This window comes from Rhinatrema bivittatum, chromosome 12 (assembly GCF_901001135.1).
Source record: "Rhinatrema bivittatum chromosome 12, aRhiBiv1.1, whole genome shotgun sequence".
Taxonomy (NCBI): domain Eukaryota; kingdom Metazoa; phylum Chordata; class Amphibia; order Gymnophiona; family Rhinatrematidae; genus Rhinatrema; species Rhinatrema bivittatum.
The window spans coordinates 3417774-3706131 of record NC_042626.1 but is presented as its reverse complement, the minus strand read 5'-3'; the positions used below and the strand labels follow the sequence as shown (position 1 = coordinate 3706131).

General features: G+C 46.6%; 3 protein-coding genes and 3 non-coding genes across 15 annotated transcripts; 3 read left to right on the top strand and 3 right to left on the bottom strand.

Moving 5' to 3' along the window:
• The first annotated feature begins 3429 nt into the window (after positions 1 to 3429).
• Positions 3430 to 51022, top strand: LRRN2 (leucine rich repeat neuronal 2). Its single transcript, XM_029573861.1, has 2 exons — positions 3430 to 3480; positions 48445 to 51022. Exon 2 carries the CDS (start codon positions 48614 to 48616, stop codon positions 50795 to 50797), a length of 2184 nt encoding a protein of 727 aa, XP_029429721.1. The 5' UTR covers positions 3430 to 3480; positions 48445 to 48613; the 3' UTR covers positions 50798 to 51022.
• Positions 51023 to 67210: 16188 nt separating this feature from the next.
• Positions 67211 to 67283, bottom strand: TRNAK-UUU. The gene has a single exon. It is a non-coding gene; the product is annotated as a tRNA-Lys (tRNA).
• A 12434-nt stretch (positions 67284 to 79717) lies between these two features.
• Positions 79718 to 142437, bottom strand: MDM4 (MDM4 regulator of p53). 9 transcript variants are annotated; one of them, XM_029573880.1, is made up of 12 exons: positions 142269 to 142421; positions 141607 to 141709; positions 119307 to 119419; positions 114901 to 114975; positions 106484 to 106617; positions 103961 to 104010; positions 102876 to 102943; positions 98498 to 98600; positions 88171 to 88337; positions 87693 to 87854; positions 87403 to 87486; positions 79718 to 84129 (listed from the first exon to the last, which is right to left on the bottom strand). In XM_029573880.1, the coding sequence occupies exons 3-12, from the start codon at positions 119385 to 119387 to the stop codon at positions 83560 to 83562; spliced, it is 1494 nt and encodes a 497-aa protein (XP_029429740.1). In that variant the 5' UTR covers positions 119388 to 119419; positions 141607 to 141709; positions 142269 to 142421; the 3' UTR covers positions 79718 to 83559. The 9 variants fall into 9 exon arrangements, with proteins under 9 accessions (XP_029429740.1, XP_029429738.1, XP_029429739.1 ...); XM_029573878.1 differs by having other exon boundaries at positions 141611 to 141709; XM_029573879.1 differs by lacking the exon at positions 142269 to 142421 and adding an exon at positions 141964 to 141982 and having other exon boundaries at positions 141611 to 141709.
• Positions 142438 to 143776: 1339 nt separating this feature from the next.
• Positions 143777 to 143849, top strand: TRNAK-UUU. The gene has a single exon. It is a non-coding gene; the product is annotated as a tRNA-Lys (tRNA).
• Positions 143850 to 144105: 256 nt separating this feature from the next.
• Positions 144106 to 144178, bottom strand: TRNAK-UUU. Its single transcript has one exon. It is a non-coding gene; the product is annotated as a tRNA-Lys (tRNA).
• Positions 144179 to 144379: 201 nt separating this feature from the next.
• On the top strand, positions 144380 to 282932 carry PIK3C2B (phosphatidylinositol-4-phosphate 3-kinase catalytic subunit type 2 beta). Of its 2 annotated transcripts, none has more exons than XM_029573843.1 (33): positions 144380 to 144512; positions 151170 to 152203; positions 157034 to 157143; positions 159586 to 159740; positions 159958 to 160078; positions 188954 to 189065; positions 189282 to 189361; positions 189529 to 189592; positions 198638 to 198784; positions 201193 to 201226; positions 210275 to 210470; positions 224824 to 224946; positions 228853 to 229020; positions 229129 to 229240; positions 230715 to 230857; positions 237651 to 237839; positions 239493 to 239586; positions 239675 to 239769; positions 239909 to 240089; positions 240239 to 240346; positions 241120 to 241212; positions 241559 to 241688; positions 246569 to 246705; positions 246815 to 246984; positions 247578 to 247734; positions 248747 to 248856; positions 249169 to 249370; positions 249457 to 249581; positions 258412 to 258529; positions 270482 to 270563; positions 277882 to 277988; positions 280610 to 280738; positions 281728 to 282932. In XM_029573843.1, the coding sequence occupies exons 2-33, from the start codon at positions 151244 to 151246 to the stop codon at positions 281914 to 281916; spliced, it is 4941 nt and encodes a 1646-aa protein (XP_029429703.1). In that variant the 5' UTR covers positions 144380 to 144512; positions 151170 to 151243; the 3' UTR covers positions 281917 to 282932. The 2 variants fall into 2 exon arrangements, with proteins under 2 accessions (XP_029429703.1, XP_029429702.1); XM_029573842.1 differs by having other exon boundaries at positions 157028 to 157143.
• Positions 282933 to 288358: the final 5426 nt, after the last annotated feature.

The following is a 288358-nucleotide window of genomic DNA, read 5'->3' as shown; positions in this document are numbered from 1 at the left end:
CTCAGCATTTCCCCAACAGATACAAAACGGGAAAAATCCTTTAGAACAGCCCTAGATCTCATTAATCTGTCCACGTGATCCCCATTCGCCAGTCATTTTGCTTCATGTGTGATTTGTGCCTCCTGTTAATGCTCCTTCACTTCTAAACAACCGCTCTAACCAAGGCACAATCGATAAAGCAACAAAGAAAAGGATCAAAACACCTTCTCTGAGGTGAAGCATAGCTAATGGGGCTCCTGTTTGGGCCTCTGATCGCTTTTGCATGTGGCTAGGAGAGAAGTCAGCCAAGGCCACTGGTGTCAGTCATCTCTGCACATAGCTGGTGGGGTAATGCTAACCGAGACCCGAGAAGAGCCTCCACTATTATACTCCATCTGCAAACTATTCCTCGTGTAGTGGGGAGGAAAAGACTCAATGTCTGCCATTAATAACACATTGGGGGGCTGATGTAATAAAGTGTGCAAGCGTTTTGGATGCACTAGACTAGCACCCAATGTAAGAAGGAGAAAAGCGCATCCAAAACACACACCCAAGCAAATGCGTAGCTGATAGTGCTCATCATATGTAAATTCCATGTAGATGAGGGTATTAGCTATTACCCCTGGATACAGAAAATTGCAGGGCACCCAACAAACACTTTTTAACATGACATATTTAACTCCAACCCCAGAGGTGACATAAAGTCAATCTGCAAATCAAGGGCCCATGAAAAATTAAAAAATAAGGTCCTCTGTGTTTCCTCCTACTTAGTATGGTTATGACACTTACATTTACTGCTTGCGGTGTTGAAAAATAAATGTATATTGGCTTGATTTAAAAAAAAAAAATCTTCTGGATGCACAATTTAGACTCCCATAGCAAGGGGTATTTAGCTATGGGAGTCACTGGCCAGAAGAAGCGGGATAAACACAGACACTCGTATTGAGCGCTGGTTGCAATTGTGGGTGCCTGATGCATGGGAGGGCTAGGGATGCACAATTCTCCCCTAGTGTGTCCTTTTTTACGCAGCCCCTCATTTAAATACTGTATCAGACACCCAGGGGATGTTAGGAAACGGGTTCTCAATTTGAGCACCTATTTTCAAGGCACATCTTACTGCACTGGCTCCTGGATTAGCCCAAGTTTGAAACTTTTGAGCTGTAGCACCAGCAAATGACAAAGCTACTTCAGGGACAGAATGCTTGGCTCTAATATAGCAGTACAAGTGACTGGATATATGCAAACCTCAGCCGAGGAAAAAGATTGTGCACATCTGTGTCTGCCCTGCATCCCTCAGACATATAATTCTCCGGCTCCTCCATAGCACAGTTACTAACCTACTCCTGCTGTCTGTGGCATTTTTTTCTCTCCTTCATGGTACAGGCTGGTGCTGAATGTTAAATCGGCAATGTCTGGTCCAGCTACTTTTGGTGAATACATTCCCTTACTAAGTTCCTGAGCATCACATATTCAGGGGTCAGGTCAGTCTTTTTCCCATCTGATTATCTAGGAGCGGGATTCTGCCAGACGTTTCAGGGGTTCCTGGACTGGAGTGAGTTTAGAGATAGGACAAGGACCCAGATGGCTCTATATTCTGTAAGCTACTGCCTCCATCTATTCCTATATGTAATCATATTTCTTCTTATTAAACACATAGCCCAACATGATTTATGTAAATGTAGGGATAAGCAAATATATTCCAGTGACCCTAAATTCACCTTCCCTCTGCATGTGAGGAGTTCCAGACGAAAGCCGCCCATAGCAGCAGTCAGGTGCTGGGAGCAGAAGATGCAGGAATGTAATGAGGCTCAGGCAGGGGTGCGTGTATGTGTAGGTGTGTGTCTGTGTATAAGTGTGTGGGTGTAGGTGTATGTAGGTGTGTGTGGGTGTAGGTGTGTGTAGGTGTGTAGATGTGTGTGTGTGTGTGTGTGTGTGTGGACGTGCAGGTGTGTAGGGGCGTGTGTGTATGTGTAGGTGTGTGTAGATGTTTGTGTGTGTGTGTAGGTGTGTGTGTGTGTGTAAGGGTGTGTGTGTGTGTAGGAGTGTGTGTGTGTGTGTATATGTGTAGGTGTGTTTGTGTGTGTAGGTGTGTAGATGTGTGTGTGTGGATGTGTAGGGGTGTAGGGGTGTGTGTGTGTGTAGGGGTGTAGGGGTGTGTGTAGGTGTGTGTGTGTGTGTGTAGGTGTGTGTGTGTGTGGATGTGTAGGTGTGTAGGGGTGTGTGTGTGTGTAGGTGTGTGTGTGTGGGAGTGTGTGTGTGTAGGTGTGTGCAGGTGTGTGTGTAGGGGTGTGTGTAGGTGTGTGTGTGTGTGTGTAGGTGTGTAGGGTGTGTGTGTGTGTGTAAGTGTGTGTGTGTGAGTGTGTGTGTGTAGGTGTGTGCAGGTGTGTGTGTAGATGTGTGTGTGTGTGTATATGTAGGTGTGTAGGGGTGTGTGTGTGTGTGAGTGTGTGTGTGTGTGGATGTGTAGGTGTGTGTGTGTAGGTGTGTGTGTGTGTAGGTGTGTGTGTGTAAGTGTGTGTGTGTGTGTGTGTGTAGGGGTGTCTGTGTGTGTGTAGGTGTGTGTGTGTAAGTGTGTGTGTGTGTGTAGGGTGTGTGTGTGTAGGGGTGTGTGTGTAAATGGGGTGTATGTGTGTGTGTGTGTAGGTGTGTGTGTAAGTGTGTGTGTGTGTAGGTGGTGTGTGTGTGTGTGTAAGTGTGTGTGTAGGGGTGTATGTGTGTGTTTGTAGGGGGTGTGTGTGTAGGTGTGTGTGTGTAGGGGGGGTGTGTGTAGGTGTGAGTGTGCAGGTGTGTGTGTAGGTGTGTGTAGGTGTAGGTGTGAGTGTGTAGGTGTGTGTAGGTGTGTAGATGTGTGTATGTGTATGTGTAGGTGTGTGTGTGTGTAGGGGTGTGTGGTGTGTGTGTGTAGGTGTGTGTGTGTAGGTGTGTGTGTGTGTGTAGGTGTGAGTGTGTAGATGTGTGTGTGTGTGTGTAGGTGTGAGTGTGTAGGGGGGTGTGTGTGTAGGTGTGAGTGTGTAGATGTGTGTGTGTGTAGGTGTGTGTGTGTGTGTGTGCGGGTTTGTGCTCCCCTGGTGTGCCCCTCGATCAAGGCGCCACAGACTTGTTCCGAGCGGGGCTCCCTTTGGGGTCCGTCTTGCACGGCCCCTGCCTCCGGGCGGGCACTTGCGAGCAGCGCTGTCCGTGGTACTGAAGCAGCGGCGGCGGCGGCGGCTCCGCGGAGCTCCAGGCTCCCGGCACCAGGGAGGAGCTCTCCCCCCGCCGGATCGCAGCAGCCAGGGCAGGTCCCGGGGGCAGCCCTGGAGGAAGGGGCAGCCTGGCGCATGCGATTCCCTTCCGAAAGGAGCAGTGAGGGGGAGGGCGGAGCGCGTAAGCGCAGCTCCCTCCCTCCCGCCGGGAGCTGGGGTGGAGAGCAGCAGGGTGAGGGGCAGAGAGAGGAGGAGCGAGAAGAGCCCAGCCAGACGGAGCCAGGCAGCAGGACGACGAGAGCCGCCCCGGTTCGGCCCGGTAAGTGCTGCCCTTTCTCCCGGGACTAAGCCACTTTCACTCGCCAGCCTCCTCTTGGGCGGCAGTCGGCAGCATATTTAGGCGCCTGGGCGACCTGACTGCTTCGGGGGCAGAAGGACAGCGAGGTCGCCGACACCGTTAGCTGGGGACTGAGGCAGGGACAGGGGGTTAGGGCAGAGCCGAGCTTGGAGCCCAGCCCCTGGGATCTGCAGGGTTTCTTCCGGCTGCCCTCGGCTGCTGGGGACGCCTGTAATCCCGGAGACACCTCCCAGTCCTTCCGTGAAGCCTCTGTCGCCACCGTGGCGACCTCCCGAAGCCAGAGCTGGACGCTGGCACGGAACGAGGAGGCTCCATGATTTCTCAGCAGCGATTGCCGTCCACCGCCACCAGAGGGGAGCGGCCCCCTCAGCTCTGCTTCTCAATCCTTATTCAACGTGGGGCTCCTGAGAGCCCCTGGCAAATGGCTGTGGCCACCAGGAGAAAGTTCTTAGCAGGCCGAAGTTCTGCAGTCCGGAAAGACGGGCCCCTCCTCTGAAAATGTAGACAATTGTAGACTAAAAGGAAGATGTCTCTCCTCCTTACTCATAGGAGCGCAGGGAATGGAAACCAAGGCTGCAGCTAGGGAGAGAGCAGAGCTGGACTCACAGACTCCAGGATCGGAAGAGCCAGAGCGAGAATAACAAACCGCGGGTCTGATGAGCAAACGTTTCTCCTGCAGCAGGAAACTTCAAGCACTACCTTCCCCCCATCCCAGAACTTACCCTCGTGTACACTCCTACATGTACCCCAGGGTAGTGCCATTCCAGAACTTACCTTCATGTACACTCCTACATGTACCCCAGGGGCAGTGCCATCCCAGAACTTACCTTCGTGTACACTCCTACATGTACCCCAGGGGCAGTGCTATCCCAGAACTTACCTTCGTGTACACACCTACATGTACCCCAGGGCAGTGCCATCCCAGAACTTACCTTCATGTACACTCCTACATGTACCCCAGGGGCAGTGCCATCCCAGAACTTACCTTCGTGTACACACCTACATGTACCCCAGGGCAGTGCCATCCCAGAACTTACCTTCATGTACACTCCTACATGTACCCCAGGGGCAGTGCTATCCCAGAACTTACCTTCGTGTACACACCTACATGTACCCCAGGGCAGTGCCATCCCAGAACTTACCTTCATGTACACACCTACATGTACCCCAGGGCAGTGCCATCCCAGAACTTACCCTCGTGTACATTCCTACATGTACCCCAGGGGCAGTGCCATCCCAGAACTTACCCTCATGTACACTCCTACATGTACCCCAGGGTAGTGCCATCCCAGAACTTACCTTCATGTACACTCCTACATGTACCCCAGGGCAGTGCCATCCCAGAACTTACCCTCGTGTACATTCCTACATGTACCCCAGGGGCAGTGCCATCCCAGAACTTACCCTCATGTACACTCCTACATGTACCCCAGGGTAGTGCCATCCCAGAACTTACCTTCATGTACACTCCTACATGTACCCCAGGGCAGTGCCATCCCAGAACTTACTTTCGTGTACACTTCTACATGTACCCCAGGGGCAGTGCCATACCAGAACTTACCTTCGTGTACATTCCTACATGTACCCCAGGGGCAGTGCTATCCCAGAACTTACCTTCATGTACACACCTACATGTACCCCAGGGGCAGTGCCATCCCAGAACTTACCTTCGTGTACATTTCTACATGTGCCCCAGGGCGCAGTGCCATCCCAGAACTTACCTTCATGTACACTCCTACATGTACCCCAGGGTAGTGCCATCCCAGAACTTACCTTCATGTACACTCCTACATGTACCCCAGGGGCAGTGCCATCCCAGAACTTACCCTCATGTACACTCCTACATGTACCCCAGGGCAGTGCCATCCCAGAACTTACCTTCATGTACACACCTACATGTACCCCAGGGCAGTGCCATCCCAGAACTTACCCTCGTGTACATTCCTACATGTACCCCAGGGGCAGTGCCATCCCAGAACTTACCCTCATGTACACTCCTACATGTACCCCAGGGTAGTGCCATCCCAGAACTTACCTTCATGTACACTCCTACATGTACCCCAGGGCAGTGCCATCCCAGAACTTACTTTCGTGTACACTTCTACATGTACCCCAGGGGCAGTGCCATACCAGAACTTACCTTCGTGTACATTCCTACATGTACCCCAGGGGCAGTGCTATCCCAGAACTTACCTTCATGTACACACCTACATGTACCCCAGGGGCAGTGCCATCCCAGAACTTACCTTCGTGTACATTTCTACATGTGCCCCAGGGCGCAGTGCCATCCCAGAACTTACCTTCATGTACACACCTACATGTACCCCAGGGGCAGTGTCATCCCAGAATTTACCTTCATGTACACACCTACATGTATTCCAGGGGCAGTGCCATCCCAGAATTTATCTTCATGTACACACCTACATGTACCCCAGGGGCAGTGCCATCCCAGAACATATCTTCATGTGCACTCCTACATGTACCCCAGGGGCAGTGCCATGCCAGAACTTACCTTCATGTACACTTCTACATGTACCCCAGGGGTAGTGCCATCCCAGAACTTACCTTCATGTACACTCCTACATGTACCCCAGGGGCAGTGCCATCCCAGACCTTACCTTCATGTACACTCCTACATGTACCCCAGGGGTAGTGCCATCCCAGAACTTACCTTCATGTACACACCTACATGTACCCCAGGGGCAATGCCATGCCAGAACTTACCTTCATGTACACTCCTACATGTACCCCAGGGGTAGTGCCATCCCAGAACTTACCTTCATGTACACACCTACATGTACCCCAGGGGCAATGCCATGCCAGAACTTACCTTCATGTACACACCTACATGTACCCCAGGGGCAGTGCCATGCCAGAGCCACCCCTGCCCCTCCTGCATGCAGAAGTGGGTATGGGTTGGTATGGCGAGGAGTGATGCAAAGTTTCTAGCCACACTATGCAAATTCAAAACCTGCTTCTGTCCCCAGCCATCACCACTATCACTGACTTCCCACCAGGCTTCCACCCCTGCTGATGATACTTCCCTCCCCACTCTCCCTGCCTCCATCATTGCTGAAGCACTGCTCGTTTTATCATTTTTGTATACTAGATGCATGCAGCACAGTACAGAGACACATACTGGGCCATGCACGTACCTGAACACAGGTCCTATGAGCCAATGTCATGGACCTGCCTCCTTCCCATACAGGAGGGGGATGAAGCAGCAGCAGGACTGAGCGCTCATAGTCCCTGCCTTCAGGCACCTACATAGCCTGATCCATGGCTGTCCAGTGTGACAGTGAGAAGCAGAAAAGGGTGAGAGTTAGATGCTGGGGGAGAGGCAGTGAGTAGCTGAGAGGATGCCATGGAGGGGGTGTCAGCAAAGGCAAGTTTGCCTATAGGACACGTCAGCCCTGGGAATGAGCTGAGAAGAAACACATTCTTAAAATATATCCATCCTCTCCCGTGCCTTACAGATGAGAATTGAAGGCTGAAGGTAGTGATGTGCTGGAGGAGTTCCTGGGGATCCCTGGAGTGCCTTCTCAAATTATGTTATTATATCAGAGTCTCGCTGACTGAATCAGGGTCGAAGAGAGTCCTTTGATGAGAAATAGGTGGCATATGACTTCGTGGAGGCAGCTAGAAGGACCATTCAGTAGTCACATCAGAGTCACCTGGCTCCCTGCCATCAGGACGTGGTGGCCAGAGCTGTATTTGTGTAGGAGGAGAACAATAGAGCAGAGCTGAGTAGAAAGTGGCAGAAAGTGAGGACGGAGCTGCACTTTATTTAAAAAGCTGCCTGTGCTTCCGGAATACAAAAGAGAGCAGAGAATGAGCCAGACACCGTCTGCTCTGTGAGATTCCCCAGAAAGGGAACGTTTGATATGGAACGGGACTTTCCACTTTCTCCTGGTCGAGAGGGCAGCCTTTTCTGAGAGGTCAGCTTCACCAGCTTAGATGGGCATGGGCTGAGGAAGAGAGGAGTGAATGAGTCCCAGCCTGCTGAGCTTCTGAGAATGCTACCTCCCTGGGCGACTGGCAAAGGACTGCAGGTTCTGCCGAAAACCCTTCATCTTCTTGTCAAACAAGGAGGTAAAGTCATTCCAGCTCCATTCTGAGAGAACAGATTGATGCTGTTGAGGAGGAGACTTGTAGAAGGCCAATCTTGAATGAACCTGAGGTCTGTTCAATGCATTGGGAGAAATAGTGTTTGTTTGGGTGCTGAGAAAGCTTTGTGCTATCTTGCCATGTGTGTCCTCTACCTGGGATTTCCACTATCTTTGTTCTAATTTTTGCCATTGTTGCTTTTGGGAGCGCAGTTCTGGAATGTAGCAAGGAGAACGTTTGTGTGTAGGGCACAGGACTTTTTAAGTGAAGCAACTTTCTCTAAAACCTTTGCTAAATTTGCATTCCGCATCTACCCAATCTTTCACCAAGGTCAGTGATTTGTTCAACGTATACCTCAGCTAATTAGGTCAATTTAAGGGGCAAAAGGAATGCCCAAACCCAAACAAAACAGATATTCTTTGGGTTCATAATGTGAGCAGGCAGGTCCCCAACATTAAAATCCATTTCAGGGACTGTGAATGCCCCTTAAAATTACAGGACAGGAGCCCTGAGATCTTGCTAGATTCAGCATTAAGTGTGAGCCCCCAAATCTTGATCACTGTGTCCAGGCCATGATATCCTCACAATTGGATCACTGTAATGCACTACACGAGAAGTTGACATCAGCTCCAGCTCATTCAGAAGAGCACAGCCTGCATGCTAGAGGGTTGCAAGAGATAAGGTCACATTTTGTCCACTCTACACAGACGACACCTGTTACCGGTCAGATTTAAAATCCTTTCAAGCTGTAAGATTACCTTCAAGATCGGTTGTCTCTGGCTCTGCTCGGCCACTGGGGGGGTCATCCTCAAAGCCATTTACATGCATACAATCATGCGCGTACCCCAGTTTTGCATAACATCATGCGAGTACCCCAGTTTTGCATACAATCATGCGAGTACCCCAGTTTTTGCATAAAATCATGCGCATACCCCGATTTTTGCATACAATCATGCGCGTACCCTGATTTTTGCATAAAATCATGCGCGTACCCCAGTTTTTGCATAACATCATGCGCAAACCCCGGTTTTTGCATACAATCACGCGCAAACCCCGGTTTTTGCATAAAATCACGCGCATACCCCGGTTTTTGCATACAATCACGCGCATACCCCAGTTTTGCATACACTTTACACATACCTTCTGGGGTTGGGGGTGGACATGGGCAGAGCTGCAATTTGCCCACATACCTTTTCGTTTGGAAAGTTAAGTTACACTGCACAAGTTACACTCTGCTTGCAGCAGGCTTAGGTTTCTGCACACACTTGGCCTATTAGCTGAAGATTTTCAAAGTGGTCATCCTCATGAACGTTTGCCTCAGTGAGTACAATCAGCCAGGCCTGCTGTTATACCCTTAGCCTCCCCAGGACCTCCTAGGAAGCCATTCAGCAAGAAAATAAATCAAAAGATCCAAGCTTCTCCAGAGCTGCCGGCACCCTCTGGACCTCTTTGCAAATCCAGGACTCCTTCAGTTCAGAAAGCATGGGTGATGATGCCAGCAAGTGTCCTGCTGGTGACTGCTCACATCCCACCTCACTTCTTCTGTGCTCTCTGTTGCTCCTTTGTTTACCTTGCTTGCATTTTTAAGGGCTTTATCCCTCTGCTTGTTTTACCCCTACTCACCTGATTTATCGTCTCACTTAAGGTGTGCAGCCTCACTTTGGCTGAATGATTCTTCAGAAAGGCGAATAATAAATCCTAAGAGATCAATACAATTAATATCGATGCCTTATTCTTAGCTTTCTTCTGGCATTTACCAGCTGTTCCCTCCTCTTTTATATCTGTGGGAAAGTGTGGCCTTCAGTTTAGTTACAAGAAGCCACACTCCAAAATATCGCCACATTACTAGAAGAGAAAGACTCAAAGCATTTGAGCCCACATCACAAAACCAGCTTCAGTCTCACAGCCTTCCAGATTAGTTTTACGTCTGCTGTGTTAATCTAGGTGGGGCTGCATCTCTCAATAGTTTGAAACGGTTTGTTTGGTAGAGCCCAGTACTGGTAAGGGATTCGTTCTGCTGCTTTCTCTTCCTATGCACAGAGCTGCAGAGCATGCATGGGATCCTACCAAGGATCTCCACGTCTCTCACTGCAAATGCTAGAAGTGCAGCCCCTCCTGGCCAGCATCCCAGTGGATCTGGTAGCACTACCCAGACCAGAACCGCAGAGCACAAGAAGAACGATGGAGGCTGCTCTCCATGACACACATTCGTGGATCTGAAAAATACCCGAGACATGTCCTGAAAATGCGGTGCGGATAGGACTCTAAACACAGCCCTTAGGAGGGAATGCACGGACAGGTGGGTGCATGGAGGGGGTGGAGAGAAGGAGGGGATCTGTGAGGAAGGGGAAGAGATTGCAGAGGAGAGCAGCTGGTGTGGATGGACAGACGTTTCTGCTCTCATGTTTCTTGCCACCAGACACATAGACCAGTCCCACTTCTTCAGTCTCATAAGCCTTCTTCCATTAGGAAAGAAGACTAAAAGCTTGGAAGGCCACGTGTGAGGCTTCTGGAAGTCTCCAGCTCAGCCGGGTTATCCTGCTCCCGGGCTTGGCCCCTGTATCTCCAGGAGAACAGGGGCAGCAGGAAGGCTGAATGGGGAGAGAGGGAAGGAGCTAGCATCACCCCCTGCTCTACATCTCAGTTGCCATGGAAACGCCACTTTTTATTCCCCTTCCTAATGACATATTGGCATTTTGAGTAATTTACATCTTTGGCAGGCAGGGCTGTTCCTTTTCTGTAATGTTAGACACACTAATTAATCTTGCCGACCTGCAGAAGCTGCCAGTGCTCTCCTGCCTCTTCCAGTCCCTTCCCCACCCCATGTGAAGGGGGAGTCCACTCTTGCCTATCTGACACCCCCCCAGTGACATGAATGCAGAAAACAGAAAGGCAGCAGTCACTCCCAGCTCTGCCCTCCCCCCAGCTCCTCATCCTCACCTAAAATGGCCCCTCCGCACTGTCTTGTTCTCATAGCGGGGCGGGAACGGATATGCATGCAAACAGACCCCAAGCACATTCACTGCAGCCCTCCAGACCCAGACGTAGTCTGAGGATGCAAAGAACTTCAATCCTCTCCCCAGGCTCTGTGGACCGAGTATGAAATGCATTCCTTCAGCAGAACAAAGCGCCGCCAGGCTCAGGCAGTGCCTTGCTCCCCGGTTGTCATGGTAACTGGGCAGCCGTGCAATTTCTCTGCTTTCTGCCTGTATCTGGTGATCCTCTCACATTCCTGCTGACCTGCAAATCATCGGAGCATTCTCTACAGGGGCTGCATTTCTGTTTCTCTTCCATTCTGCAAAGCAAAGACCCTGCTTGTTCCAGGTTTTCACCCCACCTGGGCCTAAGGGCATCTTCTAGTCCCAGGCAGACTGGGCCATACCCTCCAGACACTGGAGGAGAGGAATCGTTTAATAGGCAGCTGCTCACATCCCCACGTCAAATGTGCTAAAGTTCATTGTTGACACCCAGTGCTGCAGGGCAGGAGTGAGGAGCATTGGCAGAGCTGTGTGTGAGGGTCTCAGTACTGGGATAGCAGGGGGTGCTGCAGGGCAGGAGTGAGGTGCATTGGCAGAGCTGTGTGTGAGGGTCTCAGTACTGGAATAGCAGGGGGTGCTGCAGGGCAGGAGTGAGGAGCATTGGCAGAGCTGTGTGTGAGGGTCTCAGTCCTGGAATAGCAGGGGGTGCTACAGGGCAGGAGTGAGGAGCATTGGCAGAGCTGTGTGTGAGGGTCTCAGTACTGGAATAGCAGGGGGTGCTGCAGGGCAGGAGTGAGGTGCATGGGCAGAGCTGTGTGTGAGGGTCTCAGTACTGGAATAGCAGGGGGTGCTGCAGGGCAGGAGTGAGGTGCATTGGCAGAGCTGTGTGTGAGGGTCTCAGTCCTGGAATAGCAGGGGGTGCTACAGGGCAGGAGTGAGGTGCATTGGCAGAGCTGTGTGTGAGGGTCTCAGTCCTGGAATAGCAGAGGTGCTGCAGGGCAGGAGTGAGGTGCATTGGCAGAGCTGTGTGTGAGGGTCTCAGTACTGGAATAGCAGGGGGTGCTGCAGGGCAGGAGTGAGGTGCATTGGCAGAGCTGTGTGTGAGGGTCTCAGTCCTGGAATAGCAGGGGGTGCTGCAGGGCAGGAGTGAGGTGCATAGGCAGAGCTGTGTGTGAGGGTCTCAGTACTGGAATAGCAGGGGGTGCTGCAGGGCAGGAGTGAGGTGCATAGGCAGAGCTGTGTGTGAGGGTCTCAGTACTGGAATAGCAGGGGGTGCTGCAGGGCAGGAGTGAGGTGCATAGGCAGAGCTGTGTGTGAGGGTCTCAGTACTGGAATAGCAGGGGTGCTGCAGGGCAGGAGTGAGGTGCATGGGCAGAGCTGTGTGTGAGGGTCTCAGTACTGGAATAGCAGGCGGTGCTGCAGGGCAGGAGTGAGGTGCATTGGCAGAGCTGTGTGTGAGGGTCTCAGTACATGAATAGCAGGGGGTGCTGCAGGGCAGGAGTGAGGAGCATTGGCAGAGCTGTGTGTGAGGGTCTCAGTACTGGAATAGCAGGAGGTGCTGCAGGGCAGGAGTGAGGTGAATTGGCAGAGCTGTGTGTGAGGGTCTCAGTACTGGAATAGCAGGGGGTGCTGCAGGGCAGGAGTGAGGTGCATGGGCAGAGCTGTGTGTGAGGGTCTCAGTACTGGAATAGCAGGAGGTGCTGCAGGGCAGGAGTGAGGAGCATTGGGAGAACTGTGTGTGAGGGTCTCAGTACTGGAATAGCAGGAGGTGCTGCAGGGCAGGAGTGAGGTGCATTGGCAGAGCTGTGTGTGAGGGTCTCAGTACTGGAATAGCAGGAGGTGCTGCAGGGCAGGAGTGAGGTGCATTGGCAGAGCTGTGTGTGAGGGTCTCAGTACTGGAATAGCAGGGGGTGCTGCAGGGCAGGAGTGAGGTGCATTGGCAGAGCTGTGTGTGAGGGTCTCAGTACTGGAATAGCAGGAGGTGCTGCAGGGCAGGAGTGAGGAGCATTGGGAGAACTGTGTGTGAGGGTCTCAGTACTGGAATAGCAGGAGGTGCTGCAGGGCAGGAGTGAGGTGCATTGGCAGAGCTGTGTGTGAGGGTCTCAGTACTGGAATAGCAGGAGGTGCTGCAGGGCAGGAGTGAGGTGCATTGGGAGAGCTGTGTGTGAGGGTCTCAGTACTGGAATAGCAGGAGGTGCTGCAGGGCAGGAGTGAGGTGCATTGGCAGAGCTGTGTGTGAGGGTCTCAGTACTGGAATAGCAGGGGGTGCTGCAGGGCAGGAGTGAGGTGCATTGGCAGAGCTGTGTGTGAGGGTCTCAGTACTGGAATAGCAGGGGGTGCTGCAGGGCAGGAGTGAGGTGCATTGGCAGAGCTGTGTGTGAGGGTCTCAGTACTGGAATAGCAGGAGGTGCTGCAGGGCAGGAGTGAGGTGCATGGGCAGAGCTGCGTGTGAGGGTCTCAATACTAGAATAGCAGGGGGTGCTGCAGGGCAGGAGTGAGGTGCATGGGCAGAGCTGCGTGTGAGGGTCTCAGTACTGGAATAGCAGGGGGAGCTGCAGGGCAGGAGTGAGGTGCATTGGCAGAGCTGTGTGTGAGGGTCGCAGTACTGGAATAGCAGGGGGTGCTGCAGGGCAGGAGTGAGGTGCATTGGCAGAGCTGTGTGTGAGGGTCTCAGTACTGGAATAGCAGGGGGTGCTGCAGGGCAGGAGTGAGGTTCAATGAAATGTAGGGGCAGTTTATGTCTTCACGGCTCTTTCCCCTTCCATCCTAGCTTCACTCAGGTGTGTTTTTGTCCCATAGGAGGCTGCTCCATGTCCTTACATTATTCCTTTCCACTGATAAAGGTTTGCTCTTTTGCCCAATATACCTCAGAGGTATTAAATGTCTGATATACGCTCCATAGTTAGGTTCATAGGTAGAACCCGCACCATTTTGGGAGTCCTTGAGCCTGTCTCCAGCACTGGGCACAATATTCTAGGTGAGGTCTCCTCACTGACCAGTAGCAAGGCATTATCAGCTCCTCCTTGCTGTGACTCCCTCTGCACCCGGCATTCCTCCAGCTCTGAACACTGCTTTCCCTCACTCTCTCTCTACCTGCAGATAAGTGGACAGGATCACAGCAAGGTGCATGGCAGCTGAGCTCCAGTGCCCTTTCACTTCCGCCCATACCCCTGAGACTCTGAACAATTAATTTTGCCAGTCTAGAAAATGATCATCTCTTCAGGGGGACAATTATCGAGTCACAGGTTAGAATTGTCGTTTCATGCCTGATTTTAATTTGAACTAATGAAGACTTAACTTATTTGCTCAGCTCACACCTTCTCATGGCAGCTCAAGGTGAGTTTCATTCAGGTACAGCAGGTCTCTCCCTGTCCCCAGGGGGCTTACAGTACCAGAGGTGAACATTCAAAGAATTGAACGTTTATTTTATAACACACACAAATATGTGCACATTTCATAAATATGCGTAATTCAGCCATGCAGCAGTACATGTAAAGGAAAACAGAGGTCTATCACTATTTTTGATAGCAATAATTAAAAACCTTATTGCCAACAAATAGAAATAATGAAGAGGGTGTGACAGATGTCTGGCAAAAGTACAGGCGTTGATCTGATGTCTCTTGCCACGCAACTGGCTTCAGGCATTTACCCATTCATCAAATAAACACAGCGGCCCCATTGTTTATTATTAATTATTCAGCAAAACACAAGAAATGAATAATTCCCCAACAGAAGAGAAACTTATACTTATCCAGTCAATGCTGTATGTATATTTTGCAAACCATCATGACACAGCTTCTAGCAAAAAATGCTTAATCTGCCCCAACAGAACAACCATCTTCATGAGGGTCAAACATTCTTACCAAGCAAGCACATATGTATCAATCAAACTCTGTAAATAGCTGAAAGCAAACCACATGTATGCACTGTTCATCAGCTTAGGTGGGGCTAGATTCTGTTTTCAGTGCAACATATGTAGGCTTACACGTGAATACATGCAATGCATTGAAACCACCTCTATCAATGGATTGTATGCGCATACTTGTGTATATTTTATGCATGAAGATAAACTAGGACTTACTTGCATAAGTCGGCTAATTTTAAACACACACAAGTGAAATTATCAGTTACTGCACCAGTTCCCCAGTCCTTCTCCGGGCCATCGAGGACTGAACTCCTGCCACTTCCCCCAGACCCCTCACCCAGTCAATAGCACATGATGAACATGTTTAAGATCATGCATGCCAGGCAGGGGCGGATTGGCCTATCGGGGGATAGGGCATTCCCCGGCAGGCCGATCGCTCCAGTCATGTGGTCTGTTGTGCGCGGCCTTGACAGAGCTGCGCTCGGCAGACCACGTGATGTGCCCTGGGCCGCGAATACCCGGGCCGGTCCGACATCGTGAATCCGCCGCTGATACCAGGTAATTAGCAGGTGTAGGTGTGTAAGTGTTGGCCCTGTCTTGGAAGCCCCATAGGCCTCGCCTTTTTTAAACACATAGGGCCGGATTTTCAAAACTTTATGCGTGCCGGGCCTATTTTCAAAAGGCCCGGCGACATGCGTAAAGCCCCAGCACGCATGTAAGTCCTGGGGCTTCCAAAAAGGGGTGGTCCAGGGTGGGGCAATCCGAGGGCACGGCCAGAGGCCTCCGACACAGTGGCCATTTGTCACTGTGTTGGAGGATCGAGTGCCAGCAGGCTGCCGGCGTGCACAACCTGCGCAAAAGGTTGGACAAGAATTTGGGGGGGGGGGGGGGGGGGTTAGAGTAGGGCTAGGAGGGGTAAAGGTTAGGGGAAAGGGTGGGAAGGTTAGGTTAGGGGGAAGGTAACAAGGGAAGCCCTCAAGCGTCGGGACGCGCAAGGGGTGCACTAGTGTGCACCCCTTTCGCGCGCCGACCCCTGATTTTCTAACTGTGCGCACACATGTACGCCCATGCACTGGTTTGAAAATCTACCCCATAATGTGCTTGTGAATGAGCGCATATGCGCATATGTTCAACTTTTATAAAATATGACGGCTACTTATGCGCGTAGATTCTATATTTTATAAAGTATGGCACGTGCGAGGAGAGGCTACTTATGCATGTAGGTTCTATATTTTATAAAGTTTGGCACGTGCGAGGAGAGGCTACTTATGCATGTAGGTTCTATATTTTATAAAGTATGGCACGTGCGAGGAGAGGCTACTTATGCATGTAGGTTCTATATTTTATAAAGTATGGCACGTGCGAGGAGAGGCTACTTATGCATGTAGGTTCTATATTTTATAAAGTATGGCACGTGCGAGGAGAGGCTACTTATGCGTCTAGATTCTATATTTTATAAAGTATGGCACGTGCGAGGAGAGGCTACTTATGCGTCTAGATTCTATATTTTATAAAGTATGGCACGTGTGAGGAGAGGCTACTTATGCATGTAGATTCTATATTTTATAAAGTATGGCACGTGTGAGGAGAGGCTACTTATGCGCGTAGATTCTATATTTTATAAAATATGGCACGTGCGAGGAGAGGCTACTTATGCGCGTAGATTCTATATTTTATAAAATATGGCACGTGCGAGGAGAGGCTACTTATGCGCGTAGATTCTATATTTTATAAAGTATGGCACGTGTGAGGAGAGGCTACTTATGCATGTAGGTTCTATATTTTATAAAGTATGGCACGTGTGAGGAGAGGCTACTTATGCATGTAGATTCTATATTTTATAAAGTATGGCACGTGCGAGGAGAGGCTACTTATGCATGTAGGTTCTATATTTTATAAAGTATGGCACGTGCGAGGAGAGGCTACTTATGCGTCTAGATTCTATATTTTATAAAATATGGCACGTGCGAGGAGAGGCTACTTATGCATGTAGATTCTATATTTTATAAAGTATGGCACGTGTGAGGAGAGGCTACTTATGCATGTAGATTCTATATTTTATAAAGTATGGCACGTGCGAGGAGAGGCTACTTATGCATGTAGGTTCTATATTTTATAAAGTATGGCACGTGTGAGGAGAGGCTACTTATGCATGTAGATTCTATATTTTATAAAGTATGGCACGTGCGAGGAGAGGCTACTTATGCATGTAGATTCTATATTTTATAAAGTATGGCACGTGCGAGGAGAGGCTACTTATGCGTCTAGATTCTATATTTTATAAAGTATGGCACGTGCGAGGAGAGGCTACTTATGCGTGTAGATTCTATATTTTATAAAGTATGGCACGTGCGAGGAGAGGCTACTTATGCATGTAGATTCTATATTTTATAAAGTATGGCACGTGCGAGGAGAGGCTACTTATGCGTCTAGATTCTATATTTTATAAAGTATGGCACGTGTGAGGAGAGGCTACTTATGCGTGTACATTCTATATTTTATAAAATAGAGCACGTGTGAGTAGAGGCTACTTATGCGTGTAGATTCTATATTTTATAAAATATGGCACGTGTGAGGAGAGGCTACTTATGCATGTAGATTCTATATTTTATAAAGTATGGCACGTGTGAGGAGAGGCTACTTATGCATGTAGATTCTATATTTTATAAAGTATGGCACGTGCGAGGAGAGGCTACTTATGCGCGTAGATTCTATATTTTATAAAGTATGGCACGTGCGAGGAGAGGCTACTTATGCGCGTAGATTCTATATTTTATAAAGTATGGCACGTGCGAGGAGAGGCTACTTATGCGCGTAGATTCTATATTTTATAAAGTATGGCACGTGCGAGGAGAGGCTACTTATGCATGTAGATTCTATACTTTATAAAGTATGGCACGTGCGAGGAGAGGCTACTTATGCGCGTAGATTCTATATTTTATAAAGTATGGCACGTGCGAGGAGAGGCTACTTATGCATGTAGATTCTATATTTTATAAAGTATGGCACGTGCGAGGAGAGGCTACTTATGCGTCTAGATTCTATATTTTATAAAGTATGGCACGTGCGAGGAGAGGCTACTTATGCGTGTAGATTCTATATTTTATAAAGTATGGCACGTGCGAGGAGAGGCTACTTATGCATGTAGATTCTATATTTTATAAAGTATGGCACGTGCGAGGAGAGGCTACTTATGCATGTAGATTCTATATTTTATAAAGTATGGCACGTGTGAGGAGAGGCTACTTATGTATGTAGATTCTATATTTTATAAAATATGGCACGTGCGAGGAGAGGCTACTTATGCGTGTAGATTCTATATTTTATAAAGTATGGCACGTGCGAGGAGAGGCTACTTATGCGTGTAGATTCTATATTTTATAAAGTATGGCACGTGCGAGGAGAGGCTACTTATGCGTGTAGATTCTATATTTTATAAAATATGGCACATGCGAGGAGAGGCTACTTATGCGTGTAGATTCTATATTTTATAAAATATGGCACGTGCGAGGAGAGGCTACTTATGCATGTAGATTCTATATTTTATAAAATATGGCACGTTTGCAGGGGAATTTTAATAACATTTTTATTTTTATTTATTTTTAATTTTTATATACCGGAATTCCTGTATGCAATACAAATCAATCCGGTTTACATGTAACGAGAAGGTTGCCCTGGTCTGGGAGGTTAGACCGGGGTTTTTTTTACATAGAACATTGAAACAATAACAATCAACCATTGAACATTATTACAAGGAACATAGAATGTAATAATAATATTTAACCAAATAACAAATAACCTTATTCGTGTATTGAAAAGTATGTGTGTGTTCACCTTTTTTCAAGCAACTTTAGTAGCGTATATGGTCTACAGTAAGCGGTTATATAAAGGTGAATAAAGACTTTTAAATAGACATCCGAATAAGCAAGTACGGGAATGAAATTAAGTGTCAAGGTGTTAGTGACATCCTGCAATGGTTGGGTCTGAAGGTCAGGAGTAGGTGCCTAGTTACACTCTGGGAATTGGAACGCTTGCCTGAAGAGCCAAGTTTTTAACCTTTTTTTGAACTCTGGTAGATTGGGTTCGAGTCGTAGGTCTGGTGGGAGTGCATTCCATTGGTGTGGTCCCGCAGTGGAGAGCGCTCTTTTTCTTAGTGTTGATTTGGCAGGCGCTGCGACTAATGTGCCTTTGTAGGCGCTTCTGATGGGTCTGGAAGATAAGTGTGGGCGAAGTTGAGTTTGTAGAGATATAGGTGCGACGTTATGAATTGCTTTGTGAATGATGGTTAAGGTTTTATATAGGATTCTCTGTTTGATGGGTAGCCAGTGGAGGTTGCTCAAGATGGGGGTAACATTTTTCCACCCTTTGCTTCTACTTCTGTTCTTAAATCTAGGAATTTTTTCCTCCTGTCTAGAGATTGCTTTGATAAATCAGGGTATATCCAAATTCTGGCACCATGAAAGGAAACCTCCCTATCTCTCATATATGCTTTAAATACCAAATCTCTATTGCAAATGAAAAAGATACATGCAATACTGATCTATTTGTAATAACTGAATCTATATTTGATTCAATTACCCCCATTAAATTCAAAGAATTTTGTCTTTGAATACTAGTTTGAGTAGGGATTCCTCTTAGGTTTACATAGTATATCTTTGAAATAGTAGGAATGGTAGATTGAGGAATTTTTAAAATTTCTACCATATATTCTTTAAGCATTTCATATGGAGAAATTAGATCATGCTTTGGGAAGTTTATTACCCTGAGATTTAGATATTTAAAGGAGTTCTCCAGAACTTCTAATTTTTTATCATAGATAATTTCTGCTCTGGTGAATTTCTGCTGCTGTCTCTCTAATTTATCAATACACGTCTCCATTTGTTGAGTCTTAACTTCAGAATTGGACGAGTGAGATAATCAAATTTGCAGATGACACAAAATTGTTCAGAGTAGTTAAATCACAAGCAGATTGTGATAAATTGCAGGAAGACCTTGTGAGACTGGAAAATTGGGCATCCAAATGGCAGATGAAATTTAATGTGGATAAGTGCAAGGTGATGCATATAGGGAAAAATAACCCATGCTATAATTACACAATGTTGGGTTCCATATTAGGTGCTACAACCCAAGAAAGAGATCTAGGCATCATAGTGGATAACACATTGAAATCGTCGGTTCAGGGTGCTGCGGCAGTCAAAAAAGCAAACAGAATGTTGGGAATTATTAGAAAGGGAATGGTGAATAAAACGGAAAATGTCATAATGCCTCTGTATCGCTCCATGGTGAGACCGCACCTTGAATACTGTGTACAATTCTGGTCGCCGCATCTCAAAAAAGATATAGTTGCGATGGAGAAGGTACAGAGAAGGGCAACCAAAATGATAAAAGGGATGGAACAGCTCCCCTATGAGGAAAAACTAAAGAGGTTAGGACTTTTCAGCTTGGAGAAGAGACGACTGAGGGGGGATATGATAGAGGTGTTTAAAATCATGAGAGGTCTAGAACGGGTAGATGTGAATCGGTTATTTACTCTTTCGGATAGTAGAAAGACTAGGGGGCACTCCATGAAGTTAGCATGGGGCACATTTAAAACTAATCGGAGAAAATTCTTTTTTACTCAACGCACAATTAAACTCTGGAATTTGTTGCCAGAGGATGTGGTTAGTGCAGTTAGTATAGCTGTGTTTAAAAAAGGATTGGATAGGTTCTTGGAGGAGAAGTCCATTACCTGCTATTAAGTTCACTTAGAGAATAGCCACTGCCATTAGCAATGGTAACATGGAATAGACTTAGTTTTTGGGTACTTGCCAGGTTCTTATGGCCTGGATTGGCCACTGTTGGAAACAGGATGCTGGGCTTGATGGACCCTTGGTCTGACCCAGTATGGCATTTTCTTATGTTTAATATTCTTAAAATTGCTGAGTAGAGTCAGTTGTTATTCTTATAAGATTTAGTACAGCAGACTAAAGCTTTTATAGCGTCCCAAAGAGTATCCATAGTTATTACAGTTGGTTTATCCAGTTGTAAAACAATTTCAGGGCTTCTTGACTCCGTCCCCCCTGTTGTGGAAGGGGTTCCTTCTGCTTTCCCTTGTAATTCATCTTGCAATCCCATAAAATCTGAAGAAATCTGACAAGATGGAGGAGGAGTTGTAGGGGCACCAGGGCTCAAAGATGTTTCGGTCAGGGAGGGTGGCATTTGCTCAGTGCCTACACCTCGAGCGACCTGTACCACCGGTTCCATTCCTGCTGTGGAGGCGAAAAAGGCAGGTATCCGAGGTTGGGAGGCCAATAGTACAGGGGATGATGTTGACATCTCCCTGACTTTGGCCTTCTGCTTGGTATTATTTATTTATTTATTTATTTATTTATTTATTTATTTAACATTTCTTTTATACCGAAATCCGTTCGCACATCGTATCGGTTCACAGTGAACAAAAAACCATTGGGCAGTGCCCGTACATATAACATATAACAGATAACATAATATAATACGATGAACTAGGCAACATATAAATAAATTTTTGGGAGGAGCCCTTACATATAACAGGCATCAATGGGTAGATGCTATGGAATATAACTATAACTATATACATGAAAGTGCAAAGTATGAGGCATTAGTATGAGGCATTAGTAAACCAATATACAGTTTATTATCCCGTTATTGCCTTTCCAACCAATACTCAATTCTATTTCAATTAAACTTCACGAGTGGAGGCTTGGGAGAGAAAGTTAAGTTCCTTTACTCACTTTTATACTATTAAACAGTCTCCAGAGTCTTCTCACGCTTCAAATATTCTCTCAGACGGGATCAACCAGTCAAAGCCGCGTGCCCCTTTGGCGACACGCCAGCGACATCGACGCGCCGCAGGGCGTCGGATTTTATCGGTCGAGGAAGTCCCGCTTCCGTGATGTCACAACCAGGAAGTAGCTCCACGAACTCTGAAGAATTGAAACTTATTTCAGTTTTGCCGAGGAATTTGAAGAAAAGAGGTAATAAGTCCCTCAGCAGAGCTTCCTCTCACCTCCACCTCACTATGCATGTAGATTCTATATTTTATAAAATAGAGCACGTGCGAGGAGAGGCTACTTATGCGCGTAGATTCTATATTTTATAAAATATGGCACGTGCGAGGAGAGGCTACTTATGCGCGTAGATTCTATATTTTATAAAATATGGCACGTGCGAGGAGAGGCTACTTCTGCGCGTAGATTCTATATTTTATAAAATATGGCACGTGCGAGGAGAGGCTACTTCTGCGCGTAGATTCTATATTTTATAAAATATGGCACGTGCGAGGAGAGGCTACTTCTGCGCGTAGATTCTATATTTTATAAAATATGGCACGTGCGAGGAGAGGCTACTTCTGCGCGTAGATTCTATATTTTATAAAATATGGCACGTGCGAGGAGAGGCTACTTATGCGCGTAGATTCTATATTTTATAAAATATGGCACGTGCGAGGAGAGGCTACTTATGCGCGTAGATTCTATATTTTATAAAATATGGCACGTGCGAGTAGAGGCTACTTATGCGTGTAGATTCTATATTTTATAAAATATGGCACGTGTGAGGAGAGGCTACTTATGCGTGTAGATTCTATCTTTTATGCACACAATGTTTTGAAAATTCACCTTCAAGCTTGTACCTGATGCTATGAAGAGTGAGGTGATTTGTCCAAGGTCACAAGGAACATCACTAGGACTCCCTGGCTCTCATTCCACTGCCCCAACCATTAGACTACTCCTCTCCACTCCACTATCAAACAACAATCTGGCATTAGCATTTCAAGATATGAGCCGGGAGTTCAATCCCACCTGTGGAGGGCCAGCAGCTTCCAACCCTCACTGGATAACCAAGAACATGATGCATTAAGTATGGTTTCTGCCAAATTAATGACTTTTCTAGCAAGACAATTACTAACTCACACGGCTTACATCGTTTATTAAAACTGTCAGCTAAAAGACTTGGACAGTAGGGTTGTGAAGAGGTCTGGGCTAGGATCCTTTCTTGTCTCTCCTTCTCTCACCAAAAGCACATCAAATTGTCTTCTTGTCAGGCCCAAAACTTTGCAAACAAGTGAGACAATGGTGAGAGATGCGTCCACTTCCACTGAGCTTTGGTTGCTTACCTTGCTCTTTTGAATGATGTCATTTAGAGGTGTCAGAGATGTTTCTGAGCTCACTGTTGAGCGCCCGTTCTCTTAATGCCTGCCCAGCCATCTCTCCTGGGCACGCGATGCACTATTTAAGTGAGGGGTCGCTAGGGAAACTTGTGCGTCCCTCAGCATGGGGCACACAGGAGAGGTGGCTCAGGGCTCGAGCGTCCATGTTCTCCCGCTGCCACCATAGGCACACACAGGACACAGGCACTGGGCCGTGGATCTTGTCTGTGTGGATATGGGGCCCCCAGAGTCACACACAGGACACAGGCACTGGGCCGTGAATCTTGTCTGTGTGGATATTGGGCCCCCATAGTCACACACAGGACACAGGCACTGGGCCGTGAATCTTGTCTGTGTGGATATTGGGCCCCCATAGTCACACACAGGACACAGGCACTGGGCCGTGGATCTTGTCTGTGTGGATATTGGGCCCCCAGAGTCACACACAGGACACAGGCACTGGGCCGTGGATCTTGTCTGTGTGGATATTGGGGCCCCCAGAGTCACACACAGGACACAGGCACTGGGCTGTGGATCTTGTCTGTGTGGATATTGGGCCCCCATAGTCACACACAGGACACAGGCACTGGGCCGTGAATCTTGTCTGTGTGGATATTGGGCCCCCATAGTCACACACAGGACACAGGCACTGGGCCGTGGATCTTGTCTGTGTGGATATTGGGCCCCCATAGTCACACACAGGACACAGGCACTGGGCCGTGGATCTTGTCTGTGTGGATATTGGGCCCCCAGAGTCACACACAGGACACAGGCACTGGGCCGTGGATCTTGTCTGTGTGGATATTGGGCCCCCAGAATTATCTTTTTTTTTCCCCAGACACTCTTTTTTTTTTACGGGAATCTGCTTTCTGTGGTTCCTCCTCTTAGTACTGTGACAATAGGAGGAATCACAGAAAGCAGGAGTTTTTGTATTTATCAATGAGCCCTTCAGCGCGGGAGACCTTTACGCCGGACCTGGGCTGGCATTAAATTTGCCGTATTGCAATGGGCACATTGGCGCGTGGTAAATGTTTTGCATCTCGGGAATTAGCTAATAGCCTCATCTACATGGAATTTACATATGATGAGCGCTGTTAACTACTCGGTGGTTTGGACGCGCATTTCGGATGCACTAATTCCCGTATTGTATGAGGGGTTATGGACACATGTCAAAACGCGCGTCCAATCGCATGTTAAGCCGTGTGCTAGCCACGGCACACGGTATTGCATCTGCTGAGAGCACTCAGGGAGCAGTAATGCTGCAGCCTCTTCCTCTAATGCGGTTTGCAGCAGTAATAAGGCGAGGAAGCGACTGAGAGTCCTTTTTTGTGGCCTTCAGACTCTGGCTGTCATCAGTCTCTTCACAGGCCCAGCCACAGGACCCAACTTTGGCGATAAACTCAATACAAAGTCCCTTTTTCTAGACCCAGTGAAGGAGCTTTCAGCTGAATACTGCACCCACAGCCAGAACTGGCAGCTGCACACCCAGTCTCACGGGAACCTCCCCCAGAACTCGGCTCCCATCCCTCGGGCACCTCCAAGGAAGGTCTGATGCCAGTCTTCCCCTCCCTTCCACATCCTCCTCTGTCTCTTCTCCCCCTCTGAACAGCAGGTCGAAGGCTTTCACACACTTCATCCAAAACCTTAGTGGGAGCTGAGTAAGACGCTGTCCAGGCCCCATTCAGGGCTGGGGGTACCGGAATCAGATTGATTTGGACAGTCAGCTTCCGCCTCGTGAAGTTATTTCAAAAATCCCAAATCCATAGATTTGTTAACATTGCTCAAGATTCAAAATCTGGGGTATCAAAAGACTGCCCAAATACAGAAATGCAGTCGCATGAAAACTTAATCAAAAAGATCTAAGTCAGGAAAAGAAAAGCACAGATGAGAGAGATTAATAATCGGCTCTTCAGGCTCCAGCCTGGAGATGCAAAGTCAAACCTTTCCCGTAGAGCAGATCTGCAGAAGAGGCCCTGCCTGGCTGGAAAGCATTATATCTCCACTCTGCAAGAGTTACCAGCCTTATTAACAAATGTCATCTTGTCTTCTCCTTCCTTCCTCTCAAACACTGTTCCCAGAGCATCTCCAGATCAGGCAGTTTCTCTTCCAGTGCACCCTGTGGTGTGAGAAGAATGTCCTGTAGGAGGACTCTGCAGGGTGCTAGGATTACTGACTGCATAGATTTATTATTGAGGAAGAAGGAACGCACACACTGGATTTTAAATGTCTGTCTTTATAGTACAAATGCATCTGGTTTTAACTTATCTCAGCATATATACATAAAAAGATATCTGTGCAGATTTAAAAAGCCAGCTCGGTTGGCATGGTCACTGTAACAAAGGTGCAGAGATCCTCCTAAATTTACAACTCACTACAGAATAAGTATAGTCATTTTCCCTGGAACCAACCACAGAGGAAGCTCAAGAGAGCACAGAGGAAGATATCACCCTCTTCACAAAGGAAGCTTAAGAGAATACAGAGGAAGTGCAAGAGAGCACAGAGGAAGTGATCACCCTAACCACTGAGGAAGCGATCACCCTAACCAGAGAGGAAGCTCAAGAGAATACAGAGGTCCCAACCACACTGGCACAGAGGAAGTGATCACCCCAACTATACAGGAATGCCAAGAGTGCACAGAGGAACCAATGACCCAATGACACAGGAAACTCAAGAGAATGGTTGCTCCCTGAACCACATTAGCTCTAAGCTGATCCAATTCTGGTTTTGTTGCATTACATCTTTGTTCCAAGGTCTCTAGGGAAAGCACAGCTAGAACTGCATCATCCTTTCAGGAATAACTTGTGTCCCTTGGTAATTCTACTCAGCCAAGCATAGAGGAAGAGATAGAACTATGATGATGTGATGGTGGCCTCCAGGAATTTATTCCTGAGATCTTTTTCAAGAGACAAACACTAATAATAACAACAAATCAAAGCCAAGCAATGCCAGGCTGAGCCCCATCTCCTGCTGCTGCCCCTACAGGGCATGATTTCCAGTAGTGACCGCACTATCTTTGTAAGAATGCACTATATAAAAACACTATACAATAGTATCAATTATTTGTAATTGCTTTATCTTCTCCTGAGAAGACTCGCTTTGTTCCAATGTCTCTAGGAAAAGAATAACCAGAATTGCATCGGCCCTCCCATACATCGGAAATTGCACAACAAATTTGTAAAACTGTTGCCAGCAAGACAGAATAAGTGGAGTCTATTCAGAGTTGCCTTTTTTCTGCTTTCAGTGTCACTTCTGAGGCTTTACAAAGGTCTTTCCAGTTTTTCTAGGTCCATAATGGGGAGGCTGCTAAAGTTTGTTATGCGAAATCGAAGGTGTGCTTCATGCTGGCATATCCTTCCTTTATGAATCACTTTTCCAAAGTGATGTACAACAATCAGCATTACAATTTCAATCACATAAACATGAGCCATAATAAATAGAAAATAAATATAAAAGACAGTAAGTAACTAAAATTAAAATTAGCAAAATTATATAAAAGGTCAGCTGTCGCCCTGTCACAGGGTCTGGACACTGTATGCGCCCGAGCTATACCATGAAGTAAAAGCAAGTCTTCCTGCAAGGGTGGCAGTGATCGGGGAGGGGTAGACAGCGTTCGCCTGCCTCGGTCCATGCCTCACATTAAACAGGGTTAAAAGTAATTTGCATTGACAGCAGAATAAGATTTCTATTCCAAAGCAGATTACGTTTAGGTAATTCCCTATCCCCAGGTGAAATATGAACCCACGCCCATGTACGTGTGCACGATAATCTACTCCTGTACTTTATAACCTGCATGTATATGAGATGTGAGGAAATGCACCATGCAACGCACACCTACATATTGCACTTACCCGGATAAGTCTTAAAACAGCTTTTATCCGGCTACGTCACATAGCCGGATAACTCTGTAAGCACTACTTACCCGGCTAAGTCCGATAGCCAGATATGTAGCACCTTTTAGACTTATCTGGCTATCTGACTTAGCTGGATAAGCAGTGTTTTAAGACTTAGCTGGATAAGCAGCGTTTTAAGACTTAGCTGGATAAGTAGCGTTTTAAGACTTAGCTGGATAAGCAGCGTTTTAAGACTTAGCTGGATAAGTAGCATTTTAAGACTTAGCTGGATAAGTAGCGTTTTAAGACTTAGCTGGATAAGCAGAGTTTTAAGACTTAGCTGGATAAGTAGCGTTTTAAGACTTAGCTGGATAAGCAGAGTTTTAAGACTTAGCTGGATAAGCAGCGTTTTAAGACTTAGCTGGATAAGTAGCGTTTTAAGACTTAGCTGGATAAGCAGAGTTTTAAGACTTAGCTGGATAAGTAGTGTTTTAAGACTTAGCTGAATAAGTAGTGACTTTGCTGGTACTTAGCCAGTTAAGTCAAAACTTGTCCAGATAAGTGTTGCTTTCAAGATTTAGCCAAATAGAACACATCTGCTATACTCACGTATTTTTACATATGACATGCATGGAGATTTTACCTGCATAATTTACATGCATTTACCCCTTGTAAATCAGCTTTTATGAGCAAGTCGGGAGATTTTCTAAAATGCGTGTGGTCTATAAATTACATTTTACCAATTCATCTACCACTACGCCCAGTCCATCTGCAGGTCATTGAGACCTTCCTGGCTCTTCAGCTTCTTCTCCCCCCATTTCACTCAGACTCCCCAGTCAGAATTTCACTTTTTAAGACATTTACAGTCACTTACTCCAGATATACAACAGGAGTAAAAATATGCGAGCAAGCTTCCAAATCTACATGCATACATTGCATAAATGCTGGCCCCGCCCCTTTTTTACACGCACAGAATTACTGGCAAATCTTTCCTTACACGAGTATTTGCTATTTACATGCCTATCTGCTGAATTTTACCTGCGCAATTCACCTGAAACTGTTCTGCCATGCAGTGGTTCCTCCTCCCGTATCTCCTGCAAACATCTTTGCTGTCTGCAGAAAACTGCTCTTTCTTCTGCTCAATGCAGAAAAAGCAAATGTTGCTTACCTGTAACAGGTGTTCTCCCAGGACAGCAGGATGTTAGTCCTCACATATGGGCGACATCACAGGATGGAGCCCAATCACGGAAAACTTTTGTCAAAGTTTCTAGAACTTTGACTGGCCCCTACTGGGCATGCCCAGCACAGCACCGACCCTGCAGCCAGCAGGGGTCCCCCTTCAGTCTTATTTGATAGCTACAGGCAATGCCGAAAAAATAAAATAAGAAAATGAACCCAACACCGCGGGGTGGCGGGCGGGTTTCGTGAGGACTAACATCCTGCTGTCCTGTGAGAACACCCGTTACAGATAAGCAACATTTGCTTTCTCACAGGACAAGCAGGATGGTAGTCCTCACATAAGGGTGAGTACCGAGCCGAGGATGTCCAAACATACACCAAATTTACCCAACGGCATGCAACAGGCACAACAACTGGGGTGGAATTTGGGAGAGGGCATCCTGAACCCCACCGGGCAGGCGGAAGGGTGTTGGTAAGTCACGTTGGAAATAGGTTACGCAGGACAGATTGGCTGAAGATGGAATCCTGTCTTCCGGTTTTGTCCAAGCAATAGTGGGGCTGCAAAAGTGTGGAGAGAGCTCCAGGTGGCAGCCCTGCAAATGTCAGGAAGCAGCACCGAGCGTAGGTGCGCTACTGAAGTCGCCATGGCCCTCACCGAGTGCGCTTTAACACGGTCTTGAAGTGGAATGCCCGCTTGCTGATAGCAAAAGGATATGCAGTCCGCCAACCAGGAGGAGAGAGTCTGCTTACCCACAGGCTGCCCCAATTTGATGCAATGGAAAGAGACAAACAATTGAGTGCTTTTCCTGTGGGCAGCTGTACGGTCTAGGTAGAACGCTAGAGCCCATTTACAGTCGAGGGTATGCAGAGCCTGCTCTCCTGGATTGGAGTGGGGCCTGGGAAAGAAGGTAGGTAGTATAATGGATTGGTTAATGTGAAACTCCGATACTACCTTAGGTAAGAACTTAGGGTGAGTGTGGAGTACTGCCCGGTCTTGCAGAAGTTTAGTGTAAGGCGGATAGGTAACTAGGGCCTATAACTCACTAACTCTGCGAGCGGATGTGATTGCCAAAAGGAAAATCACTTTCCATGTGAGATATCGAAGATCACAGGATTGGAGAGGCTCGAATGGTGGTTTCATGAGCCGACCCAAAACCAGACTGAGGTCCCAAGAAGGGGCCGGAGGACGCCGTGGAGGCTTGAGGTGAAGCAAGCCCTTCAGAAAACGCGTTACAAGGGGTTGTACCGAAATAGGAACGTCCCCGACACCTTTATGGAAGGCGGCTACCACACCGACATGCATCCTTATGATGGATCAGCTTGTCTGTGGGTGCAGGGTAAGATCTATCCATCACTGGATCATATACCATATTCATATCTCCCCTAAAATCAGAGGCCCCAAAGAAAAATCCCTGAAATTCTGCAAAAGCGACTTAATAAACCCATGATCATAAAGATTAGGTACGTACACATTACAAAGGGTCATAGCCTTTCCCACCAGATAACCCCATATATAATTTCGACCACCTGGATTTGCAATTATCCCCTTGCACTGGAAAGATAAGGCTTTATGTATCAAAACTGCCACACCCAAGAGGCCCATTAAATATTTCCTACCACCCACCATCTACTCAACTTGCCATGTTCAGCATCATTTAAATGGGTTTCCTGCAACAGGGCTATGTCTGTGTCTGTGCAATGCTTCTTTAAAGCCAAAGTTTATTTGCCTTTTGATGGGGGAGCCCAATCCACAGATTCCAGGCAACAATTCTGGAATTCCTTGTACTCATGGTTACATTTCCACCACAGAACAAAACCATGCAGCGTTTTTACCTTTAAACCAAGGGCAACCCCCTGCTCCACAGCACACTACACCAAGTACCAAGCTGTTATACCCATATCCACTCATACCACTGGTCCCACACATCCAAACACAATAGAAGAAACATCCTCAACATCCATATCAAAACCTGGCAAGCCTCCCACACTCCATCCCTGCCCTGATATCCACCAAACCCCTGAAACCCCCCCTCCCTTACAATCCCAGGAGCATCTCACCGAGAAGAGAGATCACGCATATAATGCTATAAACCCCCCACCTCCACCCTCATCTAGCACCAGTGCTTCCAATAAAATGACCCATAAAAGAGGAAAAAGAGAACTATTATAGAGAGAACATGTTCCATCTAATTCTAAGTCAAATCACTGCATAGCCAAGAGAAGATTGATCGCTTCGGCATTGCCAGTAACACCCAAGGGACCCAGATGACCTCTGTAAGGCCCGGTCCCGAGCAAATCTCACATGGCCATTTAAAGTCCAGAAAATCTCGTAGAGTCAGCAGACAAAATGAAACTAATCTCTTTCTCCATGAAGAACCAAAACGTAGAAAAGATTAACTGGCAAAACTCTCAGCAGAATGAACAAGGAACTCATTGTAATCAGACCTCAGTATCCAGTTTTGAGAACTCAGTCATCTTCCAGCAATCGAAGAAAATGCTGTGCCCCCCCGGGTGTCATATATAGTGGTGACCCCAGCATGAGTAATCTGCAACTTAGCCAGTTATAGTAGCTTGAAACAAATCTTTCTTTGAAATAAGATAGGTGAAAATGCTTGGTGAAGCCTTGCCAATTTTACAGAATAGTCTTGGAATATCAGGACTTTGCGCTCCCTCCACAGTGGGCTGTATTCCTTTGAAAACCACTTGCAGTATTGCAGTTTTGTGTTGAATGTTAAAAAAACGGGCAACAACCACCCACGGCCGTTCATGGTTCTCCTATCTCAGCCCCACGCGGTGTGCCTTCTCAGTTTGGACAAGGCCTATCATGTCTGGTAACTGTAGTGTTGTTGGGAGCCATGATTCCAAAAACCCCCTCAGCTCAGCATCGGAGATCGACTCAGAAAGCCCCACAAACTGCAAATTACTGCATCGGGACCAATTTTCAAGGTCCTCAAGTTTAGCTTCCATGGCCACAAGTTTCTTCCTGACCTTACTCAGTTTTGCCGCTGTCCCGGGTGCCATCGTCAAGGTTGGAGGCATGCTGCTCCATCTCAGTTAAGCGTTTGGCAGCGAAGTCTGAAGCCCCTGACAGAATCAAATTTCTGAAAAATTTCAGCGAATTTGTAATCCAGCTTTACATCAATTGCCTTTTTCAATGGCACCCGTCACTGCCTCAATCAGCACATTAGAACTGGCTGCGTCTGTCTCTGCCTCCGAGCTGCTGTCGGCCATCTTGGAATCTGCTGGTTTATTTTATTTATTTATTTAAACACTTTTATATACCGACAACCGTTTGCACATCGTGTCGGTTTACATATAACTTAAAACCAGGGTATATATAGACATAGCCTTTACATAGAACAAAGAACAATTAAATACAGTAGTAGTTTAGCTTTTTTTCCCGTTCTTTTTTTTACGAGTTTGCTTGTTATGACCCAGTGAAACTCTCACAGATCTACTCAGTACAAGTCTCTCAAAGTTAACATGCAGTACTTGATCATCCACTTATACAGATTCAAGACGTGTGGGGCAGATGGTGGGCAGAGGGAGCTGATCTTTGGGGATAATTTTATAACAGGCCGCAGAAATTTGCAGGCTCTTGTGCACCCAGATCATGCCAGTTTTCAACGGCAATTAACGAGCTTGCTTTCACAATCACTCCTGCTATCTGCTGCTCGTAGGTTTGCTGAGAGAATTTACATGCAGAAGTCCCAACTCATCCCAGATTCTTCCTCCTGGAAGGCCATGCCTTATGTATCCCTGGGAACTTTCACTTTCCAGTCACCCTGCGACTGTGGATTACCAGGGATGGGATGGGGAGGGCAGAGGAAACGGGATGTGCACAGAATTTCTCTTTTATACACACAGACCCTCTAACTCACACCCCGCTCAGTCTCTCTCTAATGCTCACTCCTCTCATTCTCCCACACACACTCACTTACACATGTGCCCACTTACATGTCCATTCACGCTCATGCACATACCCACTAGGGATGTGCATTGTTAAATCTGTTTTGTCGGGTATGCGCATACTTCACTGACTTTCTAGTACATATAGGAAAATGGATAGTATGTGTGTATCTCATTATTAAAACTACCTGCATACTCTCCATTGCCTGCATGTACTAGAAAGTCAGCGAGGTACACGCATACCCGCCAAATTAGAGGAAACAAATGCCCATCCCTAATCCCCACATGCTCTCTCTCACATCCATGCTCACTCACACACTCACTTCTCTCCTTCTCCCACACACACACACATACACACTCTCTCTCTTTCACATAAACATGCTCACTCATTCCCTCTCTTCCCTTCTCAAACCCACCAATGCAGAAGCTTCATCTTTCATGCACGTGGAGCTGGAAGGTCTCCTCTCCTTTATTTGGGCTGTGCAGAGCAACACTACCCTTGCATTTTCCGGCGGTGCATTCTCATCTCCCTGACTTGTGCATCCTCACTCACACCAACCTCAGCTGCGCGAGTCCCAAGACCTGGAATTGCAGCTGTAGACTGAGTTGTGTGTGTGCTGCAGTCCCGCTCTCGTTTCTCCCCACGTGCTGCCTGCAGTGACTGCTCCAGACTACATTTCTGTTCCTTGCAGGCTTACTAACGAAGGGGAGATGCCCTGAGATCGGTTTCCCCTGAGAGCCTGCAACTGATGCAAATTCCTGAGTCTCAGGGTGAAATCCAGAGAGTTCCCAGGTATGCTCATATGATGAGCTTTAGGACTCCGATAAACCAAAGTGGCAGGAAGTGCCACAGCAGCAACACAGGCAGTTCAGAAGCGTGAATGGTGATCCCCATAAATTCTTAATCCTAGTGGTCATCATAATATAAAAAACTGTGCCATTGTACTTTCTGGTGCTCTTATTGAAGGCAATAGTGATTCAAGCTATGGCTCTCTCAAGATAACACTTCACCTATAGCAAATCTTCAATTAGGCCCAGGACCCCTCCCCCAGCCTCTGATTAGTATTGGAGATGCCCACACTGCCTAATACACTCAGATTTAATAAAAAAAAATGCCTTTCACTGACAAGCTTTTTCCATTGCCAGCTCCGTAATTAAATTGCTTGCTGCTGTTTGCACTCCCAGCATAGACCCCAATGTTTAAGGAGCAGAGCGTTGCCATGGTGCTGCTAAGCCAGCACATTACACCGAGCTGTGCCGGAGAATACAGATGAGGAATGCGCTGCCACAGGCCGTTCCCATCTCATCTCTATGCACAGCAAAGCAGACATGTCCTCGTGTCTCCCATGGCATAATGAACACCACTATGTCGCTGTGTCTGTGGTGGAGGTGCTCCACACCAGGCACAGCCATGCCCTCATGCCTACCATGCAGGTGCACTATGCTGTGCACTGTCATGCCCTTGTGTCTCCCACGGAGGTGCTTCATACCCTGCATGGCAGGGACTTTGTGTCTCCCGTGGAGATGCTCTACACCATGCATGGCTGTGTTTTCCTCTATCCTGTGGAGATATGTCTCATCTGTATCTCATTTTCTCATGTTTCCAATGGAGGTGCCCCATTCCATACATTTGCTTTGTCCTTGTGACTCTTCTGAAGGTGTTCTGCATCATGAATAGCTGTGTCCCCTCTCTGTCTTGGACGGGCTTCATATCCTGCATGCCCATCTGCTCATGTCTTCTGTGGAGGTGCTAAACACCACACATGGCAGTGTCCTTGTGTCTCCCATTGAGATGCTCTACACCCTGCATGTCCATCTGCTCATGTCTTCTGTGGAGGTGCTAAACACCACACATTGCGGTGTCCTTGTGTCTCCCATTGAGATGGTCTACACCCTGCATGTCCATCTGCTCATGTCTTCTGTGGAGGTGCTAAACACCACACATTGTGGTGTCCTTGTGTCTCCCATTGAGATGCTCTACACCCTGCATGTCCATCTGCTCATGTCTTCTATGGAGGTGCTAAACACCACACATGGCGGTGTCCTTGTGTCTCCCATTGAGATGGTCTACACCCTGCATGTCCATCTGCTCATGTCTTCTGTGGAGGTGCTAAACACCACACATTGCGGTGTCCTTGTGTCTCATGTTGAGATGCTCTACACCCTGCATGTCCATCTGCACATGTCTTCTATGGAGGTGCTAAACACCACACATTGCGATGTCCTTGTGTCTCCCATTGAGATGCTCTACACCCTGCATGTCCATCTGCTCATGTCTTCTATGGAGGTGCTAAACACCACACATGGCGGTGTCCTTGTGTCTCCCATTGAGATGCTCTACACCCTGCATGTCCATCTGCTCATGTCTTCTGTGGAGGTGCTAAACACCACACATGGCGGTGTCCTTGTGTCTCCCGTTGAGTTTCTTCAAGACATGCATAGCCGTTGGCAGATTCCATCCCTCTGGATCTTTGGAGAACCTCATATTTCTCTCTGTCTTAGGCTTGTCTGTGAAGCTGGGATTTCAATACTCAATCCTTGGTCCACTTTCCAAGAGGCACTGGGAGTTTGTAGAGAAATGACAAGATAAAATCTACTGCATGAACGCTTGTATCAGATGAATGAGTTAGCCTAGAACTTTCTTTTCCTAGTACAAATGCAGCTACAGTTATAAGGAAGGAAATATGCAAAATGCACCTTCTCTGCTTTCTTCCTCTTTCCAGCATTGCTCAGCTCTTATTTCTATATTTTTGGAAAAGAAATTTTGATGTGCACAGTTCATTTATTCTCCCTCCCTGCCTGCTGTTTATGCCCCCCACACTTAATCTATGACTCAAGCCTACTACAAAGTTTTCAAATAATCCAAACTAATGAGACTTGAAACAGATATGGAGGGCAGTTGAGAGGTTGGGAAAACAATGAGGGTGAGTGCCCAGAGGATCCTGGCTCGTTCTGCCCAAGCTGCAAACGACAGCTCAGCTCAATTCCCCTAGAACTCCTTTAACTTTCCCATCTCTTCCAGGTCCTCTCTCGCACTCTCCAGCCCAATGGGATAGGATTTTGCCCCGGCCCGGGGGTGGAGGTCCTTTCTCTCTAATTCATATACAGCAGTCCGTACCCCACATTCGATACTCAGGGGGTGAATTCTGAGCTTCACAGGCACCGAGTTCTGAGAGACTGAAGGAGACCTGCGCAGGGCACTAACATGAACATAAAGGAGACCTGCACTTCAGATTCATGGGCTCTCTGCTGAGCTAAGAGTGCAGAATACATAGGAGAACGTGACAATGCTTATGTGGAGCAAGTTTGGCTGCACTTTACTGGCCCAGTAACCATGCGGAAAAGCCCAGTGGAGCAGTAAAAGCCATGATGTGCAGAGCCTCTCCTGCAGTGAAGCATGGCACGGGGTGAGCACTGCCTCTGGCACTGTGCACTTTGGAAACTGTTCTCAGGCTTTCGGTGGCAAGAATTAAATCTGCTCATTTTCTCAGCAGGAAACTGAAATGTATTTATCTTCTTTTATACATATTCCAGCACAAACCAATCATAATCAGTGACATACACAGCGTAACATCAAAATACAGAACCTAAAATCAGTCCCCTGCAGAAACTTATTTAAGCAAAATTGCTTTAAGATGTTTCCTAAAATGAAGCTCATCAACATCTTCATGTGCCCCTCCCATAGTACCAGACCCATAACTGAAACGGCTCCTTCTCTGCTCTCTTAGGGTACAGCTGGCAGAGCTGTAATAATGCAGGGAGGAGGCTCTCAGCCTCTCCTTCCGGCCCATCCTAGACTCATTTTTATGAAGTGGTGGGCGAGCAGGAGAAGTCTCCATCTGTGATTACTGATCTTGGTGGGGGATGCAGGCTCCATTTAGTCACTCATCCAGTCAGAATGCACTTTATAGATTATAGAGAGGATTTATTTAGACTAGAGTGGGGAGGACTGAAGGGGTGACCTGACAGCTGTATAATGAGGGATTTATGGTAATTGGGAGTTGTTCTCCATATCTACAGCGAGGAGAAGTCCCAAAAACTTTTCCCCTGGTTTGGTCTTTCAAAAATAAACTTGTGAAAACTGAACTGGGAGTTGCAGTGAGATGAGCTCCAGTGAGAAATGTTCAGAGGTGGCTGCAAGCCCAGCTCCACTGCTCCTAGACCTTGCAAACTACTGGCAAGTCCTGCTCCATATCTGCTAGAGAATTCAGCAGTGACAGGTCAGCTCTATCCTAGGGGAATGTGTCATTATACCCACTTTCTATTTCATTTACCTTTGTAACTATAGGTGTGAGGGGCTATGAAAAATGAGGGAGAAACGTGTATTTAGAGAGGTAGACTCTCTCCCCTGACTTCCAATCACCCATTTTCTGAGCGGTGGAACGAAAGCATGGGGCGACACCGCACAGACGCCACATACAATACAGCACATGCTCACGGGTGCCTCGTATTTTGTGTTCAATTAAGGACGGTAAGGGCAGTTTTTGCTGAGCTGCTGAGGAAAGGAAATCAATCAGTAAATGTCCTAGAAAGCACAAATATGACTTTTGATGCTTGACTGACAGAGGACCTACACACAACTGTTTGGGGGCTATTTTGTTTTAAATACGCGTGCTCGCCCACAATTACTGTAGGATTAGAATCCATTTAACAGAATCTCAGGGGCTGAGAGCTGAGACAGGAAAAGGAAGGAACAAGTTCCTGCAAAACTAATAATTCACACACTCTCACTCGCTAACATCTGAAATTCTCCTGGATACCTCAGGGTCGGACTGAAACAGGAAGGCATCCAGCGTCAGAGTTAAATCTTATTAAATACTGGGACAGAAAAGAACACATAAGACTTAAGGGTGCTGTTTTGAAAACAGAGGTTTCATCCCTGGGAAATAGTTTGCATTCCTTAAACGGTTCTGGAGCCTCTTTTGGTTCTTGACTGAGCTGCTTCCTGAAGCATGGCAATACCCTGCTGTTTTCACCTGATAACCAGAAGAGGAGCGCACCACCTGGAAGGAGAGCATCACCTTGGTGAGGCAGGAAGCAATCCTGTGGCTAGGATCTGCCTCAAGGTGATGTAGTATGCTCTTGCAGCGAGGACAGGTCTCCAGGGGCAGGTGCCCAGGAGGGAAGGCTAGGACGGCCATTATAGTTGGTGATTCGATTATTATATCTGGTTGGCTGGTGGACGTGAGGGTCGCTTGGTAACTTACCTGCCTGGTGCAAATGTGGAAGATAGGATTTTAGATGGTGCTGGGGAGAAGCTGGTTGTCTTGGTACATGTGGGTACCGATGACATAGGAAAGTGCAGGAGGGAGGCTCTGGGAGCCAAATTTAGGGTTTTAGGTAGGAAGCTGAAATCCAGAACCTCCAGGGTAGCATTCTCAGCAATGCTCCCCGTTCCATGTGCAGGTCCCCAGAGGCAGGCAGAGCTCCGGAGTCTCAATGCGTGGATAAGACGGTGGTGCAGAGAGTGGGTTTTAGTTAGTTCAGAACTGGGCATAATTTTGAGAAAGGGGGGGGGGGCTTTTCTGAAGGGATGGGCTCTACCTTAACCAGAGTGGAACCAGACTGCTGGCGCTAACCTTTAGAAAGGGGATAGAGCAGCTTTTAAACTAGAACAAGGGGGAAAGCAGACAGTCGCTCAGAAGCATAGGTTCAGAATGATGTATCTTTCAAGGATACTAAGAGAACAGGGAAAATAGGGCATCCCAGTAGAGAGGGTGCAATAAATGCCAAAGTGGACCAAGTATCTTTAAGTAAAGTGTAGAAAGATTCCAAATGACCTCTGTCAAACAAAAACCAAGTTTAAAATGTTTATCTACAAATGCTAAAAGTCTAAAAAATCAGATGGAAGAGTTAGTGTATAGCTCTGGGTGAAGAGGGAGATATAACTGGCATCTCAGAGACCTGATGGAAGGAGAGTAACCAATGGGACACTGAGATACCAGGATACAAATCATATTGAAATGACAGGATGGATCAAATTGGTGGAGAGGTGGCACCATATGTTAGACAGCACTGAGTCAAACTGGATAAAAGTTCTGCAGGAAACAAAATACAACAATGTTGAATCTTATGGATAGAAATTCCAGGCGAAAAGGGGAATAAAATAGTAATGGAGGTGGCCAGAATGAACTAACAGACAATGAAATGCGAAAAGAAATTGGGGAAACTAACAAAGTCAGCAGCACAGTAATAATGGGAGGTTTCAATTACCCTGGTATTGCCTGGGTAAATGTCACTTCAGGACATGCTAGAGAGGTAAAGTTCCTAGATGAAAGTTAGTTGGTACAAGAACCAACAAGAGGGGAGACTATTTCAGACTTAGTCCTTAGTGGGACACAGGATTTGGTGCAAGAGGTAACAGTGCTGGAGCCCTTGGCAATAGTGATCAAAACATTATCAAAATTGACTTAACTGGAGGAGCACAAAAAAGAAATCTACAAGGACAGCATTTAACTTTCAAAAAGGAGGAAAATGGTTAGGAAAAAAATGAAAGGAGCAACTGGAAAGGTTAAGAGTTTAGCTCAGGCATGGATGTTGTTCAAAAATATCATCTTGGAAGCCCAGACCAGACGTATTCCATGCATTGGAAAAGGTGGAAGGAAGGCTAAACGACTGTTGGCATGGCTGAAAGGCGAGGTGAGAGAGGCTATAATAGCTAAAAGAACATCTTTCAAGAAATGGAGAACGGACCCAAATAAAGAAAACAGGAAACTGCAGAAGCACTGGGAAATCAGATGCAAAGCTTGAAAAGAAGCTCTCGCAGTGGAAGCAAAAACTCATAATAAAAACTTTTCAGATACATTTGAGGTAAAAAGCCTGTGAGGGAGTCGGTTGGATCATTAGATGATCAAGGTGTAAAAGGGGCACTTAGGGATGACAAAGCCATGGCAGAAAGACTAAATGAATTCTTTACTTCAGTATTCAGTGAGGAAGATGTAAGAAATATACCCATTGATAAATAATCACAACAAATAGAAGCCACTGAGAGATTTAATTATCCATTCTGATTTTGCAGACGAAAGAGCGCGAGTAATATCTGATGATGGGAATGATAAGGGGCATTATACTTGTAGAAAATGTACTGTTTGTGTTCAGTCTTTTGCGGGTGAGGTTTTACCATTTTTTGCAAATGGTAAGTTCAGGTTCCAAGCTTCTACAAATTGCGAATCTAAAGGTGTGATATATGGGTTGTGGTGCCCTTGCCCTCGTCTCTACATTGGGAAAACCAAACAGAGTCTTAAGACTCGGATGATAGAGCATAAGAATAAAACGAGAAGCTTGGGAGTGAGTGCCGATGTGGTGACCTGGATTGCAAATTGGTTGACGGACAGAAGACAATGTGTGATGGTAAATGGAACCTTCTCTGAGGAGAGAGCAGTTATAAGTGGTGTACCGCAAGGATCGGTGTTGGGACCGGTCCTGTTCAATATCTTTGTGAGCGACATTGCGGACGGGATTGAAGGTAAGGTTTGTCTCTTTGCAGATGACACTAAGATCTGCAACAGAGTGGACACGCCGGAAGGAGTGGAGAGAATGAGACGGGATCTAAGGAAACTGGAAGAGTGGTCGAAGACATGGCAGCTGAGATTCAATGCAAAGAAATGCAAAGTCATGCATATGGGGAGTGGAAATCCGAATGAAATGTATTCGATGGGGGGGGGGAAGGCTGATGTGCACGGAGCAGGAGAGGGACCTTGGGGTGATAGTATCTAATGATATGAAGTCTGCGAAACAATGCGACAAGGCGATAGCAAAAGCCAGAAGAATGCTGGGCTGCATAGAGAGAGGAATATCGAGTAAGAAAAGGGAAGTGATTATTCCCTGTACAGGTCCTTGGTGAGGCCTCACCTGGAGTACTGTGTTCAGTTCTGGAGACCATATCTTCAAAAAGACAAAGACAAGATGGAAGCGGTACAGAGAAGGGCGACCAGGAAGGTGGAGGATCTTCATCGGATGACGTACGAGGAGAGATTGAAGAATCTAAATATGTACACCCTGGAGGAGAGGAGGAGCAGAGGTGATATGATACAGACTTTCAGATACTTGAAAGGTTTTAATGATCCAAAGACAACGACAAACCTTTTCCGTAGGAAGAAAATCAGCAGAACCAGGGGTCACGATTTGAAGCTCCAGGGAGGAAGATTCAGAACCAATGTCAGGAAGTATTTCTTCACGGAGAGGGTGGTGGATGCCTGGAATGCCCTTCCGGAGGAAGTGGTGAAGACCAGAACTGTGAGGGACTTCAAAGGGGCATGGGATAAACACTGTGGATCCATAAAGTCAAGAGACCGCCAATGTAGAGTGGGTGGCTCACCAGAACGATGGCTACTGCCCGGAGACAATACCCTTATTAAATAAACATACAGATGCTTACTGTGACTCCAACATCGCTCTAAGCTTCAACGGCAAGAGGAAATGTGGAAAAAAGGATTTGCAATCACAAAGAGGGGAGTAGCTGGCTTGTTACGGCGGTTACTACCCCAAACCAAATAAGCCTAATACTTCACTTTCCAAGCATATACAGCATAGTTCTCTGCTTCAACGGCAGGGGAGAAGAAAAGAGGGTTCACACTCACAAAGCGGGGAGTAGCTGGCTTATTACGGCGGTTACTACCCCAAACCAAATGTGCCTGATACTTCGCTTTCGATGCATATCCAGCATGGCTCTCTGCTTCATGTCATGGGAGAAAGGCTGATACATCAAGCATTTCCAGCATAGCTCTCTGCTTCAACAGCAGGGGAATAAGAAAAGCTGAGGCTTCACGCATATCCAGAATAGCTTCAACTGCAGGGGAGAAGAAAAAAAAAAAAAAAAAAAAAGGATTCGCACTCACAAAGCAGGGAGTAGCTGGCTTGTTACGGCGGTTACTACCCTAAACCAAAAGGGCCTGATACTTCACTTTCAATGCATAGCCAGCATGGCTCTCCGCTTCAACGGCAGGAGAGAGGAAAAACAACCAATAGGGGCTGTATGACATAGTCTGGGTAAAGGGAATAAACATGGGTGTAGCTTGCTTATTGCAGCGGTTACTACCCCTAACTAATCAAGCTAGGTATTTCACTTGGATGCAGCTCCATCACTGCTCTCTACATTAATGGTGGGGGTGGAAGGGAAATAGAACCAAGAGTTAAGAGAAAAAGATAAGTATGAGAGAAAAAAATGTGTGAAGCTTGCTGGGCAGACTAGATGGGCCATTTGGTCTTCTTCTGCCGTCATTTCTATGTTTCTATGTTTCTATGAGTGCTATTGTGAGAAGCAGAGTTGAAGCACCGGTGGTACAACATTGTTTACAATATCATCACACGTTTGAGGATTTGAGATTCGCTGCGATTGAAAAACCACTGCCCTGTAATCGTGGGGGAGATTTTGACGGCTATCTTCTGCAAAGAGAACAGAAATGGATATATTTTTTTGACACAGTGGATCCTAAAGGACTGAATAAGGAGATTGATTGGTCCATTTTTTAGAGCTAGGTCGTTATGTGCCCTTTAATCCTGCAGGAGTATGGGAGATGTAGTGTTCAAATAGATGGATTTGTCTCGGATTTCTGGTGACGTCAGTTTAGAGATGCATTTAAATCACTGGTTCTAGTTTTGTAGTAGACATCTGAGACGCTGAGGCGCTATGTTCAAATCCTTTTAGAGACGGCTAATGTTCCTCCAGGTGAGTGTTGAATTTGAATAAGTATGTTTTGGGGAATGGTTTCTTGAAGTGTCCTTTACAACTTTGGGGTGTTGAAAGATATAAAACTGAGTTCAGTCTAAAAGCTGGAGTGTCTAATTTTATTGTTTTTAATTTGTAGGATTACAGAATATTTTGCCTAGACAGATTTAATAAAAATTCCCCTGAAGAAGACTGAGTTCAGTTGAAACATGATTCATGTAAAAGGGAGTATTTCTGAACAGCATAGCTTGGTGATATAAGATTTGATCTGTTGGGCTAAGTATTCCTTTTATAAATTTGGTGATTTGGTGGTAGAGTTTGGGGTAAAGATGTGTCTAATATAAAAGTAAAAGAGTAAAACTAAATAAAAAATTGCAGATACAATAAAGTATAACTGTTTAACATACAGAGCAACAAATGACAATAAATGATTAGATGAAAAATGCTCTAAAGGCTGAATACAGCCTGCGGCCCATTGCGTGGCGAGAGGCTGCAGAATAAAGATTTATAGAGCTTTGACTTATGATATTGTCATTTGTTTGCATTAAGAACTCTTTAATAATTTTTTGTGGATTGTATCCTTTTTCCTCTCTCCTTGTATCTATTGAGAAATATACCCATGACAGAAATGATATTCAAAGGTGATGATTCAGAGGAACTGAAACAAATGTCAGTGAATCTGGAAGATGTACTAGGGCTAACTGACAAACTAAAGATTAGTAAATCACCTGGACCAGATGGTATACATCCCAGAGTGCTGAAAGAACTGAGAAATGAAATTGTGGACCTGCTATTGGAAATTTGTAAACTATCAGTAACATAATCACCTTCCTGAAAACTGGAAGGTTGCCAATGAAATGCCAATTTTTAAAAAGGGATCGAGGGGTGACCCAGGAAACTAGAGACCAGTGAGTCTGATGTCTGTGCCAGGCAAAATGGTAGAAACTATCCTAAAGAACAAAATTGCTGAACATATAGATAGGCATAGTTTAATGGGACAAAGCCAATACAGATTTGGCCAAGGGAAGACTTGTCTCACAATTTTGCTACATTGTTTTTTAGAGGGCGTAAACAAACATGTGCATGAAGGTGAGCCAGTTGATAGAGTGTATCTGGATTTCCAGAAGGCATTTGACAAAGTGCCCTGTGAGACATTTGTTAGGAAATTAAAAAGTCATGGGATAGGGGGCAGTGTCCTACTGTGGATTGGGAACTGGTTAAAAGATAGAAAATAGAGAGTAGGCTAAATGGTAAATGTTCCCAATGGAGAAAGGGGAATAGTGGAGCCCCCGGGATCTGTTCTGGGATCACTGCTTTTTAATATATTTATGAACGACCTGCAAATGGGAACAACGAGTGAGGTGATCAAATTTGCCGATAACACAAAATTATTCAAAGTTGCTAAATCACCCAAGGATTGTGAGAAATTGCAAGAGGACCTTGCAAAACTGGGAGCCTGGGCATGCAAATGAAATCTAATGTGGACAAGTGCAAAGTGATGCACGTAGGGAAGAGAAACCCAAATTATAGCTACAAAATGCAAGGTTCACATTAGGAGTCAGTACTCAGGAAAAGGATCGAGGTGTCATCGTTGAAAATACTTTGAAATCTTCTGCTCAGTGTGCAGCAGCAGCAGCCAAGAAAGCAAACAGAATGCTAGGGATTATTAGGAAAGAAATGGAGAGTAAAACAGAGAATATCCTAACGCCTCTGTATCACTGCATGCTGCAACCTCATCCTGAGTATTGTGTGCAGTTCTGGTCACCTCAGCTCAAGAAAGATATAGCAGAATTAGAAAAGGTACAGAGAAGGGCGACCAAGATGATAAAGGGGAGGGAACGATTCCCCTATGAGGAAAGGCTGAAGAAGTTAGGACTCTTCAGCTTGGAGAAGAGACGGCTGAGGGTGGATATGATAGAGGTCTATAAAATAATGAGTGGAATGGAACGAGTAAACGTTAATCAGTTGTTTACTCTTTTGAAAAGTACAAAGACCAGGGGGACACACAATGAAGTTATTGGCTAAATCATTTAAAACTAATAAAAGAAAATCTTTTTTACTCAACACATAATTAAATTCTGGAATTCATTGCCAGAGGATGTGGTGAAAGCTATTAGTGGAGCTGCATTTAAAAAAGGTTTGGACAAGTTCCTGGAGAAAAAGTCCGTAAACCATTATTAAGGTGAACTATTGACCTTTTGGGATCCTGCCAGGTACTTGTGACCTGGATTGGCCTCTGTTGGAAACAGGATACTGGGCTTGATGGACCCTTGGTCTGACCCAGTTTGTCAAGTCTTATGTTTTTAGGTTCAGTTTACTTCAGTCATTAGTAATGGGAGCAATTAAGGAAATTAAAATGAAAAGACTGGTCTGAGGATCCTTGTGTTGGACCAGGAAAGCAGCTGGGAGATGGGTGCACTGAAAGTCCAGATATGTGTCCAATAACCACATCTCATCACCTCCACAGCAGCTTCACAAAAGAGGGAACAGAAGGAGGCTCTTTCTGGCACAAAGGGGCATTAACAGTAAATTTGGGAGACTGAGATCATACCATAAGAACATAAGAAATTGCCATGCTGGGTCAGACCAAGGGTCCATCAAGCCCAGCATCCTGTTTCCAACAGAGGCCAAACCAGGCCACAAGAACCTGGCAATTACCCAAACACTAAGAAGATCCCATGCTACTGATGCAATTAATAGCAGTGGCTATTCCCTAAGTAAACTTGATTAATAGCCATTAATGGACTTCTCCTCCAAGAACTTATCCAATCCTTTTTTGAACCCAGCTACACTAACTGCACTAACCACATCCTCTGGCAACAAATTCCAGAGTTTAATTGTGCGTTGAGTGAAAAAGAATTTTCTCTGATTAGTCTTAAATGTGCTACTTGCTAACTTCATGGAGTGCCCCCTAGTCCTTCTATTATTCGAAAGTGTAAATAACCGATTCACATCTACTCGTTCAAGACCTCTCATGATCTTAAAGACCTCTATCATATCCCCCCTCAGTCGTCTCTTCTCCAAGCTGAACAGCCCTAACCTCTTCAGTCTTTCAATGGCTTAGCAATGAAGTTCATTCCTGTCAAGTTTGTGCAAAATTAAGCCCTGTGGAGACTCGCTGGGTGCTGCAGCTCTGGCATTATCAGAGCAGATGGATAGACCTCTTACTGGGAGATGCCTTTTCAGCCACCCAGTTGCCCCTGCCTCCCAGTCACAACAAACCCTACTAATGTCCAGTCCTAGTGAAAAGATTTCTCATCTCTTGCCACACGGTAAGCGATGAGATAAAGAGCGAGCAGAGATGCACTCAGCCTGGGGCACTGCAGAGACAGGATGGAAGTGCAGGAGAGAGCCACAGAGAGGGAGGGGCCTGTGAGAGAAAGGTCAGTTTGGATGCTTAATGGCCACCTTAAATGTCACCTGGCCAAGCCTGAATCTTCACGTTCCCACCTGGGTGCATAACATTGTCATCCTTTCTGCTCCAGCAGCCTACAACCTCAGGGTCATCTTTGACTCCTCTCTCCCCTTCTCTGAGCACTGCTAAAACTTGTCATTTCTGTCTGCATAATAGCCCCAAAATCCACCAGTCCCAAAACCCATATCCCCTCTCTTGTCACCTCCCAATTGGACTACAGCAGCTGGCTCCTCACAGGTCTGCCGCTAAACAATCTTTCTTCACTACAGCCCACGCGTTTTCTCTTCCTCCAGCATCATTACCATCCTCTTAACCCTCTTCTTGTAGCTCTCCATTGACTTTCTATCTGCTGTCATCCTATTCAGACTCTGACCTTTCTATCCTGTGGCTCTGGTGCCTACAGCAGCCTTCCTGAGTGGGGACATCTTGTTCCATCTTTGTACCATTCAAAGACCCCCCCCCCCCCTTCGAGATTCCTTTTAAATCTAAAAACTTTGACTCTTCTGATCTTGACCCTTTCACATTAAACATGATTTATTGTAATACCTACGTGATTACTAGAAATTATGACTTATCTGTAAGCTCCCTGGAGCAGGGACACTCGATTTTATGCATCTGTACAGCACTGCATAGACTCACTAACCCTGCAGAATTGGGAAGGAGTACGAGTAGCTTGGGGACAGTAAATGTAACATAGCAGATGATAAAGACAAATGGGCCTATCCAGGGTGCACTGCAAGGATCTATCCCAGCTGCCGGCTCTAGAAGCTTGACCCATTCAAGTCAGTTTTCATTTTACTCTTTGGTTCTCTACCATTCTGGCTAGATGAGGACAGAGGATGTCATGCCTAATCCAACACCAGCACTCTCACCCCAGCCCCACCATATCTTAAAACAGCTACCAAAACCAGGGAGGCTGCGACCTGGACATCCAGCCTCCTACAGCCCCAAGGACCTTCTGGACAGTACTCAGACAACACCAATCTGCCAGCACTGACCCGATCGGTTTCTAGAGAGTCATAGCCTACTGGTACCAAGCTGGTTATCCCATGGCCTGCAGTACCACCAGCTCATGCTTTCAGTATCAGTCATCCCTCCAGTTTCCTTAACTCTAGCCTAGACCCCAGCCAATTTCTGGCTTTATCTTCACCTCCCTCCACCAGGGATCCTCTATGCCTGTCTCAAGCTTTCTAAAATCCTGTCTCCACCACCTCCCTGGAGGTCGTTCCATGCATCCATCACCCTTTCAGTAAAGAAGAGGTCCATACTGAGCCACAGACTGTCAGGGTTCGTTACGCAGCTAAATGTTGCTGAGTAACTTGCAAGAATATACTCACACAAACCCAAAGTTATCCAAATGCATCCCCAGAACCTTCCCCCTTTATCTGGATACATTTTACCCAGGTAATTACGCGCCAGGTAAGATGTATCCAGTTGGAGTGGGAAAGTAAAACCTTGGGGTTTTACTCAGTCAAATACCTTTGAATATTGACCTCCAAATATTTTCTGATGTTGCTCCTGAGTCTACTCCTTGGAGCCTCAAGCTGTGACCTCTTGTTCTAGATCATTTTTGCCACTGAAAAAGGTTTCCTCTCCTCTGCTCTCAGGAATATTGCGCTGCTTAAGACTCATCTTGTATGGCCTGCACTGTTCTGGACCTCCTCCAGCCTGTCTGTATCCTTTTGCAGGAATAGTTGCAGAAGTGGATACAATTGTCCAGTATAGTCTCTCACCAACCACCTCTCCTTGCTCTGCCACGTGCTGTGCACCCCAGCATCCCTCTGCCTCTGGGGGCCTCCTCATTATTCTTACACTTACCTTGAAATCAGCAGCAATATCACCCTGAGGTTTCTCTTCTGGTTCATGCACAACGGTTTCTCACCGACCATCGTGCATTGCTCCCCCAGTGTCTGATTCCACACTGGATTTGCATTGAATCGTAACAGCCAAGTATTAAACCACTCCGCAGTCTTCGATTCCTGAGGCACATCCATTCTGTTGCAGATCTTAGTGTCATCTGCAAAAGACAAACCTTTCCTTGTAACTTATCCACAGGCAGTAGCATGGCTGGGAGCAGGGAAGAGAATCCTCTTGTATGAGACTCAACTAACTTTACTGGCTAGAGAATTTTACAGGGGTTGCTAAAGTAATGGTATGGATTGCTATAGGATGGTGTTGCATGCATCAGATCTGACTGCATGGTATGGTTTGGCACGAACCTGGAGTGACATGAGACCAGAGAGCTGGAAGGTGCTCACTTAGGCTGAGGGTGGACAGAATATTCCTTCGCTGTTGAGATATCTACTCTCCAAAGGGTTGGGTCTGTCTGAACAAGGCCCTGGTGCTTCTGTCTCTCTAGGTCCCTGGTTTGCTGGGAATCACTATCCCCTGAACATGCATCAGGGCTCATTGGTTGTCCGATTTAAGTTATAACTAATTCAAAAGCAATTTAATTGAAATCAAACATAAGCAAAACTAAGACTTAATTCCATTTTAGTTTATAAATGAAGCATGCCGATTCTCTCTTTCTGCAGTCACCAGCCTGTTTGTTCCCTTCTCCTCCATCTGTCATTCTCTGTCTCATCGGTTCCTCTCCCCTTCTTGTCTCTCCATCTCCTATCTGCAGCCACGGGGCAAGAACCTAGGCCACCCAAGGAGCCGAGTGCTTGTTTGCCACTGACCCAACTACAGCGATGAAATCGCTTTCTCCCTGGCTCACCTTGGGTCCTGATGTGTTTTGTGGCCCTGCGGATAGATTTGATCCAGCTCCTCAGAGCATAGGTAATACAATCACAAATCCTGGAATGGAGATAAGGACCTGGGACATCCACCCATGTCAAGGGCAGGTGATCTGCAGAACAGAAACGGGCTTCAAAGTTCTCTCTTTTTCTGCAGTAGCTTTCCAGAGTAATAGCAATAGAACATCTGCTGAATTAAAATGAACAATGAAGCATCGGAAGGGATGCAACAATCAATAGCTGCCTGCCCCCACTCCAGCCACCTCCTCCTCATGCCATGACGCTCCGGGAGCTTTCATGTAGGATGTGTGAAAGAAAAGGAGGCAGGGAGAGCAAAGTGACCCAGAAAAGAATGAGCAGGAGAGAAAGAGGTGTCCTGAGAGCCGGCCAGCAGCAGGACCCAGGAATCCTCGCTCAGAGCTTTCCCAGGGTAATCAGCCGAGACCTGCATCGGACCCGCGGTGCCCTGCAGGCTGAATGAAACAAGCCCCATGTTTGGATTATTTTACTAACAGCTGCAAATTGCCTTCTGATTTGGACTCCTTAGCCTAGTCTAGAACGTAAAGTTGTTCCTTGCTCTGCTCCAGGCTCCTGCCACTTCTGTCCCTGCTGTGTCCTCAGCACCTTTTCAGAACTATTTACTGCCTAATGAGAGCAGCTCTAGAAAAGGCGTTTTAAAATGCAAAAGTGCCGAATAAATGGCCTCAGACTGGTCCCTATGCAAGCCAAGGCCCTACACAGGCACTGTCCCTTCACTGCTGAACTAGTGCAATTCGTAATATATCAGAAAGAGGCAGAGGACAGAACGGGCATGAGCCAGAGGGACAGAGACAAGCAGGGGTTCAGAGACAGGAGGAGGTAAGAGCCAGTCAGCTGGTTTTCCTCTTTCATCTGACAGGAGCATGTTCATAGCCTCCGTCAGGCCTTTACTTCATGAAAGATGATTCATTGACTCCTGACATCTTCCCTCCTTGCCTAATATTTATTTATTTATTTTTAACTTTTATATACCGATGTTCCTGTATAGGATACATATCGCACCGGTTTTAATATTACCCATTATTCTCTTTCAGAAGAACCTTCCAGACTGTGGACTAGGAGAGGAGAATGAGTGCACCCCAAAGAAAAAGGAGAAGTTTTCACTAGTGGATTTTGCTTTTCCCTGCCCATCAGTGGATGGATCCTGGCATCTAACGCCTTTTTGGCTGAGGCCCTGAGCAGCAGCCCTGCCAGACCCTCTCCATGTATAGCCCTGGATGTACCTATGCTGGGCTCCTGGCCTGGACAAAGGCCAGCTGGATAATGAGACTCTTTCGCATGCATCTGATCCTGGTCTGGGTAGCTACCGCAATGGCCATCCCAGCAGTGCCATGGAAAGTCCGATGCCCATCGCAGTGTGTCTGCCAGATCCGGCCATGGTACACACCCAGGTCTGTGTACCGAGAGGCCAATACTGTGGATTGCAATGATCTGTTCATCTCCACTGTCCCTCAAAGCCTTCCGGCTGGGACGCAAACACTACTGCTGCAAAGCAACAACATTGCCAGGGTGGAGCAGAGCGAGCTTGGCTACTTGCTAAACCTGACAGAGCTGGACCTATCCCAGAACAGCTTCTCTGACATTGGGAGCTTCACACTGGAGACCATGCCTCAGCTGCTGAGTCTACATCTAGAGGAAAACCAGATCTCCCAACTACCTGACAACAGCTTCTCCAATCTGGGCCACCTCCAGGAGCTGTACCTGAATCATAACCAGTTGTGTCACATCTCCCCCAGAGCATTCATGGGCCTTGGGAACCTCCTAAGACTTCACCTTAACTCCAATCTGCTGAGGACTGTGGACAGTCGTTGGTTCCAAGTGCTACCCAACCTGGAGGTTCTCATGATTGGGGGCAACAAGGTTGATGCTATCCTGGACATGAACTTCAAGCCACTGTCTAACCTGAGGAGCTTGGTGTTAGCAGGCATGAACCTCAGAGGGATCTCAGACTATGCCCTAGTAGGGCTGAAGAATTTGGAAAGCCTTTCTTTTTATGACAACAAACTGATGGATGTTCCCAAAAGGGCCTTGCAGCAAGTTCCAGGTCTTAAGTTCCTGGATCTTAATAAGAACCCACTGCAAAGGATTCAAGAGAATGATTTCCTCAACATGCTGCACCTGAAAGAGCTAGGCCTGAACAACATGGAGGAACTGGTGTCCATTGACAAGTTTGCCCTGATCAACCTTCCTGAGCTGACCAAGCTAGAGGTCACCAATAACCCCAAACTCTCTTTCATCCACCCCAATGCATTCCACCACCTGCCCCAGATGGAGACCTTGATGCTGAACAACAATGCCCTAAGTGCCTTGCACAGACAGACGGTAGAGTCCTTGCCCAACCTACAAGAGATCAGCCTCCATAGCAACCCCATCCACTGCGACTGCATCATTCGATGGGTCAACAACACGGAGAACCACATCCGCTTCATAGAACCCCAGTCCACACTGTGCACCGAGCCGCCTGAGCTAAAGAGACAGCACATCCGTGACATCCCTCTGCGGGACATGACGGACCGCTGCCTACCACTCATATCCAGGCAGAGCTTTTTGTCACACATGGAGGTAGCTGTGGGAGAGACCATAGCACTGCACTGTCGAGCCCTGGCAGAGCCCGAGCCTGAGATCTACTGGGTCACACCTTCCGGAACAAAGCTGCTGTCATCATACACAGAGGATGGGCAATACAAGGTGTACCCTGAGGGGACACTGGAGATCCATCAGGTCACAGTGAGAGAAGCTGGACTCTATACCTGTGTTGCTCAGAATCTCATTGGAGTTGACACCAAGGTAGTCAGTATTGCTGTGAACAGTTCATTCCCACGCAGCGAGGACAGTGTCCAACTCCACGTGGTAGAGGTCCACACATACCACATCCTGCTTGCCTGGAAGCCTCATCTGAACACTGTGGCTGCCAACCTTACCTGGGCCAGTTTGTCAGATCACACCAATGTGGAAGTAAGCAGCATGACCAGACTTCCCGTGGGCCTCCACACTTACAACATGAGCAGGCTGCAGCAGGGCATGGAATACTGGGCTTGTCTGCACGTGGCCTTGGTGGATGGGCAGAGGAAAGTGGCCTGTGTGAGTGCTAGGACTAAAGAGGGCATCGTCCAGCAGCAGTCCCTGGCCAGCAGATACAGCGTCCTGAAGGCTCTGACTCTCTGTGTGCTGCTGCTCTCTGCTGCTCTCATTGGTCACTGCACTTTCAGCTCTTGGAGGCCACAGCAAGCAGGTCTGGGGGGACGGCTGCCGCAATGCAAGCCATGGAAGCCAGGGTCCTCTGGGCGTGTAGTGTATCCCCCCTTTATACATCCCTGGGACCCCGCAGACACAAAGGAGGAGCAACTATTAGCCATTAAGGCTCAGGCACCCCCACTGGATTCATAAAGGCCGATGCAATGGTTTGGGAATGGGGGAGGTGGGAAAGGGAAGCAAAGCTTATTTTTTTACCAAATTATAACAATAACAGGACATCAGAAAAAGAAGCTAGAGCAGGACGACCTGGACAGTGCCTACTGACACCTGCAACTCCTCTCCCTGTTTCTAGAAACAGCACCTCTGAGACTGGGGGGAGAGGCATTCCGGAGGCTGGGGGTTCACTGGTCAATGCTGAGTGTATGTGGCGGGGAGGGCGCAGAAGGCTGAGGATGGGGATGGATACCTGAATGATAGGTAGGTCTGGATGCCTGAGAGTCAAGGCTGAGGAGGCAATGTCCAAGTCAGTGCCGACAGGTGAGGGTTGTGTGCCTGGGGGGGGGGCGCAGAGAGTACCTGAGCAGAGGGGAGTAGGGAGTAGGGGTGATTTATGAAGGAAAGACATTATCTGCCAGAGCTTGTGCTAAGAAAGCAGAGGCTTTGCACATCTCTGCAGCCCCACTATGGGCAGAAATCCAACACACAGATGCACCTGTAAAACCAACACACAGACGCAGCTGTACACACACAAATACAAGTACACACATACAGGTGTACCCACAAACACACAGATGCAGCTGTACACACACTCATACAGGTATAAACACAAATGCAGTTGTACACACACACACAGAGGTATAAACACAGATGCAGCTGTACACACTCATACAGGTATACACACAAATGCAGATGTACACACAAACACACAGAGGTATAAACACAGGCACAGCTGTACACACACAAATACAAGTATACACACATACAGATGTACACACAAACACACAGACGCAGCTGTACACACACTCATACAGGTATAAACACAAATGCAGTTGTACACACCCACAGAGGTATAAACAGACACAGCTGTACATACACTTAAATACAAGTACACACACATACAGATGTACACACACACACACACACAGAGGTATAAACACAGACACAGCTGTACACACACTCATACAGGTATAAACACAAATGCAGTTGTACACATCCACAGAGGTATAAACACAGACACAGCTGTACACACACAAATACAAGTACACACATACAGGTGTACACACAAACACAGACACAGCTCTATACACACTCATACAGGTATACACACAAATGCACTTGTACACACAGACGCAGCTCTATACACAAATACAGATACACAAACACAAGAATATACACAAATGCAGCTATACACACATACAGGTACACACACAGGTATACACACAAATGCAGCTGTACACACACACACACACACACACACATAGGTATACATACAAACACATATACAGGTATACACACATACATAATCACACAGACACAGCTGTACACACACACACACATACACACACACATATACAGGTATACACACAAACACACAGATGCAGCTACACACAGACACAACTATACACACACATATTCAGGTATACACAAATACATAGCTATAGACACACATCAACGAGGAGACACTAGTGGCATAAACACAGACATGCATAAACATGATTAGTTACACAGCTGGTCAGGGTCAGAGAAGATCAGAAGTTCATCCTTCTGACTGCCTCTACATCAGGGGTCCCCAAACATTTTATCAGAAAGACCAGAGAGAACATTTCAAATCATTAAGTGGGCCCAAATAAAATGTTAATGAAGAAAACGTCAAACATACAACAACTCAGAGCATAATTATTCCATATATTCATCTCATATCATTTGTCAATGGGAACAAAATACCAAACGTCTCACAAAGCATCTCACACATAAACACAGCCAAAGTCTCATGCATGTAAAAAAACTGTCCACACAACAAGCAACTCTTCACACACACACACCCAGCTAAAGTATCTCTCACACACATAAGGCATCTCACACATACACCCAGCCAAAGTCTCATGCATGTAAAAAAACTGTCCACACAACAAGCAACTCTTCACACACACACACATAAAATCTCTCACACATACACCCAGCCAAAGTCACACACACAAAGCATCTCATACAACACCATCTGACACATACAGAGGGGATCACGCACACATAAACCCTGGTGATTAGACACACACACGCATACACAGCCAAAGCTTCTCCTACATAGCAGAGTGGAATAGTGGAATTAGAAAAGGTACAGAGAAAGGCGACCAAAATGTTCCATCCCCTGTGAGGAAAGGCTAAAGAGATTAGGACTCTTCAGCTTGGAGAAGAGACGGCTGAGGGGAGATATGACAGAGGTCTATAAAATAATGAGTGGAGTGGAACGGGTAAACGCTAATTGGTTGTTTACTTTTTTGAAAAGTACAAAGACCAGGTGATACATTTAAAACTAATAAGAGAAAATATTTTTTTACTCAATGCATAATTAAGCCCTGGAATTCATAGCCAGAAGATGTGGTAAAAGCTGTTATAATAACTGGGTTTAAAAAAAGGTTTGGACAAGTTCCTGGAGGAAAAGTCCATAAAGCATTATTAAGGTGGAGTTGGGGAAATGCATTTCTTATTCCTGGGATAAGCAGCATGGGATCCTGCCAGGTTCTTGTGACTTGGAAACAGGATGCTGGGCTTGATGGACTCTTGATGGAGGCAGAATATTGGGTTAAATCTAATAGTTAATTTTGGATGGCTGTTTCTGCAGAATTATCTGCAAAGATTTAGATATTTCGTGATAAATTTTGCACTAAGCAGCTAAATTTGAAAACCCAGTACCAGGCATGTACAGTGCAGACAGCAGTCAGACAGTTACGTTTCGGGTTGCCTCCTGGCTAATATTGGGCTGGCCTGTGCCGCAGAGACCCTCTCCCCTCACCTGCAGACCTTTGCTGGAGTGCAGTGTGCAGAGCTACATTTAGAAAACTTGGGAGCCAGCCAAAATTGTTTAGGAGCCAGGGAAATGTTTTCTTCATGGGTTTTGGGGGGGGTTTTTTTTTGGGGGGGGGGGTGTTCACATTTTGTTTTGTCTTATTACTTTCCTTTTTTACGTTTCCCCCTTCCCTCTGGCTTTTTTCTTCCTCCCTCCCTCACCAGCTCCAGGCTGTGGCATCATCTCTTGGGCCCTTTCTGTGCTACGCTGGCTCTTCCGGGTCTGGCACTGCTGCCTCCTCTGGGCCCCAGTCAGACCCTGTGCCTGCTGAAGCACCAGGCCATAGTTTGGTGACCTCCGCAGGTGGAAGACGCTCTGCGACTGCAGCCTCGACCACAACAGGACGACCCCCAGCAGGCAGCATTAACCACCCCGGCACGGACTAGCCTTGCGGCAAGTAAGGTGCACTGCGGGTCAGCACGTGATCCAAAAGGACAGCAGGGGAGTCCAGCCAAGCACTGAACCCACAGTTTTGTAAAACTTTGCGCCTCATGCTAGAAAGACCGGAACGATCCTCCGAACTCTCTTTTGTAGACCCCTTTGTATTACCCGTGTACAGACAGAAGGCTCTGGCAGACCGAGCAAGCTGATGCTCTCTCTCTCTGTTTTATATCACTTTCAGGATATCCCTTGCTGTTCTTTTCTTTTTTTCTATAAATCTGAAGGTGCCACACTGACAGGTCTGGAGTATTAATGGTGCGCAGCAGCTCCCCGTTTATACTGGGGAGAAAGCTTCCCCAACCTCTCCTGGTGTCCCCACAGACAGCCGGGCTTTCAGGCTCTCTTCAGGGATGCACATTTCTCCCATACAAAACCCAGCTGATTGTGGGGTCCCCAGGACGTGACTGTCAAACAGCAGCAGAGCTTGCAAAAATGGCATTTTATCTCCATTTCCAATGCTTCTGAGCAGCTTAAAGGAGACCTGCTCCCACTATAACCTTATCCTGAAGTCCTTTCACCATCTCCTCCTAATTAAGGAAAGAAGGCAGCAGACAGGCCAGGGCAGGACGTGGGCACCTTCAGGCACTTCCCTGTCCAGGCTGCACTCCTGCCCTCTGTAACAATTCACAGGTATTTCCCCAAGACCAAATGAACTTTGCCGCAGCTGCTGAACATAAACAGTTCAGGACAGGCGGAAGCAGAGAGTGAATGAATAAGAGAAACAAGTGGAAGCCACAACGAGAAGAGGCCTAGGCAGTGAGCACTGACATGCATTCCCTTCACAGGAAGTTTTAAATTCATTAAAAACATAAAATAATCCTGACGACTGAATGTTTGACTTCATCATGTGTGGGCACTGCAGATGCTTAACGCCATAATGCCCAGCATCGCCCCCCATGGGGCAGAAGCAGAAGTATAGGCCCCATCTACCATGTGCTACCTGGCCAGGATGGACAGAAGGGACTGGCTCCGGCTTCACAAATGAAGAACTATATTTTTGCCAGTGCAGATCTACATGAAAAGTGCCTTTACCCCCGAGAGGAAAACCCACCTTTACTTTTAATAAATTATGAGAAATTAAATTACACACACACAAGCAGATTTTATGAAAAGTTAATGAGGAACCAAATGGCCATTCTAGCTGCCTTCTAAGCCTACACTGCATGTTCCCAATGTAAATATGAATAATTTACTGGAATTTCTTAGTTATTTTGAACATTAATTTTATTGGATACAGGAGGATGCATACAGATTATTTATTTTGCCATCTAGATGGGTTATTTATTTATTTAAAAATTTAAAATCTTTTCTATACCGTCGTTAAGCTAGTTGCCGTCACAACAAAAAAAAAGCAAAGAAATCCATATATCCACACTAAGCCTGCAATAACAAACATGATAAAATCACAAAATAAAACTTGAAATAATCTACAAATATCCTTTACTCTAAAATAAAACACAAAGCAAATCAGAGTTGCATCACTGTCAAATCAAGTATATTGCAGACAGACACCTTCCACTCAAGTCCATATTCTGAAAGAAAGCAGAAGAAATCAGACTGAAGTCACTCCCAGGCAGTAACTGCAATTCAGCTCATAGCCAGACCTTGAGCTGCCTCCACAACTTCAGTTACAGCAGAGGCAGCTTGCTCCAAAATGAAGGTGCGCAGAAACAGAATGCATTGTTTCATGGACATCACAGCTGGATTATGAACCTAACAATCCAGTTTTATTCATAGCAAATACGTCATTTTCTGAGTGGGGAGTTGAGCAGTGCTCCCATAGGGATATTCCTAAATGTAAACTGACAATATCACTGCCTTTGGTTTTGATCTTGTCTGGCACAGGTCATAGCAATTTGTTTCACTGATAACTCTTCCAACCTCTGCCAGGGCTGTCCAAAACTGTTGTGGTGACCCCACAACGAATATGCATGAGATAGAGGTGCATATATGGAGTCCCCAATGTATGCAAACATCTCTCATACCTATTTATTAGGGAATATCCTGAAAACATGAGAGACTGCTATGATACTTCTCCTACCAAAACATCCCTTGATCCTGCCACCCTGTGCTGAAAGTCATTGTAGAGTTCTCATCTTCTATCAGGCCCTTTCAGGTTCAAGAAGTCAGCTTTTAGGGATGCTCTCAATCTGGGTGACCTACTTATCTTCCACAAACATGTCTAATTAGAGTCACTTTTGCTTAGGCTAAGATGCAAGGCTGAGTCTGTGATTAAGCTGAGGAAAAATAAATTCCTCTTCTTAAAATGAAACTGCAAATATCTAAATTGCACAATCCTCATCTCAGTCCCTGTAAGATACAGTCAAGTACAGAAGAGCACTAGGAAGCAACTGAAGCTCTCACAAAAAGGTGAATGAATGAATGAATAAATAAATAAATAAAATAACCCCAATGACGACTTGGAGATGGGGACATTAATGCATTGTCCAGTAAGGCTTCTCCTCTTTGGGTATGATTGCTAGTTTTTCACTATAAGTTAAACTTTGATGATAATCTCACTATTTCTGCCTCAACTACACAGCCCCTACAAGGCAACCATTACAGTACAGTGCGAAAATTCGCGTCCAACCCCCTCCCGAGACTAATAGCGCCCTCAACATGCAAATGCATATTGATGGTCTTATTAGTCATTCCCGCATGATTCACTAAGTAAAATGTGCAGCCAAGATGCACATTTTACTTTCAGAAATTAGCACCTACCCAAAGGTAAAGGTTAATTTCTGCCGGCACAGAGGAAGTGCACAGAAAAGCGATATTAAGTTAGAGGTCCCAAAAGTTAAAAATAATAATAATAAAAAAAATGTTAAATCAGCCCGTGGCTTGAAAACCGGACGCTCAATTTTGCCGGTGTCTGGTTTCCGAACCCGTGGCTGTCAGGGGGCTCGAGAACCGACGCCGGCAAAATTGAGCATCGGCTGTCAAACCCGCTGACAGCCGCCGCTCCTGAGCAAAAAGAGGCGCTAGGGACGCGCTAGTGTCCCTAGCGCCTCTTTTTACCGCGGGCCCTAATTTAAATAAATTAATTTACTGAATCGCGCGCACAGGAGAGTGGCCTATGCACTCGCCCGCTCTCCTGCGATTTTTACTGTATCAGCCGGAAAGAGATGACCGCAAACCTCCCCTTAGCTTCTGCTGACATTGACAGCTGCCAGACGTTCAGGGGCCTTCCTGTACTGCTCTGTAGCTACTGCTAGAGAGGGCTTGAAAGAGGTCCAGCCACATTCTGTCTGCCCGGCTGCTTTGTAAGGACAACCCTGGCTCCATGGTATCTAGGAGGGAGCAGACTGAATGTGGAGACAATTGCAAAGCAAACGCTAGAGCACAAGCAGAGCAGCATGGCCTGAAGTCCGATTCTCAGAAATGTATCTGCCTCCCAGCACACGGAAAGTGTCAGGAAGAAAGGATCCAAAACAGCCCTGGGGAATAAAGCGAGATCTGTGCTCTCTACATCACAGCTCAAGCTGAACCGATTGGAACATAAAATACTTTTTTGGTTTGTTGTTAGAAAATTAAAATATAGCAATTACATGAGTCTTCTCCCCAGCTGGTAGCTGTGGGTGGGCACAAAGTGACAGGACCCTCCTCCGCCCATTCCTCTGATCTACAAGGCAACCCTACAATGATATCATCTGCTTGCAAATGGCCCTCTACCGCCCCCACCCAAAAAAGCCAGCAAAACCCTAACAAACATTTTTTATATTTTTAAATGAGTCAGTAATTGTAAGGCATTAACTTTGCAAACTGTAGGCCTCAGTTTATCCACCAAGCTGGACACATGTCTATGTAACCCATAGTCTCACGTCTAAAAAAGGCAGCACTGACAGCAGCTTTAACATCTCACAGCTCCTCAAGTTCTTTTTTCAAAGAAATACATCTTTTAATACCTACAGCCTCATCTGGGAACAATAAGGGAGTCTGTATACCTAGAGGTGACAGGCTCTGTATCCCTGCACCCATCCCCTGATCCCTCCAGTCCTAGAGGTGACAGGCTCTGTATCCCTGCTCCCATCCCCTGAGCCCTCCAGTCCTAGAGGTGACAGGCTCTGTATCCCTGCTCCCATCCCCTGCTCCCTCCAGTCCTAGAGGTGACAGGCCCTGTATCCCCGCTCCTATCCCCTGATCCCTCCAGTCCTAGAGGTGACAGGCCCTGTATCCCCGCTCCCATCCCCTGAGCCCTCCAGTCCTAGAGGTGACAGGCCCTGTATCCCCGCTCCCATCCCCTGCTCCCTCCAGTCCTAGAGGTGACAGGCCCTGTATCCCCGCTCCCATCCCCTGATCCCTCCAGTCCTAGAGGTGACAGGCCCTGTATCCCCGCTCCCATCCCCTGCTCCCTCCAGTCCTAGAGGTGACAGGCCCTGTATCCCCGCTCCCATCCCCTGCTCCCTCCAGTCCTAGAGGTGACAGGCCCTGTATCCCCGCTCCCATCCCCTGATCCCTCCAGTCCTAGAGGTGACAGGCTCTGTATCCCCGCTCCCATCCCCTGAGCCCTCCAGTCCTAGAGGTGACAGGCTCTGTATCCCTGCTCCCATCCCCTGCTCCCTCCAGTCCTAGAGGTGACAGGCCCTGTATCCCTGCTCCCATCCCCTGATCCCTCCAGTCCTAGAGGTGACAGGCCCTGTATCCCTGCTCCCATCCCCTGATCCCTCCAATCCTAGAGGTGACAGGCCCTGTATCCCTGCTCCCATCCCCTGATCCCTCCAGTCCTAGAGGTGACAGGCCCTGTATCCCTGCTCCCATCCCCTGATCCCTCCAATCCTAGAGGTGACAGGCCCTGTATCCCTGCTCCCATCCCCTGATCCCTCCAGTCCTAGAGGTGACAGGCTCCGTATCCCTGCTCCCATCCCCTGATCCCTCCAGTCCTAGAGGTGACAGGCTCCGAATCCCTGCTCCCAGCCCCTGATCCCTCCAGTCCTAGAGGTGACAGGCTTTTTACTGCTGTAACATGGTTGATTTTTTTTTTTAATTTCTTTGATTCTGGTTCTGTGAGAAACTATCTTGTTATTGCCAAATCCTCCTGCACACTCAGCAACAAACAGATGTCAGCAGGCCCTAGACCAGAACTACTATTTGGTAATTGATATGTAAAGAGGGACCTGCAGTTCAGAATACCAGAGCAGAAGGCACTACACTTAGGGTCGCAGTTTTCTCTATGACATCTAGAATATGTTAGCATGGTAATGAGCCGGGAAAAATGCAACAGCAGGGAGGGTCATATAAAGATTCATAAGAATAAGAAAATATAAAAACACCTATCTGCACACCAGCAGACAGCAATACCGCAGCCAGCCTGACACACACAACATTTCCAGCTTGAAATCCAGAAGAGAAAACACCACCACCATCTCTTCTCCAAGCAGTGTCATCACCTGTAGAGACCAGGGGAAGATTTTATTCCAAAATCAACTAAAATCGTACAGGGAGGTCATTCCCGGAGCAATCAGGGTGTGTGGGCGTGAACGAGCACATCTCACGTTACACGACCGGGTCTGTGTGTGCAAAGGTGGGATCCAGAGCGGAAAGCGCAAAATGTAACAAAAACAGAACTAAAAATGGTTCATTGTTTAGCTAATTAATAGACAGAAAAATGTCGTTAAGCTGTGGTGGAGGGGAGCAAGGAATTCGGCCTTGGAAGCCCTGCTCGTTACCAGAACAGGTTTCTGGTTCTGTAAATAGCAGTAACGAGGGACTTTACATCTTTATAACACTATCCCCACAGCGCGTGCAATGCAAGTATCTCATTCACTAAAAGCTGCGCATGGTTCCCGGTGCACGCCCATGGATGCGGCCAGTTTATTACATGCGTGTGTCCCTGGGACAGCGTGTAATGGCGCCACCCCCCCCCTCCCCGCCCCCGGCCCGGTACTTCTGCGTGAATCGGAGGGTTGTGCGGGTGGCCAGGCCCTCCCGGCCCTGCACCTTAACCCCCGAACTGTATCCATGGGCATAAGGGCTTTTCCCATAGACACAAAACGGGAGAAAAGCCTTCCTGAATCTGGCCCTGAATTAGGTACCCGAGCCAATGGGAGAGAAGATGATTTGCCCCAGGTCAGGAGGAGCTGGGATGGGAGAAGCAGGGCTCATAGCCACTACAGGCTGGCAGTGTGCAAGTCACAGGACACGGACGGACGGTGGTGAAGCACTGCCTGAGGGAGGGCAGAGTGCGTGCCAAGCTTGCACTGCTCCCACCTCTTCTGTGCTAGAGAGAAAACAAAATCTATTTCCTACTGCTACTAGTCTGACGCCAGCACCAAATCGGTTTGAAACTTAAAGTGCAGCACTGAATAATCTCAGTAATACAGCTGCTTACCTTAATCCTCTGAGCACCCAGAAAGACAGACAGACACAGGAATTTCTCCACCCCCTCTAGTCCCAGCACCTGCCGGTAGCTCCCATGTCCCCACTTACCCCCAGCCTCACACCCTGTCTGGTTTAATGGTCAGCAACAGCGGGGCTGAGTGTTGGAGGGATGGGGGCTCTCACCATAAGGAGAGGCCCCTTCAGACGTTTCCTGCAGATTTCTCAAGATTCTGCAGGAGACAGCGAATTCTGTGGAAGATTTGCATAATTTTATATACAAAGATTCACATCTGACTTTAAAAAAATCTATTTTTACTGAAAATCTCATTGTTTTTAAACAATATTTAAACCATATAGAAATACAAACTTTACCAAAATACAAAAATCAACTTTATCAAGCAAAGCCCTCTACTACAAATGTAAGTGAGAAATGTTGCTTTTGTTTTGAAATGAAATACAGAGCAAGCATCCCTTTGCTATTTTGTCATCTTTCCAAGTATATCAGTTCTGTATGCTGAAAATGCCCTGCTGTTAATTACATGGAAAGATAGCTGCACATATACTGGATGCATGATAAAATCGCAAAGGGCTGAATTATATCAAAATCATTTTCAATTTAAGAGATCTTCGAGGGATCAAGCATTGCTCACCCCTTCCTTTCTGCCCTCTGCAGGAGGGGAGGGGGAACAATTAGTGAGCAGAGTGCCTCTTCTCTCCTATGCTCCAGCCTCAGACTGCCCTCCCACAGGGGCTGAGGCTGAAGCTCTCTCTAGATGGTGGGGGAGCTTCAGGTTTGATGATTGTGTGGCAGGTTATAAATTATGCAGCTTCTTCCCTGATAATACATTTAGGGAAGAAGAGATTATCAGAACTGTGAGTGTTTTAACAAAACTTCAGCTATGAAAAAACACTTTGGCATATGCTAAGGCAGTAGTTCTGCAACCTGTCCTGGGACACTGCCAGCCAGATTTCAGGATATCTGTAATGAATATGCATGAGATAAACTTGCATACAATGCAAATCTCATATATATATAAATATATATACATACATACACACACACACACAGTGTGGATATCGAGAAAACCAGTCCCGTTTGTGGCACTCCAGAAGCAGAGTTGCCTATCCCTGCTCTAAAAGCAGCTTTAGCCACTATTTAAAAACAGAGGCCAATTGCTGAAATACTTTTAGTGTCATTGCTTTTCTTTGTATGACCTGCCAGTTTCCTCTTGCTCAATCAGAACCTGGACTGGACCTTCGTTCGCAGGTAACCGGGAAATTTTCCTCTATCACCCCCATGGCAGAAGCACCACACCCAGTCTGCACATTGCAGGGATGGTTATCACCCCCATGGCAGAAGCACCACACCCAGTCTGCACATTGCAGGAACAGTTCAGGGCCAGGACCCATGCACCAAGGCTCCCTCTGCAACCCTACAATTATGGACCCTGCAGTTGACTCAGACTGAACCAGAGATCTTCTGCATGGCATTGGCACAGAGTCACCAGGATGCAACTACTTACCCTCAAAGGGTTTGTAAACAGGTAAATGTTCTTAGTTTGCAGTCAAGTCTCAGACACAGAATGCATACAAGAGCTGGAAGACAGCGGTCACTGGAACCATTTATTTCCCAGGCTTTACTGAATTCTGAAACCTCCATTCCTTCCACAGGAAGAGAGGTGGATGCACAGAGAGATGGGGGCAAAAACAGCAACCGTTCAAGAAAGCCCGAGAACAGCACAGAGAATGGTTGGTGCTGGGAGTCTGAGGGAAAAGTCAGAGATGGAGGAGGGTCTGTGGAGAAGAGAATGCGAGTCACTAGATCTGGCAGTCATTAACGCACTCCTATTCTCTACAGCTACCTGTGTGCCACAGGAGCCAGCAACTGCTGATAGCGTAAGAACACTGTTTTCTAGACTAAAGAGGTTAGGACTGTTCAGCTTGGAGAAGAGACGGCTGAGGGGGGATATGATAGAGGTGTTTAAAATCATGAGAGGTCTAGAACGGGTAGATGTGAATCGGTTATTTACTCTTTCGGATAGTAGAAGGACTAGGGGACACTCCATGAAGTTAGCATGGGGCACATTTAAGACTAATCGGAGAAAGTTCTTTTTCACTCAATGCACAATTAAGCTCTGGAATTTGTTGCCAGAGGATGTGGTTAGTGCAGTTAGTGTAGCTGGGTTCAAAAAAGGTTTGGATAAGTTCTTGGAGGAGAAGTCCATTAACGGCTATTAATCAAGTTTACTTAGGGAATAGCCACTGCTATTAATTGCATCAGTAGCATGGGATCTTCTTAGTTTTTGGTTACTTGCCAAATATCAGAACATCTTGACCAGAACTTGTAGTCTGGATTGATGCTGGGCTTGATGAACCCTTGGTCTGATCCAGTATGGCAATTTCTTATGTTCTTAGAGTGAGGAGGTGCCCTACAGGGGTATGGGAATGTCACCAGCAGAGATGGGGACCTGCTAAAGGAATGCTAAGCTTGTGCTTAGGGTGGCCAATTTTGGGGGTGACAAATTTCCTGTCCTGTGCTAAGCTGCAGACAGCCAGTCCTGTCCCGGATCTCCTCCGGTGACTCAATGCTCAGACTGCAGCAAGCACTGGGACCAAGGCTGTGCTCACAGGCTCGGTCCCCTCTATGCTTCCATGCAGGGAATGGGGAATGTAACCCAAGCCTTCGTCCCCACTCACTGCAAATTGAGAAGGACTTAAAGGTCAGGCAGCATGGCACTGGCACAGAGTGTCCAGGGGAGGAGTGGAGTCAGCTGGAATCCATAAGCTTGTATTTACATCAAGAACAGACTGCATGCACCAGGCGTCCTGCTGTCCCAGAGGCCCCATTAGCTGCCTTGGCTTGGCCTGGCTTTAATCATGGATGACTTATGACTGCAGTGACTATGAGACAGCCCTGTCCTTGAGGGGTTATTGGATGCACAAACACTTGCTCGATGTTTCACTTCACCCCATTAATCTGAAAAAATAAAATGCTCATCTCAGCAGTCCAAGAGGGAAAGTACAGCAAATTTCTCAGTGAAATCTTCCCCAATGACAGAATATCCCCTACCTTTCACCACAAGGGGCTGTGTAACCCCCCAAACCCAGGGCACCTTTCTCCAGACATTCCCCGCAGCTGCTGAACAATCCCTGTCCAGATCCTAGCATCAGGGGCTTGTGACTCATTCTACCCTCCCCCCCTAACAACTTAAAGGGAACTTTCCCAGACCAAGAATCAGCCACCCAAGTAATAGCCACAAGAGCCGATGTACTGTGATCGACAGGGCCTTCGACCGTGCAGAGCTCCACCAGCGCTCACACAGGGCATCCAAGAAAGCTGCCGCAGGTTCCTTCCCGGCAACCTCCATGCTCTGCAGGAACTGTTGGATCGAGTGCAGGAGGGCTCGGACCACGACAGCTGAGCAGAGAGAAATTGGCACCGTCATTGCTGACGAGATGAACAAACTCCTCAGCGGGGGCTCCATCTTCACCTCTCTCAGCCGGGATAGGGGTAATGCTTGGTCACCACCGGTACCTGAAAGATCTTCTGTAGCACAGCCCGAGGAAGGGGATAGAGGCGGTGCAGGAGGTTAACACCTCTCAGGCCTGATTCCACCATCATCTCCTCCAGCTCCAGGTGGCGTGGGTTCACGCTTCCCTTTGATAATGGAGTCCCACACTGGAGTCGCCAGCTGGAGAGACAAAATCACCTGTTCAATGAGAAAACCTATCTTATCCCAGTGAAAGAGGCGAATGACCAAACTGTCCTTCAGGGCCAGGGGAACCTCCCCCCCCTCTAAGGATGCTGAGTTTTCTGCGTCTCTGGGCTCTTCCCCAGGAGGGTCCCGGAACCACAAGGACCAGCCGTGCCCTGTTGGGCAGCACTGTAGGGAAAGGGAGCAACCCAAGTCCTTCCGGTGCCCTTGAAGTAGGTCTCCAGGACCCCTCCCAGGTGCACATAGAACATAGAAACATAGAAATGACGGCAGAAGAAGACCAAACGGCCCATCCAGTCTGCCCGGCAAGCTACGCACTTTATCCATTTTTTTTCCCTTTTTCTCTCTCCCACCTGTTACTATTGGCTTCCAGCACCCTCCAGCCCTAATTCCCCTCCACCCCACCACCAATTTAGAGAGCAGCGCCGTATCTGCATCCAAGTGACATCCAGCTCAATTAGGGGTAGCAACCTCTGTAACAAGCAGGCCACCCCCTTGCCCCATACTCTTACCCACCCCTGTTTTTACTTTTTTTGGAGATAGCAGCCCTCCATCCTTCCGCTCCGTGAAGGTGGAACACCAACCACTGGCCACTGGCATCCCGCTCCGTGAATGCCTCTGTCCAAAAGGGGGAAACAATCTGGGGGAAAATCCCCCCCAGCCCCCGGGGCCAATGCAGTCATGGCCCCCGACAAAGGCCGGAACCAGAACAGGAGGCACCTCAAAGCTCTCAGCGCTGCTCCGAGCTCATTACCCGATCGCACAGATTCCAAAATGTCCGCTGTCTCTGAGGGTGCGCAGCACCTCGTGTCGGGCCTTCGGAGATTGTCGCACAAAAGAACGATCTGGGAGGAGGAGAAGCAGGAGCTAGGCCTGCCACCGAGCAGTCACCGGCTCAGCAAACAGGCCCCATGCCTCGCTCTCCTGCCTGGACCTGCCGTGGCCTCAGGAGACCGGCCGTGCACGCAGCCCGGGACAGCAAGTTCTCCCTCTGTTTTATTATTTTTTCTTAATGGGGAAGCAGGTGAGGTAGTGAGAAGAGGAGGGGGAAGCGAGGCAGGAGAGCAAGAGAGACAAAGAGCTTAGATTCGAGCAGGGCAAGGAGGAATGCAGGAAAAAACTTCCTCAGACACAGAAGATCACGTATCGGACGACTTTCCTGTCAATCTCCTATCATTTTTATTGCCCCTTACTCACCAAGGCAGAGGATCTGGGATCCAGTGCCGAACCCCTGCACCACTGCTGGAGGCAGAAAAGACTGGAATCTCACTGCCAAGAAGGACAGAGGCAGGACGACGATACCGCACTCATCCCCTCCCAACCAAATAAAATATTGATCGTGGAAACAGAAAGGCAAGAAGAGAGGAGGTGGAAAATAATTCCTCCATGTCCTTCATCGGGAGAAGCTTCCCCGCTGGACTCCTAGCTCCTGCCAAACACCGCCTGAGGAGTTTAACCCCTAGCAAGCATTTCCGCATTGTTACCAAGAGCCGTGAACACCCGTCTACAAGGAACTGGTCACAGGCCACCACACTAGGCTAGTTAGCCAGTTAGGCCAGGGCTTACTTAATGGACAACAGCAATCAGTTACAGAGACGACCTACAGCAAGAAATGCCCTCCAAACGTACACCTGGCTAACCTTACCCTGGCACAGCAGTAGCAACAGAGGGAAAACCACAGAGGCTGATGGCATCTTATGGACCAAGATGTTTCTTTACATAAAAATGATAAGATAAAGAGTCTGAAAGTTCAGATATATCTGTTAGGCCAGGGGTCAGGAACCTATGGCTCTTTTGATGGCTGCATCTGGCTCGCAGACAAATCTTTAATAAAAAAAGTAAAAATCTAACAAAATCCCCCACCCTCCTGACACCCCCCAAGACCTGCCAAAAGTCCCTGGTGGTCCAGTGGGGGTCTGGGAGCGATCTCCTGGACTTGGGCTGTCGGCTGCCAGTAGTCAAAATGGTGCCGATGGCCCTTCCCCCTCACTATCTCACTGGGGTCGACCAATGGCGGCGGTAGCCCCTGTGACATAGTAAGGGAAAAGGGCCGTCGGCGCCATTTTGACTACTGGCAGCCGACAGCCCAAGTCCAGGAGATCTCCCGGACCGCTCCTGGACCCCTGCTGGACCACCAGGGACTTTTGGCAGGTCTTGGGGGGCGTCAGGAGGGTGGGGGATTTTGTTAGATTTTTACTTTATTAAAGATTTGTCTGCGAGCCCTGGACCCCCGCTGGATCACCAGGGACTTTTGGCAGGTCTTGGGGGGGGGGGGGTAGGAGGATGGGGAGTTATAGTAAATTAATTTGGCAGGTCTTGGGGTCGTCAGGAGAGTAGGGGGTTGTAGTAAATTAATTTGGTAGGTCTTGGGGGGAAGTCAGGAGGGTGGGGGATTGTAGTTAGTATGGCTCTCATGGAATTACATTTTAAAATATGTGGCGTTCATGGCTCTCTCAGCCAAAAAGGTTCCCAACCCCTGTGTTAGGCTATATGGTGCCACCAGTCTGTGGGTTTTGCGAGGACAGACCAGTAGGGCAATCCCTGTGGGCCTCAGGAGCGTGGGACCTTGGTATAATTATTTTATTTAAGAGTTTTTATATCGTCATTAAGTTATTATTTATACTGTCATTATATATACAGTCATTAAGTTAATATTTTATTTAAGAGTTTTTATATACCGTCATTAAGTTATTCACCATCATATAATATAGAAACATAACAGCAGAAAGAGACTGTACGATCCATTAGCTGGTCATCCATTCAGTTTATGTAGCCCTTACAATTCCATCACTTCCTAAGAGATCCTCTGTATTTATCCCCATGGCCCTTCCATGCATCTACTACCCTCTCTGTAAAGAAATATTTCCCAAAATTATTCCTGCATCCGCTTCCTTTCACCCTCATCTCATGACCTCCTGTGCATGGGAATCTTTGAGATATCTGAATTTCTCTATCATATCTTCCTTATCCCACATTTCTTCTACAGTTCACATGTATAGATTTTTAAGTCTCTCCCTATAAGCTGTAGCACGAAGATCACTCACCATTTTTGTAGCCAAAATAAAGCGCCCGAACAGGGACTTGAACCCTGGACCCTCAGATTAAAAGTCTGATGCTCTACCGACTGAGCTATCCGGGCCTCTGAGCATGGAAGACGGTGGCTTCTTTGTACATTTTCCGATCCTCAGCTTTGGAGACAGGGGATGGGCAGTGCTTTCTATTAAAGCTGTCCCTCTGTCTGGCTTGCTACAATGCTCCTTACTAAGGGCTTGTGAACTTAATCATATTTGTATTTTCTGATGAGGTTTTGTTTTTAAGTTGAAAATAAAATGGGGCTTAAGATTCTCCAGCAAGGCAGCAATACAGTCATCCAACATTCAGTCATACATACAATTAAGGAGACCATTCAATAAATCTATGATTTTCAAATTTTGTTTTACACAATTTCTTAACACTATAAAAAATGGAGTGAAAAACAGGTACATTCATACAGCAACACTGACGGTCATATTCCAATCACGTTTACTGACAAAAGTATAATCATTACACACCCTCAAAAGCCCATGCAAAATCCACAAAAATTATGGCAATTTTTGGAGTGTTTAGGGTGTGTAATGATTATACACTTTCAGGCCGATACATTAACCTGCATTTGGATGCGTGTTTTGGACGCGCTAGCTTTACCTCTTGTTCAGTAAGGGGTAATAGCGCTTCTAAAACGCGCGTCCAACCCCCCCCCCCCCCCCCCGAAACTAATAGCGCCCGCAACATGCATATGCACGTTGATGGCCCTATTAGTTATTCCTGCACGATTCAGTAAGTAAAATGTGCAGCCAAGCCGCACATTTTACTTTCAGAAATTAGCGCCTGCCCAAAGGTCGGTGCTAATTCCTCCGGGCACTGGGAAAGTGCACAGAAAAGCAGTAAAACCTGCTTTTCTGTGCACCCTCCGACTTAATATCATGGCGATATTAAGTCAGAGGTCCCAAAGTAAAAAATAGTTTAAAATAATAAAACAAAAATTAAAAATCTGCCCGCGGCTTGAAAACCGGACGCTCAATTTTGCCGGCGTCCGGTTTCCAAACCCGTGGCTGTCAGCGGGTTTGAGAATTGACGCCAGCATAATTGAGCATCGGCTGTCAAACTCGCCCGCTCTCCCGCGACTTTTATTGAATCGGCCTTTGTCAGTAAAAGCAATTGGGCTGTGACTAAAGGCACTGACATATGAATGCACTTATTTTTCAATATTTTTTACATTTATAAGAAAAATATGTAAAAAAAAAATTTTTGAAAATCACTGATTTATTGAATGGTCTCCTTAATTGTATGCATGACATAAGATTCTCCTCTAGTCCAACCAGGAATGAGGAAAATGTGCACTTTCCCCACCTTTAAGGTAAGAGGAAGTGACCTGGCTGACTGGCGATGATGCAGAGGTAAGACATGCTAAGCAGAGAGACAGATGGACCTCCTGCAGCACTGCTGGGGGCTGTAGCATTCTTTATTCCTAAGTAGCTCAGCCCTTCCTTAAGTCTGTCCTCAGAGATCTCTACAGAGATAAATCCTGCTCTCGGGGCTGAATTTAGGGTGAACTCCTCTGCAGCAAGGCCCTGGAGCACTGAAATTTGAGTGCTGGCAATGCAGGGCACTCACCCTTATTCGCCCTCCCTACAGTAATAAAGAAAGGCTGCCGAGTCGCTGAACAGAATCGCCAGTGCTCAGCAGCCTACCGCCCCCGCTCCTGCCCAGGAGGCTACCACAGGCAGCACCTGGTCACCCGGCGAGCAGCGGCATGTTTTCCTTTCTGTGAGAATATGGGAAAGCAGAGCTGAAAGGCGGTATGGACCAGCGTGCGAGCAGGTGCATCGCTCTCCTCCAGCTAATGGTACTTTACATGCTGCCGGGTCTCAGGCAGTTTGGGCATTTAATCCTGCAGCCCCTGCACCACTGGGAATGGAGTGCAACCTCCTTCCACAGAGGACGGGGCATTGTGTCTGATAATTGCTTGAAAGGCATTTGGAAAACAATTCTCATCTCATCTCCAGGTTTGTGGAGGCAGCCTGAGGGTAAGCTGGGGGTTCAAGCCTCTGCTATGAAGGATAACTTGTGCCAGCACCAGATTTAGGACGTTACACCTGCTGAATTTCCCTAACACTCACTTCATGTCTGGGGTGCAGCTGTTTAAAAAAAATGCAAGTGAGAATCTTCAGTTTCCCCCTGATACATTTTTTCCTTTATTATGTTCCCGACCAGAGGAGAAGTGTGAGACATCGGAAGGTGCGATGGACACGCTAACCTCAGTTATTAGTTCAGATGTCTTTTCCTTCACATGTCAGGTGACAACGTATCCCCAGGGTCTACATCTGTAGTTTCTTTTGTCTCTCTTAATAAGGAACTTTTTCTCCAAGACTATTTTAAATACAAAGCTTCCTTATTTTGTGGGCATTACACCTTTTTTGATCCAGTTCATTTTGAACATTTTATTTTAGATAAAACATCTTGATAATGTTTGAGTGTTTCAGTTTAGGCTGCTGTCTCCCTAGGATGTGGACTCGTGTGCTAACTGGAGTGCAGTCTCTACTATTGTTTTTGTTTATATATATATATATATTTTATTTTTTTTTGCTTGAAATTCTTTGAATATTTAAATGATGGAAAACCCAATAAATAAATAATGGCAAGGCCACAGCAAGCTTTTAAGAACAAACAGAATGGTAAGTATTTAGTGATCCTTTAATTCCAATAAAATCACCTTGCTGCGCTGGCAGCGGCTAGGAGGAAGATACGTCAGGCATGGCGTGATGGATCAGGTCTACGACGGGACATGTTTGAGAGAGGAAAAAGACACCTCTCCAGGAAGACTGGGCTGCTAGGTGCAGGCAAACACTAGAGGTGACCCCTGGCACAGCTGTGCGTGCAGGGATACAGGACGGGCCACCTCAGTACGGATGCCTCACAGCAGCCATCAGCTACAAAGATTGCACGAGCTTCTGGTCCTCTCTATACACCTGCACTGGTCCATGGAGTCTGCAAGAAGGGGTTAACTTTAATCCTGTCATCCCCAGAGAGAGAGAGAGAGCTGCACTATGGGTAAAGAAAACGCCTGTGAGACAGCTTTCCCTGCCAGGAGATGCAGGGATGTCTTGCTTGATGGCATCTAGCGACCTGCTCCTGCACATCCCTATCTTTATACACAAGCCTCGACCGATCCATAGCATAATCCGGCAAGGCACATAGAGGCCGATGTGATAAGCACGCCTTCGTTCTTCTCTTTAAGGGTAACTTCACTCCCAATTTAATCAAGTTTTTAGTGACACCGGAGCTAAAAAGCAAGCAAACATTAGCACACCTCCATGCTAATTACTCCCCCTTTCACTTCCGGATTACAATTTTGGGGCTAGCGGTAGTCTCTGGTGCTGTGCCACTGTGCTCCTGAGCTTACTGAGTGTGGGGGTCATGGAATCAATCTGCAGGTCCGAGACCACGCTGCCACAGCACCAAAGACTAATACTAAACCCAAGCATGAGAAAAAAAACAGTACCAAGAACTGGAGTAATGGAGCCCCATGTTAGAAAGCCCTCGACGCAACTTCTAACCCATCTCCATGCACTTAACTACCCTCCCCTCCCCCCCCCCCCATCTATTACCCTGCACTGTACCCCTTTCCGCCCCAGTGGCCATTTAAGAAGAGGAGCAGCCATTCCTCAGTACAGGTTAATGGGACTGGGCGAGGGGTCGAGTTAACGAGTGCATGAGAGGTAGGTACATGGCTATGTTAATGGATGGGAGGAGGGAGGGGGTTGGGGGTTCTCGGGTCCGGAGACTCCTGCACTGAATCCCAGGCTAGAACAGAGCCTGCAATTTTTCCAAGTTAACCGTACTAGCATTTGTAGTGAAGCTTTTCTCTTTGGCATCAGGAGTAAGTTAAGATGCGAGTAAAGAGAACGAGTGCTAAATTTCAGCAGACATTTTTTACTCATGCTTTGCGCCACGAGGCTTGTATTATGCTGTTACAGCATGCGGTATGCATGGCACATGCATTTTTGTAGGGTAAATTCCAGTTTAAACATCCTACATTCAAATCTCCCCTTCAGTTGCAACAATTGAGTTGATCGCCTCTTTCCTGCGTAGTGTACTTGAAATGTCTTTCCTAAACCATGATGTAAGAGGAAGCATTGCTGAGAGAACGGGAATCTGCACATCGGTCACTCGCTTACAGATGCCATGCACTAGGATATGCAAACAGATGCTGCAGCTCCTGCTGCAGAGGTTTCTACTAAGATGCTGCTGTGATTGGCATAGGATTTACAGCTGCAGCAGACGCGTGAACAAACGCCAACTATTCAAGGTGCTGCACATGGAGCCCTTGAAGCTTTTAGAATTTCATTCAAAAATTAAACAAAAGCCTAAAGACAAGGAGTAACTGCATAGCTGGACATAAACAACCCTGCAAAAGGTACAAAGAGCAGGGGACACACAATGAAGTTACTCACTGATACCCTATTTTTTTTAAGTCGTGCATACTAAAACTGTGGAATTTGTTGCCAGGAGATGTAGGGGGACAAGTTCCTGGAGGAGAAGTCCATAAAGCATTATTAAGGTGGACTTGGGGAAATGCTCCTGGGATTCCACTCTTTCCCCAGCAGGCGGAGGCAGAGAACGTCTCTGGAACAGCCACAAGTCAGGCAGTAATTCTCTGCTTCCGGCTCTGCTGGAAGGATGGCTGGAAGAGCAGAAGTTACAAAAAAAAGAGCAAGGATTAGAAGGAGCAGAAAGCAGCAAACCTTTGGGACCTTGATTAAACCCAGACCTCATTTAGGCTGCTATAAGGCCCCCTTATCCCCACAGGGTGCTGAGGAGGAAAAAATACAGCGGTGTTATAAGAGATACAGAGGAAGAGCAGGATTGAAGCCCACGGAGAAGTGCGTTGGCGCAATGGCTGAGAGACGCAGGAAATGCCCTCATTGCGGCCCATGGCGGGCTCTGTCTGTCAAAGTGTAAGGCATTGGACCCACCAAAGGAGACCATCCAGGTAGGAAGAGGGAGTTCAGAGGCGGGAGAGCAGGATCCGGTGGCAGCTGGAAGAGAAGTGCTCCAAGAGGAGGAGCAGAGAGGGAGAGCCGCCTCCCAGAGGTGGTAGAGAGTTCTCTATATTGTGAAATGAGGGGCAGCAGGTAAACACCGGGGGGCGCAGGGAAGTGCAGAAAGGGTCCGGATGGGGGAGAAGGAACTCCCACAAGTATGCAGAGTCCCCTAAGCCTCTCTCCAGCAGAAGAAAGTGACCTGCTGGAGGGGGAGAAGGAGAGATACAGCAGTAATGAGAAATTACTTCTCACCTGATGATTTCCTTTTCCTTAGACCAGACAGATGGACGGACTCAGGACCCGTGGGTTATGCACCTCTACCAGAAGATGGAGCAAAGCTGATGTGTCACTGTATATATATATAGTGACTCCTGCAGTGACCCCAGCCCGCCAGTCTTCTCTTCAAAAGCAAGAGCGGACAGACTAGCAAAAAGCTTGATTAATAACCGGCAACCAACAGGAAACACTGAGCTCAGGCAAAGAATGCATTCACACTTACCAGTACCCTCTGGAACATGCAACCAAGCAGGAGGACCAGAACGCAATCAGTGGGCAGCTGAATTAATCCGTCTGCTTTAAGGAACAGCAAATTATCGGGTAAGTAGAAATTTCTCATTTCCTAGCACCCAGACAGATGAATTCAGGACCAGTGGGATGTACCCAAAGCTACTCCCGAGTAGAATGGGAAGCTGCCCATAGTCCTTTCAAAACCGCACGTTCAAAGGCTGAATCCTCCTGGGCTTGCACATCCAGACGATAATACCTGGAAAAGGTGTGTAAGGAGGATCACGGTGCAGCTCGGCGAATGTCGATGGGAGACAACAATCTAACTTTGCCCATGACACTGCCCGAGCCCTAACCTGACTAGGTAATGGCTTTTCAGCATCCACATACGTGGCTGTGACTACCTCCTTAATCCAGCGAGCTATTGTAGCTCACAAAGCCGGCTCGCCTTGTTTACCTCCACCGTGAAGGAGAAACAGGCAATCCGTCTTCCAAAAAGATTTAAAAACCTCCAGATACCTCACATGTCCCTTGACATCCAAGGCTTGCAACAGGCGATTTTCCTCCACATCTCTTTCCCTATCCAGAGATGGCAGGGAAATGGACTGATTCAAGTGAAACTCCGAGACCACTTTTGGCAAAAAAGGAACAGTACGCAGCTGAATCACTCCTGGAGTCACCTGAAGGAATGGCTCCCAGTAAGGCAAGGATTGCCGCTTGGAAATTCAACGTGCAGAACAATTCACCACAAGAAACACCGTTTTCAAGGTCAGTATCCACAAGGGCACTGGTAACCGCAAGGGCGGTCAACGATGTTTCACTCCTTTCAGGAAACGGGCCACATTTGGATGAGCCGATAAAGATTCTCATTCACCTCACCCCTGAGGAAACCTAAAGAGGTTAGCACTTTTCAGCTTGGAGAAGAGATGGCTGAGGGGGGATATGATAGAAAGGAAAATTGGTTCTTACCTGCTAATTTTCATTCCTGTAGTACCACGGATCAGTCCAGACAGTGGGTTGAGCCTCCTGTCCAACAGATGGAGATAGAGAAAAAACTAAAGGGTATCCTATATCAGGACAGTGCTCACCCTGCATCCCTTCAGTATAAACGTTATCAAAGCAAGAAAAGATAAAGTTAACCAGTAGAACATCAAGCAAGTAACAACCAACACGTAATGTGAACTATCAACACGTGAAAGAACCGCTCTTACATATATATCCAGTTGAGAAAGCCTTCTGGTGCTTTGAAGTTCTGATAGGAAGTAACTGGATCCAAAATGCTGTTAAGAACCAAACAAAAAAAGGAAAAGTCCTTCGAGCGGACGAATCAAAAAGAAATCACAGCCCGGGCAGGAGTCTGGACTGATCCGTGGTACTACAGGAATGAAAATTAGCAGGTAAGAACCAATTTTCCTTTCCCTGTACGTACCCGGATCAGTCCAGACAGTGGGATGTACCAAAGCTTCCCTAAAGAGGGTGGGATAGAGACAAACCTGCTCAAAGCACCTGCCTGCCGAAGGAGCCAAACACTGGAGCCTGGACGTTGAGGTGATAATGACAAGCAAAAGTATGCAGAGACCGACTGACTCTCCGAAGTAGATTGTGCACTCAAAGAATGGGCTTTCAAACCCTCTGGAACCGACTGGCCACAACAGATATAAGCCGATGCAATGGCCTCCTTCAGCCAGTGAGCAATGGTAGCCTTAGAGGCCTTGTTACCACTATTTGGGCCGCTCCATAGGACAAAGATGATCAGAGATGCGAAATTCGTTAGTAACCTGTAAGTATTGGAGTAGGACTCTCTTTACATCAAGACACCTGAGGTCCCCGCCGGGCGTGCGTGCAATGTCTTCAGAAGAAAAGGCAGGAAGCTCCACTGACTGATTGACGTGAAAAGAAGACACAACCTTTGGAAGAAAGGATGGCACCGTCTTGAGGGAAACACCTGAGTCAGAAAAGCGGAGAAAGGGCTCCCGACAAGACAAGGCTTGGAGCTTGGACACTCTCCTGGCCGAGCAAACAGAGACCAAAAATACTGTCTTAAGAGTGAGGTCTTTAAGCGTGGCCCGCTGGAGAGGTTTGAAAGGTGCCTTACAAAGGGCTTGAAGCACCCAATTGAGGCTCTAGGACGGACAAGTAGGCTGGACAGGTAGGTTTAAATGTTTGGCCCCATTAAGGAAGCAAACGACATCCGGATGAGTTGCCACCGCGTTACCATTGATACGCCCAAGGAGAGAACAGAGGGCCGAAACCTGCACCCGCAGAGAATTGAAAGACAAACCAGACTGCAGGAAGGAAAGGACCTGAGACATCGGAGCATCGCGCGCCTGGACTCCGGACTCAGCACATGCATTCTCAAACACTCAATATGTGGACGTGAGAGAGGTAGAGGTCTTCCGTGCCCGCAAGAGAGTGGAGATAACTTCCTCCTTATACCCTTTCTTTCTCAAGCGCCGCCGCTCAAAAGCCAGGCCGCTAGACAAAAACGATCCACCTGATCGAAAAATACTGGTCCTTGGCGGAGCAGATTTGGGAGGTGACCGAGGCGAAGAGGACCGTCGGTTGTGTGGTTCACCAGGTCCGCGAACCACGGTCTCCGAGGCCATTCCGGCGCTACAAGCGGACCGCCCGAGCTTCCAGCCAATTGATGTTCCAGAGAGACACTTCTGCACTCCAGCACCCTTCTGCCGTCAATTCCAACCCTGGAGGCTAAGTACTAACCAGTTCTTAGATGACCTGTGTGTAAGCAGACCTCCAACGAGATAGCAGGGAGCACTAAAGAGGATGCACAATGTGCCCTCGCCCACGGCACCAATTCCAGGGTTGCTGCTATCAAACAGAGTACCCTGCTTTCCTTCATGTTATTTATTTATTTGAAATATTTTATATACCGACATTAGTGTGCAAACATCATACTGGTTTACATTGTAACTAAAAGATAGAAAAATATAATGAACGGGGGGGGGGGGGGGGGGGAACAGGTAATTGCAACAGGAAACTTGCAGAGTGGAAAGATAAAGCAGAGAAAGCAACTAACTAATCTCTTGCTATGGTGTAGCAAGAGGATTGGTAGTAACTTATATACAAAAGGTAGTAACTTACGTACTAGGGGCTTATACGTATCTCAGTGTGAAACGCAGAAAATGCTGGTGCTCCAATCGGATGGGAATATGGATGTAAGCCTCGGACAGATCCAAGGAGGTCAAATTCCCCCAACTGCACTGCCATTATCACTGAGCACAATGTTTCCACGCAAAAATGAGTCACCCGCAAATGACAGTTGACACCTTTGAGATCCAGGATGGGACGAAAACAGCTCTCCTTCTTGGGCACACCAAAATAAATGGAATATTGACCCGTATTTTCTTGAGACGTGGGCACTGGGACCACAGCCCTCAGTCTGAGGCGTCCGGACAGTGTATACTGCACTGTACTGCCTGCTTCTTCTGCAGGGAGACCCTATGAACACTGCGAAATTCCAGCACATATTTCTCTCATATCACCTCCAGGACCCACTGATCCAATGAGATTTTAACCCCTCTCTGCCCCCCCCCCCCCCCCATCTCCTGTTCCTAGGGGTGGGGGTGGCAAACCTGCATTGGGATGCTCGGGAGGGTCCCTGTCTGGGACGAAAGGACTGCGACCTACCGAAAAGTCGAGTTCTCTGAAAGGTCGCTCCTCTGTAGGGACAAAAGCGCTTGGATCCCCTGGCACAATCCCTCCAGCAACCAAGGAATCGGGGATTTGCCCCACTTACTGGCCAGTTTCTCCAACTCGCTGCCAAACAAGAGTGAGCATTTAAACAGCAATTTCCTAAGGTTAGCCTTTGAGGTGGCACAGGCCCACCAATTTCTCAGCCATTACTGACGCCACCCCTCTAGCTGAAGTGCAGACAAAATCGCAGTCCGCATCTGCCAAAAAGGCGGCTGCTGGTTCCATAACTGCCCTGGAATTCACTCCAGATTTATTGACCTTCTGAGAGAGAAGTAAACAAGAGCGAGCCACCAGGGAAAAACAGCTGCTTCAAATGCTTGCTTAAGGGTGGCCTCTATCCTCCTCTTGTGCACATCCTTCAAGGCTGCTCCTCTCTCCATGGGGATAGTCGTCCACTTGGAGACGGCACAGACCAGCGCATCCACTTTCGGAAAATGCAAACGCTCTCTCACCACTGGACCCAGGGGTACAGGGCTTCCAAAGCCCAATCCCCTTTGAAATTAGCCTCCGGGGCGCCCCACGCAAGATCAATCAATTCTTGAATGGCCTCCATAACAGGGAAAAAACAAGAGGCTTTATGCAAAGAAACCAAAATGGGATTTTTCTTTGGCTCAGACATGGAATCTGCCCCAGTTACTCCCAGCATCTTCAACATCTGGAAAATCAGAGCCGGCAGCTCATCTCTATGAACGACGACACTCCACCTCAGACTTCGCCCTGATGAGCCAATCGTCCAGGTACAGGTGTACCAGGATACCTTCCCTCCCGAGTGCAGCCGCCACGACAACCATCACCTTTGTGAACATCCGCGGCACTGTCGCCAACCCAAAGGGAAGGGCCCGAAATTTGAAATGGTTCCCTAAGACCAGGAACCTCTGATGATTGGCCCTTATGGGAATATGGAGATACGCCTCCATCAAATCTAACTGCACCAGAAAGTCTCCTTTGTGCACTGCCGCTATCACCGTCCACAATGTTTCCAACCGAAAACTTGGCACCCGATGTTGCCTGCTTCTCCTCCCGAGGCCTCTTAGCCCCTCTCTGCCACCTACAGGGCCCTGATCCACAGGAAACAGTAGAGGAGGGGAGTCCCGAGCCTCCCCTGCAAGAGCCTGGTTCCTAACACGAGGAGCTAAAATGGCCACCGTCTCTTCAGACACACCTGGGGCCTCCTGGACCAGCCCAGACAACCTTGCGGCTTTAACGCCCCAGCGAGCCCCTCGGAGGTCCCAACCCTACTGGAGATGCAATCGGGACAAAATGCTGTCACTTTGAGACGCAACTGCTTAGAGCCACAGCCGTGACAAACTTTCCCGTGCTGAGCAGGAGGCGCCATGCAGCTGCGATGAGACCTAAAAACAGCCACTACTGCAAACACTGCCAGCTGCGCCGTCCGATGCTGAAAAGGCACCCGGCCCCGTCAGACGACACAAACCTGGTCCTGCTCACCTCTAACTGCCTCCCAGGAGTGAAATAAGCCAGCTGCTCAATCGCTGCCTCTGCCCTGCTCGCTTTTTTTTTTTTAAGGAGCGCACACACTGGCATCAAAACCATCAAGAAGGGGAAATAAAACACTGAGGGTGATCGGGATCCAGGACCCCCCAGCAACAAGGGTTGAGCTAGAACAGGGATAACCAAACCACCGCTCGCCCTGCTCTACCCGAGGGATGGCCCATGAAGGAAACTAACACCTTTGGCCATTTTAGCTCCTCAATCTTACTGGGGTTCTTCCTTCTTCCCTTTCTTTTTCCGTTCCCTAGGAACTCCAGACCACAGGTTTGCACCTCTACCATCTGCTGGAGACAGAGAGATACTGAGGGACTGCAGGTGGCCCTCCCGGTTATGTAGCAGTGCCCGAAAAGATTTTATTCTCTGCCTCCATCTGCTGGTAGGGAGGCATAACCCACTGGTCCGGAATGATCTGGGGTACGAACAGGAAATTTCCCTCCCTACTTTCACAAAGGAGGAATGTAGAGGGGAGGGAGAAATCTGCATTTACTAGATGTTAGAAGAATCCCTATAAGGTACCCCAGAACCACAAATGACTTCAGAGAATCAGATAAGTTGTTTATACTGTTCGGCGGTCCAAGGGCGGGGCAGGCTGCTTCCAAAGCATCCACTGCAAGATGGATCAAGGCGTGATAGCAGTGGCCTACACATTGGGCAAGGCAAGCAGGTGCCAGTAGGTCTGAAAGTACACACTACCAGAGCTCAGTCGTCGACCCGGGTGGAATATAAGGCAGCCTCCCCAGGGGAGATTTGCAGGGCAGCGACTTGGGTATCTTTACTCTCATTCATAAAGCATTACAAATTGAATCTGCATGTGAGGGAAGACACAGTTTGGCAGGAAAGTGGTAGCAGCATTAAGAGTCTGTACCCCTCCTGAACTGACCCTGCTCTGGTTCATCCCAGGAGTTCAGACTAGTCTGCAGGACAAAAAGGAAGATGAAATTTAGTCTTACATGTTAATTTCCTTTCCTTGAGTACTAGCAGACTAGTCTAGATCCCTCCCAGAAAAGAGAAAGACTCAAAAAGAATAGGGGGAGAGGTAGGGAGCAAGCAAGGAGGCAGGGGAATGCGCAAACATGGGCACAGTCTTGGTGTCTCCTAGAGTGTCTCAGAGAAAAAACGGGGAGGCGTGTCCGTAAATTCAGTTAATTTGTCGACTGCGGTGGCCTACTAATCTTCTCCCTTTTTGTCTCCTAAATGTTGTAAGTAGGTTGTTTCTGGCTAAGTCACTAGGCTACTGATAGTTCTGGCTATCCCAGTATATATAGTGACAAAAAAAGGAAAGACGTTTTCTGTCTCCACCTGCTGGTGAAAGAATGGAATCCCAGGAGTTCAGACTGGTCTGCTAGGACTCAAGGAAAGAAAATTAACAGGTAAGACTAAATTTCATCTTACCCCTGGAAAAAGCAGCATGGAATTTATCAACATTTTTGGACCCTGCCAGGTAATTTGTGACCTGGATTGGTCACTACTGGAAACAGCATACTGGGCTTGATGGACCTTTGGTCTTACTCAGTATGGCAAATGTTATATTCTTAATTCTTCCTTTACGAACCTTGTCCTCTGAATTGTGTATTCCCAGTGCTAGCTCCATCCTTTGGCACAGAAGAGAGCTGATGAGTTCTCAAGTTTTATCCTGAATGGGTACAGTCCAGGTCTGTATGGGCAGGAGCTCTCTGCCCTAACAGCAGCTGTGACAAGTAGCAAGAACCACCAGACTGACTTTACTTTCCCCCCAGGCCTGAGAAAGTACACAATTCCATTTGATTTGTAACGTTGCTAAGCTTTAATACTTTTAAATAGTTATCCAAACTCTATACATAGGATATGCACATCTTCACAGACACTGTGTAATTAAAACTTTTTAAATTAAAAATAAAAGCTTGGAGTTCCCATGGTTTAAGGCAGCAAAAAAATGCCCACTCAAATGTTTTAGTTAAAAGAATTAGCTTTTGCAGTAGTGCAGACCTCATGGCTGTTGAACACAGAGTCTGAGTGTGGAGGGCTGAGAATACGACGACACAAAAGAACAAGATACAACACTTGAACAGGCCTTGGCTACTACCCCTACCAGCACTCACTTCCAAGGGTCCAATCATTATAGTAAAGGTGTTTAATCGGAGAAATGAGCCACGTGATTGCTCGTTACCAATCATGCTGCTCAGTTTCTCTGGGCTATTTAATGATAGAGCATTAACCCACAGGGAAATCTTTTTTGTTTCAACTGACTTTAAAGATTTGCAATGACATTCAGTGTAATGACAGAGTATTATCATATATGCTGAAGCCTCTCACTGATTCCAGGGGCTGCATTAATAATAATGTATGTGCTGGGGATCAGGAGAGTCACAGAAACTTGGGTTTTCATCCACGCAAACCCTAAAAGGAAACAGGCTGTAAATGGATGCAAGACTACAGCTCCAAGATGGTAATCTGACATTGCCAGGGCTGGGCAGTTCCATCAAAGGAGGCCCCGTAAAAACAAATGATAGATTTAAAAGGGGAGGTATTGCAAAACAGCTGCTATCAACTGGCAGGAAGTTTGTAAAAGGGCTTCACACTACAATGTTGAGTGCAGATGTGCATCTGGGAGTATGGAAGGAATGTTTTTGCAACTCTGACTACTGTAGCACCAAAAAACTGCATTAACTGGTTATCCACCTGGGGACCATAAAAGGACTCTGCACTGAATCCCAGGAATACACACATCAAAAACTGGATTTTTTGCTCAAAACTAAGTAGAGTTCTTGGCTAAGAAATACATTCAGAGCAGAGGTACTGGGGCCAACAAACAATGAAAAGTGGCAAGGAATGGAAGAATACTTTAAAATCACCTTTTAAAACCAGCACCTACCTTTCCTTGGTTTTTAATACCAAACTTTCCTAAACAAAAACAAAACACAAAGGTTTCCTAGTAATACTATGAGAAAACCAGGAACAGCCGAGGTCAGGTCTAAACTTTTATAAACAGTCAAGTGTTTTTAAGAACTCTCGACACAAAAGGAGAGAACCCAGGACAACAACCTGACATCACTCACACAAGGTTACAGCCCTGAGTGTCCATTCCCCTGCCTCTCCTCCTGACATCACTCACACAAGGTTACAGCCCTGAGTGTCCATTCCCCTGCCTCTCCTCCTGACATCACTCGCACAAGGTTACAGCCCTGAGTGTCCATTCCCCTGCCTCTCCTCCTGACATCACTCACACAAGGTTACAGCCCTGAGTGTCCATTCCCCTGCCTCTCCTCCTGACATCACTCACACAAGGTTACAGCCCTGAGTGTCCATTCCCCTGCCTCTCCTCCTGACATCGCTCACACAAGGTTACAGCCCTGAGTGTCCATTCCCCTGCCTCTCCTCCTGACATCACTCGCACAAGGTTACAGCCCTGAGTGTCCATTCCCCTGCCTCTCCTCCTGACATCACTCACACAAGGTTACAGCCCTGAGTGTCCATTCCCCTGCCTCTCCTCCTGAGATCACTCAGCACAAGGTTACAGCCCTGAGTGTCCATTCCCCTGCCTCTCCTCCTGACATCACTCAGCACAAGGTTACAGCTCTGAGTGTCCATTCCCCTGCCTCTCCTCCTGACATCACTCAGCACAAGGTTACAGCTCTGAGTGTCCATTCCCCTGCCTCTCCTCCTGACATCACTCAGCACAAGGTTACAGCTCTGAGTGTCCATTCCCCTGCCTCTCCTCCTGACATCACTCGCACTAGGTTACAGCCCTGAGTGTCCATTCCCCTGCCTCTCCTCCTGACATCACTCACACAAGGTTACAGCCCTGAGTGTCCATTCCCCTGCCTCTCCTCCTGACATCACTCACACAAGGTTACAGCCCTGAGTGTCCATTCCCCTGCCTCTCCTCCTGACATCACTCAGCACAAGGTTACAGCTCTGAGTGTCCATTCCCCTGCCTCTCCTCCTGACATCACTCACACAAGGTTACAGCCCTGAGTGTCCATTCCCCTGCCTCTCCTCCTGACATCACTCGCACTAGGTTACAGCCCTGAGTGTCCATTCCCCTGCCTCTCCTCCTGACATCACTCACACAAGGTTACAGCCCTGAGTGTCCACTCCCCTGCCTCTCCTCCTGACATCACTCACACAAGGTTACAGCCTGTGAATAGGTTGCAGTTTTCGAAAGTGATGGCAATGGAGCAGAACATGGCAGTGAAGAAAGTGTTTTTAGGAACGTTCTGTGTCACGCCAACACTTTTCTGAAAACTTGCAATGTCCCAGGCCCACACTGCCAACATGAAGCCCAAATCCTTTTCACACAAAAGCCAAGCAGTGAAACGCAGCAGAAAGAAAAGCTTAGAGTAGAAAGCCACCCGTCAGCTGAGCCCTAGAACTGTGCTTGACGTGCCGGGCTCTCCCTGAACAGGAATGTGAGCGACGCTCGGCACATACAGGAAGGAAGCGTCATGTGGGCGCTCTCTGGGACATGCCCACTTCTGGCCTCTGGGCTGCACTCACGCTGCCACCCCCTAAACATCAGAAAATAGTTACCAATGGGGCCGGCCTTCTGGGACTCGGGTGCAGGACAGGCCCTGGGCATTTGCACCTTGCTTATGCCAATGTGACAAAGGGTCTTCACGGTTAGTTTTCCACCATTTTCTTCTCTTATATCACCTAAAATTAATTTTACTGGATCCTTAATTTTAGCAACCTTTCATCAAGAAAACTAAACTGCTCCCCGGCAGCAAACGAGTCCGCCAGGGCCTCCTTCTCTGGGAAACGTGACAGAGACAGAAGAATGGGCCTGTCCTAATCAAAATAGCAGCAGCTTCTCATCAGCCAGCGGGAAAGAGAGGAAGCTAGGACTGGTGAAGGCGCACGTGCAACCATCACAAAGGCTTTCCAGCTCGGGAAAGAAGTGCATCTTCGTTAGGCAGTGACAGCGCTGACCACCTCCAGTCAGCGCTGATGAGTTTATCGTCATTTCTGACCGGCAGTTGCTACTTATATTTTGTGTACAGTTTTGCAAATGCACTTCTGCTGCTTTTCACTGTCCAAGACAGAGTTTCCCTTTGGTTTAAACCAAGAAAACCTTCTGCTGCAGAACAGAGCAGTGGCTGCCCCACTACCCAAATAGGGCTTTGTTTAGCAAATAAAGGCAAAAAAAAAGGTACTGGCCATCATTTTTCTATGTGATAGCTGATAGGGTTCTTGCCCCCGCAGAGATGAGGATTCACAAACACTGCTGACTCAGCTCCGACTCTTCACGCATGAGAAGGTTTAAAGGTGCTTTTCATAAAGGGCCTTCCCAGTTACATCCCAGATATGCTGCCTCCCCATCGACCAGTACAATCCCCACCCTAAGGAAAAATACAACAGAAAAACCCTTCATTTTGTGGCATCAGCGCTCAATCTGAGCCAAACCTTCGTGGCACAGCTCTCCCAGTGGCCTCGTCTGCTCCCATGCTAGAGAATACTGTACAAAGCATTAGTAAGAACATTTATTTGGTAAAGGAAAAGTCTCCCTGGGCCACTGCCAGTGTCACCCCTGCCAGCTGTGGAAAGAAAGACCCAGTGATGGTGAAGGTGTACCAAGGTGCTAGGCTTCCGCAGGTCCTGCCGCAGGGGCACAGGGCCGCAATGCTATGCTACAAATATCTTCACCACCATATGTATCTGCTTTTTGCAGACAGGACAGGGCAGCCGGCCCTTCTGTAGCATTTTTGCACACAGGAAACAGGTGACAAGGTGAGCTGTCCTGCCATGCACAATGTTCCCATTGCGCGGTCTCCGCTGGCAGAGTCGGCAGGGCTCCAGCAACTCTTTGCTGGACTCAAGAGACACCACTGCATCGCTGTGCAGCTCTGCAGACTCCTGCCTAGGACTCTTGGAAGCAGTAAGGGATGAAAGCGTGGACTCTGCCAGGTCCAGAGACTCAATGGAACTGTGAGGGGTCAGTCTGGGTTTCTCCAGTTCAGCATTCGAGTCTCTGGGCCGGACAATCGGAGCAGAGATGGTCCTACGACAGTCTGGGATATCAATGCCCTTGTCATCGTCCTTCTTGGGCAGCTTGGAGCTGATGTTCGATGTGGAGAGGGAATGTAGCAGCTTGGGGCAGTCTGCATACCAGTCTTTCCGTAAGGCCCAACAGCGAAAGCAGTACCGTTTTATAGGTGAATTAAACTTCTTACACTTGGTGCATTGCCAACAGTCCTAAGCAGCGAGTGGCAGATGGGAGAGAAAGGAGAGAGGAAACAAAATGAACTGAAGAGCAGTCACAGGTAGGCACACAATGTCACAGCCTCAGCTGCTATTCTGCTCAGCAAACACACACCTGCTGCTCTGATATAGTACGCTTTGTAATAAAACAGGATTGCAAAACTTAAATACCTCAGAAAGTTAAGCGAGCTGATGTGACTACCCCTCTGATTCTTCTGTTATTTCTTGACAACTCAATACCCTTTCCAGACAATCTACTTCCCTATACTGCCCAAAGGCTGGAAAATGGGGTGCTCCCCTTGTCATGTGACTGTTCTGGCATCAAGCAACAAAACAAGGGAATCTGGGCACATTGAAAGGCAGAGGCTCCAGCAACCGCCCACTACACATCAATATACATAATGCATTCACATTCGGGTGTAACCGGTACACAGAGAGGCATTCTCTTCCCATGTATTTCATAGCATTGACTTCTAGCAGAGCTGTAAGAATGTGGATTGGTGCACGGGCTCTAACTCTAAACGGGCAGACAGCAAGGTCTGGGATCATGCTATAGCAAGGGAGGCCCCAGAAAAGAAAACTGGTTCTTACCTGATAATTTTCCTTCCTGTAGTACCATGGATCAGTCCAGACTCCTGAGTTTTGCCCCCCCTCTAGCAGATGGAGACAGACGTTTATCAAACAAAACTCCGCCTTATATAGGATGGTGCCACCTACAGTCTGGCAGTATTACTTAATGTCAAAGCAGTCCAAAAACAGACAAATACCCCCATGAACTATGTATAGTAATCTAACAACCGCAGACCGGCTCATCAACCCCCCAAATGGATACAGAACCCGTGCTCAATCAAGAAACAAACAAATCAACAGAGCTGACTATAAAGAACGATAGCAGTGCGGACTCTCCATTCCCTTCAAGGACAAATGGGCGAGACTCTGGACTGATCCGTGGTACTACAGGAACGAAAATTATCAGGTAAGAACCAATTTTCTTTTCCCTGTACATACCCGGATCAGTCCAAACTCCTGGGATGTACCAGAGCTAACCTTACTTGGGATGGGATCTGGAGAGGCCTGCTCTGAGCACACCTTCTTCCAATCCACCAGTCCCCGGAGCCCTAACATCCAACCGATAATGCCTGGCGAAAGGAGGCAAGGACTTCCACGTAGCTGCCCTGCAAATTTCTTCTGGGGAAATCTGCTGACATTCAGCCCAGGTTGCGGCCTGTGAACGAGTCGAATGCGCCCGAATACCCAAGGGAAGGGACCTCCCTGCCAACAAATAGGCAGAATTAATGGCCTCCTTCAGCCACCTAGCAATGGTAGTCTTTGAAGCTACATTACCCTTCCTGGGACCATTCCAGAGAACAAACAGATGATCGGAAACTCGGAACCCGTTGGTAACCTCCAGGTATCGCAACAAAGCCCTACGAACATCCAGCTTCTTCAATTCCTTATAAAAAGGGTCAGACCTATCCAGGTCCAAAAAAGCCGGCAATTCAACCAATTGATTCAAGTGGACTGACGATACCACCTTAGGCAGGAAGGAGGGCACCGTGCGCAGAGACACCCCTGAATCCGAGAAAGGGCTCTCTACACGACAAAGCCTGAAGATCCGATAGCCGGCGCGCTGACACAATGGCCACCAAAAACACCACCTTCAAGGTAAGATCCTTCAATGTCGCTCTGCGTAACTGTTCAAAAGGTGCCCCGCACAAAACCTTCAGAACCAAGTTCAGATTCCAGGAGGGACAAGGCTGTCTCACCGGCGGGCGCAAATGCTTTGCCCCTCACAGAAATGAGAGACATTGGGATGACTTGCCAAGGACACCCCTTGAATGGTGCCACATAAGGAACTGAGCGCTGCCACCTGCACACGCAAAGAACTGCACGATAATCCCTTCAACAAACCATCCTGAAGAAAACTCAAGATTACCGGCATGGACGCCCGAGTGGGAACAACCTCCCTGTCTAGACACCAGGCCTCAAAGACCTTCCAAATGCGCACATACGAAATGGAAGTAGAAACCTTACGAGATTGCAAGAGGGTAGTTACCACAGCATAGGAGTAGCCCCAAGAACTCAGCCATTTCCTCTCAAAAGCCATGCCGCTAGACAAAAGTGCTCGACCTGGTCGAAAAAGACGGGCCCCTGATGAAGCAGATTCGGAACTTGGGGAACCGTAAAGGAGTCGCTATGGCTAGGTTCACCAGATCCGCAAACCAAGGACGCCGCGGCCACTCGGGAGCTATCAGAGCTACCTCTGACGGATGCAGCTCTATTCTGCGAAGAATTCGGCCGATGGTCCCCTCAGAAGCTCACCACCTCCTGGGAGGCGTAAATCGTGACCTGCAGGCACACTCTGCCGTCTTACAAACTCCCTATTTCTCTTTTTTTTTTTTTTTTAAATGACTTAACTATCCTGTCACCAAACAACCAGCTAGGCCCTAGCACAGACTGTAGGTTTGGCGCCTCCTCCAACTGCTGGAGACAGAAGAATACTGCCAGACTGTAGGTGGCACCAGCCTAGATAAGGCGGAGTTTTGTTTGATAAACTTCTGTCTTCATCTGCTGGGGGGGGGGGGGGGAGGGGGCGCAAAACCCAGGAGTCTGGACTGATCTGGGTACATACAGGGAACTGCTGGAGACAGAGAAATACTGAGGGACTGCAAGTGACTCACTGGGTTATGTACAGTGTCAGTGAGACTCTCTCTGTCTCCATCTGCTGGCAGGGAGGCAAAACCCAGGAGTCTGGACTGATCTGGGTACATACAGGGAACTGCTGGAGACAGAGAAATACTGAGGGACTGAGGGACTGCAGGTGGCACACTGGGTTATGTACAGTGTCAGTGAGACTCTCTCTGTCTCCATCTGCTAGAGGGGGGGCAAAACCCAGGAGTCTGGACTGATCTGGATACATACAGGGAACTGCTGGAGATAGAGAAATACTGAGGGACTGCAAGTGACTCACTGGGTTATGTACAGTGTCAGTGAGACTCTCTCTGTCTCCATCTGCTGGCAGGGAGGCAAAACCCAGGAGTCTGGACTGATCTGGGTACATACAGGGAACTGCTGGAGACAGAGAAATACTGAGGGCCTGCAGGAGGCTCACTGGGTTATGTACAGTGTCAGTGAGACTTTCTCTGTCTCCATCTGCTAGAGGGGGTGCAAACCCCAGGAGTCTGGACTGATCTGGGTACATACAGGGAATGGGCATCAAATACATCAGAGACATAATGGAGAAAATGTTGAAGAGAAGAAGGGTACCTCAGAGGCATCATCAGGATCAGCGTCGTCACTTAAGCACTGTGTGTCATCCAGCTCGTCCTCATAAACTGTTACCTTTATCACCTGCGAGGGAGGAAGCATGTTCATAATAACTAGGGGATTGCTCTCAATCTACAGAGGCAATCCCGCAGCTTCAAAAACGCCATGAAGCCAACATCTGAATGAGATGAGGCTCAGGCCCCTAATTTACTCCACTTCTCTTGCACTGCAGAGAGAAATGCCCTGAATTACTGATGCACTGAAAACTCTGCTGCTCGCTTCCCTCATACCTCTTTCCCATCTTTGCCTTCTCCACCCCCTCCTCCTTCCTCGCTCTCCTCTTCTGAGTCTCTGCTCTCCATCTTCACCTCCATGCTGAACTTCTCTGACTCGCTCTCATTCAGGAACCAGAGGTCATCCGTGCTGTCCGAGACAACGGCAGTGTCGATGTCCTAAGGGGGAAAGAACATTTGGCATGTGACTGCTCTGGGTTAGGCATGGCCTCCGCCTAAGGTCAGGTAAACTCTCCCTCCAGGCCTGGGATATGGGTTCATTTCTTTGCTTCTCTTGCCCACTGCCTCCCATACACATCTCAGGTACAGGGGGGTCCTGCTGAGATCTGGCTGCTCTCCTCAGTACCTGAAAATGTGTGTAGCGCGTATGAGACTACTGCATGACCTTGCTCTGCTCTCTCCTACTTAAGGGGTTCCAGGAGGGAGATTTGTCTGCTGAGACTCACATAGCAAGAGCCTGATCTAACTACTGTACCTGGTTTGTTGGAATATCTGTTGATCCATTACTCAAGGGCTCGTAATTATTTCTTAGGTTACCAACAAACCACCAGGGCAAACCTGCCACGTCCCACTCTTCAAATACCAAGTCCAGTCGGGGCTGCTTGCTCTGCGGCTGGCACTGCCCTTCCATCAGGCCATCATCTATAGTAAACAAAAGGAACCCTATTCAGGGACCTATCTGTTAGGTATACAGCACCCTTTACTGTCTGCAGTGAAGACCTTGCACTATAGCTTGATACTGTCACAATAACGAAATTACAAGTGGCTTGCCACAAGGATCAGCACTTTTCAGCATGCTTTTCAAGGGTATCTATCCCCATCGTGTAAAGTGCTAGCTGGACTGTGTGAGGGTTATAAAATATATGCAGACGATACTGGGTCTGAGACGGTGAACCTGTGCATGTCAACCATTAAGAGACTATTTTTTCAATAAGTTGTCTCTTAACCTCTCTAAAACACAGTGTTTGCTAATCCAGCGACCTCATGCTAAGATGCTACACACCTCAGTTTTGATTGATAACACCTCTTTTTCTCTTGATTCTTCTATTCGCAATTTAGGTGTATTAATTGACCCCACATTATCTTTTCAACCCCATGTTAAGTTGGGTTTCTTCAAACTATGTGTACTTTGTAGCCTCAAATATTTGCTTGATAATGGGCAAATTACTTACCTGATAATTTTGTTGTCCTTAGTGTAGACAGAGGGACTCAGGATCAATGGGTTATGCGCTCCCCTGCCAGCAGATGGAGACAAAGTCAGGTTTCAAAGCTGAAGTCACCCTAGATCCCCCCCCTGCAGTGACCTCGGCCCCTCAGTATTCTCTTCAAAGGCCACTGTGGACCTACTACCGAAAAAAACGATTAAAAACGGATAACCGTAACTGTACTCAAACACTGAGCCCCAGTAAGATTATAGATGCCCTGATCTAGGGACTGGATGACGGCTTATCCGTAATCTCTTGGAATCGATATCCACTCTACAGGTGAATCCTTAGCACCGTTCTTGGGCAGCCGTGGGCGGGATGCTGAGTCCCTCTGTCTACACTAAGGAAAATGAAATTATCAGGTAAGTAATTTCTCCATTTCCTAGTGTGCAGCCAGATGGACTCAGGACCAATGGGATGTACAAAAGCTACTCCCGATCAGGGTAGGAGGCTGCCCGTGGTCCGGTTAACACTGCCCTTGCAAAGGCTGCGTCCTCCCGGGCCTGAATGTCCAGGTGATAGAACCTGGGGAAGGTGTGCAAGGACCACCACGTCGCCACTCGGCAGATGTCAATAGGAGACAGCAGTCTAACTTCCGCCCATGAGACTGCCTGAGCCCTAGTGGAATGAGCTTTAACCTGAGAGGTAATGGCTTTCCTGCCTCCACACAGGCTCCTGTGACCACCTCCTTAATCCAGCGAACTATGGTAGCCCAAGAAGCTGGTTCGCCCCACTTCCTTCCACTGTGAAGGACAAACAGGCGGTCCGTCTTTAGGACCAGTTCTGAAACTTCCAGATACCGCACCAAAAGTCTATTGACATTCAAATGACGGAGGTGGTGGTATCCTTCCATGTCCTTGTGCTTATCTAGGGATGGCAACGAAAAGGTACTGGGGTAGGTGCCACTAAATTTTCCTCTCCCACGGATGACCCAGTCCTGGGGTTACTCAAATCCGGGGTAATTCCAGTTAAGGCTGTGGCTGACCTATCCTCTGAATGGGAGGAGCCAGGCTTAGCAAAGTCCGGGGAGGCCAATTCTCCCTGGGCTTCCTCACGGTGCTGACATAAGCAAGAATCCAGGTCAGACTCTGCAGCCCTGATATGACAAGCAGAGCAGAGAGAAAGGAGCTTATGTTTCTTGGCTGCCGGAGACATTGGCGATGTTAACTGCGTGTTTAGACGGCTCGTGCTTAAAATTTTATGCGCATAGATTTCAGGCGCCTATGCAGGCTGCAGTGAAGCACATGCACAGCCCGAGCAACCAGCTTTACTTGTATTCTGCGTCTAGTAAGTGGTGCATGCAAAGCCGACATGCACATGCACGTATTGAAGCTCTATGGTGGGCAATACAGGCACAAAAACACGCGCAAGATGGCACCACCACGGCCTACCACGCGGTAAGCCGACTAAGCCTAAAGTGGGGCCTAGCCCACCGGGGGGCCGCTCAACCCGCTCAGAAGACCATGTCCCCTTACCCCAACGAGATCAGGAATGATGTAGGTACAGCGCGCTGAGCAAAGAGACCAGAGGAAGTCTTATTGAAACTCCTCCAACGTCTCTGAATCGGGAGGAAATATTTTTTTTTAAACACTTACTGGGCTCAGTGCTTACCGGCTGAGTATATAGACTGTCTCTTGCTGCAGGGGGAGATGGCTTTGGCCGTCACCACCACCTTCTGCTTCCTGCACCTGCTGCCTTTTCAGCTGCTTCAGCAGCAAAGTCCACACCAGGAACAGACTACCGGACCAAGGCTCCCCTCTGAGGGATCTCTGAAATCACCTCAGGAATTCTCAATTGGGGAAGGGACAAGGAAATTATTCTTTACCTGCTAATTTTCGTTCCTGTAGTACCACGGATCAGTCCAGACAGTGGGGTTGTGTCTCTCTTCCAGCAGATGGAGTCAGAGAAAAGCTTGAAGGGTGCTCTCTTATAGCCTGGAGCGCCCTCTGTGTCCCTTCAGTACTGAGTATATGAAAGCAAGAAGAAATCATGGAACGGATCAAGTAAACCAACCTCAAACTGTAACTGTGTACAAGAATATTTTGATTAGAAATTGTAATGAGAACGAACTTGCAAAAGGAACCATTGGCAATACACGAACAGTCCTCATACTGTTAATCATTTGAGCTGATATTCAAAAGTGTGGACAGTCCCAAACCCCATATCTACTCTTAGGGTGGGCATCTGGACTGATCCTTGGTACTACAGAAACGAAAATTAGCAGGTAAGGAATAATTTTCTTTTCCCTGTAGGTACCTGGATCAGTCCAGACAGTGAGATGTACCAAAGCTTCCCTATGTAGGGTGGGCCCTGGATAGCCTGCTCAAATGACCTGAGCGCCAAAGGAGCCAAAACCCGATGATTGGAGATTTAAACGATAGTGACATGCAAAGGTGTGCAACGATTTCCAGGTAGCTGCTCTGCATATCTCCTGCGCGAGACTGCCTGGCTTTCTGCCCAGGAAGCTGCTTGAGCACAGAGCAAATGAGCCTTGATGCCCTCTGGAGGTGGCCGACCAGCACCAACGTACGCTGAAGAGATTGCTTCCTTTAACCAGCAAGCAATTGTGGTTTTAGAAGCCTTATTCCCCCTTTTGGGTCCGCTCCACAGGACAAAGAGATGGTCCGATAGGCGGAATTCATTCGTAACCTCCAGATATCGAATTAGGACACGCTTGACATCGAGCCGTCTAAGTTCTCTGGGATCCTCGTCAGGGAAGGATGGTAGTTCCATCGATTGATTCAAATGAAAGGACGAGACCACCTTTGGCAGGAAAGATGGAACTGTGCTCAAGGATACTCCCGGACACCAGGAAAACTGTCTTCAGAGTGAGGTCTGAGTGTAGCTCTTCTCAGCGGCTCGAAAGGAGGACCACCTAGAATCCGAACTCCTTTAGAAACTTGACTATATCAGGATGTGACGAAAGAGGAGCGCCATCCAGGTGACGGACGAGGGAACCAAGGGCTGCCACCTGAACCCTCAGGAAATTGTATACCAACCCCTTTTCCAGGCCTCGCTGTAAGAAGGATAGTATCTGGACTACTGAAGCGCGACGTGGAGATACACCTGTGGATTCACACCAGGCCTCAAAGACTTTCCACACCCACACGTAGGAGGTGGGTCAGGAGGGTCGAAATAACATCCTCCGGGTAGCCCCGTCTCCTCAACCTGCGCCTCTCAAAAGCCAGGCTGTAAGACAGAAGTGATCTGCCCAGTCGAAAAATACAGGACCCTGACGCAGAAAGTTGGGAAGATGTCCCAGGCGGAGAGGTCCGTCCACCGCGAGGTTGACTAGGTCTGCAAACCACGGTCTTCATGGCCATTCCGGTGCCACTAGAATTATAGGACCTTGGTGAATCTCTATTCTTCAAAGCATCTTTCCCACCAGGGGCCATGGCGGGAACTTGTAAAGTAGGTGGTTTCGTGGCCATAGAAGGACTATGGCATCTGCTCCTTCCGCGCCGTGCTCCCTTCTGCGACTGAAGAAGCGCGGAGCCTTCACGTTCTTTTGAGTGGCCATCAGATCCAGATGGGGAGTCCCCCACCGGGCGAAGAGGAGAGCCACTGCTTTCCTCCGGGATCTGTGTGTTGACGGCTTAAGAAATCCGCTTAGACATTGTCCACTCCTGCTATGTGGGACGCAGCCAGGCAGGAGAGGTGGAGTTCTGCCCACGCCATTACCTTGTCCATCTCCCGAGAGACATAGCAGCTCTTTGTTCCTTCTTGATGGTTGATGTACGCTACCGAAGTGGCATTGTCGGAGAGTATCCTTACGGCTTGGCGATGAACTAGGGGGAAGAAATGCTTCACAGCAAGACGAACCGCTCTAGTTTCGAGACGATTGATCGGCCATGTCGCTTGCACTGATGTCCATCATCCCTGTGCCGACTGCATTTGCCACACAGCTCTCCATCCGGAGAGGCTGGCATCCGTGGTGATGATCACCCACTGTGGGATCTCCACGTCCACTCCCGGCAGCAAGTGATCCAGACTGAGCCACCAGCTCAGGCTGTCCTTGGAAACTTCCGGCAGCAGAAGGAGTGCTTGGAACTCCTGAGACACTGGCTTCCAGTGGGAGAGTAACGCCCTCTGCAAAGGACACATATGCACAAAGGCCCAAGGAACCAAATCTATAGTTGAAGCCATTGAGCCCAGGACCTGGAGATAGTCCCATGCTGTGGGGAGTGAGAGGCAACGGAAGCGCTGTATCAGAGATAAGTGACCGAGCACGGTCTTGATGCAGGAAGACTTTGCCCAAATTGGTATCAAACCTTGCTCCTAAGAAGTCAAGCGCCTGAGAGGGAGTAAGGCTGCTCTTGGCAAAATTGACAACCCATCCGAGAGTGAAGCAACTGCAAGACTCTGTCGACCACCCGCTGGCAAAGGTCCAGGGACTTCGCACGAATGAGCCAGTTGTCCAGGTAGGGTTGGACTAGAATCCCCTCCCTCCGTAGGGCTGCTGCCACCACCACCATGACCCTAGTTGAAGGTGCGGGGAGCGGTCGCTAGGCCGAAGGGTAGGGCCTGAAATTGAAAATGTTGACCGAGGATTTTGAAGCGAAGGAAGCGTTGATGTTCCTTGAGGATGGGGATGTGGAGATAAGCCTCCGTCAAGTCCAAAGAGGCTAGGAATTCTCTGCGGTGTACCGCCGCTATTACGGAGCATAACGTCTCCATCCTGAAATGTGGGATCCTGAGGGCCCTGTTGACCATCTTCAGATCCAGGATTGGATGGAAGAAGTCTTCCTTTTTGGGGACGACGAAGTAGATGGAATAATGGCTGAACCCTTGCTCCTTCGGGGGCACCGGGAGGATGGCTCCTAAGTCCATGAGCCGGTCAAGCATCTGACGTACTACATTTTGTTTCTTCACTGGGCCGCAGGGAGAGAAGAGAAACCTGTCCCTTAGGGGGTCGAGCAAATTCTAAAGCAAAGCCGTGCTGTAGAATATCCAGAACCCATCAGTCTGAGGTAATTTTGACCCACTCCTCGAGGAAGAGGGAGAGACGTCTCCCTATCCTGGGGGTCGAACAGTGGGCCAGCCATTCTTCATTGGGAAGACTTGGAAGAGGCTGTCTCGAGCTGGTCTTCGACTGCGAAAGGAATGAGACCAGGACTGCGACCGTAAGGAAGGAGGTTTTTGAGAGGCCGGTCTTGACTGTCAAAAACACCGCTGACCCCAGAATCGGCTTCTAGTAGAATTGAATGTCCTGGAGGTCCGAGGACGATCCTCCGGCAGCTTATGCACTTTGTTCTCTCCCAGGGGTTTGATGAGTTGTTCAAGAACCTCACTAAACAGTAATTTGCCTTTGAAGGGGAGAGATCCCAGCTGAGTCAGACGAAGAATCAGCCGACCAATTACGGAGCCAGAGGAGACACCTGGCAGAGACTGCTGGTACCATTGATCTGGCCAGGACGCGGAGTAAGTCTTATAGTGCATCCGCTCCATAATCTATTACCGTCTCTAGGTGTTCCGCCTGTTGCACTTCCTCTTGTGGCAGGTCTTGAGCACTGAGCAGTTGTTGGACCCATCTGAGACCTGCACGCTGCATTAAAGAGCTGCACACTGTGGCTCTTATCCCCAAGGCTGATACCTCAAAAATCCTTTTGAGGTAGACTTCGAGCTTCTGATCCTGGAGGTCTCGGAGGGCAGCTCCACCCGTGACTGGGATGGTAGTCCTTCTTGTGACAACGTTACTGACGTGTCTACCTTGGGGACTTTGAGGAGTTCTAGGAATTACTCCGGCAGAGGATAGAGCTTGTCCATAGTCCTTCCTACTCTCAGACTAGACTCTGGCAATTCCCATTCTCTGGATAGCAATTGAAGGAGCATAGGATGAAACAGAAACATTTTCGCTGGTGGATGCATTCCGGCAAGGACGGGGTCCCCTTTCGTGGCCTCCATATTGGTGCCAGGTGGATCCTGTGGAGCCTCCATATCCGCTAGGACATGGGGGATGAGAGGATGAAGTTCATCCTTCTGAAACAGGTGTAAGACCCTAGGGTCATTCCCCTTCCATTTGCATGTGAGAAGTCAGATCATCTTGGTCCTGGTCCAGCCCCAGAGCACCCTCGGGAGAAGTATCCGGATATGGGATCACCCTGACTCGGGAGGATCCCTGAGGAGATGAGGTGGACTGCAGAGGATCGGTCAATCATCTTAGGAGGAGGGGGGCCTGAAGATGCATCCTGGTGCTGTTCCAAACTGGCCAAATAAGCATTGTGCAAAAGAAGCACAAAATCCACTGAAAAAAGGCTGGGGGTGGAGTTCCCGAGTGAGGAATTGCAGGAAGGTCCCCTGGCATTGCCCCCTGGCCCGGGTGGTTAACCGGAGTTAAAACCGGTGGGGAAGGAGAAAAACCACCGTCTGAATCCTCATTTGGCTGCCTAGGAGCGCCCGGCTCTGAAAACAAAATGGCCGCCATTCCCACGCTAGACGGGATCGGGGCCGGCCCCCCAGTGAGCAATCGCTTCTGGGAGCGCAAAGTCAAATATCCAGCCGGCCTCGAGGGACCCTCCCCGCTGGGGAGGCACCTTGAACAAATGCCTTCGCGGGAGAGCCGCGTCCCGAGCTCTCCGCAGGCAGTGCTGAGCGCGGCATGGGGGACGGGAAAGTCTGGTAATAAATGAGAAACACCCCCGGAGCCTGGCAGGAGCGGGTAAGAGAACCTCCACTCAGAAAACGACTTGGCTTTTTACAAAAAGCAGAGGAATGTCGCCTCTCTGCTAGCACTGCCCCGAGGAAGGCGGCTTCTCAGGGCAGCGTGCCGTCGTGAGGGGGGAGAGGTTGGACCACCAACATTCACCCCTGGAAGTCAGAGAAGCCTGAGAAGGAAAAAGTACAAAAACTTACCAAATCTACTCTGAAAAATGCCAGGTAATACTGCTACCAGTTCTGCCTGCAAGTTTGGAAGTGACTGAGAAGCCAGCAACCCATTTTTTTTCTTAACTCGATCCATCCAGACAGTGAAAGAATTTAAAAAGGAATGAGAGAGAGAAATCTAAACTTCTATCCTGCTGTAGCTGAAATGGGGAACCGCATGTTCTGCAACCTTCATCTGATGGAGTCAGAGAAATACTGAAGGGATGCAGAGGGCGCTCCAGGCTATAAGTGAGCACCCTTCAAGCTTTTCTCTGACTCCATCTGCTGGAAGGGAGACACAACCCCCACTGTCTGGACTGATCTGGGTACGTACAGGGATCTTTAGGTATCACCGAAGAAGAGTGGGGCTCAATCTTTTCTCCAATATAAAAATAGAATTTCTTGTTCCAAAAGGTACAGCAATCCCCATAGGGAAAGCATGACTGCATCTGCTGGAGACGGAGAAATACTGAAGGGCTGAGGTCACTGCAGGGGGGGGGGGGGCATCTAGGGTGATGTCAGCTTTGAAACCTGACTCCGTCTCCATCTGCTGGCAGGGAAGTATAAACCCATTGGTCCTGAGTCCATCTGGCTACACACTAGGAAATTTCGATTTCTGTAGAGTAGTAGTATCCTCCCCATTGTGGATTATTTTAACTCCATTCTTTTGGGTCTACCAGCAGTTACCTTAAAGCCCCTTCAGCTGCTTCTGAATGCTGCCACGCAACTATTTGCAGGCATTGATAGATGTGACCACATCATTCCTACTCTTATCGATCTACATTGCTCCAAAATGCCAAGCATATTAAGTACAAGGTTGCTCTTATTACCTTTAAACTGATTTATTCTGCTCTCTCTCCCTAGGGTAATGGTCTGTTGCGCCTCTACTGCCCTACATGTTAGCTGCGCTCATCCCAGAAGGACCTTCTGGATGTGCCCTCACCACTACAATCCAGGTTGTGCTTTCTCGGTTGCAGCTCATATCCTTTGGAACTCATTTCCCTGAATCATTGAGAATGGCAGACAGTGTAAAGTCCTTCAAGATTTCTTTAAAAATATGGCTAGACAGGCATTTTATTAGATCGTAAGATTTTTTTGGATTTTGTCTTTTAATTTGTCTGTTATTTTTATGTTCTGTATATGTACAAGACTTTATGCCTGATAAAGTAACAATACCCTGTGCGCCAGTGTGTGCAGAGCGAGTATCCCATGCCAGGGAGATCAGTGCAGAGCACCAAGCGCCACTTTACTTCTGAGGACGGCTGGCACTGTTGGAAGGCAAAGCTTTCTGAATTCTGTAAATGTCCGTGGATGATCTTCCAGAGCGAGAGCCCCCAGCAGCACCAACTCCATGCTCACTTTTCAAAACATTTTACTACCTAACTTAGGGAGTTAACTAATAAACCCCCTGCTTTTTAAACCTTGCCCCACTGATAAGCCAAATTTACATTCCTACCCTAAATTTGCAAGGCAGTCAAATTTAGCTAATGAAAAGAAGGTCCAGTTCCAGGGGTACTTAAAAGCCCTAAGCTTTCTGAGATCGCTTCGCATGCCATCTGCTTCCTGAGGCGTCTCCGCTCCATGGCACAAACCTTTCCTATTCATTTTCAATGCTGACCCAACTACATTTAGGTGGGCAACCCCAGCTGTCAATTTTTGCCCAGCTAGATTTAAGGGAATTTTCAGCCGAAGACCTAGGTTCAGCTAAAAATTCTCCTAAATATACCAGGCTGAACCAGTTATCTTAGCTGCTGAGCAGGTCTTTGAAGAGTGACTCCATCCTTACATAGTACATGACAGCGTCTATCCAGTCTGCTCACTTATTACTTTACACATTACCCAGCAACAAAGGCAAAAAAAGTGCAGCTCGGGCCATTGTTAGGGGAGCGAATCGGGGTGACAGCCCCAGGACTTGTGCTCAGCACAGAGTGATACCCCCTCCCCTGCCAGCACTCTTACCCATGACTATCTCTGCCTTCAAATGTCAGATGGCAACTGGCAGAAAAGTGCTGTCTGCTCTCCTGTCACCTGTGTGTGGGCATGGAGGGGGGGTAACTACCACAGTGAGGGTCAGAGAGGATGAAAAGCAGGTGGCAGGGGGAGAGGAGGGCACCAGGATAGTAGGGGGATGTGGGGGCAGCAGTGGTTCCTCTCTCTCCCTCTCCCCCATCCTTCACGCCCTGGTGCTTTTCCCAGGCCACAGCGATTGCAGAGGAGGCAGTTACAGGTAAGAGAGCTGCTCTCTTACGCACCCTGAGGACTGCACCATGACTTGGCTCTGGGGCTGCAGGATTTGACTATCACAGGCAGAATATCTGGCCATAGCAGTATACAGCATCATAAAATTAAGCTTTGCTGCAGGGGCCTGGACTCATGCAGGGGCATGGGGTAAAGGCCAACATTTGTCTCCTCTGTGCTGCATCTGAGCACTGGCACCTTTCTTTCTAGAAAATAAGCACAGACCAAGGAACTACCCCAGCTGTCAGCCACACAGCAAGAGCATTCCTTATCATCCTCATTTCTACTTTACCAATTCAGAAGATGAGCAAACACCATCCCCTGTTTAGTTCCCAGTCCTTCCCATGTTTATCCACAAAGCTTTGTAATAATCTAAATAGCCATTAGGACCAGCATGGCCTCTTACCCAACATCCGGTCTTCTAGATCGCCTGCCAAACTTGCCTGGTCTGCAAGTATCTGCATTTCCTGGGCGTGGCTCTCTGAGCCCTGAACTTACCCTCTTCAGAATGCTGGCGTTTGAGCTGGGAGCCGGACAGCACTGCAGCGTCCCCGTCGCCTGCTGCTTCTGAAGCAGGGAACCCTCCCTGCACTGCTCTCTGCTGGGAAAGGCGAGAAGGAAAAACCAAGCATTAGCACGACAAGATGGTTCCCGGGCAAAGCAAGGGGATGTAGCAGTTCCACTCCAGAGCACCAGCGCCATTTAGCAAGGACTGCGTCTAACCGCTCAGGGAATGGAAACAAGGGACGAAACAAGGAGGATAGAAAGAAATAGTTGATATGATTTCTTCAGGCATGACGACTGCTTCACTTTCACACTGAGCCTTGTTGTCAGAACGAGGTCCATGAACTTAACCCAAGAGCCAGCCCGCTTACTTCATTCCTCAGCAGCCCTGCGAGTAGATGCTGCTACAAACCTACGGGCATTACACACTGGGAATTATGAGAAAGTAGAAGGAAACTGGGCAATCTTTGTGCACGCTGAAATGTACAGGGCCCTCCCAATCTCCTGCTCACACAATAACAGCAGTGTATAGTGCTGCTTCACATTTTGGGAGCTATTTTCTCTAAATTTTGAATAATTTGGATATTCAAAATCTAAGCAGGACAGCCCTGCCTCACAAGTCAAAAAGAGCACAGAGTGCTTAAGAATAATGCACAGGCTGAGAACCTCAACAGCTGCTGTGCAGGCTGAAAAGGAAAATTGGTTCTTACTTGCTAATTTTTGTTCCTGAAGTACCACAGATCAGTCGACTCCTGGGTTTTGCCTCCCCTCCAGCAGATGGAGACAGAAAATTTCGCAGGCACTGCCTCTTAACCTGGTGTGCCACCTGCAGCCCCTCAATATTACTCAGTACCCAAGTATAAAATATTTAACAAAACTCCTTATAACTCAATCCTATAATATTCCCCAGAACGAGCAGAGGAAAGAGTAAAATTCATAACTGAGAATTGTTACAAAATTTGGAACCTTTCTTGAAAAGACTAATGAGAAACCTATGCCATGCTTCAAAACTCTTCAGAATTATTATAGTAAACAGACCTAGCGGACTCTCCAAAACTCCTCTCCACCACCGGGCGGGACTCTGGACTGATCCGTGGTACTACAGGAACAAAAATTAGCAGGTAAGAACCAATTTTCCTTTCCCTGTAGGTACCCGGATCAGTCCAGACTCCTGGGATGCACCAAAGCTTCCCTAACCGGGGTGGGAGTGCGAGAGTCCCGCTTGAAGTACACTTTCACCGAACTTTTACTGGGATTACCATATACCACAATCAGACCGCTGCAAATACTACAAAACTCAGCTGCCAGAATACTGACTGGAGAAAGCAGGAGAGATCACATCACCCAAACACTTGCAGATTTACACTGGCTCCCAATAGAACAAAGAGTACAATTCAAAACACTATGCACAATTCATAAACTGATAAATGACGAAAATGCTGACTGGCTAAACACGGCACTACGATTACATGTCCCCCAAAGGAATCTCAGGTCAGCCAATAAAGCACTGCTAACTATACCCTCAGTCAAAACAGCAAAGTTGAGCCAGGTTAGAGAGAGAGAGCACTATCTTTGGCAGGACCATTACTATGGAACACACTACCACTCATGAAAGATCTAAAACTCTTATTTATTTATTTATTTATTTTGGGTTTTTATATACCGGCATTCGGGAACGCAGTCCCATCATGCTGGTTCACATAGAACAGGGGTTCTATGTGAACCAGCATGATGGGAAAAAAAAAAATCTTCAAGAAAAGCCTAAAAACTTGGCTCTTCAAAAAAGCATTTCACAGTGAAGGCGCTGAATAGCAACAAATAAACACAGCTGAAAGTCACCTATAGATATAAAAATAAAAACTGATTTTATTACTCATAAGTAAATATTAAATTAAAAACAGTATACACATATATGATTATCCAAACAATCATATAAATGGTAACCCCAACCCACTTATCAATTAGAGTACACTTCTGAACTATGTAACCGCAAATATTGGCACACCATGGATAACTTAGAAACCAAACCTATTTCGTGCCTAAATGTAAACCGTTGTGATGGTACATTACTAAATGACGGTATAGAAAAGCTTTTAAATTAAATTAAATCTGCTCCAAGTCCTCTCCAAACAGAAGTTTGCTCTTGAAAGGCAACGCTCCCAGCTGAGCTTTAGACGAGTCGTCCGCTGACCAGTTTTGCAACAAAAGAAGTCTCCTAGCCGAGACAGATATCAATGACCGAGAAGACGTGCGAATGAGGTCATACAAAGCATCCGCCCCCAAAAGCAACCACCACTTCCAATCGCTCCGCCTGTTTAGACTTCTGGAGTGTCATATTCCTGTCACCTTGCAACCGCTGCACCCATCGCAAACTAGCCCAGAGCATACAGCTGCTGCAGACAGCCACCCAGATGCCCAGCACCAACACCTCAAAAATCTTCTTAAGATGCACATCGAGCTTCCTGTCCTGCAAATCCTTCAGAGCTGCTGCGTCAGTTACTGGAATGGTGGTCCCCTTTATGACTGCCGAGACCGAGGCATCCACCTTCGAGAGCTCCAGAATGTCTTTGGGCAAAGGATAAAGTCTGTCCATGGCTCTGCTCACATTAAGGCCAGGCTCTGGAGTGTCCCACTCCCTGACCACCAGCTCTTTCACCAACCTGTGAAAAGGGAAGGTCTTGGCTGGACCTCTCAAGCCGATCATGACCGGATCCCCTTCCTCCAGGTCAGCCTGCTCCTGCAGAACAGTTATTCCCAATTCCACTAGGACTGGCAGGATCAGGGGCCCGAGTTCCTCCCTTTGAAACATCGCTTTCCATTATTGCGGCCTTTTCCACATCCTCCTCCGGACCCTGTGGCAAGCGAGAAGTATCTCTGTCGGGGAATCCATTCCCAGATGGCAAACCATAATCCAACTCCTTTGAAGAACCCTCCTTGGTGGCCCCTGTCCCAGAAGGATCCAGGATCCTCTGAATCCTGGTGGCTCCTGAAAATCTGGACATTTTCCTGGGGGGAGGATGTGTCATCCTCCGCTTGGAAGACGGCCACTCCAGGGCTTTACTAGCCAAATAGGCTTTATGCATCAATAAAACAAACTCTGGTGAAAAAGGGGAGGACCCTCCAAATCCTGCTCCAGAAGATCCTGCTCCTCTTCCAACAGGTCCCCAGGGGCTCCCCGGGTCTCCTCTGCAGACAGATCTGCCAGAGATCCCCTCCCCCTGCTGCAGCTTGTGCCATAAGCGCGAAGATATCCAAAATGGCCACCGTTCCCGCGCTCAGCAGGAATGGATCAACGGCCTCCCATGCTGCAGCTTTAGTCTCGCCAGACCCGCTCTGCAAAGTCGATGCCACTGCGGTCTGCGGTTCCCCCCCACCGACGTGCCCTTCCCACCAGGGAAGGCAGAAGAACAGCGGCTGGCTCTGAAAAGGCGCACAGCAATCTCTCCTCACGCAGCAGCAGCCATGCGGCATGGCTCGGCACCAAAACCGACCGTGCAGCACACACCGAAAAGGAGACGCGTTGGGAGCCGCAACGGGATAATGCAGCTTGCCTGGAGCCCTTCTGCCACCAACGGGACTCACCAAACATTCCCCGTCCTTTATTCTATTTTCTTTTTTTTAATAAACTTTATAACAGACAGAAAACAGAAACTAAGAGCCTTATCTGCAGGGTGGCAGAGGCTTCTCGCAAGTCTCCTGTGGGTGAGGGAACTGGACCACTAGCTGTCATCCCCGGCATGGATCAACGAGCTATGGAGAGTCTCCAACCTCTGCTCGTCCTCTTCTGAAAACCAGGAGGGATGGTCCCACCAGGACCTGCCAACCTCCTAGGAGGGAATTTCATCTAATCTATCCTCTTCTGGTTCTTTTTTTTTTTTTTTCCCTTAGATACAGAACTGCAGGTTTTGCACCTCCTCCATCTGCTGGAGACAGAGAAATACTGAGGAGCTGCAGGTGGCACACCGGGTTAAGAGGCAGTGCCTGTGAAATTTTCTCTGTCTCCATCTGCTGGAAGGGAGGCAAAGCCCAGGAGTTTGGACTGATCTGGGTACGTGCAGGGAACCTGCATGTGGTGATTTGTACCTGCCCAGGGCTGGGGATGCATGACACTTCACACACTGGCAGCATGATCCGCTAAGAAACACAAACACGGAAGGTGCAATCCAGAGTTGCTAAGAGGAGGAAGAGCTACATCCCAATGAAAGACAAATCTCAGAGAAGGTATCTCGGTCGGCTCTGTTCCTGCTCTGTGGACTCCAGAGAACTTTCCAGGTGTGCTAAACTGAAGCCGATAAAGGGCTCTGGAAGTCCAGGACAGGCAGGTACAGAGAAGGGGCCACTCTGTACAAGGTAACAAATAGACCTGTTTTACCTTCGGCTGGTCCTGGCTGGGGTTACCGATGCTCTGATCTTGGGTGAGAGTAAGCGCCTGGGCAGCATCTGTATTGCAGGTAAAAGAAAAAGAAACCTTCCCTGGTAATAACCATTCTCACATCACAAAGGGGGAGGTTCACGTCAGGCACCCGAGCCAGGCCCAGCAGCAAGCACGAGGGCAGAGGGGCTCCTTGGTGCCCACTTCCTCCCCATCAGCACGCTGACTTGCCAAGCCTGTCTCGGTGCTGTAACACACACACACCCAAGCGCACACACAAGCGAAGGGACAGGCATTTTACTGCTCAATGCAAATGCTTTCCTCCAAATTCCACTGAGGCAGCAGAGCACCTTCGGCAAAAGATGCACAGCCTGAAGTGACCTATAGCCAGAGGCAGGGAAAGTTTGGGCTATGAATGTAATTAGCCACACAGCATACAAAGTGATTTTGTCCCCAGAGACGCCCCTCATCAGTCAAATGCTGCCCCCTTCCTGCCTCCGTGAAATGTGACAATGAGGCATTCTTATTAAACAGACTTCCCAGGAGTTTATAGCTGTCGAATTTCCATTTTTCTCTAAAAAGAAATTGGAATCTCATCACTTCACGGATCAGTCCAAAACCTTGGTAATATCTGAAGCGGGGCACATGCTTGCGTGTGTCTGTCTGATGTTATCTTTCTGCTCCTGGGTACCTGCCTCACTTTGTAATTCATACCTCCTTTGTGAGTGTCCCCCCGTATACTGCCGGGAACAAGTGATTCTTACATGGAAGGACGGTATATAAAACACTCAAATAAATGAAATAAATGAACCTGGGGATAACCAGCAGTGCAAAAGGCACAGCTGGAAATTTCAGCTCTGCCGACTCCAGATCTTAAGTACTTGTGCAAGTCAAGCACACAGGCAACAAAGCTTGCTCGGTCTCAAAACGCTAAAAGTGACTGCCATTCCATTCAACACATTCATCATCTAGCTGTGTTACACAAATATATCGCAACCACTGCTGCAGGCAGCCCACCACCTCATCACGTTAGGCCTGTTAATTCCAATAAAGCATGCTGTACTCCCACAGACTGCACAACCTACCTGCACTGGCTGTCGCGGTTAGGTTCTTTCTCAGCATGTCATACAGGGGGCTACAAGAGGGAGAACAGACCTTTAGTACAATCACTTGCAAGCCTGCTCCCTTGTGAAGTTACAACTGCCTGTAAAAGCACCTTGCCACCCGCCAGACAGCCCCCCTGCCTGCTCACCGTGCAACATGTCACAGCAAGCCTCAGACCATACATTCCACCCCATACTCAAACCACTTTACAGAAGGCGAGGGGAAGAGTTATCAGACGTTTACATAAAACGTAAGGCACACGATCGAAGGCAGGGCGACTCAAGCACCTGAGAAGGGCTCGACACCCTAGTGAAGCATGATTGGGTGAACCTTACACTACTCTAACTGCCTCGACCTTGGCTGACACTGAAGCTTTGTGATGTCACATCAGTGCCTTTGCTTGGCTGTCACAACATAAGGACATCTAATCCCACTGCTGCTTTCAACCAAGAGAATTCACCACCAATCCCTAATCCATCTGAGAGCCAGCCCTCAACAAACGGGCAGTACTGCATGCTACACAAGTTCATTATTTCACCGTGTAGTGCACAGGGACTGGACAGACTAATCGGTTATGGTACAGCCAGAAGCACCTATGCACCCCAGGCCTGGCGACACAAGTCAGGGCTACCTTTATTAAGAGCTCCTTGAAAATGAATGCTTGAGTTCAGAAAGACTCTCTCTGCCCACATCCTGGAATCCATTCCCCCACTGCCTCTGATTACTAAAGATATCTACACTGCTACGCTTAATTCTCCTGCATGAGCTCTGTATTGCAACACTTTGGATAAAGACAGGAAACAGAGAATATGATTAAATGGTCAATTTTCTCAGTGGAAAAGGGTAAAAAGTGGAGTGCCTCAGGGATCTGTACTTGGACCGGTGCTTTTCAATATATTTATAAATGATCTGGAAAGAAATACGAGTGAGGTAATCAAATTTGCAGCTGATACAAAATTGTTCAGAGTAGTTAAATCACAAGCAGATTGTGATAAATTGCAGGAAGAACTTGTGAGACTGGAAAATTGGGCATCGAAATGGCAGATGAAATTTAATGTGGATAAATGCAAGGTGCTGCATATAGGGAAAAATAACCCTTGCTGTAGTTACACAATATTAGGTTCCATATTAGGAACCTAATACCCAATATTAGGTTCCATATTAGGAACCTAATATTGTGTAATTATAGCATGGGTTATTTTTCCTAGGAAAAAGATCTAGGCATCCTAGTGGATAACACATTGAAATCGTCGGCTCAGTGTGCTGCGGCAGTCAAACAAGCAAACAGAATGTTGGGAATTATTAGAAAGGGAATGGTGAATAAAACGGAAAATGTCATAATGCCTCTGTATCGCTCCATGGTGAGACCGCACCTTGAATACTGTGTACAATTCTGGTCGCCACATCTCAAAAAAGATATAATTGCGATGGAGAAGGTACAGAGAAGGGCTACCAAAATGATAAGGGGAATGGAACAACTCCCCTATGAGGAAAGACTAAAGAGGTTAGGACTTTCCAGCTTGGAGAAGAGACGACTGAGGGGGGATATGATAGAGATGTTTAAAATCATGAGAGGTCTAGAACGGGTAGATGTGAATCGGTTATTTACTCTTTCGGATAGTAGAAAGACTAGGGGGCACTCCATGAAGTTAGCAAGTAGCACATTTAAATTAATCAGAGAAAGTTCTTTTTTACTCAACGCACAATTAAACTCTGGAATTTGTTGCCAGAGGATGTGGTTAGTGCAGTTAGTGTAGCTGGGTTTAAAAAAGGAATGGATAAGTTCTTGGAGGAGAAGTCCATTACCTGCTATTAATTAAATTGACTTAGAAAATAGCCACTGCTATTACTAGCAACGGTAACATGGAATAGACTTAGTGTTTGGGTACTTGCCAGGTTCTTATGGCCTGGAATGGCCTTGGTCTGACCCAGTATGGCATGTTCTTATGTAAGTATTTAAAATATTTCCCACCTATCATGCATTCTCAGTGGGTTAGTTGTTAACATTCATAAAGTTTACATAGTAAAGCTAACAATAATAAAGACAATGCAATATGACCTAACCTGAGTAAGGCCAATAACTGATGAAACAGCCTGGAACCTGGCAAACACACGTTTATCATCCCCAACCCTCAGCTTCCCACATTTCTAGTATGTGATCCGCGTAGCACAGTGAAACTATTAAGTGCATACTGTTAGAGTACTAAGCACTTTATTCATCTGACTGTAATTTGTGTAGGAACAGAATATGGTACAAAAAATTAATTTTGTGTTTTCCTTCAGAGGCAGTCCACATTTATTTCAATCAGGATTTTAACTGGTTTTCATACAGATTCACTCGACCACAGGAACAAGGTATTTGCTTACAAGTCAGCTGCTTTTGCAGGCTTCTCTGAACTAAAGGAGAGCAAACACTAGGTTACCGTAATCGGTTGACAAATGACACCCTACCGTACTGTCAAGACAATGTTAGCTTGGTTTCTCAGAAAGCAAAGATGTCTTACCTAGGATCCTTCACAGAGAAACTCTGGATTCCAAGCAGCAAACCCAGCTCATCATCCCCACAATGAACTATGTGCTGCTGTTGTTTATCATAAAGTTGCTTTAACATTATATACTGTCCCAGGTAATGCATGACCTGCAGGAGGGAGAGACACATACCCTTTATATACTGCTCCAAGAACATGTGACCTTCAGGGAGAGACAGACACACACACACACACACACCATTATATGCAGTCCCAAGAAAGGAAAATCGGTTCTTACCTGCTAATTTTCGTTCTTGTACCACCACAGATCAGTCCAGACTCCTGGGTTTCTGCCTCCCTGCCAGCAGATGGAGACAGAGAAAGTCTCACTGACACTGTACATAACCCAGTGTGCCACTGCAGTCCCTCAGTATTTATCTGTCTCCAGCAGTTCCCTGTATGTACCCAGATCAGTCCAGACTCCTGGGTTTTGCCTCCCTGCCAGCAGATGGAGACAGAGAGAGTCTCACTGACACTGTACATAACCCAGTGTGCCTCCTGCACTCCCTCAGTATTAATCAGTACCCAAGCCAAAATGATGTCAAATGCACCCTGTACTAAGAACTTTGAATTCTACCTCCCACACCAATCAGGAGGGAGGGGAAGTTGGAAACAAAAATGCAAACTCATTCCCACGAACAAATAGAAAAACATTGAGACCATCAACAACTCTGCATAATATACAAAATATTGGTACAAGCAGAGCACTCTTCTCCCTCCAATGGTCGGGTCTCTGGACTGATCTTTGGTGTTCCAGGAACAAAAATTAGCAGGTGAGAACTAATTTTCTTTTCTTGTTCATACCCAGATCAGTCCAGACTACTGGGATGTACCTAAGCTCCCCTAAACAGGGTGGGACTTTGAGAGTGTTTTACGAGCAAGACTCTCACCAAAGCCCATGGAATCCGGAGCCCAGATATCCAAGCGACAATGTCTGGCAAAATCGTGCAACAACTTCCAAGTTGCTGCCCTGCAAACCTCCTGCAGAGACACCTGTTGGGACGACCCCCGAGGTCGCTTGAGAACGAGTTGAGTGAGCTCTTAAACCCTCATGCACAGAGCTACTCTTACAAAGACAATCCAAGCCAAAAACCTCTTTTAATCAATGTGCAATCGTAATTTTTAAAGCTTTGCACAGCACAGAGGTAATCTGTTCTCCAAAAACCATTAGCAGCCTTAAGATACCTTACTAATGCCCGCCTTACATCCAAGATGCAAAGCTCTCATGTGAGGCACAGACAAATCCAAATCTGGAAAAGCCGGAAGTTCCACAGTTTGACTAAGATGGAGCACCGAAACAACTTTTGGCAGAAAGGAAGGCACCATGCATAACCATACCCCAGATTCTTGCGCTGTGCACAAAAGGATCTCAACGCAAAGCCTGAAGCTCCGAGATTCTCCTGGCTGAACAAATAGCCACCAGAAAAACCCTTCATGGTATCCCTCTGCAGTGGCTAAAACAGAGCTTCATACATTCCTCTAGGCACTAGTTCAAGATTCCAAGAAGGATAGATCTTGCTTCCCGGCGGATGCAAAGTCTGCGTTCCTCAAAGAAAACATATCACATCCGGATGCACAGACAGAGGATATCCCTGAGAAGCCATCAGCTGCTCCAAATGACCTTCTGCCCAAAGAATCAATTTCTGGGTCTCCTGAACCACTGCTCGTCTCTTGGTTCCTCCCTACCGGTTGATGAAGGTCACTGTCATTGCATTGTCTGACAGAACCCACATGGGACAGAGGTGTAATGTGGCAGAAGGGCATGCAACGTAAAACGCACTGCTCTCATCTCTAACCAAATAATAGACCATGATGCTTCCTTCTACCACTGGCCCTGTGTTGACTGATCCTGACACACTGCCCCCACCCCCAGTCAGAAAGGCTGGCATCAGTGGTGACTATCACCCTATCCCGAACCTCAAATTCCACACCATGCTCCAGACTGGCACAAATAAGCCACCATGGAAGACTGTCCTGCCTTACACCTCGAATGGAAGGGGAAGTTGAAACTCCTCCAATAACAGATTTCACCAGGAGAGAAGAGCTCTTGGAAGAGGTCGCATAAGTACAATACCCATGGCACCAGCTCCAACGTCACTGCCATAAAGCCCAGGACCTGTAAATAGTCTCAGACCCTGGGCATTGAAAACCCCAACAGGGGACAAATCTGACCCTGTACCACCAGCACTGAAACACTCTTCCTTTCCGTGTGTCGAACCAAGCCCCCCTCATACTCCAGGTTTTGAGAGGGAATGAGATGGCTCTTTGCCAAATTTACAATCCAGCTCAGAGACCTTAACTGCAGCAGTACCTTCTGCACCGCCTGCTGAAAAAGGTCCTCAGACTTTGCTCAAATGAGCCTGTTGACTGATACAGATGCACCATCACACCTTATCTCCGTAGGGCCGTGCCACCCACACCATCACTCTGGTGAACATCAGGGCATCACTGCAAACCCGAAAGGAAGGGCCTGAAACTAAAAACGTTCAAATAGGATCACGAACCTCAAGAAACAAACTGGTGGTGCTCAGACTGATGGCCTCTATCAAGTCCAGAGATGCCAAGAACTCTCCTTTTGGTACTGCCGCTATGACTGACCATTTGAAAAACAGAAACCTTGAGGGCCGCATTTATCTACTTTAAATTCAAAACCATTCAAAACATTCTGTCTTTTTTGGGTACCACAAAATAAATGGAATAACTTCCTGTTCTTTGCTTCTCTGGAGGAACCAGCACTATTGCCCCCAAATGCTGCAAGCAATCCACCATCTCCAGAACATGGCATGGGGAATGCAAAGGGAAACCATGTAAGCTTGTCATATTGCTAGAGCAATTCTAACATGTAGCCGTCTTTTATAACACTTAGGACCCACTGGACAGTAGTAATTTTGGCCCACTCCTTATAAAAGAATGCTAAATGCCCTCTGACGGCCGCTTCATGTACCTCCAGTGCCTGGACCAGGTTATGTCTCGGCATGGCTTTCATCTACCCTGAAAAGTACTCTCCCAAGGACTGTACTCTGCCTAATTCTGCTTCTGAGACCCTGAAGAACCTTTAGTCTGACAAAAACTCTTATCGTCTTCTGGAAGCTTATGCACTTAGGACTCTCCTAGATGCTTCGTTATCTGTTCCAAGTCTTCTCTGAACAAAAGCTTGCCATTAAGTGGAAGAACACCCAGCTGAGATTTGGACCAAATATCTGCCGACCAGTCCTATAAACACACTAACCTCCTGGCTGACACCACAGACATCATAACCCTAGATGTTGTCCTGATAGGTCATTTAGGGCATCTGCCCCCATAAGCCACATCGATGCGCTCAGCCTATCTCACTGATGTCACTGACGTAGCCTGCTGCTCCTAGCGCAGGCATGCATTCTGCATAAAACTGATGCCAATCGCAGCCCTTATGCCTAGGGTCAGGACCTCAAAGATCTTCATGAGATGAACCTCCAACTTGCAATCCTGTACATCTCTTAAAGCGGCCAACAATGCTGCTGGAATGGTGGTATTCTTGGTTACTGCCCATACTGAAGAGCAGACCCTAGGCAGTGACAAAAGCTCCAGCCTATAAGCCGGATTCAGGGGTGTTCCATTCCAGAACTGCCAACTTCTTCACTGACTTGTGAAACGGAAAGGCCTTCGCTGAACCCCATAATCCGTCCAATACAGGATCCGCCTCCTGGTCGGACTCCTCATGCAAAACCTTGATTCCAAGCTCCTTAAGAACATGCGGAATGAAGGTCTGGACCAAATATCTGCGAACCAGAATGCTACTCAGAGCCTCAATGTAAAGGCTGCTCCTTCGAGATATAGACCAGAGCTCCTTCAAGTAATTTGTGCTGTCAAAGCAACGCCTATGGCTAAAAAGCATCTCCGGGCTAAAAACACATCTGCCATGCCCACTAAGATACAATCTAGAGGTCCTGTCCCTTTGGGCGAGAGAGAAGTGCCAAAAACTCTTACTGGAATCATCAGACCCCTCTATCAGGGGATTTGCACCAAAGAGGAAACCAAGCAGTCTCCAGAGCAGGGCATGCAGTAGGAATGCCATAGTAGCAGGGAGCTAAACCACCAGAAGGGGGTCCCTCAAAGCAGGCTCCCTAACCTGCTGAAAAGCAGAATTCACTTTGGGATTAACCTGCTGCACCCTAATCAACTCTCCTTCCCCTCCCACTGGTGGAAGATCCTTAGGGTTTTGCCAATAGCCCGAGACATTAAAATGGCTGTTGGCCCTCTTCCCTCTGGACGCTGCCAGGAGACTGAGAAAGACAGAATTGCCACCAGCCAGCCCGTGGTGGTTGAGTGGGAACCATCTTCTTCCTGCAGGTTATAACTGGAGGCACTTAACCTGCTCCACAGACCCGGCCTCCCTGCTTCTATTATTATGGTGGGAACCTCTGTCATGGCCCCGTGGAACTCCTCCTCTCACTCTCCGCAGGAGTGCTTTCCCTTCAGCCATGATGAGGAGAGGAAAACTCCCTAACAGAGGCCCTGGTTTCGCTTCCTTTAGAAGCTATTACAACGGTGCTCCTAAATTTAACTGCGTGTGCTAAGAACACTCACTCGCCATAATGCCGCTGGCCTCCTATCTCTGCTCCCAGGCGTGAGCACACTGGTGCTACAATTAAACTGCCTGCACTGAGTGAGAATGATTGTCATGGAACCACGGGACTCCTCTTCCTGCCTTCAGCAGGAGCATGCACAATAGCAGTGCAAATTCACACCTAAACCCTCTCACGATGTACACCCCCTCCTCTTCACTCACCGCCCGCCTTGTAAATCCCACCCTCATACACAGTTAATCAATACTATATTTAGTATCCTGTTACATTTCTTATCTGTTCTTTGTAAAGCTTCTTGCTGTATTAACTGTAAACCGAGATGTTCCCAACGTATCTTGGTATATAAAAACGCTTAAATAAATAAATAAATAAATAAATAGTGCCTGTGTTAAGCAGGAGTGTTCTATCTGCCATTAGCAGACTTCTCTTCCCACTGTCAGCAGGATCGAATAAAGTGGCAAGAGAAAATTAACCTGAGTAGAACAGTGCATCAGGACACCAGTGAACTCCTCTTCCCGCCCCCAGGCAGGAGAGAGTACAATAGCCTTTTTTTTAATAAAAAAATTTTGTACTGAGCGAGACTGCTCACCATGACACCACTGCACACTTATTACCCGCTCTCAGCGGACACATGTACCCCCAGCATTAATCAGAAGGAATGACCCTACTAGGATCTAACAACCTCCTGGGAGGACTCTTCAAAACTTGTGTCGCCCTTTTCGCTTTCTTTTAAATATACTCCAGGCAGCAGGTTTTACACCATTTACCATCTGCTGGAGACAGAGAAATACTGAGGGAGTGCAGGTGGCTCACTGGGTTATGTACAGTGTCAGTGAGACTCTCTGTCTCCATCTGCTGGCAGGGAGGCAAAACCCAGGAGTCTGGACTGATCTGGGTACATACAGGGAACTACTGGAGACAGAGAAATACTGAGGGACTGCAGGAGGCACACTGGGTTATGTACAGTGTCAGTGAGACTTTCTCTGTCTCCATCTGCTGGAGTGGAGGCAAAACCCGGGAGTCTGGATTGATCTGGGTATGAACAGGAACATGTGACCTTCAGGGAGGGAGAATACTGCAGCAAAAAATATAGTATTCAGATTATCAATAAATAAAAATCAATGGAAACCATAAATTAAGTTGGCTACCAGTATTCATGAAAATGCCATCAAGCTTCAGAGAGAGTCCTCTTGCTCTGACAACATTTTGAGTGCTGTCCTAAGCCCAATGTGAGCAGTTTAATGAATCCTAGAGGTCAGTGTAGTGAGCATTACATAGCACGCCCTTCTGATCTACGCAGCCAGAAGGACACGGTCTTAACAGTGCACACAGTATTCACTGTATGCGTACATCACGAGAGGATACGCTCCTCCTCTCCCTTCATTTTAAACATTCAGTTTGGGGGTTTTTGTAATTTTGAACAAGCTAACTGCACTTCTAATGAAAATCCACCTTCAGTCAGGCTGCCCTTTAAATCAGAAGCTGCAGATTATACAAAGTGGGGAGTTCAACCTTGCCCAGTCTCCATTTCAAAATCTACAGATTAATGAATTCCCCTGAATCATGGGCCTAGCTGACAAGGGACTCTGAAATAAGCTCACAAGAAATCATTTAACGTAAGCAGAACTTTTAGTGTTTCTAAATTATCCATGAGTGTAAAAACTAACTCTGGAGTCACACCCATCTGTGACTTTCATAGCAGGCTCTGCTCAGTTTTTAAGTGAAAAGTCAGAAACTGAGGGGGATAACCCCTGTCAACTGTTGGGAATAAAGGTTAAAAACAAAAAAATAATCCAAGTAAAGGAAAACTGGTTCTTACCTGCTAATTTTCATTCCTGTAATACCATGGGTTGAGCCTCCTTTCCAGCAGATGGAGACAGAGAAAAACTCAAAAGGGTATCCTATATCAGGACAGTGCTCCCCGTGTCCCTTCAGTATAAAAGTTATCAAAGCAGACTAAAAAAATCAAAATAATCTTAACCAGAGAAGAATCAAGCAGGTAAAACATGTAACCTCCAAATTGAAACTGGAAATTTTAAAAACAATGCAAAGAACCGCTCTTACATATATACAGGTCAGATACTTCCGGTGCCTTATAGCTCTGATATGCTTTGCTCTGATAAGCTTAGTAGATACTCCCAAACCTGTAAATGAAAAAACTTCGAGTAGTTGTTTCCAAGAAAAGTCAGAATGCAATGGTCGGGTTCTGGACCGATCCGTGGTACTACAGGAACGAAAATTAGCAGGTAAGAACCGATTTTCCTTTCCCTGTACCTACCCGGATCAGTCCAGACCGTGGGATGTACCCGAGCTTCCCTAAGTAGGGTGGGGCGAGACAGTCCCGCTCGAAGCACCAAAAACTGGTGCCAGAACATCGAGGCGATAATGACGAGCAAAGGTATGAAGAGATTTCCAAGCAGCTGCTCTGCAGATTTCTTGCGGGGAGACCAACTGGCTCTCCGCCCAAGACGCAGCCTGTGAACGCAAAGAAGGGGCCTTCAAGCCCCTGGAACCGGCCGGCCCCGACGCAATCGCCTCCTGTAGCCAGCGAGCGATGGTAGCCTCAGAAGCCTTCTTCCCCTTATTGGGTCCGCTCCATAAGACAAAGAGATGATCAGAGACCCGAAACTCATTTGTGGCTTCTAAGTAGCACTCTTTTCACATCAAGGCGCTCGCAATGTCGTCTGGAGAAAAGGCAGGAAGCGCCACCGACTGATTTAAGTGAAGAGAGGACACGACCTTTGCTAAAAAGGATGGGACCGTCCTGAGGGAAACACCTGAATCCGAAAAGCAAAGAAATGGCTCCCGACAAGACAAGGCTTGGAGCTCAGACACTCTCCTGGCCGAGCAAGCAGAGACTAGAAACACTGTCCTGAGAGTCAGGTCTTTGAGCGTGGCCCGCTGGAGGGGTAGGAAAGGCGCCCCGCAGAGAACTCGAAGCACCAGATTAAGGATCCACGATGCGCAAGCAGCCCGGACAGGTGGGTTCAAATGCTTAGCCCCCTTGAGGAACGGAATGACATCCGGGTGGGCCGCCACCGCGTAACCATCGACCTGCCCTAAGAGGCAACAGAGAGCCGAAACCTGTACCCGCAGAGAATTGAAAAACAAACCTTTTCTTTTTTTTTTTCAAAACAGCTTAAAGTGTTTCTTCTCTGATAACAAGAGACCCAAGGCATGAAACTTCTCAGGGGTCTCAACGGGGAAGGGACTGGACCAGCAGTGTCACCCCAGAGCCAGGCAAGAGGCCACCGGGAAAAAAGGTCCTAGGCTGAAAGAATGAAGGGGGCCAGGACCCCCCCCCCCCCACCCCCAAGCAAGAGCGAGGAGTCAGAACAAAAACTGCTCCTGATGACTAAACTTTTTTTTTCCCACTTTTTAAATACTGAGAATTAACCAATACTTGCTTGATCCTTATAACTAGAGAAAGCAGGAAGAACAAAGTCCGCAAACCAAAAACTGCTAGAAAGAAAGGGAACCCCAGATTCTGCTATCTCCATCTGCTGGAGACAGAGAAACACTGAAGGGACACAGGGGGAGCACTGTCCTGATATAGGATACCCTTTGAGTTTTTCTCTGTCTCCACCTGCTGGAAAGGAGGCTCAACCCACAGTCTGGACTGATCTGGGTACGTATAGGGAATGGCTTTTGATTGTACTAACTTAATACGTTTCTTCTCAGTTCTTGGAATGCAGTAGACACATCAACACCGCTTTGCTGGCTATTAGAGGGGGCACTAACTTTCTGTACACTCTGCATTTACTGTTTCCACTGCAGCCCTTCCCTTGCATTGTCGGACAAGTCACACCTCCTCCCCCTCCGTCTCACCTCCTTCAATGTGAACGTTTCTCCCCGTGCACCTGCTACCCGCAACACCTTCAGAAGTGGTAGTTTTGGTCGTACCTACAGCACAAAAGAACATGGTCAACATACAGAAGAACAGCTTAGAACCCACGATCTCAGGGATAGTGGTGGAAATCCTAAGAGCGAAAACTTGCACAATACCCCTGGCCTTCTCCCTTCACAGTCACACAGAACAGGTCAGCAGTGCTCCCTCTATAGGGGATCCCTAGTGTCACACAGAACAGGTCAGCAGTGCTCCCTCTATAGGGGATCCCTAGAGTCACACAGAACAGGTCAGCAGTGCTCCCTCTATAGGGGATCCCTAGTGTCACACAGAACAGGTCAGCAGTGCTCCCTCTCTAGAGGGGATCCCTAGAGTCACACAGAACAGGTCAGCAGTGCTCCCTCTCTAGAGGGGATCCCTAGAGTCACACAGAACAGGTCAGCAGTGCTCCCTCTCTAGAGGGGATCCCTAGAGTCACACAGAACAGGTCAGCAGTGCTCCATGCCGTGCTCCCTCTCTATAGGGGAGCCCTAGAGTCACACAGAACAGGTCAGCCGTGCTCCCTCTATAGGGGATCCCTAGAGTCACACAGAACAGGTCAGCAGTGCTCCCTCTCTAGAGGGGGATCCCTAGAGTCACACAGAACAGGTCAGCAGTGCTCCCTCTATAGGGGATCCCTAGAGTCACACAGAACAGGTCAGCAGTGCTCCCTCTCTAGAGGGGGATCCCTAGAGTCACACAGAACAGGTCAGCCGTGCTCCCTCTCTAGAGGGGATCCCTAGAGTCACACAGAACAGGTCAGCAGTGCTCCATGCCGTGCTCCCTCTCTAGAGGGGATCCCTAGAGTCACACAGAACAGGTCAGCAGTGCTCCCTCTCTAGAGGGATCCCTAGTGTCACACAGAACAGGTCAGCAGTGCTCCCTCTCTAGAGGGATCCCTAGTGTCACACAGAACAGGTCAACAGTGCTCCATGCCGTGCTCCCTCTATAGGGGATCCTAGAGTCACACAGAACAGGTCAGCAGTGCTCCCTCTCTAGAGGGATCCCTAGTGTCACACAGAACAGGTCAGCAGTGCTCCATGCCGTGCTCCCTCTATAGGGGATCCTAGAGTCACACAGAACAGGTCAGCAGTGCTCCCTCTATAGGGGATCCCTAGAGTCACACAGAACAGGTCAGCAGTGCTCCATGCCATGCTCCCTCTATAGGGGATCCTAGAGTCACACAGAACAGGTCAGCAGTGCTCCATGCCGTGCTCCCTCTCTATAGGGGAGCCCTAGAGTCATACAGAACAGGTCAGCAGTGCTCCCTCTCTAGAGGGGATCCCTAGAGTCACACAGAACAGGTCAGCAGTGCTCCATGCCATGCTCCCTCTCTATAGGGGAGCCCTAGAGTCACACAGAACAGGTCAGCAGTGCTCCATGCCGTGCTCCCTCTATAGGGGATCCTAGAGTCACACAGAACAGGTCAGCAGTGCTCCCTCTCTAAAGGGATCCCTAGTGTCACACAGAACAGGTCAGCAGTGCTCCATGCCGTGCTCCCTCTATAGGGGATCCTAGAGTCACACAGAACAGGTCAGCAGTGCTCCCTCTCTAAAGGGATCCCTAGTGTCACACAGAACAGGTCAGCAGTGCTCCCTCTCTAGAGGGGATCCCTAGAGTCACACAGAACAGGTCAGCAGTGCTCCATGCCGTGGTCCCTCTATAGGGGATCCTAGAGTCACACAGAACAGGTCAGCAGTGCTCCCTCTCTAAAGGGATCCCTAGTGTCACACAGAACAGGTCAGCAGTGCTCCCTCTCTATAGGGGATCCCTAGAGTCACACAGAACAGGTCAGCAGTGCTCCATGCCATGCTCCCTCTCTATAGGGGAGCCCTAGAGTCACACAGAACAGGTCAGCAGTGCTCCCTCTCTAGAGGGGATCCCTAGAGTCACACAGAACAGGTCAGCAGTGCTCCATGCCGTGCTCCCTCTATAGGGGAGCCCTCGAGTCACACAGAACAGGTCAGCAGTGCTCCATGCCGTGCTCCCTCTATAGGGGATCCCTAGAGTCACACAGAACAGGTCAGCAGTGCTCCATGCCGTGCTCCCTCTATAGGGGATCCTAGAGTCACACAGAACAGGTCAGCAGTGCTCCATGCCATGCTCCCTCTATAGGGGATCCTAGAGTCACACAGAACAGGTCAGCAGTGCTCCATGCCATGCTCCCTCTATAGGGGATCCTAGAGTCACACAGAACCGGTCAGCAGTGCTCCATGCCGTGCTCCCTCTATAGGGGATCCCTAGAGTCACACAGAACAGGTCAGCAGTGCTCCCTCTCTAGAGGGGGATCCCTAGAGTCACACAGAACAGGTCAGCAGTGCTCCATGCCGTGCTCCCTCTCTATAGGGGAGCCCTAGAGTCACACAGAACAGGTCAGCAGTGCTCCCTCTCTAGAGGGATCCCTAGTGTCACACAGAACAGGTCAGCAGTGCTTCATGCCATGCTCCCTCTATAGGGGAGCCCTAGAGTCACACAGAACAGGTCAGCAGTGCTCCATGCCGTGCTCCCTCTATAGGGGAGCCCTAGAGTCACACAGAACAGGTCAGCAGTGCTCCCTCTCTAGAGGGATCCCTAGTGTCACACAGAACAGGTCAGCAGTGCTCCATGCCGTGCTCCCTCTATAGGGGAGCCCTAGAGTCACACAGAACAGGTCAGCAGTGCTCCATGCCGTGCTCCCTCTATAGGGGAGCCCTAGAGTCACACAGAACAGGTCAGCAGTGCTCCATGCCGTGCTCCCTCTATAGGGGAGCCCTAGAGTCACACAGAACAGGTCAGCAGTGCTCCATGCCATGCTCCCTCTATAGGGGATCCTAGAGTCACACAGAACAGGTCAGCAGTGCTCCATGCCGTGCTCCCTCTCTATAGGGGATCCCTAGAGTCACACAGAACAGGTCAGCAGTGCTCCCTCTATAGGGGAGCCCTAGGGTCACACAGAACAGGTCAGCAGTGCTCCATGCCGTGCTCCCTCTCTATAGGGGAGCCCTAGAGTCACACAGAACAGGTCAGCAGTGCTCCATGCCGTGCTCCCTCTATAGGGGATCCTAGAGTCACACAGAACAGGTCAGCAGTGCTCCCTCTCTATAGGGGATCCCTAGAGTCATACAGAACAGGTCAGCAGTGCTCCATGCCGTGCTCCCTCTCTATAGGGGAGCCCTAGAGTCACACAGAACAGGTCAGCAGTGCTCCATGCCGTGCTCCCTCTCTATAGGGGATCCCTAGAGTCACACAGAACAGGTCAGCAGTGCTCCCTCTATAGGGGAGCCCTAGGGTCACACAGAACAGGTCAGCAGTGCTCCATGCCGTGCTCCCTCTCTATAGGGGATCCCTAGAGTCACACAGACCAGGTCAGCAGTTCTCCATGCCGTGCTCCCTCTCTATAGGGGAGCCCTAGAGTCACACTGAACAGGTCAGCAGTGCTCCCTCTATAGGGGATCCTAGAGTCACACAGAACAGGTCAGCAGTGCTCCATGCCGTGCTCCCTCTCTATAGGGGATCCCTAGAGTCACACAGAACAGGTCAGCAGTGCTCCCTCTATAGGGGAGCCCTAGGGTCACACAGAACAGGTCAGCAGTGCTCCCTCTCTATAGGGGATCCCTAGAGTCATACAGAACAGGTCAGCAGTGCTCCCTCTATAGGGGAGCCCTAGGGTCACACAGAACAGGTCAGCAGTGCTCCCTCTCTATAGGGGATCCCTAGAGTCATACAGAACAGGTCAGCAGTGCTCCATGCCGTGCTCCCTCTCTATAGGGGAGCCCTAGAGTCACACTGAACAGGTCAGCAGTGCTCCATGCCCTCTTTATTTATGTATTTATTTAGAATTCTTATATACCACACCAATGCAAACAGAGAGCTGTCAATATTAAATAGTCCATAAACTCTTCAAGTTTAAGTGCAAATCTGTTGTTTTATTTAAACATATTCCAGTGGCTACTCCAAGGTATTCAGCGTACAGTACATAATTTTTCTCAGTTTTCTGGAAACTGGAACTCATTTTTATTATCTAGTTATCTGAATGAACATGGCTACTTTTTAACTTATTATACAAGAATGTTTTAGATATGTTGCTGTGTTTATTGGTTTGTATGCATTCATTTATCCCATTGTTGTATTTCTGTGAAACACAAGACTTGCTTGATATGCTGTTGTGGGATATTAACATGTTAAATGCAGCAGTTTAGGAAGGCTATGCCAGGTACATGGCACAACAATGTGCATACAGCAGCCAGGAGCTGGCAACACAGTTAAGGAAGGGATAAAGTGATGGGTCATACAATCCAGGTTAATAAATGTTCAAAGACAGGTGCACAAGAGAGAAGCGAGCCGGGAATGCAAGCATCAGAAAGTTTACCTGGTTCCCTTGTCCTATTGGTGCAATCCTGCAGGGGTTGATCTCAGCTGCAGGATACTGTGCAGAGGTAGATGAAGTCATTTTGGCAGTGATGTTTTAGCTTATGAAAGAATCTAAAGAGAGAAGGAAATAAAATCCCAGATGTCATCACAGCAATCCCCATCTTCTTCCCATTGCCCCACAATCTACACAGACACAAAGCCAAGCGCTCCCAATACCTTGGCACAGGTGGAATATGGTCAGACGTCCTTACGCTGCTCTGCCTACACTTTTACTCCCACACTGGCACAGCAAAGGAAACAGGCCCCCCCCCCCCCCCCCCCCCCCCCCAATAATAAACTATTGTCCCAGGGTTTTAATGCGTCTTGCCAATTCAATACTCAATGTGCTGCACAAATCTGTTAGACATTTGTCTTTACGAATTATTGAATTGTTTAAACCACCAGAGCAGCTTGTACTATTACTGTTGTCACAGGACACAGGTCACTCATGTCACTGTCTTCTGAGGCCATTTCTGAAAATCAGTAAACTCTTAGAATGCAGTGGGAGGAGATTTAAGAAAACCAGTTCCTCACCACACACCCACAGCCAGCCAAACTGGATGATGTATTTTCATTTTCCTGCTTCTAAAATGTTGCCTTCTTTCAATGCAACTTTAGGGCATCTCATTTCACAGCTTTTACACAATGACAAGGACATTAATGCAAAAGACGAAACCCTAGAAACCCTCCTGCATCAGGATAAACTGGTTTCAGTTCTTTCTACTGCCAGAGGACCTGGTCCCCCCTCCAGTAGTTCCAAAATGGCCCAAACCCTGAGACATGTTGGGACAAGTACTTAAAACTGCACACAGCACATAGAGAACAAACAAGGAAGCCAGGTGCAGCTGAGTCAAGCATAAGGCAGCAGGAAATGCCAGGGCAGGGACACAGGTGGAAGAAGAGAGACTGCTGCACCTGCTCAGACGAATGGAACGCGTGACCACTCGCTGCCATTCCTTTCCATCTCTCTGCACAGCCACAGTCAGCAGGCCGCACACAACTTGGCTCTGGCTAAGCCCCTGCTTATGACCCAGGAATTCCACATATGCAGGAACCCTATTTCGTAGTCACCAGCTTTGTACAATTGTGTCAAGTCATAAAAACAGCATTCCCCCAAGGAAAGGCTCACTAAGTTTTTGGCCAAATGCTACTACAGAGCCTGAAAAACAGGCACATGGCACCAAGACAAGAAGCAACGCAGAATCTGAGAAACTGGCACACACCACACACATCCAAGACTGCAGAGGTGCCTCAGAGTCCGAGATCAGCACACATACAACCAAAGTTTCTGGCACTGCAGACCCCAAGAGACAAGGTAAGAAATGTGCCACAGATCCCAAAAGGTTGACTGATGCGCTATTCAGTAAGAAGTTCAGCCAGAAACAATTATGACATCCAGCAGGGAGATCTTAAGTATTTTAGGGTACAATTTCGAGCAGTACGATTAATAGACTGAATCAACTGATGGCAGAAAACCTGTAAGGGTTGAGACAATCCAAGAGGTACAAATCTTCTGTTATCTAGAAATCTGTGGACTACCTTCAGCAAACTCTGTACTTCCCAGAAACTCTCTCTCAAATTCATAAAGGTCCATCGAGCCCAGCATCCTGCCTCCAATAGTGCTCAATCCAGATTGCAGGTACCTTGCAGATCCCATAAATTAGATTTAATTCCTGTTTCTCATTAATCTACCTCGTCCAAACCTCTTTTAAACCCTTCTAGGCCAGTCGCCTTGACCTTTCTTCAGGCAACACATTCCACAACTTGATAGTACATGGAGTGAAAAGTACTTCAGTCCTTTACACCCACAAGCAAATAAAGGGGTAGATTTTTATGTTAAAACAATTTTTATTAGGGGTAGATTTTTAAAAAATACAGGCGCGCGCTACCCGGATCACACCCAAGCACGCGCGTGTTATAAAATCGTGGGCGGTGCGCGCAAGGGAGGCAGACTTGCGCAAAAAAACCACAGCACTGAAACACTGCTATCATCACTGAATGACACCATACTTAGAGGTTTTGATATTGGAAAAAAATACCTACTCATTGTATTAGACCTGTCAGCAGCATTCGATACTGTAAACCACGCTATCCTCCTTGACCACCTCACAGAAATAGGACTGACACAACCCTACGATGGTTCTCATCCTACCTAGCTAACAGAAGCTACCAAGTTACAATCAACAATACCTTCTCCAAAACAATTGACCTTAACACAGGAGTCCCCCAAGGTTCGGCCCTATCCGTAACCCTCTTCAACATATATTTACTACCACTATGTCAACTCCTAAAAGAACTCGACCTGACCCACTTCCTTTACGCCGACAACATTCATTTCAAAACTCACTCAAAGAAACCTACAAAAAAACAACCACACACCTCTCGGCAATCAAGCAACTGCTAACCTACATGAAACTTATAATAAACATCGATAAAACCGAAATAATAATCATGGAACAGAAACCCAGCCCCTCACCACCACCTCACATCGTTCTCAAGAATCAAACAACACCTACTTCTCCAGTCACACATACATGTAACCTTGGAGTCATCCTCGACAACGAACTTTCTTTCAAGAGCCACATAATTTATTTATTTAAATTCTTTTACATAACTAAAATTAAGGAGGGGTACCACAAACTACTCACTCTAAGACGTCTAAAACCATTTCTAACACCAGATGATTTCAGAACTGTACTCCAACTACTCATATTCTCCAACCTCGACTACTGTAACTCCCTACTGCTTGGAATACCATTCTCAAACATCAGACCACTACAAATCCTTCAAAACACAGCCGCCAGAATCCTAACTGGAACAAAAAAAAGATCATATAACACCGATCCTCAGGCACATGGCACTACACTGGCTCCCAATAAAATTTCGGATTGAATACAAGACTGACCATCACACACAAGCTAACACATAATGAACATGCAAAATGGACAGCATTCTCCATTGCTTCCCCAAAAAAATGGAACTCTCTACTGCCTTATTTAAGAACTCAATCTAACATCAAAAAGTTCAGGAAGGACCTAAAAACTTTCCTCTTCCATACAGTCTACATCAATGATCATCCTTAACAACAATCCTTCTACAATCAATTCAACCATTCAAACCCAAACAAGAAAAAACAGTAACTACAACTGGCATCAACCTTAAGTATTACAATTTCAGAAATTTAATATGAAGCCCTCCTTTAAGATGAATTAATACTATTTTTGTTACTTTCCTTTTTTACATCTTTCCCCCCACCATCCCCCTCTACCTATCATTTCACTATTGTTATTGTTTTCTTCTTTTGCAACTATGTATAATTTATCTGATTGTTGTTTTGATTCTGTAAACCGTTGTGATGGCTAAACCGAATGACGGTATATAAAAACGAATAAATAAATAAAAATAAATAAACAAACATCAGCCCCCACAACACACAATGAAACTTAAGATCAAACAAAGGCCTCCTGAAAATTCCCTCCATTCGCACAGCTCAACTCACAAAAACATGAGAAAGAGCATTCTCTCTTGCCAGCCCCAAACTCTGGAACACACTCCCGACCAATCTAAGGATGCAACCCAACCTAAAAGAATTCAAGAAAGATCTAAAAACCTGGCTGTTCACCAAGGCATACAAAGACAGCCAGGATCAACACAACAGCCCCTTACCAACCGACCTCCTAATCAGAAATCAACATGACCACATATTTCAGACAACATACAGTATTTTTCGCTCCATAAGACGCGCCTAGGATTCAGGGGCAGGAAATTAAAAAAAAAAAAAAAATTGTATGCTAAACCGGCTCTGTCCCCAGGCGTCTGTGCATCTTATGGAGCAAATTAGCGGAGTGCATAACATTTTTTTTGTCCCCATTTTGTTTTCGGGTCTGGGGAGGGCCATTTCGGTCCACTCTCCAGATCAGAAAACATTTATCTTTCTCTTTCTGTGGGAAGCCCCCCCCCCAAAAACCCCCCATCCCAACCCTTTAAATTAACAACCCCCCACCCTCCTGCCCCCCCCCCCCCCAAGACCTGCCAAAAGTCCCTGGTGGTCCAGCAGGGGTTCGGGAGCAATATCCTGCACTTGGGCCGTTGGCTGCCAGTAATCAAAATGGCACCGACAGCCCTTTGCCCTTACTATGTCACAGGGGCTACCGGTGCCTTTGCCCTTACTATAAGGGCCATCGGCGCCATTTTGATTACTGGCAGCCGATGGCCCAGTGCAGGAGATCGCTCCCAGACCGCTCCTGGACCCCCGCTGGACCACCAGGGACTTTTGGCAGGTCTTGGGGTGGTCAGGAGGGTGGAGAGTTGTAGTTAGATTTTTATTTTTTTTATACTCGCTCCATAAGACGCACATTTTCCCCCCACTTTTGAAGGAAAGAAAGTGTGTCTTATGGAGCGAAAAATACGGTAACTACCTGAACTCTCATCTTTACTAAATGCAAAAATACCATCACCAATTATCATCTACTACCTATTATTACCCTCTAACGATAATAATGTCACCTAGATCTATACCATTATCTAATCTCTGCTGATACAGACCTCTAATGTACCTACTTCCATACTTATGTTTCAACTTGTAATAATGTTAATGTTTTTTCTCTCCATTTTAAATTGTCCGAAGATTGAAACTTGTAAACCGTTGTGATGGTGAACCCGAACGACGGTATATAAAACTCGATAAAGAAATAAATTAAATAAATAAAAATCACATGGCAACGCGTTGGGCTTCCCCAGTTCCCTCCCAGTCTGCTCCAATTAAGGAGCAGACTGGAAAGGAATTTCCCTACCACTTGCCAGGTTCTTATGGCCTGGATTGGCCACTGTTGGAAACAGGATGCTGGGCTTGATGGACCCTTGGTCTGACCCAGTATGGCATTTTCTTATGTTCTTATGTTCTTACCCTAACCTCCCTTCCCCTTCCCTACCTGCACCCTATCCCTCCCTAAGTATCCCTATTTTTTTTTTTTAATTACCTTTTGCTCCTCCAAAGGAGCAGTAGCAAGTTGCATGTGCCAGCACCCTGCTGGTGCGCGATCCCCCAGCACAGCGGCAAATGGCCGCTGTACCGTGTACCTCCAGCTTCCCCCCCCCCCCCCCGCCCCTTTGCCAAGGCCCGGCTATTGTGGGCGGCCGGGCCCCTTTTAAAACGCGCATGGACTATTAAAAATTGAGCCTTTAGTTTTCAGGGTAAGCAAACCACATACAATCTGGGTCTTAGAACAAAAGTACTAGGTGAGACATTTAAGATAAATAGAAGAAAATCCTTTTTCACTCAATACAAACTCTGGAATTCGCTGCCAGAGGATGTGGTAAACGCTGCTAGTGTAGCTGGGTTTAAAAAAGGTTTAGACAAGTTCCTGGTAGGAAAGTCCATAAACCATTAAGCTGGATTTGGGGAAATCCCCTGCTTATCTCTGGGATAAGCAGCATGGGATCTATTTACCTTTTGGGATCCTGCCAGGTACCTGCGGTGACCTCGATTGGCCACTGTTGGAAACAGGATGCTGGGCTTGATGGACCCTTGGTCTGACCCAGCATGGAAAAACTTATGTTCTTAATATAGCTTAGGTAGTCATTGACAATATCCTGAAATGGAGACCGGTCTCAAGCACTGCATTATTTAAAAACTTTTATATACTACTTTCTGATCAAAATGAGAAATCCTAGTAGTTTTCAACAAGTTAAAAACAGTTTAAAAAAACCAACATTTTAATATATTATATATCTTCACTATTATGAAAACCTACCCTCGCCAACCGCCCACTGTACTCTCATCAGCACATTTGCCATCTTAATCGGAGCAAGCACGCAGCTGTCTTACCTTAATTTATGAACCTCAAAAATGCTCTATGGTTCTTAACAAGGTCAAACCAACAATAAGGTGGAGAATCAACACCACACCGGTGGAAGTCTAAATAAAGCAGGGTGTGTTAGAAAGCACAATCATTTCAATAATGTAGAGTCAGTCGGCCTGACTCTGCATCTTGAATCAGATTATAACTATTATAACCTTGATAACTGCCTGTTCTAAAACTCTGAGAAAAATCTTAAAATGAACTTTGGGGATCTCATTGAGACGATTGTGTCTACAAATCGCTCTGTTATCTAACACACCCTGCTTTGTTTGGTCTTAACGAGGCCAATAAATTATCTGAGGAAAGTCAGGTTGTCCAGTTCTTGTTGAACCTCAGCTGGAAATTGATTCCACAGCACTGGAGCTATCACCGAGAACATTTTAGTTTTCACGAGTGCCCCGAATATCCTTACGTAATGTTCCTTCATTTGATCTTAACACATGACTTGGTTGATATCACTCCACTGCCTTAAATGCCAAAATCAAGACCTTACGACAGGCCCATTCTTCAGTTGGTAACCAGTGTAAAGTATTCAGGGACCTTTGTTTTCAGTTTTAAATTTTCCTGGAAATTTATCGGTGTTTATTACAATAAAAATGGGAGAAATCAACAGAAAAAAATGACTTGCTATTTTCCCTAAATATCTTTTGCATTCTTCTTGTAATAAATACTGATACATTCCCAGGAGAAACAAAATATAAACTGAAAACAAAGGTCCCTAGAAGCATTCTCCATTGTCACTGATGTTTCTTAGAACAGTCCAACACCATGTTAGCAATCACATTCTGTACTAACTGTAACCAATGTAAGGAATGCTTAGAAAATGCAATAATCTAAATAAGAAACTAATAAATGAATTACCATCGTGGAATTACTCATGTCTAAAAACATGAGTAGTCTTAATTTCATCATCATTCTCAATTTACAAAAGGAAAATTAGTTCTTACCTGCTAATTTTCATTCCTATAGTACCACGGTTCAGTCCAGACTCCTGGGATTATACATCCCTGCCAACTGATGGAGACAGAGAAAGTTTCACTGACACTGCCTCATAAACCCCAGTGCCACCTGCAGTTCCTCAGTATTAATCTGTACCCAAGCATAAAATAGAAAAGCCAAAGCAAAACCAACTAATTAAAAAGACTGAAAACTACTAACTGTTTCAAACAAGTCTGTATGCAAAAGAACAATAGTACAGATGAGGGGCCGATTCTCCACCAACTCCAATCAGGCGGGTTCTGGACTGATCTGTGGTACTACAGGAATGAAACTTAGCAGGTAAGAACCCATTTTCCTTTCCCTGTACATACCCAGATCAGTCCAGATTCCTGGGATGTACCAGAGCCCTCTACTTAGGGTGGGAGCTGGAGAGTCCCGCTCTCAGAACACTCTCCCCAAAAGGAGAACCTGAATCTCCCACATCCAAACGATAGTGCCAAGCAAATGTATGTAGGGACCTCCAAGTCGCTGCTCTGCAAATCTCCTGAGGAGACAGCAGCTGCGCATCCACCTGTGAACGCATAGAATAAGCCCGCAAGCCCTCCGGAATTTCACGACCACAAGTAATGTAAGTGTACCCAATCGCCTCTTTCAACCAGCGTGCAATAGAAGCCTTAGAAGCTCTGAAACCTCGTTTCACTCTGCTCCACAAAACAAAGAGGTCACCCGACCTCCTGAAATCATTCGTCACCTCGAGAGAGCTCTCCAAACATCCAGCCGCTTGAGCTCTTTCACATGAGGAGCGAATGCATCTAGAGATGGAAAAGCTGGAAGCGCCACCATCTGGTTCACAAGAAAGGTGGAAACCACTTTCGGTAAAAAAGGCGGCACTGTCCTCAAGGAAACCCCTGAATTCGAAATCTGAAGGAAGGGATCCCTACAGGACACCACTTTGAGAGTTAGATTCTTCAGTGTCGCTCACCGCAGAGGTTCACAATCAGCCGCACACAAACCTCGGAGAACCAGATTATGGTTCCAGGATGGACAAATTATTCTGACCGGAGGTCGCAAATTCTTTGTTCCCCTAAGGAACCTAATAACATCTGGGTGAACTGAAATAGAGGAGCCCTCAGTCTTACCACGAAGGCAGCCTAAGGCCGCCACCTGCGTCCTTAGGCTGCCTTCGTGGTAAGACTGAGGGCTGCAAAGCCGTCTTGAAGAAAGGACAAAATGTCAGGAACCAAAGACCTGAGGGCATGAACTCCATTAGCAAAGTACCAGGATTCAAACACCTTCCATACTCTAATGTAAGCCAAATTAGTGTATTTTCACCTGGCTTGTAATAATGTGGTTATGACTGACTCTGGAAAACCTCTATGCCTTAACCGCCACCTATCAAAAGGCATGCTGCTAGACAAAAGTAAGCAGCTTGGTCTGAAAATATGGGGCCCTGACGAAGACGACCCTCCAGATGTCTGAAACAAATTGGCCCTATCCATTGCCATGTTGATCAGATCTGCGAACCATGGACGCAGAGGCCACTCTGGAGCGACCAAAATCACCTTGCCATGATGTTTCTCTTTGCGACACAACACCTTGCTCACTAACGGCCAGGGAAGAAACACACAAAGTAGGATTCCCTGCAGCCAAGGCAGAACTAGAGCATCAACGCCTTTGGCTCCATGTTGATGCTTCCGACTGACGAATGGAAACGCTTTGGCATTCTGACGAGTCGCCATTAAATTCATGTGAGGAGATCCCCATGATTCCGAATAAGCTGGATCACGGCTTCCGACAATTCCCACTCGCCTGAGATATCAGAGAAATACTGAGGAACTGCAGGTGGTACTGGGGTTTATGAAGCAGTGTCAGTGAAACCTTTTCAGTCTCCATCTGCCGGGCAGGGATGCATAAACCCAGGAGTCTGGACTGAACTGGGTAAGTACAGGGAAATACCAATTATCCTCAAACTTTGTGCTTCACCCTCAAATTTAAGAGTCCAAATAGACTTCCAGATCCCATTTTCTACCGAACAAATTTTGGAAGAATCAATCTCAAACTATATGGACATTTATTTGTCGTGTTTTGTATACCATCATTCAGTTTCGCCATCAGAACGATTTACAGAGTTTGGTAAGTGTGTTAGTTAAACTGACATTACAATGTGTTGTCATCAAATCGGTTTACAAAATCGTGATAAGTTGTGGGTTAGTTGGTATAACGTGCTAATATAAGTAGGATGGGGTTACAGGGTGAGGTAATTGGGCAGGAAAGTAACTGGATGAGTCAAACAAGTCTGTTAGTAAAACAGGCTTTCAGGTTGGACATATAGTTAATATGCTTTTTAGGCTAGTTATAAATGTCTTAGAATTTTGAGAGGTCATAGATATGTCGTTCATAGGATGGACTGTTTCTTGTTGCTGGTATGCTTGGTGTCTGGCAGTGCGGTTGATGGTGTGAGTTTGCGTAGGTTTTGGTGAACAGCCAGGTTTTCAGTTCTTTTTTTGAAGGTTTTTATGTTGGGTTGCGTTCTTAATTTGGTTGGGAGTGAGCTCCATAGTCAGGGGCTGGCGATGGATATAGCTCTCTCACGGGTTGTATTTAGAAGTGTGTTTCTGGCTGGAGGGATTTTGAGGAGGCCTTTATTCTTTGAGCGTAAGTCTCGTTTCGGAGCATGGTGCTCGATGGTTTTGCTTAGCCAGTTGGATTGTTGTCCTATGATTAGTTTATGCAGAATTGTTAGTACTTTGTAGTCTATTCGATATTTTATTGGGAGCCAGTGTAGTGATGTGAGAGTTGGTATAATGTGTTCATGTTTCTTTGTTCCGGTTAGGATTCTGGCAGCTGCGTTCTGCAGGATTTGAAGCGGGCGGATAGTTGCGAGTGGTAAGCCCAGCAGTAGGGCATTGCAGTAGTCAAGGTTGGCAAAGATGAGTAGTTGCAGGACAGTTCTGATGTCATCCTGTGAGAGGAAAGGTTTAAGGCGTCTGAGGGCAAGTAGTTTGTGGTATCCTTCCTTAATTTTGTTAGTTATGTGGATTTTGAATGATAGGTCTTTGTCTATGGTGATTCCTAGGTTTCGAGCATGCGTGACAGGGGAGATTGATGATTTTGGTTTTCCATTTTGAGTGTTTTAAAAGGAAGGAGGTGGCCAGAAAGGCGGCACAAGGGTATAACTGGACAGAACATTATTATTATTATTATTTAAGGCTTTTATATACCGACTTTCTTGATACAGATCAAATCAACTCGGTTTACATCGAACTAAGCAGAACTATAACCAACAATTCAACAAGAGACATTTAGAAGGAGCATAAAAGTTACATTATAACAAGGTTGCCTTAACTGGGAGAAGGAAAAAAAGAGAGGGAGATGTCGAGAAAGGACTTACAGCTCTGCAGAAGCCCAGCAAAATCCTCTCTCGTAGCTTTTTTCCCCTTGTGGATTTCATAGAGCTCTGTGGCAGCCACTTGCTCTGTTCTCACAGGCCTCTCGCCGTCAGAGCAGAGCCCTGTGCGAGGCTGCCTCTTGCAGTGAGTGAAGCTCTGCATCAGACTGTTTCTCTTTCTCTCCGGGCTCTCTAATACAAGCACGGGCAGACTGACACCAGCTCTCCCTCTCACTGTTAAGATATTAATGAACCAAAGGAAAAACGTCTAAACAAATACATTTGTGCTAGTTTTAAGAGTGAGTACCTTGAGCGGGACATTATCTAGAACTACTCTCTCTTATATGGATGTGCTTGCACTGCATCATCCTATAACTCATTATAGTACTGTGCTTATGAGCCAGTTCTGAAACAAAATTAAATAACACCCCCCAACGCACCACCTTAATTGGAAACAGGCTTCACAGCACATTACACACAGCTGTGCAACAGGAAATGGAAAAAACCCAAATTGAAAACCTGTGGCTGGTGAAAGAGGAGGCATGTTTAAATCTAACGAATTCTTATTTGTCTTAATCCAAAGCATGCCACGTGTCAAATCAGCATCTGAGAAAATTATGCAGCTGCTCAAGGAAAAGATTATTTTCACATTTAACATCCTGTAACAATTTAAATAAAACTGCAATTCAGTTGTCTGTTCAGCATTGGACTGAAAGGTTGTACATTGTTTAAACATCGCTTTAGAATTTCATTTATGTTCTTATACTATTCTATTGATAATAAACCTGCAAAAGACAGTGTTGATATGGTTTGGGTGACAGGGTGCACCAGTGAGAGACGGAGCTAAATTCTGAAGGCCAGAAAACCATGCTGCCAGTACCGACTGAGGCACATGATTTGGGTTTTATATTATAGTCTCTCTCAGGGCACTGCAAATACACTCTCTTTAAACTGCGTTTACATAGGACTTAAAATATTTAATCCCCCAACAAGACTGGATAGGAAAGACAGGCAGTGATAACACCAATATTTGTTCAAATTCATGTCTTCAGTCACTGCAGCCACCAGACTAGTTACAGGTACTCATCACTGGGAGTATCACGCCCAGGCGGGCCGAGCTGCATTGGTTGCCAGTTCAGCAAAGGATTTTATGGAAGATATTTAAGTGATAGCTCACAAGATAATATACTGCAAGGCTCCTCATTGTCATTTGTTGCAATCTGGCAAAATAAATACCGGCTGGCAGTTCCCATGCGAAATCAAGCCTTTTCCTGTGGATTGCATTAGCTGAGAAATTAAATTCGGAGCCTGATGGTCATGTATTTAGAAAGTCTGTTAAGGCGATGCTATTTCAGCAAGCTTTTAGATTTAGTTTTTAAAAGGAAGAAGAATGGAGGACTATGTGATGAGATGGAGGAGTAGGATGGGCTCCTGCAGAGCTCCCAGTCCCCATCCCACAAGAGGCGTATCAAAATGATAGATTTTTATTTTTCTTTTGATGAGAATTCAATAGCATTGGCTCAAACAACTTTTCTGGGGTATATAGACATTAATAGCCATTAAACCCAAATCCATGGTGGTCTCTAAACAGCAGCGGAAGGGACTGGAGAAAGGCAAGCAGGCAGATGCTAAAATGTCTGTTTCAGAGCACCCGACCGATGGGGGAGAAACAAGACCCAAAGGTAATAAGGGTCACTAAGCAGTAGTAGCGGCTTTAGAAACCAAGTTCAAGAAAACATGAAAAATGTGCATAGATCAATGCATTATTGGCAGATTCTGCAAAGAGAAACGCATGTATTGGGGCTAGAAGACCGAGCACATGGCATGGAAACTCAGCTTGCGGCGTTACAAGCTAAACAGGATATGCAGGCGGCAAAGTTAGATGAGTTAGAAAATCGTTCCTGAAGAGGAATCCTATGATTTATCAGCTTTCCCAAACATATTAGAGAAGTGGACCTAGCAGAAATACTAGAGGAATGGCTACCACATGTTTTTGGCTAAAAAAAAAACCAAACAAAAAACAAGGTGACCTCAGAACTGAGCGGACCCATTGTTTGGGTCACAAATCTGCCACCCGGAATTGACCTGTTAAATTCAGCCCCTAAAATGGACATTTTACAAACATACAGAAAAAACAGGATTATTCAGTTAGTTTCTGTGCAGAGAAAGGCTTTTGCACCTATCTGTGCTCAACTAACAGAGAAATGAATTCCATTCGTACTGCAATACCAGCAAAACGAAAGGTCACTGCAACAAATAAAACCGTAATGCAGGAGGCAGTGCAAAGTGCTGGGATGCTTCGGACTGAATGGGATATATTGATGGTGCTCAATGCTGATGATTTACGATAGCTGTTGGCCATGTTGGTACACTCCCCCCGCCCCCCCCCCCGGCATAGAAACATAGAAATGACGGCAGAAAAGGACCAACGGTCCATCCAGTCTGCCGAGCAAGCTTATGGTAGTTTCTGCACTTATCAGTTTCCCAGACTGTCAAGGTCTGGGCCCTTGTTGGTTTCTCTTTGAGTCCAGTTCCCAGATACCTCCTGCTGTTGAAGCATCAAGAGTTTCAGGCTTATTGGTTAAGGGTAGTAACAGCTGTATCAGCAAGTTACCCCTATATTTATTTGCTTTCCCTGACCGCAAAATTCCATGTCCTTGTTGTTTGCTGTCTACATCTTCTTCCCCTTTTCCTCTTGCCATTGAAGCAGAGAGCAATGATGGAGTTGCATCAACAGTATGAAGACACTGATTAAGGGTAGTAACCGCCACATCAGTAAGTTACCCCCATGCACTCTTTTCCTCATTCCCATCCTCGAGCCTTTAGGGATCCACAGTGTTTATCCCATGCCCCTTTGAATTCTTTCACTGTTTTTGTCTTCACCACCTCCTCCGGAAGGACATTCCAGGCATCCACCACCCTTTCCATGAAGAAATATTTCCTGATGTTGGTTCTCAGTCATCCTCTCTGGAGTTTCATGTCCCCTAGTTCTACTGGATTTCTTTCCAACGGAAAAGGTTTGTTGAACGTGCATCATTAAAACCTTTCAGGTATCTGAAGGTCTGTATCCTATCTCCCCTGCTCCTCCTCTCATCCAGGGTATACATATTTAGGTCCTTCAATCTCTCCTCATAAGTCATTTGATGGAGACCACACACCAATTTGGTCGCCTTTCTCTGGACCACCTCCATCCCGTCTCTGTCCCTTTTGAGATACGGTCTCCAGAGCTGAACACAATACTCCAGGTAAGGCCTCACCAAGGACCTGTACAAGGGGATTATCACCTTTTTCTTACTGGTTATTCCTCTCTCTATGGAGCCCTGCATTCTTCTGGTTTTAGCTATCGGCCTTGTCACATTGCTTCGCCATCTTCAGATCGCTAGACACTATCACCTCAAGCTCCTTCTCTTGCTCTGTGCACAACAGCCCTTCACCCCCATCACATACAGCTCTTTTGGATTACCGCACCCCAGCTGCATGACTCTGCACTTCTTGGCTTTGAATCCCAGCTGCCATATCTTCGACCCACTGTTCAAGTTTCCTTAAATCACGTCTCATTCTCTCTATTCCTTCTAAAATGTCCACTCTGTTGCAGATCTTGGTATCATCCGCAAGTATACAAACTTTTTTCACTCGGTGCATAGTTCAGCTCTGGAATTCATTCCTCCAAGTACGTTCCCATTTTGACAAAGCTCATATTTCTTCGTGTGACTTCTCTGCATCCTATTTGCAATATCAAACCATACCATTTGATGATCACCAGTGCTGAGATGCTCTCCCACCCGGAGATTAGACACATTATCCCCGTTAGTGAGTGAGCACCAACTATTGCATCTTCTCTCGTGGGTTCCATTACTATTTGTTTGAAGAGAGCCCCTTGCATGGCATCCACTATCTCTCTACTTCTGGTAGATTCCGCAGAAGGGATTCTCCAGTCTACATCTGGAAGATTAAAATCTCCAACAATCAACACTTCTCCCTTCTTTCCCACCTTCTGCATATCTTCGACCAAATCTCTGTCTAGTTCTTCCATTACGAGTCGGAGGCCTGTAAACCACACCAGTAAAAATGGATGCCCCATCATCTTTTTTTTTTAAGACGGCCCATAATTCTTCTTCTCTACCCCACGTTCCTTGCAGTTCAGTTGCTTGGATATTGTTCTTGACATAAAGAGCTACTTCTCCTCCTTTTCTGACCTCTCTGCCTTCCTTAACACGTTACAGCCCGGTATGGCCGTATCCCACTCATGAGAATCTGTGAATGTTTCCGAAACCACAACAATGTCCAGGTCTGCCTCCACCATTAGGGCCTGCAGGTCTGATATTTTTATTGCTCAAACTGCAAGGATTTGTAGTCATCACTTTCCAATTTTTCTCTTGTTTTGTTGCATTTCCTAGCTCAATTTTCTGCTTTTTTGAATTGATTTTATTTTCTTCTCCCACTTTCTATATTGCTTGAGGTGATGTCAATTTTATTAGTCATATCCTTCCACCCCCATTCTTTAGCTTAAATGTCTGATACCATATGATCTGAATGAAAAGAAGCTTGCAAAAGTTTTCGATATATTCAAGTTATTTGGAATGACCATGTTATGCCATGGAAAGTTAGCTGTTCTGTTCAACAGAAGTTTTTGTGGCATATCTAGTTAATAGATTACAACCTGTGGACTCCTTACTACAAACTGACAGCCAGGAATGTGGCAGTGGTTGACCATGTAAGGATGGGACACTAGCTACCAACAACATAAGCTCTGCCAAGGCTCACAGAAGCGTCTGCATAAACTGGAGAAGAAACTGTGTTTTTTGTTCTCTCTTTCTTATTCTTGGCTCTTTCCAAGGCAGTTTTGGTACAGTATATTGTTCTAAAGGTGTGAAGGGGTGGGGACACCATGTGATAGATGGGCTCTATTGCTTTAATGTTGGAATGGGGATTGATATTATGGAAGGGGGAGGTGAAAGTAGAGGGGTGGTTGCAAGGGTGGGGGGAGTGGGAAAAGAATAGGAAGGAGAAAGGGGTAATGAGAATTGGCTACAAGCATTGGAGTTACGAAAGTGTTACACCGCAATGCCATGCACTAACGGCTTGAGAAACCTGAGCTGGATATATAGTCAGAGCTTGGCAAGGTATTCATTCAAGTCTAAAGATCTATGACAATGCACTCACATGTTAGATACTGGACATGGAATGTTTCAGGTATAGGGTCAGTTTTTAAATGATACAAAATATTACAGTTCCTACAACACCACATGGTACATATTGCTCTCCTTCAAGAAATTAAGTTAGACAAGGTAGAGCACCAGAAATGGTGTAGAATGTGGGTGGGTGGGTGGGTAGGTATTTTCTGCACAAACCCTGAATAAAAGTGCAAGAGTAGCCATACTAATAGGCAAGCATGTGCCCTTTCAAGTTATCAGAGTAATTAATATAGAATGTAGAATATAGAATGTAGAATATATTATGGTTATTGGAAATCTAGGTGGAAAATTGGTAATGATATGCAAGGAATATTTGTTGAAAAAAATGGCAAGAATATTTCATATTTATTGAAGCACACAAAATGATTCCCACACTTTTTAGGGAAACAGCAAAGGCGTTTTGAGAGGGTAAGTCATTTCCTTTGTAGGAGCACAGCATAAGGCGATGACAAAGGAAATAAGACAACAAGAGACAGTTGGAGGGACACTCAAAATGTCCTAATTTAAATTTTGAATAAGTGTTCTCTGTATTCATAAACCTCAAATTCTTTTTTTGCAATGTTTCTTTTTTCTTATATTTAATGCAAACCATACCGCGGCATCTGTCCAAACAAGAGAGGGGGGGAATAGAGTGACAGATCCAGCAGTTTGTACCTTGCATAGCCTTATGAACACTGACGACAACTTGGGTCTGGCAAACCTTAAACTTTGTAATCTGAAGCGTCTAAGAGACTGGATTGGAGACACCGATTTTTATACCCTTTAAAATTAAGCCATTGGAATGGAGATATATATTATATAAAACGTATTACCAATACAGCTCCAATATAGTATTTTAATTGCACTTATTATGAAAACTTAGAGGTGGTCTTGATTTTGCCTAAAATTGAAACCTACCATATTCCATTATTTGCCAATCTTAGGAAGTAAGGATTTCAGTCCGGGAACTAAACCTTTTCTTGATGGGCAATGCCATGGGGGTGAGGACTCTTTCATAGTCAATGATACAAATCAAATGCACGAGTTCCCACACCTGCAGAGGGAATATAACATTCCTCGTGTGCAGTTCTATTCCTATCTACAGCTTTAGAGCTTTTGGACTTCCAAGACCCTTCTTAGGAACGTCTTTCACAGGTGTTTGATCTGTAAGACCCAAGTTATCATACTAGCAATAAAGCAGCAAATGGCAGTGCCTAGCCTTAACAATATTTCACAAAGATGGAAACAAGAATTGGGAGTGGAGCTCATGGTACCATACTATGCTAAATGGTTTTCTAGGATTCATGCACTTACCACAAATGTAAATTAAAGAGAAGGCCAGTTTCAATTTTTGCGTACTTTTTACATATCACCAAAACAGGCATACCGTTTGAGAACTGCAGATTCAGATATGTGTAAAAAACCTGGGGAGAATGCGGGTACCTATGTATACAAAGATTCTGGGGAAAGGTATAGTGATATCTATTTGCATTAACTGGTATGACTCCCATTGCACATACCAATTATTTTGTGGGACAATCTACAGAACTACACCTTTAAGTATAAGTAGGACTGAATATGGACGAGAAAAACATGCATAATGAAACGATGGGTGTCACTGGAAACTCCAACATTAACGCAGCTGAAAAACTTGGTACATCAAACATGTATGTTAGAAAAGTATGCAGAAAGAGTGGATTGGACAAGAAGGGCTTTCCAGCTGTGTTGAACGATTTACAATCGCTATCTGCTCAGACTAGAAGTCCAATACTAAATGATATATCGACATAACTGAATAGTGTAAAAGGGATATCTGAGATGGGTGCGACACTTCATTACCTCAGGTCTGGAGGGAGGCGGGCCTGTTTGTGTTGGGTATAAGTATTTTAAGCCCTTGTGTGTTCTGCCTGGTGGTGTGAAAACCTAACATCGGGTGATTTGGCAGTTATATTTTGTGTTATTGGTCTTGGAATGCTAATAAAAAGTTTGAAACATAAGGGAAGAACTAATCTGTACTGGACATGTTTATGGAGTTTGTGGATTATAAATGCTTTCAAATAAAAGAAACAAATAATACTGAAGACTGTGCTGGAACTGCACTAAATCAGCGGGTGACAAGAGAGCAAGAGCACACACAATGCAAGGAGGTGAGAGGACTCAGTGTTTTCAAGATTCTTCGCTCTATAGAAATTGTTTAGATATGGCATCATGTCCCTTTTCACAGCAAGGATGAAAAGCTCAAGCAAGGAAATCTTGTGTGGAAACAGATTCTGATAGCCATTTAATCTGCATAAAAGGAGATCTGGGTTCTCTTCCTCGGGGAATGGGGGGCGAGGGATCTGCAGAAAACAATCTCAAAGCGCCTGAAGTAGCAAATCTAAGCCATCATACAGCAGCGATTCAGAAGAGAGGCACAGCCTGTGGCGCCTCATCATCAGGCCCCCTACTTATATGTCACATATGGCAACGCGCATGGCCCCCTTCCAAATGGGCTGGAAGCAAACAGAACAAAAAACGAAATCTACTTAAATCAGCATTATCAAGAAGCCACTCATGCTATTCAGCCAATCTGTGTCACTGTTCAGTTCTTCATGCAGCTACAGACAAAAATGTCATGGAAGGGAGCAATCATTGTGGAGATAGATTCAAAAAGCTCACAATCTGATGCTAAAGACGACTGCAGAAAAAATCCTGTGCGTTTCATCTGACTGATATGAAGCAAGAACCTACAAGCATTCAAGCTTCTGCAGCTGGCAGTGGGATGTATCCCTAGTAGTGTGGAGAGGAATAATTGGGCAGACTGGATGGACCAATTGGTCATTTTCTGCTTTCATGTACTATGTTTCAAGTGGATCATAAGAAATTGCCATACTGGGTCAGACCAAGGGTCCATCAAGCCCAGCATCCTGTTTCCAACAGAGGACAAACCAGGCCACAAGAACCTGGCAAGTACCCAAACACTAAGAAGATCCCATGCTACTGATGCAATTAATAGCAGTGGCTATTCCCTAAGTAAACTTGATTAATAGCTGTTAATGGATTTCTCCTCCAAGAACTTATCCAAACCTTTTTTAAACACAGCTACACTAACTTCACTAACCACATCCTCTGGCAACAAATTCCAGAGCTTTACTGTGCATTGAGTGAAAAAGAATTTTCTCCAATTAGTCTTAAACATGTTACTTGCTAACTTCATGGAATGTCCCCTAGTCCTTCTATTATTCGAAAGCGAAAATAACCGAGTCACATCTACTCGTTCAAGACCTCTCATGATCTTAAAGACCTCTATCATATCCCCCCCTCACCCGTCTCTTCTCCAAGCTGAACAGCCCTAACCTCTTCAGCCTTTCCTCATAGGGGAGCTGTTCCATCCCCTTTATCATTTTGGTTGCCCTTCTCTGTACCTTCTCTATCGCAATTATATCTTTTTTGAGATTCGGCGACCAGAATTGTACACAGTATTCCAGGTGCGGTCTCACCATGGAGCGATACAGAGGCATTATGACATTTTCCGTTCTATTAACCATTCCCTTCCTAATAATTCCTAACATTGTTTGCTTTTTTGACTGCTGCAGCACACTGAGCCGACAATTTCAATGTATTATTCACTATGATGCCCAGATCTTTTTCCTGGGTGGTAGCTCCTAATATGGAACCTAACATCGTGTAACTACAGCAAGGGTTATTTTTCCCTATATGCAACACCTTGCACTTATCCACATTAAATTTCATCTGCCATTTGGATGCCCAATCTTCCAGTCTTGCAAGGTCTTCCTGCAATTTATCACAATCTGCTTGTGATTTAACTACTCTGAATAATTTTGTATCATCCGCAAATTTGATAACCTCACTTGTCGTATTCCTTTCCAGATCATTTATAAATATATTGAAAAGCACCGGTCCAAGTACAGATCCCTGAGGCACTCCACTGTTTACCCTTTTCCACTGAGAAAATTTGACCATTTAATCCTACTCTCTGTTTCCTATCTTTTAACCAGTTTGTAATCCACGAAAGGACATCACCTCCTATCCCATGACTTTTTAGTTTTCTTCGAAGCCTCTCATGAGGGACTTTATCAAACACCTTCTGAAAATCAAAATACATTACATCTACCGGTTCACCTTTATCCACGTTTATTAACCCCTTCAAAAAAATGAAGCAGATTTGAGAGGCAAGACTTCCCTTGGGTAAATCCATGTTGAATGTGTCCCATTAAATCATGTCTTTCTATATGCTCTACGATTTTGATCTTGAAAATAGTTTCCACTATTTTTCCTGGCACTGAAGTCAGGCTCGCTGGTCTATAGTTACCCGGATCGCCCCTGGAGCCCTTTTTAAATATTGGGGTAACATTGGCCACCCTCCAGTCTTCAGGTACAATGGATGATTTTAATGATAGGTTACAAATTTTAACTGATAGATCTGAAATTTCATTTTTTACTTCCTTCAGTACCCTAGGATGCATACCATCCGGTCCAGGTGATTTGCCACTCTTTAGTTTGTCAATCTGGCCTACTACATATTCCATGTTCACAGTGATTTTGTTCAGTTTGTCTGACTCATCAGCCCTGAAAACCATCTCTGGAACTGGTATCTCCCCAACATCCTCATTAGTAAACACGGAGGCAAAGAATTCATTTAGTCTTTCTGCAATGGCCTTATCTTCCCTAAGAGTCCCTTTAACCCCTCGGTCATCTAATGGTCCAACCGACTCCCTCACAGGTTTCTTCTTCATCTGATTTGGGTGCAAAAAGGGTAAGATTATATGCATTTCAGCTCTATCATCTTCACAATCTAATTAGGATCCTTCTTTAAAATATACTGAAAGTTTGATTCCATTGTTATTTGAAACCTCTATTTTGATATATATTTGATGTTTTTAGTTTAATGTATTTGACAAAGGTAACGCATAAGTTCCTGCAAATTTTGTTTAAATGTAAACCGATGTGATATGTAAAATCGAACACCGGTATATAAAAGTAAATAAATAAATAAATAAATGTATATGTTATTGCTATGATGGTTTTATCTGATATATTATTAGATTTGATATATATGCTATTGTATGTTGCACTGTAAGTTGCCATGATTCCTTTTTTTGGAGGAGGCTAACATATAAATGGAAATTGAGCTAAAAATGAAATGCAACAAGTTTATTCAGAGTTCTCGTTTCTCAGCAAGAGAATAAAATGCTGGAAAAGACACATCTGGTTCAGTGGCAAAATGTCCCAAAAATCTGAGCAAGTTTCTCATTTTCAACACTGATGAAATCAAAAACTATTTTTAGCTAATCAGCTGGCAAAACATTTTAAATCTAGTCTGCTTCTGTGCCAAAGACAAGTATTGTCTCAACTTGCCATTGAGGATAAACTACTAACCATAACACTTTATTTCTTTTATGCCTTTCTACCAAGGTATATGCACTTATTATTTAATAAGAAATGGAATGGGATAAAATGTGCCAGAGAAATAGCAAGAAAAGTGTATTAAAGCACAAAATTCTCAGGATTGTCTCTGCAAGTCAGGCCGATGCAATATCAGCATGTGGAAAACAGGCACTCATGATTGTTAGCCAGACTCATGGTTGTATATTAGTTCTACATATATAGAGTGCCCTATATCCGACCCAAGGCACAAGGTTATACCTTTGTCTCTCGCACTTTCAGTTCCAAGTTTACATATCCTTGTTTTATTGTAACTTTGTCTTGCTCAATATCAGTGTTACAACACCCCTGTTCCATGTGAACCGATATGATATGGTTAGATGCTCCAGAACGCCGCGGCGAGAATCTTGACTAACACCAACCGCGGAGAACACATCACACCCATCCTCCGGAGCTTACACTGCTTCCAGTAAATTACAGAATTCTGCATAAATCCCTCACCATAATACACAAAACCATCCACAAACAACTACATTCAGACTCCACACATCTACTAGACCCATTCAGACAAGCGTACAAAGGAACTCTGCAAGCCCCCCAACCAAAACCACACGCCATACAGCAACTTAAAGACCTGGCATTCTCGATAGCGGGTCCTGCCATTTGGAATAATATGCCCACATACCTCAGACTGGAGCCCTGCCATCTAACATTTCGGAAAAAACTCTAGACCTGGCTATTCCTTCAAGCCTTCCCTTAAACTCTCCGAAACATGCAATTGGCCCTTTAGCCACTCTTCACTATATATGCAGCTAGGAACCAGCTACTAAGTATTTTTTAAAACTTTTTAATTTTAATTTCACTTTAACTGTCTTCCTTTGTCCTATCTTTCCAGCTACCTTAGCCCCAAAAAGTTTACTCCACCTTGTTGATTGTAACTTTGCTTCTTGTTTAAATGGTTTGTTAAAGTTATTACCCCTTGTTCTTTGTAAACCGGTGTCGGTATAGAAAAGAGTTAAATAAATAAATAAACTAACTAGATTGAGCTCCTGCTCTCCTAACCCGCCCCAATGCAATATGCAAATGGACTGCCACAGTAAAAAGAAGGCACTAGAGGAAATCGTGCACCCCTAGTGCCTCCTTAGCAGTAGGTGCCCAGGGGAGGTGGCTGTCAGCTGGTTAGGAAAACGGACACTTGTTAATTGAGCATCCCTTTTCCTAACCTGACCACCAACACACTTTAATTTTTTTTTTTTTTTTTTTACCAAACCTAAGTTGGAGGAACTATAGAAAAGCAGTATTTCTCTACTTTTTTGTCAACGTTAGGAGCTCCTCAAAATTTTAACCGCTGCTCTGGGACAGGCAATCATTTCTAAAGGTAAAAATGTGCAGGTCAGCATTTTTTTTTTTTTGCACATTGGGAGGTATCAACATGAATTTACATGTGATGAGCGCTATTAATTTCGCGGGGGTGGAGACGCTAATCCCCTTATCGTATAAGGAGTTGTGGACCTACGCCCAGCACGAGTTCAGCAGTGCATCGGCCGGGATGTTCCGCACTCTATCGCCACAACGTTCCCGTGGTACAACTATCGTTACACGTCCTCGTCTGAAGCTGCAAGAAACAGAAATGAACGGTGACCCATCCGGTACTTATATTGCAGCATTGAAAACACGCACGCAAACGGATGACGTAGGAATCCGGGAGCACCCCCACGCATTCACATTTTCACCGGCGAAATGTATGCGCCTAATAAGGCGTCATCCGCTGTCAAAAACTTTCATTCCTTAACTCGCAGCCAAGAGGCCAAACTCTTTCAAATTAACCAAGCAGAACATTAATATACGAAAGCTAAAACCCGTCTGTACCTATCAGATGTGCCCTCCATACTTCCTTCACCCATGCATGGTTAAGCAAAGCAGCTGCAAATGCAGCACCGAGAGCGGCTGCAGACCCCTCTCCTGAGAGCAGCTCCCTCTGCAAATTATCCTCAACCCCAGGGAGGCCTAACAAATGCACAGGCGCGAAGTTCGAAGCTGTAGCCTGGCCACAGCCGCAAATTGGGGAACACCCGCTTCGAGCCAGAGAGGGACGGGGGGACACGTAAAGGAGGCGGCAGCAAACTGCCTTCACACATTCTGAGGAGGGAACGGCAGCAAGCGCTATGCCTCACCCTAGCGCCACGCCATTGGCCACCTCCCCTGCAGGCCGCGCGGCTCCATCTCACGGCAACCTCCGCTTCCGGTCCCACTCAACATGGTGGCCCAGAGCACTTCCGGCGGCGGGAGGGACGAGAACCATAGAGTTCCGCGCGGGAAAGGACCGCGTGCCAGGAAGCAGGGGCTAGGAGGATCACAGAGAACGCGGCGCGAGAACAGAGCGTACGCCTCTCGCACGCCAGCGCCAGCCTGCGCAGAAGCCAGGGTGGCGCTCTGTATCCATGGAAACGCCACGCCCCCCGCCGAAGGCGGAAGGGAATTTATCCCTTCAGGGTAGAACTGTACTCAGGAATTTCATGTGCAGGCCGAGCACGGGGAGGGGGAGACTCAACATTCCGGGCTCTACGCGATGAACACCCTCTCCAGATTCAAAGGCCTTTGCAGGGGTAGCTTCTGCACAGACCAAGGGGCCCCAAAGGGACAATCGCTCCAGATTCAGGACACCTACAGGGAGAGACCTTTCCTATATTTTAGGGCCCCTGCGGAGAGAGTCCTCCCATAATCCCGGGGCCCTGCCCTGCAGAAAGAGAGAGCCGCATACAGATCCAAGGACCCTGTAGGGAAAGCCCACTCCTAATTTAAGGGACCCTGCAGGGAGCTCCCTCTCCTACATCCCAGGAGTCCTGGGGGGAAAGCCCCCTGCCCAGATGGAAGGACTCTCTTTATGAGGAAAGCTGTATCCATGCTGTGCAGTGCCCAGGCCCTTGAAGGAATATACTCACCCACCCTGGATCCCGAGACCCACCTTGCATGTAGTGCAGTGCATTGCCCAGTGCCCCATCCTTGCAGAGAGATCCGCCCCTACTGTGCAGGCTCTCTCTTTTGTGTTGTACAGTAGAGTGTCTAGGACTCTCTCCTCCAGGCCCCTCTCTGCCCCTGCTCTTATATCTTGTGCAGTGCCCAGGGTCTTGTCCTGGCATGGAGATCCTCCCTGGATCCAGGCCCTCTTCCCTTCTCCTCCCCACTTGTATGTTGTGCAGTGCCCAGGGATCTTTCCTGGCATGGAGATCCTGTCTAGATCCAGGCCCTCTTCCCCTCTCCTCCCCCCTAGTATATTGTGCAGTGCCCAGGGTCTTGTCCTGGCATGGAGATCCTCCCTGGATCCAGGCTCTCCTCCCCCCTAGTATCTTGTGCAGTGCCCAGGGTCTTGTCCTGGCATGGAGATCCTCCCTGGATCCAGGCTCTCCTCCCCCCTAGTATCTTGTGCAGTGCCCAGGGTCTTGTCCTGGCATGGAGATCCTCCCTGGATCCAGGCTCTCCTCCCCCCTAGTATCTTGTGCAGTGCCCAGGGTCTTGTCCTGGCATGGAGATCCTCCCTGGATCCAGGCTCCTCCTCTTTCCTCTCGTATATGCTGTTGAGTGCTCAGCCTTGTGGCATGCAGATCCTCTTCATTTTACAAGTTATGCAAGAGGGCAGGCTCAGAAGTTATTTAGGCAGTACTTCCTCAGCGTTTCGTAGAGAGCCCGGATAGCTCAGTCGGTAGAGCATCAGACTTTTAATCTGAGGGTCCAGGGTTCAAGTCCCTGTTCGGGCGACTCGATTTTTTTTTTTTTTTTGTTTTACATTTTGCCTTTCCCTGTTGTCACTCTGTGCTGCACAGCTCTCATTGCCTGGTGGGAAGTGGGCATTAATCTTTCTATACACCCGTGCGGCTTCTCTTTCCAGCTATTACTTTTCGGCATTTAAGCGGACTAACAGGGTATCCATACTACCCGGCTGCAAAACCAGCGTGGAAGCTGTCCAAACTCCAAATGATGTTAATTAAAAAAAAAAAAATAAATAAATTGCTTCGCCCGAACAGGGACTTGAACCCTGGACCCTCAGATTAAAAGTCTGATGCTCTACCGACTGAGCTATCCGGGCGCTCGGCAGTGAACCGCTCTCCGGGACAGGTGCCTGCTGCTGCGGGCTGCACCTGCGGCTTCTTCCCGGGACTGGCGCGCGGGCGGCCGGAGCTTTTCCTCCAGGAGAGAGCCGAGGGCTGCGGATTTCTGGACGAGCCTGCCAGGGCCCGGAGCGTGTGAGCACGGGGTGGGGGAGGGGGAGCGGGGCGGGGCCTCGGGCAGGCAGCGCGCTCCCGCCCGGGCTCCATTGTCTGTGCCCGGGAGCAGCCGCAGCTCTGCTTTCTCTGCTGGCGCCGGTGCATGGCGGACGGGGCACCTCCGAGTACCCGCGGATCGGCCTGGGTTTCGCGCAGGTCTGTATCGCGCTACTTTGCGCGTGCACGGGGGCAGGGGGCGAAGCGCTTCCAGCCTCCTGCGCTATCTGCTTCGTTTCAGTGCTCTCTCGCTTTCCCTTCACCCCACCCTCCTCTCCTCGCCATTGACACCATATCTGCCAGTTTCGTCTTCCTGCAGTAAAGCCCTAAACTCGGCTTCATCCCCAGTTCCTCTGGGCCGCTCCCATGTGCTCTCTCGTAAATTCCATCACTGTTTTCACCTCCACCCGCTTCTCCTGGGAGGCTCTCCCTTCGTTATTCCTGCAGCATCTAGAATAGCTTCTTGTGCATTGTTTGTAGCTCTTCTATCCTCCCCTCCAGGTCTGTAAGTCTCATGTCACAGGGTCATTGGTACTGCCTTTCTGAGGTCTCACCAGTGATCTGTGCACATCCCTTTTCAGTTTCTTCCGCTCTTTCTCTCCCTTCTCTCGAATTCCCCCATTTCTCAGTGCGAGCCCCACAGTGGGGGCAGTGGGAAGGAGGCATTGCAGTGCAAGCAGTGGCAGTGCTGGAGGAAGCCGTGTGGCCGCAGGAGGAGATAGGAGCAGGGTTTGTACCAAAAGACTTGTGAGGCAGAAGGACCTGGAGGAGAGGAGAGGAGAAGCCAGGCAGAGGCAATATGATAGACTTTGAAATGTTTGAAAGGAATTCATGAGACAAAAGAACCAAACTTTGTCCCAGTGGAAAGGAAGCTATAGAACTAGGGGTCATAATATCAAAACTCCAAGGGGTAGACTGAAGAATAATGTCAGGAAATATTTCTTCACAGAAAGGGAGGTCTGGAATGCCCTCCTGGAAGAGATGATGAAGACGAGGGATAAATACAAAGGTGCCCTAGAGGCTACAGGATGGAAATGGAAGACCCGGGGTAACCTGTGTTAACTTTAGGTGTAATATCTCTGCATGGAGCAGCAGTTACTACCCTGAACAGAAGGCACTGGGGGTAACCTGCTTAGGGTGGCAATTATTCTCCTTAACAGCTTGCGGTGCACACTGGATGGATCATTTGGGCTTTCATTTGCTGTGGTGTTGTGTGGATGAGCACAAATGAAGGCTGTGCAAGTACATATGACTGGGATAACCTACCAGTAGAGCTGGTGTGGACTAGACGTGTGCCTGGGGTGAAGCGATGAGAAGAATCTAGATGTTAATTTAGGACTGCAAAGGGGATGTGACAAAACTGGCTTGGATAAGGAATGGTCTGCTGTAGGCAGCCTGGCTTGGCTGGAGAGATGTCCTTAACTAGAGCAGAGCAGACTGGCTGGGCTCTAACTACTCCTTATCTGCTGATATCTACTTTGTCACAGTATTAAGTGGCCTTCCTGCGCCAGCAACGTGAGAAGGAAGAAGGGAGCCATTCACCTGCCCAGTGGAGTGAGAAGTGACCCAAATCAGCAGCAGGGGTGGGGGGAGAGAAGAAGCTTCCACATGGCAGGTGGGAGGCCTGGGCTTAGGCAGAGGCCCCACCGGTGCCAAATCTCCAGGCTCTACAGGAGCCTTTGCTTGCTTGCTTTGAGGCTGTGCGCTGGGTCTGCTTCAGAGAGGCTCCTCCATAGCCCCCTTCCCTGCTGTCTGTTCTCTGGCAATGAAACCCGTCCTGCTCACGGGCACCAAAATCTTAAATGCAGCCATGGCTGTGAGCAGAGCATCCCAGAGCAGTGGGAGGGGGTCGGGCAGCCTGGGTCACAGCACTGAGGCAGAGGGCACGGTAAGGAGAGGCAGACCGGCCACGCCACTACATGGGAGAGAGAGGCAGGGTGCCCCAGGTGGCAGCTTTGGCCACCAGACGGTTCCTGAGCATCTGCAGCAGAGGCAAAGAGTAAATTCTGTGGCTGTGGTATCGTGGGACACTGAGACCGTGCTGTAGCAGCTCGGTGACCACAGGCCCAGTGGCCTTTGTCTTATATTTCTTAGACGTCTTGGAGCTCTGAATACATGGGGTGTGGGAAGGCTGCACTAAAAAGAGCCTAAGCTCTGCCGAGGGCAGGTGATATCAGATTTATGCATCTTCATTGATTGAAATCTAGATGTTTAGTCGCTTTTACAAGTAGTGGTACTATCACTTTCTTCGTAGAAAACTGGAATGTGATGGCAGATTTCCTTCTTGGCGCAGTGCCCTGCACCTCAGTTGCTCTCTGGCTTTCGTTCTCTGCAGAGAGGTTTTAGCAGAACTTTGAGTGAATGCTGCGCAGTTGCACTGAGATTTATTGATTTAAGATTCTTACATACCGGCATTCCTGTATAAAAATACAAATCACACCGGTTTACAGTACAACAGAACAGACGCAAGGCTGCGATACAGGGAACATTTGAAACAGTGAGACATTTGTACATTAAAAATGAAATAATAAATTAACATGAGGAAACAATTACAGCCAATAGAACAAAAACAGCGATTCAAAACAGGACTGACAGTGATGATGTGCCGAGTACCTGTATGGAATAGATGTAGGAGACAGCCGAGTGCATTATATAGGTTGCTAGGTTAGGAAAGCTAGTGCTTAGGTCCGCAGATCTGAGGTGTAACTAAAGATAAGCTGGGGGGGGCCCCAGATAATGCAAAGGATGACCAGATGAGAGAGTGGCGTGCCATTTGTCTGGGAGGTCCTTGTCAGTGATGACATCAGGTGATAGGACAGTGAAACACCTTCAGCATGGCACAGTTTACCTAGAAAGAATCAGACATGAACCCCAGTATCTAAGCAGTGCTATGTGCTGTCACCCTGGGCTGAGCAGAGAATTGCCAGGTGGTGGAAATCAGGCAGTTCTGCATCGCAGTAGGGTCCAAAGAAGCTGTAGACCAGCCCAGGTTCTTATTGTCGCTAGCACAGAACCATTTCTCTGGGAGAGGGGGGAGGGGCAAAGGAGCAGGATGCTGGATCAGCTGCGGAAGGAGGTGCCTTTCAGCATGGGTTTGTACCTTCATAAACATGCAGAGATTCTGCAGACTTTCACAGGAAAGGCTCTTTCTCTCCTTTCACTTTGCACAGATCAGCATTTCGGATGCTTCAGTTTTGCAGCATAGAAATTAATTTCTCATGTACTGGGAATCTCTGTCCTCTGCCTCTTCTGTTCCTACGTAAAAAGCAGATTAGACCACCACAGAGCCCTTCTCCTCTGCTTCCTCTTGCTGCACTACTGCAGTCTCCCCAATCTGAGGCTCTGACATATGCAGTGATGGTAGCGAGAGACACCTAGGCGGGCAGGCCAGCCATGGCTTCAGGGAGGTCACCTGGGCAAGCAGACCCAAGCTTCAGTGGCCATAGGAATGAGGCGGCTTCCAGGCATGTGGGCCATGGCGGAGGAGAACTTCCAAATAGGAGGGTATGGCAGGAGCTCTGAAGAAGCAGTAATAGCAGTAGCAGCTTGCTAATACAAGGCAGCAGAGGCATGGAACAACACTGTTTCTGCATCTTACAGCAGTCACATCTTCTGCACTTTCATACCCCTCCTCCTACTAGAGGAGAGTGTACCGGAAGAGGGAGGGGAAACCTAATATAATTAATGGACTCTTTATAGGACAGTTAGTATCTCCCCCACCTGCCTTTGGACCTAATCCAGGCTGTCCCATAGGTATGTCTTCACCTCTTTCCTGGTTTTAATATAAAATCTATAAAAGCTTCTGCTTTTTCCTATCTCTTCTGTCATGGGTAATGTATAGCATGTTCTCTCTTACTTATTCGTTTCAGGAACTCTGACTGCCTTCTTATATCAAGAACCGGTACTGGAATAGCAGGGGGTGCTACAGGGCAGGAGTGAGGTGCAATGGGCAGAGCTGTGTGTGAGGGTCTCAGTACTGGAATAGCAGGGGGTGCTGCAGGGTAGGAGTGAGGTGCATGGGCAGAGCTGTGTGTGAGGGTCTCAGTACTGGAATAGCAGGGGGTGGTGCAGGGCAGGAGTGAGGTGCACTGGCAGAGCTGTGTGTGAGGGTCTCAGTACTGGAATAGCAGGGGGTGCTGCAGGGCAGGAGTGAGGAGCATTGGCAGAGCTGTGTGTGAGGGTCTCAGTACTGGAATAGCAGGAGGTGCTGCAGGGCAGGAGTGAGGAGCATTGGCAGAGCTGTGTGTGAGGGTCTCAGTACTGGAATAGCAGGAGGTGCTGCAGGGCAGGAGTGAGGTGCATTGGCAGAGCTGTGTGTGAGGGTCTCAGTACTGGAATAGCAGGAGGTGCTGCAGGGCAGGAGTGAGGAGCATTGGCAGAGCTGTGTGTGAGGGTCTCAGTACTGGAATAGCAGGGGGTGCTGCAGGGCAGGAGTGAGGAGCATTGGCAGAGCTGTGTGTGAGGGTCTCAGTACTGGAATAGCAGGGGGTGCTGCAGGGCAGGAGTGAGGTGCATTGGCAGAGCTGTGTGTGAGGGTCTCAGTACTGGAATAGCAGGGGGTGCTGCAGGGCAGGAGTGAGGTGCATGGGCAGAGCTGTGTGTGAGGGTCTCAGTACTGGAATAGCAGGGGGTGCTGCAGGGCAGGAGTGAGGTGCATGGGCAGAGCTGTGTATGGGGGGAGGCTCAGCTTTCCTTGCTGTTAGAGCTCCCACTTTGCAGTGGTTTGGTTCTCACAAGTGAAAGGTGGTTTGAATTGAATATCATTTCCTTTGCCTGCTGCCTCAGAATTCCAAGCTGGAACTGTAAACATACAATCTCCCTGTCTTTAGCCACCCATGCAGCCTTTCTGGCTTCCTTTGTGGTTCCCAGAATGAATGGGTGGGAGAGAGCCTGGTCAGAAGCAGCCACAGTGCAATCAGACTGCACTTAACACACAGATTTTGGCAGGACCCACCCTCTTATTCTGGCAATCACATCTCAGTCCACGGCTGCTCTCCTTGTTTTACCATTGTAACCCCAACATCATTATTGGGTGATTGAGGGGAGCAGCCGCTCAGTGGCTCTGTTCCTTCTGCATTTCATATATGTGCCTCAGAGAGGTTACTTATGATATAAAAAGGTATCTTTGTGAAAACATTTGCATGAGTGCCGTGCGCCTGTACAGTGACTTCTCCCAAAACAGGTCCAAGTGTATATCCCCAGATCCTCCTCCATCTGTTTGATAAGACCTCTTAGTGGATGGAGGCACCGCACTGGTGGCTCCTTCTCGTGTGCTAGACCTGCACAAGAGCATACTGTACACAGAACAATAGTGTGTAACACATTCAACCAGTGCATGCATCTGATTGCTGAAAGTGCTGTTGCTTTCTAATGTGATTTCCAGAAGTGATAGATGCAAAGGGTGGGACTTCACTATTTTACCTGGTACTGCTTCACCATTCAGGGAAGAAGTCAGCCAGTTACATGTGCCTTTTGGAAACATTCCAACCCTTCTTATCCAGCGAAGAAATGTCTCTTTTCTGCACTGGGACTGTAATTCTAAGCAGGGGAGTTGGGATGAAATGCATTCTTGGCATCACTGTTCTGCTTCTCGTGATCTGTTGCACATGTTGTATTCTATGCTCCCTGCTGCTGTTGGCCTCTTTCTGCCTTGCATGTGCCTGGTGCTTGAAGTGATGCTGTCAGGGCGAGGGAGGTGGGATTACATGGGCACCATGCTAAACGAACAGGAGCAGTGTGCCTGGCAGGTGACCCTCCCAAGTGGCTCAGCTGCAATCCTGTACAGAACAGGACCTTGTCTCCCATGCTACCTGCTCTCCCAACTGATCTTCACACAGATGAGAATGGAAGGTCTTTAGGGATCCTCTAATGTGGCTTGAGAATATCTTCCCAGGAACATAATCACTCTTCTGTTTTTCTTTTCCTGCAGTGGTCTCTAGTGAGGTGCATTGGCAGAGCTGTGTGTGAGGGTCTCAGTACTGGAATAGCAGGGGGTGCTGCAGGGCAGGAGTGAGGTGCATTGGCAGAGCTGTGTGTGAGGGTCTCAGTACTGGAATAGCAGGGGGTGCTGCAGGGCAGGAGTGAGGTGCATTGACAGAGCTGTGTGTGAGGGTCTCAGTACTGGAATAGCAGGGGGTGCTGCAGGGCAGGAGTGAGGTGCATTGGCAGAGCTGTGTGTGAGGGTCTCAGTACTGGAATAGCAGGGGGTGCTGCAGGGCAGGAGTGAGGTGCATTGACAGAGCTGTGTGTGAGGGTCTCAGTACTGGAATAGCAGGGGGTGCTGCAGGGCAGGAGTGAGGTGCATTGGCAGAGCTGTGTGTGAGGGTCTCAGTACTGGAATAGCAGGGGGTGCTGCAGGGCAGGAGTGAGGAGCATTGGCAGAGCTGTGTGTGAGGGTCTCAGTACTGGAATAGCAGGGGGTGCTGCAGGGCAGGAGTGAGGTGCCTTGGCAGAGCTGTGTGTGAGGGTCTCAGTACTGGAATAGCAGGGGGTGCTGCAGGGCAGGAGTGAGGTGCATTGGCAGAGCTGTGTGTGAGGGTCTCAGTACTGGAATAGCAGAGGGTGCTGCAGGGCAGGAGTGAGGTGCATGGGCAGAGCTGTGTGTGTGAGGGTCTCAGTGCTGGAATAGCAGGGGGTGCTGCAGGGCAGGGCAGGAGTGAGGTGCATTTTCAGAGCTATACACAGGGAAGCTTGAATGGCAGTTTGCATAAATTTTCTCAGCCTTTAGAAAATTGTGTAACACTAGGTTTCTAATTCTGTGTCCTTGGTTGTTATCTGTGTTTTTAAATGTGTCTGTGCTGTTTTGTCTTCTTACAGGGGCTGCAACGTTCAGTATGCCTTTGCTTTTAAACCCTAATCCCAAGCAGAAGTAGTGCTCCCCTCCACCAGAGATGTCTGGCACCCAGGGTAATGGTGAGCAGTGGCGGTCGCTGGAGTCCCTTGGGCTCAGCAGTCATGAGTTGGTTCTGGCTGAAGCTCTACAGATGGAGTATGATGCCCTCTCCAGACTCCGGCAGGACAAGCAGGCGCACCAAGGCGTGAATCTGGTTAAACAGAACCGAGACCGGTCCCTCATCTCTTGGGATGACCCAGTGAAGAGCGACTGTAACAATATGAAAATCCTGCGAGGGCTCTCTGGCTCTGACCCCACTCTGAATTATAACTCGTTCTCGTCTGAAGAGGGCTCTAGAACTTCCAGGGTCAATAATGCAACCTCACCCGGAGCACTGGAAGCATGGCCCAGCTCCACGGATTACTTGTGCATTTTTGACGACTCCGATGGGAAGTTCTTCAGTGGGATGAACGGTCGTCCCCTGCTGGAGATGCCGAGCCAGGTTGGCGTCTCCCCAAAGAAGGTGTCGCCTCCAGCCCTGCCCCCTCGCACATCCATCTGGAATTCTGAGAGGAGCCATCCTCAAAAGGATTTCTCGGCCTTCGACAAAGGGTCCCCGCCGTCTCCCAGAGGCTCCCCTACATCTTCCAGGGGCTCCCCACCCTCTCTTAAGACACTACAGCCTAATGTTATAAATGTGTTGAGCAAGGAGCATGACCACTGCAATGGGAAGCTGCTGGACAGGAGGATATCTGAGGAAGATTTCATGCCCATGGACTACGATGGCATCAACGATGCGATTGCGAAGCTGAACCTGAAATCCACATATGACACGGTACTGCTGAAAGAGGCTACCAGGGAATGGAAAGAAGGCAGAAGTGTTTTCCATATGGAGACTCCAGGGAAGCCTGTTGCCCGTAGCAAGACGTTGCCTCCTCAGGTGCCACCTCGGACCTACAGATCCAGTAACCAGAAAAATATCGTCCCAGTCAAAAACCGCAGGATATCCATGGAGCTGGTGAGAAGCTGTTCATTAGTAGTGTGTGAACTGCAGGTGTCTGTGTGTGGTAGTGCACTCCTGAGGCAGCATGAAGCGTGTATGCACACGCATGGTATTGATTTATTCATATTTGGTTACCCACTGTTCGGACACTGAGGCAAGGAACATCAATAATAAATGCACAGTATTAAAAGCATCAGAGAAAAATAAAAGTGATCGCTTATAAAAGCGATCTGTCCTTTTTATCATGCTACTTGCCCATCCCATCATTCCTTATAGCTAAAAAATGCCCTAATAGCCAAGCTTTGACTCCGTTTGTAAACGTCAGATTGTTTTGTGCATGGTGGAATCTTCCTAAAACAGTGCTGCTCGGTATATCTGTACGTATGGACACATACCACCATAAACATCGAACCAGGAGTACCTCTGCACACAGTGTCACTGAGAATGTGAGAGTATGGGTTGTACTCGGACAGTGTCAATGTGTGTGTGTGTGTGTGCGCTCCTGGGACAGTGTCACTGTCTGTGTGTGTGGTGTGTGTGTGTGCGCTCCTGGGACAGTGTCACTGTCTGTGTGTGTGGTGTGTGTGTGTGCGCTCCTGGGACAGTGTCACTGTCTGTGTGTGTGGTGTGTGTGTGTACGCTCCTGGGACAGTGTCACTGTCTGTGTGTGTGTGTGTGTGTACACTCCTGGGATAGTGTCACTGTGTGTGTGTGTGTGTACACTCCTGGGATAGTGTCACTGTGTGTGTGTGTGTGTACACTCCTGGGATAGTGTCACTGTGTGTGTGTGTGTGTACACTCCTGGGATAGTGTCACTGTGTGTGTGTGTGTGTGCGCTCCTGGGACAGTGTCACTGTGTGTGTATGTGTGCGCGCTCCTGGGACAGTGTCACCGTGTGTGTGTGTGTACGCTCCTGGGATAGTGTCACTGTGTGTGTGTGTACGCTCCTGGGATAGTGTCACTGTGTGTGTGTGTGTGTGTACGCTCCTGGGACAGTGTCACTGTGTGTGTGTACACTCCTGGGACAGTGTCACTGTGTGTGTGTGTGTATGTATGTGTGTACACTCCTGGGATAGTGTCACTGTGTGTGTATGTGTGTACGCTCCTGGGATAGTGTCACTGTGTGTGTATGTGTGTACGCTCCTGGGATAGTGTCACTGTGTGTGTGTGTGTACGCTCCTGGGATAGTGTCACTGTGTGTGTATGTGTGTACGCTCCTGGGATAGTGTCACTGTGTGTGTGTGTACGCTCCTGGGACAGTGTCACTGTGTGTGTGTGTGTGTGTACGCTCCTGGGACAGTGTCACTGTGTGTGTGTGTGTACGCTCCTGGGACAGTGTCACCGTGTGTGTGTGTGTATGTGTGTACACTCCTGGGATAGTGTCACCGTGTGTGTGTGTGTATGCTCCTGGGATAGTGTCACTGTGTGTGTGTACACGCTCCTGGGATAGTGTCACCGTGTGTGTGTGTGTGTGTGTACGCTCCTGGGACAGTGTCACTGTGTGTGTGTGTGTACACTCCTGGGACAGTGTCACCGTGTGTGTGTATGTGTGTGTGTACACTCCTGGGACAGTGTCACCGTGTGTGTGTGTTTACACTCCTGGGATAGTGTCACCGTGTGTGTGTATGTGTGTACACTCCTGGGATAGTGTCACTGTGTGTGTGTGTACGCTCCTGGGACAGTGTCACTGTGTGTGTGTGTGTACGCTCCTGGGATAGTGTCACCGTGTGTGTGTGTGTATGCTCCTGGGATAGTGTCACTGTGTGTGTGTACACGCTCCTGGGATAGTGTCACCGTGTGTGTGTGTGTGTACGCTCCTGGGACAGTGTCACTGTGTGTGTGTGTGTACACTCCTGGGATAGTGTCACCGTGTGTGTGTGTGTATGCTCCTGGGATAGTGTCACTCTGTGTGTGTACACGCTCCTGGGATAGTGTCACCGTGTGTGTGTGTGTGTGTGTGTGTACGCTCCTGGGACAGTGTCACTGTGTGTGTGTGTTTACACTCCTGGGATAGTGTCACCGTGTGTGTGTATGTGTGTACACTCCTGGGATAGTGTCACTGTGTGTGTGTGTACACTCCTGGGATAGTGTCACTGTGTGTGTGTACACGCTCCTGGGATAGTGTCACCGTGTGTGTGTGTGTGTGTGTACGCTCCTGGGATAGTGTCACTGTGTGTGTGTACACGCTCCTGGGATAGTGTCACCGTGTGTGTGTGTGTGTGTGTGTACGCTCCTGGGATAGTGTCACTGTGTGTGTGTGTGTGTATGCTCCTGGGACAGTGTCACTGTGTGTGTGTGTGTATACATTCCTTGGACAGTGTCGCTGTGTGAGGTGGGGGAGGGGGTACTCCTGGGACAGTGTCACTGTGTGTGTGTGTGTGTACGTTCCTGGGACAGTGTCACTGTGTGTGTGTGTGTGTGTGTGTGTGTACGCTCCTGGGACAGTGTCACTGTGTGTGTGTGTACGTTCCTGGGACAGTGTCACTGTGTGTGTGTGTGTGTGTGTGTGTACGCTCCTGGGACAGTGTCACTGTGTGTGTGTACGCTCCTGGGACAGTGTCACTGTGTGTGTGTACGCTCCTGGGACAGTGTCACTCTGTGTGTGTGTGTGTGTACGCTCCTGGGACAGTGTCACTGTGTGTGTGTGTGTGTGTGTACGTTCCTGGGACAGTGTCGCTGTGTGTGTGTGTGAGCTGGGGGAGGGGGTGCTCCTGGGACAGTGTCGCTGTGTGTGTGTGTGTGTGTGTATGCTCCTGGGACAGTGTCACTGTGTGTGTGTGTGTGAGGTGGGGGAGGGGGTGCTCCTGGGACAGTGTCACTGTGTGTGTACACTCCTGGGACAGTGTCACTGTGTGTGTGTATGCTCCTGGGATAGTGTCACTGTGTGTGTGTACACGCTCCTGGGATAGTGTCACCGTGTGTGTGTGTACGCTCCTGGGATAGTGTCACTGTGTGTGTGTGTGTGTATGCTCCTGGGACAGTGTCACTGTGTGTGTGTGTGTATACATTCCTTGGACAGTGTCGCTGTGTGAGGTGGGGGAGGGGGTACTCCTGGGACAGTGTCACTGTGTGTGTGTGTACGTTACTGGGACAGTGTCACTGTGTGTGTGTGTACATTCCTGGGACAGTGTCACTGTGTGTGTGTGTGTGTGTGTGTACGCTCCTGGGACAGTGTCACTGTGTGTGTGTGTGTGTGTGTGTGTACGCTCCTGGGACAGTGTCACTCTTGTGTGTGTGTGTACGCTCCTCGGACAGTGTCATTGTATGTGTGTGTGTACGCTCCTGGGACAGTGTCACTGTGTGTGTGTGTGTGTGTGTATGCTCCTGGGACAGTGTCACTGTGTGTGTGTGTGTGTGTGTGTGTGTGTACGTTCCTGGGACAGTGTCGCTGTGTGTGTGTGTGAGGTGGGGGAGGGGGTGCTCCTGGGACAGTGTCGCTGTGTGTGTGTGTGTGTGTATGCTCCTGGGACAGTGTCACTGTGTGTGTGTGTGTGTGTGTGTGTGTGAGGTGGGGGAGGGGGTGCTCCTGGGACAGTGTCACTGTGTGTGTACACTCCTGGGACAGTGTCACTGTGTGTGTGTGTTTGTGTGTGTGTACGCTCCTGGGACAGTGTCGCTGTGTGTGTGTGAGGTGGGGGAGGGGTGCTCCTGGGACAGTGTCGCTGTGTGTGTGTGAGGTGGGGGAGGGGTGCTCCTGGGACAGTGTCGCTGTGTGTGTGTGTGTGTGTATGCTCCTGGGACAGTGTCACTGTGTGTGTGTGTGTGAGGTGGGGGAGGGAGTGCTCCTGGGACAGTGTCACTGTCTGTGTGTGTACACTCCTGGGACAGTGTCACTGTGTGTGTGTGTTTGTGTGTGTGTACACTCCTGGGACAGTGTCACTGTGTGTTTGTGTGTGTGTACGCTCCTGGGACAGTGTCGCTGTGTGTGTGTGAGGTGGGGGAGGGGTGCTCCTGGGACAGTGTCGCTGTGTGTGTGGGAGCTGGGGGAGGGGGTGCTCCGGGCTTTCTGTCCTTCCTCAGCTATCTTTCCTCTTTGCTTTGTCCCTGATCTTCCTGAGGAGTTTCCCTGGAGCTGCTCCCAGGTCTCTCTTCCTGCTGGCTGTGTCCTGACAGAGCAGCCCATTGTTCTCTCTGAAAGGGTGAGGGATTGAGGGGGCTGCTGCACTCTGCTCTTCCCTCTGCTGCAGGAGCCCCCTCCCAGGCGGGCAGCAGGAAATCTGAAGTATCAGCTCTGGCTCTCTTCATGCTCCTCTCCACCCTCCCAAAGATGAAACCATTCCCCTAACTCCAGCAGGTTGTGTGTGAAAGGAGGAGCAGAAGGGGATTAGAAATGGCCGGGTTACTTGTTTTCATGTTTCCCTATGTTTGTCTTGTGTGTTCCCATGGTCAGTGTGATTGCTTACGTATTGTATATTACTGTACGGGAGTTTAAGGAGACAGATAGTGCTGTCTGACTTTGCAGGGTATCTGCCTGCCTGTGTTGTCATGTGTGCGTACCTTTCCTTGAGTATATCTGTCTGTCTGCCTGTGGGTGTGTAGGCACGTGCGTGTCTGAGTGTGCCTTTGTCCCAAAAACTTACAAGTCCGTATTCAGCACTGAGTTTTTGGTTATTAGCCAGATAAACACCAGGATTTAAAAGTCCTGCTGGTCTGACTTTGCCTATAGCCAGGTAACTTTATCATCTGGCTGTGTCGGTGGTCCCGGTGTGGAGTGCCATTATCTGCCTTACGTAGCCACATAACTTTAGCCAGATAAACTTATTTTAGTGTCCCGGTACTGGACTGGATTTCTTTTGGCTGTTCCTGTAATAATGGCTGAGCTGCTGTGTATTGTGCCAGTCCCAGGTTCCTCTGCCATCTTCGAGACTGCAGTCCCTGTCTAATGGCTACGAGCTCTTTGAGGTGTCTGAGGAGCGCGACGAAGAGATTGCAGCCTTTTGCCACATGCTGGATGTGTAAGTGTCTCAGCCACTGCCCTCATTTGCATGCTAACATTGCTAAGCAGAGCAGACTGGGAGCATTAGCAGCTGGAAGTGATGATCACAAGAAATGGCTGTCACCAGGGACAGGCGATCACTGTGTGCGCCTGGTACTGTGCCAGCATCTCCTGTTCTTAGGAGAATGACTGCAGTCCCCAGCACATCTCAGGCCAAAGCCAAGCCTCCGCCAATGCAGAGCTCTCAGGCCACCAATGGAATATCCCCTCCATTGTCTAAACTGCTGATTAATGCGCCTGCTCAGTGCAAGCTTCTCCCATACACAGCTCGGCCAGTGCACACCATTTTCTTTCTTTCTATTTATTTACATTTACCTCACACCTTTTCTGTGGGAGCTCCTAGGTGAGTTTTATTCAGGTACTGGAGGAATTTCCCTGGCCCTAGAGGGCTCACAATCAAACTCTGCACCTGAGGCAATAGAGGATGAAGCCACTTGCCCAAGGTCACAAGGAGCGGCAGTAGGGATTACATCCCTGGCTTCCCAGCCCACTGCTCTAACCACTAGTATTCTACCTACTCCACCGCACTCCTGCCCTGCAGCACCCCCTGCTATTCCAGAACTGAGACCCTCACACACAGCTCTGCACATGCACCTCACTCCTGCCCTGCAGCACCCCCTGCTATTCCAGTACTGAGACCCTCACACACAGCTCTGCCAATGCTCCTCACTCCTGCCTTGCAGCACCCCCTGCTATTCCAGGACTGAGACCCTCACACACAGCTCTGCCAATGCACCTCACTCCTGCCCTGCAGCATCCCCTGCTATTCCAGGACTGAGACCCTCACACACAGCTCTGCCAATGCACCTCACTCCTGCCCTGCAGCACCCCCTGCTATTCCAATACTGAGACCCTCACACACAGCTCTGCCAATGCACCTCACTCCTGCCCTGCAGCACCCCCTGCTATTCCAGTACTGAGACCCTCACACACAGCTCTGCCCATGCACCTCACTCCTGCCCTGCAGCATCCCCTGCTATTCCAGGACTGAGACCCTCACACACAGCTCTGCCAATGCACCTCACTCCTGCCCTGCAGCATCCCCTGCTATTCCAGGACTGAGACCCTCACACACAGCTCTGCCAATGCACCGCACTCCTGCCCTGCAGCACCTCCTGCTATTCCAGTACTGAGACCCTCACACACAGCTCTGCCCATGCACCTCACTCCTGCCCTGCAGCACCCCCTGCTATTCCAGTACTGAGACCCTCACACACAGCTCTGCACATGCACCTCACTCCTGCCCTGCAGCATCCCCTGCTATTCCAGTACTGAGACCCTCACACACAGCTCTGCACATGCACCTCACTCCTGCCCTGCAGCACCTCCTGCTATTCCAGTACTGAGACCCTCACACACAGCTCTGCCAATGCACCTCACTCCTGCCCTGCAGCATCCCCTGCTATTCCAGGACTGAGACCCTCACACACAGCTCTGCCAATGCACCTCACTCCTGCCCTGCAGCACCCCCTGCTATTCCAGTACTGAGACCCCACACACAGCTCTGCCAATGCACCTCACTCCTGCCCTGCAGCATCCCCTGCTATTCCAGGACTGAGACCCTCACACACAGCTCTGCCAATGCACCTCACTCCTGCCCTGCAGCTCCCCCTGTTATTCCAGTACTGAGACCCCACACACAGCTCTGCCTATGCACCTCACTCCTGCCCTGCAGCACCCCCTGCTATTCCAGTACTGAGACCCTCACACACAGCTCTGCCAATGCACCTCACTCCTGCCCTGCAGCACCCCCTGCTATTCCAGTACTGAAACCCCACACACAGCTCTGCCTATGCACCTCACTCCTGCCCTGCAGCACCCCCTGCTATTCCAGTACTGAGACCCTCACACACAGCTCTGCACATGCACCTCCCTCCTGCCCTGCAGCACCCCCTGCTATCCTAGTACAATGGTGGTATTATTGCAGGTAAAAATATTGTGGTTTTTGTGTTAGTCTACTTGAATTTGTAGAAATAGGTGATTCCTTTGTTGGACTAATTCAATAATCTGGGATACGCTTTCCAGAGCTAAACTCCTGTCATCAGGTCAGTAAGCAGAAGACTTGAAATGTAGTGAACATTCCAGGCTTTGCTGTAGCTCTGCCTTCAAATGCCGTTCTGGGCTGCTTCTTGTTGCCTTGTGCTGCAGAACTTTAATGTCTGCAGCCATAGTGTAGACATTTTACTAACTGAAGTGAGTGCCATATAATTCCTTCCCTTGGAAATAAGGGAGGAATTATTTGCAGATGTATAAATAGTGACTGCCACATAATGGTTTTGACACTGTTTCCTCTAGGCATGAAGAGTCTGGCAATGTGTGTCATAGTTAGAGAATTCGTCAACGATCCGGGTGCTGCCCAGTAAGTGGGCTTTACCTTCTCTTGCTTTCTCCCCTCCCCCAGCCTGCGTTCTGGATATGGCAGCACTGATTACCCCAGCACTGGTTTTGTGTGGAGTCCTGTGAACTTGAGCCCAGAGCAGCTAGGCCATGGAGTCAGCCTGAAAGTGACTGTGATGTGTGACAGCCTGAGGGAGCCCCTCACCTTCACTTGTGATTGTAAGTCTGGACATAGGGGAAAAGATGCTGAGGCTCTGCAGCCATATAAAAAAAAGAAATTATGGAGGAGCTACTACTGGTGGCAGGGAGGGGTGGCAGTAGCCTTGCAGCCAGTGGCAGGGAGTACTGGTGGTCCCACAGCCAGTGGCAGGGGATAATAGACCTCAAAAGGAGGAAGATAAGTAGAGAGTGCGCTCTGTCTTTTCTCTCCCTTCAGGTTCTTCAACAGTGGATCTCCTGATTTATCAGACACTTTGCTACACCCATGATGAGCTGCACAGTATTGATGTGAATGACTATGTTCTCAAGCTTTGTGGCCTGGAGGAATTCTTACAGAAGTAAGTGCAGTTCATTTTTATTTATTATAAAACTGCACTCTGGCACATCCTGAACATAGACTGTGGTGAGTTCCAGATCTGAGTCTCCCCCATATACCAGTTCTCCCCAGTTCCCGTGTACTGAAGGACTTCAAGACATTCATCCCTTGGCATCTCTCCCTCATTTTATAAACAGTGTGCTATTCAGGGCCAGTGAAAGCGTGCCAGCCCTGGCTTGAGGAAGAGTAGTGAGCAGATCTGGGGTTCTTCTCTCTTTCCTGCCTCCATGCTCATAATATATACTTTGTAGGTAAAATGGAGCACCTCTCCTTTTGTACAGTTTGTAGCTGCATCTGCCAATTGAACCTTTTTATGGATGGAGGCATTAAGTCGGCCACCCCTAATGCATTCTGGTAACTGCATGTTGTCTATGAAGGGAGAAATCAGTACTAAAAGCACAATACATTGAGGCAGAAGCTACAAATCCAGGAATGAACAAGCGGGAACATCTCTGTGGATGTTCGTGCTCCCCCAGTGCACCTTCAGTGGTCCCATATGAAAGCAGAACACGCTGTTGCCAGCTTTGCCACTGGGTTAGTGCCAGAACTCAAATGTGGACAGCTCTGACATAGTATCCTGGGTAAAGAGAAGATATTGGCAGCTGCATTGTATCTGCCTTCTCTGTTTGCAGATCCTTATCAGTCTCTGGGGGTCTTCCTTCCTTTAATTCTGTCACTTTCCTGGCTCCTCTTATTGAAAAAGAATTTGTGGGAAAGGTTTCTCAGTGTTTAAATGTAATGTTAATAAAGAGAATCTGAATGTATTTTAATAATGAAGAAGAGAGTCTGTATCTGGGAACTCCTGGTACAATTTATGGTAAATAGCCGTGTTAGAAACTGCGTGGGTGGCGTTCGGTGATGCGTGATGCTCCGCTGGGCAGAAGTGAAACCCTGCAGCAGGGATAGCTTTGGGTCTAGATATACTGCTGCTCTTTTCTTGCTTCTGTGTTCCAGCTCCAGGGCAAGGAAAGAGTAGCTAAGTTACCCTGGAGCAGTATAACTGTTGAATGGCTGCTCCTAATACGCTTTGGTGTTGCAGGGGAACCCATGGAGGCAGCTTTCAGAGGCATTTACAACTCATTCTGACTTCTGGATTATGAGCTGCCCAGCTTCTTTCATTTCACATTTGGCATGTGCTAAGGCTTGGCATACTGATCCCCTCTCCCCTGCCAAGAAAGGAGGGCTTTGCTGTCCCCCATCTCTGTGTTATGAATTTACCATCCTCATCCAAACAGCTTCTGCTTTTACAGTCCTCACAGCTGGCCTGCATAACCTTTGTGCTGTCCTGCATACCAGAACGGTTGAGGCTGGCCGGCATGGATACATCCTGTGCTGTCGTGTATTCTAGAGAGACAGAGGCCGGCCTGGGTACATTCTGTGTTGTGTATATTGGAGAGGCTGAGAATGGCCAACCGGCCAGCCTACATATGTACTGTGCTGTCTTGTTTACTGGAGATGCTGAGACTGGCCGGCCTCAGTACATCCTGTGCTGTCGTTTATATTGGAGAGGCTGAGAATGGCCGGCCTGTGTACATTCTTTGTTGTGTATATCAGAGAGGCTGAGAATGGCCAACCGGCCAGCCTACATATGTTCTGTGCTGTCTTGTTTACTGGAGATGCTGAGTCTGGCCGGCCAGCCTGGGTACATTCTGTGCTGTCGTGTATACCGGAGAGGCTGAGGCTGACTTGGGGACGTTCGGTGCTGTCGTGTATACCGGAGAGCCTGAGGCTGACTTGGGGATGTTCGGTGCTGTCATGTATACCAGAGAGGCTGAGGCTGACTTGGGGACGTTCTGTGCTGTCGTGTATACTGGAGAGCCTGAGGCTGACTTGGGGACGTTCGGTGCTGTCGTGTATACTGGAGAGCCTGAGGCTGACTTGGGGACGTTCGGTGCTGTCGTGTATACCGGAGAGGCTGAGGCTGACTTGGGGACGTTCGGTGCTGTCGTGTATACCGGAGAGGCTGAGGCTGACTTGGGGACGTTCGGTGCTGTCGTGTATACCGGAGAGGCTGAGGCTGACTTGGGGACGTTCGGTGCTGTCGTGTATACTGGAGAGCCTGAGGCTGACTTGGGGACGTTCGGTGCTGTCTTGTATACCGGAGAGGCTGAGGCTGACTTGGGGACGTTCTGTGCTGTCGTGTATACCGGAGAGGCTGAGGCTGACTTGGGGACGTTCGGTGCTGTCGTGTATACCGGAGAGCCTGAGGCTGACTTGGGGACGTTCGGTGCTGTCGTGTATACCGGAGAGGCTGAGGCTGACTTGGGGACGTTCGGTGCTGTCGTGTATACCGGAGAGGCTGAGGCTGACTTGGGGACGTTCTGTGCTGTCGTGTATTTATTTATTTTTTTATATACCGATATTCAACTAGAGTCATCACATCGGTGTACATATAACAAAAAGTTAGAAATGTTACATTGTAATAATCATAACAGTGAGAAGACTAAATAAGAACATAAGAAAATGCCATACTGGGTCAGACCAAGGGTCCATCAAGCCCAGCATCCTGTTTCCAACAGTGGCCAATCCAGGCCATAAGAACCTGGCAAGTACCCAAAAACTAAGTCTATTCCATGTTACCGTTGCTAGTAATAAGAGAAGAGAAAATAAAAAATGTGTATACCAGAGAGGCTGAGAATGGCCGGCCTGGGTAAGTTCTGTGCTGTTGTGTTTACTGGAGACGCTGAGGCCGAATGGATGGCTTGAGTACGTTCTGTGCTGTAACATCCCCAAACACCTTGGTAGGTAGACTGGATGGACCATTTTGGTCTTTATCTGCCATAATTTCTTACCATCCTTTAGTTGTAGGATATCTCAAGACCTTGCTGCAGAGTAAATGATTGCGGTTTATTGAGAGTAGTAGTTTATACTTGTAGCTGTGCTGTATGCTGCTGAAAGGATATGCATGGCAGGCAGAGATAATCCCAGGAATGTTATTGGTGGAGTAGTGAGCAAGAGGCTGACGGTGTGACATCCTTCTTTTGCTTTCCCACTCTGGTGGCCCCTGTCAATGTATACACCTTAGGTGAGGTTGCTGAGGTCCCTGTCCTGGCTAGGAACTTGCAGAAGGTTATGCAGCTGAGCCTACCCAACACTAGATGCTGTGCTGTTGGCTCATTTACCACTTTTCATAGTACTGGAGATAAACTGCCAATTCAATTTTTAACCATTATGAGCTCAATTTATGGAGAGAAGGCAGAGATTAGCTATTCAGGAATAGCAACGATTAAAATACAACTATTGAAGGATTAACGGGGATTCAAGATGACCACTACAGAGCAGTCTGCGTGAGCTATGGCATCTGTCTTTTTTGCCTTGAATAGGCTTACCTTTCACTAATGCTGCACATGGCCCGAAAATGCAGGGCAAAGGAGAGGTCTTATCCCGTGGTCCTCTGGGCTTCCTTCGTCTCGGGCCCTATGGATGCTCACCTTCAGCGTGGGAGTCGATCGAGAGTGCTGTCCTTGGGGGAGAAGGCTGGTTAGGAGTTGCCAGCTTCTCCCTCAGATTTGTCGTCCTCTCTTTCCTCGATTTGTTAAGGTTCCACCAGCGAACCCAGCAGCCTGCAGAGACCGGGGTGTGTTCAGGGTCAGGACTCCCTGGGATGCTGGAGATGGCCGTGGTATGGGTAGTGCTGGCTCACCAATGGAGGGAGGCTCTCAGATCCAGGCTGAATCTATCTCCACCCCTGCTATAAGCTCTGAGTAATTTTCCTGTACCTTCCCTGGTAAGACCTAAACTGACTACTCTTGACTCTGTTTGGGAGGCTATAGTGAATCTTGGAACTTCTATGGCTTTGCAGTTGAATCCTGTTGTTGATAGAGTGAACATCATAGAAAATAGAGTAATGTCATTGGAAAAATCAGAAATGTCCTTTCAAAAAGAAATAGAGGAAGTGAAACAGGATATGCAAAGTTTGAAGCCCACTCAGCATCTGTTGATAAAAGAGAACAAACTTGGGAAATGAAATACGTAGTTTTATAAACTTTCCTAAACTCCCACACATCTTAGCAAAGGAAATATCCTCAAGGTTCCTGACTCGGCAGTACCTCAGTTTAGGAAGAAGGTGCTCAGGGTATGAATTCCTTAACTCCAAACTTGGATTTATCTCAATTGCTGGAAACTTCAGACAGTGCCCTGGTGCAAACAGTGCAATGGTGGTCACCTTTGTGTTTCAACCTGATTGAGATTGGGTTCTGAGTTTATTCTTTAGGCACCACTCTGAAGCTTTTCTTCATCTTAATATCAAGGCAAACGCAGAAGAGGAGGCAACAATTTCTTGTGATAAGGCCTAGAGCTTTACAGATTGGGGCTCTATTTCTTTTAAAATTTCCAGTAAATGCCTTGTGAAATATAAGGGTCTTTCATATGTATTTTTTTAATCCTTCTTCCTTAGTGATAAACCGGTCTTGCAGTCTGCGGGTAATGATTTACTTCAGCCTGCCCCTCTCTTACCCCCGCTGTATTTATACTGCTTTTCTTTTTCCTTTAAGTTCCCTTTTGGGGTTTTTCTTTCAAAATATTGCTATTGGATCCCTTGCTGTAGTTATACGATGTTAGGTTCCATATTAGGAGCTACCACCCTGGAAAAAGATCTAGGCATCACAGTGGATAATACTTTAAAATCATCGGCTCAGTGTGCTGCAGCAGTCAAAAAAGCAAACAGAATGTTAGGAATTATTAGGAAGGGAATGGTTAATAGAACGGAAAATGTCATAATGCCTCTGTATCGTTCCATGGTGAGACCGCACCTTGAATACTGTGTACAATTCTGGTCGCCACAACTCAAAAAAGATATAGTTGCGATGGAGAAGGTACAGAGAAGGGCAACCAAAATGATAAAGGGGATGGAACAGCTCCCCTATGAGGAAAGGCTGAAGAGGTTAGGACTTTTCAGCTTGGAGAAGAGACGGCTGAGGGGGGATATGATAGAGGTCTTTAAGATCATGAGAGGTCTTGAACGAGTAGATGTGACTCGGTTATTTTCACTTTCGAATAATAGAAGGACTAGGGGGCATTCCATGAAGTTAGCAAGTAGCACATTTAAGACTAATCGGAGAAAATTCTTTTTCACTCAACGCACAATTAAACTCTGGAATTTGTTGCCAGAGGATGTGGTTAGTGAAGTTAGTGTAGCTGGGTTCAAAAAAGGTTTGGATAAGTTCGTGGAGGAGAAGTCCATTAATGGCTATTAATCAAATTTACTTAGGGAATAGCCACTGCTATTAATTGCATCAGTAGCATGGGATCTTCTTAGTGTTTGGGTAATTGCCAGGTTCTTGTAGCCTGGATTGGCCACTGTTGGACACAGGATGCTGAGCTTGATGGACCCTTGGTCTGACCCAGCATGGCAATTTCTTATGTTCTTAGAATGTATTTTTCTTCCTTGCTTGTAATTGGAATTTTTCCTGTCTTTTCTTCCTTTTCTATTTCAAGATTGTTCTCTTGAAAATTTATTGGAAAATGCATAAATAAAGAATAAAAAAAATAAAACTATTGAAAATTTGAGCACAGAGTGCACAGGAGGCCAAATAGTGGCAAATTAGGTGAAGAAGGAGTAATATGGCATGGGGGACTCTGATCTGCAACGTGCGTAATCCTTATTTATCTGACAATCAGAGTTGCTTGGGCAATGGGGAAACCAGACTGAACATACTGGGCTATGACAGCAGCACAGACGAAAGGAAAGGAGCCCAAAAAGCCTGCCTACACTTCTCTGGCTACAGTAGCAATGCATAATATCTCTATTTATTCCCACACACATACAAAATCACTTATTATACAGGCCGATACAGTAAGGTGCGGTAGAAAGAGGTGCATTAGTGCCGGGCACACCTGTGTTTGCCGCACGCACAGGCTGGATCACCTACCGCTCGATACTGTATTTAAATGGCATGCAAATGCAAGCCGCGTCCATGAAGCGCAATCCATTTTACTGTATAGGCGCTATACAGCATCCTGGGTGCGCTGGTACCTGTCATTTGAAATGACAGGGACCAGGAAGTGGATCCCAACTTTAAGCAAAAGAAAACCTAAAATCCAACGCACTGGGAAAGCCACTCTTCAGATCGCGACTAATCCCATCCCCCAGCCCCCGCTCACCTGCCCTGGCCGCGTCCATGGATGCCGGTCTCCGGGGCAGCCCAAGTCCTCTCTCCCATCCTCCCGGGGGCAGCCGGCGGCAAGAGCAAGAGCAGCCCGGGGAGGATCGCGAGGCGGCTTCCAGCAGCCCTCGCCGGCGAGGGTGAATGTCACAGCGTGCGTTCATGCACCCTCGCCGGTGGGGGCTGCTGGAAGCCGCCTCGCAATCCACCCCGGGCTGCTCTCGCTCTTGCCGCCGGCTGCCCCCGGGAGGATGGGAGAGAGGACTGGGGCTGCCCCGGAGACCGGCATCCATGGACGCGGCCAGGGCAGGTGAGCGGGGGCTGGGGGATGGGATTAGTCGCGATCTGAAGAGTGGCTTTCCCGGCGCGTTTGATTTTAGGTTGGGCAGGCAAGAGTTTAGGTTATGCTTGGAAACAGCAGGTCCTTCCTTCCTGCTCCGGTGCTGTCAGCGCGCCCGCACAGGAGACCGGCACCATGGATGCGACCAGGGCAGGTGAGCGGGGGCTGGGGGAAAGTTTGCCCGATCCTGGCTCTTGTCCTGGGGGGGGGGGGGGGGGGTGAGGGGGTCGTTTGCCCGTGAAATTTCGTCTCTCTGACCTGATGCTCCACACTAACGCAGGGGTAAGGGTAGGCAGTAAATTAGCAGGTTAAACATGCGGCAAAACTGCAGGTTAAAAAAGCAATAATCGGGGCGCACGTTACTGTATGGGAGGGAATAGCTAATCTGATCGTTTACATCTCATATACAGGCCGCAGGCGTAAAGGGTTTCTCGTTGATTTAAAGAAGCGGTAAGGATAGGTTAAAAGGGATAGTGAATCGCGGGTTGGACTAACGCGGCCAAATTGTGAGTAGAAAGCAGGTTAGAAGCAGGGTAACCGTGGCCGCACTTTACTGTATCGGCCTGACAGTGAGTAAAACAATGCCAATGCCCTAGTAAGCTGCAATACGAAAGGTTGACATGCAAGGTCAGCAGGGGCTCAGTTTACCCAATCTGAGGCTGGAAAAGAGACCATGGTAAATAGCTATTCAGGAAGGCCGGTGAATAAACAAATACACTATTCAAAACAGGACAGATTATGTGTGGGAGGCTGAATAGTGGCAAAATGAGCATACAGTGAAACATTTTGGGCCCATCATGCTGTGGAACATATCAGTGGCCTCATTTCCCCATCCATGAGCCTAATTATCCATTTTCTAATTTGCACAGTCACTGAAGGTGATGTCCCCTTTAAAAAAAAAAAAAAAAAAAGCATGATATCTGCACAAACTTAAAGCAAGAAGCCAAAACCACCTGCCCACACTTCTGCCTCGCATGTGTTCTCTGTGAAAAGGAAAATTAGTTTCTTACCTGATAATTTTCGTTCCTGTAGTACCAAGGATCAGTCCAGGACACCTGGGTTGTGACTCCGCACCAGTAGATGGAGACAGACTAAAACTTGTGGGCGGAGCCATATATGCCCCTGTGCCAGTCACAGCCCCTCAGTCTTACGGAATGTCAAAGTAGAACACAACCAGAGAAGTAAACCAAACTAGATACCGCTAACTAACGGGGAAAGAAACACCCCTTCTGGAAACGGACTCTCCAACCGAGAGAGCGAACAAGCGGAACAGAGCAAATCAAAAACACAGAGCGGACTCTCCATTACTTCAGCGCAGCACTGCGGGCGGGATCCTGGACTGATCCTTGGTACTACAGGAACGAAAATTATCAGGTAAGAAACTAATTTTCCTTTCCCTGTACGTACCAGGATCAGTCCAGGACACCTGGGATGTACCAGAGCAACCTACTGAGGGTGGGAAGCAGAGAGTCCCGCTCGGAGTACCCTCTCTCCAAAAACCCCCAGAATCGGTAGCCCGGACATCCAGCCGGTAATGCCGGATAAAAGTATGCAACGACTTCCAGGTGGCCGCCCTACAAATCTCTTGAGGCGACACCTGAGAAGCTTCCGCCCAAGACGCTGCTTGAGAACGAGTCGAGTGAGCTCGCAGCCCCACGGGAAGAGGTTTGCCCCGGATCAAGTAAGCCGAACCAATGGCCTCCTTGAGCCAACGAGCAATCGTTGTGCGGGACGCTGTAGCTCCTTTCTTTGGTCCAGAGAACAGTACAAACAGATGATCTGTGACCCGAAACGGATTAGTGACCTCCAGATATCGGAGAAGGGATCTCCGCACGTCAAGCTTCCGTAACTCCCTCTCTTCAGTAGCAGAGGAGTCTCCGCACGCAAAAGCGGGCAACTCCACCGATTGATTAACGTGAAAAGACGAGACCACTTTCGGTAGAAAGGAAGGGACCGTCCGTAAGGAAACCCCCGATTCAGAGATACGCAAGAAAGGTTCCCTACAGGACAGGGCCTGTAACTCGGAAACACGCCGTGCCGAGGCAATCGCCACTAAGAATGCCGTTTTTAAAGTGAGATCCTTAAGAGTCGCGCGTTTCAAGGGCTCAAACGGCGCCATGCATAGAGCGGAGAGAACCCAATTGAGGTTCCAAGCCGGACAAGGCAGACGTAACGGGGGGCGAAGGTGTTTAGCACCCCGAAGGAAACGAGCAATATCCGGGTGAATCGCCAGAGACTTACCTCGCAAACACCCCAGCGCCGCCACTTGGACCCGTAGGGAACTGCACGCCAGACCTTTGGCCAGACCCGCCTGGAGGAACGCCAGAACCTCAGCGACGGAAGCCGAAGTGGGGTCCACCCCGCGCTGCACGCACCAGTCCTCAAAGACAACCCAGACACGGACGTAAGCCAAAGACGTCGACTGCTTTCTGGAACGCAGTAGCGTGGCCACCACCGCATCTGAATAACCTTTTCTCTTCAGTCGATTCCTCTCAAAAGCCATGCCGCGAGACAGAAGTGATCCGCATCCTCCAAACAGACGGGGCCCTGATGGAGTAGGGCCGCCATTCCCTGGAACCGAAGGGGTGCCGCCACTGCCAGTTGTACGAGGTCTGCGAACCACGGCCGGCGAGGCCACTCCGGTGCCACCAAGATCACGTTGGCCGGATGCAACTCTATGCGCCGTAGAATCTTGCCGATCATCGGCCATGGGGGAAACACGTAGAGCAGCACATCCGTCGGCCAGGGAAGCACCAGCGCATCGACGCCCTCTGCCCCCCGCTCTCGACGTCGACTGTAAAATCGCGGGGCCTTCGCGTTGTGCCACGTGGCCATCAGATCCATGTGGGGCACTCCCCACATTTCGCAAATGAGAAGAAACGCTTCGTCCCCCAGCTCCCACTCTCCGGGATCTAGACGATGACGGCTGAGATAGTCCGCCTGCACGTTGTCGACTCCCGCAATGTGAGACGCTGCGAGGTTGCTGAGATGTAGCTCCGACCAGGCCATCAAGTGCTGAGCTTCCTCCGCCACCTGGGGGCTCCGGGTCCCCCCCTGCCGGTTGATGTATGCCACGGTGGTCGCATTGTCCGACAACACTCGGACCGCCTTTCCTCTCAGCAATGGTAGAAAAGCCTGCAGGGCCAGACGGACCGCTCTGGTCTCTAGGCGATTGATAGACCACTGGGCTTGCGACACCGACCATAGGCCTTGAACTGAGCTCCCTAGGCAGACCGCTCCCCAACCGGAGAGGCTGGCATCTGTGGTCACCACTGTCCAACTGGGCACCAGGAGGGAGACTCCGGCGGAAAGGTGACTGGGGTCCAGCCACCAACGCAGGCTGGATCTCGCGTGTCCCGCTAGAGGAAGTGGTAGGTGGAAATCCTCCGAGACCGGCTTCCAGCGGGAAAGCAAGGATGACTGTAAGGGTCGCAGATGAGCGAACGCCCATGGCACCAGCGCCAGCGTGGAAGCCATAGACCCTAGGACCGTAAGGTAGTCGCAGACTCGTGGTTGGCGGAGAGACAACAAGCGTTGTACCTGAGTTTGCAATTTGACCATCCGTTCGAGGGAAAGAAACACCTTGCCCTGCTTTGTGTCGAAAAGAGCTCCCAGATATTCCAGGGTCTGCGTTGGTGTCAGATGACTCTTGCTGAAGTTGACCACCCATCCCAGGGACTGCAACAGATGGAGGACCCTGGCCACCGCCATCCGACACTGATCCTCGGATTTCGCCCGAATCAACCAGTCGTCCAGGTACGGATGGACATGGAGACCTTCTCGGCGCAGTTGAGCCGCCACCACGACCATCACCTTCGTGAAAATACGAGGGGCCGTTGCGAGCCCAAAGGGGAGCGCCCGAAACTGGTAATGCCGACCCAGAATGCAGAATCTGAGGAAGCGTTGGAATGACGGCTGGATACCTATGTGAAGATACGCTTCCGTGAGGTCCAGGGAGGCCAGGAACTCGCCTGGCCGGACCGCGGCGATGACGGACCGGATGGTCTCCATTTTGAAGCGAGGAACGCGTAGGCATCGGTTCACCCCTTTGAGATCCAGAATTGGTCGGGACGTGCCGTCCTTCTTTGGAACGATGAAGTAAATGGAGTAACGGCCCTTTCCTTGTTGGCTGACAGGAACGGGGGAGATGGCTCCCAAGTCCTCTAAGCGGCGGATGGTGGCTAGCACCGCCACTTTCTTCTCGGGAGCCTTGCAGGGTGACACAAGGAACTTGTCCACTGGAATGCGAGCAAAATCTAACGCGTAGCCGTGACTTATCACGGTGAGGACCCACTGGTCCGACGTTATCCCGGCCCATCTCTCGTAGAACGACAGCAACCGCGCCCCGACGTTGGGAACAGCGTGCCGAGGCTGCTGCGGGAGAAGGGCCGACCCTCTTTCATTGTGAAGACTTGGGCGCCGTGATGGCCAGGGCACCCCCTGGCCTACCAAAACGCCTCCCACGAAAGGACTGCTGCTGCTGCTGCTGCCACTGTGGGGTACGGGAGGAGGAAGACCTGAACGAGTGCCCCGACGACCTTTGAGGCCGCGCCCTCCTGGGCCCACGAAAGCGGGACCTGGCTGAAAAGGAAGGCTGCGACCTGGATCTATCTTCGGGCAACCTGAGAGCCCTATTTTCCCCCAGGGAAGCCATCAAGTCATCTAATTCCTTGCCGAACAGCAATTTACCCTTGAATGGCAGCGCCCCGAGGTGAGCCTTTGAAGAGCCATCCGCCGCCCAGTTGCGTAGCCACAGGAGGCGGCGAGCCGAGACCGACGCCACCATGGATCTAGACGAAGTGCGCAGTAGATCGTGGAGTGCATCTGCGCCATATGCTATTACCGCTTCCAACTTATCCGCTTGCGCTGCCTCGTCTGCCGAAAGGTCCGCATTGGCTTGAAGGACCTGAGCCCAGCGTAAGCCCGCTCTCAAAGCGAAATTCGTACACATGGCGGCCCGAATTCCTAGCGCTGAAACCTCAAAAATCTTCTTGAGCTGTACTTCCAGCTTCCTGTCCTGAAGGTCCTGAAGGGCTGTAGCACCCGTAACCGGGATAGTAGATCTTTTCGTTACCGCCGAAACCGCCGAATCCACCTTGGGAAACTTGAGAAGGTCCAGCGCATCCTCCGGAAGCGGGTAAAGTTTGTCCATGGCCTTGCTGACCTTCAACCCTAACTCCGGGGTGTCCCATTCCCGGAACATGATGTCTGTTGAGGAAAAAATGGAACGGAAAAGCAACTGCTGGACCCGTGAGGCCTAACAGGACCGGATCCATGTTCGCTTCCTGACGAACCACCGCCGGAGGGGGGTTTATTCCCAGTTCCTGGATAATCGCTGGAATTAGAGGTGGCAATTCATCCCTACGGAAGAGCCTGACCACTTTGGGATCGTCTCCTTCCACAGCCTGTGAGCCTTTGGCTACGCCGGACGTAGCGGAGCCGTCCGCTCCTACATCGTCGGGCCCCTTCTGGATCTCTTCAGGGGAATCAGCGTCCTCCTCGGGGGAGGAATCGGTGTCGGCCTCCTGTGGGACGCCACGTGGAGGCCGCTTCCCCCGCGAGGTGCCCTGGGGCCCCTCCGCGACCCCCGAAGGCTTCCGGGACCTCTTCAGCGGTGGAGCTCTGCGAGCCTCACTCCGGCCGCGCTTGCTTTTTTTGTATTTTAGGACCTTGCGCAACAAAAGCGCAAGGTCCTCCGAAAAAGAGCCCGAATCCGATGAAAAATCATCGGGACTCCCCGGGGACCCTGTGTCCCCCGAGGGACCCCTTCCGACCGCGATTCGCTGCGGGGGAAAGCGCGGGAGGCAAGGCCGAAGGCCCTGCCGATTCCCGCGCCATTTCGCGGCCCGTGGCCAAAATGGCCGCCACTCCCGCGCTGATCGGGAAAAGCTCTTGGGGCTTTTCTACGGCGCCCCCCCCCGCGCGGAGGCGATCGCGCGGGCCGAGAACGAGCCCCCCGAGGCGCCCCCGACGACCCCTCTCCGCCCGGGATGCAGGCCGCGCAGAGACTTTCGCGCGAAAGACGCGCGCGCGCCGAGCCACAGGCCCGGCAGACCGAGCCGCGAGGCATGCCGGCGAAGAGGCGCGAAGACGGAGCAGCAGGAGCGACGAAAACTGAAGAAAAAAAAAATTCGAACGGCCTCCCCCCGTCGGCGGCGCCCCCCCCTGCGAGCGGCGCTGCGAAGCAAGAGAGAGCCGGCAGAAAATAAAAACGAAACCTTTTTTTTTTTTTTTTTTTTTTTTTTAACAAGAAAACCTGTCGCTGTCCACGGTCCTGGAGCCCTAATCCAGCAGGGGTGAGTGAACCGGGCTCCCCGGTGTCACCCCTGACGCTGCTACTAGGCCAGCTGGGTCCTCGACCCTAGCAGCGGCCTCAACCAGGGGGGGGTGGTCCCCTCAGAACCTCACAACCCCCCTGGGAGGCAGGGCGAAAGGGACCTAAGGGACAATTTGGAAAATTACCCAAACAGAAAAACAACGTAGCCTAACTGGCCTAAAGGAATCAAAAAGAACCGACCCTGACGGAGTACCAGAACCAGGGCAGGCAGGGCTGTGACCGGACCTGCACCATCTACTGGAGACAGAGTAAGACTGAGGGGCTGTGACTGGCACAGGGGCATATATGGCTCCGCCCACAAGTTTTAGTCTGTCTCCATCTACTGGTGCGGAGTCACAACCCAGGTGTCCTGGACTGATCCTGGTACGTACAGGGAACACTTATTCTCCTAGTTCCCCTGCTGATTGCAGGGCAAACGGCATCAGCTACTTATTTTATATTCTGCTTATCAGCACTTAAGAGTGGATTATGCTCAGGTGCTGTAGGCGTTGCCCTATCCTCAGAGGGCTCACAATCTAAGAGTCCGCATCATTAAGGCTTTTCTTCCATTTTGTATATCTGGGAAGAACCCTTAGTGAATCAGATACTAAGTAAGAGGACAAAGTAACTTGTCAGTGGTTTCCCTGCTCTAACCTGCACTCCACTTAGCAAGGTAGCCAGCATCATGGGCCAAACAGCAGCTGAATATCTCCTTTTATGACCCAATCTTTGGCTGTTTTTGCAATGAGTGTCCTGCTCCTCGCATGAGTATTTGAATTCCCTGGATGGGGTATTTGTGGTGTGCCTAAAGGGTCATGACGTGAAAGAGAGCATGTTTTAATGCCTCTGTGGAAGATCATCTTTATCTGGTTTGTACAGCTTTGTGTGCCATTTACTGCTGATGGGGATTGCAATATTTCTCTTTCCTTTTTTTTTTTTTTTTGGACCCCTTTTCCCTACCCGCCTTCTAAGGTTACATTTTTATGGGTTGTGCAGCCTAAGGGCTGTCCTAAGATAACTGATAACCAAACCTACAAGGGAAAGACACAATACTGGACCCACTCTTGCAAATGGGGAGTTTCCAGTGGCCCAGCAGTTGGTCCCTTGATGCCCAGGAGTTAGGTGGCATGGAGTTAACCCCCATCCATATTGTATAGTTTTGCTATCTCAGCATATGGCTCAGACCCTCTACACCTGATTGGAAGGAGTTTCTCCTAAACTCTTGAACGGTAGTTTTCAACCTTCTTTTGGTAAAGGAACAGGTTCATACGCAGAGACTCGCCACTTGTCACACATATTCAGTGTACACCTCTTACCCCTCTATAAAATGATGAGTGGAATGGAACGAGTAAACAAGTACAAAGATCAGGGGACACAACGAAATTACTCAGAAATACATTTAAGACAAATAGCAAATATTGCTTACCTGTAACAGGTGTTCTCCCAGGACAGCAGGATGTTAGTCCTCACATATGAGTGACATCACAGGATGGAGCCCAATCACGGAAAACTTCTGTCAAAGTCTCTAGAACTTTGACTGGCACCTACTGGGCATGCCTAGCATGGCACTAACCTTGCAGCCAGCAGGGGTCCCCCTTCAGTCTTGCTTAAAACTACAGGAAGTGGCAAAAATAAAATAAGAAAATGTAACTAACCCAACACCGCGGGGTGGCGGGTGGGTTTCGTGAGGACTAACATCCTGCTGTCCTGTGAGAACACCCGTTACAGGTAAGCAACATTTGCTTTCTCACAGGACAAGCAGGATGGTAGTCCTCACATATGGGTGAGTACTGAGCTGAGGATGTCTGAGAAATGCACCAAATGTACCCAAGATGTGCAATAGACACTAGGACTGGGGTGGAATTTCGTAGAGGGCATCCTGAACCCTAACGGGCAGGCGGAAGGGTGTTGGTACATCAAGATGTAAAAAGGTTGCGCAAGACAGACTGGCCGAAGATGGAATCTTGTCTTCCAGCCTTGTCTAAGCAATAATGGGCTGTAAACCTATGGAGAGAACTCCAGGTGGCAGCCCTGCAAATGTCAGGAAGCAGCACCGAGCGTAGGTGTGCTACTGAAGTCGCCATGGCCCTCACAGAGTTGCTTTAACAAGGTCTTATTTATTTATTTATTTATTTATTTATTTATTGTTTTTGTTATACCGAGTTTCATGATAGGCATCACATCAACCCGGTTTACAAATAACAAGGAGTGTAAAGCATAACGTAACGTAAAAAACAATATTTTCAATAAGAACCTTGAACTTTAAATACAGTGAATCAGAAAAAGGGAGAGGGAAAGTTACAAAAAACTTTCCCTCTCCCTTGAAGTGGAATGCCTGCTTGCTGATAGCAAAAGGATATGCAGTCCGCCAACCAGGAGGAGAGAGTCTTCTTACCCACAGGCTGTCACAATTTGAAGGAATGGAAAGAGACAATTGAGTGCTTTTCCTGTGGGCAGCTGTACAGTCTAGATAGAACGCTAGAGCCCGTTTGCAGTCAAGGGTATGCAGAGCCTGCTGTCCTGGATTGGAGTGGGGCCTGGGAAAGAAGGTAGGTAGTATGATGGATTGATTAATGTGAAACTCTGATACTACCTTAGGTAAGAATTTAGGGTGAGTGTGGAGTACTGCTTGGTCTTGCAGAAGTTTAGTGTAAGGCGGATAGGTAACTAGGGCCTATAACTCACTAACTCTGCGAGCGGATGTGATTGCCAAAAGAAAAATCACTTTCCATGTGAGATATCGAAGATCACAGGATTGGAGAAGCTCGAATGGTGGTTTCATGAGCCGACCCAGAACCAGGTTGAGGTCCCAAGAACGGGCCGGAGAGTGCAGTGGAGGCTTGAGGTGGAGCAAGCCCTTCAAAAAGCGTGTCACAAGGGGTTGTACAGAAATGGGTACATCCCCAACACCTTTATGGAAGGCGGCTACCACACCGACATGCATCCTGATGGAAGAAGTTTTTAGACCTGACTCTAAGTGCCAGAGAGAGTCTAGAAACTTTGTGGTGGAACAGGTAAAAGGATCAAGTGACAGTGAGGAACACCATGACTTAAACCTGTTCCATTTGTAAAAATAAGATTTTCTCATGGAAGGCTTCCGCGAAGCAATCAGGACATGGGAAACTGGCTCCAAAAGGTTGAGTGGCTGAAGAATTAGCCTTTCAACATCCAGGCAGTCAGGGACAAGGCCTGAACATTGGGGTGGCATAGACACCCGTCGTTCTGGGTGATCAGAAGCAGGTCCTTCCCCAGGGGAATATGCCTGCGAATGGAGAGGTCCTGAAGAATCGGAAACCACACTTGGCGTGGCCAGTGAGGAGAGATGAGAATCATGGTTCCCTTGTCCTGACGTAACTTCACGAGAGTCTTCAATAGAAGTGGAAGTGGAGGGAAAGCAAATGTTGCTTACCTGTAACAGGCGTTCTCACAGGACAGCAGGATGTTAGTCCTCACATATGGGTGACATCACAGGACATTTTTTACTTTTGTAGCTTCTCCTTTCAGTTTTTTCTAACAATTTTTCTCATTTTATCAAAGTTTTCCTTTTGAAAGTTTAGCACAAGAGCCTTGGATTTGCACACTGTTCCTCTTCCAGTCATTAAATCAAATTTGATCATATTATGATCACTATTGCCAAGCGGCCCCACCACCATTACCTCTCTCACCAAGTCCTGTGCTCCACTGAGAATTAGATCTAAAATTGCTCCCTCTCTCGTCGGTTCCTGAACCAGTTGCTCCATAAAGCTATCATTTATTCCATCCAGGAACGTTATCTCTCTAGCGTGACCCGATGATACATTTACCCAGTCAATATTGGGGTAATTGAAGTCTCCCATTATTACTGCACTACCAATTTGGTTAGCTTCCCTAGTTTCTCTTAGCATTTCACTGTCCGTTTCACCATCTTGACCAGGTGGACGGTAGTATACCCCTATCACTATAGACTTCCCCGACACACAAGGGATTTCTACCCATAAAGATTCAATTTTGTATTTAGTCTCATGCAGGATGTTTATCCTGTTGGACTCTATGCCATCCCGGACATAAAGCGCCACACCTCCTCCCGAGTGCTCCTCTCTGTCATTGCGATATAATTTGTACCCCGGTATAGCACTGTCCCATTGGTTATCCTCTTTCCAATTAAGTCTTATGTCATCATTCACTGCTATACATTCTAATTCTCCCATCTTACTTCTTAGACGTCTGGCATTAGCATACAAACATTTCAAAGTTTGTTTTTTGTTTTTATTTTCATTCTGCTTTTTAATTGATAGGGATAAGTTGGAATTTTTTAGCTCAGGTGAGTTTTTAGTTACAGGCACTTGGACTACTTTTCTAATTATTGGAACCTCACTGTCGGGATGCCCTAATTCTAATGCATCATTAGTATCCTTTAAAGATACCTCTCTCCGAACCATGCGCTGCTGAGCGACTGTCGGCTTTCCCCTTTGTTCTAGTTTAAAAGCTGCTCTATCTCCTAGAACTATTTGAAAGGGTAAATAACAGTTCCCTATTTACCCCTTTCACCTCAGTCGTGATTTTATAGACCTCTATCATATCTTCCCCCTCAGCTGTGTCTTCTCCAAGCTGAAGAGTCTTTACCTCTTTACCCTTTCCTCATAGGTGAATTGTTCCATCCTCTTATCATTTGGTTGCCCTTCTCTGTACCTTTTCTAGTTCCAGCATATATAAATGTGACCTAAGACATGAGGCAGATTTTAATTATCTATCTTGGATGTAGCCATGGAAGTGACTATGTAATAACCTGTATTGTGTAGCTAGCCTTGAAACCGGATAGACTGATCATTAACAGCTGCTCTTTCATTCCAGCTATGCATGTAAGATGGGAAAGGTCCTTCCTTCCTGCAGACATCTGGAGTTAAATCTTTGCTGCTATTCCAAGGGTATGGGAGGAAAGCAGGAAGCAGACGCAGTTCCCCAAAGCCTCACTCCCTCAGCTTGGAGCAGCCACGCCAGTCTCCTGATTCATTCATGCACAGCGGGACATAGGGCTTTCATGAACCTTCTCTTCATTTTCTTATATTTTCCATAAAAATGTCTTTAAAAACCCTCAGAAGGGGGAGATCACATGATGCCATGAGAGAGAAAAGTCACATGCTCTGAACTCTCCAGGGGCCCTCTCCTTTCCAACTATAAAATCAGTGTAGTTTGCCATACCTGTTACCACTGGACCTCACGTTCAACCTGGCAAACAAGTCCTGCCTGTGAAACATAGTTTGCCGCTGCTGGGAACTGCTGGCATATCAACGTGGGCGGCAAAAAGATAGACTAGCCTTCCAAAATGGCAGGTGCAGGCAAACTTGGTGAAGGAGGTTGCAGTGACTAAGAAGCAGAGCATTCTTCTAATATGGCAACACAGGTTATTGCAGCACTAGATGGTTTATTTAATATGGCAACACAGGTTATTGCAGCACTAGATGGTTGATTTAATACTCTCTCTACCCAGATTGAAGGCTTAAGCTCTAAATTTGTCAGAGGCAGAAAAAAGTATTTCATTTTGGAAGATACAGTGGTCTTGTTGGAAGTCACAGTTGCTGAAATACAAGTATAGAATAAATTACTGGTTAATAAGGTGGATAACTTGGAGAACCGGTCTAGGAGGAGCAATCTATGCTTAGTTGGGATTCCTGAAGTTAGGATTGGTTGAGACACACGAAAATAAGAATTGCCATACTGGGTCAGACCAAGGGTCCATCAAGCCCAGCATCCTGTTTCCAACAGAGGCCATTCCAGGCTACAAGTACCTGGCAAGTGCCCAAAAACTAAGAAGATCCCATGCTACTGATGCTAGTAATAGCAGTGGCTGTTTTCTAAGTCAGCTTGATTAATAGCCGTTAATGGACTTCTCCTCCATGAACTTATCCAAACCTTTTTTAAACCCAGCTACACTAACTGCACTAACCACCTCCTCTGGCAACAAATTCCAGAGTTTAATTGTGCGTTGAGTGAAAAAGAACTTTCTCCGATTAGTTTTAAATGTTCTACTTGCTAACTTCATGGAGTGCCCCCTAGTCTTTCTATTATCCGAAAGAGTAAATAACTAATTCACATTAACCCATTCTAGATCTCATGATTTTAAACACCTCTATCATATCCCCCCTCAGCCGTCTCTTCTCCAAGCTGAACAGACCTAAACTATTCAGCCTTTCCTCATAGGGGAGCTGTTCCATCCTCTTTATCATTTTGGTCGCCCTTCTCTGTACCTGCTCTATTGCAACTATATCTTTTTTGAGATGCGGCAACCAGAATTGTACACAATATTCAAGGTGCGGTCTCACTATGGAGCAGTATAGAGGCATTATGACATTTTCTATTTTATTCACTATTCCCTTCCTAATAATTCCTAACACGGTTTGCTTTTTTGACTGCCGCAGCACACTGAGCTGACGATTTCAATGTATTATCCACTATGACGCCTAGATCTCTTTCCTGGGTGGTAGCTCCTAATATGGAACCTAACATCGTGTAACTATAGTGTTGCGTCTGTCGGACTCAGACGGCTTCGTCCCACATGCCTCACCTCAATATTCGCTTTCTCCACCAGCCTCGTGAAGATGGCGACCGCCGTGTCTGCTTGCCGCATCTCCCGGTGCCCCCGGAACGGCTATGGCAAGGCATTCTGCCATGATTCACCTGAGGGCCTCCTAGGGTGCATGCGAGCTACCCACATCTTTATTCCGACATTGGCGCGAACCTCGGGAGCGTCCCCCTCGAGTGATGTCACAACATCCGGGTATTTAGGCTGCCCATTTGCTGACTGACTTTGAGTTAGCAAGGATTGGATTCGTCCGGTCTAAGCTGCTCTGCCACTTCTTGCTGCTGCTGGAAACTCTCCTTACCCTCCGGGGTTCTACTAACTTGGGTACCCGCTCCTCGGTGGCCCTATGCTTCATTCCAGATGCCTATCAGATATCCAGGTGCTTGCTTCTCGACGGCCTGAGCTGTCTACCTTGGTGCCTGCTACCATTACTTCTACCTGCTGGGAACTCCACCATTACAGCTACAAGAGTGTGAGTAATCTAACATCTACCAGTCTCTCATCTACAGCTCCTCATTGAAAATCTGCAGCAGAGCTCCCTATACCAACATTGTGGGAGGGGTCTCCTCAACCGAGGATCCAAGACTGCCGCTGCAGGAATCTACTCACTACTGCCACCTCTGGGGAGCTCTATAAGCTGTACAATAAAAACTCTCTGTGTTTGTGCATCTGAGTGTAGCCTGGTACTGCAGTTCCCCATGGGGTTCCTCCCCTTGGGTGTGGCCATCACTCCCAAGGGGAGGAGCCCTGTGGGGAATCCACCAAACACCTCAAAACCATAACAGATGGCTAACTCCATGGATTTGGCTCAGCTCACCGCATTGTAGGCCATTCCAGGCCTGGCCCAGCAAATCTCCGAACAACAGAACTCGCTGGATAGCTTGACTGTGGCCTTTAATCTACTGCACTCACAGATGAACACCTCAACTATCACAGGTAAAGAAGAAACACCGCCAGATGTGACTGTTAAGACTGTTGTACCCCTCTCCGCTCCTACACGCTTCTCAGGGGAAGCTTGGAGATGCGGAGGATTCATTAACCAATGCTGCATGCATTTTGCCTTGCAACTTAACCATTTTCCTACATCGTATGCCAAGACCACATATATCCTGTCTTATCTGGATGGAAGAGCACTGGCTTGGGCTTCTCCGCTGTGGGAGCGCGATGATCCCATCCTGAAGGATCTTACCACGTTTTTGGAACTGTTCAAATCTGTATTTGATGACCCTGCCCGGTACACCACAACAGGGTCTACATTAGTTCATCTGAAGCAAAGTAATAAACCTTTACCAGACTTCGCCATAGAATTCAAGACTTTGGCTTCAGAGTTAAATTGGGACTCGAGATGCCTGAAGACACTCTTCTTTGAAGGCCTGAACTCCAGGCTAAAAGACGGCGGCTCGAGAAATGCCTGAGACCTTGGAGGACCTGATGAAGTTGGCCACAAGAATTGATCACTGACTTCGGGATAAGGTTCAAGAGGGCAAAAGTTCCAGGAGACCTAGCCAGGGAGAGATCCGAGTCAAGACCATACCTAAGCCTTTTCAGTCTAATCCTGTTGCTGGCGAGGAAGAACCAATGCAACTAGGCCGCAGTCACCTGACTTCTAAAGAGAGAAGAACACGAAAAAGATTGGGCCTCTGCATGTATTGTGGACAAGCTGGCCATGCTGTACAAACATGCCCAATCTGTCCAGGAAACTAGCAGACCTAAGTCCTGTGGGAGGACTCTTCTTAGGTCTAACTGCACCCTCTCCTCCACTCTCTCTTCCAGTCTCTTTGCTATGCGGACCGCTTGAATACCACACTCTTGCCCTAGTGGACTCCGAGGCAGGAGGAAACTTTATACTAAAACGTCTAGTGGAATATCTGCGGATCCCCACTACTATCATGACGTCTCTGCTACTACTATCCTCTATCCATGGGGAGCCTTTACTGGGTGAAGTAACCCTGCTTACTGAACCAGTAAGTTTAAGGACAGGCGCTCTCCATACAGAGACTATTTCCTTCTTTGTGCTAGAGAAGGCTGTGCACCCCCTAGTATTTGGGTTACCGTGGTTGCAAAAGCATATGCCTCAATTCAACTGGGATACTCTGGAGCTTTCATGTTGGGGTCCAGTTTGTCATGGCAAGTGCCTGAAGGAGGTCTCTCCTATACCCTGCATGCCAACGACCCCGTTGATGCCTGGGCTGCCGCCTCAATATGCATCTTTTCAAGATGTATTTTCTAAAGAAGCTGCTGATGTACTACCTCCACACAGATCCTATGACTGTGCTATCAACTTGAAACCGAATACTGAACCACCCAAGGGAAGGGACTATCCCCTCTCTGTGATAGAAAATAAAGCGATGTCTGAATGCATCCAAGAAAATCTTCAAAAGGGTTTCATAGGGCCATCCAAGTCTCCTGCTGGAGCAGGCTTCTTCTTTGTGGGGAAGAAGGATGGAACCTTATGTCCATGCATTGATTATCGTGGTCTAAATGAGATCACGGTCAAAGACTGCTATCCCTTACCACTTATCTCAGAGCTATTTGACAGACTACAGGGAGCCAAGATATTCTCCAAGCTTGATCTTAAAGGAGCATATAACCTTGTTCGTATTCGTTCAGGCGACGAATGGAAGACAGCGTTTAACACCAGGGAAGGACACTTTGAGTACTTAGTGATGCCCTTCGGCTTGTGCAACGCCCCCGCTGTCTTCCAAAACATGATGAACAACATCCAGCATGACCTACTCTACCAATGTGTTGTCGTATACCTAGATGACATCCTGATATTCTCTCAAGATCTGAATACCCACAAGGAGGATGTCAAGAAGGTTTTACAGAGACTGCGGGAGAATCGTCTATACGCAAAGCTGTCCAAATGCGAATTCCACAAGGAATCTGTACCTTTCTTAGGGTACATAGTGTCTAACAAAGAGTTCCAGATGGATCCTCAAAAGCTTGAGAGCATTCACAAATGGTCTAAAGGCTCTTAGATGATTTCTGGGATGCACTAATTATTCAGAATCTTCATTAAGAATTACTCCTCACTAACTGTGCCATTAACAGCTCTGACAAAGAAAGGTGCCAATGTTGCCAATTGGACTATAGAGGTTGTCGCTGCATTTCAAAAGCTGAAGGACGCTTTCTCTACTAAGCCATGTCTCCATCATCCGGATCCTGCACGCCCCTTCATCGTGGAGGTTGATGCCTCAGATGTTGGCGTAGGGGCTGTGTTAAGTCAGACCAGTGACTCCAAGATCCTATGTCCATGTTCCTTTTTCTCCAGGTGTTTCACGCTGGCAGAAATAAATTATGGCATTGGAGATAAAGAGTTACTGGCATTAAAGATGGCGTTCGAGGAGTGGCGTCCCTGGCTCGAAGGCGCTCAACATCAAATCATGGTTTTTACAGACCACAAAAACCTTGAATACCTGCGCCATGCCCAGCGCCTCAACCATAGACAGGCGAGATGGTTCCTGTTCTTTAACAGGTTTGATTTCGTCTTGAAATACCGACCTGGAGATAGAGCATCCGCTCTGATGTTTTTATCTCGCTCCTTCTTATCTGAAGACATATCTGATGCTCCACAACACATCATTGACCCAGAGAGAGTCATTCTTTCCGCTACTCACCCAGTGCCCTTGGGCAAAACAATTGTGCATAACAACCTCCGGAAGAAACTACCAGCATGGGCTCACGACTCTAAATTGGCTGGACATCCCAGTCAATGGAGAACTCTGGTGAAGCTACAACAATACTACTGTTGGCCATCTATGAAAGAAGGCGCGTTTGCCTACGTAGCGGCCTGTGCCAACTGTGCCAGACAGGAACCTCCCCCCCGACGTCCTTGGGGCCAGCTTCAACCACTGCCAGTGCCAAACGAACCATGGACGCACATCGCCACGGACTTTGTGGTGGACTTACCACTCTCTGGGGGCAACAATACCATCTGGGTAACAGTGGATCGTTTCTCAAAGATGGCTCACTTTGTGGTGCTTCCTGGCTTACCAACTGCTAGTGAACTTGCAAAGCTTTTCATCAGCCACATTTTCCGCCTGCACGGCATGCCTAAACACATCGTCTCAGATAGAGGTGTACAATTCACAGCCAAATTCTGGAAGGCTTTGTGCAAGAAGTTTGATATCACTCTCGACTTCAATTCATATTGCCATCCTCAATCAAATGGTCAAACTGAGAGGATGAACTTTACCCTCAAGCAGTTCCTCCGTGCCTACGTTGGTTCACGTCAGAATGACTGCTCCACGCTATGTCGGACCATTTCCCATCCGACGACGTCTAGGCAACCTCTCCTACAGTCTCAGACTTCCCCCAGCAATGAAGATCCATAACGCGTTTCACGTCTCTCTATTGAAACCGCTCATTCTCAACAAATTCAGCACCAAGACACCAGATCCCCCCTCCTGTTGACGCAGAAGAGGACATAGAGTACAAAGTTGATGCTAGACTTGATGTAAGGAAGAGAGGCAGAGTTTGGGAATACCTCCTGACATGGGAGGGCTATGGACCAGAAAATAACTCGTGGGAATCTGTGGCTAATATAATGGACAAAGAGATGCTGAATCAGTATCATCGACCGCATCCTCGGAAACCAAGACCAGGTAGGGGGTCTGGAGGAGGCCCTTTGAAGGGGGGTACTGTTGCGTCCGTTGGACTCATACGGCTTCGTCCCACATGCCTCACCTCAATATTCGCTTTCTCCATCAGCCTTTGGAAAATGGCGACCGCTGCATCTGCTTGCCGCATCTCCCGGCATCCCTGGAATGGCTATGGCAAGGCATTCCGCCATGATTCACCTGAAGGCCTCCTAGGGTGCGCGCACGACGCTACCCACGTCTTTATTCCGACATTGGCGCGAACCTCGGGAGTGTCCCCCTCGAGTGACGTCACAACATCCGGGTATTTAGGCTGCCCATTTGCTGACTGACTTTGAGTTAGCAAGGATTGGATTCGACCGGTCTAAGCTGCTCTGCTGCTTCTTGCTGCTGCTGGAAGCTCTCCTTACCTTCTGGGGTTCTACTAACTTGGGTACCCGCTCCTAGGGGGGCCCTATGCTTCTTTCCAGTTGCCTATCCAGTATCCAGGTACTCGCTCCTCGATGGCCTCAGCTATCTACCTTGGTGCCTGCTACCATTACTTCTATCTGCTGGGAACTCCACCATTACAGCTACAAGAGTGTGAGTAATCTAACATCTACCAGTCTGACTCACCTTCAGCTCCTCATTGAAAATCTGTATCGGAGCTCCCTATACCACCATTGTGGGATGGGTCTCCTCAGCCGAGGACCCAAGACTGCTGTTGCAGAAATCTACTCACTGCCACCTCTGGTGAACTCCACAAGCTGTACAATAAAAACTATCTCTGTGTTTGTGCATCTGAGTCTAGCCTGGTACTACAGTTCCCCATGGGGCTCCTCCCCGTGGGAGTGGCCACCAAACACCTCAAAACCATAACATATAGCACAAGTTATTTTTCCCTATATGCATCACCTTGCACTTATCAGCATTAAATTTCATCTGCTGTTTGGATGCCCAACTTTCCAGTCTCACAAGGTCCTCCTGCAATGTATCACAATCCACTTATGATTTAACTACTCTGAATAATTTTGTGTCCTCTGCAAATCTGATTACCTCACTCATCGTATTCCTTTCCAGATCATTTATAAATATATTGAAAAGCACGGGTCCCAGTATAGACCCCTGAGGCACTCCAATGCCCACCCTCCTCCACTGAGAAAATTGTCCATTCAATCCTACTCTCTGTTTCCTGTCTTTTAACCAGTTTGTAATCCACAAAAGCACATCTCCACCTATCCCTTGATTTTTTACTTTTCCTAGAAGCCTCTCATGAGAAACTTTGTCAAACGCCTTCTGAAAATCCAAATACACTACATCTACCGGTTCACTTTTATCCCCATGCTTATTAACCCCTTCAAAAAAATGAAGATTTGTGAGCTAAGACTTTCCTTGGGTAAATCCATGCTGACTGTGTTCCATTAAACCATGTCTTTCTATATGCTTTGTGATTTTGATCTTTAGAATTTTCTACTATTTTTCCCGGCACTGATGTCCGTCTCACTGACCTATAGTTTCCTGGATCGCCCCTGGAGCCCTTTTTAAATATTGGGATTACATTGGCCACCCTCCAGTCTTCAGATACAATGAATGATTTTAATAATAGGTTGCAAATTTTAACTAATAGATTTGAAATTTCGTTTTTTAGTTCCTTCAGAACCCTAGGATGCATACCATCTGGTCCAGGTAATTTGCTACTCTTTAGTTTGTCAATCTGGCCTACTACAATTTCATATGGTCTCCAAACATAAAGGAAGAGATCCAGTTCCTCCTGCTTTGCTCATGTAGAACATGGTACCTGATTGGATTAAAGTGATCTTGTTGGACATTAGGTTTTGGAAGACTTTGAGAGCAAGCCATATGGCTCGAAGTTCCAAGAGGTTAGTTCATTTCTTGAGTAGATCAATGGTCCTGTGATTGGAGACCTTGGCTATGTGCTTCCAAACCTAGGAGTGAAGCATCCGTAGTTAGGATAACCTGATGCTGGGACCTATGAAAGGGTGACACAGTTGTCAGATTGTCCCTTAAAAGGCATGAAGATAGAGAGTTTTTTTAGTTCTTCTGCCTGATGTTGTAGGCTTTGTGATGACTAATTCCATTGGGCTTTTAAGGTCCTGGGACTATCATGTAGAATCAGTCATGGGGACAGTATGCACTGTTGAAGCCATGTAACCCAGCATTTTGAGGACATTGCAATTTGTAGCTATTGTACTTGAAAGAATTCCTAAAATGTTTCACAGAGCTACACAGAACCTACAATAACAAAAGAAGGCACAAAACAAAAATGTTGCCAGCACCATCCTAGAACAAAATGAAAATTACAAAGCTTTGAGCTGGAAAAAAAAAAGCCTTGACCCTTTTTTACCAAATACATCAGATCAGTTACTCTGTTGGTGGAAAGGAACACCTTCATTTTCTGAGAAGCAAATAGAGCTCTGATGAGCTCCAATTATAGAGTTGGGTTCATGTTGGATTTTGGATAATGTATGATACAACTCCTGGAACATCTAGGATTTATTGCTGAAGAAAACACTTCCACACAGTGGAGTATGAATTGCTCTTGATTGGACAATCGTTTGAGCATGGAAGTAGGTGTATTTCATGTCTTCTGAGATGTGTTGCAACTACACTAAGCAATTTGTAAAGATACTTGAGGGACTGATAGGATACAACCCTTTGGACTATCTTGAAGATAAAGAAATCTAAGGATGAACCTGAGTTGATCGTCTAATCTGGATGTATCATGTCTATCAGAGGCAAGATCATGGGCAATGTGACCAACCTAAATGTCTCCTTGTGAAGAAATGTTATATAGGATGCTGTGGTCCAAGATGGGGTGAAGGCCTCCAATTTTTTGGTGGATTAGGAAGTATTTGAGATAAAAACCCTTTCCTGGAGTAGAACGTTCTCTGTAGCACTTACTTGGAGCAGGGAAATGGCTTCTTCAGTAAAAGCTGATTTGGAATTTGATGAGAAGACTTTCTTGGAGGATGATTTGGAGGAACGTTTTAGAAATCATAGCCTGAATCCATCTTGGATTATGTGAAAAACATGAATCTGATGTTATCTGATGCCACTGATATACCAAATAAGTTAATCTTCCCCAAGTAGGGATTTCTGTTTGCTGTGAGACTAGGACACTGGCAATATCTCTGTAGAGAGTCAATAACTTGACTTTGATTGTGAAGTCATCGGGTTTTGTTCCTTTGCAGTCACATGTCCTAGATCTCTGAGGAGGAATGTAGAGTAAGACCATGATTGTGGGGTGTAACAATTTTTGTGGTACAGGAATTGGAACCTCCTGGTAATGTGGGGAGGGTCTTTATTTGCAATAAAGAGTTTTTGAAAACTGGAGCTATGGTCCTTAATTATACTTCCAAACAAGAGACAATCTGTCATGTGCATCTTTTCTTAGTCCTGAACCTCAGAGCCAGGCTTTCTATGACCCTCTATGGATAGGCTGAAACTCTAGCCCTAGTGTCTAAAGTTTCCAAAGAAATGTTTTTTTTAAGTGCCTGCAGCTCCTCCAGAACCTGGCAGTGACTATTGGTCAGAAGGAGGATCATGGACTCTATTAAGACTATTCTGAAGGTATTGCACTAGCATCCAGTTGAGATTGGAATTATGTTTAAAATCTAATGTATGGTCTTTAAATCATAGGCCCTAAGATATCAGTATTTAGTAAGCTGCTCAGCAGAGAAGTTATTTGATAAAGTTATCCTGAAAATGTAAGCTAAATCTTCAGTGGAACATATTTGGAAACTTATTTTAATGAATATACTTTGCTAAAAAGTTACCCAGATAAACTTATCCGGATAACTTCACTGCTCATGGCTTTCTGATGCCAATCAAGCAGGTTATACACAATTCTATCTAAATCTTTTTCATATACAACTACAGGTAATGGCTCTGGAGCAATTGCTGGAGATAGTATATTGTCCTGTTTCAAATTGAGCTAGAGGTCTTGTATGATGGGGGATGAGATAAGTTGGGCGATAGGGGAGATGTTGTTGATGCATTTGGCACCAAAGAGGTCATCTCCTGCTGGATATCTTAGGATGGCAGAGCTCCACAATATCATCTTCCTGGTTATTGGACTTCATCAAAGCTTTGATACCAGAGTCAATTTGGCCTCAATAGTGCTCTCTTGAACTCAATCTTGATGCCTTCTCTAAGGAAATTAGCAAGGAGTGGCTTACCTTGCCTTGAAGACAGTCTTCAATGTCAAAGGTTTGTGAGTTGAAGTGGACAATTTCGATGTTAATAGTTTTGAAGGGTTTAATGTCAATGTCAGCCTCAGAAAAGTCTGTAAGATATCCAGAAGTGGAGCCTTTGAAGTTTTATGACCCTAGGAGACATAGCAGAAGAACAGATTAAACTGTTTGGAACATCATGTTCAAGTCCTAGACAACATATATGCCCAATATGGTGCTTGGTGATGGATGTTTCTCTGTTGCATGTAGGCTATCATTTAAATCTTATGGAGGGGGGAGGGGGATTATTAGGCATTGTGGGGGGGAAATGAAGGTGGCCAAATTTAAAAGTTAAAATGTTAGGTTTTAAAAGGGACGACATCAGGCCTCTCATAGCCAAGGTCGAAGTATAAAAAAACAAAAAAGAAAATTTAAAAGAAAGAATAGAAAAATACTGAGGCAACCTCATGATCAAAGTGAAGAAAGTTTCTCAACATGGGAACAGGTCTGTCTATTTTAGTGGCAAAAAACTTAACTGTGAGGACCTGCAGGCTGTGCATGAGCAGAATGAAGTTCTAGTAAACATTTCATCCTCAGCACTGACAGTTGACACCACCCACATGTCAGCTTGTCCTTTGAACAGTTTGTTAATTGTGATGCTCCCTCACTGTTCTGCTCTGCTGCAGATGCCTCCTCATATGTGCTGTTTTTATAGCTCTGATTTGATGTCTGCTTGTGTCTGCAGTGAGCATGTCCTGGGAAGCCATGAGTACATCCAGCACTGCAGGAAGTTTGACTCCGACATCTGCCTGAAGCTGATGGAGAAAAAGGCTGTGCGAGGGGATCTCTCTAGGAATGTAAGTCACTGCATTAGCACTTCATACCTAAAGGGAATTTGTCCCTCCATTTGCTGGTCAACCTGGTAAAAAGGTCACATGGCAAATAGTATTTTTTAATGACTATGTATTATGTTTTTATGCTTCCCTGGAAGCAGAATACATAATTCATTGGTGCCTTATTGGTGAGAGAGAAGAGGGGCAACTACACCCTTAACCACTCCCTTCTCTTTCCAGGCAAGCGACCATCAAAGCCCATCAACCCTAAACCATCATGTGCATCTGCAGGAGCGGCCAGTAAAGCAGACCATCAGCAGGTGCGACATGAGGGCAGGAGGGAGGGTACCCTGAGAGCAGAAGGAGGCACTGGAAGAGGTCTGGGGGAGATGGATGCATGAGGGAGACATGGGAAAAAGAGGAGGCGACAGCCTAGGGAAATAGTAAGACCTCATTGTTAATGCTAATTTCTCTTTCCTGTCTGAAGGCAAGCCTTGTCTCTTCTCTTTGACTCCTTCCATAATGAAGTCGATTCCTTTGTGGTAGCTGAGGTAAGTGTCTAATAATGGGGAAGAAAGAGCCTTAAAAGGGGTACAGAGTGTAAAGCATGATCTTTTATAACATCTCAGCTCCAAATATGGGCAAATGTTGAAGGATTTACTTATGGACTGAGCGGATGGAACAGATGTTCTGTTGTGACACTGGTAAACATGTTTTTTCCTCTTTTGAAATGACATAGTGAGGATTCCTTTGGTGTGCATGTGATAGGATCTAAGAGTGTAGCATGGGTTTGGTTGTATGCAGAGTGGGATATGAGGTGGAAAGCAGTATTGGTGTTAACAGGAAGGGATATAGGGTTGTAGTACAGGTTTGATTGTACAAAGATTAGAATGTGAGGTGTAAGAACGTAAGTTCCCAGTACGTACCAGAATCAGTCCAGAGAAGTGGGTTGTGCATCCCTACCAGCAGATGGAGTCAGAGAACAAAGCTTTGGGCACTGCCATATATACAAGAGTGCCACCTGCAGTCCCTCAGTATTTCTCTGACTCCAGCAGATAGCAGAGATGCACTCCTGCAGTTTTTTAATTTGATTTTTGATTTTATATTTTTTAGTACTTAATTAGTAGAATTTTTTGTCCTTTTCTAACGATCGCTTCCTGAGGTGTTAAGCACCTTTGTGGGCTATTCCTCAGTGTAAGCCAGGTGTCCAAGGGATTGGATATCCCTGCCAGGAGTTTTGTCCGTTCCGGGTCCATGTGTGCAAGCCAGGGGCTCCTGGTTATGCCACACAGACACTGCTGCAGCTGCTCCTTTTATTCCAGCCAGAGCTTCTTCTGTTTTATTTATTTATTATTTATTTAATGTCTCTTATATACCGATGTCCGTTCGCACATCGCATCGGTTCACAGTAAAACATGAACTTTATGGGCGAAGCCCTTACAAAGAACAGATAAATACAATTAACTTTGGGGCGTAGCCCTTAACAAAACCAGGGAAGCAATACACTGGAGGGGGGTATTGATTTACAAACATCAGTAAAGTTTAAAAAAAAAAAAAGTTCAACAGGAGGAAAGTCTTTTTTTTGGGGCTCCGGTCTGAGACAACGGCTCTGAGGTAAGGAGTCAGTGGTGGGAGCAGGCCCTTGTAGGCTGTATGGGAGGATGTCAGCTTCATTTCCCTTCGGCTCCCGGAGCTCCGGGTTTCTGCGGAAGGGAAAGAGTGAGTGTAATTTTTAATACTCCGGTCCCATTTTTGTGTTGCGGCGGCGTTTTCTGACAGGGACCGGCTTGGTTGGCTGCAGCCTGTCTGCGCGCGCGGTTTTTTACTTATTTTAGACCATGCTTGATTTTTTATTTTTTTTCCCGCGCCGCAGCTCTGTGAGTGGTGTGGCCTTTCTTCCTCCCCCTTCAGCCACATGGCGGCGTGATTGCAGGGATGCGACCTCGCTCTAAATCGCCAGCCAGGCTCTGGATACGGCCCTGTTATGCCTCGAATGTGCTGAGGAGGCGGGGGAATTTTCGGAACCAGAAGGCCCTGCCTCCGGGGACGTCCCGGTCCTCCCGGGCCTGGAATTGCGGGAGGAGGATCCCCCTCCCGTTTTGGCTCCTGTAGGGGAGGATCTCCCGGGAGGAGCGAGCGCTGCGCCTCCGGTGGTTTCCCCGGAAGGGGAGGGGGCTCTGGAGGGGTTTTCCACGGAGTTTATTTTACTCATGCACGAGGACATTTTGGCCCGCAAACTCACGGCGGCGAAGAGACCCAGGATCACGGGGGACCTCTATCATCCTCTGGAGAAATGTAATAGGGACGCTGATCCTGGGCATCGCCCTATGGATCAGGGACAACCGGGTAAGGTGAGCATTCAGGGTCCTCAGGGGCCACTACTGGGTGCCGGATCAGCTCCACCCGCAGTAATAGGTGCGGATAAGGACCCAGATCAGGCGGATGTGGATACAGATGACTCAGTTGATCCTGATACCCCACTAACAGAGGACGATGATCCCAGTGTGGTCCGTTTATTCAAGAGAGACAAACTACGTCCCCTTATTCCTCAGGTCCTAGAGGTCCTGGGTATTAAGGTGACTCAGGAGTTAATCCTCAATGGTATCCGGGAGCCCACGACGTCTTTTCCACTACCGAAGAAAGTCCGCAAACTGGTAACCCGAAAGTGGGAAGCTCCAGATCCCGGTCTGAAGGTGGGCAGAGCAATGGCTAAGATATACCCCCTATCGTCGGACGTCTTAGACCTTTTGAAGATCCCTAAGGTGGATGCTGCGGTCTCGGCGGTCACTAAGAAGACTACTATCCTGGTCGCTGGGGCAGCCATCCTTAAAGACCTGCAGGACCGAAAGCTGGAGATCCAGTTGAAACGGGCATTTGAGGTGGTGGCGCTGAGTCTTCGAGCAGCGATATGCGCCAGTTTAATGCAGAGAGCATGTCTGTGTTGGATCCAGGAAGCGGCTACTGGTTCCGGAACTAGCGGTGGCGGTGCGTTACTGTCCACTCGGTTGGAAGCGGGTATCGCCTACATGGCTGATGCTCTGTATGATCTGGTGAGGACCTCGGCGAGAGGTATGGTCACCATGGTGTCAGCGAGGCGTCTCCTCTGGCTGAGGAATTGGGTGGCAGATTTGTCATCTAAATCCCAGTTATGCAGCCTGCCCTTTAAGGGCAAACTTCTGTTTGGAGAGGAACTGGATCAGTTGGTAAAATTGCTGGCGGAATCCAAGGTCAATCGGTTACCAGAACACAGGAAATCGTCCAAGAAGGCTTTTCCTCCCAGACCTCGTTTCCAGGACACGCATCTATGCAGGACTAGCAAATACTTGGCGCTGTCTGCATCGAAGCCAGCTACGGGATGCTAGCAGTCCTTTCGTGGGGGTCGACGTCCTGGCAGGGACTCGGGACACCTGGGTGCGGGAAGCACCAAATCCTCCCAATGAAGCCACGAGCACCCATTCCATTGTCAAAGCTGTCGGCGGCAGATTGTCCAACTTTTACATGGAATGGGCAAGGATTACCTCAGACCAGTGGGTGTTAGAGGTCATCAGAGGGGTACACCTTGGAATTCTCACGGCCAGTCCCAGAGCTGTTTGTAGAATCCCGAGTGACCTTGCGCAGCAAACATGAGGCGATCCAGGGGACCTTGCAACGACTTCTCGACCTCCAGGTTCCGGAGATGCAGCAAGGCAGGGGCCGTTACTCGATTTACTTTGTGGTGCCAAAAAAGGAGGGCACGTTTCATCCCATTCTCGATCTGCAGAAAGTGAACCGTTGTCTCCGAATCCCACGTTTTTGGATGGAAACATAGAAAATTAGAAATGACGGCAGAAGAAGACCGAACGGCCCATCCAGTCTGCCCAGCAAGCTACGCACTTTATCCTTTTTTTTTTTTTAATCTTTTTCTCTCACCCACCTGTTACTATTGGCTTCCAGTACGCTCCAGCCCTAATTCCCCTCCACCCCACCACCAATTTAGAGAGCAGCGCCGTATCTGCATCCAAGTGACATCCAGCTCAATTAGGGGTAGCAACCGCTGCAACAAGCAGGCCACACCCCTGCCCCATACTCTTACCCACCCCTGTTTTTTGGGGGGGTTTTTGGAGATGGCAGCCCTCCATCCTTCCGCTCCGTGAAGGTGGAACACCAACCACTGGCATCCCACTCCGTGCAGTGTTTTGCTGCCTCCTCTTTATTCACGTCCTCTAGACGTGATGGACCCACAGTGTTTATCCCACGCCCCTTTGAAGTCCTTCACAGTTTTAGACTTCACCATTGCAGACAGTGATGGCGGTGGTGCGGACAGGGGAATTTCTAGCATCCCTGGATCTCACCAAAGCGTATCTTCATATCCTCATAAGGCCCAGTCACCAGAGGTTTCTGCGTTTCAAAGTCTTCCAATTTTGAGCCCTTCCTTTTGGCCTCACAACGACTCCTTGAATGTTCACAAAGGTAATGGTGGTAGTGGCAGCATTCCTGCGCAAGGAGAGGATATTGGTTCACCCGTACCTGGACGACTGGTTGATTCACGCAAAATCACAGGAGGACTGCGAGAGATCGGTGCGCATGGTGATGTTCACGTTGCAGTCCCTGGGCTGGGTATTCAATGTCCAGAAGAGTCACTTGGAACCCACTCAGGTGTTGACTTATCTCGGAGCCCGATTCGATACCATACAAGGGAAGGTGTTCCTGTCGATGGATCAAATAACGAAGTTACAGGACCAGATTCACTCGCTCCTTCGGAGGCGCACACCCACAGTGTGGCATCATCTTCAAGTCCTGGGATCCATGGCCTCTACTTTGGACTTAATTCCCTGGGCGTTCGCTCACCTTCGCCCCTTGCAATGGGCACTTAGTGGAGTCTGGTGTCTGAACAGTTTCAGCTGCCAATGCCACTACTTCCGGAGTCCCGGGCCAGTCTGTTGTGGTGGCTGTGGTGTGACAATCTGGAACGGGGGGTGAATTTGGACCCTCCGAATTGGCTGATAATCTCCACCGATGCCAGTCTTTCCGGTTGGGGAGCGTTCTGCGCAGAAAGGTCCGCTCGATGGTCAACAACGGAAGGCTTGTGGTCCATCAATCGCCTCGAGACGAGAGCGGTACGCCTAGCCTTACAAGCCTTTCTTCCATGAATTCAGGGCAGAATGGGTACGAGTCTTCTCCGACAATGCGACGACGGTGGCGTACATCAACTATCAAAGCGGGACGCAAAGTCCCACTGTGGCGCTCGAAGCTCGACTTCTGTTCGCCTGGACGGAACGTCACCTCGGGGGCATTGCCACCTCGCATGTCACGGGGGAGGAGAATGTTCAAGTGGATTTCCTCAGCAGACAACAACTTGGTCCAGGAGAGTGGGAACTGTCCGCAGACGCATGGAACCGCATTTGCGCCAGGTGGGGCATGCCCCAGTTGGACCTCATAGCAACGTGGATGAATGCCAAGACGGAACGTTTCTTCAGTCAGCGAAAAGAGCAGGGCTCGGTGGGCATCGACGCCCTCATGTGTCCCTGGCCCACGGGAATTCTGTTGTATGCCTTTCCCCCCTGGCCACTCATAGGTCGGCTTCTCCGTCACATAGAACTTCACCCGGGCCGGGTGGTTCTCGTGGCACCGGAGTGACCACGTTGTCTGTGGTTCGCGGATCTAGTGCAGCTAGCGCTCGACGGCCCCTTGCAGCTGGCTCATCTGCCGCGTCTGCTTCGACAGGGGCCCATATTTTCGGATTGGGAGGATCACTTCTCTCTCGCGGCTTGGCTTTTGAGAGGAGACGTTTACGCTTGAGGGACTATTCCGAGCAGGTCATCTCCACCCTTCTTCAGGCGCGACGCCCGGCTATGGCTTATGGGCGTGTCTGGAGACTTTTTGAGGCATGGTGCAGTCAAAGGACTTGCGACCCTCTTTCAGAGAAGATCCGCTAAGAGGTTTGAAAGGGGGCACCGCAAAGGACCCAGAGAACTAAATTTAGACTCCAATCCGGCCATACTGGGCGGACGGGAGGCTGCAGATGCTCAACTCCTTTAAGAAAACGAGCAATGTCCCAGTGAGCTGCCAAGGAACAACCATTGAATCGTCCCCGCAAGGCACCCAGAGCCTCCACCTGTACCCAAAGGGAATTGAACGCCAGTCCCTTAGAAAGCCCCTGCTGAAGAAAATCCCCATACCAAATAACAGCATGAATGTAACAGTTGGTATAACTCAACAAGAACAACAAACAAGAACAGCAATAAATCACATGTTCAATTAACAGCTGTGAAATAAAGGAATTGAAAGACAGAAACCAATATCTAGACTCTTTCTTGGATTGGTTGTTCCCATTCAAGTCCTTTTTATGAGTTACTTAGGGTGGTATGACCTAGAACAATGTTCTGCCACCTTTTTTCTGGGCTCTGAGAAAGTAATGTTATAACGTAAGTTCCTTTCCTGTTATAATTTACTTGTAAACCGATATCATGTTACGACGAATACCGGTATATAAAAACATTAAATAAATAAATAATGCAGAGCCAGTGGTTGTAATTCAGTTCTAGTGGCTGAAGGATGGCTGGAGTTTGAACACTGGTGGGGGGCAGGTATGGAGGAGCACTAGCTAAGGAGGAGGAAGTATTTGGGAATGAGTCCTGCCCCACCCCCACTGACAGATCACACCTGGCCATGGCTCCTGCTCTTCACCCCCTCCTCCCGCTCCACAGTTCCTGTTTGTCTACAAATTAAGCCCTGATCATATTCCCCCTCAGCTGTGTCTTCTCCAAGCTGAAGCATCCTAACCTCTTCAGCCTTTCCTCATAGGGCAGCGGTTCTCAACCTGTGGGTCACGACCCCGGCGGGGGTCGAACGACCAAAACACAGGGGTTGCCTAAAGCAGGGTCCCCAACCACTGGTCCGCGGACCAGTACCGGGCCGTTGGGGTTTTTTGCCGGTCCGCAGCGCCGCGGCTGCTGCGGGGAGGCGGGACAAAGCTGGAGACCTGCCTCCTCCAATCCCAAAAGGGAAGAGACATGGCCCAAAAAGCTAGCACGTCACGGTGAAGTATGTTGCTGGAGCCGCGCAGGCAGGAAGGAGGTGTATCAGCCACTGCAGGTGCTCCTCCTACTTCCTTCCTGCCTGCCCTGCCCCGGAAGACAAATGTTGCCGCAGCCGCACGGGCAGGAAGGAGGAGGCGCGTCAGCCGCGTGGGTAGAAGAGGCGCTTCAGCCGCGTGCAGAAGAGGAGCAGCGGGGCCGGGAAGACTAGGGCCGCTGCAGAGCCCATCCTGTGGCAACCCGTAAAGAAGAGGCCCAGAGGTGAGAGAGAGGTGTGTGCGAGTATGAGATGAGTTGAGAGATTGTGTGTGAGAGTGAGTTGAGAGACTGTGTGTGTTTGCAGAGACAGCATGTGAGAGCCTCTGTGTGTGTGAAAGAGACAGCACGTAAGAGTGAGAGCTTGTGCTTGAGCAAGGCAGCATGTGGGGGTGTGAGAGAGCCTGTGTGTGAGACTCAGACAGCCTGTGCCAGTGAGAGACTGTGTGTATGAATGATTGCATGAGAGAGAGCATGTGACAGTGAGAGCCTGTGTGTGTATGTGTGTGAGAGAGAAATGCATGTGAGAATGAGAACCTGACTGTGTGTTTGAGGGAAGAAGACAGGTGGAGAGAAAAGAGATAGAAAAAAAGGCAATATAAAAGGAAATGGCAAAAAAATAAGAAAGGGAAGCAGATGTAAAAAAAAAATAAATTACTTTTTACTGATTGGCACATGTAATCTTTGGGAATGTGCAAGAGTAGCACTTTCTCTATGCGGATCTCACAATGTACGAGATCAACATGGAGGAAGTGGAAACCCGCGGGGCCTGCACAGAGGAGGCAGCAGAATGGGCTTCAGTGCCAATAGCAGCAATCAGCGCCTCCCCAATAGCCACGTGGCAGCAGGGGCAGTAATTAGATTAATTGTTTGACTCAGCTGGAGGTGACAAAGTATGAAGTGGGATGTGAAATCAGTTTGATCTGGTGGAGAATTAGGATTGCTGTTACACATGAACTGTATTTGGCAAACATTAAAGGGAGCCAGGATAATCAATTGAAGCCTGCAGCTGAGGACTGATTCATTATGACTCATGTAGAAATTAGTGCATTTTCCAGATTAGTCTGCATAACACAATTCTCAACATTCAGCATTATTTCTGCTGCATAGAGTTTTATCTGAGAGGCTCTGAGGTTGTGAGGGAGCCAGTAAGAGTGAGAGCATGAGTGTGTATGAGAAAATCCAGGGGAGTAAGTGTGTGTGAGTGGGCGGGGGGACGGGGAGAGAGTGTCTTACACCCTGAGAGTGTGTCAGTGTCTGTGAGAGTGAGAGGTTATGGTGGGTATAAGAGCATGAATGTGTATGTATGTGACAGTGTATGTGTGAGAGAGAATGGACATGTGAGAGTATGTGTGAGAGAGAGAGGATAACCTCTTAATCCTCGACAATATCAGGGTGACTGGAAATCAAGAGCTCCCATGTATGGACAGCAGGGGCTTTTTAAAATCCTTATTAGTTTTAATTATTGTGTGTTATTTGATATATGTGCTGTTTTGAAATATTTTATTGGTGTTTGGGAAATTATAAAAATGTAGAAATTCTATTTATCAGTAATTTTAAAATATTCTTTTATTAGTATGGTTTTACTATTATAACTGATGCTTTATGTTTCTTAATTTTATTGTTTTATGAGGAATGGTGGTTCTGTTTATAAATGTCATAATAAATAAGTATGCACTAAAATCCAACCCCACCCCCACCCCGCCTTGCCGGGCCATGGAAAAATTTATTATTTTTTGGTTTGGGGTCACCGCAACATGAGGAACTGTATTGCGGGGTCACGGCATTAGAAAGGTTGAGAACCACTGTCATAGGGGAATCGTTCCATCTCCTTTATCATCTTGGTCGCCCTTCTCTGTACCTTTTCTAATTCTGCTATATTTTTGAGCTGTGGTGACCAGAACTGCACACAGTACTCAAGATGAGGTCGCACCATGGAGCGATACAGAGGCATTAGGATATTCTCTGTTTTATTCTCCATTCCTTTCCTAATAATCCCTACCCTAGCATTTTATTTGCTTTCATGACTGCTGCTGCTGCTGCACACTGAGCAGAAGATTTTAAAGTATTTTCAACGCTGACACCTACATCCTTTTCCTGTGTAGCTATAATTTGAGTTGCTCTTCCCTAAGTGCATCATTTTGCACTTGTCCACATTCAATTTCATCTGCCATTTAGATACCCAGTCTCCCAGTCTTGCAAGGTCCTCTTGCAATTTTTCACAATCCTCTTTAGATTTTAACAACTTTGAATAATTTAGTGTCATCTGCAAGACAAATTTAGTTGTCCTGAGACAGAACATGGGAACGTAAAATGGGTTAAATTGTACATGGGTTGGGATATTAACAGTGTAAAGTTCAGCTGAACATAAGATGGTTCTCTCAGATATAACATACAGTAGGTTTGACAGTATGAGAAGTAGGACATGGTGGTGTCATGTAGGTTTGCTTCTATACAGATTGGGATGCAGGGTATAGCATGAGTTTGATTGTCTAGTGTTCGTCTCTTGTTCTGTTGCAAAGAGTGTTCCTTCTCTCCTTTCAGGGGGATTTCCAGTTGAAAGCCGAAAGGGTGGTGCAGTCAGTCATGGTGATTTGTAATTCATTAGCAGCTGTTGAGACACTGGAAATTACCACTGCCCTGAATCAACTACCACCATGCCCCTCCCGCCTGCAGTCCAAACTCAGTAAGGTAAGGGAGAGATCAGAACATCAGAGGGTACCCTGTCCTCTCCACCTCCCAGCCCAAACACAGTAAGGGGGTGATCCGAGTGATGTTCCCAGCCTACTCAGGCCCCAATGTAATAGACATGAGTAAAAAATGGGAGCTGAACTTCAGCTGCTGCAGTAAGCTAATGGTATATTAATGCCTCGGAAGAAAAAGTGCACTAATCCAAAACTGTTCCCACAAAAATATGCTTAGTGTGCTGAAAACATGGTTTATATGCATAAAGTATTTCTCTGTGTGCATAAAATATGATTAAAGTACAAACTGTTTTATGTCCATAAATCCTAAGTACAAGAATCCTGCACCATGAATTCCAGTTTCAGCTCTAGAAACTTTACTTCACCTCTGAGTTAAATTTCCAGCATTAAGAAAACCTGAGTTAAGCCTATGCATCTCTCTGCATTGGGGAGTAATTAATGCCTTGATTAGCTTGGGGTTGCACGGGGGGGGGGGGGGGCATTAACTTGTGTGCACGGTTTTACTCACACGTGCTAAATTCCTTGTTAAATGGGGAGCAGAGTTTATTACATTGGGGCCTCAGTAAAGGGGAAATCAAATCGACACTAACACCCTGACCTCTCCAACCCCCAGCCCCAACTCAGATAGATAAGGGGGAAATCAGAGCAGCAAGATAAGAAGAGAGAAGTCTGGGACTACTGGCACCAGGCCCTTCCATCCCCTAGCCTAAATTGAGCAAAGAAGAAGTTGGCCGCACATTTTACTTTCAGTATCCCGGGTGAATAACTAATAGCTTCACCAACTTACATTTGTATCTGATGAGCACTATTAGTTTCCAGGAGGGGGGTTGGCCGTGCTTTTTCGACACACTAAACCCCTTATAGTATAAAGGGTAGTGGACTCGCGTCAAAAACATACATCCAAACGTGTGTTAAACAGTGCGCTTGGCTGAGCACACCTTACAGTATCGGCCTGCATGTCGGGCATACCGGACCGCACTGTTACATCCCAAAGCATCCTATCTATCTATATTACATGTAGACTGAAATGTTTGGGTTTCATCTTCCAACACGGGACTATATACTGGCTGGGGGTGAAGTGTCCATCCCCAGGGTTCCTGGTTTGCTAGCAGACTGTGTCCTGGCAAAATAGCAACCTCATGACTATATGGTAAGTGTGCTATCGTGGCTTTGCTGTGCCAAGCATCCTTTCAAAAGAGCATGAGTTATAGAGTCACACTGTGCCTAGTGGCGGCCAGGGCGCATACTAGCCGAATAGTATCATAGTGCCCTCGAGTGGCCAGGGTGAAAACAGTGTAGACAGATTATATTTTGCTGCCTTCAGTCTGAATTTGATTAATTTTTATTTATTTATTTATCAGGCTTCTAGATCATTATTCTGAACACAAGGATCATCCAAGGTGGTTACTATATAAGTAGCAAAATAACATACATAATTAAGATCCAAATAACATGCAATAAAACAACAAATAATAAAAAGAACATATGAAACATTGCAAAATAAAGTTATCTTTAAATAACATACACCAAAAAGTAATCATGACGAAAGCTTGTTATTCATAATTGTCAGTGTGGGTTTGACACTCTTCCATCACTGTCGATATTCAGGAGTACTGTTACATATTTACAGCAAGTTGAATACATTTCATCAAGAATATTATTGCATAGCATAGTAAAATACAAATGCAAAGGTGCATTAAATAAATCTAGGACACAAATTAAGATTAAATTCAGGCTATAATTAGTTGCATATTCTGTATATTTACAAACACAAAAGATGCAAGGAGCAAAGTCATAGGAAAATGCTGACAAAGAATGTAGGTGGGATTCACATCATAATTCACCCTGGAAATGGATCAAGATTACAGTTTTCATAACAGAAACTTGATTTGCTTCTAGTAATAGAGAATAATAGAGGGATGCTCTTAGTTAGGTGGAAATGGATGAATCTTTCAAAATGGGCTTTGCAATTAGAAGGAGCTATGGAAGAACAAAGTAAATAACAAGAGCTCGACATGGTTTTCAAAGGAGGTGGCTGAAAAAGGGGGAAAAGAGTAGCAGCACCGGGAAGAATATCTGCAGGAAAAAAGATAGTTAAGGAGGGAAACTGAGGTGATAACGTTTCGGGTATTTTAGGAAGGAAAGAGATGGAATTGTAAGACTGAGATGGGTGGAGGGGAACAAGAAACAAGCAGAAATACTTCTGTTCAGTAACTAGGGAAAGAGAAGGATAGAGGAACTCAGAGAGGATCCCCTTTATCAAAGGGGACAGGGAAATATCTGCAGTACCTGAAGTGGCTGAAAGGCAGAATAGAAATCAAATAAATAAATAGAGGGAGTGTTAAGAGGAGTTTAATATTTTTATTTCTTTCTGTTTTTTTTTCCCATGAGCAGGATCCAAGTTTTCTGGCCAAGAGGGAAAATCGAGGTAAATGTTTTGACTTGATTTGGGGGGGGGGGGGGGCGCTATTCCCTTCTGAATTGTAACACCTCTTCCATAAAATAAAAGATTAGAAAGCAAGTTTGCTTACGATAAACAGTGCTTTCCATAGATAGCAAGCTGAATTAACCATTACATGTGGCGTGATGTCATCCCCCACCACCAAACATGTGCGGGAATTCCCATGCTGTGCTCAGACTATAAAACACTGAGGAGGCTCACGAGGTAACGCCCACACGGGAATTCCCATACATGCTTAGTAGAGCTCAAAGCTCTACTACCTTGGAGTCCGTTTGGCCCACCGGATGCCATCACCCTACTCGTAATGGCTAATTTAGCCTGCTTATCAACCAAAAATATAAGACTATTAAATAAATAAGTAAAAGTGGAATGATCACATTTGCTTACAGAGGCTGTCTGCTCTGAGAGGAACTTTAGAATCCACCACTAATTCACAGACTTCTCTCAATGAACTGTGTTCCTTTGCAACTCTGTTTAAAAACTCTATTTCCTGTTTGTACCAGATCAGTCCAGACAAGTGAGTTTTGCATCTCTACCAGCAGATGGAGGCAGAGAAGCAAAGAGTTTTGAGGCACAGCTACATAACCTACATAAAAATGTTTTGTAGTTTTATTCACTGTTCTCTTATAAGTTGTATGTAAAGCTCTTGTTGCTGATTTTTTAAGTTCTTTTGTAAACCGATCTGATGTTTATTTACGAAGTTTGGTATATAAAAGCCACAAATAAATAAATAAATAACCTAGAGTGCCACCTGCAGTCCCTAGGTTATGTCTCCAGCAGATGGTAGAGGTGCAAACCTGCAGTCTGGAGTTTAAAATAAAAAAAAAAAAATAGAATAAGGTTTAGAGAAGAGGAGAGTCTCCTGGAGGTGTTGGATTCCTTCGTGAGCCAGACAAGCGGGGGGTTGACAATCCCTGAGCAGCTTGACCCGCATCGGTTCCAGGGAGCTGATAGCCAGGGGTCCTGGTTCCCTCTGTGTCCCTGAAGGCTTCTTCCCAGATTCCAGCAGCAGGAAAGTATCCTTAAGGGTTTTTTGGCTGTTTCTTCTGCTGTGGGTTTCCTTGATGGCTGGGCTACTCCTGCCTCTGGTTTATAAAAAAAAAAAAAGAGCAGCTGAGCGGCAGCATGCAGCTGTTTCATGGCAAGCCAGATCTGGGTAGGTAGCATCGCGGGAACCGCAACTCGCAGCTGCCGGCTCACTGAGTTAGGGGCTAAGCTGCGTGGCCAGTTTTTCCCCTTAGTTTCCTGTGGGGGTACAGGCCCAATCACGTATGTTTCAAGATGGTGCCGCTGGCTGATTCACACCATAGGAAAAGTTGCCGATCGTTCAGGCAGTCCTGGGGGCAGTTGAATTTGGTGTTTTTATGCCATGATTATGCTTCAGGCAGGGAAGGCTCCTCAGGGATGTGGCTGAGCCTGGGCGCAGTGCCACTCGATCTCAGGGCTCAATTGCTGGTGCAGCAGGGGATCTGGAGAGTCTTGCTGTTAGGGGGAAAACTAGGTCTACAAGGAGAACTGCCTCAAGGCATGGCGATTCCCCTCCCTCATTGTCGCCAATTGTTGCAGCAGATCAGGAGCTTGGGGGGAGGATCAGGCCAGCTCTGGGTCTGATAAGTAGGAGGATTTGGGTTTCTCCACAGAATTTGTGCTCCTGATGCACGAGGCATTCCTGTCTAGGCAGAGTGTGGGGACTAAGTGGTCTGCGGGCCCTCAGATTCGTTCTGCTTCGAAGGTGCCACGGACTTCCTCAACTAGGGGGTCAGGAAACCACCTCTACTGCCTGGGACTGGATCATCCGGAGGATCAGGGTGGTTTGGGGGACTCAGACCTGGATGACCCAGATGTTGTTCCTGGGAGCATGCCTGGGGACCCGGATCCCGACCAGGGGTAGATAAGGACATGATGTATCCAGAGGAGATTCCGAAGGGGAAGGTGATGATCCCTGTGTGGTGCAGCTGTTTTTATAAGGAGGAGCTGAAGCCGCTTATTCCCCATTTTCTGCAGGAGCTGGAGATTAAATTGATCCAAGAGGAGTCTGACAATGAAGGGGTGGACCCAGTCTTGGATGGTCTCCAGGGGCTGCCTCCGGCTTTTCCTCTCCTGAAGAAGATCAGGAAGTTGGTGACCCGGGAGTGGGATCTCCAAAAGGCGGGCCTGAAGCTGGCCAGAGCTATGGCGAAGTTAAGAACATAAGAACATGCCATGCTGGGTCAGACCAAGGGTGCATCAAGCCCAGCATCCTGTTCCCAACAGTGGCCAAACCAGGCCACAAGAACCTGGCAAGTACTCAATCGCCAAGAAGATCCCATGCTACTGATGCAATTAATAGCAGTGGCTATTACCTAAGTCAACTTGATTAATAGCAGTTAATGGACTTCTCCTGCAAGAACTTATCCAGATCTTTTTTGAACCCAGCTACACTAACTGCACTAACCACATCCTCTGGCAACAAATTCCAGAGCTTAATTGTGCGTTGAGTGAAAATGAATTTTCTCCGATTAGTTTAAAATGTGCTACTTGCTAACTTCATGGAGTGCCCCCTAGTCCTTCTCTTATCCGAAAGTGTAAATAACTGATTCACATCTACCCGTTCTAGACCTCTCATGATTTTAAACACCTCTGTCATATCCCCCCTCAGCCGTCTCTTCAAGCTGAACAGCTCTAACCTCTTCAGCTTCCTCATAGGGGAGCTGATCCATCCCCTTTATCATTTTGGTCACCCTTCTCTGTACCTTCTCCATCGCAACTATATCTTTTTTGAGATGCAGCGACCAGAACTGTCACAGTATTCAAGGTGCAGTCTCACCATGGAGCGATTCAGAGGCATTATGACATTTTCCGTTTTATTAACCATTCCCTTACTAATAATTCCCAATATTCTGTTTGCTTTTTGACTGCCGCAGCACACTGAACTGATGATTTCAATGTGTTATCCACTATGATGCCTAGATCTTTTTCCTGGGTGGTAGCTCCTAATATGGAACCTAACATCGTGTAACTACAGCAAGGGTTATTTTTCCCTATATCCAACACCTTGCACTTGTCACATTAAATTTCATCTGCCATTTGGATGCCCAATCTTCCAGTCTTGCAAGGTCCTCCTGTAATGTAGCACAGTCTGCTTGTGATTTAACTACTCTGAATAATTTTGTAACATCCACAAATTTGATAACCTCACTCGTCGTATTTCTTTCCAGATCATTTATATATATATTGAAAAGCACCAATCCAAGTACAGATCCCTGAGGCACTCCAATGTTTACCCTTTTCCACTGAGAAAATTGACCATTTAATCCTACTCTCTGTTTCCTGTCTTTTAGCCAGTTTGTAATCCATGAAAGGACATCGCCTCCTATCCCATGACTTTTTAGTTTTCTTAGAAGCCTCTCATGAGGGACTTTGTCAAACGCCTTCTTAAAATCCAAATACACTACATCTACCTGTTCACCTTTATCCACATGTTTATTAACCCCTTCAAAAAAAAAGAAGCAGATTTGTTAAGCAAGACTTCCCCTGGGTAAATCCATGTTTACTGTGTTCCATTAAACCATGTCTTTCTATATGCTCTATGATTTTGATCTTTAGAATAGTTTCCACTATTTTTCCCGAAACTGAAGTCAGGCTCACTGGTCCTTAGTTTTCCGGATCATCCCTGGAGCCCTTTTTAAATGTTGGGATTACATTAGCCACCTTCCAGTCTTCAGGTACAATGGATGATTTTAATGATAGGTTACAAATTTTAACTAATAGATCAGAAATTTCCTTTTTTCAGTTCCTTCAGTACCCTAGGATGCATACCATCCGGTCCAGGTGATTTGCTACTCTTTAATTTGTCAATCTGGCCTACTACATCTTCCAGGTTCACTGTGATTAGGTTCAATTCATCTGACTCATCACCTTTGAAAACCATCTCCGGAATTGGTATCTCCCCAATATCCTCATTAGTAAACACGGAAGGAAATAATTCATTTAGTCTTTCTGCAATGGCCTTATCTTCCCTAACAGCCCCTTTAACCCCTCTGTCATCTAATGGTCCAACCGACTCCCTCACAGGTTTCTTACTTTGGATATATTTTAAAAGGTTTTTATGAGTTTTTGCCTCTACGGCCAACTTCATTTCAGAGTTCTATCTTTGCCTGTCTTAGCAATGTTTTACACTTAACTTGACAGTGCTTATGCTTTTTCCTATTTTCTTCTGATGGATCCTTCCAATTTTTGAAAGATGTTTTTTTTTTTGGCTAAAATAGCCTCTTTCACCTCACCTTTTAACCATGACGGTAATTGTTTGGCCTTCCTTCCACTTTTCTTAATGTGTGGAATACATATGGACTGCTCGCCTAAGATTGTATTTTTAAACAATGTCCATGCCTGTTGAACACTTTTAACCTTTGCGACAGGGACCCTGCAGGGCCTGGGCACCATAGTCCCAGTGCCAGCGGTGGAGCAAGGCCGAGGACGGTACTCTGTTTATTTCATCGTACCAAAGAAGTTCTCGATTTGCAGAAGGTGAATGTATTACTGCAAGTTCCCCGTTTCCAGATGGAGACGTTGCGGACAGTTTTAGCAGCGGTTCAGCAAGTAGAATTTCTAGCATTGCTGGACTTGACGGAGGCCTATCCCCATATTCCTATCTGAGTGGAGCATCAGCGTTTACTGCGTTTTGTGGTCCTGGGACAGAATTTTCAGTTTTGGGCCTTCCCACTTGGTCTGGCAACAGCACCTTGCACATTCACGAAGGTGATGGTAGTGATAGTGGCGGCCCTTCACAGGGAGGGGATCTTGGTTCATCTTTACCTGGATGACTGGTTGATTCAAAGAAAATCGGAAAAGAATGTCAACAGTCAGTGGGGAGGGTGTTGGATCGGCTGCAGACCTTGGGCTGGGTGATCAATTGGGCAAAGAGCGACTTGTCTCACCCAAACTCTGGAGTACCTGGGGGCGAGATCCAATACTAGTGTTGGGAAAGTTTTTCTTACTTCCGAGAGGATTCTGAAGTTGCAGGCTCAGGTACAACGTTTTCTGAGGATGGTGGGCCTCAAGACTTGAGATTATCTTCAGGTGCTGGGGTCAATGGTGTCTACCTTGGATTTGGTGCCTTGGGCCTTTGCTCACATGTGTCCGCTTCAGAGGGCGCTGCTCTCGCGGTAGAATCCATTGTCAGAGGAGTTTCATCGATGGTTGCCGTTACTGGGAACCTCCAGATCCAGTGTCTTGTGTTGGCTGTTTCGGCCAAATTTGGAAAAGGGGATGGACCTGAAGATCCCAAGCTGTATGGTGGTGACCACTGATGCCAGCCTTGAGGGTTGGGGAGCGGTCTGCTGGGGGCATTCAATGCAAGGTCTGTGGTCACCAATGGAAGCGACTTGGTCGATCAACTGGCTGGAGATTAGAGCGGTCCGCAGAGCGTTAGTGGAGTTCATTCCGTTGATTCAAGGTCAGATGGTCAGAGAATATTCGGACAGTGCCACTACAATGACATATATCTATTAGGGATGTGCAGCAGGGACGGATACGTTCGATTCGGTATTCGTTGTGACCCAAATCCGTTACATCCGTTTTTGGGGGACCCCGTTTGTCCATTAGTTACGTATGGTATTCGTTTCCCATTAAAGTTTAATAATAAAAAAAAAAAAAAAAACATCCCAACCCTTTAAATTTAATTAACTACAACCCCCCACCCTCCTGACCCCCCAAGACTTGCCAAAAGTCCCTGGTGGTCCAGCGGGGGTCCTGGAGCATTCTCCTGCACTCAGGCCGTCGGCTGCCGGTATTCAAAATAGCGCAGATAGCCTTTGCCCATACTATGTCACAGGGGCTACCGGTGCCATTGGTCGGCCCCTGTCATATGGTAGGAGCAATGGACAGCTGGCGCCATCTTGTGCTCCTACCATGTGACAGGGGCCGAGTAATGGCACCGGTAGCCCCTCTGACATAGTAAGGGCAAAGGCTATCGGCGCCATTTTGAATACTGCCAGCCGATGGCCCGAGTGCAAGAGATCGCTCCAGGACCCCCGCTGGACCACCAGGGACTTTTGGCAAGTCTTGGGGGGGGGTCAGGAGGGGGGGGGTTTATTCGTTAGTGATACATTGCATTCGTGGGGGTTTGCCATACGTTTCAGAACCCCACAAATGCAATGAATAGGGACCTATACGTTGCAGATTGCGCGTTCGTTCAAAACGAATGCACATCCCTAATATCTATCGGCAGGGGGGAATGACGAGTCGTGCAGTGGCCCAGGAGGCTCAGGAACTGTTTGTCTGAGCGGAGCTGCATTTGAAGGGAGTAGCCGCGCCTCATGTGTCAGGAGTGGACAGTTTATTTATTTATTTTGAACTTTTCTATACCAACATTCATGTGGCAAGATACATATCATATCGGTTTACAGTGTAACACAAAATTGCAACAGGCATTACATGGAACCAGGTTACATAGAACTGGGAAAACAGAAGATACAACTGGGGGAAGAATTAGCAACTGTTAACAAGTGAGGCATTTAGAGAACGAAGAATCGATTAGGCAGAAGACTGTAAATCTCCACCCGTGCAGTTTAAAATAAGTAAAGTAAAAATAAAATAAGGTTAAATAAATATACAATAATAAGTCAGTGAAGGAGGTCATGGAAATGTTCGTAGAGGTATGTTAGTGGTAATACTCGTCTGGTTATGGATAGGCTTGTTTGAAAAGTAAGGTAATGGTGAAGCTCATCTGGTTATGGGTAAGCTAGTTTGAATAGACAGGTTTTGAGTTTCTTTTTGAAAGTCAGTAGGCATGGTTCTTGTCGGAGTTCTGGGGGAAGAGCGTTCCATTGAGAGGGACAATGTGCAGGCAGACTATCTAAGCCGATAGCAGTTGGACCAGGGAGAATGGGAGCTGTCGGTGGAAGCCTTCGATCTTATCCGGTCTCGGTGTGCCAGTCCAGGTCTGGATCTGATGGTGTCTAAGATCAATGCCAAGATGTCAAGGATCTTCAGTCGCAGGCAGGAGGTCAGAGCCGAGGGCATAGATACTCTGGTTCTTCCGTGGCCCACAGGAATTCTTCTGTATGTGTTCCTGTAGTGATCTCTCATAGGCTGGGTGTTGCGACGTGTCGAGAAGCATCCAGGTCAAGTGATGCTGGTCACGCCAGAGTAGCTGCGTCATCCGTGGTTCGCAAATCTGGTTCAGCTCGCAGTGGACGGGCCTCTGATAGTGGCTCATCTAAAGGGACTCTTAAGGCAAGGTCCTATTTTTTCAGATCGGGCAGATTGCTTCTGTCTTGGTCCTGGCTTTTGAGAGGTGACATTTGCAGTTGAAAGGTTACTCTGAACCATTGATTTCCATTTTGCTTCAGGCCAGTGGCCTGTCATGTCTATGGCGTATGTCCGGGTATGGCGAGTGTTCGACAACTGGTGTGTAGAGGAAGGCGTTAACCGTTGCTGGTAGATATTCCTTAGGTGTTGGCCTTTCTGCAGCACGGCCTTTAGAAGGGTCTGGCTTTCAATTTGTTGCGGGTTCAGGTAGCGGCCTTGGGTTGTCTCCGAGGCAGGTTGCGAGAGAGGACGATGGCCTCGCACCGGATGTGGTGAGGTTTCTTAAGGGGGGGTTAAGCATCTGTGTCTGCTGGTGCGTAGGTTATGCCTGGCATGGAGTTTAAATTTAGTATTGCAGGTGCTTTGTGGTCCTCCTTTTGAGCTGTTGGAAAAGGCTTTGTTGAAATATTTTACTCGGGAGGTAGTTTTTCTGGTGGCGATTTCTTCAGCTTGAAGAATTTCAGAGCTGCGAGCTTTATCCTGTAGGGAGCCTTTTCTGAGAATCTCAAATGAGGGTTTTATTGCATAAGGTTCCCTCATTCTTGCCTAAGTTGGTTTCTGCCTTCCATCTGAATTAGTCAGTTATCGGAGTCTAGGGAGCTCCATCTTTTGGATATTCATCAGGTTCTGTTGCGTTATTTAAAAGTCACCAACAGTTTTCGATGGTCGGATCACGATATTTGGAGAGGAAACAAAGGGTTGCAAGGCCTCCAAGGGCACGATAGCATATTGGCTGAAGGAAGCTATTGTCTCTGCATACATTTGCAAAGGAAAGCAGGTTCTGGATGTTTTGTGTGCACACTCTACTAGAGTGCAGGCGGCTTCTTGGACAGAGTGTCAGTTGGTTTCACCTCAGGAGAATTGTAGAGCGGTGACCTGGTCTTATTTGCACATTTTTTCTCACCATTATCGGTTGGACGTTCAAGCTCCGGGTGAAGCTTCCTTTGGTGAGGAGTTGTTACGTGGGGGTCTTTAGCGGACCCGCCCAGTATAGGGGTGCTTTGTTACATCCCATTTGTCTGGACTGATCTGGGATACGAACAAGAAAGGAAAATTGGTTCTTATCTGCTAATTTTCGTTCCTGATCAGTCCAGAGACCTATCCCAGTATATTTTTTGCTCACGACCGTGGCAGCAAGTCTGTGTTAGGGCACATTTCTGGGAAGAACTGTCAGGTTGTACATAGTAAGAGCCTTCAGAAGATGGCCTGGTTATTTGGTTCTCCCTTGGACTATTGGTGGTTATGCTATGTTGAGGGGTTTATCTATTGTTCGAGTTCAGTGTTTTCCCCTTAATTTCACAATAGTTGCGGTGGTTGATCTCTAATCTGGCTTGGGTACAGGTCAATACTGAGGGACTGCAGGTGGCACACTGGGATATGTACAGTGTGAGTGAGACTCTCTGTCTCCATCTGCTGGTAGGGATGCAAAACCCATTTCTCTGGACTGATCTATGGTACTTCAGGAACGAAAATTAGCAAGTAAGAATCAATTTTCCTTTTCTTGTGGCAGACTGCACTATGCAGATATATCTAAACACTTAACAGCTGTAGTACAGCAGAAGTAGCTTTAGGTTTGCTCAGGATCTTCACATTGACAACCAGCAGCTCTGCACAGCAATATCGATCAGTTGCATGTCTTCGTGCCTCACTAGGTGCTTGACATTGTGTGCCTTCATGCCATTAATTGCTTAACTGTAGGTGCCTGTATTTGATGGTGTGTTACAGAAAAGGTTGTAGAATCGCTAACAGCAGCCATCTTGGATCTGGTACAGCTCTACTGCAGTACCTTCAACGCTGATTTTCAGACTGTAGTCCATGGAGACAGGAAGCACTACCAAACTCAAGACGCATCTCTCCTCACCAGTCCCCTTTCATTCACCATCTATGCAATGCACAGGATTCCCATTACCTGGGCAACAAGGTGAGACAACCCAACTAAGATTGTTCACATGGCCTAGAAAAGGGAATGTTTACAACTGATGTTTTAAATAAATAAATATGAGAATACATTGGTTTTAAACTCTGATAAAACAGATTTTGTATTTAGGGAATGGAAATGTTGATTTTTCTCTGAAATTGATGGGTGTGGACAGGGCTGGTGCTAGTTTTTTGCTGCCCTGTGCAAACAATTACTGTGCTCTCTCCCCCCCCCCCCCCACCCCCGCCGGCGACCTCGCAGCCTCGCCTCTCCTCTCCTGCTGCCACAAACGCCCTACCTCCCAGGTGTGCCCTTCCGAGGGAATACATGGTGTGCACATCCAGTCGTGCTGGGCCTTGGTGTGGAGGTTTTTCCAAAGAAAGAAGTGAGATCTTTAGGAATTCAATTGGATTCAACATTAAGTATGGAGAAAAATGTTATGCATTTAGTGAGAAATAGCTATGTGAGGATTAAAATGCTAAGGCAAATTAGACCTGGATTTTGAGATGTTGAGATCTGTGGTTTATGCCTTGGTCCTCTCGTACATAGATTATTGTAATGCTTTATTTTTGGGACTTGCAGCAAAACTTATGTGGAAACTGTAATTGATTCAGAATACAGCGGCCTGCATTGTGACTGAGAGTACTAGGAGGACTCCCGCTGACCCTCTATTAACGGATCTTCACTGGCTCCCAGTAAATGCCAGATGCAAATTTAGAAATCTTTCTTTGGCATTTAAAACTTTAAGAGGAATAGATTCAAAGCAGCTGGAAAATCATTTGAGTTGGTATACGCACAGTAGAAATTTAAGATCAATGAAGGGGTAGTTATTGATGGGTGGTCATCGCTCTCTGGAGAGATCTCTCGCAGTCCTCCCGAGACTTCACCCGGATGAGCCAATCGTCCAAATATGGATGCACCAAGATCCTTTCTTTGTGCAGAGCTGCTGCTGCTACTACTACCATCACCATGGTGAACGTGTGAGGAGCCGTGGCCAGCCTAAAGGGAAAAGCCCGAAACTGAAAATGCCAACCCAGCACCTTGAACGTCAGGAATCTTTGGTCCTGCCGGATCAGAATGTGCAGATAAGCCTCTGTTAGATCTAAGGACGTGAGGAACTCCCCTTTGCGCACCGCCGCAAGCACTGTTCAGAGCGTTTCCTTGCAGAACTTGGGAATTCGTAGGCACCGGTTCATTTTCTGCAAGTCGAGGATAGGACAAAAGGACCCTTCCTTCTTGGGAACCACGAAGTATACAGAGTACCGACCCTGGCCCTGCTCCGCAGGAGGGACTGGACAAATGGCGTTGAGATCGAGTAACCTCTGGAGAGTCGCTCACATGGCCTCTCGCCTGCCACAAGAAATCGCGAGACTCTACAAAGGCGTCTTATACTGGAAACAAGAAATCTAGAGCGTAACCAATCCTGACTACCTCCAAGACCCACCTGCCTGAGGTAATCTTCTCCCACTCCTCGTAGAAGGATTTTCCTCCTACAGCTTCTACGTGGAGTGGGGGTCCCTAGCCTCATTGGGGAGGCTCACCGCCTCCTGAGCTCTGACCTGTACCATCTCTGGGAGTCCAACCTCCACGAAAGGACTGCAAATGACCAGAGTCTGCCTGGACCTGGGGGAGGAACAGGTTTACCAGAACGAAAATGCTGAGAATCCCTAAAACGATCTCGTGAAGGAAAAACCTTCTTACTCGACTTCCTATCTTCCGGCAACCTATTGCCCTTAGTCTCCCCCAATAGCTTCACCAAATGGTCCAAATCCTCCCTAAACAGGAGTTTTCCCTTGAAGGGGAGATTACAGAGTTGTGCCTTAGAGGACAAGTTTGCCGACCAGTAAAAGCCTGCGAGCCACCACAGAGGAAACCATACTATGTGCAGAGGTGCGAATCAGATCATAGAGAGCATCAGCCACATAAGCCACTCCCGCCTCAAGGCGGGCCGCTTGCAAGGGCAAAAAGTCGCATGCTGCTACTGCCTCCGCAACCTTCTGGACCCAACACAGACAGGCACGCTGCATCACGCTGGCACACACCGCCGCGTGCACCTCAAACAAACGCTTCAGCTGAATTTCCAGTTTGTGGTCCTGCATGTCTTTCAAAGCAGCCACCCCAGCCACCAGGATTTTTGTCGTCTTGGTGACTGCCGAAACAGCTGCATCTACCTGCGGCACTTTCAGAAGGTCCAAGGTCTCAGAGAGGGGGTAAAGTTTTGACATCGCTCGGCCCACCTTCAAGCTGGAATCAGGAGAGTCCCACTCCCTTGTCACCAACTTCCTGATCTTCTTGGGCAGGGGAAAAGCGGTTGTCTGTCCTCGCAGACCATCAAGCACCGGATTGACGCCCTCACTATCCGACCCTGGGAGACTTTGACCCTCAACTCTTCTAAAACTTGGGGAATCAATGGGCGCAGCTCCTCCAGCTTGAACAGCCGGACAACTCATGGGTCATCCCCCCTCCGGGATTGGGAATCCATCCAAGGCCAGGTCATCCGTGTCAGGATCTCCCAGGTCTGGGGAGGGATCAGATCCCGGGACTGTCCCCTGCGTGTCTGGGGGGCCACCCCAAAGCATCCCCGCTGGAGGCTGGGTCACCACGCACCTGAGGGATCCCCAGGGGCTGCAGGGGATTCTGAGGATCCCGAGAAGAACGTTTGGATCCCCCGCTGGATGGATCCTCCGACCGCTCTGCTGTCCTTTTAATTCCGGATCGTTGATCAGCCAAAAAGGCCTGATGAAGAAGCAGTACAAATTCAGGAGAGAAGTCTACAGGCTGCTCCCCCACCCCCTGCAGGGGCTCGGGCTGTACAGCTTCGTCTGGAGGCGCGCAAACCAGCTCCATAGGGGAAAGGGGGGGAGGGGAGCCCTTGAGTTGTCCCCGGTGGGCGCGTGGTGACCCAGCCTCCAGCGGGGACGCTTTGGGGTGGCCCCCCAGACACGCAGGGGACAGTCCCGGGATCTGATCCCTCCCCAGACCTGGGAGATCCCAACACGGATGACCCGGCCTTGGATGGATTCCCAATCCCGGATGGGGGATGACCCTTGAGTTGTCCCGGGTGGGCCCCGACTAAAACCAGAGGCCTACCTGAGGAACTTCTTAGGTTCTGATAAAATCACTTTTCTTTTCTTTCTTTTTAAATAAAAACTTTAGCCAACCTCAGCAGGACCAGAGGAAACAGGGAACAGCTTCAGAGGCTGAGGGAACCAGAAGCCTCTGTTATCAGGCCCTTTGGCAGGGTGCGGGTGAAACACAGTTGGGGGTATCTAACCCCCCTGGCGCCCGGCTCCACTGGAGGGATGGTCCACAACGGTGCCCAGGGGCGGATTCCGGGTAAAGATCGGCCCTGGGATCCAGGAGATACCCCGTGGTATGCCAAGCGTGGCTCTTTCGCAGCTGCGCTCGGCAGGCCACGTGACCAGAGCGACCGGCCTACCTGGGGATGCCTGATCCCCCGATAGGCCAATCCACCCCTGGTGGTGCCTAACACCTCAGGTAACAAAATCTCAGCTCAGCTAATCTAATCTAACTAAATTTTTTTTTTAACTCAACCCTAGACTGCAGGGTTGGACCTCTACCATCTGTTGGAGTGAGAGAGATACTGAGGGACTGCAGGTGGCACTCTCTCTCTTATGTAGCAGTGTCCAAAGGTTTTGTTCTCTTGACTCCATCTGCTGGTAGGGATACACAACCCACTGGTCTGGAATGATCTGAGTATGTACCGGAAGGGGTAGTTATTGATGGGACAGGCTGTTAAAACATTTCATCATTCTTGCCTGAAAGCTAGATCCTTTTCTGGGATGATTCCTCAGTTGTAGAATAACCTACCTTTAAGTTTGAGAGAGGAGAGGGGTTTGTTAAAATTAAAAACTTGTCTTATGAGTAGTTTGTAGAAAGAGATTGTTTTATATGGTTGATAGGTATTTAAATTATGTACTCATGTATTACTGAATTATGTTGTATTACTAAAGTATGTTATATATCACTTAAGATTTTATCAGGCGATTAACAAATGATTTTAAATTAATGTATCAGCTGTTGATGTCTGCCATCAATTATACTAATGTTCATCATATCAATGCATTTGCATACGTGATTGTGCATTAGCTGATGGCAACAGAAAGCAAAATTGCTTACCTTGTAATAGGTGTTATCCCAGGACAGCAGGATGTAGTCCTCACATGTGGGTGACATCGGTAATGGAGCCCTATATGGAAAAACTTCTGTCAAAGTTTAATAAAGCTTTGACTGGCATCCAAAGTGCCCACTGAGCATGCCCAGCATGCCATTATACTTTCTGCCACAGGGGTCTCCCTTCAGTCTGTTTTGTAGCAATGGCGTTAGCCTAAAATTAAATTAATAATGTAACGTATTAGACCCAACTCCGCGGGGTGGCGGGCGGGTTTCGTGAGGACTACATCCTGCTGTCCTGGGATAACACCTATTACAAGGTAAGCAATTTTGCTTTATCCCAGGACAAGCAGGATGCTAGTCCTCACATGTGGGTGATTAGCAAGCTAGCGGCTGAGTCATTTCGTAGTGAATCAACTGTGAAGTAATGTTGGTGTAAATGATTCAGCCGAAAATTCCAGCAGGTTGGTTGTGGAAGGAGTTGGGATTAAACTGGAAACAAGTTCTTTAAGACAGATTGTCCATAGGCTGCATCTTGTCATCCTTCTTTATCCAAACAGTAGTGAGCTGCAAAGGTGTGAAGGGAACTCCAGGTTGCTGCTTTACAGATGTCAAGAATTGGCACAGAACGAATATGTGCTACTGAGGTTGACATTGCTCTCACTGAATGTGCTTTTACTCGCCCTTGGAGAGTAAGGCCTACTTTGTCATAACAAAACTGTATGCAGTCTGCTAGCCAGTTGGACAGAGTATGTTTACCCACTGCTTTACCTGGTTTGTTTGGGTCATACGAGACAAAAAGTTGAGTGGATTTCCGTAGGACCGCAGTGCGGTTCAGATAGAAAGATAATGCATGTTTGCAGTCTAGAGTATGTAATGCCCTTTCACCTTGGTGAGAATGAGGCCTTGGAAAGAATGTGGGTAAAATTATGGATTGGTTTAAGTGGAATTCCGTAACTACCTTGGGCAGGAATTTAGGATGTGTGCGGAGTATGTGACAAGTGCCTGAAACTCACTAACTCTTCAAGCTGAAGTAATAGCTATGAGGAAGATAGTTTTCCATGTGAGAAATTTAAGATCACAGGTATCTATAGGTTCGAATGGAGAACGCATGAGTCTGGTCAATACCACGTTCAGGTTCCAATGTATGCTTGGGAGTCGAACTGGTGGTCTTATATGAGTTAAACCTTTCATAAACCGACTAATAAGAGGGTGTGTGGAAATAGGAGCATCTCCAAATTTATTATGATGGCTGATACTGCGCTTAAGTGTACTCTCACAGATGAAGTCTGGAGACCAGAGTCTGAAAGATGACACAAATAGTCTAGTAAAGAAGGTGTGGGGCAGGAGAAAGGATCAATCTCTTTTTGTCCACACCATAGAGTGAACCTTTTCCATTTTGAAGAATAGGTCCTTCGTGTGGAAGGTTTACATGAAGCAAGGAGTATCTGAGATACCTTGGATGAAAGATTGAGTGGTTGTAAAATCAAGCTTTCAACATCCATGCCGTCAGGGATAGGGATTGAAGGTTGGGATGGAGCAACCGACCCTGATTCTGAGTTATGAGAGTGGGAGCTACTCCCAGGCAAATAGGATCCCTGACTGAGAGGTCTAGAAGTGTGGGAAACCATACTTGTCGAGGCCAGTACAGGGCTATTAGTATCATGGACCCCCTGTCCTGTTGTAGTTTTACCAGTGTTTTGGTTATAAGCGGATACGCGTATAGCAGGCCTGAGTTCCAAAGGTGAGCAAAGGCGTCCCTGGTTAAGCTGTTTCTTTGCTTGGACAGGGAGCAATAATTCTGTACTTTGTAGTTCAGATGGGATGCAAAGAGATCTATCATTGGTTGACCCCAATGTTGAAAGATCCTAGTTGCTATCGCTGGATCCAAGGACCACTCGTGTGGTTGGAACTGACGACTGAGACGGTCGGCTACTATGTTGTGAATGCCTGGTAGATACGTGGCCCGTAGAAGTATCGAATATGCTAGGGCCCAGTCCCAAATCTGTGCTGCTTCTTGGCAAAGGAGATACCAGCCTGTACCCCCTTGTTTGTTGATGTACCACATGGCTACTGTGTTGTCTGTTTGTATAAGAACAGTCTTGTGAGAAAGGCAGTCCTTGAACGCATGCAGCGCATAACGTATAGCTCGAAGTTCTAGGAAGTTTATCTGAAACGTGGCTTCGAGCTTCGTCCACATTCCCTGAGTCTGCAGATGGTCTATATGCGCTCCCCAACCGAAGGTGGATGCATCTGTAGTTAGAGTTATTTGTGACGTTGGTTGCTGGAAGGGTAGGCCTTTGAGCAAATTGTTCATTGATGTCCACCAGAGGAGGGAGTAACGAAGTCTCTGAGTTATCTGAATGTGAAAGGACAGTGGCTGAGTGGCTTGAATCCACTGTCTCTTGAGAGACCACTGCAGTAATCTCATGGTCAGTCTGGCCATTGGAGTGACATGAACTGTAGAGGCCATGTGACCGAGGAGGATGAGGCACTGGTGTGCCTTTACCTGCGATTGGTTTCTGAGGGTGTTTGCCAGGAGAACAAGTGTTTGTGCTCGGTCTCTTGGAAGAAAAGCTTTTGCTATGATGGTGTTTAGATCTGCACCGATGAATTGCAGATGGTGAGACGGTGTGAAATGGGATTTCTGGTAATTGATCAGAAAACCCAAGGAGTGGAGTAAATTGACTGTGAGCTTGAGTGAAGTGAGAGTTCTTTCTTCGATTGTGCTCTTTATTAGCCAATCGTCCAGATATGGAAAGACATGGACTCCTTACCTGTGTAGGTGGGCTACTGCTACCGCTGGGCATTTTGTAAAAACTCTTGGTGCTGAGGTGAGACCGAATGGAAGCACTCGGTATTGAAAATGTTGACCTTCTACTAGAAATCGTAGGTACTTGCGATGAGGAGGAAAGATGGGAATGTGAGCATAAGCGTCTTGAAGATCCAGAGAACAGAGCCAATCTCCTTTGTGAAGTAGGGATAGCATGGTGCCTAATGATACCATTCTGAACTTTTCTTTTTTCAGATATTTGTTGAGGTTTCTGAGATCTAGAATGGGACGTAGGCCTCCTGTTTTCTTTGGAATAAGGAAATATCGGGAGTAGAATCCTCTGCCCTGCTGAGACCAGGGGACTGGTTCTATGGCCCTGGCTCTCAGAAGGGTGGATAATTCTGTTTTTAGTATTGTGGACTGATTGTTTATTGTCCAAGACGGAATGGGTGGATTTTCGTTTGGTACAGTGAGAAAATCCAACCGGTACCCTCGAGATGTAATGGAAAGTACCCATTGATCCGTGGTTATGGAGGTCCAGGTGTGATGAAAGAAGGCAATGCGACCTCCTACTGGTAAGTGTGGAAGTGGATTGAAGGATAGGTTTCTGTTCTCTGGGAATATTTCAAAAGCCTGATGTAGAAGCTGTCTGAGGAGGGGGTTGGGACCGAGGAGTTCTTTGTCTAGTTTGAGAACGTTGAACTGGGCGAGATGTTCGTGGTCGAGTTTCAGGAGGATAGTAATGTCTCTGACGATAGTAAGGACGTCTCGTATCTCTTCTTGGTTGCCTTCTAGAAGGAGGTTGTGATTCCTGTGGAATTAAGGAGAGTTGTTTTAAAGTCTCCATATATTCCTTCAAAGTGGCAACTGCTTCCTTCACCTTGTCACCAAAGAGGTTGTCACCAAGACAAGGAAGGTCGGCTAATCTTTCTTGCACCTCTGGTCGTAAGTCGGATGCCTTACCTATGGAGCTGTAATACCTGAGGCTGACAGACGAGACGCGGTTTCAAAGCTGTCATATGTCGCCCTGACCTCATGCTTGCCTGCTTCTAGGCCTTTATGCACTAGTTGTAAGAAAACTTCCTGGAATTGTTCAGGAAGAGTATGGGTAATTTCTTGGACCTGCTTCCAGAGGTTGCGTTGGTACTGGTTCATGAAGAGCTGGTAAGCAGCAATTCTTGAAACCAGCATAGCTCCCTAAAAGATTTTCCGGCCTAGGTTATCAAGTAACCTATTATCTTTCCCTGGTGGTGTGGAGGACTGTGTCTTGACTCTTTTTGCCTTTTTCTGAGCTGACTCAACTACCACCGACTGGTGAGGTAGTTGAGTCTTTTGGAATCCAGGGATTGGTTGGACCAGGTATGTAGCATCTGATCTCTTGTTAACTGATGCCACTGAACCAGGATGTTCCCACAATCTGTACATGAGTTCCTGAAGCACCTCATGTACAGGTACAGCCAGAATTTCTTTAGGTGGATCTACAAATTGTAGCACCTCAAGTGTCTTCTGTCTGGAATCTATTTCAGATTGAAGCTGGAATGGCATGGTCTCTGACATGTCTTTCACAAAGTTGGAGAAAGACAGATCTTCTGGAGGTGACTTTCGCCTATCTTCTGGAGGTGAAGGTTCTGAAAGCATCTCCTCATCTGTAGAGACATCCGTGTCTGAATCTGTTCCAGTGTCTCTTGGATGACCTGTTGGTTGTGGCCTGAAAGGCATCGACGGCAGAGAGTGAGGTATGGAAGGAAACCTCGGAGACTGTGGATGTAGAGGTTTAGGAATACCTGAAGGTCCAGGAATTGGCTCTGGTATGGTGCCTTCATCGGTGTCTTGCGGCTTTTTGGATATGGCATCGATTAAGGTGTCTAACTTCTCCATCAGAGGTTGAAATATAGAAGCCTCTGGAATCGGCATCGACGGTTTCATGGGAGGAATCGATGCTGGCGTTGGAATCGGCACCAATGGCATCGGTGTCGGAATGGATGGTGACATCCGTATCGAGGACAAAATATCCGTCGGTACCGGAATCGGCGTCGATGGCATCGCTGGTGTCGATGGCTGAGGCCTTGGCGGTATCGCCTCGAGGAGTGCGTCCCATACCGCTTGAATATATACGTCAAGTTCCGCCCGCATGGTTGATGAGATCAGAGCAGCCATGGGGGGAGGCGGTAGTGGCAATGCCGGTACCTCTTCAGAGCCCTGAGGAGGTACGGTTCCCTGCACCGGTACCGGTGGGGATCGCCCTGGTATCGAAGGCCCCGGAGACTCCACATCCAGCCGAGGTTTCTTAGCCGACTATGCCGCTTCCATTGATGGTACTGCGGGCACCGGATCAATGGTCGATGTGTGTGGCCTTCGATGGTGATGTCGATGTTTTTCTTTGTCTTTGGACTTTTCGCTGCCCGACGTCGATGCCTTTGACGATGGAGAGGGGGAGGGGATAGAAGCATCTCCCGCCTCACCTGGGACTCATTTCTTCAGCACTACCTTGCGAATCGATCCGGCCGGAGACGATTGCGTGGAGGATGATGCTGAGGGTAACAGCTGAATTTGGAAAAGCTGCTCCATCTTCTCCATCCGGAGTCAACATCCCTTCGATGTCATTCCGGCGAACTGGGGGCAGGACTTGACGTCGTGGTTCCCGCCAAGGCAGAGCACACACTCTTGGTGTGGGTCCGTTATGGACATGTTTTAGTGCACTTAGGGCACTTTTTGAATCCCGAAGCCATTTTAGGTTGGACAGCCGTCGACGACCGTGGAACGGGAAAAAATTGGTGCGGAACCGAAATGAAGAAAAAACTGTACTGCGATGGTATATAAAGGGAGACCCTTGCGGCTAAAAGTTTTTCCGACTTTTTGAAAAAGTTTTAAAGTGTGGAGAAATTTACCACAGGACTCCAAATTAACCGCGAGGCTAACGGCTCCGCGGAAAAAAGAAGATTGAAGGGAGACCCCTGTGGCAGAAAGTATAATGGCATGCTGGGCATGCTCAGTGGGTACTTTGGATGCCAGTCAAAGCTTTATTAAACTTTGACAGAAGTTTTTCCGTATAGGGCTCCATTACCGATGTCACCCACATGTGAGGACTAGCATCCTGCTTGTCCTAGGATAATGGCTTTTACAGTGGCTGATGACATCATGTGCAGATTGGCAACATTTGAAATGTAATAGCCAAAATAAACAGTGATAAATCACGTAATCCCCGATGTATGAATTTAAGCGCTATGGCAGATACTAGTGCCAAAATATAGCCAAAATAAAACCATAACCTTGAATTTAATGTTAGTATCACAGTTCTTACAAGATTTCTTTGCTGCTGCAGGACTAGAAACATTTTCTGCTGAAGGTCTTGTACTTTTTCAGTGATATTTGGCCTTTCTGTGGGAAGTTTGGAAATGAAATTTGCAGGCTGGATGTAAGAATAAGTAGGAACAAGTGGCTAAGTTAAGGCAATGCTGTAGTGAAATCCAAGTCGGGTCAGTGGTTTTGAAACAAAACAGAGAAACCTACTGCTGGCTTAAGCCAAACAAGCTGTCACGCTGTACTGGAATTCTCTAGGACCACTGGCTGAAGCCTCTAGTGGCAGATGGTCAGTTCTCAGCAGGAGACTATGGCCCATTGGACAATAGAAGCTGAGGATCTGCCTTTGTGCTGTGCAGTTCCATGGAGAATGTGTATTTTAGACACACAAAAGGGAGCAGGAATGGCATTCTTAACTTCCCCTTCCTTCCTCTTAGCCAGTCTGCTGCTTGTCATGTTAAGGGATTTGGCAGAATGCAAAGGTGGGGGGAGGGGCAGCCACTGCCCTGGTGCTGGAACACTGTCTTTTGTTCTGCCTTTAATGTATTCTGATTGGTGATTGACAAAGAACAAAGGAAATAGCCTGGGAAATCCAGGCTTCCTTTGACATTTAGGCCATGTAACCCTCTGCACTCCTCGCTAGGCACCTGTCACATGTTTGAGTGTGTGGGGAGATTCCCGTGTGATTGGATTCATAGTGGCATATGTCTCTCTGGTGGACTTATCACTTCTGCCCTTAGTGTCTGGGGGTGGATCTGCTCCCCAGCAGTCAGATGTGTGTGATCTCTAATGCATGAGCAGAGAATGCAGGCAAATGTGCTTCTGCACAAAGATTGGACAGAAAATCAAATGATAACCTCCTAAACACTATATCAATTTAAGGTACATGAAAAATAATAAATGATATTGCAAAAACTGGAGGAAAAACACCTTAGACTGGCTGATGATGTTATAGAAACATAGAAACATAGAAATGACGGCAGAAGAAGACCAATCGGTCCATCCAGTCTGCCCAGCAAGCTTCACACTTCTTTTTTCTCATACTTATCTGTTTCTCTTGGCTCTTAGTAACCTTAGGTTCTATTTCCCTTTCACCCCCCCTATTAATGTAGAGAGCAGTGATGGAGCTGCTTCCAAGTGAAATGTTAAGTTTGATTAGTTGGGTAAGTGGCAGCATAGCTCTCTGCCGTTGAAGCAGAGATATGCGTGAAGTATTAGTTTTTCTTCTCCCCTGCCGTTGAAGCAGGGAGCTATGCTGGATATGCATTGAAAGTGAAGTATGCCTTGAAAGTCACATTAACTATCATCAAATATTGAAAAGCCTAACAATTGGTAATTGAATAAGCCTAATAACTGGTAATACCTATAGCCCATGAACCTATCCCTGTTTTGTTTTTTTTTGTTTGTTTGTTTTTCTTTTTTTAATTGGGAGATAGCAGCCCTCCATCCTTCCGCTCCGTGAAGGTGGAACACCAACCACTGGCCACTGGCATCCCGCTCCGTGAATGCCTCTGTGGCTACAGAGTCATTCACGGAGTCATTATAGTGTCAACAGACAGCCAAAATCAATGTCAAAAATCCTCCTTTTTTTAAATTATGGTGAGTCACTCAATACATATTAATCTGAACAAACTTGCATGTATAAAAAACGTATCTGTGAATGCAGTGCCAAATTGCTTCAGTCCAGATTTTATGAGACGATTAAAAAAACGCAGATGAAAGAGTCACTTCAGTTCTGATTTTATGAAGCAATTAACAATGCCAACAGAGGAGCTAACATGGCCCACGTTTTGCCATTGGGGCTACCTCAGGACACCCTTCTACAAAATAAGACACCCAATTATTCAAGTTATACTCTATCAATTTTAATATTAAAACACATGAAAAAAGTCTTCACTGAAGATTACTATGTGGTTAAATCTATAGCCATTTATGCAAAATAGACTCAGCCTACTGGCGCAAGCTGTAGTTATAGAATGTATTTTAGCCAATGAAAACATACTAATGATTTATAGGGAAAAATAGTCCAATCATATGTTTTTGATTGATGTTTCAAACAACCAGTCACAGGCAGTTATAAAATATATCCCATCCAATGAAATAATTTCAAACATTTTGAAGGGATTCTTACAAAGCTAGTAGTAATACAATGTTGGGGGAGGGGGGGGGGCTGGAGGGTGCCTAGATGTTGGGTTACGTATGGGACTTGTGAGGGCCAAAGAGGAAGCTGACAGTGCCTGAAATGGCCTCATTTAAATAAGATTGTAAGAGGACAGTGGTAGGAAAAGGTTTGAGAGGTTGTATGACACTTTATTTATTTATTTGTTTTTATATACCAACATTCATTGGGGTATATCACATCGGTTTACATTATAACTCGTGAATAATATGCAATATTTTCTGAGAAGAATTGATTATGCAGTTATTGCAATTAGTGAAGATTAAGTTGATGTGTCCTGCTTTATGGGTGGGGTTGGATACAAATTGTGACCAACCCATGGCTTCCATGGTATCTAGAAAAATTTCACAATCTGTAGATTTATGTAGGTTAAGTCTCCTATGATTAGAGTGGATTCTGGAGCTGGAAACGCTTTAGTGAAGATTTCGATTAGAAGTGAGCAATCTTTTTGTAATATTCCGGGTGGGCTATAGATCAATCCAATATTTAGAAGTGGAGATTTTAGTATTGCAACCTCGACGGGCGGGTTTATCTCCACTTTGTAGGGTTTAAGTTCCTTTTTGCAGATTATTAAGAGACCCCCCCCCCCCCCCACCTTTTCGTTTGTGTCTGGGGAAGTGAAAGATATCATAGGTTGGGTTATCAGTTTGGTTTAGGAGGACATTATCACTGTCTTTGAGCCATGTTTCAGTAATGCAGAAGATAGTGGGATTTAGGTCCTCTAGTCATTTATCAGTGGGATTTTTTTTTAAGGCGATTGAACATTTAGTAATAGGAGAGTGAACATTAGGTTGGAAGAAATCACAGGAGGAGAATTGTTACTTATCTTGGGTTAGATCAGGTTGTTCCTCTCTCTTAGCTTGTGTTTTGAGGCTCTCTGGTGATTTCTATGGTGATTTTCAATGATGTGGACCGGCTTCATTTTATGTTAAGCTTGGTTATGCTGAATTAGAATTTGCTTACTTCAGGTGGCACTTCAGGCGCAGGCTCCTACCTGCCCGCCCAAGTGCCTCCAGTGTTTCTGCGGGTCTTTTCTGCCCTCTGTGGTGGGTGAGTAGAGGGGTGGTCTGTGGGTGCCAGCATGTGCCTGCTCTCAGCTGCAGGGGGAGAAGGCTCCATCGCGCAATCTCCCGCCGGCGTTTTCTCTTGCCCTCGGGGCTCCAGTGCTGTTGGAGCCGGGCCCTACTCAAGACTGGCACTGCAGCCGGTCCTCTCTACTGACAGGAATATGCAAATGAGTTTTCTATTGATTATCATAACATTTACAAGGGTTATTTGTGCAGATTAATCTGATTATTATTATTAGCACTAATAATAAATGCAGGTTTATGAATAAAGTGTATTAAAATTGTCTTTTACAAAACTGTCTGCCCAATATGCAGATGTGGAAGTGGGAAGTGTCCCCGAGGTTGGGGAGTGGTTTGGACTTGTGGGCATTCTTTTGTGTTTCCAAAACTGAGTAAATTTTCAAGAAAATTCTGCGCTCATTTTAGCAGGCGCAAGTGTGTGCAGATGGATTTGGTAGGATAATTTTAAATCCACCTTGAAAATTGATGTATTTTATGTGTGTATTTGATGCATAAGTTGGGTATAAAGTTACAAAATTATGCTCTGAATTGTATCAATTCATTACACCCAGTAAACACCTGTTCTACATATAAGACACTGTTGCTCTTACTGTATTATAAGGTACATTTTCAGATGATTTTGAAAATAGTTACCTGGGTAAATGGAGGGCTGAGAATTTCCCTGTCTATTCTGTACTGCACTAACACTCTATCCAGGAAACTAAATGCCAGAGCTGGCAAAGAGCACTGAGATTACAAATTCATCAGCTGGAAGAGTCAGTCTTCGGCTTGCTGTCCAATCTAGACCTTCACTTGGGGGGAGTCTGTAGTGAGCTCTATTTGTTCAACACTTTTCTGCATAATATGTTTCTCATACACTTCTCATTTTTTCAACTGCTACAGTTACGAAGATTTTTATGTCTCCTGCTCCCTGACTCATGGAGGGAAGGAGCTGTGCAGCCCTCTGCAGACCAAGAAGGCCCACATCTATAAATACCTCTTCCACCTCATCATGTGGGACCAAATGTAAGGCCATTTTGGTTCTGTCTGTAATTCTGGGGAAATTTGGAGGGGAAGAGATTAGGTCACTAAGGAAGAAAAGTCTTGATAAGAGAGCAGGAAAGGTAAGTTGAAGCATGCTTGAAGAAACATGTTTTTTTCAAAGCTCCACTTTTGTTTGTCACTTAGTCCTTCAGTGCTGTGCTCCATTGCCATTGAATGTGATTGAGCTGCTGGCTGTGCACACAGCTAGGATTGATCTGGAGGGCCCAGTCTTAAAATAACCCCTCAGAGCCTGCAGCAGGCATGATTTCATTTACAGCTGCAATGCCTTGGAAAATGGATAATTATAGAAAGTGTTATCCCTGGGAAGGACACAGGGAGTGTAAAACAGACAAGGACAGACAGAAGGAGTATGAGGGAGACGCACACTTGAGCTAGGCATGGCTGATAGTTGCTGGAATAACTACAAAGAATTTGAAAAGAAGCTTTTATTCCTCTGATCCCTGAAACCTGAGCAGCAGAAGTGAGAAACACGGGCAACAACAGATGAACAAAGCACTGTAACAAAATGGTCATGTAATCCTCCTTTCTCGGAACAAAGAAGAGAAAGTGTGCCTTGTAGAGGTGAACACTGAGCTAGGCTATTAAACCATGGGACTTGTAAAAGAATGGCATTTTCCCGTCTGCCAGGTGTCATCCAGCTATGAAATTGCCCTGATCTGGCATACTCCTTAATTGTTTTAACTTTGTAAAATTCACTGGGTCTATCAGCCTGGATCTTTCTATAAGGTAACTCTGAATTATGCATTCTGGGAGATGTTTTAATTTTCTGTCTGCTAACCCATCGAAGCTGGTTCTGACTGGGAGTAGTGCAGAAGGTAATCAAACTGCATTGTAAGAGAGCTGTACAAGGACTACTAAGGATATCTGTGCCTAATTACAATAATTGATTCTCATAACTATTTTATAGACTGTAATAAAACAGAACTATGTTCTATATCCTGTAATGACATAGATTAGGATGGGCACTTGCTGTAATAATACAGAACAGAGTGTGAGATTCATGTGATATGTGCTGTAATAACACGGGTTAGAGGAGTGTATGTTGTAATTACATAGATTACTGTATGGTATGTACCACAGTAACGGGTATGAGCACATGCTGTAATAGCACAGGGTATGATATATATGTGGTATGTGCTGAAAGTAACACAGGATGGGGTGTAATATACATGTGATTATGTACTGTAATTGTTTTATTATTTAGGTTTTAGTTAGGGTGGGTGCATGCTGTAATGACATAGGTTAGTGTACGGTATACACTGCCATAGCACAGATTAGGATGTTGTATATGGTAAGATAGGCACAAATTGTCAATAACTACCTTGGACCACCATGGCATAGGTTAATATAGAGAACCTATTGTCACGCTTGTAAAATGAAGAAAATGTGTTGTGACAATTAAAACATTACTAATGCTGAAGCATGGCTGATAATCTAACCAGTGTGCATATGAAGCACTACTTTAGAAATCAGAACAGCAAACAGCTCAAAACTCAGTTAAAAGCTTTAGAGAGCGTTAAAGACCTTTTTGTTTAAGGCAGCCTATTTTTAATGTATTATGATTTTTATTTTTATCTGTTAATTTTAATTTGTTTTTATTTGATTATTTTTTAAATATAATTTGTTTATTGAGCTTCTATTTTATATTGTTGTTTTAGTTCTTTTGCTATTTTTATTATAAGTTTTATGTTGTATCCTTGTTCATCACTTAGACCTGTGTTTAGTGTTAGGAGATTCATAAATTTTAATAAATGTAAATGTAACTCCTGACAATCTCCTATAGCAAAGGGGTTCAATACAGGAAGTCATTTCTGAAGGATTGCTTGTTTGTGCATGTTCAGCAATGATCCTTTTGTCATCTCCATGAAGCAGGCACAGGAGTGCAGAAACATGCTCAGCTTCCAAGCTTGTGAGGTTTTGGTACTGTTTTTTTTTTGTTTTTTTTTTAAAGAAATGGTTTTGAATTTAAAGTAAAATATGGTAAAAGATTATAGCATGCATTTCATTGTGATCTTTATAGGGCTTTGTATAGGTAATGGGTACATTTTCAAAGTCATAGTAACTACTCAGGTAAAATTTGGGGCTATTTGAGTAGAGTGGCTGAATGTGGATTTCCAGCTGGCGAGAAATACATTTGTAGTTCACAAAACGCATGTTCTTAGCCACAGTAGAACGAGGGAAGTAGAAAACTGTGTGTATGCATGTAGTATGTAGTGAACCCATTGGAGATGACTTAAGACCAGATTCTGCCCACAGAGCTCATCTTTGTGGCTCTCATTTTTCCTTTGTGTGGCGGAATGCGGCCTGCAGGAAAAGGTATTTTTTGCCCCTCCCATGCGCAGTGCTACAAGCTGGCGGAGTTTCCAAGGCCCTGCCAGCACAGAAAGATCTAATTAGACCCATGCTCCTGCAGAAAGCTGCTGGCAGGGACGTCAGGCCCCACCAGTGGAAGAGTACTCCTCCAGACTGATGTCCATACACATAATTGCTGGTAGGTTGGTGTAATGAGTGGAAGGAATGATACTACAGTAGGCCAAGCCCTGCCAGCAGAGAACAAAGCAACAACCCAAGGTGGGGTGAGTGAGAGTAGGGAGAAAAGTCAAAGGGGAGGAGGGGGAGAGGGAATAAGAGGAAAAGTAGCAGAATGAATGCGAGAAGAGGGGCATGGGTCTCACACACCCTGCCATCTCCTACATCTCAGGGTTCAGATGAAGGGAGGAGGCAGGGTTGACAACTTGTGAGAAATATAGAAATATTATTGACACTCTTCCTGTCTGTCATTCCTCAGGGAGCCTTTTCTCTTCGTGTTCCAAGTATTTTCTCTTCGTGTTCCAAGTATTTCAAATCATTGAAAGAAGCAGAGAGATTTCCCTTTCCTTCTCTCCGGTGCTCTCTATGATTTGAAATTGCTCTACCTGGCCCTCCTGTTTAATGTGATCAAACTTCAGACAGTGATGTGCAAAAATGCCAAGGTTCCTTGATTTTTCACTCAGCACAAGGAGTACAGTTCTCAGAGAATTGATGCCCTGGTCCAACTGTGGCTAGAGGGGAAGTTATATATGTTCTCTCCCTGGCTTCTGATAAGGAGAATTTCCTGCAATGGCTTTTTTTTTTTACTCCCTTGTTGCTACTAAGCCAAGCTGGGAGCCTCCTTATAGGGCTGCTTGTCTGACAAAGAAGCCTGGCCCATGGTTTGCAGATATTTAGTGATAATTGCACTAAAAATGCTCCCTCACCAAGGCAAGACAAAAACCCTGGGCACAGAAATCCTGCTGCATCTTAACAGTACATTCTACCATCTGCCAGAGACAGAGAATACTGGCTTTGCCTGGGCTGTACCACTGTAAGTACATAAGGATTGTCATGCTGGATCAGACCAAAGGTCTATCAAGCCCAGTATTCTGTTTTCAACAGTAGCCAATCCAAATTACAAATACCTGGCGGGATCACAAAGTACCGCCAGTGATGTCACAGTTAAAAGTTGTATCCTCTGTCTCTATTTGCTGGTAGGGGGGAATAAGCCCACGCAGCTGGATTGGTATAGCAGGATGAAAAGGAAAGGTATATGATCTAGGAATAAAATATTCAATGTGCTGCCTGACAAAAATATACCTTTATTGAAGAACTCAGGAGTTTTGTGCTGTTCTGTTGCTCAATTTCTGACATATTCTTTCATATGCCCACTGCTTATCTGTTCCTTGTGGGCTTTCTTGCTTCTATTTTGACTGTTTTTGTGCCAGTGTTTACCACACTTTTGTCAAATGCAACTTCTCTTACACATTGTCTAAGAGTTAATGATAATGGACAAAACAAACTCTGGAAAGATCTTGTATACTTGCTCACAATGTATGTGTGTCTCTTTCGTAGGATCTGTTTTCCCATCCAGGTGAACAAGTTACCACGGGAAACCCTATTGACGGTAACGCTGCATGCTGTACCAGTCCCACCTCCAGGGAACTCATCTGAGGCCAGCAAGCAGCGGCGAACACCAGAGGCTCTGGGTTGGGTTACCACCCCTCTCTTTAACTTCAGGCAGTAGGTTTCTGTCCTCTATATTGTCTTCTCCTGCATCCCAATAAAGATAATTTCTCTTCAGACATCCACATGCTTAATCTGCTCTCACAAGCTCCTTTCTCTTCATAGGATTTTGACCTGCGGACGAAAACTCCTTGGCTTGTGGCCAGCAACACAGGACAACTCCAGCACCAGATCGAGTGCCTCCAACTTTAACCAGCCAGACAGCGTCATTCTGCAGGTGACTCCTACAAAATCACACCATTACTGGGTTGTTCTGAGGAACACAGCCAAGTGCTGTGCCATTACTGGGGGAGCGGAACTCCTCTGCCACCCACAGAAAGTATCAATTACGGGAGGGAGATAGTCTTAGAGAGACACATAGCAGAATGTTCCTCTATTCACCCCACTCACTCTCAAAGGCATTAATGAGGAATTAAAGACATACAGAGCCATGAGTCCTCTCCCCATCTAAATCAAGTCCTGCCAATAATCTGAGGGGGCCAAATTGTAGCAAATGTTTTCTTTGCTCAGCTGCTGAAAACAAGCTATTTTCTGATGCAGTAAGCTAATAGTATGCAAATACATCAGAAGTTAAAAAAAAAAAAAAGCATGCTGACTTGAAAATGTGCACGCACATAGGGGTAGATTTTCAAAAACGGCGCGTTGGCGTACTTTTGTTGGCGCTCCAGGCGCCAACAAAAGTACGCGGGATTTTAGTAGATACGCGCGTAGCCGCTAAAATCCTGGATCGGTGCGCACAAGGCTACCGATTTCGTGTAGCCGGCGCGCACCGAGCCGCGCAGCCTACCCCGTTCCCTCCAAGGCCGCTCCGAAATCGGAGCGGCCTCGGAGGGAATTCGCTAACGCCCTCCCCTCACCTTCCCCTCCCTTCCTCTACCTAACCCACCCCCCCGGCCCTGTCTAAACCCCCCCTACCTTTGTTGGGGATTTACGCCTCCCAGAGGGAGAAGTAAATCCCTGTGCGCCAGCGGGCCGCTGGCGCGCCTAGACGCAACCCAGGGGCGGTTCCGGAGGGCGCGGCCACGCCCCCAGACCGCCCTGGGCCGAAACCATGCCCCCGGGCCTGCCCCCGAAAAGCCGCGTCCCGCCCCGAAAACGGCACACCGCTCGGCCCCGCCCCCGACACGCCCCCCTCGGAAAACCCCGGGACTTACGCGAGTCCCGGGGCTCTGCGCGCGCCGGTAGGCCTATTGAACATAGGCGCACCGGCGAGCAGGGCTCTTAAAATCCGCCCCATAATAAATATTCCTGAGCCTAGAACATTTTATTACATCGGCCCCCTTAAAATGATTTGTGCGCATTAGAACTGATTTGCACTCAGTTGTCTGGCTGAGTAGTTAGCCCGATTAAACTTAGCCAAATAATTTAAAGGCATTTCAGGATGGAGTTAGGTTAGCCAGATAAGCTGTCCAGCTAACTCCTGTATTCATCTTCTGATTGTGCTGCAAAGCATTCCTGAAATTAACCAGATTAATTTATCTGGCTAACAGCAGTGCTGTTGAACATCCCGACAAAGTTATCTGGGCAGCAGCTGAAAATACACCCCTTAGGCTCCAAAGTTTAGCTTTTCAGCTTTTTTTGAATGTCAACCTCCTTGTATATATAATAATGGGAAACCAGTACTGATCCATGAATCTTTTTAAAAGAAAAATAGTTGTTTTGGAATGACCTTTTACCCGCTTTCTCTGCAGATTGATTTCCCTACCTCAGCTTTTGATGTAAAATTCATGCGGTCCCTGGGAGCTGAATTCAGCCCTCAGTACAAGTTTGAAAGCCTGGGGGAGGAAGAGCAGCGAAAACTGAGAGAAGTGATGCAAAAAGAGTCCCTCTACTGGTAAGGGAACATGCATAAACACCAAATCACCTCACAAATACAGATGCATAAACTGAGAGAAGTGATGCAGAAAGAGTCCCTCTACTGGTAAGGGAACATGCATAAACACCAAATCACCTCACAAATACAGATGCATAAACTGAGAGAAGTGATGCAGAAAGAGTCCCTCTATTGATAAGGGAAATGCATAAACACCAAATCACCTCACAAATACAGATGCATAAACTGAGAGAAGTGATGCAGAAAGAGTCCCTCTACTGATAAGGGAAATGCATAAACACCAAATCACCTCACAAATACAGATGCATAAACTGAGAGAAGTGATGCAGAAAGAGTCCCTCTACTGATAAGGGAAATGCATAAACACAAAATCACCTCACAAATACAGATGCATAAACTGAGAGAAGTGATGCAGAAAGAGTCCCTCTACTGATAAGGGAAATGCATAAACACAAAATCACCTCACAAATACAGATGCATAAACTGAGAGAAGTGATGCAGAAAGAGTCCCTCTACTGGTAAGGGAAATGCATAAACACCAAATCACCTCACAAATACAGATGTATAAACTGAGAGAAGTGATGCAGAAAGAGTCCCTCTACTGGTAAGGGAACATGCATAAACACCAAATCACCTCACAAATACAGGTGCATAAACTGACAGAAGTGATGCAGAAAGAGTCCCTTTACTGGTAAGGGAAATGCATAAACACCAAATCACCTCACAAATACAGATGGTATAAACTTTCAAAATGAAAGTGAAATCATGCTTTTTTCCAGAGAGGCAATTAAATGTTTCATCAGCTTTGCTCCTTCCTCAGGTATATGGATGGCTGTTGATAGGCTAAATTCCCACATCTATCTGAATACTACTGTATTTTCTTTGTGTGGTTTTGTCTGCACAGTATAATTGATTGTTATATTTCTTCTTTGTTTTTATCCTGTATACCGCTTTGAATGTTCTTTCAACCACATAGGCAGTATAGAAAAAACTTAAGTGCAGTTTTATTTAATATTTTTTACACATTTCTATACTGCCTTTCCAGTCACTAAGGTTGATCTAGGTTCTATATAACATACTATATAAAAAAAAATAAAACTCTATACAGTAAAAATTACAATTAAAACCAATTTGTAACTTAAACACAAAATCCACCATAACATATCCACCACTGAATATAGCTTCATCTGTCATTCCAAAGAATTCATCTCTTCTCTGAAAACAGGCACCTTGATGCTGGATCACACAAGAACATAAGATTTGCCATACTGGGTCAAACTAGAGATCCATCAAGCCAGTATCCTATTTCTAACAGTGGCTAATCCGGATCATAAGTACCTGGCAGGATCTCAGATATTTGATAGATTCCATGCTGCTTACACCCAGGAATAAGCAGTGGCTTTCCTCAAGTCTACATATTTAATAACCAGTTCCTCCAGGAATTGGTCCAAACCTTTTTTTAAATGCAACTTACACTAATAGCTTTTACTACATCTTCTGGCAATGAATTCCAGAGCTTAATTATGCATTGAGTAAAACCATTTTCTTGCATGGGTTTTAAATGTATCACGTAGTAATTTCATTGTGCGTCCCGTAGTGTTTGTATTCTCTGAAACATAAACAGCCAACTTAATGCTTACCCATTCCACTCCACCAAGCTGAAGAGACCTAACCTCTTTATTTATTTTTATTTATGCTTTTCAATATACATTTGAAATTAACTTCAATACAGAAAATAAATAAAGTAACATGTTAATAACCAATTTCCATTTACAAATGTTTCTGTATATAACAAAAATGAATAAAGTAATCCACAAGGAGAATAATAGTAAAGAACATTAAGCGGGTAAAGGAAATCTATGAGAATTAACTCAGTAGTACAATTGAAAGATAAGGTAACACCTAACTATCTATTTTGCCTCATTACCCAAGTCTAAAGCTTCATGGGCTTGTGAATCCAAAAAAACTCTTAATTGTGAAGTATCATAAAAAATATATTTCTGATTTTGACGAACTATCTCGCATTTATATGGGAATTTTATTTGCATTTTTCCCCCAATATTTTCTACTTTGGTTTTAAATGCGAGAAATTTCTTTCTCCTCAACTGTCTGGCGTGATAAATCCGGATATATCAAGATTGGGGCCCCATGAAATTTCTCTGTTCTTTTCCTCATGTAAATGCGGAATACAGCATCCCTATCGGATGCAAAACAAATGATACATGTAGTATCACCCTGGATGCTATTTTTGTTTCTACCGAAGCCTCTATAATTTTTGATATATTTAACTGTGGTTCTGGTGATTTACCATCTAAGATTACATCACTCCCCTTTGTTGTAACATAATAAATTTTTGAAATAGGGGGAATGGATTTTTGAGGCATTTGTAAAATAACACTAAGATATTCTTTAAACATATCTAATGGCGCTATTAAATCATGTCTTGGGAAATTCAAGACCCTTAAATTTAAGTGCTTCAAAGAGTTTTCAGTAGCCTCCAGCCTTTTGTCATAAAGTATCTCAATTTTTGTAAATTTTTGACAACAGCTTTGCAGGTTATTTATTCTCTCATCCATTATATGTTGATTTTCATCCAGCTTTGATACTACTGTCTCGATTTTATTGAAACATTGATTAGATGACTCTGTAAGTTTGGTTAACAATTTGCCAATTCCAGCGATTTTATAGCTGACCATATAGAATCCATTGTGATTTCTTCAGGTTTTATTATTTGTAGTTGATTATCATCGAGATTAATAGATTCACTTTGGCCCCCTGTAGCTTGGTCTCCTTCTCTGATCCCTTCACTTGGAGAATTAGTTGTCAAATGGTCAAAGGAAAATGTCTGTGGCGGAGGAGGGGTCTTAGGGGCTCCGGGACTTAAAGATGCCTCTGCCAGAGGATCTGGCATCCGCTCTATGCCAGATTCCTCAACAGCCTTGTCCACCGGATCTTTTGCAGGTGCTGGTGAGAAAAAGGCCGGATCTGTGGTTGAGAAGGCTTGGGAATGGGAGATGAGGTTATTACCTCCCTAATCCTTGCCTTCCTCTTGGTATGAGGCATAAAACCTGAGGTAAGGTTAAACTTCGTAGACCCAAGTCCCTTCAATTCCTCACTGAACCTTATTACTTAATATCTCCTTGAGTGGTAATTGGAGGTTTGGAGCGAAGGATTCTAGAAATAAAGAAATATTTTATTCACAGTTCTTGTGTCTTTCCTGGAAAAGCGAGTAGAATTGAGTTAAGATCGTTATTGCCAGTAATAAACTTAAAGGCCGCAGAGGGCTGTCCTTAAGCTTAAGCCAGTTGCCCCGGATGACGTCGGCGCGAGCAAGAAACAGGAAATACAGCTTGTAGGTTTCAAGGGGGCCGGGTTGGCACCTCACCCTTTCCTCGCCTTCCAGCAATGTCCACCAAGGAAATTCCTCCTTCGCTCCTCCTCCGTCCTAACCTCTTTAGCCTTTCCTCATGGGGGAATTGCTCCATCCCCTTTATACTATTGGTTGCCCTTCTCTGTACCTTTTCTAATTCTGCTTTATCTTTTTTGAGATGTGGTGACCAGAACTGCACACTGTATTCACTATGACTCAGATCACATGTTTAGAAACAGGAGGGATGAGATTCTCTGTGAATGGGAATGCCACCTCATGAAGACTTCAGTCCAGGAGAATGCTAGAAGGAGCTTTTGGGATTATAAGGATTTTATTACCAGCAAACTTCTGTTCACTGTTAGGGTTTAAAGGCAGTGAAAGCAGTGCAGGAATACAAGAAAAGGAGGGAGGAAATGAGCAAGAAATAGAGAGAAAGAAAGCTAGAAAAGGAAGAAGATCAAAGCTGGAGGGTGAAAAGGTAATTGAGTAGATATGACAGCTGCCTTCCATCATGGAGCGGCTCTTTATGGCATCTAACCTTCTGCTGACTTCATTGTCACTGCCCTGCTTCCCAGGGGATCAGATGTGGATTATACACATGCCCACACACACTGCAGCTGTTTTCTAGAAAGCTCACACCTCCTAGAGACTGAAGAACCTCTTCTGGGAATAGCACCTCCCACACATTATTGTAGTAAATGGGAGTGTGAGAGTGCTAGGCAAAGCTGCTCCAGAGTCCAGTGATATGATACATCTGAGCTTTTCGGACAAACAGACTGTAGAATAAGAAAAATATTTTATGCTATGAGAGAGACTGCCAATTCAGTGCCTTGAATATGTAATCCCGTATACAACAGCAGCAGGATGCTCAGTGCAAGGACTGCTGTATAACCCTATATAGACTGCACACACCACAGCTATAAGGACAGTCATTTCCATAGTTAACACTTTCACCTGCAGAACTGGAGGCTTTGATTATTTCCCACTTTCAATGCATGGATAACTTTTCCTGCATTGTTCACAGGCGTTCCTGGGGGCAGGGAGAGGGTGAGGGATGGAACAACGCATGTAGTTTTGTATAATGAAAACTACATACATTGTTTCTGACAGAAACTTTCCCCCAGAAAAAGCAGAAGCAGTCCTCTGTGGGAGCAATAATGAAATCAGAATTCTGTGTGTACCTTTTTTGCTTTTATTATTGGGTTAATATTACCCATGGGCTTTGCAGTAGTTTATTTATCCCAAAACACACTTTGAAATGGTTTCTTCATAACCACGCTCATAGTCAGCACACTTTTCAAATTCCCTGCCTAACTGCAAAGTACCCTCAGAACTTGTACCTGATTTTTGTGCAGGTGAAATTTCAATGGAAAAAATGTGCATTATTTCCTTTCCACAACCTAAACATACCTCACTGCGGTCTTCTAAAAAGAGTGTGCATGGTAGCAGAGCATGGGTACTTTTAGTCAGATTAAAGAAACTCAGTTTTCATGGGTTAAATGATTGACCATTGCCCATGCCGTAACCCTGATGTACTCTATAATCCTAGACTCTTTACCTTCTGCCACCACCACCGCAGTCTGAGCTATAATTATATGAGGACATCACTGAACTGAACAGTTTTCCAGCTTCAGTCCCTGTCTCTTGAAAGATGCATTGCTAAATTAAGCCTGGCAGCCATTAGAAATCAGATGCTGCTGCACTGTCCTCTGATGGCCTCAGTACATAACTGCATCTGGAATTCCTTTTTAGCCCACTGACCTCTGCAAATTACAGCCCTTTGAGAAATTGCTAAACTATAAAGCATTGGTTTTACAAAGTTTATAAAATAATTTTTCTTTTTTTCTGAAGAGCATTCTTTAATAATAAAAATCAACCCCCAAAAATCTAAGAATGAAAAAAGGAGTTATGCTTAAATGTTGTTAATTTTATAGCATTTAAACATCTCAAGCTTTTGTAAATATAATTTCTTTTTTTTATTTAAAGTTTTATTATTTTCAAAATTAACACTTACAAATTGTTCTTTAGTGATATAACATTCAAATAACATAGTGGAAACCCCTCCCACTCCATATTGTTCATACTAGCATACAACATCTGAGATTCAATCACATCTTTGATTATACCATAATCCACCAGCTCCAAAATTTTAAAGTATAGACAAAAACAAATTCCCTATATGACAAATGCACTATAGAGGGCCCTCCTGTTTGTTTGGATTTGTAGCACACAACATATAAATAAACCACAGAACACAAACATTTTATAGGCCAATGTAGAATAATATATACATCAAGACCCATTAGGAAAAGGATTGCATAAAGGGGCCCCAGATGGTTCGGTTATGCTTGGTACAGCTCTCTGCTTCAACGGCACAGCTCTCTGCTTCAACGGCAGGGGAGAAAGTCTGATAATTCACTTTCAACACATAGCTCTCTGCTTCAACGGCAGGGGAGAAAGTCTGTTACTTCACCTTCAACGCATAGCCAGCATAGCTCTCTGCTTCAACAGCAGGGACAATGTAGAAAAGAGTATCTATATATATAGACAACAACCAACAAGGACTAAATTACATAGTCGAGTAAACAAAAGCATGGATGTAGCTTGCTTATTGAGGCTGTTACTACCCCTAACTAAGCTACATATTCAATTAGATGCAGTTCCAACACTGCTCTCTACATTAATGGTGGGGTGGAAGGGAAATAAAACTAAAAGGTACTAAGAGCCAAGCGTAACAAGTAAGAGGGGGAAAAAAAAGTGCATAGCTTGCTAGGCAGACTGGATGGGCCGTTTGGTCTTCTTCTGCCATCATTTCTATGTTTCTATGTAGCCGTGAGAGAGGCTAATTGGCAATAACTGTAATTTTTCAACAACATTTGAGAAAGAAGGCACTCTGTTGGATTTTAGCACGGCGGAATAACACCCCGTAAATATAATTTCTGTACCCTAAAATTCCAGTCATTTCTGATATTCAAGAAAAGTAATAGTTTTATGTCCAATCAGGATCTCAAAGTGCTTTACAATTTAAGACATATATCTGAGTTACCAATACAGTGGATACTGGGATACACAAAGAGAAAAATAAACATTCAGTGTTTACAACAAAGTTTGATATATTAATCATTTTTGGAATTTTAGCCTGTCTTTCCAAATAATGCTCAAGGGGCTTACAGTATAACTAGTCTGTTCCCCAAAGAGCTTAAGTGGGTACTCATTTAGATTGTAACTGGAGATAATGCGACTTGCCCAAGGTCACAAGGAGTATTGGTGGGTTTGAACCATGTTTCTCCTGGTTTTCAGCCTATTGCTCTAACCACTTCTTCTCCTATCTGCCACAATTATCTAGTTAGTGGTTCACTAAAGGGCATTTGTGCTTGGGAGTATGCTGAGAGATGTTCTTTGCTTTGATATTTGGTGATGCAGGTTGACTGAGTCAGACAAGAAACGATTGTGGGAGAAGCGATATTACTGCCACTCAGAAGTCAGCTGTCTGCCTCTGGTGCTGGCTAGTGCCCCCAGCTGGGAATGGGCCTGCCTTCCTGATATTTATGCCCTTCTCAAGCAGTGGACGCATATGAACCATCAAGATGCCCTGGGTCTGCTGCATGCGACGTAAGTCTCTTAGTCACCATGCTGCCTGACAGCATAATATCCTTGAAAATGGCATTAGTTTAGGGGTCAATATTCAGATGGTTTGGCTAAGTTCAGGCCTTAGCTGGAGAAACCATGGGTTTTAAATTTCCCATTGTCCTAAATGCCTTTCTTTACCTTATCTAGCGGACTGTTTAGCTGGATAAAAGTTAGCCAGATAAGATGGAGGTTTTCTGGGGCAGAGTTAAGTTAGCCAGCTAACTTATCTGGCTTAGTTTGGTTATGGTGGACAGCAGTCCTAACATTAGCTAGCTAGGTTATATTCAACAGTGCCTGGCTGAATATCTGTGACAATTTACCTGGCTATGGGAAGCAAATAGGAAACCAATATAGTGACTTCAGAAAAGAGGTTACGTGGTCCTAGCAACATTGGAGGAAGATTTCTAGATATCTTTTTGCTTAGTATTTTAATTGGTTTTCTGTGCCTGCATTGTATGCAAAGCATGTCGTATATTGCACCAGTTTTCAAAGGGAAATAGCCCAGGCGATCTTTCAAGTCAATACAGAATGGTGCGCTCGACTGAGCGCGCCATTTAGCCCCCATTTGACCGCATGTTTTAGACGCGCTGTTACTACCCCTTATACTGTAAGGGGTAATAGCGCGTGGAAAACATGCAGCCAAACCCCCCCCCCCCCCCCCGAAACTAATAGTGCTCATCACATGCAAATGCATGTTAATGAGCCTATTAGTTATTCCCCTGGAATACTGAAAGTAAAATGTGCGGCAAAACCACACATTTTACTCTCAGATCTTAATGCCTGCCCAAGGGCAGGCATTAAGATCTGAGCAACCCAGGAAAACGTCGGGATAAAAACTTAGCATGTGAAAGAGGCAAGGGTCTCACCTGGGTTGGCAGAGGCTCCTACGGGAGCACTCAGTTTATGCCATTCTGCTCTGGCAGGGGTGGACTGTGCTTCCTCAAACGCAGCTTTGCCCTGCTCCGAACCAGGCCGGCGCTCATTGGCTCGTTCAAAAGTGCCTGGAGGAGGCGAAGGCGGCGCACGGCACAGGTGCCCCCCTGCGCTCGGCTAATACGCTCGAGGGAGGGTAACGCCGGGGTTCTTTTTTTTTTTTTTTTTAGAGGAAGGGGAACCATGCCTGTGCTGCTATTCTTAACCCCTTGCACTTAAGCCGCCTCTTCCACTAATAAGGAGGCGCTAGGGACGCACTATTGTTCCTAGCACTTCCTTTTTTAGCGTGCGTCCTAATTTAAATAAAGATTCTCGCGCCCAGCAGGGGTGCCTGAGCGCTCATCGGCAGAGCGGGCACTCAACACGGAGTGCCGGCTCTCCCGCGGGTTTTTTTGAATCGGCCTGTATGAAAATGAGTGAAAGCATCCATGTACTGTACAGCTGGTTTTGTGCATGGCCGAGTAGAGTCAAAATGGCATGTGCTCTTTTCCTCCATGACCTAAACATGTCTGCAGGAATCCCTCCTCCTAACGCAGATTAAAAGAACACGTGCTCTATACTTTTAGCCACACTTGAGGAGAGCACCTTTCAGTCAGTTCATTTTACTGAGGTAAATTCCTTCAAAATTCCTCTTCTACTGGTGAATCATCTCTCCCAGAATTGGTCCTCTCTAGTAGTCTCTGCTTTGTCCTTGACTTACAGATTCCCGGATCAGGAGGTGCGACGCACCGCAGTGCAGTGGATTGATTCTATTTCAGATGCTGAACTACTGGATTATCTGCCTCAGCTTGTACAGGTGAGTGATCCTGAAGATTTGTATTTGGGGTTTTCTTTCATTTCTTTTTCACTTCCTCTGTTAATACAATTTTTTTTTCTTTTACCAGGCTTTGAAATATGAGTGTTATCTGGACAGTCCCCTTGTGAGGTTTCTCTTGAAACGAGCAATTTGTGATCTGAGAGTTACACATTATTTTTTCTGGTAAAGATTGAAAGTATGCCTCTACTTCTAATGCATGCTGGAGGAAATATATCTATTGCCCTGTTATTTCTCAGAGAAAGTGTTCTTTCAGCAGAATTCTGAGCGGAAATTATATGCTTCCAATTTCCTGTCCTTTTAGGCTGCTGAAGGATGGCCTGAAAGACTCCCAGTTCAGTATTCGTTATCAGTATCTCCTGGCTGCCCTTTTGTGCTGCTGTGGCAAGGGCCTAAGAGAAGAGTTTGACAGGCAGTGTTGGTTAGTCAATACCTTGTCCAAATTGGCTCAGAAAGTCCGTGAGGCCACACCCTCCTCTAGACAGGTTGGTCAGAACTTTTATTCGTCCCTTTTTGACATCAGAAAAATTCTCAGGTTCAGAAAGAATGAGAGAAGACAAATATTGTGTGATGGCTAGGACAGTTTCGGAATATGTAATGAAAGTTGTATGTTGAAATCCTGTATTTTCTGTAGATGATTCTCCGTGAAGGCCTGGATGATGTGAAACAGTTCTTTAGTATCAATGGATCATGCCGCCTGCCACTGAGCCCTAGCCTGCTAGTGAAAGGAATTGTCCCAAGGGTGAGTGGGGTTTATTCTGTAATCATCAGAGAGCTTTGTAACTCTGGTCATAGAGTGCCACAAACAGGTCTGATTTTCAGGATATACATATTAAACATGCATGACAGATTTGCATGCATATTCATTGTGAATATCCTGAAAATTAGACCTATTTGCAGCACTCATGACTCAGTTGTCTATCTGCTGTATATTGTGGGTAGTATTTCCCCTTTCACTCCTCCAGACCAAGTATTAATTGCCAGGAACGCTCGATCCATGTAGAATTAGAGCTCATGTGCTAACTGGGAAACAATATTATACAGAGATACAGAAGTTAGGATTACTGCAGTACTGATCCAATTATTCTAAAAGGGATAGTTAAGAGCTATGAGAAATGGCAAATAATTCCATAGAAATGCCAGCCCCACCCCCCATAAGTGGGTGCCACTAAATCACTCTTGGACAAGAGTTGGCCAATTCCAGTGCGATTATGAGAATGCTCTTTGTAACTGCAGTTGCCTCAGATGTTCCATATTCCTAATGATTGGATACTGCATCAGCATGGCTCAGCTTGTTAACTGCATACACTAAGAAGGATTTCTCATGTTTTCCTATCCTTTCTACCAAAGCAGCACCTTCCTTGCCAATGTTAACCTAAGCCATTCTTGTTCTGCCATTGCACAGGCAGTATTGCTCTCCCTGCTGCCCCCACATAATAGTACCAGTGCACCACTTGTGAGGTACCAACCACGAGTAGGATCTGACTTCTCTACTTTTTACTCACTTTGCTCCAGGACTGCTCATACTTTAATTCTAATGCTGTGCCATTGAAGCTCTCCTTCCAAAATGTCGATCCACTGGGGGAAAATATCCGCGTTATATTTAAGGTAAATTGGCAACATGAACATCATGAAAATGCTGTGACTCTTTGAAAAATTTGATTTTCTCCCATATTTTGTTGCTAAAAGTATAAAATGAGAAAATAAATACCAATTTCATACATTTGAATGTTTGACATTTGTTGTTTTCATAGAAACATAGAAATGACAGCAGAAAAGGACCAAATGGTCCATCCAGTCTGCCCAAGCAAATTTTCTTGACAAGCCGATGGCTTACATGTTAACTGGAGACAAATTCAGAAGCAATTCTAATAATGTGTGGAAGTAAAGAAAGCAGGAGCTATGAATGTCCCCTCTGAGTTCATCTTAGTCAATGTCTCTTGACATTTTGCAGTGTGGAGATGACCTCCGTCAGGACATGCTGACTTTACAGATGATCCGTATCATGAACAAGATCTGGATCCAGGAGGGACTGGATATGCGTATGGTCATATTCCGTTGCTTCTCCACTGGACGTGGAAGGGGTGAGTCTCAATTCACTTCCTTTATTTTCTCTGATTATCATTTAATTGAAATGTGTTTACCATTTTCTACCAAAGCACAAAAAAGAGTAGGAAAAAACAAGCCAAAATTTGGTAAAAGTCAAGTTAAATTCATGCCTTTTACTAGGTATTGCTAAGAAAATGGTTGAGAGTGGTTAGATTATTACCACCAGAACTGGAACAACTTACAAGGCTGTGTACAGGTTACTACCTAGGACAGTAAGCTGCAAAGGGCATTCAGCCAAAATGTTAAAGCATTTAACTTGTCAGCTGCAGCCTGGCTGAGAGCCATAGCTGCTGGGGTAAATGCCTGGTGGCAGTGGGTAGGCAGGCAGTGACCGCTCTTTCTGCTGCCACTGGAGACCAGCATTATCACCTTCTCCTCTCCTGTGGAAATCAAGGCTGTGTGCATGAAGAAAGAAGCTTGGCTGAGATTCAGGAAGTGTGGTCCTGGTCAACATCCAAGTTAGTGCTGCTGTCGCCTCACATGGCCATAAGAACTAGCAACCAGGGATTGTCTGTGTGACCTGGAAAGAAAGGAGTCAGCAAGCATTGTTCAGCAGCAACACTGCTGCAGGAGGGCACCACAGTTGGGACTTGGCTGTGTGGAGCTGATGCTATACTTTCCTGAAGTTTTAGCTCATAGTGCCAGCATTTCCACCTCCCTACCTAGTCCAAACATGCTGTGTATTAGCTGTTCCTGTTCATACCCCAGATCAGTCCAGACAAGTGGGTTTTGCATCCCTACCAACAGATGGAGGCAGAGAACAAAGCTTTGAGGCACTGCTACATAATGAGAGGGCCACCTGCAGTCCCTCAGTATTTCTTTGTCTCCAACAGATGGTAGAGATGCAAACCTGTGGTCTGGAGTTTTGGGGAAAAAAAAAACAACTTAGAAAAGGAAGAAAGAAGATTCCTAGCAGGCTCCCTGAGGTGTTAGGTTCCTTCGTGGGCCATCCCTTGGGTAGAGCAGAGGGTTGGTGATCCCTGAGATACTCAGCCCTTGTCGGTCAGAGGAAGGTGAAAGCCAGGGATCCTGGTTCCCTCACCCCTTCTGGGGCCTCACTTCCAGTGTGGCTTCCTCCAGGCATCCAGAAGCAGGGAACTAGCCTTTTTTTGTATTCTTTGCTTGCTTGCTGGCTGTTTTCTTGTTTTTGTTTGGCTGTGCCTTTAAAAAGAAAACAAAACAGGAGAGAGAAGACAGCTTGGAGAGGAAGCTTGGTGAAGCGCTGATTGGCCAGTCTGCCAGGAGGCAGGGTCGGGTGAGTAAGGGCCGAGCACCAAACATTTCTGAGGTTCATGGTTCTCGAATAGCAGATTCAGTTTCAGGCCCTTCCCATTGGATTGGCGACAGCGCCGTGCATGTTCATAAAGGTGATGGTGGTAGTGGTGGCTGCATTCAGGAGGGAAGGGATCCTGGTGCATCCATACCTGGACGATTGGCTCATCAGGGCAAAGTCGGAATTGGAGTGTCATTCGGTTCACCGGGTCATGCTGCCGTTCGACTCATTAGGCTGGGTGACTAATCTGGCAAAGAATCATTTGGAGCCGTCCCAGTCTTTGGAATATCTGGGGGCTCAGTTCGATAACCGGATAGGGAAGGTGTTTCTGACCACAGACAGAGTGGTCAAGCTGCAGAGTCAGGTTCTCAGTCTTCTGTGGTTGTCTGTTCCCAGAATCTGGGACTGTTTGCAGGTCCTTGGTTCTATGGTTTCTATGCTGGAGTTAATTCTATGGGCCTTTGCTCACATGCGGCCCCTGCAGAGGGCGCATTTATCCCGATGGAATCCGCTTTTGGAGGAATTTCAGATTCCTATACCGCTTCAGGGGGATGCCAGATCCAGTCTCTCGTGGTGGCTGTCTTGAACCAATTTGGAGAGAGGAATGGACCTGGCGGTACCAGACTAGGTGGTGGTGGCCACAGATGCCAGCGTCAAAGGTTGGGGCGTGATTTGTCAAGGAAGATCAGCCCAGGGACTGTGGTCACCAGAAAGAAGTATTCTGGTCCATCAACAGTTTGGATACCAGAGCAGTTTGCAAAGCCTTGCTTGCCTTTGTCCTGCTAATTCAAGGGAGGTGAGTGCGAGTATTCTCTGACAGGGTGACGACGGTGGTGTACATCAATCTTCAAGATGGCATGAAGAGTTGTCTGGTAGCGCAGGAGGCGCAAGACCTGTTTTTTTGGGCGGAGAACCATCTAGTGGGAATAGTGGCGTCGCACATGGCTGAAGTAGACAAACGTGCAAGCGGACTATCTCAGCAAACAGTGGCTAGATCCCGGGGAGTGGGAGTTGTCAATGAAGGCCTTTGCTCTAATTCAGGCCAGATGGGGCAGGCCGGAGTTGGACCTCATGGCGGTTCTAGGAAATGCAAAGGCAGCTCGATTTTTCAGTCGCAGGAGAGAAGCCAGTTCTGAGGGCATAGATGCCCTTGTTTAGCTGTGGCTGGCAGAGCTATTGCTATACATTTTTCCCCCGTGGTGTCTTGTAGGGAGAATGTTGCATTGCATCGAACTTCATCTGGGCAGAGTGATTCTGGTGGCACCCGAGTGGCCACACTGGCTGTGATTTGCGAACCTGGCTTATCTAGCGGTGGACGGGCCCGTATGTTTAGCACATCTTCCAAGGTTGCTGCAGCAGGGACCCATATTTTCAGACCAAGGAGATCGCTTTTGTCTAGCAACTTGGCTTTTGAGAGGCATAGGCTTTCCACGTCTCTGATTTATGTCTGGGTTTGGAGAGTGTTCGAATCGTGGTGCTTGCATAATAACTTACAACCGTTGAGGGTAGAAGTTCCACAGGTTTTATCCTTTTTGTAAAGCGGTCTGTCCAAGGGCTTGGCCGATAATTCCCTCCGGGTTCATGTGGCAGTCTTAGGGTGTCTTCGAGGTAAGGTACAGAATCGGACGTTGGTGGCTTATGCGGATGTGGTGCATTTCCTCAAAACATCTGCGCCCTCCGGTCCGGAAGGTATGTCTGGCCTGGAACCTTAACCTTGTGCTTAGAGTTCTGTGTGGTCCTCCGTTTGAGCCGATTAGGAGGGCACCCTTGAAGGATATAACCTTGAAGTCTGAACAGATAGCCACCAAGAAAACAGCCAGAAGAATATCGGAGCTACAAGCACTGTTGTATAGAGATCCTTTCTTGAGGATTTCAGAGGATAGGGTGTCGTTTATTTGTTTAAAAAAGCTTGTATACTGCAAACCAAAATTTCTAAGCGTGTTGTACCTTCCTTTCTGCCTAAAGTGGTTTTATCCTTTCATCTTAACCAGATAGCTGAGTTACCGGCCTTTCTGAATTTGTCTCCAGAAGATCCAGTGGCAAAGGAGCTTCACCTCTTAGATGTGCGACAAGTGCTCTTGCAGTATCTTAAAGTGACAAATTCCTTTCAGAGATCAGATCATCTTTTTGTCCATTTTAGTGGAGCAAAGAAGGGTAATAAAACTTCCAAGGGCACAATCGCAAGATGATTGAAAGAGGCGATAAATTCAGCTCCGGAAGGGTTGCGGGCACGTTCTACAAGGGAGGAATGTCAATTGATATCTCAGCAGATTTGTCGAGTTGCAACATGCTCTTCTCTTCACATTTTTACCAAACATTACTTCTTGAATGTGCGGGTGCCAGAGGAGACAACTTTTGAGGAAAGTGTGTTGCGCGCAGGTCTTTCAGGTTCCCGCCTGGTATAGGGGAGCTTGGGTACATTCCACTTGTCTGGACTGATCTTGGGGTATGAACAGGAAAAGAAAATGTGTTCTTACTTGATAGTTTTCTTTCCTTTAGTACCACAGATCAGTCCAGAAACCCATCCCCTTCTTTCGAGAGACTTTCTCACTTCTGGATGTTGCTGTGACGGTATATAGGCATATGCAGAGTTTCTGAAAGTGTACATAGGTTAATATGTTCCTTGTTTGTAATCAGGGGGCTCCAACTGTATTCTCTGATCACCCTTAGTTTTTGTTGGTTTCTTAGTTTGAACATCTTAGCTTGGGTACAGGTCAGTACTGAGGGACTGCAGGTGGCACACTGGGTTATGTACAGCGTCGGTGAGACTTTCTCTGGCTCCATCTGCTGGAAGGGAGGCAAAACCCACTTGTCTGGACTGATCTGTGGTACTATAGGAACGAAAATTATCAGGTAAGAACCAATTTTCCTTTTTTGAAAACAACTTTAATCCGCTAGGTGCCCAGGACCTAGCTTCTGTGAAGATGAGTTCTGAGCCAGTCCCCCCCCCACCCCCCCCTTTCTCCGATGCCAGTTTCCTACCCAAAGGAGAATTGGGAGGCCACTATGGGGACCCTGAGTGTATGCTGGCTGGCTGGCTGGCTGAGTCCCTTGGCTCACAGATTGCCTGTGCTGCTGCTGTTTCTTTTTGCTGTCAGCAATAAGGTCTTTGACCACCTGGCAGCTTCAAGCCACTTTTGAAAACAGTTGCTGCATGGCCTGTCCAGCCCAGGGAAAGAGAGAGGTAACTTCTGAGAGGCAACATACAATTATGTACAGGGGTGGGAGGAAGAGCAGCAGATTTTATGTCTACCTAGAATGGCCACAAACCTTGTGCCTGTCCCAATTGCCACTTGTAGTCTCTGAGAAGATAAAGGAATGCTGTTACTTTGATGATTATATACATTAAATTAACCATTGGGTGCCAATTTATGAGGAGTCCCAGTTTCAAAGAACAGATATCCCGTCATGTTTATGAAAAGGCAAGAGAGATTTTTTCCTATTTTGAAGTGTCATCCTGCTTTTGATATTTCTGCTTGATGCTGGATTTTGCAGCCACATTTCAGTAGCTAGGTCTGCTTTTAGTTGTCGTATGTTATACTACAGCAGCCTTGCACTGAGTGATGGATTACGTACTTGCAGGAATGGTGGAGATGATCCCCAATTCAGAAACCCTGCGTAAGATCCAGGTGGAAGATGGAGTAACGGGCTCTTTCAAGGACCGCCCTCTAGCTGACTGGCTGCAGAAACACAATCCTGCAGAGGAGGAGTACGAGAAGGTGGGCAGAGCATATTCCTCTTCGCTATTCCACCTCATGCAGTAGGCAGACCTTGCTTTCATTTTCCTCTTTTTTTTTTCTCTTTTCTTTCTTTCTTATTGATTCTCAGGCAGTGGAGAACTTCATTTACTCGTGTGCCGGCTGTTGTGTTGCTACGTATGTGCTTGGAATCTGTGACCGACACAATGACAATATTATGCTGAAGACCAGTGGCCATATGTTCCACATAGACTTTGGCAGATTTTTAGGCCATGCACAGATGTTCGGCAACATCAAGCGGTGAGTGCAAGCAGGCAGCCAAGTACTATATTTTGGCAAGATGCCAGAGAGATGCCCATTGTGAGGAAGTAGGGAAAGATATTTGGGTAGCCAGGCATGTAGAATAGTGATGAAGGCATGTTCATTTTTGACTGCTGTTACCTGATACATGGGTCTGAGAAAAAAGCAGGAAACTTTGTATTTATGATGGCTCTCACCTTGTTTTCATTTTTCCCTATCTCTCCCCCTCCCTCATGTGTTATAATCCAGTATCTTATTGGTTTCTGTTTGCATTGCTGTGAGGCACAATAATGACATGATGCCCAATATATTTCTACATCTGCTGGTTATGCAGAGTTGGAAGTAACAGAAAGTGATTATAAATATAGAAGGACTATTCTCACATATGGACAGTGTCGTATGATTCCTGAGTTTCAGCTGTGGCAATCTGGTCATTATGTGTTTGAGTTTGCAAAAGATAAGTGCAGAAAAAAATTAAGCAGGACTCTTTTTTTTCTTCTTTAGTTACTACAGATCTGTTTCCCTCATGACACATGGATCTCTTAGCCAGTATTGCCCTTCTTATTGGCCTGTGCACTCTTTCTCTCTTTTAGTGACCGGGCTCCTTTTGTCTTCACTTCAGACATGGCATATGTCATCAATGGTGGTGACAAACCTTCAAGCCGCTTCCACGATTTTGTTGATCTGTGCTGCCAGGCATACAACTTGATCCGCAAACATACCCACCTGTTCCTGAACCTGTTAGGGCTGGTGAGATTGTCTATACTGTGATGGGAAACATGAGACTTTACAGTTAAGGCAGGAAATGGTGAGATCCTCTCTACTAGGGTGGAACTAGTGAAATGTTTGTCAGATTGGTGGCTGATGAAAATGATGGGGCTAGTGAAAGAGCTGGTGAGACTTTAGGTGATAATTTTGTAACATCGCACATAAGGCGATGTTACAAATATATGCATAAGTTATACCAATCTTTAAAGCAGACTCATGCACCTAAGGCCACTTTGAAAATTATTCTGGCAAAACTACTTGGATACAATTATTCCTGCTATTTGGGGCACATAGTTTTGCTAAGAGAATTTACACACACACCTTTTTAAAAACAAAAAGTATGTGCATAAGGCCCACTCCACACCCTGGAATGTCTCTCCCCTATGTGCACAAAGGTATACGCAGATTTTAGCCCAAATTTTCAAAGTGGGTTGTGTAAGTCCACTTTGAAAATGAACGGGTATAATCATGTATAATGTGTATGCGTACATTTATGCACATACTATTGAAAATCTAAAGTATGCACATTAATGGTTCCCCTCCCCCTTCCAGAACACCTCTTTGCAGTGCACATAAACGAAGTGCAGAATCTGCATACCCTTCTGTGCACAAACTCCAGGACAATTTTCAAAAGCCAATTTACATACATAAAACCAGGTTTTATGTACATAAATGCTTTAAAACTTTATTCCACAATGTGTGTATGTATTGGTTGCATAAATTTCTAAAGGGCCATTTCTTGCAGTTAAAGCACTCTTTACCTGCAGGAGTCCCTTTGAAAATTACCCTCTTAATGATAGCATGAAGACTAGTGAGACACTTTATGCCAGCAGCATGAGGGTGGAGCCAGGTCAGACGCTGCCAGCCAGAGGGCAGTTCATATCATCCAGTCTCATTGATCTGGGCTATGTTATTCTTTTATCTCTGCTAGCCCTTGTGTGGCACTTGAGGTCTGTTATCCCAGTCCTCACTGTGAAACTGTGCTTCTCCCTAGATGCTGTCCTGTGGAATCCCAGAGCTCTCTGACTTAGAAGACCTAAAGTATGTTTATGATGCACTCCGGCCACAGGATTCTGAGGCTGACGCCACAACCTATTTCACAAGGTGAGAAAAGAAATTCTTGCTAGGTTTGTACATAGTTGGATTAACATAGAAACCATCTAGAAGTATTCTAAGTTTGGTTTTATGCAGTGGGTAGATAGCAGCATACGACATAAAGAGGGTTTTGAAGTACTTCACGACCACTGCTCACATCAGTCATTTCACTCTACTCTTTTGCAGAAAGGTTAAAGACAGTGTCTGTTGTATCATTTCTTAGCAACTTTGGCCCAGAGAGGTTGGTTCACTTCTAATGAGTTATGCAGGACACAGACTGGAGGTTTGGGGTTACTGACCCATTTATGCTATCTCTTTTAGGTTGATTGAGTCCAGCCTGGGCAGTGTGGCTACAAAACTGAATTTCTTCATTCATAATCTGGCCCAGATGAAATTCACAGGTTCTGATGACCGTCTCAAGCTCTCATTTGCCCCCAGGGTACACACTCTGAAGGCAGATGGTCGCATTAGTGATGTCTTTCTCTGTCGCTATGAAAAGATATTTACCCCTAGTAAAGGCTATGTGAGTATTCTTCCTAATCCTTCATTACTGCCATGAAATCGTTTCTATAAGTGTGATTCCCCCTGCCTTCTTACATATTTCTGCAGGTATACATTGTGAAAGTGCAGCGAGAAGGTCTTCAGGACACTACCTATGTTCAAAGATCATTTGAGGAATTCCAGGAGCTTCACAGTAAACTGCGGCTCTTATTCCCATCATCTCATCTTCCCAGGTGATGTCATTTATCTAAAAAAATAAAATCCCAAAAGAAGCAAGGAGCAATCCATGCCCAGAAATATAGATAATTCGAGAGATGACTGAACTCCAGATCATTATTAAATAAGACTATAAATTCCAGATTGCTTTAGGAAGGCAAAGAAAACAAAATTGGCTGGATCAACCCAGCATAGTTGAAGCTATGAAGTCAGTGGCTTTACCTAGAAACTAATTGTGAGGTCCATATTGAGTAAGCCAGTGAGCGGGATTGAGCTATCTGGATAACTTTACCCAGATATTTAGCGAAACATACCTGGATAAGTGTTCTGCTGAATGTAGCCAGATAGTTATCCAGATGTCATGTAATGCACAGCACTACCCCTCTCAGGGTTAACCCTGTAGGGCTGTGCCAAACACAGCCCAGGTCCACCTGCCCCTGTGCATGAGCTCCTACACTGGCACCCTCCCACTCATCAACTGAGTTCCTGCTTGCCTCTGGGTAAATAACCCATTCACAAGCTATCTCCTGGAGATTTCTAGAGATACTGGGACCCAGCACAACCCAAAGGTCTCACAGTTTCAAGAAATGCACTTGCAGACCAAATACCAAAGATTCCGAGATCATCTATCAGTCCTAGACAGACAAGAACTAAAAAAACTAATAAGAGGTCAATATTCAAAAGCCATTTCTCTTCCTGTGCACTCAAGCATCTTTTGGCTTTTGCCTTCTTATTATCCACCTGTTTGGCTACCTTCAGATCATCAGATATACTGACTTCTAGATCCTGCTCTTGTTTTTTGCATAGAAGTATTTCACCCTTATACTGTATCTCTGCCTTGGGTTTTTGCTTCCTAAATGCATGACCTTGCATTTTTTTAGCATTACATTTTAGCTGCTAGACTCTAGACCATTCCTCAAGCTTCACTAGATCCCTCCTTATGCTTTCCACACCTTCCTGCAGATTTTGGTATCATCTGCAAAAAGACAGACTTTTCCCAATAGTCCTTCCACGATATCACTGATGAAAATGTTGAAAAGAACATGTTAGCAGTAATTTTGTTATGGGTTTGACAGTTGCTTAGTTTTGATTACTAATACTCTTAATATGAGGGTATCCTGCACGGAGCGACAGTTACTACCAGACTGGATGGACTATTTGATCTTTTTCTGCCGTCATTACTATGTTAATATGAAACAATTCCAAGGACCAATCCGTGAGGCACATCACTAGTAACACCCCACTTCTCAGAGGGAATGACATTTTCCACTACTGTTTGTTGCCTTCCACTCACCTGTTTCTAACCCAGTAAGTCACTAGGGCCCATACTAAAGGTGCTCAGTTTGTTTATAAATTGCCTACGTAGAACAAAGTCAAAGGCCTTACTACATCTCTCCCCTGATCCAAATCCAGTGGATTAGAGGCCATGCACTCCATAATGGGAGACATCTGTTGTAGATGGGATGGAGGAGGTGAAGAATCTAGTAAAACAGTTTTTACATGAAGTCCATTCCATTTTCCTCATGACATAATGATTCCTCTGTATTGGAGGAGGAATCCCAGTAGAACTATCTGATTCTGGAACTAGAATTGGCATAAATTGTTTATAAAAGTAGATTCAGAATGAACTGCCCATTTTGTTTTCCTAGCATGTAGCTAGATGGAATTAGGATCAATGTGTTATGCTCCCCTGCTAGCAGATGGAGACTGAGTCAGGTTTCAAAGCTGATGTCACCTTAGATACACCCCTGCAGTGACCTCAGCCCTTCAGTATCTCTCTCCATCTCCTCGCAGATGTAGACGTGCTTTCCCTTTCGGGATCGCTGTACCCTTTAGAAGAAGAAATTCTACTTTTAAATTGGAGAAAGAATGAGCCCCGCTCTCCTGCGGTGATACCTAAAGGTCCCTCCTCCAGTTGATAATTCCTGAGGTGATTTCAGAGATCCCTCAGAGGTGTACCATGGTCCGGTAGTCTGTTCCCGACATGGACTTTGCTGCTGAAGCAGCTGAAAGGCAGCGGATACAGGAAGCCGAGCGCAGCAGTGATGGCCAAAGCTCTCTCCCCCCGCAACTGGAGACCATCTCTGACTCAGCCAGTAAGCGCTGAGCCCAGGTAAGTTTAAAAAATAAAAAAAGAGAGAAGAGGATTCCCCCCCCAATTCAGAGGCGTTGGAGGGGTTTCAGTAAGACTTTCTCTGGTCTCCTTGCTTGGTGCGCTGTACCAACATTGTTCCCAGTCCCGTTGGGGTAAGGGAAAGTGGGCTTTCGAGCAGATTGAGTGGCACCCTGGGTGGCTAGGCCCCGCTTTAGGCACAATGCATGGTAGGCTGCGGCAGATCCATCTTGCATGTGCTTTTGTGTATCTTCTATTGCCCACCATAGAGCGTCGATATGCGTGGTGCATGCCAGCTGTGCACATGCGCTGTGCGCATAATGTCGCGCAAAAGTCATGCGCATACGTGCGCAGAATTGAGATAAAGCTGAGCACACGGGCTGTGCGCACGCCTCGCCACAGCCTGCGTAGGCGCCCAAAATCTGTGCGCACAAAATTTTAAGCACGAGCCAGCTGAACACACTGTTCCCGTCCCTAATGGCTTCGGCAGCAAAGAAACATAAGCGCCATTCTCTCTGTGCTGAGTGTCATATTAGGGCTGCACAGTCTGAACTTGATTCTTATTTATGTCAGCACTGTGAGGAGGCTCAGGGAGAGTTGGGCTCCCCAAACTTTACTAAGCCCGGATCCTCCCACTCTGAAGATGGGTCAGCCACAACTTTAACCGTAAGTACCCCGGATCTGAGTAATCCCGGGGCTGGGTCTTCCATGGGAGAGGGAAATTCAGCAGCACTTACCCTAGTACCTCCTGGGCTAGGCATGGTCCCGGCGGCCTTCTCTTGGATGGAATTTTTTCAAGGCCTTCAAGCCTTCATACAGGCGCAGTCTGCCACCTCACTTGCCCCTGGCCGGACGGAACCACAGCCGGTAGGGCCTCTCTCTCCCAGCCCTATTGGCAGGCCTCGAGACATGCCTCACCTCACCAACTGTATCCCTGGCAGGGTCCCGGACAGCATGGACAAAGAAGGGGATCCAGATTCCTTGGAAAATGGGGAAATCCTACCAGGTTTGGAGCCATATCGGGCCATATCAGGCCACTTCATTGTTATTCTGTTCTATGTAAACCGCTAAATGTAGCGATAGTTACTGTTCCTTGTAAACCGGGGTGATATGTATATTATACAGGAACCTCCGGTATATAAATTACCTAAATAAATAAATAAATAAATAAATGTTACATTTTTTCCATAGAGATGAATTGCCAGCCCTGGTTTCCCAGACCCTGCAGACACTGGGAGTTCCTGGAGTGGACTCTATGGTGGAACCAAAGAAGAATCCCATTCTGGTATCTCTGCGGAAAGCCTCTTGCTATTTTCTGGTACTGGAAGCCATCTAGGAGTTAATTAACCTGGAATGGGGTGCCCCTGAAGCGAGTTTTAAAGGTGGTCAAGCATTAGAAGCTCTATACCCACTGGATCCAGCGGTGAGAACACACCTGTGTTTCCCTAAAGTGAACAACTATCCCAGTGGAGGGAGGAGCGGCCTTAAAGGATGTGCATGATAGGCAGATGGAGTCCATCCTTAAGCAAGCCTATGACGCAACAGCGGTGACTTTACAGATTGCTTCCTGTTGTGCCCTGGAGCCTCACTCATGTCTGCTCCTCTCTAGAGAGGTGGATGACTCAGAGGCATATTCCAGAGAAGCTATGGAGCCCACTGCTGCCTTTTTAGCTGACACAGGCTCTGACCTAGTCTGTACCTCGGCCAGAGGAGTAGCCTCAGTGATAGCGGCCAGAAGACAGCTATGGCTGCAAAATTGGTCAACAGATGCAAGCTTTAAGGCAAACCTCACAAAGATGCCTTTTAAAGGATCACTCCTCTTCGGAAGCAAATTGGAAAAGCTGGCCAGTAAGTGGGGTGAATCTCCAGTGCCCCGGCTACCAGAAGATAAGAGAAAGCAGTTACAGAGCCCCTCACCTATGAGGGGTCGATTCAGGGGCTCCCAGCGCTTTAGGCCCTACAGAAACTCGACTTTTCAGAGGTCTTGGTCCTCAGGGAGGTCTCAGTCCTTTTGGAGTCGACAGCCCAAGAGAGGGGCAGGATCGGGTTCAGGTTCAGCCCGAACTCCCCAATGAAGTTTTGCCGACCCATCCACGGAACGAGGAGATAGGGAGTTGACTATCTCTCTTCTGCCAGTGGTGGGTTGAGATCACGTCGGACAAATGGTTACTGGATGTCATACGAGAAGGATACACACTGGAGTTTCGCAGCATTCCTCGGGACATATTCATGATGTCTCCTTGCCACTCCCAGCACAAGAAGCCGGCAGTGGAATCTACCTTGATAAGGGTTCTCAAATTGAGGGCTATAATTCCAGTACCTGCGCCCCAGGAAAATATGAGGTGTTATCCATCTATTTCATCATACCCAAGAAGGCGGGTTCCTTTCACCTCATCCTGGACCTCAAAGAGTGACAACCGACACCTACGAGTAATATATTTCCAAATGGAAACTCTGTGCTCCGTGATAATGGCCATACACCCTGGAGAGTTCTTAACCTCCCTGGACCTTTCCGAGGCCTACCTTCATATTCCAATCCAGCAAAAATATCCAGCGTTTCCTACACTTTGCAGTACTGGGCCGCCATTATCAGTTCCGGCCGCTGCCCTTCGGCCTGGCCACTGCCCCCAGAACATTTTCCAAGATTATGGTGGTCGTAGCGGCAGCATTGAGGAAAGAGGGAATCCTGGTGCCACCCATACTTGGACGACTGGTTGATCCAGGCAAAGTCATTGGAAGAGAGTCTCCAGGTGACCTGCAGGGTGACGTCCCTGCTTCAGGAGTTTGGTTGGGTCGTAAACATGGATAAAAGCAGTCTCAAGCCCTCCCAGTCCTTGGAATATCTGGGAGTCTGGTTCGACACCAAACAGGGCAAGGTCTTCCTCCTGCCCTCGCGGTTAAGGAAGTTGATATCCCAAATGTGTCAGTTGACAAACGCAATACACCCCAAAGTGTGGAGCTATCTTCAGGTCCTCTGTTTGATGGCGTCAACCTTAGAGGTAGTTCCATGGGCAAGGGCACACATGCGACCTCTTCAATGCTCCCTGCTGTCATGTTGGAACCCACTGTCTCAAGACTATTCGATTTGCCTCCACCTACCGATGTAAGTATATTCTCTGCTCCAGTGGTAGCTACAGGAAGCTCACCTGGGCAAGGTTGTAAGCCTGTCCCCGCTGAACTTCCTGGTCCTCACGATGGACGCAAGCCTCTGGGATTGGGGAGCTCACTGTCAGGAACTGATGGACCAGGGGCTTTGGAACAAGGAAGAGGCGCTCTGGAACATAAGCCGCCTGGAAGCCTGGGCAGTCAGATTGGCATGTCTACAGTTCAGCCACATACTCCAGGGTCAGGCAGTCCACGTAATGTCAGACAACACAAGAACGGTAGCCTACATCAACCACCAGGGGGGAACCAAGAGCCAGCAAGTGTTACTGGAAATAGATCTCCTTATGGAATGGGTGGAATGGCCTCCCACCACACTGGGACCTGCTCCAGCAAGGTCCGGTTCTTCACGAGAATCTGACTCGATTCTGTCTTACGGTTTGGCCCTTGAAAGGACTCGCTTGATGAAGCGTGGCTATTCAGCAGCAGTAATCACCACCTTGCTCCACATTCAGAAGTTCTCTATGTCCTTAGCATATGTGCGGCTCTGGAGAGTATTTGAGGCCTGGTGCAAGGAACGCAGTGTTTCCCCTCAGACGGTCAAAATCCCATTGGTTCTGGAATTTTTACAGGATGGCTTGAATAGAGGGTTGGCCCTTAACTCTTTGAAAGTCCAGGTAATGGCTCTCTCCTGTTTCCGGGGCGAGGTGAACGGAACCTGCCTGTCGGCGCATCCGGACATGACCCATTTTCTGAAAAGGGATAAAGCACCTCCAGCCACCCCTACCATGGCCGGTTCCCTTTTGGAACCTTAATCTAGTTTTGGAGTTTTTGGCAGGGACCTCCTTTTGGCCGCTGCACAGTCTTTCCTTGGGCTTATTAACCCTGAAAATGGTGTTCCTGGTGGCGATATGCTCAGCTCATCGCATCTCTGAACTACAGTTGTTATGTCGAGAACCATTCCTCTGGATCACACAAGGAGCATTACAACTTTATACCGTTCCATCCTTCTTGTCCAAGGTAGTCTTGGAGTTTCATTTGAATCAGTCCATTTTGTTGCCATCCCTTGATAGGCACAAGGACACGGAAGAATACAGTCTCCTTCACCATTTAAACGTTAGTAGGCTTTTGGTGCGGTATCTAGAAGTTTCAGAACCGGTGTGCAAGATCGGTAGAAGGAGACAGGGCGAACCAGCTTCGCGAGCTACTATAGCTTGCAGGATCAAGGAGGTGGTCACAGGAGCCTATGTAGAGACAAGAAAGCATTACCCTTTCAAGTTAAAGCTCATTCTACGAGGGCTCAGGCAGTATCCTGGGCAGAAGCTAGACTTCTGTCTCCCATCAACATCTGCTGAGCAGTGACTTGGTCCTCCTTACAGACCTTCTCCAGGTTCTATCACCTGGACGTTCAGGCTCGAGAGGACGCAACCTTTGCAAGGGCGGTGCTAAGCAGACCGTGGGCAGCATCCCGCCCCGATCAGGAGTAGCTTTTGTATATCCCATTGGTCTTGAGTCCATCTGGCTATATGCTAGGAAATGGAGAAATTACTTACCTGATAATTTCATTTTCCTTCGTGTAGACAGATGGACTCACAATCCCGCCCATGGCTGCCCAAGAACGGTGTCAAGGAATCGCCAGTGAAATGAATATCTATTCCAAGAGGTTACGGGTAAGCCGTCACCCAATTCCTAGATCAGGGCATCTATAATCTTGCTGGAACTCAGCATTTGTTTGGTTGAGTACAGTTACAGATATCTATTTTTAATCACGTTTTTTTTTCCAATAGTATGTCCACAATGGCTTTTGAAGAGAATACTGAAGGGCTGAGGTCACTGCAGGGGTGTATCTAAGGTAATGCCAGCTTTGAAATCTGACTCTGTCTCCATCTGCTAGCAGGGGAGCACATAACTCAGATGTCCATCTGTCTACACTAAGGAAAACGAAATTATCAGGTAAGTAATTTCTCCATTTCGTCACTGATATTTATACGTTGGCGCTGAGAAGTTGTTGGCATCAGGATTGATGTGGCACCTCTGCTTGTTGATGGCATTGGCGAAATTTCTGCACCAAAAAGTGATGGTGGTGAAGGCATTTTGCTATGTTCTGATCTGTTGTCAGCACCAACAGGGCCTGCCTTGGCTCTTGTGTACTTTGGCACTAAAGAGCATAGTAGTGCTCCCTCTTTGCTAGAGGAGGAATGAGAAGATTCTGCCTTTATAGATTTAGGCAATGGTCCCTCAGCTGGTAATGGTTTCCTGTTTACTGACACAGAGTCTTGAGGAGAACTTAAACATTCTCTCAATGTGTAGCTTCTAGATCTTTTGGGCCTGGGGGACTTTTGAGCACAGGCAGCACAGTTAGGTACATCAGGCAACAGGCCTAAACAGTGATAAGATAAAGTCATCTTGTAGGAGCAGCGGGGACATCTTTTGAAGCCCGGTTTGTTGTTCTACCGTTGTGAAGAGAACTGATGGAGATCAAACTCAATTTTAAAATACCAATACAATTTTTTTTGAAGACTCCCAAAAAGAAATTAAAAATATTTAAACAAAAGTAGGGAATAAAATCTAGTAAACAAACCCAAGGTCAAAAATATGAGTAGCTGAAAATTAGAGCAAGCAGAGGAAAAGATTATGTGATAGCTGTGCAGAAACCTTCTTGGTTTTTCTGAGCTGTGAGAACTTTTCTGTTTCAGCACCATTGACATCACCAACTTGTGTGGCTGATTATTGTCCTTTTTTTATCTACAGAGAAATAGATTTACTAAGTGTTAGGTTTATCAGGTGCTTTCCTGTCACACAGACTTACTACCCCAAACCAAATGAGCCTAATACTTCACTTTCGATGCATATCCAGCATAGCTCTCTGCTTCATGGCATGGGAGAGGCTGATACATCAAGCATTTCCAGCATAGCTCTCTGCTTCAACAGCAGGGGAATAAGAAAAGCTGAGGCTTCACGCATATCCAGAATAGCTTCAACTGCAGGGGAGAAGAAAAAAAAAAAAAAAAAGGATTCGCACTCACAAAGCAGGGAGTAGCTGGCTTGTTACGGCGGTTACTACCCTAAACCAAAAGGGCCTGATACTTCACTTTCAATGCATAACCAGCATGGCTCTCCGCTTCAACGGCAGGAGAGAAGAAAAACAACCAATAGGGGCTGTATGACATAGTCTGGGTAAATGGAATAAACATGGGTGTAGCTTGCTTATTGCAGCAGTTTACTACCCCTACTACCCCTAACTAATCAAGCTAGGTATTTCACTTGGATGCAGCTCCATCACTGCTCTCTACATTAATGGTGGGGGTGGAAGGGAAATAGAACCAAGAGTTAAGAGAAAATGATAAGTATGAGAGAAAAAAATGTGTGAAGCTTGCTGGGCAGACTGGATGGGCCGTTTGGTCTTCTTCTGCCGTCATTTCTATGTTTCTATGTTTCTATGTTAGACTGAGACAGTTGTGTTTTCTGCTATCATCTGAGTGCATGCAGGGATCTACAGACTTGATTGTCAGCCCTAGAAATAACAAAAACAAGAAGACTGAGTCAGTCTGTCTGTAATGACCTGGGCACAGTTAGTAGCCCTCCTCATCACTGTAAACTTTTCTGAAGACTGGTTTTCATCCCATGTTTAGTTTCCCTAGTCGCTTTGTGATTGGCCGATCACGAGGAGAAGCAGCAGCTGAAAGAAGGAAGGAAGAGTTGAATGGGTATGTCTGGCATTTGATCCATGCAGCACCTGAGGTGGCAGAGGTAAGTTTACCCAAAAAGAGGGTGCTGCTTATGTGTGTTATGTTTTCCTCTTGGACAGTGCTCTTTCCTTCCAAGCCCTTGCAAACAACATGAAAAGGATGCATGGATTATGGAGCTACTACCAGCTACTTTGAAAAGCTACGTGGCATACCCTCAGAGTGCTTCCATAGTAATATTTTGAAGGCTGTCATGAATTTTCTGGAAAGGTTTTTCTGATTTTCTTTGAGTCAAATACATTACATGGAATCTTATGAGCTGAAATACTGAAGACTTTAGGAAAATGCAGAATAGAGAGGCTAAATGTGCCAACCATTCATCATTGTTTGTCATGCCTTTCTAGTCAGGGACTTCAAGTTCACTATATTTACCCAGATCAGTCCAGACCCCTGGGTTTTGCCTCCCTGCCAGCAGATGGAGACAGAGAAAGTTTCACTGACACTGTACATAACCCAGTGTGCCACCTGCGGTCCCTCAGTATGTCTCTGTCTCCAGCAGTTCCCTGTATGTACCCAGATCAGTCCAGACTCCTGGGTTTCTGCCTTCCCTCCAGCAGATGGAGCCAGAGAAAGTTTCACTGACACTGTACATAACCCAGTGTGCCACCTGCAGTCCCTCCGTATTGACCTGTACCCAAGCCAAGATGACAGCAACAACCTTAAATTTCTAAGCAAATTTCTAAGCCAACTCGCTCCCCTTCAACGAGTCGGAAGAAGGTGAAGTTGCCCAAAAAGACAATGGAAAACTTGTTTCCCAAATTTTAACATAAGTGATCAGCACTGAAAAACCTCCAACAATTTGCACTATATTCAAAGCAAAGTGGACTCTTTCCCCCCCCCCCCCCCCCAAGTAATGGGTGGGTCTCTGGACTGATCTGTGGTACTACAGGAACAAAAATTGGTAGGTGAGAAACAATTTTCCTTTCCCTGTACGTACCCACATCAGTCCAGACTCGTGGGATGTACCTAAACTCGCCTTAACTCGGGTGGGACCTGGAAAGTTCCACTCATAGAAAACTAACTAAAGTACATGGAAGCCAGATTCTCCACATCCAAGCAATAATGCCTAGCAAAAGTGTGCAACGACTTCCCAGTAACTGCCCAGCAAATTTCATGTGGAGACTCCTGTTATGACTCAACCCAGGAAGTCGCCTGAGAATGCGTCAAGTGCGCCACTAAAACACCCGGCAGCGAGCACCTTTTAGAAATGTAAGCCAACTCGATCGCTTCTTTCAGCCACGGCACAATTATAGCCTTAGACAACTTATTTCCCTTCTTTGGACCACTGCACAGTACAAAGAGGTGATCTGATCTACGGAAATCATAAGTGACCTTTAGATACCTCAATAATGCATGCCTCTAATCTAAGAGCCTAAGCTCCTTTGCGTGAGGTGTAGAGGAATCCAAACCCATAAAAAGCTGGAAGCTCTACTGTCTGTCTAAGAAGGAATACCAAGACTACCTCAGGTAGAAAGGTGGCACCATGCATAAACATACCCTCGAATCAGACATCTGTAGGAATAGATCTTGACATGACAGTGCCTGGAGCTCCAAAATTCTCCTGACTGAACAAATAGCCACCAAGAAAAACACTTTAAAAGTTAAGTCTTTAACCATAGCTCACTTTTGTGGTTCAAACCGAACCTCACACAATCCCCTAAAGACTAGATTCAGATTCCAAAATGGACAAATGTTCCACACATGAGGATGCAAGTTCTTAGCTCCCTGAAGGAACCATACAACATCCGTATGTGCAGACAGAGGATACCCTTGCACCTTACCCCGGAGACAACCCATTGTCGCTACCTGGACACTCAGAGTTAAAAGCCAGTCCCTTGACTAGAACCTTTATGTAGCAAAGCCAAAATATGTGACACCATAGCCTGAACAGACTGAGGCTGCACTCCGTCAACAACAGTCCAGGACTCGAAGATCCTCCAAATTCACACAAATGTCAAGGATGTAGAAAATCGCTTAGCCTGCAATAAGGTGGAAATAGCGCTTTGGAATAACCCCTCCATCTCAGACGTCTCCTCTCAGAAGCAAATTTAAGACTAATCGGAGAAAATTCCTTTCCACTCAACGCACAATAAAGCTCTGGAATTTGTATTGACCTGTACCCAAGCCAAGATGACAGCAACAACCTTCAATTTCTAAGCAAATTTCTAAGAAAACTCGCTCCCCTTCAACGAGCCGGAAGAAGGTGAAGTTGCCCAAAAAGACAAAGGAAAACTTGTTTCCCAAATTTAACACGAGACAAAAGTGAGCTGCCTGACCCATAAATATTGGGCCCTGGTGGAAAACCATCAACCAATGTGCGAACCACAGTGGCCCATCTATAGCCATGTTGATCAGATCTGGGAAGCATGGTCGATGTGGCTATTCTGGAGCTACCAGGATCAAGTTGCCTGGATGTTTCTCTATCCGCCATAATCCCTTGTTTACCAGAGGCCACGGGAGTGAAGACAAGAATCCCTTGAGTCCATGACAGTACCAGAGCTCAGATTCCTTTGTACCGTGTTATGCAGAGTAGTTAAATCTCAAGTGAATTGTGATGAATTGCAGGAGGACCTTGCGAGACTGGAAGATTGGGCTTCCAAATAGCAGATAAAATTAAATGTGGACAAGTGCAGAGTGATGCATATATGGAAAAATAACCCTTGCTGTAGTTACACAATGTTAGGTTCTATCTAAAGAGTGACCACCCAGGAAAGAGATCTAGGTGTCGTAGTGGATAATACATTGAAATTGTTGGCTCAGTGTGCTGTGGCGATCAAAAAGCAAACAATGTTAGGAATTATTAGGAAGGGAATGGCAAATAAAACGGAGGATGTCATAATGCTTCTGTATCGCTCCATGGTGAGACTGCACCTTGAATACTGTGTGCAGTTCTGGTCACCGCATCTCAAAAAGGATATAGCTGCACTGGAGAAAGTGCAGAGAAGGTGACCAAAATAAGGGGCATGGAACGGTTGCCCTGTGAGGAAAGGCTAAAGAAGTTTAGGACTGTTCAGTTTGGAGAAGAGATAACTGAGGCGGGGATATGATAGAGATCTACAAAATCATGAAAGGACTTGAACAAGTAATGTAAATCGATTATTTAGTCTCTCAGATAACAGAAGGACCAGGGGCACTCCATAAATATAGCAAGTAGCTCATTTAAAACAAATAGAAGAAAATTCTTTTTTACTCAGATTTAAGCTCTGGAATTCATTGCCAGAAGATGTGGTTGCAGCAGTTAGTGTAACTGGGTTTAAAAAGGTTTGGATAAGTTCCTAGAGGAAAAATTCATAAACTGCTATTACGGTAATTAATAAGCAATAGTAGCTTGTGATTTATCTAATGTTTGAGTACTTGCCAGGTACTTGTGATTTGGATTGGCCACTGTTGGAAACAGGATACTGGGCTTGATGGACCCTTTGGTCTGACCCAGTTTGGCATGTCTTATGTTCAGTGGCGGTAAAGCTGTGACACCTTGGTGTTCTCTTTGGTCGGGATACCCCTATCTTCTGTGAATGAGAAACAGTCGCTGACTCCGACAGCTCCCCATTCCCTGGGGTCTAATTTTATCCGACTGATAAAATCAGCTTGAATGTTGTTCACTCTGGGATGTGAGACTCGGCCAGCCGCTCCAAGTGCTGCTCTTCCCAGAGTATCTACTCTGGGGCCTCTCATGCCCCTGCCTGATTCTTGATTCCACCTTGATGGTTTATGTAGTCAACCGTCACCACGTTGTCCGATAGGATCCATACTGGATGGCCACGTAACCTTGGCAGACAGGCAAGCAGTGCAAAATACACTGCTCTCATCTCAAACAGATTCATAGGCCAGAGAAGCTGATTCCATTAATTCAAAGGGAGGCTTCATTGGCTGAGAAAGTACCACATTCAAGTCCCACAGAACAGGTGACTTATACTGGGGCCTGACATGCCAGTGGATGAGTAGATATTGGTTTGCTATCTACTTGAGTATGGTAAGCCGCTATAGCGTTGAGGTACACTCACACCAAAGAGGTGGTAAGGCCTGAGTCAGAAAGGTGAAGCAGGTATTTCAGCAGGTGGTTGCAAGAAAATGGGTTGCAAGAAAATGGGCCTAAAAGCATTTTGTTGACACCATTTGAGGTACCTATTCCATTTGAAGGCATTGTTTCTTGTAGTGGAAGGTTTCTAGAAGAGAATAGTATGTACATAATTTCCATAGGTAAGTGAAGGTCAGCGATCACTGAGCACTCAACTTTCAAGCTGTGAGGCTGAGGGTGGAAAGTTTGAATTGATACAATATCCCATCTTTCTGAGTTAACAGCGCAGGGTCTGTTCCCAGAGGTATGGGAGGACTGTTGGAAAGTTGTATGAGATATGCATGCCAGATATGTCTGGGCCACGCTGGGGGCTATATAAGAATCAGATGAATGTGGTCCTGAAGAACTTTCTGCACTGTTCTGGTGGAAAAGAGTACATGAGGCTTTGTCCCCAGTTGATGAAGAAAGTGTCTTGAGCTGATCTGTGATTTCTTGACAGAACTGAGCAAAATTGACTTAGTTTTGTGCTCTCTTGTGATAAGAGGTCCACTGATGGTAGACCCCATAAGCTGAAGATTTTGTTGGCCACTGATTGTGGTAGAGACCACTCATGTGGTTGAAACACTCTGCTGAGTCAATCTGTCAGCATGTTGGAGATGTCCGGCAGATAGGTGGTCTGTAGAACAGCTTGATTTCTTTCTGCCCAATTCCAGATTTTCAGGACTTCCTAGCAAAAGGCCATGAGGCTGTTCCTCCTTGCTTGTTGACATAAAACACTGTGACCTTGCCATCTATTTGAATCGGTGTGCTCTTCTCTTGAAGATGCGCATAGGTTGATTGCTCTCAACTTTAGAAGATTGATTTGATAGCAGGTTCTCTTGAAGAGTTCAGATGCCTTGTGTTCAAAGGGTTCCAGTGTATGCTCCCCACCCTTTGCTGAAGGCATTGGTCGCCAGAACCACTTGATAGGGGAGCAAGTGAAGAGGGGCTTCTTCCTTGAGAACTCATAATTCTTGTTTTATTGTTGCTCTTGAGAAGACAGCAGTTGAGTTAGTTGATCCCACTGGATATGTAGATCCCACTGGCGGTAGCGGATGTGAAAATGGTTCAGGAGAACCACCTGGATGGCTGCTGGCATGTGACAGAGGACTACCAGGAGCCATTTGGCAGACAAGTGTGGAGAAGAGAGAAGGTTGCAAATGAGCGATTTCATGGTGTTTACTCAGTCGGGAGGCAGAATCTTTCCTGTATTGAAGATTATCCAAGCCCTGATAAATCTGAGTGTCTGAGTGGTGGTATTTCCTAATCCCCAGAGGGCTTATAATCTAAGTTTGTACCTTAGGCAATGGAAGACAAAGTAACTTGCCCAAGGTCACAAGTTGTGGCAGTGTAGCTCTAATACAGGCAGAGTAGGAACATAAAGGATTCATATATTGATCTGAGTAGATGGCAGATGCCCTCTTTCACATCAAGGAGTAGTTATGGATAGTAATTGTCTTGCTTCGTAGTAGGAAAGAAAGGCTTCAACCCTATTCAATATATACATACTGCTGTTGTGCAAATTACTTTCAAAACTTGGTATTAACTTCTTTCTTTATGCTGACGATCTGCAATTTTATATCCCCCTAAAAAATTAATTTGAGAAAACAGCAGCTCTCATCTCTGAATATATGATATCAATAAAAGAAAGACTTGCACAAATGAAATAGTCGATGAACCCGAAAAAAACTGAAGTAATTTGGTTGAGCCAATTAATCCCCACAACTCAAGTAAGAAATATTGGAGTTCAAATCAATGAAAATCTTAACAATGAAAGCCCACATTAGCAAACTGATCAAATCTGGCTTCTAAAGCTGCGAATCCCAAGCTGACAAACCTTTACTATGCACAGAAGACTTCAGAACAGTCTTATAATCTCTAATATTCTCTAACCTTGATTATTGTAATTCATAAGAACATAAGAAATTGCTATGCTAGGTCAGACCAAGGGTCCATCAAGCCCAGCATCCTATTTCCAACAGAGGCCAAACCTGGCAATTACCCATGCTACTAATGCAATTAATAGCAGTGGCTATTCCCTAAGTAAACTTGATTAATAGCCGTTAATGGACTTCTCCTCCAAGAACTTATCCAAACCTTTTTTGAACCCAGCTACACTAACTGCACTAATCACATCCTCTGGCAACAAATTCCAGAGCTTTATTGTGCATTGAGTGAAAAAGAATTTTCTCTGATTAGTCTTAAATGTGCTACTTGCTAACTTCATGGAATGCCCCCTAGTCCTTCTATTATTCGAAAGTGTAAATAACCGATTCATATCTACTCGTTCAAGACGTCTCATGATCTTAAAGACCTCTATCATATCCCCCCTCAGCCGTCTCTTCTCCAAGCTGAACAGCCCTAACCTCTTCAGCCTTTCCTCATAGGGGAGCTGTTCCATCCCCTTTATCATTTTGGTTGCCCTTCTCTGTACCTTCTCCATCGCAACTATATCTTTTTTTAGATGTGGCGACCAGAATTGTACTCAGTATTCAAGGTGCAGTCTCACCATGGAGCGATATAGAGGCATTATGACATTTTTACATTTTATTAACCATTCCCTTCATAATAATTCCTAACATTCTGTTTGCTTTTTTGACTGCTGCAGCACACTGAGCTGACGATTTTAAAGTATTATCCACTATGATGCCTAGATCTTTTTCCCTACTTGGACTTCCGGCTAGTCACTTAAAACCACTACAACTTCTGCAAAATGCCGCAGCCAGACTTTTAACTGGATCAAGGAGGTACAATTTACCCCAACTCTCAATACATTGGCTACCGATACAGTCAAGAATATTATACAAAGTTCGAACAATAATATTCAACATTAATCCACCGTTCTTAAGTTTGTAACATTAAATATTCTTAAGTTTGTAACATTAATATTCTTAAGTTTGTAACATTAATATTCTTAAGTTTGTAACATTAAAGCACCGTTCTTAAGTTTGTAACTTGTACACTCTACGGTAAAATTACTTTACTGGCCTTTTCTTCTTTCCAGCTTGTTGCAAGCTTATTTATTTATTTATTTATTTATTTATTTAGCGTTTTTCTATACCGGCATTCATGATTAGAAACCACATCATGCCGGTTTACATAAAACAAGGGGTGAGAACAAGAAACGAAAAACAAGTGCAAGGAGAACAAAAGTTACATTACAACAGGGTCTTAAAACTGGGAAGAGAAATTAGAATAAGAGAGACGAACGGAAGAGATTAAAATATTTACATTATTTACATTATGATATGAAATCTATTGTATAGTTTGCTGTCTCTTGTAAAATTACTATCATTTAGATCGGGTCTGGGAAGGCTTGTTTAAATAGCCAAGTCTTAAGCCTTTTTCTAAAAGTCGGTAGGCATGGTTCTTGTCTCAGCTCCGGAGGGATAGAGTTCCATAATGAAGGGCCGGCTGTGGAAAAGGCTCGGTCTCTGAAAGTTAGGTAGTGAGTGGTTTTGGTTTGGGGGACATGGAGTGATCCTTTGTAGGCTTCTCTGATGGGCCTGGTGGAAGTGTGTTGTCTGAGAGGAATTTGTAAATCGAGCGTTGTTTGGTGATGTATGGCCTTGTGGATAATAGTGATGGATTTGTGGATGATTCTGAAGTGTATAGGCAACCAGTGCAGGTTCTTGAGAATGGGTGAGATGTGATCTCTTCTCCTGGTGTTGGTCAGAATTCTCGCAGCTGTGTTCTGGAGCATCTGAAGGGGTTTGATGGAAGCGGAAGGAAGACCAAGTAAGATAGAGTTGCAGTAGTCTATCTTAGAAAAGATAACTGCTTGAAGTACCGTTCTGAAGTCTCTAACGTGCAGGAGCGGTTTGATTCTTTTAAGTACTTGGAGTTTGTAGAATCCATCTTTAGTAGTTTGTTTGATGAACGATTTTAAGTTGAGATGGTTGTCGATAATTATTCCTAAGTCCCTTGTTTGGGTGGTAGGTGGGTTGGTTGGAAGACTCAGAAGTGGGTTACTATTGTCAGGTGAGATGATCAGAAGTTCCGTCTTAGCCGAATTTAATATCAAGTTTAAATTCGATAAGAGGAGATTGATTTCTTTAAGACAGAGTTCCCAGAATTCAAGAGTTTTGGCAATGGTTTCATTGATAGGGATCAGGATCTGCACGTCGTCCGCGTATAGGAAGTGGATTAGTTTCAGGCGGGTTAGTAGTTGACAGAGCGGAAGGAGGTAAATATTAAAGAGTGTGGGTGAGAGGGAGGAGCCCTGAGGAACTCCTAAAGATGAGGAATGTCGGGAAGGTTCCTTGTTGTGGATCTTTACCTTATATCCTCTGTTGCTGAGGAATGAGTTGAACCATGATAGGGCAGTTCCTGATATTCCTATGTTCGACAGTTGGTTGAGGAGGGTCGAATGGTTGACAGTATCAAACGCAGCCGAAAGGTCTAGAAGGATGAGTAAGAAGGATTGGCCTTTGTCTAGTCCCATGATGATGTTGTCAGTCAGGGATATGAGTAGAGTTTCCGTGCTTGATGCTTTACGGAATCCATATTGAGAGGGGTAAAGTATTTTGTGGTCTTCAATGTAGTTGGAGAGTTGAGTATTGACCAGCTTTTCCCTTATCTTGGCAATAAAAGGAAGGTTTGAAATCGGGCGAAAGTTGTTGGGGTCTTTATGGTCAAGATTGGGTTTCTTTAAGAGCTTTAAGAGCTTTAAGAGCTTCCAAGTTCTCGCCCCCTGTTGATTGTAACTTTGACTTATTCCTGCTTTGGTTATCTTTCGTTTACGTGAATTTGTTACTCTAGTTTTTTCCCTTTGTTAAACTGTAAACCGATCCGATATGGTAATCTACTATGAAGGTCGGTATATAAAATTGTTAAATAAATAAAATAAATAATCCAAACAATGACATGATGGGAATTACATTTAAACCACATATTCCCACATGACCTCTTAGATCTCAGGATAAAGGTCTTCTAGAAATACCGACCCTAAGAAATTCTCATCTAACTCAAACTAGAGATCGAGCAATTTCAATTGCTGGCCCAAAGCTTTGGAACTCAATGCCAGAGAATCTGCGAACAATATCAAACAATAAGAAATTTCAGAAATATCTGAAAACATGGCTATTCACTATTGCTTATGGTTTGGCTGATTCAGCCAATTCACCTTGACTTAGATATCCAAAATTTGTCATAAACTATACTCTCTTTTCTCTCAAACCCCCCCCCCCCTTTATCTGACTACAATAACATATTGGGGTAGATTTTCAAACGGTTACGCGCATAACCCTTTAAAACCTACCCCTGCGCGCGCCGAGCCCATTTTGCATATAAAGGTAAGGGGGGGATTTATATAGGGAAGGGAGGGGAAGGTGGGGGGAGCGAAAGGAAAGTTCCTCCCCTAGGACTCGGCGCATGCAAGTTGCACAAGTGTGCACCCTCTTGCGTGCGCCGACCCCGGCAGCGCACACGTTATAAAATTGGGTGTACATTTGTGCGCGCCAGGTAGCATGCACAAATGTACCCTGCGCGCGTAAGATTAAAAATCTGCCTCATTATGTGACTGCCTATGTAGTATACCCTTAGTTTAGTATGTTTACCTTGTTCATCTGTGTGCATGCCTACCTTTGTAACTCATCTTAAGTTTGTGAGTGCCAACCCTGTACACTGTTGTGAACTAGTGTTTTTCATAGGGAACGACGGTATATAAAACACTCAAATAATAATAAATAAATGCAATCATATATATACTGCACCATGAATAGGTGGATGGTAATTCATACAGATAGCATTGTGCTTTGAAAAATCTTCTTACCAAAATTATCAATGGGATAGAATGTTGGGACACTTTAGATGCTTTGGTATGCTTTGATGGGTTTTTTGAAACATTCATCAATGAATCTGGCACAGGTCGATTACATTGTGTTGGTTGCATGAGAGCTGTTCCATGTTATCCCAAGCCTTGTGTCTAGATATGCATTTTAAAAATTTTAAAACTGTTTGAAAAGAGGTATGTCTGCAGGCCTATTTTAATCTGAGCAAGTTACGGTTTTTATGTTTCAATGTTTTGTTTAGTTTTATTATTTTATTTTAATGTTTTTATGATTTTTTTGTTATGTGTTGCTGTTATATATTTTTACCTTGCTGAATGTCATACTGTAAATCACTTAGTAACTTATGGTGTAAACAATTAATAAATTGCAATAAAGATAAAATATTGTGTAATATAGGATCCTAAGCACTGGGTGATCACAAGGCAGATGAGTTGGAATGCATCAAGGCTGCATGTTTTTGTGTCATTGGTGCATTGTGCGTTGAGTGCATCATGCACCAAATACATTAGTGCGCCAAGTGCATCGAGCGCCACGATGGAAAATGCATTGGTGGAAAATGCATCTGTGCACCATGCATGGCTAATGCTGCTGGCATAGATGACGGCTGCATTGATGGTGTTGGCACCAATGCACCCAGTTTAGAACATTTGTGCTTCTTCAACGAGGGCTGTGATGGCTCCAGGGATTGATGCTGCTTTGACTTCAACTCTGGGCAACTGGTGGAACTGAACCCCACAGCTTCGGCCTGAGTGGAGGGGAAGTTTTTGGAGAGCTGCTGCTCCAGAGAGATTTACACAGATCCTTGATGCGAAGTGCCCTGGACCTCTGCAAGCCCGGGAACATCAGTCCAAAGGCATAGCAGTTCTTCTGGTCATGTTTCAAACCGATGCATTGGTAACACAGTTTGTGCCTGTCCGTAAGGGACATAGTTTTCTCACAGATACAACTTTTGAAATCGCTCATCATAGATGGTGGAAAAAAAGGCCACATTAGTAGTATGATGGGATTTTTTTTTTTTTTTTTTATAAGCCCTGAAAAGTGCTTTTGTTGGGGCTGCAAAGACAGCAAGGCAACTTACTAAGAAGATACTAAAGAAAAATATTGAATTGAAAAAGATTCTAAGGATTTTTCCAAAAAAATTAGAAGAGGCAGAGTTCACATCCATGATGCACTCGGTCAAAAAATGACTGAAGAAATTCACAAGGCAATGCTTGCACAGGAACTCCTCAAAGCTCTACTAGCTTGGAAAGATGTCTGTTAGGTGCCACCAGATATCAGTCCATATGTAATGGCTAATTCAGCCTGTTTATCAATGGAAAAATAGCTTTGAAAGTTATCCCCATAGTGAAACTAAATTTGAGCTGCTGACCCTAGTAAATTTGAAGCCTTTGAACCTTTGAAAACTGATCACTTAGGCATGTTCTATGCCTATAGTTTATATGATCTTTCTTTCTGCATCTTTTTTATGGTACTGTGTGCTAATGCAAACATAACTTGTGGATTGTACAAACAAATTAAACTTCATGGAGCAAATCAAAATAAGTCTGAAGTGGCATTAAAATAAAACAGCTGTTTCTCAGAAAAACTCTTCTAGTATGTCCTCTCACCATCTCTCTCTCCAGGCACCAGACATTCACCCCTTCACTTTCTCCTTTATAGCAGAAGGATGAGCACTACAGCAAGCTCTCCTTACACTCTGCTCTCAAAGATGCAGGCAAGCTTTACATCTCTCTCTGTATATAGCTGTAAGCTTAAGATTGCATCATGCTTTCCCTCCTCCTTTATAGAAGAACCAAGCTGTCCTTCCTCTCTTACTAGTTCCAACTGTCTGTTGGAAGCAACTCCCAGAAAAGAGAGCTCTGGTTTACTGGGTTATTGTATTTAGTTTTGGTGATAAACTTATGAATAGCAAGAGGTATACATACTGTGAATCATTATACATTTGGGACAACAGAAAGAAAACAGAATGGAAAGAAGGTAAAAACTGAATCTTTCTCTCCTTTTCCATTCCAGCTGAGTGACAATCTCCCTTATAACAACACGCATGGTACAGCTTTCACTTATGTGTCCTGCACACTGACAGTAACTGTTTGTTTGCTCTCCCTAGTGTGATCTGGTTTATACTTTTTTCCATCTCCTCCCACGAGATGAAAAGAATGCAGGAAGCAACTCAACTCCAAAACTCCCAGGTAAGGCATGCGAGATCAGAACCATTTTTCCATGCAAGGGAGATTTGTTAAGGGGGAAAAAAAGGCGGAGGTTTTACTGTCCCCTTGAAGTGCCTGTATGTTTGGAGAGGGTAAATACCTAAATGAATCTCCATCCTAAAGGAAGACAGTCCACAACTGAGCAAGGAAAGTAAGTTGAAAGGAAAGCTGGCTTTTTCTTCCACTCCCACTTTGGAATGCGATTAATTAGTACTGGTAAAATCTTAGGGCAATATATCCTGATGAAATAATATAAGTAGACATATCTGTTAATACTGTAAATCAAAGCACTTATGAGGTGCACAAAATATTTTTTTTTTATAAATGAACTAGATATCAAAATATCCTTGTGTTGAAAGAGACAAGAAGCAGAAGATTATGCATTTCAGCGCATGAGGATATTTTGATACCAAAATCTTAGGGCCTACAAACATAACAAAGTGTTCACCAAACAAAAGTACAAGTAGCTCCCAGGTATGAATAAAATCTTCTAAAAAGGAAGAAAAAGCAAGTTTGCTTACCGTAAATGGTGTTTCCGTAGATAGCAGGATGAATTAGCCATGCTGTCATGGGATCTGTCAATCAGGTCCGGGAGGCGGAGCTTTACCAAGCAGAGATTAGATTTTAGCTCTCTGCAGCTGCGCGTGTGTTCCCGCGCAGGAAAGTAACAGATTCTCCTCAGTTTGTGATTAAGCTGTAGTGTAGTCAAAGAGACGGCGACTGTCAGGGAGGAGGGTGGGTCAGCATGGCTAATTCATCCTCCTATCTACGGAAACACCGTGTACGATAAGCAAACTTGCTTTTTCCTGTTGATAGCAGGGCTGAATTAGCCATGCTGTCATGGGAGTCCCAAGCTCCCGATCACGTTGTTTATGATATATATATGTTTGTACGTGATCATTAACAGTGTGGCAGTCACCGTGTACAAGAGGATAGAGATTGCAGGATTGTGTGCCCTATCTTTGCATCAGTGGCTGCTTGTTGATCAAGGCAGTAGTGAGATATGAAGGTATGTAGCGATGACCATGTAGCTGCCTTACAAATGTCTATGGGCTGTACATTTTTAAGATGTGCCAATGAGGCCCCGCTGCTCTGACTTGGTGTGCTTTAGGAACAGAATGTAGCTGTTGTTTCTGTTTGTCGTAGCAGAATGTGATGTGCTGTGCTATCCAGCTGGAGATGGTGCGTTTAGCCACTGGTAATCCAGGTGCCTTCGGGTCGAAAGAGACAAAGAGTTGGGAAACACGGGAGTTCGAGTTTGTTCTGTCTTTGTAGTATGCTAAGGCTCGTTTGCAATCTAGTGTATGCAGTAATTTTTCCCTATCATTTGCGTGAGGTTTAGGGAAAAAGATGGGTAGTTCTATGGTTTGGTTGAGATGGAATTGAGAAACTACTTTTGATAGGAAGGACGGGTGAGTCCTGAGAACCATCTTTTGGTGATGAAACTGTAAATATGGAGAATAATGAACCAAGGCCTGTATTTCACTGACTCATCATGCTGATATTACTGTGACCAGGAATACAACCTTCTATGTGAGGTATTTTATGTGTGTCGAGTCCATGGGTTCAAACGGGGAAAGCATAAACTGTTCAAGAACTATGTTGAGGTTCCATGGAACTGGAGGTTTAGAGATCGGAGGACGAAGGTGAGTTAACCCCTTAATGAAACGAGATAGTATGGGGTGATTGGAGATAGGAATAATGTTAACTGGTCTATGATATGCCCCTATGGCACTGAGATGAACTCTAATGGATGATGTTGCGAGAACAGCTGCGTATAGTGTATGAAGATAATCCATGAGTAGCTCAGGTGAGCAGTCCAATGGTGGTACGCCCTTGGAAATGCACCAGGTAGTGTAGCATTTCCATTTATAGCTATAATTTTTCCTCGTTGAGAGTTTCCTGGATTCTAACAAGATGAATTGTGCAGAAGTGGAAACTCCTTGTTCTGTTAAAAGGAACCTTTCAATCTCCATGCTGCCAAGTGGAGAGATGAGTGTAGTGGGTGTAGGAGCATCCCTTAATCTTGGCAGAGAAGATCTGGATGATTTGGTAATCGAATTGGGTTTGTGATGGACAGTCGGAGAAGGAAACTGTACCACGGTTGTCTCGGCCAAGCCAGGGCTATGAGTATCAATTGAGCTTTGTCTGCTATGCACTTTTGGATTGTCCTTGTTATGAGTGGTATAGGAGGAAAGGCATACAGGAGGCCTGTTGTCCACGGGATGAGAAAGGCGTCCTAAGCGATCCTGAATTGGCTTGGTCGTATCGAGCAGAATTTGGGAACTTGAGCTCCCTTTGCAAAGAGATCTATCGCAGGCGTCCCCCACTGAATGAAGATGTCTTGGGCTACATCCGAATTGAGTGCCCATTCGTGAGGATGAAAGATGCGGCTTAGCCTGTCCGTTCTTGTATTTGCCACTCCTGGTAGGTAAGTTGCTTGCAGATGTATGCAATTTCGGTGAGCCTGTTCAAAGATTGCCAGGGTCTCCTTGCAAAGGGACCATGAACCGGACCCTCCTTGTTTGTTGATGTAAAACATTGCCACTTGATTGTCCGTGTATATCATGACCCTGCAACCTTTCAGGTGGTTTTGAAACACTTGTAGTGCATTTCGAATCGCTCTGAGTTCTAATAAGTTTACCTGCAGGGTCTGCTCGGAGATTGTCCATAACCCTTGTGTTTCGTGAATCTCGAGATGTGCTCCCATCCCTTGTGAGACGCATCTGTGGGTAAGACTGCGTTGTGAGGAGGGGAACTGAATAATGCCCCCTTGGACAGGGTGGAGTCTAGGAGCCACCATGTTATATCCTGTCTCATGTCAGCGGTCAACGATAACATCTGTGTCAACGGTTGTGAGTATTGTTTCCATTGAAGTTTTAGTCCCCATTGCAGGTGTTTCATGTGTAGCCTGGTGTTTGGAACCGTGAAAATAGCCGCCGCCATGAGGCCTAGAACAACCAAAACTTGTCTCGCCGAAGGCCTTTGAGTATGATTCAACACATGGAGAAGTTAACGCAGTTGTGTTATTCTCTCGGTTGGGAGGTATGCCCGATTGTAAGTGGTGTCCAGGCATGCTCCTATGAACTGTAGTTGTTGTGTTGGTTGTAGGTGTGATTTCTGAAAATTGACCACCAGTCCTAATTCCTGTAAGCACTCTATCACCTGCCGGAAGTGGTCGAGTAAGATGTCCAGAGCCGAGGCAATTATTAGCCAATCGTCCAGATATGGAAAAATGGTTATACCCTGTTGTCTGAGATGAGCCACCACCACAACCATACATTTGGTGAAGACTCTGAGTGCAGCTGATAGTCCAAAGGGAAGAACTTTGTACTGGTAGTGGTGATGCTTGTAGCGGAAGCACAGGTATCGCCAAGAGGATGGATGGCTTGGAAAATGTGTGTAAGCATCCTTTAGATCAATGGAACACATCCAGTCAGGTTGAATCAGAGGTAGGATCGATTTCAACGATACCATCTTGAATTTCTCTTTGATCAGGAATTTGTTCAATTCCTGCAGATCTAGTATGGGACGAAGGCCACCCGACTTTTTGGGTATGAGGAAATATGGGGAATAAAACCCTGCTTGTCGGGTCTTCGGGAAAATCCGTCAAATGGCCTATTTGCGAAGCAAAGCAATTTCCTCACCCAGTTGCGGTTGGAAGCTTTGAATCTTTAGAGTGGAAAGGTAAGGTAGCATGGGTTTTGTGGTAAATTGGAGTTGGTAACCGTGTCGTACTATCTCTAAAACCCATTGATCGGATGTTATTCTTTCCCAGGCTGCCAGGCAAGAATGGATTCTGCCGGGTGGTGCTTGGTGTTGTGGTGGTGGCTGGGTTACTAAAAAGATGGCGTAGATTTTACTGCAGCAGCCGGTTGCTGTGCCTGCTGTCTTTGGTTATGTGCTTTGCCCCTACGTTGGTTCAGGGTCTGTTGTTGAGGCGTAGAACGCTGGTAAGATGGATACAGCTGTGTACGGAAGGACTGATAAGACCTGTAAGGTCTGCGGACCTATGATTGTCAACGAGTGGATCCGACATAACAACGTGTGGTCGAGTAGTGAGGATGTGATGTTAAGGATGAACTGCTAGACTTCCTCTTTCAATTTGCCCACTGTGTCCTGAAATCGTTCTCCGAACAGGTTGTCTCCTGAACACAGGAGGTTCGCCAGCTTCTCGTGTAAATCTTCCCGTATCGTACTGGAACGTAACCATGCCATTCTACGGGCTGCGATGGCTGTTGCAGACGCTCTGGAAGATGTCTCGAATCCCTCATATATCGACCGCAGAAGGTGTCGAGAACACTCCTCCATATCATGAAGAGGCAGTGGTATCTGATCTGCCGTCAAGGAAAGCATACCTTTTGTGGCTTGTATGCACTCATATAGGTATTGAACCATGTAGAATTGGTGGTGTATGATGCGGGCATTCAGTATTGAGTTGTGGTACATCTTTCTGCCAAACTCATCTAAATGTCGGTTATCCTTGCCTGGTGGATATGAGGTATGCGACTTTGCTTTCTTGAATCTTTGCATCGCAGATTCCACTACAATTGAAGCATGCGGTAATTGTGGCATAGAGTAAGGCAATGTTTTCCGCATACGAAAAGTTATATCCATTTTCCTTGAAACCGCTGACAGAGAGTAAGGTGTTTCCCACGATTTCTGTAAGACTGTATGTAGGAGTTCTTGTGGTGGAAGAGATGTTGGTTCCCCTGGAGTATTGAAAATTTTTAGGAGACCTAAGGTTTCTGATCTAGGGTCTGTCTCCTTATGGACCTCTAGGTGTAATATAGTACCCAATTTTTTCTAAAACTTTTGGGTACGTAAGGTCCTCTGGAGGAGAATACGGTTCCTGCGGTTGTTCCTGTGGGTCCGACGGGAACCCGGTAGATGATGATGGGGAGGTTTGTGGAGATGGGGAATCGATAGATGTATCTTGCTGTTGAACTGGTGAAACTGGTCGTTTTGTTATTGGGGATGCCAGAGGCTCCACCGATGGTTCTCTAGAAGTATGTGTATTATGTTCCAGGGAACTTACAGAGAGTTCGTTAGACATCTTCAAGGATGATTGAAGAGTTTCATAAAACCCTTCTAATGATTGGGATAATTGAAAAAATGCCTCTTTTGTGTGAGGAGGCATTGTCGAACGACCAGATGGTTTTGGTAAGTCACTGCTTTAGAGTGCATTAGAGGCACTTGAGGTAAATTACTTGGAACGTCATATTCTTTCCCAATCTTGTCCTCTGCTGTCCTAATGGAATTATCTGAGGATGTAGAAGCATTAGAGGAAGTGACCTGTATTATCTCTCTATGAGATAAGGTCCTTGCACCTTGTGTGTGAGACGTCGTAGACATAGAAGGGCTTACTTCCCATGTTTCACTCATCTTTGAAATCTTTTTATGGTGCAAGTGACGTGAATGTTTCTTATGATGGTGTGATGAGGATTCTGTGTGGTTCTTCCGTGAAGACGGGCAACCGTTTTCTATGTTTTGTTATCAAACCTGTAGAAGTGGATCTCGAAGAGCATGAAGTACCCGAGCGGTTCAGTGTTACCGCTGGAGAGGCGGAATGAGATACTTCTGAGGATTCATGTTGTCGTTTTAACCCATGCTTCCTTGGGTGAGATGGGTGTTTGGATTTATCTTCAGCTCTGTGGCGTATAAGGCGATGCCGTAAGTTTATGCGTTGTTAGGCCTCTAATGTGTTGTGTAGGCATCGGGCTTCTCGATGCTGTAGGATCTTGTTGTGTACTGGGCGTTGATGCCTTCTGTGCCGTGTGCGTCAATGTTTTTGGCGCCATGTGCGCAGATTTCAGCTTGTGCGCATATGTTTTCGGCACAGTGCGTGTAAATATCTGCGGTGCCTTTGCCTCCGGCGCCGTGCGCACAGACGACGCCGTGCGCACAGACGGCGCCATGCGCGCAGATGTCTTCGGCGCTGTGTGTGCGGATATATTCGGCGCCGTGTGCGCAGAAGATTTGTGCACCAATAATTTCTTGGGCGCAGAAGTTGTGTGCGCCGACGATACTTTAGGCGCAGAAGGCATCTTGGGCACATACGTTTTCGGCGCCGTTGTTTCCCGCGCTGGTGATTCTGGCTCTGTCGGTTCCTTCAAATCCGTTGGCCTATGCCTTCGTGGCAAGTCCTTACTTCAAAGCCTGGAGGGGTGAGGATCCCACGAAGATGCTCTCTTTTGTGCTGGAAACATTGTTTTTGAGGGGCCAGGCGACAAATGAGCCTCCAATGGTTGCGATGGGCTGAAAAGTTCCCGCATTTGATAAGCCCGCTGTTTCTGGGCTCACGGGGACATTCGAACACAGAATTCACAGGCTTGTAGATCATGATCTGGCCCCAGGGATTGGTAACATTGGTCATGGCCATCCATGACCGACATTACCTTGCCGCAAGTACAGGGTTTGAACCCCGATTTCTTAGACATTTTTAGAAAATTTAATAAGACGCTGAGGAGAAATCAGCTCTGTGTGCGATCCCGCGCGCGGAAAAAACAGACTGAGGAGAATCTGTTACCTTCCTGCGCGGGAACACACGCCCAGCTGCAGAGAGCTAAAATCTAATCTCTGCTTGGTAAAGCTCCGCCTCCCGGACCTGATTGACAGATCCCATGACAGCATGGCTAATTCAGCCCTGCTATCAACGGGAAAATGAAGAGACGCCTCAGGCAGCGCTGCTGTGGATTCAAATCCTCCGTCTGTCATGGATGTTAAGGCCCGAGTATGCCCTTGATATGTACTCAGACCTGGGGAGGGAGGGAAGACCACTGCGGTTACTGTGGTAGCCCCTGCTAACCAGTGAGCAATACTGAACCTGCACCTGAGAGATGGCCCTCCAGCCCTTAGGCCGATGGGGGTTCCTAACTTTCCTGGGCAGATGTTTGGGGAGAGGGATTGAAGATGGGAAAGCAGAAAATATTTTATTCTTAAGACTGTTGAAACACTGAATTATTTTCTTGGAGTCCGTTATCAAACGACCTGTATAGTTGCTTTTAACACCTGTAATTTTGCAGTTCAAATTTTGAAATAAAAACAATACAAGTAGTAGTTCTTTGAAAATGTAACTAAAGTCGATATGCTAAAAGCATCCATATACTTTGCACCTGCTGTGGGGAAAAGTTGTGTACATGTATTTGAAATTCAAATGTGTGCATGCTGTTTCCCTCCCACAACCTGTGCACGGGGATCTTCGGTCAGGCCGTTTTACCCCTCATAGCATCTGACCTTCATCTTCAGTATTATAAAAATGAAGTCTTAGACGGGATCTTCCTTGTTCATATTTTTGTAGACGCTGCATGGTCTCTGCCAGTTGGGAAGGTTGGAGGGGAGGTCAAACTCTGCATTTCCTACAAGAACAATAAGCTTTTTATCATGGTGATGCACATCCGGGACCTGGTATGTGTCAAAAGTACAAACAGCTCATTTGCCTATAGTTTTCTTCTTTTTTTCCCTCCTTTTCTATTTGTAGTTTTTTCAATGTTGTCAGGGTTTTCTTCTTTCTCTAGTCCCTTTTCTGTCCTAGCCATCTTAATCTTTCTCTCTCTTTTCCATGTCTCACTTCTTCCTGTTTTCATCTCTTCATCCCTTTCTCTTTCTTTTTCTTCCCCATTATCTATTAACAAGGATTGCAAGAAAATATTTATTCTGAGTCAAAACAGTGACAAAATTCAAATGTGCCTTGGAGAGACACAGACATCTTCATGGCAGGGGAAGTAGGATTGGAGGAATAATCTAAGAAGCAGGGCAGCCAGGGTGCAAATCCTCCTGATGCTGCTTGTGACTTGGGAAGTCATTCATTCGCTGTTGCCCCACATTCAACTTTAGGGGGTAATTTTGAAAAGGATTTACATGCTTAAAACTGGGTTTTACACCTGTAAATGCACTTTAAATGGGCTTTTGAAAATTGCTACGATAATGTTACATTTACATATACAACTCCTTTAAAAATTACATCTCTAGCCCTCTAGGGACAGAGAAATAGCTCCTGAACCTGAATGTAACTTGTGTGAACTAAAAGCAGAGAAATTACTACTTACCTGATAATTCCCTTGCCTTTAGGGAAGGGTAGGTGAATCCCAACGAATGGATTATGCACCTCTGCCAGCAAAAGCTGATGTCACAACCATATACCGTGTTTCTCCGAAAATAAGTCTGTTCTTATATTATTTTTAGCTCCGAAAAAAAAGGATAGAGCTTATTTTCAGGGGATGTGTTATTTTTTTTCGTTATCGGCCTGCCGTGGCAAATTTCATTTTCCTGCGGTTCGGTCCGATTTTATTTCGACTGCCGCCCCCCCCCCCCCCTCCAAAACCATATCCGAAACACACCCCAACCCATTACCAACCCTTCAAATTTAATTAATTGCAACCACCCCACCCTCCCGACCCCCCCCCCCCTCCAAAAAAAAATTGCCAAAATTCCCTAGTGGTCCAGCAGGGGTCCCGGAAGTGATCTCCTGCTCTCGGGCCATTGGCTGCCAGTAATTAAAATGGCGCCAATGGCCCTTTGCCCTTACCGTGTGACTGCTCAACCTGCCAGGCCTGCAGTGATTCCTCAGCTCACAGAACAACCCAGAGACGTGAGCAGGCTAGCCTATGATTTTATTTTTTGGTAATCAGGAAAACATTCACCTGAGCCCAGCTCTTCATGGCTGAGAGCAGGAGCGGATCCCAGCTACGGTGGGAGAGGGCTAAACCCTCACCACTGAGCCTCTCTTGGCCTGCAACCGCTAATCGCACTTTAGATCCAGGCCCCTCAAGGCTTCCGGACTGAAGCACTGTACTGAGGGAGGGACTGCACAGTATCCCTCAGGAGGCAAGCAATGCTATAGCCATTTTGTCCCAAAAAAGACATCAAAGTTGGGCACACAACTGGGCACACAGGATCACGCAGATACCAGCAGCAAAAAAAAGGCTCTAAATCACCTCACGGCCTATTGCACACCAAAGGAAAATCTTGGAAGCGGGACCTAGTCAATGGCTGCTCAACTCGCTGTGCCTGCACTGCCTCCTTACCAAACTCACCAGAGACGTGAGCAGGACAGTTCAACGCCCAGGTAACAGACCCTTTCTCCTGCTTTCCTCTCGCTGCTGTATTTTTTTTTTTTTATAAAGCAAAAATTTTTTTTACCTGAGCTCAGCCTTCCCTTGCTGAGAGCAGAAATGTGTCCCAGCTATGGGAGGAGAGGGCTAAAGCCTTCACCACCGAGCCTCTCACGGAAACAGGTCTTGGCTACAGAGGGAGAGAGCTAAAGCCTTCACCGCCAAGCCTCTCTCAGCTTGCAACTGCTATTGGAATTTCTGGTTCATGACAGTCAAGGCTATTGGACTGAGGACACTACCTTAGGGAGGGGACTGCATTGTATCGCCTCAGGAGGCAAGCAGTGCTATACAGATGTCTCGTCTTTCTGTTACCTCCTTTTGATTCCTTCTTATTTTCTTTTCTTCTATTCTTTTTTTTTTCTCACAGGCAATCCCCTGAAGGGAAATGCATGTCCACTATCTGCTGGAGATGGAGAATACTGACGGACTGATGTTGGAGCACGACTATATGGTCGTGATGTCAGCTTTTGCTCTGTCTCCATCTGCTGGCAGAAGTGCATAACCCTCTCGTTGGGATTGACCTACCCGAACACTAAGGAAGAAAAAATGGACAGAATCTCTAAACCAAGTTTTCCATATCTGCCAACACTCATTCACCTGTAGAAACTACCTTTGAAAATTGCCCCCTCTTCTCTCCCAGTGCAGAGAAAAGGGGCAGTGCAAGGGCCATGCTGGAATTTCTTTTTAACTCTTATTTCCCAGTAAGGAGTTTGCACCTCCAAACTCTCTGAATACTTTTAGACCCACAGTCCCTGCCAATCTTCAGCAGGTAGTTTCCCTTTGAAGATGATCTTGCAGACCTGGGGGTACTCTGTACATGTTTGGGGAGGAGGGGCAAAGGGACTACAAATAGCTTTCCCCATCTATATTTGTATATTTTATTTAACTTGAGTCTATAATTTGGCTTGTCTGTAGCAACACCTCCAGGATGGGAATGACCCTGATCCTTATGTGAAGATTTATCTTTTACCTGATCCACAGAAGACCACAAAGAGAAAAACCAAAGTAGCTCGAAAAACATGCAACCCCACCTACAATGAAATGGTATGTCTTTCTGTTGAGTGGGTATCCCTCTAGAAGATATAAAATGAAGCCCATTTTGTTGTTCTTGCCCTAATACTGAGGAAATTTAAAGAACCGTCATGGAAAAAAAGAAAATTTATAAAGCTTAGGAAATGGAAATCTCTCTCTGCTTAAGGCCAGGCTAACAGCTGAGCAAGGATGTGTCATTTTTTTTTTCAGTGAGGGGATGGAGGCAAATGCTAATACAGTTTATTTAATCATTGACTATATTTTATAACATGGATTCTAAAACCTGAAAGTTTATTTAATAGTAAGTACAGAACATAAGAACATAAGAAAATGCCATACTGGGTCAGACCAAGGGTCCATCAAGCCCAGCATCCTGTTTCCAACAGTGGCCAATCCAGGCCATAAGAACCTGGCAAGTACCCAAAAACTAAGTCTATTCCATGTAACCATTGCTAATGGCAGTGGTTATTCTCTAAGTGAACTTAAAAGCAGGTAATGGACAGCTCAAACACATGTACATAACTTAGAGTATGGAACACTATATTACATGGAATATCATTTTTCCAAATTTAGGCATATATTCTTCCAGTTTTAAAGTAGTTTGTGACCTGCTTTTCTTAAATTAAGTAGATTAGGGGTCATTTTTAAGCAGAACCAGAGGTGTTGGTAGATAGTTCAAACATTTGCAAAGGGCAAGGAATCCCCATCTGAGTGACATGAACAAGTGGCAATGCCAACAATACAGGCTAGGAAAACCCCCTGGACTGTAATTCAGGGGCTTGTAAAACAGGGTGAGAACATGGCAATATCCCCCACCCCTATCCTAGTATAGATGATTAATTCAGTACAGTCCCATAATATGTGGTGATGCAATCTGCCAAAGAAAATGCACTGGAAATATCTTTCAGCAGGGTGATCTGATAAACCCAATGGCTGCTGCTTCTTTATAATTATTCTTTTGACTTGAAAACTTTTCCTTCCTTCCTACTTATGTGCTGCAGTTGGTTTACGATGGGATCCCCAAAGGAGACCTCCAACAGCGCGAGATCCATTTGAGCGTGCTGAGTGAGGAAGGATTCTGGGAGAATATCCTACTTGGAGAGGTCAGCATCAAACTTCGGGATCTCAATCTGACAAAGGAGAAGTTGTGTTGGTTCCAGTTGGGCTCTAAGAACCAGGGTACCATATGAGGATGCATCACACAAGCTGCATAAGTGAGCGGCCTCCCTTCTGGGATAGCAACAGGACCATGATGCCTTGTTTTATTTTCATAAGGCCTTCAGACGTTAGAACTATGCTCTAAAAGGATTTATCCAACGTGATGGCTTGATGTTTTCCAAGGGAATTAGAGAAATAACAAGCAATTGAGAGCTTCTTTCCTTTCTAGATAAAGGATTTCATATGAAGACTGAAGATTCAGTCATGGTGCGGAATTCTATCCCCTCGTGGCTGGAAACACTGCAGTAGATTTATGTTTACCTTGTGTCAAGGGAACTAGGACCGGGGATGGGGGAATAATCTTATAATTTTTGTGTCTATTCATATCTTTATTTTTTATTTTAAAAAATGAGAAGTAGATTCTGTTATGGAGGAACAGGGGTTTCAGAAGGGGCATGATAAGGGAATTTAGATTTTTTTCAACTGTAGATAAGGTTCTTACTGAACTTTTTTAGCCTGTATTATTATAATGAAACTTACAACCATAGGGAATCTTAAAGGGAAGAGGCAATAGGGCACATCTGGTGAATGAGCCCACCTTTTCCATTTTGGATAGTGGCTGGTTCCCTAGTGTTGTCTCTCCAGAAAAACTGCTTCCAAAGGAAAGCTTACTGTTCTAGGTTTCCATAGAAGAAGAACACAATACTTGACTCTTCCACCTGTATCCCTGCTTGCAGCTTGTATTACACACTTGCTGTCTGTCCTGATTACACTTATGTATCATCAATCCTGTATCCATCAGTGTATGGAAGACCTCTGCACCTTGGTGTTCCGATCTTACTCAATCCCTAGCTAGAACCAAGTCTGCTGCAAGCAATTTCAAAACAGTTTTAGATGACAAGTGCTTCAATCACAGGAGTCCATGATTTTTTTCTTTCTGAAAGATTTTTTATTGAATTATATGAAGGTTTACACTGACATTCTTGTAAAGGGAGAAAAATGTGGGATCAACCCTACCAAAAATGAATACAAAAATTCTTCAACTTGGTGTACATCTGTTTCTTAGTACCACAGATGTTATGGTGACACATAATACAACGGGCTCTAAAAAGAAATTAGGAAAACTTATGGATGCTAAATCAATCATAGATGCTTTTAACAACAGTCAGGGATGTTATACCAGGTACAGTGCATTCCTGTATCTAATCCAATGTGTTACATGTTTACAATTTAAAAATGCTCAAAGCAAGCTATGGATTCAGTAAATACAAAGCAAGTTTGCTTACCATAAACAGTATTTTCTATAGATAGCAGGATGAATTAGCCATGATCTGTGGACTTATTGCTCTGAACTAGTGAAGCTTTGAGCTGTACTGAGCATGTGAGGGAGTTCCCTCAGAAGCCTCCTCAGTCTATTTCAAAGCTAATTAGCTGGGTAGTCAACTCTCCAGGGAGGAGGGCGAGCATCTCATGGCTAATTCATCCTGCTATCTATGGAAAACACTATTTACCATAAGCCATCTTGGCTTTTCTGTCAGTAAGCAGGCTGAATTAGCCATGATTTGTGAGACTCCCAAGCTGAGAGCTGCAGCAGAGCCATGACTAAGCAACCCAGACTCCACTGTGGAGGAACAGATGCAAAACTCTGTTTTGTAAAGTAGGTCAACTGCATCAGAAGATTCATTTGTGTGGAGAGCTGCACCGTAGCATTGAGTGCAGCCATTTCACATCATGTGCATCGAAGATTGCATCAATAAAGCTATTGCACCATGCTCTGGGTTTTTCAATGCTGCTTGCGTTCGGTGCTCTAATGTGCTAAGCATTGGGTGCTCCTGGTGCACCTTGCATTAAGGCACCATCATCGCTGATGCATCCTGTGTTGAAGTCATCGTCATCTCCTCTAGCGCCAATGCATCCAAGGAACTTGTGCTTTTCGATGCATGGGGAGACTTTGTCAAGTATCTCCATTTTGACAATGCATGGCGGCTATCCAACTCCATAGTTCCTGTTTGAGGCGAAAGAAGGGGTTGTTAAAGAACTTTGGCTTATGTGACTACATGGGGAGGCAAAAGAAGCTGCATTTTGGGATACAGATTTGCTGTGGCCCCTGGCCAACTGACAGAGATTCTCAATTTTTACCACTGTGGAACACTGCGAACTAGGAGACATCTGACCGCAGACTGTGCAGTTTGTTTGGTCATGGTCAGGCCCCAAACATCAAACAGGGATCATGGCCCATCTAGTACAGACATCCCTTGGCTGCAGGTGCAAGTTTTGAACCAAGTCATGATGGCTTTCTTCTTACCTGACATGGCCCTGAGGATAAATTCCAGAAAGATCTTTGCACACTGTCTAGAAGTGTTTCTCTGGGGGGTTTTTTGTTTTTGTTTGATTTTAATTAGCACTGAAAAGTGCTGTTGGAAGTATTGCTGAGGCAGAGAGGCTACAAGAAAAAAGAGAAAACTTTGAAGAAGATAGATAAAAATGAGGACAGACTGAGTAGCTGGGACCAAAAAAGGAGGAGGCTTCTGAGGCAACACCTGCATGAGAACACTGCACATGCTCAAAAGAGCTCAAAGCTTTACTCTTTGTAGAGATGAGTCCAGTCAGTGCTGCCAGATGACATCACCCACAGATCATGGCTAATTCAGCCTGCTTATTGTGGAAAATGAGGGTAATTTTCAAAGAGTCTTCTGCAGGTAAAAACATTATTGGTGTTTTATGTGCAGCATGTCTTTTTACAATGGGTAAGCATGGTGCACACATGAGTTTACCCGGAATGAGCGAAGGCATTTCCAGGATGGGGAAAGGCAGAATTGAGAAAAGGTTTACACTTATGCATATACTTTTGCATTTTCAAAAGAATGAACGTAAAATTTAATTAAAAAGTTCTATACACGATTTAACGGGTGTAATTGTGTGCAGGTAATTTCAGTGGGATAATTTTCAAAAAGGGAAAGTACATGCATGCACATACTTTCCCTTTGAAAATTGGTGTAACATATGTTTTTCCCTCTAATTTTTGCAGGCTGTTAATTACCTCCATAAATAAAAAATATGTATCATGATAAAACAAAATAGTTAAAAACAATAAAATCAAAACATAATGAAATTTAACATGTGAACAAAAGCATGAGAAAAGAATTTAAAAATCTTTAAAAACAAACCATAAGGTGTAATTTTATCGGATATAATTTTATATCACATAAAAGCCAATTCAAAGAACCCTGATTTTACCCTTTCCCTAGAAACAAGGTAATTGTCAATCAAACAAACTTTTGGATAAGGCATTCCTTTTCAAGAGCATGCCCTATCCCAGGTTCTTGATGGTTTCAGAGCAGAAACTGAAGACATTTTTTAAGATGGTCAGAAACTGAACATAGTACATGTATGGGGACGTATGAAGGTACTTTCTGTTTCAGGTAAAGCAATCCAGAGTCTTTCATGACTTTTAAAACCAGGAAAACAAGGGTTAACATCTTAAAATTGTTTCCTAGGACAAGCAGGATGGTAGACCTCACATGTGGGTGACATCATCTGATTGAGCCTGGCAGGGAAAACTTTTGTCAAAGTTTCTAGAAGCTTTGACCAGCAGACTGAGCATGCCCAGCCTGCCACTATCCGAGCGTCCACATGAGGTCCCCCTCTCCACTTTTTTTTCTAATATGTTTCAGGTCCTGCCGTTTTACCTCGTCTGGTCCCCCTTCATGGTTGGTGCCTTCTCAGTTGGGTAGGTTTTTCTATTACCCTTTTCCCAACTTTGCGGTCAGTTCCTGACTTTCACCTCGCGGTGACCGCCAGTCATCGACTGCAGACCAGGTATTTTTATGGCGTCAACCGGTTTTTGTCGGTACTCGCGGTCCATTTCCATCACGGAGCTGCATGAGGTTTGTATCCTCTGCCTGGAGGCCTTGCACAATGTTTGTGGGTGCAGTTTGTGTGATCAGATGACCCCCAAAGGGTGTCTGGCGTGCCTCAATAAGATGAAGAAACTTTTCGGGGCCCCAAAGTCTGCTCCTTCCACTCCTGCATCGGCCCCATCAATGCCGAGAGGTCACTGGGATCTGTCTGACACGCATCCCCTGGCTACGCCTCTCACAAGTACCTCCAAGGATCGAGGGGATGGTGATAGATCCTCAATGGTCTCACCGCTCTCCCAGACATTGGGGATCTTCCGCTTCCTCAGCGCCGGGGAAAGACCAGGTCAAGCACCAAAGACTATCCTGCACGCATTGCCACCGGTCACCAATGATAAAGGGAATGGAACAGCTCCCCTATGAGGAAAGGCTAAAGAAGTTAGAGCTGTTCAGCTTGGAGAAGAGACGGCTGAGGGGGGATATGATAGAGGTCTTTAAAATCATGAGAGGTCTAGAATGGGTACATATTAATCAGTTATTTACTCTTTCGGATAATAGAAGGACTAGGGGGCACGCCATGAAGTTAGCAAGTAGTACATTTAAATCTAATTGATATTCTTTTTCATTCAACGCACAATTAAACTCTGGAATTTGTTGCCAGGGGATGTGGTTAGTGCAGTTAGTGTAGCTGGCTTTAAAAAAGGATTGGATAAGTTCTTGGAGGAGAAGTCCATTACCTGCTATTAAGTTGACTTAGAAAATAGCCACTGCTATTACTAGCAACAATAGCATGGGATAGACTTAGTTTTTTGGTACTTGCCAGGTTCTTATGCCTGGATTGGCCACTGTTGGAATCAGGATGCTGAGGCTTGATGACGCCTTGGTGTGACCCAGTATGGCAATGTTCTTATGTAGGTTCCATCGGGAAAGCAACACGTGGTTAAAGAGGCCACATATGCATCCTAGCCCAGGGAGACTACTTCCAATTGGGCAGCCATAAAGTCCCAAGACCTGTAGATAAAACCACACTGTCAAGCGAATAGTTTTTGCCGGGGTTCAGACTGAGCAATCAAACCTTTGGATTAGACTCTCTCTGCTGAAATACTCTTCCCTGTTTCATATCAAAGCAAACGCCAAGCTACTCCAGAGTCTGAGACTGCTGCAAACTGCTCTTGGCCAGGTTTACCACCCCAGCCTAACTCCTGTAGCAATGAAACTACCTTTAGAGAAGCCCGAGCTCTCTTCCAGAAGCCCAGACTCTCTTCTCTTGGCTCAAAATCACCAGTCATCCAGATTCGGGTGAACCAGAATGCCATGAAGGGAAGACCTGAAACTGGTATGATGATCCAGAATGGCAAACTGTAGGAAACATTGATGTTCCTGGTGAATGGGATATGCAGATATGAATGCTGCTGTCAGATCCAGAAACGTGAGGAATTCCCCTGATTGTACTGCCATTGACAGAGGGCAGCATTTCTATTCTGAAAAGAGTAACCTGCAAATGACGATTGACTCCTTGAGATCTAGAATGGGACGAAAGGACCCTTCTTTTCTTTTATGGCAAGAATAATAAATGGAATATCAGTCTGTATTTTGGGCTGTGATTCAGGAACGGAATTAGTGTTTTCATATCCAACAGCCTTTTGCAATGTAGGTTCCATTGCTCTCTCTTCTGAGGGGAGTTGCATGGAGATATCATAAAAGCATTTGAGGAAAGCAAAGAAATTCTAGAGTATAGCCATCCTGAACCACTTCAAGGACTCATGATCTGAAGTAATCTGGAACCCACCTGTGATAAAAACAAGATAGACGCCCACCTATCTCCTGCACCAACAGGTGAGCCCTCAAATCTTCATTGAGAAGATTGAAGAGCTCCACTTCTGGAGCCCGCATCCTTTTGAGTCCTTCTGGGGCAAAAGGATTGAGATCTACTGAAGGGAATGGATCTCTAGGAAGAAACTTCCCTAAAAGACGAAATTGCTAGTAGTCTTGAGAACGGCCACATGCCTGAAAAGTTCGAGAAACCAACTTCTTTTCCTCTGGCAAGCGAGGGACATGGGCCTCTCCCCATTTATTGCCATTTTTTCTAACTCACTGCCAATCAAAAGCAAACCCTTGAAGGGCAGCTTGGTGAGATTGGACTTCGAAATAGTAGCTACTGACCAGTTGTGCAGCCACATCTACTTTCTAGCACTATAACAGAAGCAACTCCTCTGGTAGCTGTGCGAACTGGGTCACAGCCCACATCAACTACATTACACCAACCCTTATCTCTTTACACTGGCTCCCAATAAAACACCATATAGAATACAAAGTACTCACAATCCTGCATAAAATAATCCAAGGACAGCAAAACAACTGGATAAGCAAATACATCGTAACCCACGCTCAATGAACAAAGGCCTCCTCAAAATACCTCACACTAAAACCACAAAACTAAACACAACACGCGAGAGAGCCATATCCATCGCCAGCCCCACGCTATGGAATTCAATACCAATGGAATTAAGAAATCAATCAAGCATCAAAATTTTCAAAAACTACCTGAAAACCTTGCTTTTCACCAGAGCCTACTCAAATTCACTCAATCAACAAGACCACCAATCAACCACGCAAC

What these genes read in the sequence shown, in the direction of transcription:
- PIK3C2B (XM_029573842.1), top strand. Translation starts at nt 151,244, where the DNA reads ATGTCTGGCACCCAGGGTAATGGTGAGCAGTGGCGGTCGCTGGAGTCC. An exon ending in GTAAAGCAGACCATCAGCAG is followed by an intron (nt 189,362 to 189,528) that starts GTGCGACATGAG and finishes TCCTGTCTGAAG; the next exon opens with GCAAGCCTTGTCTCTTCTCT. An exon ending in GGCCAAGAGGGAAAATCGAG is followed by an intron (nt 201,227 to 210,274) that starts GTAAATGTTTTG and finishes GGTGTGTTACAG; the next exon opens with AAAAGGTTGTAGAATCGCTA.
- LRRN2 (XM_029573861.1), top strand. Translation starts at nt 48,614, where the DNA reads ATGTATAGCCCTGGATGTACCTATGCTGGGCTCCTGGCCTGGACAAAG.
- MDM4 (XM_029573880.1), bottom strand. Translation starts at nt 119,387, where the DNA reads ATGACTTCATCTACCTCTGCACAGTATCCTGCAGCTGAGATCAACCCC. An exon ending in CCAGCCAGGACCAGCCGAAG is followed by an intron (nt 98,601 to 102,875) that starts GTAAAACAGGTC and finishes CGCCTTTCCCAG; the next exon opens with CAGAGAGCAGTGCAGGGAGG. An exon ending in ACGCCAGCATTCTGAAGAGG is followed by an intron (nt 88,338 to 98,497) that starts GTAAGTTCAGGG and finishes TGTTTACTATAG; the next exon opens with ATGATGGCCTGATGGAAGGG.